At 36.5% G+C, this 236,509-nt stretch overlaps 2 protein-coding genes across 5 annotated transcripts; one reads left to right on the top strand and one right to left on the bottom strand.

Annotated features, from left to right (window-relative positions):
• Positions 1-16,029: 16,029 nt before the first annotated feature.
• On the bottom strand, positions 16,030-127,855 carry LOC121374359 (calcium homeostasis endoplasmic reticulum protein-like). 3 transcript variants are annotated; one of them, XM_041501459.1, is made up of 18 exons: positions 127,739-127,855; positions 107,038-107,208; positions 93,292-93,632; positions 75,693-75,830; positions 74,148-74,224; positions 70,995-71,069; positions 70,595-70,706; positions 60,343-60,393; positions 51,564-51,602; positions 50,301-50,508; positions 43,016-43,308; positions 30,870-31,322; positions 29,528-29,664; positions 26,200-26,430; positions 22,555-22,701; positions 21,086-21,171; positions 20,123-20,314; positions 16,030-16,510 (listed from the first exon to the last, which is right to left on the bottom strand). In XM_041501459.1, the coding sequence occupies exons 1-18, from the start codon at positions 127,761-127,763 to the stop codon at positions 16,485-16,487; spliced, it is 2,802 nt and encodes a 933-aa protein (XP_041357393.1). In that variant the 5' UTR covers positions 127,764-127,855; the 3' UTR covers positions 16,030-16,484. The 3 variants fall into 3 exon arrangements, with proteins under 3 accessions (XP_041357393.1, XP_041357394.1, XP_041357396.1); XM_041501460.1 differs by having other exon boundaries at positions 29,531-29,664; XM_041501462.1 differs by having other exon boundaries at positions 30,870-31,319.
• Positions 127,856-131,205: 3,350 nt separating this feature from the next.
• Positions 131,206-144,375, top strand: LOC121375422 (MAP kinase-interacting serine/threonine-protein kinase 1-like). 2 transcript variants are annotated; one of them, XM_041502865.1, is made up of 8 exons: positions 131,206-131,281; positions 136,363-136,552; positions 136,797-136,900; positions 137,341-137,599; positions 137,958-138,103; positions 138,703-138,806; positions 139,302-139,601; positions 140,181-144,375. In XM_041502865.1, exons 1-8 carry the CDS (start codon positions 131,243-131,245, stop codon positions 140,479-140,481), a joined length of 1,443 nt encoding a protein of 480 aa, XP_041358799.1. In that variant the 5' UTR covers positions 131,206-131,242; the 3' UTR covers positions 140,482-144,375. The 2 variants fall into 2 exon arrangements, with proteins under 2 accessions (XP_041358799.1, XP_041358800.1); XM_041502866.1 differs by lacking the exon at positions 131,206-131,281 and adding an exon at positions 134,021-134,277.
• Positions 144,376-236,509: the final 92,134 nt, after the last annotated feature.

Genomic DNA, 236,509 nt, shown 5'->3' with positions numbered 1-236,509 from the left:
AAGAAGATGAAACAACATGTGAACAGTGACTGAAAATAAATTTAATAACAAAACAAATTAAATAGGCCCCTACTTGTAGATAATTTAAACTGCTTTGTTGATAGTAACTTTTCTTCTGCTTGTCTGCACGGCATTGTTTATTATTGTTTTTGTAAGATTATATATCAATTGTTTAATTTAAATTTATACATGTGGGGTTGTGTATCTTATAAATAAATACATAACTAATGTGGGTTTTTTAAACTACCTGTATAACAGAGTCCCCAAATAACCCGAACACAAAAAGACTTTCTATCGATCAACACAATTTCTAAGTAAGCAACAAAACACCATTTATATAATGTATATATCATTTTAATACAACATTACATGTGACAATAATAATTAAATGTTCCTACTAAACACTACAAAGATACACAAAGACATACAAATTAACAGACATTTAAAATTGAACAAAATAACATAAAAATTGACAAAGACGCATAAAGATTCACAAAGACGCACAAAAATGATTAAAAATGGATAATCACATAAAAATAATGACGCATGCACTGAATTTGTTGATCTGCTAGTTGGTTGCCTCAAACTTTCATTTAATTAGATACTGACGTCAGACAAAATACAAAAGAAAACATTTTATTAAAAGAATACACTAATGCCAAATAAAGACCACCATTCCTCTTAAAAGAACGCCATTAATGCGCCGGCATCTAGCCTCATCTCGCAAGTGAGTAGGCCTAGTGCCTATCAGTATGCTGCGTGAATTAAATTTTGCATAACCGACACGCGAACAAAACGATCATTCGCATGATATATTGTGCCCTGAGGTTAGATGATTAAACACTGTTCTCTACGGAGAGCACACCTTCCCAGCAACTGACTGAGGGAAAGTTCTCCGTCCTTATATTCCCCCCAAACTTGGAAAATGTCTTCCTGTCAGATGGTTGCCGTCTCTCGTATATACGTTCGAAGGTTGCCTTCCTGGACCATCCTGGTCTGGATAGGCAGCAATCGGGCCTCCTTGTACAGTTCAGGGATTAATTTGTAAATCCCTTGTGGCTGGTCTCCCACCATGTTATTAATTCTATGATGCCAACCTGAAATAATAATATTAAAACAATAACAATAACTACAATAACTACATGATTGTTGATTCGGACCGTCACACCGTATATGGACCAGCATCTGGGAGAAAGGGAAGGGCCATGATTTTTCTGATGAACTTGTGTGTTGCGTCATGTACGCCAACTATACCAATAAAAAGATTTTTTTAAATATACTGTACACTTATTTTCTTTTATCATTTACACACACACACACACACACACACACACACACACACACACACACACACACACACACACACACACACACAGAGAGAGAGACATGCAAAACAAATGTTAAATAAAACAAATTTTACTTTACTTTTTAAACATTGACTATTGATCATTAAAATTCAACCAAATGTTATTTTCCACAATGGATTATACTAACCTGCAACCCTATTTCTTGGCACTTTCTCCACACTGCCTGCGTCAGATGGAAGAGGCAACCACGTAGCTTGACATCAGTAAAAACTTTGGCAACCGCCTTCCACGTTGCCATTTCAAAGTCCATAACACAATGTGTCATGACAGGCTCCTCCGGCAGCAGTTGACGAAGCACCTTTACGTAGTCAATTGTCCTCCGTCGGGACATCGACACAAAAACCATCGGCAGCATTTTCATGTTGTGGTTGGCTCGTACGAAGGCATGGATTGATAGTAGTTGGTAGAATGGCGCTTTGACGATTTGGAACGTGCCATCCATGAACCACTGTCTACTCTGGCTCAGTTGTCGTAGTTGGCGATCAGTGGCTAGAATGAGGTGTCTTTGGTCTCTATACCGAATGTCGGCCTGTACAAAGTCATCTGGCAAGAAGTTTCCATTCAGCTAAAAATACAAACAAGTTTCCATCGATAATCAGTCATATAAAGATAATTTGTCCATTATTATAATTTGTCAATCAAATATAAATTAGAATGCTATGATGAAAGGTAATAAAAGGTATTATCTTGGGATCACTTTTTATAAATGAAATACATACCTCAAAATTTTTATGCCACAAATTTTCTGAAAACGTATAAATAAAATGTCAAAAATAATATAGTCATACGGCGACCAACAAAAAATTGTAAGCAACATAATGACATTTTCACTGATGTTTATAATCATATAATTATTTACATAAAAGACACGGTTATTCAGTATATTTAGAAACAAATTGCCTTACACGTATGACAAAGCTATATCCATTGTGGTCAATTAATTTCTTTTTCCCTTTCTGTGATCCAGTGTCTACTATGTAGTATTCTTCCGGTTCTGCGTCCGAAATATCACGTAGGGTACCGTCTGCAATCGATCTGCAAGTATTAAAACAGATTTTTTGTGTACTATAAAGATATACCGGTACCATGAATGCATCCGTCAATTTTTGTGTTTTATCGATATAAAATTATAGTCTTGTTTATTTGTTTACTAGTACGTTTATAATAAGCATCTCATTTGCAAGTTTATCAACTTTTCCTAGTATGTGGACATAGCTATACCTTTCTTGAACCTCGTTTTGTTCGTTGTTTTCATCAATAGATGACGCTGATGATACATTTATAGCCGAAATGTCAGGGACAGTCATGTTCACGGTATCGATGTCTGCAATTGATCTGAAAGTAGTAAGGACATGTTTGTGGTAGGCCTATAGTGTAAGTACTGTGATCTAAAGAACATTCATGAAAATTGCATGAATTGTTGTAGTGCAAGATTCAAGAAACATTGAAACTTAAAATAACAAGTTAAAACCACTCACAATAAGAACATTTAGAAATAACACACTGCATTCAAAATGTGGTAGAAAATTAATACCTGTGTTGATCAGCAACAGAGGCTGCCAATGTGACGTTAATAGTCGAAATGTCGGGGACAGTCATGTTTACGGCGTCGAACTCTGTGTTTACTGATGACTGTAGGTCGACGTCAAAAGTCGGGTGTACACCTATAGATTCAAGTTCCTGTACAGCCTCGGAAGACTCGTCTTGTCTGTTTTCCAACACATCGGTTTCCATAGCTATTATGAGATCAGATAGACATCTATCGGAAGATTCGGCACCAGATGTATCAACAATGGCCTGAAAGCAATGAAAACATATCTACATGCTCTTACTCTTTACAATATTAATAGCACTCTTACGTACCTATCAAATAAAAAAAAAACATTCACTTCATAAAAAACGTGACCTGTATTTCATCTGTATACACGTAATTTTAATTTTGTGGTGAAATATATACAATACGTTACCTTAACTGATCGTGTGATCCATATATCACTATTTTATTTGGGACAGTAATTCCACATCCGAGCCATTGTCGGGTATTAAGAAGAAAAACAACATGTAGGCTACAACCATTATTGTATTCATGAATAAATAGTTGCATTCGTCGCCTTATATTCGTGATACACCTCTATTATTTACCATTAAGCAATTGTTTGATAATAAATTTGTGTAGTCGAAGGACCGTACTAACTTACAAAAATACAATCTAAATAAATATTGATATTGTAAATAAGTTAATTTTATTAAATAAAAAAATGCTATAGAAATAACTCTGGATTGTGCTGTTAATGTTATTTTTAAAAAGTGTTAACCTCAAATTCTTCAAGAACGTCATTTTCTAACCGGTTCAGGCATGGCGTACACTTCCAGTCGATTTCCGTGTCGTTACGTACAGCTTTCCTGTATTCTTCTTGAGTAATGTTCGTTTGGCATGTACGATGCTGCCATAAACAACATTCTGGACATTCTAAACATTGTTGTTTAGGTTTACATGTTTTTTTGCATAAAATGCAAAGATGCGGCATGTTGGATCGTACTTCGTGAAATGAATGTGCCCTGACTGACACAAGACATACCATATTTAAACGCAACTCATACTTGAGTACGAATGAAAAGAAAGCCAACATCAGTTAATTTCTTTGTACAAGTGAGCATCATCTGTTATTGTTTACTTAATTACAGAACAAAGTATTTCCTAGGGTACTGTGGAGAATTTGAATAGAATGCCACCTGCGTACAAAGCGCATTGCATCTTATGTGATGTAATACAGCCGGCCAAGATCAGACCAATTAAATTCCTATTGTTTGTGTTGGTAACAATTAACAGAGTAAGTAAATAATAGTAATATAACTAATAGGCTAATAATAATAATAATAATAATAATAATAATGGTTCTTTGCAGAATGACCATAAATATAGGGAACAATAATAATATTTGTGAAAACAGAACACGCATTATTTAAAACATTTTATTATTAATATGGTAATATTAATAACAGTAATATAAACAACAATACTACTACTACTACTATAAACTAAGCTATAAACTAATATTTATTAACCATTCGTGGAAACTAATATTTATTAATCATTCGTGGTGCCGTTTTAGCCAATGCACGGTTCCGTTTTGACCATATGTTTTGGTGCCGTTTTAGCCAATGTGAAGTTCCGTTTTCGCCAACGTGTGGTGCCGTTTTAGCCAAAACGGTTCCGTTTTCGCCTGGTGCCGTTTTGGCACGGTGCCTTTTAGCCCGCATCCGAATTAATTTGGTGTTAGGAAACGGGTACCAGACGTTTCGCCCCCAGCCAGTTCGCCCCCAGTCAGTTCGCCCCCAAATAGGATGTCAGTTCGCCCCCACGTGCATAACCAATTCGCCCCTACAAAGGTACCAGTTCGCCCTCAGTCAGTTCGGGTCATGTTCCTGGCCTGGAAAGTCATGAAATTTTTATATTGGTCATGGAATGGCCTGAGTGTAATAAATATCTGTTCTGATATATCCATACGTGTTTGTTCTGTGTTGAATACGAATGCTAGACTAGGCAGGTCTGGTCATAGGGTTTTACGTGTACATTCAGAACAAGCTGTTGTAGCGCACATCTGTCACGGGCACAAGAGCCGGCCATTTAGTGAAGTCCAGCGAGAGCGCGGACCAAATAGTAGACACCAAACGAGGCCAAGCTGTCATTGGCTGAATTTCGATTCCTTGGTAAAACCTGTCAAAAACCTAAGTCTACATAGAATAACTGCATCCAAACATGTCTGGACTACAAAGTTAAACCAAAAAGTAGTTTTGACTGCTCGGCCGAAAGGGTTTTACGGTGATTTGAGCAATTTAGACGGACTGCCGAAAATAAAAGGTTATAGACTATTTACAAAAAAATAAACAAAGTTTTTGAAATGGCGGCCTAAAAATTAAAGTCTAGTAAAGTCCATACTCACGGAGGCAAAAGAGGTTGGTAGTGGGGATGTCGTCACGGAGACGACACCGATTCCATCGATTCCATCACCGCCTGGTTCAGGTTCGCCCCTGTGTCCAATGCTGAATCCGGCTGGTCTCACTGGCGTAGATCGATGTTGGGGGTGAACAACGGAAGTGGCCGCCGCCGCCAGTTGAGCTGTCGATTTTGGCCTCCCCCGGTCCGCCCCTGGTGCGTCGGTCTTCCTACGGCTTCGTTCGGCACCGGGTCGCCATGCACCAAGGTCACGGAAGCCCGCGATCCGATATTCTAGTAGCTTCCCGTATGACTGGATCAATCCCCCCAGGTGGGGGGGGGGGGGGGGGGGCGAAAGAGCAAAGAGCAACGTCTTGCTTCATCACAGTACAAACTAGAAGTGGTCCACGACAGGAGTGGAACTATTTTCTCGTGCCCCTCTCCAAAAAGGTTCAGGCACGCCCACCATGGATCCATATTCTGACTTCGCCAGGCTAGGCTGGTCGTACGCGCTTTTATGGCCATTATCATGTGTTAACCTGTTAACTGTAATCAGTCATAGTGTTTTTAGAAGATGATCATCTTTTTTGATGTTCATGGTTACTAATTAGTGGCCAAAAGAACCCCTGAAATAATCCCTCAGTTAGAATAATGCTCACCAGAAGAGGCCATATCGAATTGCTGTTCAAAGCCCTCTTAGGTGTTAGCCGAATATGCATAATCAGCATCAAGGCTATGTAGCTGATTAACCATTGTTTTATTTCTTTCTTCTTAAAACAGATCATATCTGGCAGGAATGGATGTTTTAATAAATGTTGATGATGTGGTTTGTGAATTTGTGAAAAAATGTCATTACAATTCTCATGATTCATGATCAGTCCAAATTGTGGAAGGACAACAACCCCTCCCCTCTAAGAAAAGAAACACACACAACACACACACGAACACACTTTAACATCCTCTAAAGAAACAGTACAATAATTGTTTAAAAGTAACAACTAATTGGGGGTGAACTGACAAATATATAAAAATATATATAAATATAAAATGACATATATCAATAATTTCTAAAAATAGTATACACATAATACAGGCCCTTACTCCTTTTTTTCTCAGTTTCTAGATAACAGGTTTACAGAATCACAGCTGGCAGTTTCTTCGCTTGATAATGTTTTTTATTTAAAGTCTCATAATAAATTTACAAATAAATATTAATAAAATCTATAATACAAAACATATTTCTTGACAATAACTTAAAAATTACTGCATAATCATCCCCCCCCCCCCATTATTTCATCATTATTATCGCTGATATTTTGTCAAAAGGTACCATATGGTTTTGAATATTTCAAAACTAATTACTATAATTAAATTTTGAGTGAAAAACAGGAAACATGCTCTCATAAATTTTAAAGTTTAATTCCTTGTACAGAAGATTCATGTGCAGAGCTTCTAGAATTTTTATAAAATCCATTAGCCTTGGGATCAGTGATTTACAAAATGTCACTAGACCTACTTTACTTTAAGTTAATACAATTTTACTAAATAATAGTAATAATCGGATATGTCACCTAAAACGGGAGATAGTTTGAAAACACTAACATTGGGGGGGGGGGGGGGGGGGGTGAGGGCAGGATATTCATATTTACAAAATACTTAACAGCAACATTTGATTAACAAAAATTCAATAGCCGTTGGGCACGGCAATAGTAGTTATTTCCTAGCCCAACATTGAATATCACTATCGTGTTAGGTTGACCTGGGCGTACAGGTTCTAAGTCCTTGTAACGATAAACAATAAGAACGTGACACTTTTAGTATGCTGCAAGGTTTAATATCTAAGACTACCATTCCATGCCTGGGGTAACTCCCCATATGTACTTCTGTATTAAATCCCTAAACTATGTTAGATGCTCTCTAACCTTACATCCCCCTTTCTTTAAGATTAAACTTAATTTTACATTTCCCCACTTAACTGTTCTTTCGTTCTCCAAATAACAGTCCTACTTGCAGTGTTCAGATAAGAAACTGGCTAACTACTGAAACTAATATCTCTATGCAGTTCAACTTAAAACGAAACTTCCCACATTTAAAGGTCTAGTTTTGTGGTACTTTAACTACACGACCACTTCTGGTTATAGTCCCCTTTGGATGGGTGATTGTTACATCAGAAGACGACGACGACACTGAAGCGGACTCTGTCATGGTCTCCTTAGACATCACTGGTACAGGGTCGATATCCATAGAAATATTGTCCTCTGCAGGGTTTGGCAAGGTCGATGACACTGCAGGGTTGACCAGTTGACGAGGGGGCGGACTTGAACTTCGTCGATTTAGGTGCCTCCTATTCCTTCTGCGTAGCCCAGTCAATGTCCTGACTGCATAAGATCTCGGACCAATAGGCTTCACAACTTCCCCCTTCATCTCAGTCGGTTCTTTGATCCAAACCTGATCTCCAGGTGACAGAGTCGGAAGTGTAGTAGCTCTATGCCGCCTGTCAAAGTTCTTTTTCTGCACTTCCTTCTGGTTTGCATTTGCCAACTTCATGTCAGCCAGCTTAGGCCAATCAGGAGTAAGCAAGGCAGGGACGACTGGAACTCTGGTCCTCAGGCAACGGCCCATGGACATTTCTGCTGGACTGAAACCACACTGGAGAGGAGTCGCTCTGTAATTAAGTAGCACCAGATATGGGTCTTCAGCTTTCAACAGAAAATTCTTGACCGTCTGCACAGCCCTTTCAGCTCCTCCAATAGCTTGCGGATAATGAGGACTGCTGGTTTCATGGGTGAATCCATATTCTGTAGCAAATCTCCTGAATTTCTGGGATGCAAATTGTGGTCCATTATCTGATTGAACAACTTCAGGAATCCCGTGTCGTGCGAAGATACTCTTGCAATGAACAATAACAGTCTCTGAAGAGGTCGAGACTTGTAAATAAGCCAATTCAATGTTACGAGAGAAATAATCTACTACGAGTAGATACTGCTTACCACGCCAGTCAAACAAGTCCATTCCCACTTTCTGCCATGGGAAATCCAGAACACTGCTCGGCTTCAATGGCTCAGGTCTAGCTTTTCTCTCTTTCTCGCAGATTGCAGAGTTTTCTATCATGGACTGGATCTGTTGAGATAGTCTTTGCCACCACACAGAACACTTGGCCAGAGCTCTGTACTTTACAATGCCTTGATGGCCATCATGAATTCGGGTCAAAATGTCCTTCCTCAGTTTCACTGGGATGACAAGTCTAGTGCGATAAAGTAATAGTCCTTCTTGGACTGTTAAGTCGTCTCTCGCCATGAAGAATGGACAAACATCTGGATGAAGTTTGGACTTCACAGCAGGCCATCCATCTCTGCAGTAACGAGCGACTTGACTACATACCCGGTCTTGCTGCTGCTTCGTCCTGATATCTACTAGCTGACCCTGGGTCGCTGGTATACTATCAATCACACTGTACTAAGACTGTGGCATCACTTTCCAACAGCAGGTCAGTTTTCTGGGGAGATCCAACCGGAGCGCGAGACAACGCATCTGCAGTCATCAGGTTATTACCCGCTGCAAGTGCTTCCTTCTCCACTTGTGTGTAACGTTGCTCTGTCGAGGTCATAGATCTGGAAGCATTGAAGACAGGACACCACCTTCCATCTTTCTTTTGAAGCAGGACTGCTCCCAGTCCATAGGACGATGCATCTGCAGACACCTTGGTAGGTCGGTCTGGACTATAATGAGCTAGCACAGGTGGCGAACTTAACTGTTCTTTCAGACGAACAAACGCCTGTTCCTGTGCTTCTTCCCAAGTCCACTGAATGTTTTTCTTTAGCAACTCCCGGAGAGATCTGGTCTGGTCAGCGAGGTCTGGAGCAAACTTCTGCACAAAGTTAATCATGCCCAGAACACGGCGCAATTCTGGCACATTTTGGGGATGAGGTAACTTCTGCATCGCTTCTACTTTTGCTGGATCCATCTGCACACCTTCCTTAGAGATGATATGTCCCAAGAACTTAATATGGCTCTGATTAAAAACACATTTTTCATTTAAGGTCACCCCTGCATCTTCCAGTCTCTGCAAAACCTCCTTCAGCCTCTGATCGTGTTCCTGCTGGCTGCGCCCTGACACCAGGACATCATCAATGTCACAAATCATTCCTGTGATGTTAGACAACAACTGTGACATAATGCCATGAAACACCTTAGGACCTGAAGAAATTCCAAAGGGCAGCCTTTTATAACAAAAGCACCCAAATGGAGTAATAAACGTTGTCAGCTCTTGTGAACCTTCATCTAATGGCACTTGGTGGAAACCACTATTACAGTCCAAATTAGTAAACACTGTCGCTCCTGCAAGCTGTGCCAACAGCTGGTCCGTGGAAGAAAGGATAGTTTTCTCGCTTGACACACTCGTTCAACTTTGTCAGATCTACACACAAGCGGATTGTGTCTTTCTTCTCTTTAGGCACCACTACTATTGGTGCGCACCAGTCTGTTGGTGTGGTCACTGGACGAATCACATCTAGCTTCTCCAGGCGGTTCAGTTCTTTTTTTTACTTTCATCTGCAGCGGCAGTGGTACCCGTCTTGGAACAGAGACGGCATATGGTACAGCATTCTCTTGCAGTCTAATCTTGTAGGTTTCCTTTTACCCAGACCCGAGTAGAGCTTAGGATATACCTCTCTGTAACTGTTGGATGTACTCTGAACTGACTCGATACGTTTTATCAGTTGTAATGCTTCAATCGCTGGCCTGCCTAACAGCGGCTCTTGCAGATTCTTCACGACATAGACCTCTTGAGTTGTAACAGCATTTTTATACTTCATCCTAGTGCTGAACTTGCCCAACACATTCAGTGAGTTTTGGCCAGGGCCAAACAGTTCTTTCATAGACTTCTGAAGTGGAGTTTTTATCTCTGGTACACAGCCCTCTGGGATGACGGTTACATCTGCACCTGTGTCCATCTTGAAACGCACACTTTGGTTCTCCATGAAAACATTTAACATACCAAGATGCGACCCCCATCTTGGAAACTGCACCAAGAAATGCATTTTCTCTTGAATTTTCAGTCACACCAGCAACATCTCGGTGAGACCTAGTTTTCTGTCCACCCGGCTTGCCAACCTTGCTGTAACACATTGCAGCATAATGTCCCTTTTTAGAACACCATTCGGCATCTTTGGCTGGACAAACATCATGTGGTTTATGTGGCCTTCCACATTTCTTGCATTTCTTTTGTTGCACAGTATGTTTGGTTCCCGGGCTATTTCTCCTGTTCACTCTGTCTATGACCCCTGGTGCACTGCTCGTAATTGCTTTTGCTTGTATGTGTGATGACTCGTGTGCTCGGCACACTTCTATGCACGATGACAATGTCAACTTTCTATCCTCCAAGAGTTTCTCATATGTATTAAAATTGCATGTTTTGACGAGTTTCTGCAGTGAAGTTACATATGCATCGATTGTTTCGCCCTCTTCTTGGTTCCTTTTGTTGAAGAGAAATGTTTCGTAATTTCATTGGCTTCGCCTATGCAAAACTGCTCAAATTTTCTTAGCACGTCGTCAATGTCATTTGCATCTTCATCTTGTCAAAAAAAAAACCCATCAAATATGTCGAAGGCTTCTTCACCTACGCATGCCAAGAAGACAGAAGTACGGTATTTAGGTGACTCAGTCTCTAATCTTGTTGCAATTTCGTAACTGCTCCATTGCCTTTTGAACTTTCTCCATGCTACCTCAATATTTCGTGATGTACCTCTAATTTACTTGGAACAGGAATATTAGGTCGAAATTGGTGTCTCAACACTTGTTCAGCAACTTCTCCATTCTCATTTTCTGCCATTTTTGTTTTTAATGTTCACCGATTTAACAGTAGATGAAAAACCGACAAATAGTCCAAGGGTATAACTCTGTCTGTCCTGTTAGGATAGTTACAAATGCGGTTGTTTCCCTTGATCCGGCTAATCTTTTGCGCGGAACGTTCTGTCGTCAAACTAATTTTGCTAATTGAACAGACAAGACGAGGCCGTGATTTCCTATTTCTGGAAATACTCCAAAGTTCACCTTTGTTTGTTACAAAAACCTCCGGATTCTGACACCATATTGTGTTAGGTTGACCTGGGCGTGCAATATATGCTCCAAGCTTCCAAATAACAAGTCATGTGGCCTAGATGGAATATTTTATGAACATATTAAATATGGAGGCGAATATCTCTTCTTCTGCCTATCAAGGTTATTTTCACTAATGGTTAACAATGGATGTATTCCTGATGAATGGCATCGCGGTATCTTGGTATGCATTTACAAAGGACAAATTAAGTCCAGATTCATACAGAGGGATTACGCTTTTATCTGTAGTTTTTAAGATTTTGGAGAAAGTTTTAGAATCATTAATGCCACAGCTAGTCTCATCGGCTGATTACCCGAATAATCATCAATGTGGATTTCAAAAAGGCCTGTCGAGCATCGATGCTTCTTTTGTGTTACAAGAAACATTAAATCACTATAAGGAACGCAGTGACGGCACTTGTGTCGCATTTCTGGATAGTTCAAAAGCCTTCGATACTGTCTGGCATGCAGGTTTGGCTATCAAAACTACTCATCAGAAAACAAATAGGAATCCCTCTACTAAAGTCTGGCTTATTTTGAACGGGATATATAGCAGCATGCCAAATCTTGTGTTTTTGTAACAATATAGTATACTCACACAGTACTTCAGGCAACAAAGGGGGTTATGTCAAGGTAGTATTCTTTCTCCTAAACTATATGTTTTATACATAAACGAATTGCTAAGCAAGTTAAGCGGATCAAAAAAAAGGAACTATGATACTTGATGTTCACGTATCTTGCCCCACACAAGCGGACGATATAGCTATTATTTCTCCTACATCAAGCAATATGCAAGATATGCTATTGATCTGTGAACAATATAGCTAAAATGGCGATTCATATTCTCGTCGCTTAAAAGTCAAATGATTAATTTCTGTAGAGAGGGGGATCCACCCTTTTTTCTATATAATAAACCAAATATCTATCACAAATTCTATAAAAACATGTTGGCATCACTTTGAATAAAAATCTAAATAACTGGGATCGAACCTTACAAGCATGTAAGACTATCAAGTCTACAAGTATGGTACTTTTGCAATCAGGGTGTCACCCACGCGGCCTAAATCCAGCTACAAGTGTAAAATTAGTTAATGCTCTTTGCTTATCCAAAGCTCTCTATGGGTGTGAACTATGGAACTCTATTACCAAAAGCGAGTTATTAGCACTAGAAAGGGCCTTCAGATTTGCAATAAAAAGTATTCAGGGTTTACCAAAAAGGACACGAACAAACATATGTTTAGGGTTAATTGGTACTATTTCAGTTGAAGCAAAAATAGACACTAATAAACTATATTTCCTAGGACATCTCCTTCGCTTACCTACATGGACGTTACCCTATAAGGTTATAACAAGCAGATTATTATGTTTAAAAAATATGTGCATTTCTTCTCCAGTTGGATTTGCAGCAGACATACATAGGATCCTTTGCAAATATAAATTAATTGCATACTTAGATGACTACTATAAAACGTCCATATTTCCTCCCAAACAAACATGGAAAAGAATAGTGAAGAATTGTGTCTTCGAGTTTGAGGAAACAGAATGGAAAAGACAAATATCTGTAACTCCGGATACTAATCATTTTCTACAAATCCACCCAAACCTACAAATACATAAAGCATGGGATATTTCTCGTTCAAACCCTTTGCTAAAAGAACAGGCACATCATGTTATAAGTATATGCGCTACATGGAGGCCTCGATCATCTCAAGGTTTTTGTTCCCTTTGTAATTTACATTACTCCGATCTTCTTATACATGTTATAATTAGCTGTCAGTATTTATCTAAAACCAGAGATGACTTTTGGTGTTCAATCTTAGATATTGGTCCAATTGAGCTAAGCACAGAATTGCATTATCTTTCAGACGAGGCGTTCATTACTCAATTACTATCTTGCAATCCGCCCTTAAACCTTGATAAAGATACCACGAAATCCTATGTTGAGATTGTCGTAGAATTCATATATTTATTAAGTAAAACATATTTTAACACGTTAATTAATAACTGAGATACAGTGCACAGCAAAACGGTACACCTTGTGTGCATGTACAATTGTAAAATACATTTAATATTATGTTTATTTTGAAAATCGTTTTCTTTTAATTCTTCTCTGTAGTTATCACTAATATGTATACTTGTTTGTCTCTGTGCTGTAATTATTTCTTTGTATGTATATCTGTTTATCTTTTTTGTTGTTACAACTCTCTTTAAGAGGAATAAAGAATATATACCATAATCTAGAAGCCCTGATGTGTTGCAGTGGATATATCAAAGGGCTGTGGTATCCGATGTCCTGTCTGTGTACATAAAAGGACTCTTCCTGTTAATGAAAAAATGTAGCAGGTCTCCTCAGAAGTCTAATGTATGACAATTACAGTATTTTTGGCATCTAACAGCAGATGATTAATTAATGTGCTCAAGTGGCAATGATAAATAAAACAAACTTTCACAGCTATCGACACATTTTTGTTGATAAAATTATAATTTTTTATATTGGTGTTGATCATCTGCGCTGGGGTGTTGTTAAATATTCACTCCTTCATTCCTTGTATGACAACTTCTGTCCATAAGCACTGGCAGCCATAACTCAAGTTTATTAAAACGTAGTTGTTATAATATATTAAACAAGTTTACGTTTCCTATCATGTTTAGGTCCCAAGTGAAATAATTTTCAATTATCACAAGGTTTAGAGAGTGACAATGAACATTATTTCACGTGGGACATAAACAGAATATGAAATGGTTGCAAGTTTATTATCTTATTTATTACCCATAATCAATCTTAATTTTATAGCACTAAACTCATTTAGTTGACGTTTCTCTAAGGTTGTAGTGCACCAATGTATGACGTCGTTGTGTTATGTTGAAGTGTTATGTCCCACTTAGAATTCTAGTGGGACATATTACTTTGATATGTACCAAGATACTTTTAACCATATGAGTAATAATGTTTGTATTTTACATTATTAATATGTTATAATAATTATGGCAAGAAGATATGCAGTTTTGAAGATTACAAATAGGCAAGATGTTCCTTGTGGCACTTAGCCGTATTGCGTATAATCATGCGATCACACATCAAGGGTATTACTGTTTTCCATTTGCTACCCATGCATGACTAAGATTTAATTTTAATAATCTGATTTTGTGTGGTTATAGCAAACATGTAACCAGTGAATTAAACACATTTAGGAGGCATTCTTCACTTTGTAAGCACCATCACCTGGCGAGTTGCAGAATCATTCACCCTCAATAAACTCAGATTTTTCTCCCCAACCCAAACAGTGACCATGACTAATTGTATGCATGGTCCTGTTTATGAAAAAATGTATGTAAAATATTTTTTGCTGCTTTATCAGAAGGAATAAATATGTGTTATTATCCATATGGTTCAACATAACCAAGTTAATAATAATCATACGAAGCACCCACGTGTAAATAACAAGTGTAATGACGTAATTTTGGGAAGTGACGTTGCTTCTCAAGTCCTAGCTCAGACTGTGCATTTGAAATATGATGTCATTTCGTCTCCTCCTAGTTGTGGTTGACACATTTCGAGTTGGGTCTTGTTATTCATAAAGAAAACAATAATCATAATGGATAATAAAGAAATTATTACACTCGCGTGCGAGTCGTTCTGATTTTATGAAACTCGTGTCAGGATGCATGTATTACCCTCGCTCTCGCTCGGGCAATACAAAAATCCTGACACTCGTTTCGTAAAATCAGTACAACACACAAACTCGTATAATAATCTCTATATCTCAATTCTGTTCTCTCTTCACAAATAACCATGTTAGACATAATTTAAAATAGTTCATTTTCTTTAACACCACTCAGTGGCAAATCCAGAAATCCATTTAGGGGGCCCCCAATGACATCACCAAAGGCCACAAACATTTGTCCACACTATGGCGTTATGGTTAATTGTGTTGCTCAAACAAATAATTAAAGTCTAGTCCTGTCTTTTAGCAGGAAAGACAAATGTATGACTTTTGTACTGGTCTTCAAATTAGCATGACACTGTTAATTTTCATAATGGATGGCACATAGTCCGACATACCACTTCATTTTTCATGACTGTTATTAGATGCATCAGTTAGCTGCAGTCAGTCACAACTCACTGAAGTAGACATGACATTAAAATATTCTTGTGCTGTCATCATCTATTAATTTCATCTGTTAAGACAATGCTGAGAGCATTTGGGGATAGGGGTGTGGGAATGGGATACAGAGTTAAAGTTTGTTTTCTTTAACTGTAGCTATTGGATGTCAAAAATATTTGGTAATTTTTACACAGTCTTAGAGAGGAAACTCGCTACACTTTTCCATTAGTAGCAAGGAATGTTTTGTATGCACCATCCCACAGACAGGATAACATTTTGGTGCACTGGCTGGAAAGGGAAATAATTCAATAGGTGCTCCAACTGTGATCAATCCTAGACCAACCATGCATAAAGCGAGTCTTTACCACTGGGCTACGGACACAATGTTAATTCAGTATTAAGACCAACCATCAAGACCAATTTTAATTAGTCCCACCAATGGTCATAATAGCAGTTTCACTGTAGTTTGTTGAATATTCAAACTTTCCAATATAAACTTTCCAATATAACATAACAACTATTGTTTATGGAAAACATGTTTTATTCACCATATGTTAATAATTAACTTCCACTATCATCTGTTTACTTTGTACATCCTTGTAGCCGTCTCTCAAAGCTTTCAAACAACTTCTTCAATGGATCTTTCCTTCCCTGGGATAAGTCCCAGTCTAAATAGGTAATAAATATTACCTAATGGTAGAATACTGCTCATGTAAATTGTCTACAGTTTGAGTGTGTCTATCATGATCCATCAAATTTTACATTCATGACTGGATGAAATGGTGCTTTCTAAAATGAAGGATAATTAAATGTTGATGCAAAATATCCATTCAGACTGAGTACAAGATGATTGACTTTACACATTAAAACCAATGTCTTTACTTCCAGATCAAGAGTTAAAATGAAACCGAAACACAAATGGTTTCATGTTCTACTATATTCTCTCATTCAAATGTAGTTTTTCTCACATAACTTTCTTCAATCATCAGATTTAGGTTTTTTAGCTGGAAAAAAAGAAAGAAAAGAAGACATTAAAGGAAAAACAACACACACAAATAAAAGTATCATTACATCTGAAATAAAACCTTACGATTGAATATCACCCACTGTTTTGTTCAAAAATTATTTTTACACACTTCTGATTTATAAAAGGCACACATTCTACAGACCAATCATAACAATGAGTTATTATACAGAGATTATTATACGAGCTTGTGTGTCATACTGATTTTACGAAACGAGTGTCAGAATTATTGTAAAATCGGTACTATTCATGCACGAGTGTATTAATTTCTTTATTATCCACATTATCCAAAACATCATATTCACAAATAACAAGCTGTGACCATGTTAAAACATTTCAAACGTAACTAAAAGAGATGACATTTATGTCGAGGAAGCCATATTAAGTTTTGTCGTCGCTTCACAAAAATTACGTCATTATGTGAAATCATTATGACACACATGTGTCATACTGGTTATATTTCTCTGAATATCTTGAACTATGTGGACAATAAATCTTATTATTATCCACATGGTTCAACATAACCAAGTTAATATAAAAATATATGAGTGACGTCGAAACATGACATTGCTTTCCCAGTCCTAGCTCAGACTGTGCATGTGATAATATGATGTCATTTCATCATCTCCTTCAGCTCAGTGGTAAAGCACTCGCTCGATGCATGGTCGGTCTGGGATTGATCCCCGTCGGTGGGCCCATTGGGCTATTTCTCGTTCCAGCCAGTGCACCACGACTGGTATATTAAAGGCTGTGGTATGTACTACCCTGTCTGTTGAATGGTGCATATAAAAAAAAACCTCGCTACTAATCGAAAATAGTAGCCCCATGAAGTGCCGACAGAGGGTTTCCTCTCTCAACATCTGTGTGGTCCTTAACCATATATCTGACGCCATATAACCATAAATAAAATGTGAGTGTGTCATTAAATAAAACATTTCTTTCTTTCATCTCCTTCTAGTTGTGGCTGAAACATTTTGAGATGGTCCTTATTATTCATACAAAAATAACAACAACTACTATGGATAATAAAAAATGTATTACCCTTGTGTGTAAGTCGTACTGATTTTATGAAACTCATGTCAGGATTCATGTATTACCCTCACTCTCACTTGGACAATAAAAGAATCCTGACATTCATTTCGTAAAATCAGTACGACACACAAGCTCATACAATAATCTCTATTTATTATTATTGGATGTTTTTGTGTGATGTGATTAAATCATCCTTGTGAAATATAGAAAACTAAAGCAAGAATCTCAACTATGATCTCATCAAAAAAAGACCCAGTAATTCGATCAGGCCACAGTTATCTGAGACAGGCAGCCGACACTTCCAAAGAAAATGAAGCAAATGTGACCACTACATTTGATTTACACTTCTGTATATAACAATACAAACGTCATGCGCTACAACATATATGCTGTCACACCAAAGTCTAAAGTTCAAAAGTTAACAGTTTGTTTTCTTTAATGACACCACTAGAGCACATTGATTGGCTATTGGATGTCATACATTTGGACATTTGGATTCACAGTCTTCATAGGAAACCCGCAACATTTTACCATTACCAGCAAGGGATCTTTTATATGCACTTTCCCACAGACAGGACAGCACATACCATGGCCTTTGATATACCAGTCATGAGGCATTGTTTGGGACAAGAAAGAACCCAATCAGAGAATGGCTCCACTGAACCAAAGTCTAAGACTACTAAGGAAATAGATGTACGAGTAGTTGGCTGTTTTATTTCCTTTGTAAATGGTTGAGATTGGGAAAACCTCACTGATTGTGATCAATAATATGATCAGTATGTTAATCAGGCAAGTACTCTACCACTGATCTATATATACTACTCAAAAGAATTTAAGGGTCAGACGATATTTTCGACATTATTTTCTGAATGTCAATTATATTAGCTAGACCATAATGTCACGCATGGTATTGTTCCATTTTGACGAAAGTGGGTCTAAGCAACCCATAAATGAATTAAAATTCCACTGTCATTGACACTGTCGACTAGTTCTAATGGCGAAAACATGCTTATATTTGCACGTAAATTAGGGCGAAAGCGAAAGGTCTGCTAAGTGCCCATAACTTGCTTTTTCACAAAGCGCTTCATTTGCACGCTTTGCATGTGTATTCCATGTTCCCAATGCTGAATTATCGTATAATTGGAGCTTGCGTTCGTGTACGGTGCACACTCCAAATTCGACAATGGTACGACGTCAACTGACTATCGAAGATCGAGGAAGGGCTATTGCTTGGCTTCAGGATGGCAATACGCAAAGAAATGTTGCTCTGAGACTTGGTGTCAGTCAGAGTGTCGTTGGCTGACTGTGGCAACGGTACCAAGCAACGAATTCTGTTCGAAATCGTCCACGTTTGGGAAGACCCCGAAGCACTACAAATAGAGAGGACCACTACATCACCAATATGGCTCTATGTCAATGCACAACCACTGCACGCCGATTACGTGACAATCTGTGGACTGCGACTGGAACTCGAGTGTCTGATCAAACCATACGCAATCGTCTGAGAGCCAATAATCTATGCTGCCGTCACCAGGCTGTTCGACCACCACTCCTACCACGTCACAGAACGGCCAGACGTCACTGGTGCACACTTCATCTGCGGTGGCAACGTGTTCAGTGGGGTCGAGTGATGTTCACTGATGAGTCCAGGTTTAGTCTCCAGTTCAACGACGGTCGGGTTCGTATCTACAGACGTCAGGGGGAGCGCTTCACTGATGTTAACATTAGACAAAGTCACCGGTTCGGTGGTGGCAGCGTCATGGTGTGGGGCGGCATCTTTATCCACCACAGGACCCCCCTCTATGTGGTGGATGGCAATCTGAATGGAATCCGTTATCTGAATGAGATTATCCGGCTGTTGGTTCTCCCAGGCCTTCAGCAGATTGGCGGCGGGGCAGTTCTGCAGGATGACAATGCCAGACCCCACCGCGCCAGGGTGGTAACGGACTTTCTCAGACAACAAGGTATCGCCAGGATGGATTGGCCAGCATATTCGCCTGACTTGGCCCCAATAGAGCACGCCTGGGACGAATTAGGCAGGAGAGTTCGGGATAACCATGCCCCTCCGGCCAACCTTCATGATCTGGGTCAACTTCTTATGGCAGGCCATTCCCCAAGAGTTCTTCAGACGTCTGATCAACAGCATGAGGCAACGATGTGTCGAGTGTATTCGCGTCAGGGGTGGATTCACACACTATTAAACGAATGTTCTAATGTGTAAAATCCATGTTTGACAACCTTCAACTTTGACAGCATGTCATGTGACTTTCTTGTATACAGTGACGTTTATTTGTGTTTTTTTGTAAATATGGAACAATAAATTAAATTTTTGGTGTAGTTTACATCATCAATCTAATACACTCTGAAACTTATTTGGTTATAAATTTTTGACCCTTAAATTCTTTTGAGTAGTATACTACCACTATACTATAAATGTATAATCTTTGGAATTATCTACCACCTAAAACAGTAAAAAAGAATCTGTCTTCTAAGCACTCCCTCCCAAACCTTGAAAAGCCCTCAGTTGAAAGCCTGTTTGAAAAGCACAGTGTTTACTTACGGTCCCGTGATTCGTCTCTTGCTTTCATTCTTTGAATAAAGCCTTGGCTCTTGCTCTTGCGGAACTGTTCAAATGGGTCCTTCAGGTTGATGCCGATACCTTTGAAAGCATCCTGTCTGTCTCGAACTTCACTAGCCTTGATTGGGTTTTCAATGCCCTGTTCCTTGACTCCAAGTCCTTTTCCACCCCAACCTAGTATATCAAAAACAAATATATTAGAGTTTTTTTTGTTATTTTATGTATTTTAATTTTGTCTAAAGTAAGTTACTATCCCCTCCATTTCCTGTCCTGGGCACAGGGTTGACATGCTTGAAGTTTAATTACCTATTATGGGGTGAAGAGGGCTTCATAAGTTGTCAACTTGTGTCAGATTCTATTGTTCTTTGCAAAAATAAAATATGTTTTCAATCAATCAATTTCCTGTACCGTGAACCCTTAATAATTTTACAATTATATATCATAAGACATATGGTTAAGGACCACACAAATAATGAGAGAGGAAACCCATTGTCACATCATGGGCTATTCTTTTAGATTAGCAGAAAGATATCTTTTATATGTACCATCCTACAGACAGGATAATACATTCCACAGCCTTTGTGATACCAGTTGTGGAGCATTGGCTTAAATGCTTAACATTGGCTTAAAGTTAAACAGACCATGGGCCCACTGACAGATTTTCAGACTAAATTTACAGAATTCCTATTAAATTTAGGGATCCAACTTGAACAATGATGAACAGCATGCCATTTTTCCTTGATCACCAGAGATATACAGTGAAACCCCTCAAAACCAAACCCTTTATAAACCAGAATTCCCCCCAAATCGGACATTTTCCAGTCTCTTTTTTAATATTGGTACAGAACAGAACCTCTCTAAACTAGACACCTCTTAAAACCAAACTTTTTACTTGGATACTGTGGATGTCCAGTTTAAAGAGGTTTCACTGTGGTATAAACTGACCCATTTTTTTCAGCAGCATATGCCCCTTGTTATCTTCACCAAGCCTCGAGTCATCCTGAGAAGGTGGAGGTATTGCACTGGACATACTGAAATCAAAACCACAAATCACAAACGGGGATGGAGCACAGGTAGAAAAAGGAGAAATGCAAAGAGACCAAACACAATACAAAAATCGAACATGGACCAGTAGTCCACTATGTCAAAATTATTATTTTTTAAATGCTCTTTGTGTGTGCGTGTGCATGTGTGAGAGAAAGTACAAAATTGATTTCTTTTTTTTTAAAGTTAGTCTTTGTGTGTGTGTGTGTGTTTGTGTGTGCAAAATTATTTTTCAAAATTTATGCATTTTTTAAAATTAAATGTTAAAACTGGCTTTTCTGAAAACCTTGGCACTGGAGATAGTTCAGATTGTCAGTCCTTGATTATTGTTGTGATACTAGCCCATAAGATCTGGTGGCCCTTACATCATGAGAAGTTTAGTCCACACACCAACACAGATTCCCTGGATATTAAACTTAAACTTTAGCTAGCTACATGTATAAGAGCTACATGAACATCATCTAGCAGTTATATTCTTGCTCGGTGCTGACTGACAATTTTGTTTTGTGTGTTAATGAATAAAGCAGTTATTTAACATTCTGACTACTGCAGGCGAGATATCTCGCCCAACATCACGCCAGTCGACATACTGTACACTGTATACAGTGCATTCCCCAATTAATATTTCCTGCCGTTTTGCACACGACACTCACCAAACTTCTTTTTTTAACAGAAAGTAGTTTATAATTGGTTTTCGGCAAGTATTTTCGCTTGACAATAATAGTGGCACGTCACAGTCATTTTCAGGGATCGATAGCGGATTGTGACAGCTAATTTGATAATGAATTTGATTATTTTACCAACAACGAAAATCCATCAAATATTGGGATATGAATCGTAGTTCTGGTCAGAAAACCACTGTTATCGGGAATAATAGACATAAATACTGGACAGCTGGCCACAAATGCTGATAAGTAAACGCAACTTTTTCAATTTTTTGCCCAATTTTAATCAACATTAACTGATCAAAAATATCATAAAAATTATAAAAACCCATGAAAATAATACTTACCGATTCAAATATGAAGTTTATTTTATGTATTTATAAAACATTTAAGTGAATATATGCGAGTAAAAATTATAAACTTGTACCCACTCAACGTGGTTTTTGTCAAACAGTAATCCAGTAGTCTAAAAGTTAAGTAAATGACCTAATTATATTAAAATGACCTCAGAAAATAATAATGTAAATTCTAAATATTTTCCCCTGCCCATCCGAAGGATAAAGACCTGTCTCTATTTTATTTATTGGCGAAAAAAAAAAAAAAAAAAACACAGAGACATATCCCAGCCACCCACACAAAGAAAACCCCATGCTGTAGCTTGACTGCAAAACAACCGTCTTGTAACCCAGTACATCATATACTTACAAGGACGGAGGTGTTGGGCTCCTTGATTTCTCTCTGGCCGACATGGGCACTTTAACAGGTGATGGCGATCTACTGGTGCGAAGATATGGAAGTGGTGAATCCGATTTTGATCGTGTTCTTGAACGCGAACGTGATCGCGATCTGGATCTGGAATGAAACATTATAGAAATGTTCATTACAAATTCTAACATTAATGTTAATATTGAAGTGACAGACCCTAGTTTTTAAACACTAAGATATATTTTTCACCATTAAAGCTGTTTCTGATCATTTAAATTAGAAGTACTTACATATTATTATTTAGAATATTAATTTTCGTACACCTGAAGTGGTTCCGGTCATTCACGTTTTTGTAATACCCTGAAATGCATTTTTTATGATTATTGTAAAAATGCACATTCATCTGTGAAATAATGGTTATCGAGACTATCTGTAGATATTTTTAAACGGTATTTCCCTGTTTAAACATAACAGATTGTAGCTTCTATCCGTTATAACCTTTTTCAGATGTGTTGCATGTTTGTAGATTAACTAAACTTAGTGTCCATTTTCACGGCCTGCATCTTTAATCTGTAACAGATAAATTGATTAATCCTATAAACTAGGCCTCTGAAAATTGTGAGAACACTAAGTTTGTTTCATCCATTTTCTCGTGTTTAGCACATTAAATTTAGGACATCATTTACATGGTCATCACAAGTTTTTGATTTAAACATATTTTATTGCTTTTTAAAGAACAAATGGATTAGGCACAAGTTATACAACTTACTAGGCCTTCTCCATAACCTCCATGACAAGTTACACAAAACCAAAATGGGTTACGGGTTACCTGTTACCGGTACCTGAATTTGGTTACACAAAACCAAAATAAGTTACATGAATTTGTTTTTACCTGAATGGTTTACGGTTTACACCAATTTTTAGTGTTCTCAGAGGCCTGTAACTGGTGTGTGTGTGTGTGTGTGTGTGAAGGAATTTATATGGGGTTATATGGGGGGGGGGGGGGGTTCCTACAGTAAAGTTTCTAAAGGTGGCAAATATATAATGGGGAAAAAGGTAAAATAGCAACGGGGAGGGGGATTCTTCCCTTGCACATGCACCTGTTTAAACAGTTATCGTCTCCATTTTTAATTCTAAATAATAAAAAATATATATTAATTGTAGCTACTGTAGATGTGAAATAATTATTAAATTAATAAAAAAGATATTTTCACTAAGTGGTTTCACAAGTGCAAAAAAAACCCAAAGACATGAAATGTCTTAAATTCAGACTGCCAGGCAGAATGCAAAAAGATGTCAATTTCAGTAACACTGCCTTTAAATTTGACCTAGATTGCAAATAATATGTAAAGCAAATTGAAGAATGTCACAGCAATAAATTAAAAATCAATGTCCTATTCTAAATGCTTAAATATTAACAAGAATTCTGCAGAATTAAATGTCAGGTCTACCATAAATGTGTTTAGTGCGCTGTGATGAACATCCATAAGTGCAACTATAAACCAAGTTTCACTGACCTAGCCAGAGATCGCGCTGTCGGTAGCCAAATTAGCCATTGGCTAATTTTTACAAAAAATGGTTAATAAAATTTGCAAGTGGCTAAAATTTTGGCTAAGCCATTTTCTGTCTTCTGATGTGAACAAATGGTTACATAATCTATCTGACACCTCAAACATAATAATACTACCAAATATTCAATTAGCGTAATAGCGATCTCGCGACCGGTAACGAGAAATGGTGTCATGCAGAATACAGCATAGGCCTTATAATGTTTGCTTATTTTAATAATCACGGTTATTAATTTTAACGGCATGCATTCAACATGTATGAGAGCAATGTCTGGAAGATCTGTAACTTGTTATTTTTACTTTGTAAAATCTTTGAACCAAAGTAATAAAAACAGACCGACAATGCGTGTCAATTTGAATACACATGCCAGTTCAGGGCCGAAAGACATATAGGCTATCCCAAGGGCTGGGTCCAGCCAGATCGAGCGAAAACAAAACGTTCACTACACTGGTTTGTGCGCTTCACGTTAAACCAAATGGACACGACGAACACCAATCAAATAGTTCGCGAACGTTAGGAAGAATGTTCGTTGGCTGAACTGAGGACAGCTCTCGGTGGAATATACGTCACGCTTCAGAGTCAGCTGACACCCGCATGTCAAGAGACATCGTTGCGGACATTAAACAATACGATTATGATAAAGTAAATCTTGATGTAAATTTGTAGAAAAACAATAGCTATTCGCATCAATGAATACCTAACTGCAGTTTTTGTTTACTCCTTTGTCTTTGTTAATTTCGTACCCATGGTCAAGAGCATGCATGCAGATCGTGATCACCGGAAATGAACATGCAGTATTTAAATTAAACAAATTGCAGTTAAATGTACAGTGAATAAAATTAGTTTACAGTAATCATATTTGTTAGATAATTTTAGATATAAATTTGTAAGACTGTGAGGTGACATTTAATAAGTTAGCTGGATTTTAAAAAGACCGTAAATTTTAATTTTATTAAAGGTTTGTTTGGGGGTTTTGGGTTGTGTTTTTTTTTTGTTTTTTTAATAAATGGAGTATACTGTGAAGTCGGCATTCTTAGCCGAGGTATTTCGTAAGCAGAAATCACAACAAACATTTAACATGACACTGAAATCAACCGCAACAACATGGCACAAATTATGAAATTGTTTGGGGTAGGGAATTGATGGGTCACTAAAAAAAAGCAAAAAAAAAAGCAGTTCAAACAAACATAAAGATTGCTATTTAAAGAAATGAGCTGAATAAAATAAAGAAAAAAGAAAAAAAACACCACCATCCAACCCACCCCCATATTTCTGTATGTTTGTTAATTTAATGTCATAGGCCTTAGAAGTGGGGGTGGGTGTATGGAGTACTGGCTTCAAACTGAAGATATTGCATAACCCCATCCCAACCCCACCCCCGCTGAAAAATCGAAGTAATATATTAACTGCCCCATCCCCCTTTGACATTTTGTTATTCCTATTTATTCCAGTTTGTACACAATTAGCTGAAAAAAATACATTTTCATATTCATATATAAATACTCTATACAGTAGTGTGTAAAACAAATTTGGCTAAAGCATTTTCAATATGGTTAAAAAAAATTCCATTTGGCTAATATTTTGGCTACAGGTATTTTTGATCCAGGGTGAGCCCTGCCTAGCTTTGTAAAACACTTATCTAAATGTGAAATTTTCACTGACCTAGCTTTGTAAAATACTTATCTAAATGCAAAATTTTCACTGACCTAGCTTATAAAATACTTCTCTAAATGCAAAATTTTCACTGACCTAGCTTGTAAAATACTTATCTAAATGCAAAATTTTCACCGACCTAGCTTGTAAAATACTTCTCTAAATGCAAAATTTTCACTGACATAGCTCTGTAAAATACTTATCTAAATGCGAAATTTTCACTGACCTAGCTTTGTAAAATACTTATCTAAATGCAAAATTTTTAACACAAAAGTTGACAACGTTGATACTAGCATCACCTTTTGAAAAGTGATACCTATATCTCGCCTTTTCACTTCATTAAGGCAAGACAAAAATATAATAGAGAATGCATCTTTAAAAATCCTTGCGCAATTATTATTTTTTTTTTTTTAAAGTACTTACTTTGAGCGACTTTTTCTATCTCCACTGGCATATCTCCTCCGTCTCAGTGGTGGTGACTTAGACTTCGACTGCGACCGACTTCTCAGAGGAGACTGTGTTACTGACTTCGGTGTTGGTGGTAACCGTGACGGGTTCGAAAACTGCTGTTCCTCATCCTGTTTTTCCTTCAGTCGTTTTGCACCTTGTTTGGCTTTGAAGAATTCATACAGGCCAAGTTTTTCCCACCCATCACTGAAAGCACAGTATGTGTTAAAATGCATCAAACAATTTAAAAAAGAATAGCTAATGTCAAGAATAATGTTGAAGAATCATGCTTATAACTAAGCACTAAGGAATTTTTGGGGTTTTTTTTGGGGGGGGGGGGGGGGAGGTGTAGTATTTTTAATTTATTATTATTATTATTATTTTATAAATAATGTATAAGAATGTTTATAGCTAAAAATATTTCTAATACAAGGAAAGTAATTTGGCTTGAAGTATAAATAGTGACACCATTTGAATTAAAAACAGAGCTATGGGATGCACCTTTTCAACATTATTTTTAACCCAATCACAATAATTATCATGTCCATAATGAGTAGACAATGTTAGTTACATGTCAACATGTTTTTATTTTTCATAAATGTAGTGAAAAAATATTATAATCACATTTGAAATGATGAAAATAAAAAGTTAAAAAAAAGTCAATATGCTCTAGTGGTGTTGTTAAACAAAACAAACTAACTGTATGATTAGACAATTATTATTTTCAAAATGTCATATATCCATTTATCCTGTAACTAACCCATGATATGTATGTCATAAACCCATATGATAATTTAGTTTCTTACATACCTGCTGGTGAGAACACCATGCATTATTTTTGGTTATACATGCCATTATGGTTGTTAACACATGTATGTGTGTTAACAATTTCAAGGCATATGACTGGCTGCTCCTAGGTGATGACCAGGTCACCAATGCCATACAACCAATGAAAAACATCACGATGGAAATTGATTAAACTGGGACGTATAGTTAACCTGACATTCATGTGTCTGTGACGTGTAAGTCAGCTACAAGTGCAACAGCTGTAAATAATGTTTAGTTGAAAAAAAAAAAAAAAATTGTTTAAAACCTGTTTTTTGAGGATATATAAGAAATAGAATAATACATTCGTGTCCGTTAGATACCAATTATTTCACAACAAGTTGTTTAAAAAGGTATCAAACTCGCGTTCGCTCGTTAAGATACATTTTAAAACAACTTGTGAGATAAATGGTATCTAACGGCCACTATGTATTATCCTCTATGTATTAACCAGGTTAATAATGGAATGCAAAAGGTATATCCAAATTTTCAAGGTCTCTAGGTAAAAATGTGTTGCTGTGAATGGGTCATTTGTTTAAAAGCCGTCAAAACCTATATACCTGAGTGTTACATTTTCAGAAGATTTAGTTAAAGTGCGTGACGTCATAGTAATTTGTGCTAACCATGTTGACGCCATATTACCGATGGAGGTGACTTTAGTACAGTAATTTAGTAAATATCGAATGAAAATGTTATTTTAGAAATGTTATAGGATAAATATAATTCATTACTCATGTTTTTTAATATGTAAAATATCAGCCTCTTCTCCCATCCCTAGCCATGCAAGATGGACCCATTCCATGATGTCAGCCCATGTGGAATAAACCTGTCTTGAATTTAACATGGGGAGTATTACGGCATTGGTAATATATGACGTCATATCAATGCGAGTTGGTTAGTTTTAGATCAATATTTTGTTATTAAAACCTTCATTATAAAAGCTATATTGTTAATTTGTAGTGTTAAATTATATTTAACACATGAAATAGACACTGCAAATATGATAGTCTAGTTTATTTATGATAAAAAGGTCAAAGAAGTTACTTTTTCAGCCATCTTTGTTTGTTCGTGTAAAATAATGGCAAGCCTTGTCAAGGGTCGAAATTTCCACCACCTCAGGGGTATTTTTTTTATCCCACATGACCACATATGATGGAGCCTATTAGTCTAATTAATAGTATTTGTCTCGGCAGAGCCTTGACAAATATTGATTATCATTTAATATTTTCCATATTAAAAAACACCCTTGATGAATACTCTATTTATGTCACTGAGAAAAACACAATTTTTCTACAACATGACATACAGTATATCAATTTAAAAACCTGTTCAATGGAAATAGACTCCGTTTTAACAGAAACTCTAGTGTTGTACTAACATCGATAAACCTTTTACTACTAACTCAAAAATTTTGAAGTTGGCATATTTCATGTTTTGGAAATTAACACTTCAATTTATTGTGTATGAAGACTAAATGATGGTGCAATAAAATCCTGTCATCGATTGTAAATTGATCTGGATCACCATTAAGACATTTTGCCAGTGACATTCTATAAGTTTTTCCTAAAAATAATAAAATTTCACACGGATACAAATACTGCTGCAGACTGGCACTGGTCCATGGACTTGCAGTTAAAGAGATTGTCCCGATTTCACTGCCACTGTATCATATTTCCAACAAATAGAGCCTTTTCAATGACTAAAATGACATACTAAAGGTTAACTTTATAATAAAATTGTTCACTTCGAGCTATATGGTTTAAATATATTTCATTGTAAACTTTGTATTCCCAATAGTGAATAAAATATTATTCCTATTTTTACCTTCACTTAAGTGCTGCAGAGCATTTGACAAAACACTTTTGTCTAAATGTTCAAAACTTTATTTGAAAAGATTAATAATTATTCATACATGACGTCATTGTAGATCATTTTCAAGATGAATGCATCACAGATGCAGATGGGGAAAATCATTATGTCACTATTCAAGGGAGTTGATATATGGTCTACTTTTTTTTACTTTTAGCCAAAAAGCAATTTTAAATGCAGGATTTAAAAATTTTTAAATATAAAAACGTAATGTATTTGACTATGAATTGTCCGGTTCTAATTTTACTTTATTAAAAAGTTAACGTTGAAATATATTTAGAATATCAGTAGTAGCTCACATTGGATTTTATATCCTAAAAATTCTATGCATACAAAAAATACATATTAGGAAATAAAATAAAGTTTCAGCTATTACAAACATTATGACCATCAGAAACGCAAGAAGAAACAAGAGTACCGGTCAAAGGCAGGTCACTGTGACCCAGTTATGGTATGCAACGCACTTGCCATAAAAATAAAAAAAAAGCTCTGTTAGTCGGAAGAATTCTTGACAATGGCAGCAAACTCTGAACAGTCTTTTTAAGAAACACTGCAACGTAAGACAAAGTGGTACTGTGCCGTGGGGTAAAGAAATTTCAAAAGACAATACTGCCTGTCCCTTGGTCTGTCGTGAGATGGTGGACCATAGAACGCTTCCACTGCTGCTAGCAGTCTTTCACTTGGTGGCATGGGCGGTGGCAGGCGGATGTCATTAGGATCAAGTGGTTGGTAGTCCGTATCTTCCAGCTTCAAAACAAAACAGAAAAATTGTAACCAAAACCCCCAGAAGCCCCCTCCCCACAAAACACCCCAACCCATGTATAAAGTATTAGGAAAAAATATGTTTGATATCATATGACTATCATTTGGTATTATTATATATATATATATATTTCTATTAAATCTGAAATGTCTGTTACAGAGGATAAAATCATACACACATTGTTGGAGAGTTTAGTGTCTAAGCAACAAAATATGTAGAGAATGGTCGTTCAGGTTACCAAAATATCACCAATGTCAAGAAAGTAAAAAAAAATTAAAAACGGTGTTCCCAACAATTTTCCACAACCTAAAGTTCAAAGTAGTCAAAAATAAATTACACGCACAAGAATCAATACATCGAAAACCGTGAAATGAATGAATAACAAAGTAGCAGTATGTTAGTGAAGGAATGATAATGGGAATTGTAAAATTGATAAATCGGTCTTAATCTATGGGTTCCAAGGCACTATGCTAATTTCACTGCCTCAATGCCTTCTACCCTCATTTCTTTAATTTTGTTTCAAGCAAAATGTCTTTATATGCTTGTGAAAATGTTGACGGTGTAAATAACCCCAAAGATATAACTACATGTATATATATATATATATTTTAGTAAACAATTAGTAGTCAATCATTTCCTATTAAATAAAGAAAGATGTTCCATAATAGAAATACACATGTTATATTTCAAAGACAAGGTTCCTCCTATTATGTTTCACTGACATTAATTATGTGCTAATTTTCATTTTCTGGTATAAATATCATATATTTCAATCTATCATGCCAAATATACTTTGAAATAATTTTGAAATCTCTTGTTTATGTTAATAATAAAACATCTCAAATGGCATTATACCACAATCCTGTACTTTTTACACACTACTTAAGAGTTGCTCCCCTTTAGTTAGTAACCATAATGAGGTATTATTTTGTGTTATGTTATATAATTTTATTAAAGTGCCTCTATCCAAATATTTTGTTGCAATAATAATATAATGATAAATGAGTGAGTGAGTGAGTGAGTGAGTGAGTGAGTGAGTGAGTGAGTGAGTGAGTGAGTGAGTGAATGAATGAATGAATGAATGAATGAATGACAAACACAAGCTGTGAAATGTAGACTAATAAATGAGAAGAAACAAAGATCAGCTGTACACAAAGCTTTATATATGAATTCGTTGGTTCAGACTTACCTTAACAAGTGGAGCCATGAGGCCAGCAGGTAAGTCATAGTACGGGACCGACGGCGTCAGATCAATGTCGGTGGGCAAGCAAGGGAAAGAACCTGGAGGCAATGGACCAGATGGACCTGGAGGTCCGGGGGGTCCGGGAGGTCCGGGGGGACCAGGGGGTCCAAGTGGACCAGGAGGAAACCCTGGAGGCGGCCTGCTGAAATCTGGTAGAGGTAGCGGCGGTACTCCTGGAGGCATTCCCGGTGGAGGTCCTCGGAAATCAGGGGGCATGACAGCTGGACCCCGGTTAAGTCCATGACCGTATTCAAACTGCTGTGGTGGTGGTGGACGTCCGAATCCTGGGGGTGGGCCATGGAAGGGTGGTAAAGGAGGCGGTTGAGAGAAGTTTCCACCAGGCCCAAGAGGGGGTGGCTGTGATCCAGGACCAGGCGGAAGACCAGGAGGTGGGGCCTGCTGAAAAGATCAAATTCAAATATTTAGCATCAGATAAAACATAAATTAATCAATAATATAGATAAGAGGTCTGTTCAAAAAGTATCCAACCTTATTTTTTTTCTTAGATGGACCGCTGGGCTAAGCATGTGGAGTCACAAGGGGCCTACTTCCAAGGAGATTAGAGATGGAACCCAAAGTTTAAGCTACTCTTTTTTCCTCTGCCTAAGGTCGGATACTTTTTGAACAGACCTCGTACATAATCTGTATCCTGGCATGATGTATTTTTGATATGATAAGCAAAACATTAAAATATAATAAAAACAATACCTCGTAAATACAATAATGCTTTACCTACAATAATGCTTTACCTATCTCAAGTCACATTAGTTTATTATGAAAAACAGTGATAATCTCCCATGAACGTCAAGTTTTTCTCCAAAGAAACAGGGGCGGGATGTAGCCCAGTGGTAAAGCGCTCGCTTGATGTGTGGTCGGTCTGGGATCAATCCTCACCGGTAGGCCTATTGGGCTATTTTTTGTTCCAGCCAGTGTACCATGACTGGTATATCAAAGGCTGTGATATGTCCTATCCTGTCTGTGGGATGGTGCATATTAATGATCCCTTGCTGCTAATCAAAAAGAGTAGCCCGTGAAGTGGTAACAGCGTGTTTCCTTTCTCAATATCTGTGTGGTCCTTAACCATATGTCAGATGCCATATAACCGTAAATAAAATGTGTTGAGTGCACCGTTAAATAAAACATTTCCTTCCAAAGAAACAAGTCGCTAAGCCATACAGGTGATTCCACTATATTTTTACAAACGTTATATGTTTTCAATAGTTTCATTGGCTGTCTATTTTTGTCTAGGACCTACACTCTGTGGCAATAATTTAAATCAAGTTCTTCTTTTGAAAATGAAATCATAAAATGTTTGAAACTTATAAAAAATCTCGAATAATTTTCAAAACAATAAACAGTTTTAAATAAAAAAATATTTACATTGTGTTCTTGTCATAGATTAATGTCTAATCCTCTTGTTCTATGTATCAAGGGAACCAAAATTCGGACTGTCACCTTAAGTATTCTGACAGAAGTAGAAAATTATATATTTTCATAAAATCTAACACCACCAAACCACCTTGCTTTGTACTAAATGTAAATGCACATGTAACAGGCCCCACCAGAAATTATTGAAAAGACATAAGAGGTTATCCAACTAGTCGTCGATAATTTTTATGTTCAGTGCAGATCACGTGGCATATCATCTAACTTTGACAGTTCTAATGTCAGTGCAGCAGACGATAACTTTGCAGGTATTTCTGATAACTGGAGTTCGCTATGTGAGCCATTTTATAATATTTGTACCAAAATATTGCATTAGCAAAAACTGATAACATGCATAATATTTATCGTATTATAATTAAAAAATAAAGTTTGTAGCTTGACTTGAAGCATTTTTAATGTAGAGAGAAAACAAAAGACACTTCGTTGTGTCTTTTCAGGCTGATAGTGATGTAATATCTCACATAATCTCGCGATACATGCAGTTACAAACAAAGTATAAAAAAAATATGTCGATCGAAATTGTATGATGGTACGATACATTCTTAGTTGTGACAGTATAGTAGTGTAATACATTCTAACCTGTGAAAGTAAAAGTATAATACATTCTTACCCATGACAGTATACTGTACAGTGGGAAAAATATATGTACGTATTAATTTCAAGTCGTTCGTGCCCAACCTCAAGTCGTGAAATTTATATGCACATATTCTTTTCCAGGTTAGTGTGTGCTTAGGTGGTGTCTGATTCTCTATGAACTAGTAAACCATGATGGAAAAGAAACAAAATATAGTCATAATAATTATCTTTCAATTTATTGATGTAACGAACATGTTCCAAAACGCCAATCATGACCACTAATGTCCGTTTACTCACATGTTTTCAATTGCTAGACACTACATGTAATTAAATTATTCCAGCCTTTCTCCACCTTGTGATAAAAAATTTCTTTTTTAAAATATTTATTCCAATCCCTCATTTACATGACGGACAACTCATGCTGAGGACAAAACATGAGTCATAGACAGCACCAACACATGACAAAATTATTAGATTTCAAGTAAACTTTCATATAAATATATACTCTTCAAAAAAAGAAACTTGACATTGACTTTCAAAGTTTAATAAAAAAATAAAAAAATGGTAGCCTTTGATACAAGCAACCAAAGATCAAGATGCAATAAAAAGGGGTTTACCCTGTACATGTCTGAAAAAGTATATCTGGGAATCCACCTGAAAAATGTACACAGGCATATGTATGACATAGGGCTGGGCAAAATGTCAGTATCGGTTATGACCACCATGAGCCCTGATGACAGCTTGACAACGGCGACACATGGAAGCAATAACATGCTGTGGAATGTTCTGCCACTCATGCTGCAGTGCTGTAAGAAGTTGCAGAAGTGTCTGGGGTGGTGGATTCCTCTGGCGCACACGCTGATCCAGTGCATCCCATAGATGTTCTATTGGTTTTAAATCCAGCGAACGGGCAGGCCAAGGTAATGTCTGGACGTTGTGGCACTGAGAAACTCCTGACTAACATGTGCAACATGTGGTCTGGCATTGTCATGCTGAAACATTCCGCCGTTGACGTTCATGTGCGGAATGACGTGATGCTCAAGGATCTCATCACGATATCTGATACCCGTCAGTGCACCTGTCACATGCACAAGAGCCATGATGGATTCCTGCCCACATCATGACACTGCCACCACCAAAATGGTCAACTTGTTACATGCAGTTTGGAGCATAACGTTCCTCTTGATGTCTATAGACATGTGTGTGTCCATCAGAACGTGACAGGAGAAAACGAGATTCATCTAAGAACAAAACAGTCCTCCACCTGGCATGTGTCCATCTCACTCTCTGCTGGCACCACTGCAGACTCTCCGCTAAGTGATGTGCGGTTAAAAAACGTTATGTCACACTGGTCTTTTAGGAAAAATTCCTGCCTCCCTCAGCCAATTACGAACTGTCTGGTCAGAAATTCTACATAGTCCAGGGATTTGTGTTGCTGTGGTTGTTGCTGTTGTGGTTCAATTTCGAAGATGAAGCACCCGGATGTATCGATCTTGAGCGGCGATGGTTACTCTGGGACGACATGACCTTGGCCTGTCATTAACACTTTGAGTGGTGTTGTACTATGCCCAAAAAACAGAGATGGTCTGTCTGGAGATGCCAAAGTGCCTTGCCACAGCTTGTTGAGTTGTCCCTGCTTGCAATCTCCCAATGGCATTATTGTGTTACCTACAATGTCTTTATGCGGTCTGTTTGAATCACTGCTGATGCAGCCTTTTATGCCCCACCAACGGAGGGTTTGGTATGCAAAGTTACAGAACTTCATGATGCATGTGTTTCTTTTGCATTTCAGTACAAACGTTGACTATGGCTATGTTTATGCGAATCGAACGTGTTTTCTAGTGTTTTTGCATCACCATTCGCTCACTTACTTGATTGTCTTTATGTCTTTGATTCTGTAAAAATAATCCGATAACATTATTTTTACCAATGTCAAGTTTCCTTTTTAGAAGAGTATATGTATACTATACAAATCATGCCTCGTTTCTGTAAACAAAACAAGATAAATAATAACACAATGGTTTATAAATGTAATAAAAAATTTTTATGGTTTCTGTCAGTCTAGGTTATAGAAGAGGGCGTAAATACGGAATCAAGATAATAAGTATAAATAAATAGTAAAAAAATATATAAGTAAATATATAGAATATAGTAATAATAATAATAATAATAATAATAAAAAATAATAATAATTTAAAAAAAGAAGAAACAAAACAGAAAGCACTTTGACACACAAACACTCAATCACTTGCTCACTAACTCACATACACATGTACGTAAATGTAGTTACTGTTAAAAATATTTATATTTCATATATACACCTGGAAATTAATTAAGCACCACCCAATTTATATTATCACAAAATTATTATTACGGGTGGTAGCCAGGCAATATTAATACTGTAAAAATCATGTCCCTTCCCACGCTCCATATACTGTTGTTTCGTTGTCCTTGCCAGTCAAGAACCCGCACAAATAGCATGTGTTCAAAACTACCCTCACACGTGGGAAAACCAAGTTTTTGTCCAATTAAGTTTTATGCTTGTTTTTGGAAAATAATTTTCCTTCTGTGCTTAATAAGCGTCTAATATTTTGCCGAAAACTGTCCATTTCCACAAGGTGGCAGATTACTGGAATGAATAATGCGGGATTGTAGTGCAGGGAAATTGCGCGTCAGTTGGGTCGGAATCATACTGTAATTAGTCGACTCGTACGAAAACACCAACAAACCAATGACGTCAAGGCCAGGACAACCTCATAAAACATCTCCATGGGAAGACAGGGCATTGTTAAGACTTGTTCGACGTTTCCCTTTTTCCAGCAGCAAGATCTTGAGAGATAACTGGATTCCCAACAGGGCCATGTCAACAAGAACTGTAAGGAATCGACTGAAGACCGCTGGGTACCGAGCCAGGAGGCCTATCAAACGTCCCCTTCTGACACCAGCACACAAAGCAGCACATTTAGCATGGTGTCAGGTACGTCACAGATGGAATCTTGCATCCTGGTGAAAGACAACCATGCTTTTGGCACGAGACCAGTGTTTATGGATGACAATGCTAGACTCCATCGAATGCGTGCAGTAATAGATTTCCTACAGCGAAATGCAATCACTACCATTGCTTGGCCAGCACGAAGCCCTGACCTCAATCTGATTGAGAACTTGTGGGACATTCAGAGTACATCAGAGAAATCCTCCAGTTCAAAATTTAGCAGAATTGTCAGCAGCATTGCAACAGGAATGGCGGGCAATCCCACAATGTTAGATCTAACGTCTGGTCCAGGACATGAGAAGACGTATTGAAGCGGTCATCCGTGTCGGTGGGGGTTACACCAGATACTGAAGTTTTGAAGATTTTCTGACAATCTGGACCTTGTTCGAGCATGACAGCCATAAAACACTTCTGCAAATCATTTCAAACTAGTGCCAGTCCCATAGTTAATTTACCTACATTTTCACCCAAATTGACACATTTCATTTCCCTTGTTACACATTAAATTAGCATAAAATTATATCTTAACTTTTGTGTGATCATGTGACATGCTACATCTCCACCAAAAATAGCAATTTACATGAATGGGTGAATTAAATAGTCACAGTTCGTTGTGAAATATAACTTACTTCCCAAAATCAGGGTGGTGCTTAATTAATTTCCAGGTATGGTAATTAAAACAATATTATTCATTTCCTGTGCAGTCTTACAAAGTTCTGAGATACTGCGATCCTATTTTTTTGGTTATAGTTCATATTTTAACTTATGAACTGTTAGTAGTGGGGGAAAGGAGGGTGTACCGGTAACAAACTTATAAATAAATAAATAAATAAATAAATAAATAACCGAATACAAGAATTATCAAGTCATGTTTTTAAAGAGAGAATGGTACATGGACCACTTAGTAAAGAATTTATTGATTTTGTTGTTACTGAAGTGCATATGTTTTTCAACAATGTATCTTTGTTTAATTTCACATTTAAAATGTGTAATGTCTAGCTGTATCTTTTGGACTTACATTGATATAGTAATAAGAGATCAAAGACAGTGTCTGTCATAATGTTCTTATGTCCGAATATAACAAGTTCAAGAAAAGAGTTTTAGGTTAATTATATGATTACAAGATGCCAATAACCAATTTAAAAATGTATTCCAGAATTCTTGAACAATATCACATTCCCAAAAGAGATGTACTATAGATTCTTTACTTTTATGACAAAAACTACATGCTTCACTATCTACAAGTTTCAACTTATAGGCAAATGTGTTAGTAGTCGGTATTCTGTGTAATATTCTATACTGGAACCATCTTAACTTCGTTTCCTGCGTGGTTATAAATGGTTTTAGATAAATATTAGACCAGTTAAGCTCCATGGTGAAATGACATTGCCATTTTGGCATAGCGGTTTTTCGATTATTAGAAAATGTATAATAATATAATTTGGAGCCTTTCATAACAGAGCAGAGTTTAAATTCTTTTAATGGTACAGCAAACTCAAACATGAGCCTTATGTGTTGGAAAGATGCATACCTGGACCACCAACATGTACTGACACTTTAAGAAATGAAAAAACGCGTAATTTTAGAGTTAATAAAAAAAATGGTACAAAATGGCTGCGGTCTTTATATATGCTCTTAAAAAACCCCAGGGGAACTCTAATAAGAATTTACAACTGCCAAAATTGTAAGGTATATTAGCTGTGGGGAATGCTTATATGATAATAGTGAATTGATTGGGCAAACATTACAACCGGTAGTTCAGTATTACAGTAGGATTTATGACCACTAAAGATCTTGAAGGACGATTGGGATCAAAAGTGAAATTTGAAAGTTGACAGGTTTTTTTATCAGTAAATCGCAAATTCAAACAATAAAAATAACTAAAAACAAAACAATAACAACTGTGTGATCAACAGAATGAAAAAGATTGACAGAAATAATGTTCCACAGTGATTAATGGACCTTCCTGGAAATTGTCAAAATCGAGGATGACACCCCACACACGTGTACGAGGTAACTGCGTGATGCACGTGCAAACTATGGAATGTGTTTCAGTGTGTTGATTTATTTATCATATAATATCTTACATTTTCAGTGCAATCAACGTATGTGATATTTTTCATAACTTTTTAATAACTTTGCAAATTAGATGTAAATTAATCAAGGTCATGGCACTAGGTTTATTGACATTTAAGCAAACGTACTAGAGTGACACTCCTTACTTAACGTATGCATTCATAGTCATCAAATAAAAATATTTCAATAGCAATTTCACACTGAAAGCTGTCCAGCATTAAAAAAACAAAAAATGTTATGCACTAGTTTATTTTGATGTAAGGATATCAAAAATGACGTCATTCGAGTTTGACGTCATTCCTATGACAGCGCGCCACATATTCTTACGTCATTTGAATATTGCATAATGGCTGACTGGAATGAAAGTTGCGTATACTGTTTAAAAAAACAGTTTGTATTAAGCTTGAGATTATATGATAAAGAGATTATTACCTTCATGTTTTTCAGTATCGTCAATATCAGGCTCACATAATACAATTTTTATTCCTAATATATACTGATGATACCAAAAAACACTCTGGTAATAATAATAATAAAAAAGTTCACCTCTCTAAACCGGAAACCTGTTTGAACTGAATTTATATTTTATTTTTATATTGGAATTGTGAAAAACTGGTTCTCATAAAGTCTTCAAACGTTGTTACTTTAATAGCTACAGAGAAATCATAGAAAGCACTAATACAGTCTTTCCAAAATAAACTACAGTCAAACTTTGATCCCTCGATCTTGAAGGGGACGAGGAAATAGTTTAAAGTTTCAGGGAGTTCCATGTTTTCACAAAAATGGAACGAAATTACAGCTATTTTACCCAACGGTGTTAATATTCTTTTCATCCATGTATTTATTATTTGCTTAATTTCAAACAATTTAGACTCATAGTTAAGCTTGGCCATTTTACTGAGGTCAGTATTAAAAACAATTTCGAGTACTTTAAAAGAAGTAGAGTTCCATTTTAGATTGATATTTTGTAAGTATCTTACAGAGCTATTTCTAAGAGAACCAATATCATATCACTTTAGATTTATCATAATTAATTTTTATTCCAGATTAATGTGTTCAATGTATTAATAGTTTTTTCAAAAGATGTTCAGCTGCCATCAAGTATAAAATTTGTAAAATAATATATTCTTTGTTACCTACTGTAATACCTTTAATATTTTAATTTTTTCATATGAGACCTGCAAGAACATCTACACAGAGAAGAAATATGTATGGGGATAATGGATCTCCTTGCCTGCATCTTCTATATATTTGAAAAAAAGAAAAAAAAAAAAGTAAAGTTTGTTTTATTTAATGACGCCACTAGAGCACATTGATTTTTTATCTTATTATCAGCTATTGGACGTCAAACATATGGTAATTTTTAGAGAAAACCGCTGTCGCCACATAGGCTACTCTTTTACAACAGGCAGCAAGGGATCTTTTATTTGTGCTTCCAACAGGCAGGAGAGCACAAACCATGGCCTTTGTTGAACCAGTTATGGATCACTGGTCGGTGCAGGTGGTTTACACCTACTCATTGAGCCTTGCGGAGCACTCCACTCAGGGTTTGGAGTCAGTATCTGGATTAAAAATAACAAGTGTAATGATGTAATTTTGAGAAGCGACGTCATAACACGACACTGTTTCTCCAGTCCTAGCTCAGACTCTGCATCTGAAATATGACGTCATTTCGTCGTCTCCTAGTTGTGGTTGAAACATTTTGAGTTGGGTCTTGTTATTCATAAAGAAAACAATAATAATATGGATAATAAAGAAATTATTACACTCGTGTGTGAGTCGTACTGATTTTATGAAACTCGTGTCAGGATTCATGTATTACCCTCGCTCTCGCTTGGGCAATACAAAAATCCTGAAACTCGTTTCGTAAAATCAGTATGACACACAAGCTTATATAATAATCTCTATTTATGTAATTTGTGTTGAGTTAAATAATTAACAGTAGGCCTATATATTATGTACAGTCAAATCCGCTTAATTGCATAGCCCCGGTGCGTGTTAAATTTATGCCAATAACCGGTATAACCGATTATTCGACAGAGCCCCACTTCCAGATTATAACCAATGGTAAACTTTACAAATGCCTTGTGGACAATCTGTCTTACTCTTAACTGCAGAAAATAGTCTGAATGCCGATACGTGTATGTGTTTCATTTGTTTATACATGTATTTTAAAATAATAATAAATAAAACAACAGTATACATTTTGTTAGATCAAATATTTTTAATTCTGCATTGTTACAAATCTGTGGTTGTGTTTATCGATGCTATGTCTAGCTACTAATATTCACGTTGCAGTTTGTTGCACACGGCTCTTCACACCTATTGTTCTGAGGGGTGTTGAGTAGTGAAACCATGTTGCAAAGCGCAATTTCCATGTGCAGACGAAATATACATAGCTTAAATTAGCAACTGTTAATTGTCAACCGATTTCAGCTACAGTGTACTAATGTTACAGTATATTTTGTTAGAGATGCTAATGTGTATTGAAGAAAATATAAGAAGTGTAGTGTTTATTTTGCTTATTTCATTAATTAATTAGAAAATTAAAAATATTTAATAATGAATAAAATTATTAACACCATGTAAGCCAGAACTGTGCCTGCCCCTCCTCCCCCCCTGTGCCGCCCCCTTCTCTCTCCCCCCCCACAAATGTATATGAGAGCAAAACAAGTAAATGCTAAATTAGGTAGACTATCATTAAATAGATATTTACAAAATATTTACACGTCAGTTTAATATGTAAGAAATAATCGACGAAAATAATTTTTATTCTATTTCTGACAGTACTATAGTAATACACTGAGAAGGCGTGGACAAATGGATTAGTTCATAGTTGTGAACATTTTACCTCAGACATGGTAAGTATGTCTCTGTTGAAAACAATGCCAGTGATGCAGTTAGTTGCAGTTTCTATAAGGTTTTTTTAATTATTGTTTTAACATAAATAAATAGCAGTGATAATTAATGTTAACTTAAAATACTGTAGTTCAAATGTGACATACAAAATACAGTAAAAACTAATCATATTTAATTATCTTTATTAAATTTATTCTAGGACACAATTGCCTTGGCCAAGTCTATCTTTCAGTGTCGTCAAAGGCTTTAAGCTACCACATGCGCACATAAAAATAACAATGGACAGCTTCAGGGAGGTTTTTGTGTTCTGTCAATGTAGTAGTTTCATTGTCAGTGTTGTTTTAAGTAATTTTGTAACAAAGGGCAAATTACATCTGAAATCCTGCCATCAAGACTTAAATGATGCAATAATGGCCCAGGATTACTGCAATAAACACTTGAACACATTGCTACAATGAGTCTTGTTGAAAACATTGTACATCGCCAGTTTTAGTAACCGCTTTTATTTTTTCTTCTTTTAATATTAGTTTTTATTGTTTCTGGTAAAATATTAAAGGTTTGTGGAACATTTTATGATGGAATTTTCTAGAATTTTTTGGTTTTCGTATGCAATTAACCGATGTATTTTTTTTATAAAGCTATTCAAATATGCGACATAATTTGTATTGATTTAATGCTATTTGGTTCTGTGCAGCTGAAATATATGCAAATAACCGATTTATGCTATAAAGTGGATTTGACTGTATTTGAGCTAATATCGAGTAATACATACTTTAAAAAATATATATATACTTCTCATCGAAAAAACTTTTTAAAGATTTAACATTATCAAAATAATAATAAAAATTATAGAAATGTCTTGACATAAATCTTTCTTTTAGACTTCTATAATGTGTACATGACACACATATATTATGTACTCCAGAATGCATCTAAAAACAACTGAATTTTAAAAAAAAAATACGGGAGAGACTATCCCTAGCATTCTCACCCCCAAATTATTTTTCCAACCCTTTGAATTCAAATCCTGGGGGACATATTGCCCAAGTATCCCAGACCCAACACACTAACATGGCATGGTAAAAATTCTTTTTTTGTTTTCTAGTCAAGATATAATTTTATATTTACAATTAGTTTACAAATGACCATTAAAAGTAAAATGTCTTGCTCTTAAAATAGTTTATAAAAATGTATTTATGATAACTGGCATACTTGTGAAAAGTATCACGAATAAATCAAACCGAAATTTTTAAGAAACAAACCGTCCCATCCCTACTACTTGGAACCAGAAACAATTGCTTTCCTGGACACTGTATCCATAACAACCACACCAACAATAAGGTGTGATTTTTTTACATCAATACAGACATTATTGGCTATTTAAGAGTTTTACGTATTCGAGAAAAACAGTTTGCAATATTAATTCAGTTTACAGTAGTGTACTACATTATTACCTGTAACAGTATATAGTGTACTACATTCTTACCCATGACAGTATAGTGACTGCACAAAATTTTAGTATTTTTTTTACAGGTTCTCCAAACATGTTTTCAAGCACAAGGCTACTTGACACAGTGGTACTAGATGAAATAAAATTGCATACATTTTTTGCCCAGATGAAGCTATTTTACCCGTGACAGTATAATGTACTATATTCTTACCCGTGACAGTATAGTGTACTACATTCTTACCCCTGACAATAGTGTACTTCATTCTTACCCGTGACAGTATAATGTACCATGTTCCTATCCATGACAGTATAGTGTACTAGTCTTATCCATGACAGCATAGTGTACTACATACCACAGCCTTTGGCCTTTGTTACACCAGTTGTGGAGCACTGGCTGGAATGAGAAATAGCCTAATGGGTCCACCGACGGGGATCGATCCCAGACCAACCGTGCATCAAGCGAATGCTTTACCACTGGGCTACATCCTGCCCCTTCCATGACAGTATAGTGTACTAGTCTTACCTCGACAGTAATGTGTACTATCTTATCTGTGACTGTGGTGGGTGTGGTGTGGTGTGGTGTGATGTGGTGTGATGTGGTGTGGTGTGGTGTGGTGTGGTGTGGTGTGGTGTGGTGTGGTGTGGTGTGGTGTGGTGTGGTGTGGTGTGGTGTGTAGTACACAACATTCTTACCTGTGACAGAACAGTGTTGATGTTTTGTGGGGGACCTGAGCCAGGCATTGGCATCGGCATCACCATTGGCTGAGGCTGCTGGTGTGGTTGCTGACCATCTCCATCCTTGCTGGTTCCTGGTGAGGAGTCTAAACCTGGCCGATTACTTTCCGACTGTGTGGCTGCTGACGGCCCTGTGGTAACAGCCATGTCTGCAGGTTCACCACTGGCACCAGCAGCATCACTAAGAACAGAAGACTGCTGTGCCGACACTGGAATGGTATGAATGGGTATCGGCGTCACACTAGGTGGAACTGAAATTCAAACAAGGAAAGAAAATGTTTTATTTAATGACTCACTCAACACATTTTATCTATGGTTATATGGCGTCGGATATATGGTTAAGGACCACACAGATATGGAGAGGAAACCCGCTGTCGCCACTTCATGGGCTACTCTTTTCGATTAGCAGCAAGGGATCTTTTATATGCACCATCCCACAGACAGGATGGCACATACCACAGCCTTTGATAGACCAGACATGGTGCACTGGCTGGAAAGAGAAATAGCCTAATGGGCCCATCGACAGGGATCGATCCCAGACCGACCGTGCAGCAAGCGAGCGCTGTACCACTGCAAATTCAAACAAATGCATGTTCAGTCAAACCTGTTTACGTGTTTGCTTTTATTAAGTAACCGGAGGCCGGATTTAGCTCAGTCAGTTGAGTGCTCGCTTGAGGTGCTTGTGTCACAGGACCGAACCACCTCAGTGGATCCATTCAGCTGATTGTTTTTTTCTCATTCCAACCAGTGCACCACAACTAGACAAAGGCCGTGGTATGTGCTTTCCTGTCTGTGGGCAAGTGCATATAAAAGATCCCTTGTTGCATTAGGAACAAGAGTACCGGTGAAAAGTAGGTCACAGTGACCTAGTAATAATACGTGACACACTATCATCCCAAATTGTTCCTACATGTGAGGTTTGATGGTCCTGTATGCAAGATATGTTCCAGACAAGAAAATGTTAACGGACAGACGGAAGGACGGAAGGACTGACTGACGGACAGACAACGCCATACCATAATATGACCCATCATAGACGGGTGTATAAAAATGTAGCGGGTTTCGTCTGATGACTATGCGTTAAAAAACCAAATGTTTGACATCCAATAGCCAATGATTAATTAATCAATGTGCTCTAGTGGTGTTGTTAAAAAAAATTAATTATTAAGCAACCATTGGTCACAAGAACTCCAGCAACCTGGAGATGAAAGTGGGTTTTGAAATGAAAATCTGAAAATTTTAATACTGGTGGTCAGTTAAGTTTGTTTTGTTTAAAGACACCACTAGAGCACAATGATTTATTCATTGGCTATTAATTTTGACACAATCTTAGAAACCTGCTACATTTTTTCCATTAGTAACAAGGGATCTTTTATATGCACTATCCCACAAAATGGATAGTCATGGTGCACTGGTTGGAACAATAAATATCCCCATGGGGCCACCAACGAGGATCGATCCCAGACCAACCGTGCAACAAGCAAGCGCTTTACCACTAGGCTATGTCCCGCCCCTCAAATTCAAACAAATGCATGTAGTCAAACCTGTCTAAGTAACTGGCTTTATTAAGTAACCATTGGCCTTAACAACTCCAGCAATCAGAGATGGAAGTGGGTTATGATTTTTAAAAATTTTAATTTATATAATTATTGGTTTTCAGATATGTTTTCTTATTTATGGTGTTCATCTTATCAGTAATCCAGATGTGGCAATGAAGTCTGCACTCTTCCAGAGTTCACTGACAGGTCTCCAGAGTTTAATGTTAAAGTGTGTCTTCCATCCAAACTTTCTCTTCTAGGTGTGGGCAGACTTCTAGAATCTGCTCACGTGTTTGCCCTTTAGTACCACATTCACACTGGCTCATCAGGGCAAGTCCTATCATGCTGCTACAGACCACAATGTCCAGTGCAAAAATGAAAGATAGAAGTTTGTGTCAGATACTGAGATTGGCCCTAGGGTTAGGGTTATACCAGACCTTGCTTTTTAAGGTGTGCGGGTGCAATCGTGGACTCCATTCAAAAAGTTTGTTTTGTTTAACAACACCACTAGAGCACATTAAATTTATTAATGACATTTTTGGATGTCAAACATTTGGTAATTTTGACATATAATTGTAGAGAGGAAACCTGCTACATTTTTTTCATTAGTAACCAGGGATCTTTTATATTATGTACCATCCCATAAACAGAACAGCACATACCAGTCCAAAACCATGTTAAATTGCCCAACTTCAAATGAAGATTGCCAATAGAATGGGTTCTCGATCAGTGCCACTAACAACATACCATTGTGAAAATACATTATATAAGCATTTATTTTCATGCCAAAATTGAGAACATTTCCGTCTCAGTTTTTTGCTGTATGACCACATCTGGCTATAGTACCGGTCCGACCAGGTGGTTCATTAACCTATTGACTCCGGCTGTCTCTTGCGCTATACACCCATGTCCCAAAAGGTCAATGCACAATATTACAAAATAACATGGGCAAAATACATCCAGAAGGCTTACCATTAAACATACATCTTGTTTTAATTCTTCACCATTTGCTAGAAGTGTCACAATTAGGAACTATAGTGGACCGTGATGAATGAACTCTCACCCGGACGTCAACTGTGTATTGAGACTAACAGTTCATCGTATCACCACCATTTTCTTTTTGGCACTGGAACCCAAATAGTGGTTACTCTGATACTAATATTAGTAGTGCAAGCGTAATATGCAAAACAGTAACCAGTCTTTTATTAGTTTAAAGGTTGCAAGCCACCATTCACGTTTGCAAAACTTTAAAAGTGTAAATTATTCATTTAATTTATAAAATATCACATGTATAAATTGCAAAAAAATAAATAAAAAATAAAAACAATTTCATGGAATAGATAAATTTAACAAAGTATCTATATTGAACAATTACTAATTTGGTTTGTGTGTGGTGGGTGGGGTGGGGGTTTGTATGCCTTAAACTGTAATAGATGTACAATTTATGCTAAGAAAGGTTCTTGTATTTTTTCATTTTTTGTTTGTTTGTTTGTTGTTTTTTGGGGGAGCTCCTATTCATAAGTAAATAAATATATACTCGTTTACAAGTGATTAAATATAATTTTTACTGCTGTTAATTGTTGTAATAGGTAACATGGATTGTTTTTATAACTTAGGTGGTTTTAGTGGAAACAATTCTTTTTAAATAACTTTATTTTAAACTGATGAAAATTGTTTACACGTTTTTCTAAACATACCATAAAATATGCCAATTGTGTAAATTGACAAACTGATTAAACATGATCTTAGTATGCAAAATGTACATTAAAAAGTTAATTATTTTAATTTAATTTACTGTTTTTTTGTTTTATCAACAGTTAAAATTGGGCAAGTGAATTTTAAAAAACATTCCAAAACCTCTGTAAAGTTAGTTTTTTTTTTTAAATTCTCGTCTGAAAGCCTTTGTTATCGGGAATAATGGACATAAATACTGGACAGCTGGCCACAAATGCCCGTTAGTAAACACAACTTTTTCTAAAACATTTTGCCTACTTTTAATCAACATTAACTGACCTAAAATATCATAAAAATTATAAAAATATATGCAAATAATATTTACCAATTCAAATATGAACTTTATTTTATTTATTAATAAAACATTTAAGTGAATATATGTGAGTAAAAATTATAAACTTGTACCCACTCAAAATGGCTTTTGTCAAAAAAATTATCATTGCTAGCTCTGCCAATTGCGAATTTTAAAAACCACTGGAGAATTTTATTTTAATTTGGCGAAATAATTTCATGTAATAATTGATATTTTGTTAGTAAATAACTGTGTTTCAACAATTTTTAAAGTTTAATAGACAATTTGGCGAAATTTTCTGGTTACCTAGAGCTAGACCTGTTTATCTTAAGTTGAAGACTACTGATTAACACATGAACGATATAAAAGGAACAAATGTGTTATACATGTAGGCGTATTCAACTGGTTATTAGGATTTGTTTTTGGTTTCATACAGGAACAAGGATATGGTAAATATAAATGAGTGAGAACTTCCAAGTTGTGTTCACTTTATAGTGATACTAATTGGGCTTTCTGCTCGAAAATAATTTGAGGGTATGTAATAAAAATGAAACAGATCTAAGTGCAGGGCTAGCTCTGGCACTCGCCAAATTCGCCAATTGTGAATTTCAAAAACAACTGGCGAATTCTTTTTTAATTTGGCGAAATAATTTTATGTAATACTAGTAACTGATATTTTGATACAAAATAACTGGGGTTTTCCCATTTTTGAAGTTTAACAGATAATTTGGCAAAATTTTCTGCTGACACAGAGCTAGCCCTGTAAGTGCCCCTACTATAGTCCCTCCCACAGGGAACGCCTTTTTTCATACTATGGAATTCACTACAAGTTATTTATTTCTGAGCCGATTGTTTTCAAAACTGTACACAAAAAGAGTATTTGTTTATTTCCAAAACACTTACTTTTCTTCTTTTGTCAAACCAAACTGAAATTATTTACAAAAAACATTTTCTAGGAAGGGATAGACTGTAGCCTACAGGTGATTATGGGTTTGAAATAATTTAAAATTGGGCACGGCATTTCATGTACTTTTACACATTTTGAACAGCAGTTGTCTTACTATAATCTATCTAAAAATGTATCCAGTAATTTCCAAGATTTTTATGGTATGTAATTTAACCCTTCATAGTATCATACCCTCTGGCAGAAAGCCTTCTGATTTAAAATGGGTGAAACAAGAGAATTAAAGAAAAAAGGATCAAAGAAAAGCTATTATTTTGTTAAAAAATAACTTTTTGTAATCATTGAAGATTAGTAGATCCTGTAATCTGATAAACTTTTCTTCTTGCCTTGAGCTAGCCCTGTTCACCCCTTCCAAGGCACATACGGGGGACCTAACATTTATGAAATTCACATAAATTATATTCATTAATGACATTTATATATATGAAAGTTTGTTTGTTTTGTTTAATGACACCACTAGAGCACACTGATTTATTAATCATCAGCTTTTAGATGTCAAACATTTGGTGATTTTGACATATAGTCTTAGAGAGGAAACCCACTTCATTTTTCCATTAGTAGCAAGGGATCTTTTACATGCACCATCCCACAGACAGGATAGCACATAGCACAGCCTTTGATGTACCAGACGTGGTGCACTGGTTGGAATGATTACATATATGAAGACTATTCAGTTATATAGCATTTCTGTAAGTAGAGAAGTAAAAAATGTAATATATTTTCCTATTTAGAATTTCCATGCAGATGAAATAATTCCCCATATCTCAGTACTGAACTGCTTTGAACTGTTCGGAACAAAGTAATTTGCAAGTTAGTATGTTTTTATTATGTCACAAGCTCGGGGCGAGACATAAAGTGTTCATCTATTTGCAGTCAGTTTAGGATCGATTCCCGTCAGTGGGCCCATTGAGCCATTTCTCGTTGCAGCCAGTGCACCATGACTGGTATATCAAAGGCTGTGGTATATGCTATCCTGTCTGTGGGATGGTATATTTAAAAGATTCCTTGCTACTAATGGAGAGGAAACCCGCTGTCGCCACTACATGGGCTACTCTTTCCAATTAGCAGCAAGGGATCTTTTATTTGCACTTCCCACAGGCAGGATAGCACAAACCATGGCCTTTGTTGAACCAGTTATGGATCACTGGTCGGTGCAAGTAGTTTACACCTACCCATTGAGCCTTGCGGAGCACTCACTCAGGGTTTGGAGTCGGTATCTGGATTAAAAATCTCATGCCTCGACTGGGATCCGAACCCAGTACCTACCAGCCTGTAGACCGATGGCCTAACCATGACGCCACCGAGGCCGGTTTGTTCACTTACAGTCGAAGCATAAAGTTCAATGAATGTTTGAATATATATATATATAGTCACATTTTGCCATTTGTAGCAAGGGATCTTTTATATGTACACCATCCCACAGACAGGATAGCACATATCAGGGCCTTTGATATATCAGCCATGGCGCACTGGCTGGAATATATATATGATAAAAAACATTATTAAAGATACTTGGTAACGTGGCAAACAAACGAAATCAAACCCAAACCTTGATTGACAATTCAGTAAATTTTAAAATATTCTGGTAAAGACTAACTTTTTCACATTTATTTCATGCAGGTTTCAAAACGCAAGTGACATCCCCCAAGTATTTAACAGAAGAATCTATAATAAACACACTGACAACATGCTTTGAACAAATACTTTTTAGGAACTATTGACCTTTGACCTGCTCTGTTTCTGGGGAATGAGGCTAAATCAGAACCACTATCAAAACGGAACCATTTTCGTTGGCCAAAACAGAACAGATTTAGTTATAATGACACCTAAATGTATAGGCGAAAATGGTACCTTTTTTTTATAAAAATTATAGTGTGTCCCAGGGATCATTGTTTTTCATACTATGGAATTTTAATTTTTACTACAAGTTCATCAAGATTAACCTATTTATTTCTGAGTCGACTGTTTTCTAAATTGCACACAAAACTAGTATATTTTTGCTATTACCAAAATACTTTTAGTTTCCTTCTTACATCAACCAAACTGAAATTATTTATAAAAAAAAATTGTGTAGGAGGATGGGATGGACTGGTATAGATATAACTGCATTTCAATGTATTAGAAAAAAACGGTGTTACAAAGTAATGAAATTTCTGGTTCCGTTTAAATCATATAGCCAAAGTATTTTTGTTCAGTTTTGTCCAATTTGGTTCCGTTTTCATTTGGGGCCGTTTTGGTATGGTTCCGTTTTCGCTATAACCCGTTTTCAGAATGTTGCGCTTGTGAATTCGTCAATGCGGTACATGAATTGTGTATTTGAACTATTTTATCATCATTCTGAACAGTTTGTTTGAATGGTTTAGAATTTTGGCACGGCTGATGCAGAGTCGCGGATTCAATGTTAAAGAAAAAATAATAAATAAATACATAAAATAAATTTACAGTCAATCAGAAAAAGACAGATCGCCCGTCGGACTAATAGTTGCATTTTTTCTCATTGATCAGAATTTTACACTCTCATTTGGCAAGAGAGTGAGTACTTTCTGCACCCTTGAAATCGGATAAATATTAGGTCCCCGGGGTGGTCTGGTTTAGACAGGTTTCACTGTATATATTGTTTGGTGTATGTATGTGGTGGGAGGGGAGAGTGAAGTGAGCTATTTTTAGAACCAAATTCCTCTAGTTTTGAGGCAGCAATAAAATGTTGATACTAACCTGCGCCGGGAACAATGGTGCTACTAATAGCTGGCTGTTTTGCTGTCTGCTTGGCAATGAGAATCTGCAGCTGAGACTGCATCTGAGCGATTGGGTTGTTGAGGTGGGCGCAGAAGTCCTGGTGCTGCTTCTCCAGACTGCCGTACTGGTTCTGTACCTGTTTAGTGATGTTTGTCACCACTGACCCATACTCAGTGATAAGACTAGCCTACAAGTCAATAAATAAATAAATTGACTGATTCATTAAAAAATCAAGCTATTAAGTAATTTTGAGTGATTGATTTACAGATAGATGACAGGGAACATTTTATTCAGTATCGTGTCGCAAGATTCAGTAATCATATCGCGTAATTTCTCAATCCATCGTTTTGACATTATTAAATTTTGAAGGTCGTTAACAACCAAGAACATGTTAAATATATTTCGGAATAGATATCCCAATACTGCCAAAGTCCCATTTTTTAAGTTTTGCCCAGCATCTTTCTTGCTAAGTTCCAAATCCGATTAAAACCGCCACTTACTGTTGTCATATAACTGTTCAGATTACCACCCACTGTTAGACATTATGATGTAATGGATGTTTGCAACTGGCTATATTTATTTAGGAGATGTGTAAAAATCTTGTTCATGAAGTGAAAACGTATTCCGTCTAATGGGATATTTTATTAAAATTATATCGGTCGTTCTTATTAATTAAAGTTCTAAACTGCTTACATTTTATAATATACACTGAAATAAAAATAAGTTTTGTAATTGAATTTGATTCCCATAATTATAATAATCTCTGCAATTGTACGGCATAGCACGCTGTCTTGGGCACACACCTCAGCTATCTGGGCTGTCTGTCCAGGACAGTGGGTTAGTTGTTAATTGTTGGTGGTTAGTGAGAGAGAAGGTGTAGTACCCATTGAGTCGTTTAAACTTTCTCTGGGTTGGAGCCGGTACCGGGCTACAAACCCTGTACCTACCAGCCTTATGTCCAATGGCTTAACCACGACGCCACCGAGAAGCTTAACCAACCATTTTGTTCCGATTTACTTAGTAAGAGTTTGTAGTATTTAAATCCATGCTTAATTGAAATGATGTTTGTTTTGTTTAAATCCATGGTTGTTTGAAATGCTGTTTGTAACAGTTTTAGTTATATACCAGGCACATTGTATGTTACTATTGTCATCTATGGGGTTTGATTCAATGGTAGGCACCCTAAAAAGATATTTCATGTTAATGAAATGAACCAACGTAATAAAAGTAATTTAATCTGACCTGATAAGTTGACATGGAAGTACTGGCATCCTTCAGTTGCTGAAACAAAAATATATAGTATTACAAATCATTAAAAAAAAAATGTTTTCTTTAATAACACACACATAATAGAGCACAATGATTTATTAATCATCAGCTACTGGATGTCAAACATTTTGTAATTTTGACTGGTAGTCAGACCTGTCAACCTTTAGTCAAGAGAAAGCAGGAGGTGTGTGTTGAAAAAGCAGGAGATTTGGTCAAAAAGCAGGAGATTTTTTAAATTCACACAATTTAACCCAAAATCGCAAGATTTAAAAAAAACATTATTACAATAAGTTATATGAATACTTTATAATGTCATATATACTTCTTAACTTTAGATCTTGGCATTAAAAAAAAAAAATTAAAATTATTATTATTATTTTTTATTTTTTTTAAGTTTAAATATTATTATGATTTAATACATATTTAAAAAAAAAAAAAATATTTTATCCAAAAATGTTAAGAACATGAACAAGAAATAAAACATTTAATTAGTACATTTACGGTATTACACTTACAGCCTTACAGGTTGCGTTACATTATCATTTGTGGTTAGTGTACCTAAGTACCAAAGACAAATTTATATAAATCTTATAAATTAATATTCAGTTTTTACTATAATGAGGAACGGTGGCGTGGTACTGATTTAAAATCATTATAATGATGCAATAAACATTGTATTTTCATTAATCATAAGTAAAACCTCATTACGGACATCGTGTGAAATATACCGGAATTATACCCATTTCCGTGAGTAACTTTATGTCAATGTCAAACAACATTTTTTAATTGTACAAAAATAATTTCTTGAAGTGTACCCTTATAACCAACATTTTACCGCACAAACATACAAAATTAACTGACACAAGTATGTTTATACAGCTAATTGGTCTTTTCGTTGTCTTGCTGTGACATGTGATTTTAACATGCATCGTGTGTATCGCTATCAACTCAGATTTGTCATAGTTGCATTATGTAATCCAGTGGGAAGACATTTTACAATTCAGAGGTGTTATTAAAAGTAAAGTTTGTTTTATTTAACGACGCCACTAGAGCACATTGATTTTTAATCTTATCATCGGCTATTGGAACTAAATTGGATAGTTTTTTTTTTTTTTATATGGCAACACTGAATGTCAATACACAGCCTGTTTAATTAGCGGCAACACGTTTCGTAGCCATTACGATGACAACAAACATTATAATAACACATCATTTTATAAACTCCATGTGCTTTTTTAACAATATAAATAGGCTATCCCACAATTCTCACTTCGGCAAAGGTTAAACAGTCGGGACAATTCGGCCTGTTACATTCTCGGAAACCGAAAGTAGTCGACATTTTCCGAATGAGAAAAAAGGCAGAGTTACTTCCCTTCTGTTATTTTGACAAAAGAGGATCGATTTTTTTTTTATGCTTACAAAAATGTCATTTAACAGGAGAAACTGTCTCCCGCACAGGAGAAAGGAGATTTGATCAAATACCGGGAGACTCCCGCGGAATCCGGGAGGGTTGACCAGTGGTAGTCATCAGATGAAACCCAATAAATTTTTCCATTGAACGCAAGGGATCTTTTATAAGCATTTTCCCACAGACAGGCCAGCACATACCATGGCTTTTGATATACTAGTCAAGGGGCACTGGATGGGATGAGAAAAACACAACAACCAGAGAATGGGTCCACTGAGGTGGTTTGATCCTATAATGCAAGCACCTCAGCTCTACCAACTGAGCTAGATCCCGCCCTTTACATATCATAAAACAGGCCTCAGAAAAATAAAAATTTGCATAAAACATTAATTTATTAATTATGCGCCAACAAACTCAGATACCTAATTTATTTTTGGATAAATTGTTATGGCAATGTGAAGACATTTTAACTTAATGTTTGAACAAAAAATGAGTCATGTAAAACTACATTTGTGTCATTCATTTCATTTCAACTTATTTTCGTGCTTATATCCAATTAAGGTTCAAGCAGGTTGTCCTGGGCAATTTCTCTCTCACAAACAACTAACCACTAACCCTCTGTCCAGGACAGACGGCCCAGATTGCCGAGGTGTGTGCTCAGGACAGTGTGCTTGAACCATGTTTGAACATGAAAATAAGTACGGTATACAAGAAATGAAATGAAATAATGTTGGCATTACTATCAGGAAGCAGGCTCAGAAAAATATCTACACAGCTAACTTAAACACTCCTTTTTTTATAACAGTTCATTTTGCATTGTTCCCATATAAGGGGCAGGACGTAGCCCAGTGATAAAGCATTCGCTTGATGCGTGGTCGGTCTGGGATTGATCCCCGTTGGTAGGCCCACTGAATAATTTTTCGTTCCAGCCAGTGCTCCACAACTGATGTAACAAAGTAACAAAGGCCATGGTCTGTACTATCCTGTCTGTGGGATGGTGCATATAAAAGATTCCTTGCTGTTAATCGAAATGAGTGGCGACAGCGGGTTTTCTTGAGCGGGTTGTGTCAAGAGTGTCATTAAATAAAACATTTCCTTCTTTCCTGTTCCCATATATGTATGTTGGATATGTACATGGGTAATAGAATACCAATAATATAGTAATACCAAATATAAAATAAAATAAAACGTTTGCAATTCATTAAATCAGCCATGTGACAGAATATGATATTACAAGTTTATTGATTGACAATTTTTCTAATAAATATCCCAAACATTATATAAAGTCACATTATATGTACAGGTTATTATATTTTCATCTATTTTAAAGTCTGTTAGTAAAACAGCAACAGTTTCTTCACATATATATATATATATATATATATTTTTTTTAATGTTTTATAAATAAACCAATTGACAAATTAACATTGATAAGAGTGAACTACTTAAATTTCTTACAAAACATGTATTCCTCCACTTAAAATAAGATTTAAATGGATGTACTAGTATTTATTTATTTATTTATTCATTCATTAACATTATTTCTGCCAGAGACTAGACCCGGCATAGACATGCCTGAAGCCCTGGTGGTATATGGACAAGTACAAACAGTTCTCTCTCTGATCAGAAAATCAAATTTTGTCACTTAGAAATTTAAAAACATATTTTCGGTTTGAAATTTAAATTTAAATATGATTTTTACTAAATGTGATGATCCAAGTTTAGTGAAAAACAAAAAATCAGTGTTTATAGTTGTTTAATTTTTTTTTGGGGTGTGTGTGTGTGTGTGTGTGTAACTGGATTTGAAACTTTGACCAAAACAAAAGACCACAACCTAAAAGATGCTAAAGCTACCCCAACCCAAACCCACAGAAAACAAAAATAAACAAACTGTCCTTTTTTTTATTACATACCTATTCAATCTTACTATAGTGATAAAGACATTTTCAAATCGTGTAATAAATTTATTTTGTATTATACATATGTGCAATCTGGACCAGAACTTTTAAATGGGGAATTCCCTTTTTATTTTTATTGCAGTTAGCGCCTTTTATTTACTGACGTCATATGAGATTTACAAATTACGTCACATCGTATTTGAAACATTACACAAGGCTGCCGCAGAGTATGATTCTTAACATTAAGCAAATCCATAAAAGGAGTTTTGATCATAGATTTAAAAAAGTGTTGTTAAAACGTTAAATTAAAAACAGTTTTTGTAAAACATGAAAGAACGTATGTAATAAATACAGAACTTCACATACGTTGTTTTCGCTTCCATTGATCAAAGGCTCCAATACATTAGGTATTTTGGAACATACATATAGTTTCATGGCCTGTTGCCAAGAAAACAAAATGACCACTGAGCCACCTTAAGTATTTTGGTCTGAACTCAATCTTTCGCAAAAAATATAATCCCATCTGATACATAGAGAATAATACATGAGTGGCCATTAGATATATTTTAAAACAAATCGTTGTGAGATAAATGGTATCTAACGAGCGGAAACAAGTTTGATACATTTTTAAACAACAAGTTGTGAGATAAATGGTATCCAACAAACACACTTGTTTTATTCTATTTCTTACAAATCCTCAAAAACCACGTTTTAAGCAAATTTTAACATGTTTTTCGACTAAAAAGTTAATTACAGCCACTGCACTTATAGCTGACTTACGCATCACAGACACATGAATATCAGGTTAACTATATGTCACAGTCTAATCGATTTCCATTGTGTAGTTTTTCATTGGTTCTTCCGATTTGATGATCGATTATAAAAATCCATAATCGATTGTGTGGGAAAATGTTAACAGTAATTGTTCCTCCAGTTTAAATGATGGAATAAATGTAAATATGTTGGGGTTGGGGTTTATTTTCATGTGTACATAAAGGAAAAAAGAAATTAAATAGTTGTTAAAGGTAAAATTAGCCATTTGAAGGGTCGAGATCCTGGTGAACATGACAGTATGATTGAAATCCTTCATATGTTCACATAATTCTAACAAATTGTATAACGAAAGTTGATCGGTTGGTGCCAACCGATTATATCCAATGATCAATGATGAAATCCCAATCGATTCATAACACTCTATGGATACTATGTCCACATACATGTATTTTAGCGGAAAGGAAAGAAATGCCTGTTTAACCCTTTCCAGACAATAACCCATACATTTAGCATACGATTTACACGGTTAGCTTTAACACCAGTTATATCCCTTCACATGAAGTTGTATCCCTTTACCAAAATCTATTGTAATATACACATGTAGATCAGGGCCCCGTTGTCCGAAACCTGGGTTAGCACTAACCATGAGTTAAATGTACCCTAACCCTGGGTTAAAGCAGTTCTGACCTGCAGATAAATGTTTAACTAGTGTTTAACAGTGGCAAATTTGATTCCATTTGTATTTTTAGATGTGTTTTAAATGTAAAATTGTGCTGAAATAGAGTATCGGCATATATCACAGTGACGTCAAATTCACGCGAAAAAATAAGGAATGATGTAGAATAGCTAGTTCACTGATTTCATTTTCGGATTGGGAGGGTGGAAGGTGGTCAATATCGGGAAACATATCGATCTATATTAACCATCTCTTATCATTAAATTGTCCATTAAATAACAGTATGAAGAATTAAAAACATGAATTGCAAGACTGGTTGTACTTTACTGCTGGGAATAGACCCAAGTCATTCTTCAAAGGTACCAGACGTTTTGTCCCCAAGCCAGTTCACCCCAAGTCAGTTCACCCCAAGTCAGTTCGCTCCCAGTTTGACCAGCCAGGATCTAGCTCAGTCGGTTGAGTGCTTGCCTGAGGTAGTTGCGTTGTAGGATCTAATCATCTCAGTTGACCCATTCTCCGATTTTTATTTTTTATATTTTGTTGTCCCACTAGTTTGCCCCTCTCCCCCCGTAAATATGTCAGATATTAAATAAAGATGATTTTGGTGGAAGCTGTTTGTTCGTTTTATCAAGAGGATCAAGAAAGGGGAACATATATGTACATGTATCTAGTATGTTAAATATTAAAATTAAATTAAAATTAATTAAATCCAAAAGTGATTTATTTAAATTGGAACTAAAACAAATTAGGTTGTTGCTTTGATTGTAATTAAGACTATCAAGCAGGCCTCACGCAAGGTCCAAATAGAGAAGTCACTTCTCTCACAAATTTTGAGCGGGAGAAGTTTTTAATAAGAGGGAGACTTGATTTATTTTTCATTTAAAAATAATAACAAAATAACCCAATATTATTTTATAATTTCAACATCTTTATATGTTCATGAGAAAGGGAGCAGAGCTTCTCAAATCAAAGCTTATAACCGTCCATTTAGCTATGGGTCACGAAAACAGTATTTGTCGTGATCAAGTAACAGTTTTATAATTATTAGTGTAAATTTTATTTGTATTTCTATGCCTGTTCTTTACTAGTGAGATTAATGAATGGGGTCATTTGTGGTAATTAGTAATTAACCATCAAGAAGATAAACGCCATCTGGAAATGCATGAATGAATGAACATTTAACGACACTCCAGCATGAAAAATACATCGGCTATTTGGGTGTCAAACTATGGTAAATGCAAAACATTAAATGATGAACCACATCACTATAAAAATTCTAGATTTAAATAAAAACACAGTGTAAAGAACTGTGCAAAAAAACCCCACAAATATCACAGATAGATAAAATTAAAAGGTAGAATAAAAGTCAGTATCACGTAGAAACTGTAATATAAGTTCTGGAAATGCATGCAATCATTACAGTTAACTATTAATATATGCACGGCAGTTTGGTCTGCCATAATGTGCAATCTCTCATTCCAGTTTATTAAAATCTGCATGACATATATATGTGTACTACTATATGAATATTTATTTATTTATTTAAAGTAAGGATCAAAATATAATTTGATTTTTGTTTTTCTATGTGAATTTGAATTTCCTTCCAAGTGACATTAAACAATATGGCTGTCAGTGACCACATAACTTATGTGACCAAGATGTACAAAACATGTAGACTGTTTCATGTTTATTTCTGATTATCGTCGTTCACGAACAGATACACCAAACCCCAAGAGGTGGACAGGACTTCTACGTTTTTGTTGGGCGAACTGGTATGGGGAAAAATAACTTGGGGGTGGAAACATCAGGCATTCTTAGCTCAAGATCAGCCTGTTTTGTCTTCTGGTTTTTTTACACACAATATTAACCCTAGTGGTATATGAGCATGTTAAAATATATTGGACAATATTAAACATCTTACCATACTTTCACTTTATATTATATTTTTGTAATTTTATATTTGATGTCATTCATTGAAATGTTTACAGTATGTAACATCATCTCATGGAGAGGCATTTATCACCTGTTTGCCGATCTACTTCATTTATGCCATAAATATTGTTTTTTTAAAAAACCATTTCACTTTAGGTCCATTTTTAGCAAACGGTATAATTTCCAAAATTATTGCAGCTTTTTCATTACATAACTATTACACGCATACAAAAAGCATTTTACACTGAAAGATTTTGAGCCTTTTAAAAATGGAAATATCTAGATTAGTTTATTATTATTATTGTAGTAACATGTAAAGTGATGTTATTCAAATACTGACGTCATTGAAATTAAAAGACATGTGAATGATGGGACATAGCTTTCTAGGTAATCTTCACCCCTATCAAAATAATTGTCTGTTTCACATTAATCAGACAAGAACACTTAGTATATTTGTATTTCTAAATGTAAAGTTCTTGTTCCAGCTTGTTCCAGCTATCAGTGGGGCAGTAATTTAATATAATTATTTCCAAGTACATTCACCATTTTATTTTTATAATATACTTTATTATTACATAATAAAAATATATCTGTTTTCTTATTGTTCAAAAACCAGTCACGTGACCTTCCGTAAATAGTAATATTGCCATCAGATAGTCCCACAGATCCATCAAAAAGTGATATTGCCAAGACCAGTAAAAATAAAGATGAGACAAAATTCTATCCAACTAATGAGTAGGTAACGTAATGCAACGTAAACAAGCACAAACGTGTGACAAAATGCTTTGCTGTCCTTCAGCAAAAAGATAACATCTTTAGTCATACCGAGTTCAATTCCGCAAATACGACAAAAACAAGGTCAGTAATCGTCAAATTGTGTATGAAATATCTTGCAGATTTAGAAATGTACATGATACATCAAAATGCAGTTGGAATCGGCACTCTCAGGGTTTTATGTTACAAATAAAATAAAAAACTGGAGGTAATTGGTAACTATTCAGTATAAATGTATGTTCAGATTTATCACATTTTGTGTTTTTTTTGCTATTAATATGATTTTGACAGTCTTGCTGGTTATAATGTCTCAAATTTGATTTTTTGTCTTGGTAATGTTTTAACTTTTTATTTTCGCATTCCTCTGCATGTCACATGACGTCACTAAATCCCATCAGTTTTAACGCATTGCGGGAAATCATAAGTGTTGGCATATTTCGATTTTATGGATGACATTATGTAATAAAACAATTATTGACCGTCTTTGAGGGCAATATCATGTTTTATGGACCAAAGAAATCGATATTGACTGAGGTCAATGACGGTCAATAATTGATAATTATTACATAGTAATTTCATTCCTACAAATATAATACAAATTTTGTTTCTCATCCTGGCCTGTACATTAATATTGTTATTATTATTAATTGTTGTTGTTGTTGTTATTGATGTTGTATGTTTTTTTTGTTTTTATCTGTTTGCTGACACCGGTTCGTTTGGTAATATGCAATAAACTGAATTGAATTGAATATATTTATATTTTTCATAATGTATAGAAAAGCTTAAAAGATGAAAGCTAAAAACTGTACAAGCTGTTAAATATGACATATAAAAATATTACAGTAACATGTTTTATTTATTGTGAAACCAAAACGACGATGCCACGATGTCCTGCAACTGTCTTCTCCCGCTAGTTTTTGTCTTATTGTTTTCACTAATTGTCTCAATATTTTACGCATCATAATCTACAATTATCTAACATTACCAATAAATCGCATTTCTCACCTTTTCTGTTTATTGCTGTTCATTTTTGAAATTTACAGAAACACTAGCAGTACGGACAGGCACAATTAATGTTGACAACAGGAAGTACATTTACTTTAAACTGATTGGCTAACTGCACTTAACCCAAAGTTATTGAAAACTAACCCTGAGTTTGCTAACCCAGAGTTAAAAGTGTGTTTCAGCAATGGTTACAGATTACAGCAAACGTATAACTACCAAAAACTATAAAAATACCCCCCGGTATATAAATTTGCTTACTGTTTTCATAAAACAAAATGTACTTACTGCTATAGTTTCAAGGTCAAAATACTTATTCTTCTCCCACAAAGTCAAAAGCTGAAAATTTAAGAAAAAAGACATTAAAGCATTCCACAAATTAGAAATCATAAAAAATTGCTTTATTAACATTCTATTGTTAGTAAATTACAAGACCTTTATTACCAATCTTTTTATGAAGTTCCTGTAAATAAAATATATGTCAACGTGTATCTGCCGTATTTAGATTTCTGTTTAACATCTTAGCATATTATTTAATCAGTGATTATTAAACAAGCATTCTGAGAGTAATGCTAAAGCAATATGTGTCCCCTATCCTACAAATTTTATCACCTAAGTTCAAGGGCCATATAACTTGGTCAAAAATAGCAAATCACCATGAAAGTCAAAACTTGATCTTTTAACCCTATAAAGCTACATGTACATGCAAAATTTCAACACCATTTAAGAATTGAACGTTATATTTTTGACGTTCATGCGATGATAAACACCAAAACTGTTTTACACACTGTATGAATGGCGTATAACGTTCAATTCTTATAATTCCAAATGCATTAATATTGCCATTATACAAAACTATATTAAAAAACCTAATTGAACTCTATTCCACAATGATTTACAACTGTATCAATACACAAATAAGGGAATTCCCTTAAAAAGTTACATTCATTTTTTTTCCATCAAATCTCCGATTCATTATATTGATTTACATAAGGTTTTATAAATTTTAATTTTCTGAATCAAATGTGGATAAAACGTTATAAAATTTAAAATAACAGAACATCAACTGATAACGCAAAACAAAAAAATTCGATCAATTTTGAACTAATTAACATGAGGAAGAGCGTCAAATTATTTAGAAGATTTATCTACTACCCATATTAACATTGCAGTTGTCAAAAGTTGAATTAGTGAAAATTAATGTGAAGACTGACTTGAAAGGGATAAAGTGGTTTCAGTGTTACTGTGTGTGTGGATTTCAGAGGAAGTTTGTGATTGTGTGATATTATTCTTGGTAAGGACAGATTGCAGAATTGTGCATGAACGCGTATGTGTTTTCGCGTGTGTAAGTTGTCAGTTTGGTGTTTCTGTCAAATGTGACAGAGCTGCGCTCATGTCTCTCTTTTGATTTGTTGAGCATTCTCTGCTATATCTTCTAATAGAAGCTTCATTTTAGTGGCCTGTCATATACATTATGTGTCTCAGTTCAAAACCGGAGTCGTTTAAAGCCTGAATTGTCACCGGCACTCACAGTGCAGACAAACTTGGGATAAAAATAGAAACGATGAAATCCTCGGGGATTCCGTTGTTTACCGAAAAAGTGCAGTTTTTACGTTCATGGAAGAATGAACATTGGTTTTTTAGATTACATTATAGTATTTTAACCAATCAAGATGCCTATTACAAAACAGTAATTATAAAATGGAATTATATTACATTACAAAGAAAAAGTCTAAGAATTCTTTTTGGTCAAACAGATGGACGGATAAAACAAGTGTTGGACTACAGTGTTGGAGAACACACAGTATCCACACATAAACTACAGTCACTCCTTATATGATATCGACAAAATGACATCTTATATGAATTTTCACATGGATAAATGGTAGTTGATCATCTTGAGACAAGTTGGCAGTCATATCTACCAATCACAACAAGATGCAGAACTGCCAGCATAGAAAGTATGTCTGAGGGGAGCTATCACTCTTGCGCACCATCACTCCCCTGAGACTAGTGCAAGGGGTAATTTTCATCTCGCCTTATGTGTAAATTTATACAGTATCAATATGGTAATACAGTGTACCCTCGATTTATTGCCCCCCGATTTAACGCCAACCTCGCATAACACCAACTTTCTTTAGGTAGTACTAAACCAAATAACTTCCGGCTGGGTCAAAGTGCGAGGTGCACCGAACTTTTGATAGAGAAGTGAACACCACAAGTCCTGTGATTGGTTATAAATGTGAGTGTGTTGGTTGTAAAAAATAATAGTTTCATCTGGGTAAAAAAAAATTGCAATTTTATTTCATCTAGTACCAATGTGTCAAGTAGCCTTGTGCTTGAAACATGTATGGGGTACCTGTAAAAGAAAGTACTCGAATTTTGTGCGAAACTAGGGTAGTCATAGACGCTACCCGTTATCTCAGAAACGAGCAGCTTGACCCCCATTTTTTTCTGATTAATTTTAAGTGTAAGGGGTGGTAGTATTTATATCCGTGGCGTTTATGTCGGTTGATTTGGTAGTATACACCCTTTAAAGTACCGTTTTCATTCATGTTTATTTCCCTCGATATAACGCCACCCTCGGTATCCGCCAACGACGTTTTTTGAACCGAACTCCATTTAGCCATTATAATTCTCTCGATTTTGCCGCCAATGGTCTGGTCACAAAGTTGATTATAGTGACATAATTACTAGCGATCTGTTGATTGGGGAAATCCTAACTCCGTTTATTGTGTAGCAATTAATGGATGTAAGTGCTAGAATTGTTTAGGCAGGCGCGGTGTTTGTGTCCAATCAACACTCGGTATAGAAAGAACAGCTGCTATAGTGATCATGTGCCAGAGGCGTGCATTGATTCATTATTTCAATCGCAGATTGTTCTGCCAGGTCTTTGAAATGCTGGCAACAACGACTCAAGTTTAATTAATAAACAAACTTTAGGTAAGTTTTATTATGCTCAAGCATATTTCGACCATGGCCTCATGTTAAGTTGCTATTTAGCGTTGGCATAAATACGACGACACCGGTAACGCATTTTATTACAGCAGAATGGATTTAAAGCGAAAAGGTAATGTATTAGACGCGGTTAAAAAAAGGAGAAATTATTCAGTACTCGAAGATAAATTCAACTAAAAGTCAACAAGATATAGCCAATCACTTTTCAGCGTTGTGACGGCATTCGTTTTGTGAAACATGCTTGGGATATCGTCAGTGCCACCACCATCAAAAATTGTTGGATTCACACAGGGTCGTTCCTCGGGACCCTCATTTCCGACTTGCACCAAGCACCAGCCAACGAAACGACAGCGTTACGAGATCTGGTTGGTGATGTCACGGGCCGGCTTTCAATCGACGAACACCTGAGAATGGATGTTGATGAGTTTGTTAACATTGACAACGAAGCAGAGACATTTGCTAATATCAGTGACGAGCAGATTCTTGAAAGTGTTAAACAGATTCACGACGAAACGACTGATGACCAGGAACAAGAGTCCGACGCTGAACCGAAGCCCATATATGTCATATTCTTGACATTCAGCAATTTAAAAAAAAAAATTAAGTTTGGTAGTAAACCCAAGGCACCCTCACTATACCGCCAACTCGATATAACGTCAAAATTATTTTGGAACATTGGTTGGCGTTAAATCGAGGTTATACTGTATCTTAAAAGGCTCCGGATAATCAAAACTAGGAGAACAATTAATCATACCCCTCAATTTTGTTTTCATGTTGAGGACAGCAGTAGCCACCAAAAAGGTGCATCCTGTCACCTACAAATGAGTACTCCAATGTATCAGGTCAGGTCAGGTAATAATAGGGATTAACGTGAACATTCAGAGCAAGCTGTTGTAGTGCATGTCTGTCGTGGGCGCAGGAGTCAACTTATGCCAGCTCCTTCGTCCAGGATAGGACAGGGGTTGGGGATGGTGGGAGAAGGGACCGTCTGCACTGACAAGTGCAAGATAGGGGAGATTAGGGTAAATTGCGGACATCGGCAAAATGCGGACAATCTCGATCATACTGCTGCTACATTCCATTTTCGTACATTAAACATTTCATTTTATTGTCTGCAAATTGATAATGAGACTACAGATAGTTCTCGAAAATCCATGTTTCTATTTTTATCCCGGTGTTACTTTAAAATAATTACAATCTTTAAAAATGCCTTTATTATAAACCCTTGGATTGGTCAAATTCGTATCACGTGATGATAAAAACTGGCATTCATAGCACCATGAATCTCAGTTTAGCACTATTTTTGGCTATATAGCCGGAACTACTTTATGAATTATGTCAACAAAGGAATCCCCGAGGAATTTCCTTGAGATTCTATTTTTAGACATCAAACAGTAATCGTCTGCTGTGAAACTTCTAAAAATCTTCACATATAAATTATACCATACAAAATAGGTCGCTTCAGACATTTTTATTAAAGGTTAAAAGTTATTGAAATTACCTACGTTATATGTTTATAGTGAATTCAAAATCCCACAGCTAAAAATCTATTTTGCCGATCCAAAAAAAGTGTATATTTCCAATGGAATTTGGTATTTTACAAAAGCTATTTCAAAAACAAAATTCAGTCAGTTCATGCCAACCATTAGCAGTAACGCACATTCAACGGCATTGTAGTACATGTATGATGTACACAACACATAGTTTCTAAGTTTGCACGCCACTGCGATCCAATCTTTAAACGAGTCGGGTTTTGAAACAAGGCATATCATGTACATGCCGGGATACAGGAACGAAGCTTCAATTCGAAGCTACAACAGAGAATGTTCCACTTTCCAAAAACGAAACATGAGCATGGCACTGTCAAATCTCACGAATACTTGTGTCGCACCACTTGAAGTCACACATGCCAAAACCATCCTGTGTTGCCACTTCCACAATTGACCCCTCCATACGGCGTGATTGACAACCGCGCTGGACCAATCATGTTTCGCGGTTCAAAAACCGTGGGCCCAAATTTGCTTGGACGCCATTAGGTTAGACAACACAATTGTTTTCGATGTGTAATGTTTTTGTATAGTTTGCATTAAAATTAGTTAAAATAATTGTCTCCTCCTACTGAATTATAATGATAGTAAACATATACATCTGCAAGTGTTAACAGCGCTGACAACTATGCGGAGCCTACGATTGACGTAAAATCGGTGTTTTCCTGCGAAACTGTTACATAGTATTGAAAGTGAAGTTTTGCCGAAATCCATCAAAATTCAACAGATATATATATTCTACGAAGGTAAGAGTTTAAGAATCACTTTCCCTCCAATGTAATGGAATTTACTGACTCATTAATCAGTCTTCGATGTATATATTGTCGTTAAGAATCCGTCGTTAAACTGCACACTGTCAGACGAATGGCCAAAATAAACGTTTTAGCAAGACTTCCGATCGTTCCAGCATTCAGTTAATTTAGGCTTAAATTACGTTTAGGGTTAGTGATAGTATTAACAAGCATGCTGGAACGTTTGGAAGTCTTAGCTTTTTTTCCTTTTCTTTTTGTTTGCATGTGTATGTGCTTTTGTGTGTGTGTGGGGGGGGGGGGGGGGGGGAGTGAGGGAGTAACCTATATGGTTGTGAGCTTTAGAGGGATAAGGAAGTATTGTCTGGAAAGTTATAAATTAGGCAAATTTTATGTAGGGACCCTGAAATGTTTTGAAGCAAAAATAAAATAAAATAATTGTGATTTTTTGCAATTGGAACAGATCTGCCGGTTACGGTTTCTCGGTTTGATTCGATTTAAGCTTCACGACTAGTATATCAAAGGCTGTGGTATGTGCTATTCTGTCTGTTGGGTGGTGTATATATATAAAAGATACCTGGCTACTAATGTAGCAGGTTTGCACTCTAGACTATACATGTCAAAAGTACAAAATGTTTGACCCCTCGATTAAAACAACCCAATTTTACCATAATATATATTAAAACAATTCCTCACCTAACAGCAGATCAATTACCAATCTTGGGTAATTTATAATAAATACTGGTAAGACATTTTATTATTCCTTTATTGTTATTCTTAGAATTTTCATCTTAATGGTTTCTGCCAAAGGCTACTGAGGTTAAACTTATATACCCTAAAATCTTGGAAATTAATAGATATATTTTTTAATGTTTAGATAAATGATAGTAAAAGAACTGCTGTTTATAAATGGTCATGTGCTTGAAATGTAATGTCCTAACCCTAATTTCAAAACATTTCAAACCCATAACCACCTAGATGAGGCACTTACATCTGTTTTGTTTTTATTACCTACCCTAAATATGATTTTCTTTTGGAGACAGTAGTTTTGTTTTTCATCATTAATTTATACCCCAAATTTTAGCAAAGCATAGGCATTTTTCTTCTTCCACATGTCATCTTATATGTAGCTTTGTGCAACTTTCTAATAGAAATCAAATAACATCATCAAAGTTAAATACATTGTTCACTACTTTTCTTAATTTACTGCAACACTTTTTAATTTTATATTTTGTTTAGTCACATTGATTTTGTTTCCTGGTAAAAAAATGTTTTCCTAAAATTAAATTAAACTTTAAATTAATACAACGATATATAATTAAGTTACAGACTAATGTTCTTCTTCAAATGGATGTGAAATACTTAACATGTTTGTTTTTATATATTTCAGCAACTGGACCAATGGATGTGGAGTCATTGATTAGATGTCGAAAATGAGATTCTGAAGAGAAACTATTAAACAAATTACATTGCATCTTGATATTGAGAACAGAATGATAGAAATAATAGAACAGTTTCAACTGATATGTGAAAGAAAAACTGGGGCAGGGGATGAAATAGCTGCTGAAAATTAAACACTTTCAACAATTTCATTTAATACAATTTTTTTTTTTTTTTTTTTTTTTTTTTTTTTTTTTGACATATTGCTGCTAAGGAGTAATTCAGACTTGGGATTCAGTTTGACACCACCCATCAAATGGTAATCCTTAATTGCTCAGTTGACTACAAATTTCGAGGATAATGATTTGGAGATGGATGCCACAGAAAGATACATTTTTGAATAAATATATTTACCTGTATCGGGGATTAATATGTAAAGACCCTCTTTAAGAAAAAAGAAAATGTTAGGAAGTATTCTCATAATAAATATTAAACAAATTGTGTGAACTGCAATCTGTGGTTTAGTTTCATGTTATATATATATATATATATATAATTTTGGCTCTTTTTTTATATATATATATATATAAATTTTTTTAATTAAATGTTTATTTTGTATTATTATTATTGTTCTGTAGGCATGGGTTGTCTTATAATATTTATTACTATTTTTTATCTACCTATGCCTCTAGAACAGATAAAGCTTTGTGAGTACATTTTGTGTGACAGTAGGATAACTAATGGGTGGGGTGTGTGAGATTTTGGAGGGGGGGGGGGGGAGCAGAAGCTTCACAAATTGTTGTTAAAGTATGCATATCCCTTGTGTTATAGAAGTCATCAGTTATGGGAATTATTTTATTTTTTCTTGGCAGCAAGATATATCTCCCAATTTGTGGCACCATATAATCTCAACATTAAAATTACACCCTCAAAGCCAACATATTTTCCAATGATTAATATGATTATAATGTACAATGTGTATGTATGACTTCAGAATCTATAATACATTATGGAAAACTTAAATCATGTTAACTCTGTTTTACTATGCATCAGCATTCCTATGCATGTAAATATGTATATTAATATAGTGTACAGTAATTTGAAATAACTGTATAACGTGACCGTTACATAAGATTCACATTATTTTTGATAGAACACAAAATACATGTACAAACTAAGCACCACATAAAAAGGTGTTTTGAGCATGAATAATGTCGCTACGTACTGTTTCAGTCCTACTTTTGTCCTACATTTTCTATATTTTCATTCCTAATTGTGTCCAACTTTTTCAAAAGAGTGCTAGACAGCCTGATTTTATAAAGAAGAGATGGGGGACCCAAACTTAAACAGCCCTAATATGTCTTGTCAGAACAGAGACGGGCCAATATATCAGTATACATAACTGGAGGGCCAAAGATGTGGTCCCCACCAACCCACCCTCTGGCTACGCCAGTTGTGATTTTTTTTTTAAAAATAATTTCGTGTATATGGCTTTGGTTTCATAAATAGGGCAAGTGCAGTATATCGGTTGATTCAAGCAGTGCAGCTATGTAAGAATACACCCCCATAAACATCGCAATCCCACAATCGAAACCACTGCCTGCATAATTTTGGCACAGGCGACTGTATCCTGCTATAGTTTTGTAACCTTTCGTGCATAAAAGTATGGTACACTGATAGCATTCCCACACGCCTTGTATTTTAATGTTACTGCTCACGTCCCTCCCTTTTGTTTTTTCAAACAAAACATTTAACGCAACCCGACCAAAAATAAAGGCGGTTTTAAACGGATCGAGGCCGGGTCATTGCCGTGCATTCCAATCTATTCTCTTGTTCCTCGTCATATCGGGATTCCATTAATATAAAAGTCGGAACAACAACAACAACAAAAATTAAGATGAAAAAGAAGAAGAAAAAAGAAAGAAAAAAGACATTTTAATTTATCAGTTCTGACAAGAAAAACGAGCATAGGATGTTTTAAATGTTCTTTTGGTTGCATTCGACGTTCACTTCCGGGTTCTTATGCTTCGATAAAATTTACTGAAGTAAAAATGGTTTCGTCGATTTAAATCACGTTGTCATTGTAAATGTACCCTGTAGTGAAATACTTGAATGTCTCCTCTTGTTGGCTTTTTATTTAAACAACGATATTTGTAAATAAATTAAGGCAAAAACGTAATCGGCAGATCCGTTGATTTTGCTATCGACCTATGCAAATTGGCAGCCATTATTGAAAGTTTGTCTAACCTTGCATCACGTGTCACGGTGGGCGTGGTTAACTCGTCATATGGAGGGGTCAATTACAAGGCCAGTAAACACAGAAACTCGCAACACACCTGTTTCATCCATTTCCGGAAACATTGAAACCACTTTCTCCATGTCAAATCTATCAACACATGGAATTATCATGCACTCAAAATTTTATAACTGTAATTTCAACGTCGTAATTGGTAAATCTGGACAGTAATCAAAAAATGGCGCCCATCCACAGTTCGTAGTTAAATATTCATACACCAACCGCTTCACATATAAATTATACCATACAAAATAGGTCGCTTCAGACATTTTTATTACAAGTTAAAAGTTATTAAAATTACACACGTTATATGTTTCTAGTGAATTCAAAATGTTTCTAGTTGGTATTGACATTTAATGCAAAAAATTAATATGAATTATATTAATGATTGTAACATTGTCATTCTCTCATTAAGGCTATTGACGGAACGAGTCGAACCACCATAGGGATTCCGCTAATGCTGAGTATGAATTTCGTGTTAATAAAATAGTAAATAGTTGGAAAATAGAGTTAATGACATGGTTATGTGTTTGGAATTATAAGAATTATAAGACTTTACACACTTTAGTACGAATGGCTTCGCGCTGACACGCTACGCCATTCGTACAGTGTGTAAAGCGGTTTTGCGTTTCATACTAGCATGAAACTCAAAAAAATTCACATTCAATTCTTAAAACAAAAACAAACAACATTCACAAAAATAGTATCTCGCGTCACATGCACAATGACATCGGTCTTGTGATATAATTTATTTCTTCTAACGTTTTCACTGGATATGTCTACCAAATTTTGAGTAAAGCGTTTCAGAATGAGAGCATACATTTGTGTATTTTAAGAATTTTTTATAATATGATACATAACTTAATTTAAAATATAAACAATAATAACTGTTTGATAAAATTAACAGAATAAACTAGTCTGCAGTTGAATGACTGAATAAACCGCAGTAGTTTAATTGCGGACAACATAATAAGTGCACAGCAGGGATGATCTATTCTAAATAAATATTTGTTTTATATAATAATAAACTCATTTTTATTTAATTTCAATTGTGTTTAAAATAGCAACATTTCAATCAATACAGTTTGAATGGAACAAGAGACAAAAACTTGGGTTCGGAAAATAACTTTAACCTAATTGCATATAATTACTGTTTTACTTGGTTTATTTCTTCAGAAGATGATAAAAGATAATTTTTGAGATTTACTAGTTTAATTATTTATATTTTGTAACCAAATATATGTTTAAAATGCTGTGGATTAAAAGAAAATTGTATTCATTGACCATGTCCACATTTTGCCGACGTATGTCCGCATTTCGCCTCCTCTTACCATTCGTACTTTATTATAATTTACGGTAACAAAATAGAATCTACCCAATGACTGATTGTGATATATAGTGACAGGGATAACAGCCAATAAAGTGCATTAAAAGTTTAGATAGGCGTTATCGCGTAGTGTTCTGTTTCCATGTGGCAAATACAGCGGAAGGCAGTGTCCCCACAATTACCCGATTCTCCCCTAGCACCAGCAGCCCGATCAGGGTCGGTAGCATGTGCACGTCCGACGTACCCGTTTACATTATATACATGTAATTCAGTAAGCCATTACCTTATTTAGTTTCTGCCTGGATTCATCATCTACGCCTAAACTCGACTTACAGAAGGCTGGTACAACCATCTTGTCTAAAGCTGTCTTCAAATCATCTATACTTTTACGCTGACTACAAAGAAAGATGAATAACTGCTTTAACTCCTCTCTTCTTGTCTTTTTTTTCAACATTTGTTTCAATAACATAATATAAATTTAAAGTAGATAAATTATTTCATTAAAACTTATCACTACTTTTGAAAAGCATTAAATAAAATGGAAGGTTGCAATAAAAGATTTCTGACACATGAATGCACAAAACAAATGAAATATTATGTTATTAATGCCATTGTTATAAAAACATTTACAATGATTTTAACTGTAAATTAAATTTTATATGTATGTGTAAATGACAACTTACCAGTGATGTAACAGATCATTTGTAAGATAAATTAAATGTAATCTTGTCTGAAAGGGAGCGTCTTTGCTACAAATTCTGAAGAAAAAAAGCACACAAAAATATATTTTATATCAAGAAAAAAAATTAAGGAGTCTGCATAAAACAGAACTGCTAAGAGAATTTTAATTATTAATTGATTATTACTACTATTACTCTTGTGTTTTACATATTCATCATAATTCTTTCTCTTTTTTTCCCCACGTAAACTTGAAACTAAATTTTTTAACATGTACATTCAAACAGTAAGAATAGTGAAAATATAAATCAATCCACATAACTGCTAGACATTTAAAAAAGTACATGTATGTAGCAGGGGTAGAAATTAAGAAATAGTTTAACTGGATCGGGGGACTAGTAGCCTAGAAACGTTAGTAGTCCCCAGGAAAATTCACTGGTCTCCCTCCCCTCATTAAGCTGTTCAAGGATGGAACCCTGCTACCTACATGTACTTTTTATGGAAAGCAGGCTCTGTGAAAAAAGCAGATTGGGTTAATTTGAGCATTGAATCTTCTGAACATGCCTCTGGCTACTGCAATAATTAATCGGTACATTACGGCAATTTTCGTACTTGGGATTCAGAAGCAAAAAACTAAATGTTCCGATAGTGATTACCGTAAACATCCGGATTTAATGAGACCAAATGCATCAGCAGATCAGCAATCTTTCTTGACAAATTAATTTTAAGGACATAAATAAACGCTTAGCTGGTTCAAATGGTGACATAGTCTGGTAGTCAGTTTCTTAAATGCAGGTCAGATCTACGCAAAACTACTTGCTGGGGGGACTAGCATCTTTTAAATTCTACTCGCCCCCAATGATTTCCACTCCCTACCCGTGTAGGTAGGAACCATTAGTCCAACATCAGGGTTTTTTTACATTTTGTAATGCACTCCATAAGCCCATTTCAATTAGAGTGTATTGTATATTTAATTACCTAAAAATTGACAATAATTGCAGGTGAGAAATTTCAAATAATGAGAACATTTCCACACATTTCAAAAATATGCTTACGCCCCATCCATATGTCTGTGTCTGTCTGTCTGTCCCACATATAAATTTACAGACCTTATTTTTCACAATGCCTCAAGATATTGAGCTGAAATTTGGTGTATAGCTTTATCATTGGTGTATAGCTTTATCATTGGTGTATAGCTTTATCATTGGTGTATAGCTTTATCATGTACTGTTAGAGATAAAGTTTAACTTTCATGGCATTTTCATCCCTTTTTGACAGTTATGGCCCTTGAACTTAAAAGACACAAACAAAATTATCAATGCTTAAATCTAGATATCAAGCTGAAATTTTGTGTATAGCTTTATCATGTAATGTTATACATGGTGATTAAAACACATTTTTCACAGAGTTATGGGCCTTAAACTTTGGAAATATAAAAATTTGTTGGGCCTAGTAGCGGACTGTGATAGAAATAAGTAGAATTTTTTTACTACACCACCAAACAAATACATGTAGAAATCTACTTGTCTGCCAATATTTTCACTTGTCCAAATAAATGATTTGTTTTGTTCAAGTACCTGGCAGATATGTAATGTTTTAGCAGTACTTTCAGAATATTTGTTTAAAATAAATACCAACATTAGTTTTAATTAAAAAAACATGAAACAGATGGCCTGGGCCCCGTTCCACGAAAGAATTGTAGCTAATCGTAATTTACAACTAGCACCGTAAACTTTACAGCCGTTCCACAAAGCAACCTTACGGTAGCCGTAATTGCCCCTTTAATGATAATGATTAAAATCTTCTTTACGAAGAAGTGCGAATTAGTTAAATAATAAATTAGTTACCGACTTTTGGGAACATCTTGGTATCGGACATCCATGAACTAACCATGTCAGTTTACTTGCAAAGCGATAATTGCTGAATGTATCAGACATGAGAGTTATCTCCCATATTTTCATGTGAAGTTTCATTAAAGGCATTTGGTATATATTAGATCCATTTGTACACAAAAAAGTTTGTATCTGTCTTAGAAAATTATCAAATCATCATCTAACTGCCATTTGACATCTATGTCAGTGGCTTACAATTGCCTCATACCTATTGTAAATTTTCACAATAATTTACAAATTAGATAGATTAGATAGTAAGCTACGCAGTAAACAATAACGGTCCCGATGGCAGGCCTCAAAGTTCAGAATTTAACACCCACAGTAGTTACAAAAAAAAATTGCCATCGGTGAAAGGGCAATTTTGAGTATGCCAATGGCATAACACGAAACCGGGACTGCAAAATGCAGTAAGAATGTATTTTATACAATACAGGGTACGCGCATGACTAGTTCCATCGAGTGGTACTAACTGAACACCAACCAGGATCTAAACGTCCATGTTAAATACTGGCAGATGTTTATACATGTTTAGACATTTTGCCGTTGATGAGGATCTTTACCGATGGCAGGAATTTTTATCCACCGGCACAATGTGTCATCAATGACGCCCACAACTGGCAGCAGTTTATATTTCATCAACGGCAATTGCCGTCGTTAAGTTCGAGCTCTGCGATGGTAGGTATTTATGGTGATAGTAGTGCTAAGATCGCTTCGTGGAACGGGGCCCTGGGGCCTTTTTCACAAAACATCATAAGTTTACGTCTGCGACTAGCAATTATTCAGGTCATATGTTTACACGTTTGGCATCTATTTCACACAGAAACTTACATCATTACAGAAGATGGAACATTTTAATGACAAAAGAAAATGAAATATGTGTACTTTATAAACTTAGTTGTTGTACTATGATAGTAATAAGAACTGTGTTTTAGTCATAGATTTATGTTTATGTGCAAAACGTGGCTTACGATGTTTTGTGAAATTGGGCCCAGTGGCCTAATTCACAAAGGTCTCTTAGGCTCTGCTAGACAACAAAGCATCCTCTTTGTAAGCCTTTTAGCATTGCACTGCAAGATCACAAAGTAGCGAGAGTTTAGTAAATTAGGCCCCTGGCTCCATATTCATAAACGTACTTGAGTCAAAGTATGATACTTACATACATACTTTAAGTATGTCGATAAATATCATACATTGACTTAAGTACGTTTATGAATACGGAGCCTGGTCTACAATTGCCTGAATGAATAGGTATAAAATGGTACCCACCGTTTCAGCAGATACTGGGTGATCAGATTACAGTGATCAGAGGACACACAGTGAGCCAAAATCCAGTTCTTGCCGTGCTGACATTTTCAAATAAAAGAAAACATTGGTTTAATTAAACTTCAACACCTCACACAAAGTAGTTTCTACTTCTTGTTCAATGGGCATAGATCGCATTTTGACAACAACTTTATTGTCATATTGTTGAGTTATACTAACATCAGTGTACCTTAATGGCGAACTCCAAAATATGGAAATTTGCGTATATTACATTTTAGAAATGAACTTGTCATATGGTTACGTGTATTTCAACACTTGGTTGAACGACAAGAAGGAAGAAACTTGCCACATGGGTTATATCTATATATATAAAAAGAAAAAAACAGAAGAAAGAAATGTTTTATTTAATGATGCACTCAACACATTTTATTTACAGTTATATGGCTTCAGACATATGGTTAAGGACCACACAGGTTTTGAGAGCAAACCCGCTGTTGCCACTACATGGGCTACTCTTTCCGATTAGCAGCAAGGGATCTTTTATTTGCGTTTCCCACAGGCAGGATAGCACAAACCATGGCCTTTGCTGAACCACTTATGAATCACTGGTTGGTGCAAGTGGTTTACACCTACCCATTGAGTCTTGCGGAGCACTCACTCAGGGTTTGGAGTCGGTATCTGGATTAAAAATTCAATGCCTCGACTGGGATCCGAACCCAGTACCTACCAGCCAGTAGACCGATGGCCTAACCACGACGCCACCGAGACCGGTATATTAAAAAAAAAAAAAAAAAAGATAAAGAAGTAAGATATATTTTACATGCACTTTCTCATAGATAGGATAGTACACACATTGGCCTTTATGAACCAGTCATGGGGCAGACTAGGGACTGCAAAAAACATACATTGAGGACAATCAACATCACTAGAGCTATTAACCACAGCGTATTGGATGTCAAACATTTGGTAATTTTTGTCATGTAACCTGCTACCTTTTTCCATTAGTAGCAAGAAATCTTTTATATGCACTTTTTCAGACAGGACAGCACATACCACAGCCATTAGTCATACCACAGTCTTAGGGCACCTGTTTGGACACACACAAAAACCCTAACCAGAGAATGTGTCCACTGAGGTGGTTTGAACCTACACCATAAGCACCTCAGGCGAGCACTCTACCAACTGAACCAGATTTCACCCCTTCAAGGACAATCAATGTTAAGGGTTAGACCACATACAATGCTATTTATTGGAAGGATTGGCCAGTATGGCAGTAACAGGGTGTCCAAATATTTAATACAGTATATAACATGATTTTGTTTTGTGGTTGCTTCCATTTTCACAATGTCTAATTTAATTCAATTGACTTTGATTTAATTGGAAAAACTATAATATATACAAGCTGCTATAGAAGACAAAAATATATTGACATCTAACACAAGAAAAACATCTATTCTAAATAGGCAATTACATTAATTATTTGTACAATCAATAATTTTATCTGACCTTCACAAGGCCAACTTTGTTGCTCGAGATCTTGGAACATACCATAATGGAGTCTTTTGTGCATGAGTCGATTATGGGTTGCGCCATTTTATCCAGTTCATCCATTGTTATTTCACAATCTCTACACAGAGACATGAGCTTATTATCTCTCTCTTTCAAAATCGCATCTTCTATCTTAACCTGAAGATTAAAACAAAATGAACATAAATAAACCAGTGTGTGGAAATAAAACAGGATAAACAAGATGGATTTGACCAGATTTCCTCTACAATGTAAAGTTAAGTTTGTTTTGTTCAACAACATGACTAGAACACATTGATTTATTATCATATTAATCATCAGCTATTGGATGTGAAACATTTGGTAATTTTAACACATAGTCTTAGAGAGAAAACCCGCTACATTTTTCCATTAGTAGCAAGGGAGCTTTTATATGCACTATCCCACAGGTAGAATAGCACATACCATAACCTTTGATATACTAGTCCTGGTGCACTGGTTGGAATGAGAAATAGCCCAATGGGCCCACGGATGGAGACCTCTATAATATGGTCACCTTTTTAAAGTTAAAATGTGTTTGTTTTGTTTAATGACACATTAATCATCGGCTATGGGATGTTAAATATTTGGTAATTCTGCCTCGTAAAGAGACAACCATGTTGTTTTCAAAGATCATTTAATATGCATATGATACAATCTGATACCGTACTAAGCAGCCAACTGTCTTATCAAGTCTTTCATTACTATAAAAAGATATATGTGGATGAAGAAATATGGAGGACTTATTAAGACAATTAAAAAAATTTTTTTTAAAGAGACAACTGTTTTTATCTTAAAATAGTCATATCTTGTCACAATATTTTTATTTGTAACAGCTTGACAATGTGAAGCAACCAATAACATTTCAATTATCAACATCTGAGTGACATCACTGTGTAATATCATATATATCACACAGTGTTCTCTAAAATTTAAGAAAACTGCTTATATCATGTTAACTTTCATCTGCAATAGGAATTTGTTCTGTCATATTTCAGTTAAATTTTATTTTCAATGTCAATATTTAAGTAGGGTTCAAGCACACTGTCCTAGGCACACCCTTCAGCTCTTGGGCTGTCTGTTCAAGACAGTGGGTTTGTGGTTAGTTATTAATGTGCAGGTCCCAATCTAGTGAACGAAGGTGGGCTGATGTCACCAAGTTATTAACAGTCAGGCTTTCTGCCAGATAATAATTTGAGGGCATGTAATAAAAACAAAACATACTGTAGGTGCCCTTATCAGGGTTCTTACACTTGAAAAAACATAAAATTCCAGGACTTTTCCAGGATATTTTTAAAATTTGTCCAGGACATGAAATGTTTAATCAATGAATATTTTTATTACAAATTGTTGTCTGAATTTAGACAGGTTATGAGGACAAAAAGTAAGGATGCGAACAAAATAAACCACCAAATGTTTGGCATAAATTTCCCAGACATTTCCAGAACACAATCAAATTTAATGCTTTTTTCCAGAACATTCCAGGCCTGGATTTAAAATCACAAAATTCAAGGACATTCCAGGATTTCCAGGATGCCTAAGAACCCTGGTTATGGGTTGAAATGTTTTAAAATGGGACACTGCATTTCATGCAATTTTAAACAGCTATTGTCTTACTCTAATCTATTTAATTAATATCCAAGTAATTTCCAAGATTTTAGGGTACGTAACTTTACCCTCTGTTCCATCCTACAGAAACTCTGGCGGTATACAGAGAAGTTGAGGTCGCAATAATATGTTGGATCTAAAACTAAAACACACAACAATTATCAAGACAGCAACATGTTAAGTGTGCTAGAACATAACATTTTGTCAGGTTTGACTTATTAATAACAGTGATTTTCACCCATTTACTGTGACCAGTCAGGTGTTTATTGACCATTGGGATGGTACAAAATGGCTGCACCCATTATATATAATAGCCATCACATTTAACATTTTATTAATTAAATATAAGATTATACTTGTTGATATAAAGCAATAATGTGCATTATATATCGTTGAATATGCATACCAGTCCAAAAGCCTTGTTTAAGCATTCCTTTAAAGGTAAAAACAGAAGCACCAGACTTTCATTTTTGAAAAACCCAAGAGTGCTAAAAATCGCACTCCTCAAAATGCTTATGAGCAGGGTGGAAATCACTCTTCTCAAAATTCAGGAGGGAAAAACCGCACCCCTCAAAATAATCAGAATTAGAAGCAAGGACCGAGAGGAATTGCACCCATGAACATGATTAATTTGAGGAGTACGGTAATAGTTTCTATATTAAATATCTTAATGGTTAATGTTTTTTTGTGTTTTCAAAATAAATATCCTAATTTAACTAATATGATGGTTGTTCTCAAAGATGGAAGGAATGGGTCATTGCAGTCTTACACAAGAAAAAGAAACACCATGAACACAACATTTGTCGATTATATGTATTATATGCATATCATGATATGCATTAAAATTCTGAATCATGATAATCTGTTGACTATATATTTATGAATAAGGAATTGAAACTAATTTGTTTGGCATATTCTGTTTTATTTAAACAAGTACAATAATTTTAGTTTTCATTGCAGAATAATATGATTTTTCCATTAACACAAACCTGTGAACTGAATGTAAAAGTGTAACAACCACATGGCACAGGGTTATCACATTTATCATGATATCATAATATACATGTTATGTACCTGCAAATTCTCTATTTTAAAAAAATAATAATATTGTCATAACAGAGAAAATGTCAACATCTAATGTTTTCTACCCAAATATATCTTACTACAATTTTTATAAATATATATTTTTACAAACAGGATTAACTTTGATTATCGGTGTACTGTAGTTAACATATAATTTATTATACTACTAACTCGAATCATAGCAACCCTATTTTTAAAAATTCTTTACCTTTAATTTCCCTTTTTTGTGAAAATAGCCCATAACATCAATCAAGTACATGTATTTATCAATTATTTAATACTAGTTACTTCTTTTTCAATTATATATAGGGCCGGACAACAAAGAATTTTCTATACATAGTAACTTACACCTTCTTACTGAGTAGTTAAAACTCAATCTTTAAAATGGCGTCCATAATGCTGTAAGTCGTTTTCTTACTATTTTATATAGTGTATTACAATTTTATTTATTTCTAAACTGAATATTTTTTTAATTGCACACAAAAATGGTAGTTTTTGTTATTTCCAAAACACTTTTACTTTTCTTCTTACGTCAAACTAAACCAAAATTATTTACAAAGAAACATTTTTATAGGATGGGATTACAGGCAAATATCAAGACACCAACACGTTAAGTGTGCTATAACAGTTTTCATGTATTAATAAAAGGTATTTTCAGCCGTTTTCTGTGACCAGCCAGGTATTAACTAGTTCTCTGCCAGATGTATTTCAGTGGGATCAGTGATTTTAAAAATGTACTAGCCACAATTAAAAATTCACTAGCCCTACTTTACTTTAAGTTAATACAATTTTACTAAATAACTGATTAATCAGATATGTCACCTAAAAAGGGAGATAGAGCATAAAAACACTAACATTGGTGGGTTGGGGTGGGGGCAGGATATTCATATTTACAAAACAGACTTAACTGCAATATTTGATACTAAGTATTATTTTAATTTTAACATAAGGGCTATTTTCACAAAAAGGGGTATATAACAGTAAAGACATTGCATCTCCAATATTTTCTAGAAAACAACATATAACTGGGATGTACATAAAAATGTACATTAACACAGGTCAGGCCATTTATAGGTCACTAGTCTAGCATTGTTTGGTCTCAGTGGTGTCGTGGTTAAGCCATAGGACATAAGGCTGGTAGGTACTCGGTTCGCAGCCCAGTACCGGATCCTATCCAGAGCGAGGTTTAACAACTCAATGGGTAGGTGTAAGACCACTAAACCCTCGTCTCTCTCACTAACCACTAACAACTGACTCACTGTCCTGGACAGACAGCCCAGATAGCTGAGGTGTGTGCCCAGGACAGTGTGTTTGAATCCTAATTGGATATAAGCACGAAAGTAAGTTAAAATGAAATGAAATTGTTTGTTTCTCTGCTGGAGAATAATTTCAGTAATGCAAGAAACTACTAATTATTACTTTCATTTTAAAATAATTAAATTTTCATTATATTCATTACAATTTAATGTCATCCCATGATTGGTACAACTATAGCAATGCGAGTTTGTTCATTTCTCGATATAACATAACAATTATGTTGTCAGGCTAGTCATATCTGATGACGTCACTTTATACTGGTAATTTGTCAATAAGCTTTATTTTTTAAGAACCAAAAAATAATTCAAAATAAAATATAAATTTTTAGTGTTATTATTAAGTATGTTTAAAATTCAACTGTTTATAATATAATTATAAGTATTGTCTGTTATTTCTTTTACGTTCATCTGGGTATGAACAACAACAACAAAATCATTTGCAAACTTATGTGAGAATGGCTTCGCCGATTCACAGTTTGTGGATGTATATAAAAGAAATAACAGGTAAGTATTGTCTGTTATTACTTTTATGTTCATCTGGGAATGCACAAAACAAAATCATCTGCAACCTTATGTGAGAATAGCTTTGCTGATTCACATAGTTTGTGGATCTATGTAAAAGAAATAACAGACAATCCTTAAATAATAAAAAATACACACTACATGTTATGTACCTGCAAATTCTCTATTTTAAAAAAATAATAATATTGTCATAACAGAGAAAATGTCAACATCTAATGTTTTCTACCCAAATATATCTTACTACAATTTTTATAAATATATATTTTTACAAACAGGATTAACTTTGATTATCGGTGTACTGTAGTTAACATATAATTTATTATACTACTAACTCGAATCATAGCAACCCTATTTTTAAAAATTCTTTACCTTTAATTTCCCTTTTTTGTGAAAATAGCCCATAACATCAATCAAGTACATGTATTTATCAATTATTTAATACTAGTTACTTCTTTTTCAATTATATATAGGGCCGGACAACAAAGAATTTTCTATACATAGTAACTTACACCTTCTTACTGAGTAGTTAAAACTCAATCTTTAAAATGGCGTCCATAATGCTGTAAGTCGTTTTCTTACTATTTTATATAGTGTATTACAATTTTATTTATTTCTAAACTGAATATTTTTTTAATTGCACACAAAAATGGTAGTTTTTGTTATTTCCAAAACACTTTTACTTTTCTTCTTACGTCAAACTAAACCAAAATTATTTACAAAGAAACATTTTTATAGGATGGGATTACAGGCAAATATCAAGACACCAACACGTTAAGTGTGCTATAACAGTTTTCATGTATTAATAAAAGGTATTTTCAGCCGTTTTCTGTGACCAGCCAGGTATTAACTAGTTCTCTGCCAGATGTATTTCAGTGGGATCAGTGATTTTAAAAATGTACTAGCCACAATTAAAAATTCACTAGCCCTACTTTACTTTAAGTTAATACAATTTTACTAAATAACTGATTAATCAGATATGTCACCTAAAAAGGGAGATAGAGCATAAAAACACTAACATTGGTGGGTTGGGGTGGGGGCAGGATATTCATATTTACAAAACAGACTTAACTGCAATATTTGATACTAAGTATTATTTTAATTTTAACATAAGGGCTATTTTCACAAAAAGGGGTATATAACAGTAAAGACATTGCATCTCCAATATTTTCTAGAAAACAACATATAACTGGGATGTACATAAAAATGTACATTAACACAGGTCAGGCCATTTATAGGTCACTAGTCTAGCATTGTTTGGTCTCAGTGGTGTCGTGGTTAAGCCATAGGACATAAGGCTGGTAGGTACTCGGTTCGCAGCCTAGTACCGGATCCTATCCAGAGCGAGGTTTAACAACTCAATGGGTAGGTGTAAGACCACTAAACCCTCGTCTCTCTCACTAACCACTAACAACTGACTCACTGTCCTGGACAGACAGCCCAGATAGCTGAGGTGTGTGCCCAGGACAGTGTGTTTGAATCCTAATTGGATATAAGCACGAAAGTAAGTTAAAATGAAATGAAATTGTTTGTTTCTCTGCTGGAGAATAATTTCAGTAATGCAAGAAACTACTAATTATTACTTTCATTTTAAAATAATTAAATTTTCATTATATTCATTACAATTTAATGTCATCCCATGATTGGTACAACTATAGCAATGCGAGTTTGTTCATTTCTCGATATAACATAACAATTATGTTGTCAGGCTAGTCATATCTGATGACGTCACTTTATACTGGTAATTTGTCAATAAGCTTTATTTTTTAAGAACCAAAAAATAATTCAAAATAAAATATAAATTTTTAGTGTTATTATTAAGTATGTTTAAAATTCAACTGTTTATAATATAATTATAAGTATTGTCTGTTATTTCTTTTACGTTCATCTGGGTATGAACAACAACAACAAAATCATTTGCAAACTTATGTGAGAATGGCTTCGCCGATTCACAGTTTGTGGATGTATATAAAAGAAATAACAGGTAAGTATTGTCTGTTATTACTTTTATGTTCATCTGGGAATGCACAAAACAAAATCATCTGCAACCTTATGTGAGAATAGCTTTGCTGATTCACATAGTTTGTGGATCTATGTAAAAGAAATAACAGACAATCCTTAAATAATAAAAAATACACACTACATGTTATGTACCTGCAAATTCTCTATTTTAAAAAAATAATAATATTGTCATAACAGAGAAAATGTCAACATCTAATGTTTTCTACCCAAATATATCTTACTACAATTTTTATAAATATATATTTTTACAAACAGGATTAACTTTGATTATCGGTGTACTGTAGTTAACATATAATTTATTATACTACTAACTCGAATCATAGCAACCCTATTTTTAAAAATTCTTTACCTTTAATTTCCCTTTTTTGTGAAAATAGCCCATAACATCAATCAAGTACATGTATTTATCAATTATTTAATACTAGTTACTTCTTTTTCAATTATATATAGGGCCGGACAACAAAGAATTTTCTATACATAGTAACTTACACCTTCTTACTGAGTAGTTAAAACTCAATCTTTAAAATGGCGTCCATAATGCTGTAAGTCGTTTTTTTACTATTTTATATAGTGTATTACAATTTTATTTATTTCTAAACTGAATATTTTTTTAATTGCACACAAAAATGGTAGTTTTTGTTATTTCCAAAACACTTTTACTTTTCTTCTTACGTCAAACTAAACCAAAATTATTTACAAAGAAACATTTTTATAGGATGGGATTACAGGCAAATATCAAGACACCAACACGTTAAGTGTGCTATAACAGTTTTCATGTATTAATAAAAGGTATTTTCAGCCGTTTTCTGTGACCAGCCAGGTATTAACTAGTTCTCTGCCAGATGTATTTCAGTGGGATCAGTGATTTTAAAAATGTACTAGCCACAATTAAAAATTCACTAGCCCTACTTTACTTTAAGTTAATACAATTTTACTAAATAACTGATTAATCAGATATGTCACCTAAAAAGGGAGATAGAGCATAAAAACACTAACATTGGTGGGTTGGGGTGGGGGCAGGATATTCATATTTACAAAACAGACTTAACTGCAATATTTGATACTAAGTATTATTTTAATTTTAACATAAGGGCTATTTTCACAAAAAGGGGTATATAACAGTAAAGACATTGCATCTCCAATATTTTCTAGAAAACAACATATAACTGGGATGTACATAAAAATGTACATTAACACAGGTCAGGCCATTTATAGGTCACTAGTCTAGCATTGTTTGGTCTCAGTGGTGTCGTGGTTAAGCCATCGGACATAAGGCTGGTAGGTACTCGGTTCGCAGCCCAGTACCGGATCCTATCCAGAGCGAGGTTTAACAACTCAATGGGTAGGTGTAAGACCACTAAACCCTCGTCTCTCTCACTAACCACTAACAACTGACTCACTGTCCTGGACAGACAGCCCAGATAGCTGAGGTGTGTGCCCAGGACAGTGTGTTTGAATCCTAATTGGATATAAGCACGAAAGTAAGTTAAAATGAAATGAAATTGTTTGTTTCTCTGCTGGAGAATAATTTCAGTAATGCAAGAAACTACTAATTATTACTTTCATTTTAAAATAATTAAATTTTCATTATATTCATTACAATTTAATGTCATCCCATGATTGGTACAGCTATAGCAATGCGAGTTTGTTCATTTCTCGATATAACATAACAATTATGTTGTCAGGCTAGTCATATCTGATGACGTCACTTTATACTGGTAATTTGTCAATAAGCTTTATTTTTTAAGAACCAAAAAATAATTCAAAATAAAATATAAATTTTTAGTGTTATTATTAAGTATGTTTAAAATTCAACTGTTTATAATATAATTATAAGTATTGTCTGTTATTTCTTTTACGTTCATCTGGGTATGAACAACAACAACAAAATCATTTGCAAACTTATGTGAGAATGGCTTCGCCGATTCACAGTTTGTGGATGTATATAAAAGAAATAACAGGTAAGTATTGTCTGTTATTACTTTTATGTTCATCTGGGAATGCACAAAACAAAATCATCTGCAACCTTATGTGAGAATAGCTTTGCTGATTCACATAGTTTGTGGATCTATGTAAAAGAAATAACAGACAATCCTTAAATAATAAAAAATACACACTACATGTTATGTACCTGCAAATTCTCTATTTTAAAAAAATAATAATATTGTCATAACAGAGAAAATGTCAACATCTAATGTTTTCTACCCAAATATATCTTACTACAATTTTTATAAATATATATTTTTACAAACAGGATTAACTTTGATTATCGGTGTACTGTAGTTAACATATAATTTATTATACTACTAACTCGAATCATAGCAACCCTATTTTTAAAAATTCTTTACCTTTAATTTCCCTTTTTTGTGAAAATAGCCCATAACATCAATCAAGTACATGTATTTATCAATTATTTAATACTAGTTACTTCTTTTTCAATTATATATAGGGCCGGACAACAAAGAATTTTCTATACATAGTAACTTACACCTTCTTACTGAGTAGTTAAAACTCAATCTTTAAAATGGCGTCCATAATGCTGTAAGTCGTTTTCTTACTATTTTATATAGTGTATTACAATTTTATTTATTTCTAAACTGAATATTTTTTTAATTGCACACAAAAATGGTAGTTTTTGTTATTTCCAAAACACTTTTACTTTTCTTCTTACGTCAAACTAAACCAAAATTATTTACAAAGAAACATTTTTATAGGATGGGATTACAGGCAAATATCAAGACACCAACACGTTAAGTGTGCTATAACAGTTTTCATGTATTAATAAAAGGTATTTTCAGCCGTTTTCTGTGACCAGCCAGGTATTAACTAGTTCTCTGCCAGATGTATTTCAGTGGGATCAGTGATTTTAAAAATGTACTAGCCACAATTAAAAATTCACTAGCCCTACTTTACTTTAAGTTAATACAATTTTACTAAATAACTGATTAATCAGATATGTCACCTAAAAAGGGAGATAGAGCATAAAAACACTAACATTGGTGGGTTGGGGTGGGGGCAGGATATTCATATTTACAAAACAGACTTAACTGCAATATTTGATACTAAGTATTATTTTAATTTTAACATAAGGGCTATTTTCACAAAAAGGGGTATATAACAGTAAAGACATTGCATCTCCAATATTTTCTAGAAAACAACATATAACTGGGATGTACATAAAAATGTACATTAACACAGGTCAGGCCATTTATAGGTCACTAGTCTAGCATTGTTTGGTCTCAGTGGTGTCGTGGTTAAGCCATCGGACATAAGGCTGGTAGGTACTCGGTTCGCAGCCCAGTACCGGATCCTATCCAGAGCGAGGTTTAACAACTCAATGGGTAGGTGTAAGACCACTAAACCCTCGTCTCTCTCACTAACCACTAACAACTGACTCACTGTCCTGGACAGACAGCCCAGATAGCTGAGGTGTGTGCCCAGGACAGTGTGTTTGAATCCTAATTGGATATAAGCACGAAAGTAAGTTAAAATGAAATGAAATTGTTTGTTTCTCTGCTGGAGAATAATTTCAGTAATGCAAGAAACTACTAATTATTACTTTCATTTTAAAATAATTAAATTTTCATTATATTCATTACAATTTAATGTCATCCCATGATTGGTACAGCTATAGCAATGCGAGTTTGTTCATTTCTCGATATAACATAACAATTATGTTGTCAGGCTAGTCATATCTGATGACGTCACTTTATACTGGTAATTTGTCAATAAGCTTTATTTTTTAAGAACCAAAAAATAATTCAAAATAAAATATAAATTTTTAGTGTTATTATTAAGTATGTTTAAAATTCAACTGTTTATAATATAATTATAAGTATTGTCTGTTATTTCTTTTACGTTCATCTGGGTATGAACAACAACAACAAAATCATTTGCAAACTTATGTGAGAATGGCTTCGCCGATTCACAGTTTGTGGATGTATATAAAAGAAATAACAGGTAAGTATTGTCTGTTATTACTTTTATGTTCATCTGGGTATGCACAAAACAAAATCATCTGCAACCTTATGTGAGAATAGCTTTGCTGATTCACATAGTTTGTGGATCTATGTAAAAGAAATAACAGACAATCCTTAAATAATAAATACACACTACTTATCAGTTACTTAATCACATTTTAATGTAATTATTCAAATACTTTGCTTACATTGTATTTCCGAATGTTGTAGTATTTGATAATGAATTAATGTAAATGTAAATTTGAGATAACTTAGCGAGTCCACACATTTAATATTTCATGATGCTAAATTTAAAGAAACGTACAACAGGCTGTTCCGAAAATATTTGTGGTATTGTTTTGTCGGTAATTAACTAAACACATAACAATAGTTACATGCTATTGATTAAACCAAAGGGATAGCAAACAAATATAGTTAATTAGCAGGCACATTACTACCATTTTTGTTACTAAATTTAAGTTGGTCTACATGCTGCATTACATCAAAAGTGATCAAAAGTATTATTTTAGATGATCATACAACTTAAAGCCGCACACCCTAGTTCCATCCAGCGAAAATAAATTATAATTTGGTTCATCTACAAACCTGTAACACACTTAGATCACGTTTTTATCAAATGGAGAGAAAAAGCAGGTTTTATATCGATAAATACCATGGGAATCCCCATGTCCCAATTGCTTGAAATAATTTTGAAAGTTAGTATTCTGATGTCACCGGTAGATGTCGCTCGAAGCACAACAATGCCTACGTCACGACAAATTTCACAGACTTGGGGTGCGTTTGTTTCACCTCTCCTGGACATGTTCCAACTGTTCTGTCCTGGTTGTATCCCCTCTCCAGATATCGTAAGACTTAGCAAAATTATTGGTTTTAAGGGTTTGTAACGTTTTATATTGAGACACTTACTTGTCTGAACTTTATTGTTACTGAAAATGTTCACGAACTGTGAAGAAAAATCTCACAAATGAACAACAACAAATCGGATGTTGATTGCGCGAACCGTGCACGAGAAAACAAACCGAACCAAAATGATAACGGTCACGTGATATACCAACGTCTGTGACATTGAAATGGAAATATCCCCTCTAAAAATAGATTGGACCTCGCTTGCTTAACGTTTTTTTCTCGACAACACGTCTTGTGAAAAAATTAAAAAATGCATTTCGTGGTTTTACAAACATCAGGATTACCAAAAAGCACTTCAGGTGAATGGAAATGTGTATTCTAAATAATAAAATGTAAGTAAAGTGCAATTTTATTTGTGAAAAATGGGATTTAATAGCGAAAAACAACACCGTAATGGTTAACAAATAGCCTTAACTAGGGTGTGTCCCTTTAAGCTTATATTTTTTTTAGTTTCTGATATGATGGCCTCACTAAAGTTTGATGTCGCTAATATTAACTTATTTGAATTTTGCTAAATTTTAAGATTGTTAACATTTTATGATTTACAGTATTACGTTTTGAACTATACTCTTCAAAAAAAGTAGAGGAACCTGAAATATCAACTATTACGTTTTGACCACAGACATCCTAGTAAAGAACTTTCAGGTCTGTTTATCAACACACCAAAACACATTCCATAGTTTGCATGTGCATCACGCACATGGGGTGTCATTCTCGATTTTGATAATTTCCAGGAAGGTCGATTAATCACTGTGGAACATTATTTCTGTCAATCATTTTCATTCTGTTGATCATCATCATACAATTGTTATTGTTTTGTTTTTAGTCATTTTTATTGTTTGAATTTGCGATTTACTGATAAAAAAAAGTCAACTTTCAGATTTCACTTCTGACCCCAATCGTCCTTCAAGATCTTTGGTGGTTATAAAACCTACTGTAATACTGAACTACCAGTTGTAATGTTTGTCCAATTAATTCACTATTATCTTATAACCATTCCCCACAGCTAATATACCTTACAATTTTGGCAATTGTAAATTCTTATTAGAGTTCCCCTACTTTTTTTGAAGAGTATATAATCCATCCTATCCTTCTACAATTTTTTTTATATTTTTATATATATATATATATATTTATTTATTTTTTAATTTCAGTTTTGTTTGACGTAAGAAGAAAAGTAAAAATGTTTTGGAAATAGCAAATAAAAACACTATTTTTGTGTGCAAGTTATAAAACAATCAGCTCAGAAATAAATAACGTGTAGTAAATTCCATAGTATGAAAAAAGGTGTTGCCTGTGGGACGGACTACATGTATAAGTATATATCACGGAAACCCCTTTCTGGAACAAGAATCATTGATGAAAATGTATTGACAAATATTCACTGAGCTTATTTTTATCAAACTTCTCCCCTTTCTTCTGGAATGGGAAAAGTTACTTCTCGTACTTTTAAATCCTAGACTACAGGGGACAACAGTGACTGCCGCCCATGCCCGTATAGCGCCTGTAAAACAGCGTGAAAAAATCCTTCCCTTAACAAATTTGCAAGGTGAAATTTTTATATTGTTAATTTAGATAATTTATGAGAAATTGAAACTGAAACCAAAAGTTTTCATTCAGAAAAAGAAAACAGTGGTGTCTTCCTTAATATAACATGTATCAACTGTTTTCATTGGACATATGTAAGCAGATGTCGTACTGTCTATAGGAATATTCTGATCATTCGGAACACTTCGGCCTATTTCTATTCATAATTTGCAGAACGGGCGGGAGAACTGTGTGCTGCTTCTGTAGCAATCTGGCAAATTAAAACGATATTGCTATGTTTACTTAATAGCAACTCTGTGTTATATTTAATAATCGGTTTTACTTTTTAAATGTTCATGTGTTGTCAGGGATGCAAATTAGGGTTTACTGAATTTGTCGCGTACGCATTTTCACCCGACGTTAGACATGAAGTGAGAAAGGTTAGTAATTAAATTTAATGACAGTGAAAACTGCAAAAGAACAGTGATTAATAATTAAATATTTGACAGTGGTGGTTATATGGTGATAGTCATAAAGTTAATCAGTGAGAATGATTAGTAATTAATTATTAATGTGCAGTCAAAACTTCAAAAAGACAGTTATTAAATTAATATTTGTTTGATGATTATTAGTGATAAACTTGCTAATAGGACTAAACTGAAAAGTAAGGATGGTTAGTATAATTATAAATAATAGTGAAACATGAACAGATATTAATTGTATTGTTTATTATTTATTATTATCAGTTTGAAAAAGAAAGAAATGTTTTATTTAACGACGCACCCAACACATTATATTTACGGTTACAATGTATATGGTGTCAGACATATGGTTAAGGACCACACAGATATTGAGAGAGGAAACCGGCTGTCACCGCTTTATTGGCTACTCTTTTCGATTAGCAGCAAGGGATCTTTAAATACCCACAGACAGGGTAGTACATACCACGGCCTTTTGATATACTATTATCAGTTTGATGACATTTACATTTTAACTTATGCTAATTTCTAAGAAGAGCAATGACTCTCGCAAAACAAATTCAGGGGAGCTTTTTTCAGCTCCCGAAGATTTTACAAACGACATTCACTGGGACAATATTTAAAAATCTTAGGTATAACCGGAAGTCAGTTCACTTGAGTTTTAATTAGGTAACCGATTGTTGGGTTACATGAACTATATTCACGTAACCAATGAGTTAGGCCTACCTAATCCAAAAACACTTGAACTACAGTTCTGTGCTACATTGATGGTTCAAATGTATTCAAAATTAAAATGATTTTCAAACTGACTACTGATATATGGTACTTATAATTTTAGGACGTAATTTGTTCACCACGTAACGGATTGGCGGTTCATAAGATTTTTAAAGTTGCGCAACCGACACACAAACAGAACAAGGGTTCTAGTTAAATACTGTGCCGTGGACTAATAATCATTAACTAACACACTGTCCTAGACAGACAGGCCAGACAGCTGAGACATGTGCCCAGTATAGCTTGCTCAAACATTAATTGGACAGATGCATGAAAATGAAGTTAAAAGAAAGAAACAAGGAAGGAATGTTTTATTTAACGACTCACACAATACATTTTAATAGAAGGTATTCGTAACCAAGTACCCAGTCACTCACCCTTGTCACGGTCATATCCAAAACGAGGCTATTGGGGCAGTCGTGAAGATGTCATAACTAACCAACTATGATCTGCTTGCAGTTTTTATCAATGTCAGCATCCACAGGTAAGTAATTTCGTGTGCATTATATATTTCATTTATTTAATTATTGACTTGATTGCTTATAAATATGCAAATTATGTGTATATTTTCCCTGTAAACATCTGAATGATAGTGACGAACGTTGATTGTCAGTGTCACTGTTGCCATGTCGCAAACAAACTTCTTGTTTAGTAAATAACTTCTAAGTGTTTCTGTTTTGATATTTGGGGGGGGGGGGGTTGGGGGTTGTTTGGTGGTTGATTTTTGGTGACATGCTTTTTCGGAGATAAACCTTGGTTTGAGTCCACATATTCAATGTACTATTTTGAGTACCAGTTTCTCCATAGGCTGTGTTGAAATAGTCACAATATTTTAGTGTTGGCTATAGTCATATGGAGTTCACTATTATTTTAACACATATGACTATGGGGTAAAATAATATTTCTAAACCAACTGGTTTGAAACCCGTTACTGTACACACAAGTAGTATCCATTAAAAATTTCAATATGTTGACTTGAAACTAAATTTATCCTCTAAAAAAACATGTTATGAAAATACATGGACAAAGTACGGTATATATAAATGTTGATTCATACATTTTTTTTTACATAATATTATGAGCTTATAGTTGATTTATCCGCAATATGTTACTATTATTTAATGTAAGTATTTTTTTAAATTTTAGATGGAGAAATGGACAGTTTTAGAACTAAAGAAATGGCTGTGTTTTATATTTTCTATACTGAACATTTGGTTACATTTCAATCTCTCGTTTTTTGCTTCCAACTCAGATATTCTTCTCTGCAATAATAATAATTTACCTGAACATTCTGTCTGTTTGAGATGATTCCTCCATTGACAGACTTACAGGTAGTGGGTTGCACATTCCTAATGTGTTCATGCAGTCATTTCTTCTTGTCTGTCTTTAAGACTGACCCCTTCTCCAATACTACTTGACTAAGAATAAATATTATTCTTACTGTTAGTTGTCACAATTCTTTTATTATTATTATTATTAGGGATGGGGGCAATTTTCGTGCTTTCAATTTTTTTGTCAACGTAAATGGAACAGCATCATCGCATAGGTAGTACTAGTAGGTATGTTCTTATGTCATCAAGACAGCCATATAAAAAATGTAAAAAAAGAAAAGAGTAAAGTTCATTATCTCTGGTATTACTACCTTACATTAATGTTATAGGATAAACACTGTACATGAATAGATATGATATGTTACGACCATATGCGTACAGGCTTCAACTTTTGTGGCGGGCAGGCTGATTTTTGCCCGAATTAAACACAACTGACTGAATCTGAATAACAACATCAATTCAAGGGCGTAGGCTGGGGGTGGTGGGGTGGGGGTGGTGGTGTGTGTTTCGGGTGAAACAACCCCCCCCCACCCCCCACCCCCCGCAGTAACAAATGGTCTGCTTTCAGAACTAAAACATACAGGTTTATGCATATGGAGTTTCTGGTGGTGCAAAAACAATATAAAAAGGGTCCACTTGATTCACATTCGAACCCCCCACCAGGTCCAGATCACACTACGCCCCTGCAATTCATATTAGCATTACTGCTAAATGGTTAGATAAAGGGTTGCAAACGAATCACTGTGCATTTTTACATGGGTTACAACTAATATTGTGGGAAGAATGGTGGAAAGACATAGTGAAAAGGTTTCACACATCTTTTTTGCCCGAATTTGACAATTTGCTCCAGTCTCCCAGTCTTGTACATGTTTATGACAGAAATAAACACGTTAACACAAAAGGTAAGAAGTAAACAAAACATAGATAAGAAATAAAAGAAATATATTTTTTTTAATGAATTTGAACCGTGAAAAAGATAAATAAACAAATAATTCCTAGCATTATTTTTTGGCTGGTAGATTTATCAACAGTGTATATTACTCTTTCTTTCTTTAAAAAAAAGAAAAGAAAAAAAGATATATTATAAGAGAACTTCTGTTTAAAATTTGTCAAAGTACACGAAATGCAGTGTCCAATTTCAAAATACTCCAAACCGATAACCACATACAGTAAACGTGGGGGTGGGGTTGGGGGGTTGGCAGAGAGGAGTTCATGGGTATACCGTAAGATTTACTACCAATAATATTTTTTATTCAGAATTATTGGGGGAGGGGAGGGTTGGGGGGATAAAGCCCCTCGCTCCATCTAGTCCTTCCCAACTTCCACGAACTTTGTTTTTTGTAAATAATTTTAGACTGATTTGACGTAAGAAAAAAGTAAGTGTTTTAAAAATAATTTTAAAAAACCCCCAACACTATATGTGTGTGCATTTTAATAAAAAATCGACTCAGAAATAAATAACTTTTAGTAAATATCAAATTTAGAAAACGTTTCCTGAGGGGAAGGGAAGTAGGGGCTCTTATAAGTTTGTTTACTGGTAGGTTCTGTCTCTTAATATTCCAAATCCAAGTTTTTAATAAAGGTGGTTTATTTATTTAAACAAGGTATGAAATGTTTCACTGAAAGTCCCTTGTTTATCACTACAGATAAATGCACAACATCCTTTCAGCAAATCTCAAACAAAGGTTACATATGCAAGAGAAGCATGTTATAGCCTCGTTCTGGATTGCTTGGTTACGTGAAAGGTCACTTACGAATACCTCCTATTACAGTTATATGGCATCAGACAAGACGGTTATGGACCACACAGATGAGAGAAAATCTGACGCTGCCATGAAATGGGCTACTCTTTCCGATTAGCTGCAAGGGATCTTTTATATATGTAGGGTCCCACAGACAGGATAATGCATACCACAGCCTTTGTTACACCAGTTGTGGAGCACTGGCACGAACGAAAATAGCCCAAAGGAGATTGATCCTAGACCGAATGGACATCAGGCACGTTTTTTTACCACTGGACTACATCCCTCCCCTTCCGAGTTATAATGATAGATCACCTGCTGTTGTTGAGTCAGACTCTGGAACTGAGCAGCCAGGTTGGAATCGCTCTGTTTAATCTGCTCAGCTACAGAGGCCTGCTGTTGAGCTATCTGTTGCTGCAGGGCCGTTATTTGCTGTTGTAGCGCACAATTCTGCTGTTGCTGCTGTTGTTGTTGCTGCTGCTGCTGTTGTTGCTGCTGCTGCTGTTGCTGCTGTTGCTGTTGCTGCTGAAGTGCAATGTTCTGGTGTTCCATGATTTTGCCCTGCTGCCATGGCGCTGTCTGAATAGCCTGCTGAGTAATCACTTGCTGTACAATGGCCTGCTGCTGAGCTAACTTCTGATTCTGCTGGTTGATTCCTGTATTAAAAACAATGTAATAAAATAAAGTAATGCATCACAGGCTGCCGCCGGATTGTTCAAGGGCCATAACTCTGTCAAAATGGGCTGATCCCCATGAAAGTCGATCGTAACAGGGCTTGAACTTTAAACTTTGTTGCCTACAAAGACAGCAATTCTGAGTTTGCCGTTGGCACTTTTTTTTAAAAGTGACTTTTGCAATAAATAGACATGACTGATAGGTTATTGTTCTGTATGTAGATACAGGGTTGAAACTTAACATGAAAACCATGGTCGCCAGCAGGGCCAGTTGAAGACAAATCTAACTGACCCTTCTCAAATTCAACTAACCCTCCAATTATCACATTGTAATTTAAGTGCACAGCCAAAATCAAAACTAGAATATTCTTTGTTGAATAATAATCATGTGCTAACGTATATAGTCTGTTTCCTTCAAAAGGAAACCGATCAACTGGCATGCAACTTCATAATGAATACAGTTAAAATTCATATAAAAACATGTTAGTAAGTTTTAAACCCATCCCAACTCAAATAACATTTAAAAAAACAAAACAAAAAAAACCACAAAAAACATCCTGTTGTGGTATAAAAAGAATTCTTTACAAATTACCATTAAATTATGATTAAATCTCATTTTTAATACAAGGGTGAAAACAAAATGCTAGAACAGCCGAGGTATACAGCTTAACTTGCATTGCAATACAAAGAGAATAACGGTAGAACTGTGCGTGCTTTAATATACATGTATAAACCTAGTCTTGGGGTGGCAGTCCTCTTTGTGGCGATGCAAGGAGGAGTACAATCTCCAGTATAAGATTTCCTCAGGAATGGACGAATGCACACGTGTGCGTTTAATTTGGATATTGTTAATGCTACAGTAGTAGGCTACTAATAAAATAAATATAAAAATAAAAATAAAAATTTAAAAAAACCCACCAACATTTTACCAAAATATACTCTTCAAAAAAAGAAACGCAAAAGGGTACAAATGGGTTATAACTCCGATTTTATGTTTCCTACCGGTTCATGCTTTGTGAATATAAGGTCATTGCATGTCCCAAACACATTCCCACGGTTACATTCGATAAAACGCAGCTACTGTACAATAAAGTTCCAAGATGTGAATATTCGCAAAAACGCAGCCACGTGCAAACCATGTCACCACTGCACGTGCGTTGTCTGCACGTGCAACATGAACACCGACAGTATAAAAGTGCAGGGTGTTCGCTTGCCTGGCCTCTGTATCTGGCCGACAGTTGACAATCCAGGACATGCCACGTCTCAGTGAACCGCAGAGAAACAATGCCATCGGCCGACTAGACGCAGGCGAATCCAGAACGGCCGTTGCCAGGGCATTCCATGTGTCCCCAAGCACCATCTCCAGACTGTGGGACTGTTACCAGCAACATGGATCAACACGTGACCTCCCTAGATCCGGTCGACCACGGGTCACTACCCCCGGGCAGGACCGCTACATCCGGGTACGCCACCTTCGGGAACGATTGACTACTGCCACCTCCACAGCCGCAGCAATACCAGGTTTGCGCAGGATATCCGACCAGACCGTACGGAACCGCCTACGTAAGGTAGGAATTTGTGCCAGACGTCCAGTTCGAGGTGTCATCTTAACACCACAACACCGTCGACTCCGACTGCAGTGGTGCCAGATTCATCGACAATGGCCTCAACTGCGATGGAGACAGGTGTGGTTCAGTGACGAGTCCCGATTTCTGCTCCGATGTCATGATGGAAGATGTCGCGTGTATAGGCGTCGTGGTGAACGTTATGCGGCAAACTGCGCGCAGGAAGTGGACAGATTTGGCGGGGGTAGTGTCATGGTGTGGGCAGCCATCTCACACACTGGCAGAACTGACCTGGTCCACGTGCAGGGCAACCTGAATGCACAGGGCTACATTGACCAGATCCTCCGGCCACACATCGTTCCAGTTATGGCCAACGCCAACGCAGTGTTCCAACATGACAACGCCAGGCCTCACACAGCACGTCTCACAACGGCTTTCCTACAGAACAACAACATTAATGTCCTTCCTTGGCCATCGATATCATCGGATTTGAACCCAATTGAGCATCTATGGGACGAGTTGGACCGACGCCTCCGACAGCGACAACCACAGCCCCAGACCCTGTCCGAGCTGACAGCAGCCTTGCAGGCCGAGTGGGCCACCATCCCCCGGGACGTCATCCGTACTCTGGTTGCTTCAATGGGCAGGCGGTGCCAGGCAGTTGTCAACACATGCGGAGGCCACACCCGGTATTGACTCCAGATGACCTTGACCTTGGTGGTGTGTCCTATCACTTACTCACAATGGACTAGAGGGAATTGTGAACAATCCTGCAACATTTGGTAATTATCGGACTCACCATTCAATAATTAAATCAATTCTCCAAATGTTACGACAATGTGGTTTTGCGTTTCTTCTTTTGAAGAGTATATATGATGTACTTAGTTATTATATTACATAGCATAACAGTGTACTTACTGTTTATTACAGTAATATTTGGACAGTTATGTCATTATGTAAGTCTTGGTGTCAAGACTTTAGATCTGATATGTTCTTATTTAATGCAAATCGCTTAAATTTAAAACAATATCGACAATGACAATCAGTTAACTGACCTTTGGAATAAGCCCTGGGCTGTAGTAATGGAAAAGGTCATTGTTATTTGCATATATACTGAACAAAAAAAGAAACTTCCGATTTGTACATATACATGTAGTATTTGTTGTATTAAAGAATTCATTGTGTAATTGTATATCAGGATTCACGAATTTTATCGATTATTTTTGCACTGTTAATCGTCGACAACGTGAAATTCAAGTTGCACGTGCATGCATGGTTCGACATGTCCTGTGTAGTATTCGGTCAATTTGTTTTACTTGTCTAACTGACATTGTTGTCAAGTGAACGAAAACGCTTCAAAATTTGTAAAAAAAAATAAAGTTTTTTTACATTGTAGCATTTTTAGTATGCCAAGAATATCCAATAATTTATGCGAACGGGCGATTGGCATGCTTGATGCTGGCATGTCGACAGAAGATGTTGCAAGGCATGTTGGGAGTTCTAGTCAAGCGATACGAAATCTTCGCGTAAGATTTCGAACAACAGGAAGCACCAACAACTTGCCACGTCGTGGACATCCGCATGTTACAACGCGTGGTCAAGACCGCTATATCATGAACACACATTTGCGCAATCGATTCCAAACTGCCACTGCTACTTCTGCTAACACACCTGGGCTTCATAATAACCAAATCAGTGGGCAAACTGTTCGTAATCGTCTGTGAGAGAACGGTTTACATGCACGACGTCCTTACGTCAGATGCGTTTTAACGCAACGTCATCGTCTAAATCGTCTTAATTGGGCACGTGTACACACTCGTTGGATACGGCGACGCTGGAATACCGTTCTTTTTTCGGATGAATCCAGATTTTCTTTACAACGTGGTGATGGCAGGGTGCGCGTCTACTGTAGGAGAAATGAACGCTATGCTGACTGTTGTGTTCTTGAACAAGATCGTTTCGGGGGTGGGGGTTGTGTCATGGTCTGGGCAGCTATTGCCCATGGTTATCGTTCACCACTAGTCGTCATTGATGGCAATTTAAATGCTCAACGTTATCGCGATGACATTCTTGCTCATCAGATCATTCCTCTGTTCCATAACAACGCCAACATCTCGATTTTTCAGCATGATAATGCCACCTCTCATACAGCTAGAGACACTGTAAATTTTCTTAGGACAAATAACACTGATTTCATTGATGACTGGCCCGCTAAAGTCCTGATCTCAACCCCATCGAGCATGTCTGGGATAGTCTGGACCGACGATTGAGGCATCGTCCCAACCCACCCGGCTCAAAGCCACAGAAGCTGTCAATCTGGCAGCTGGAAAATATTCCACAGGCAGAAATCAACACTTTAGTCAATTCTGCTGCTGCGATTCACACTGCAGTGGTCAGACGTGAAGTGTTTTGTCACATCCGTCGATTCAGTTTCAGTGTTTTTTTTTTTTTAAACCCCTACCACACTTGATCAAAACTCTCCCAGACCTGTTAATATGGCCATGATTTTTGCACTAATGATGCACATGGAACCTCTTTAAACGCATATTAACAATTATTCCCCCGGTTTGTTTTCAATAAAGTTACTAGAAAGTTAGCGGAAGTTTCTATTTTGTCAGTATATGTATATTTCAACGTTAGTGCGATTTTAAAACTGTAAGACCAGGCCCTTGGGGATATTATTGTGCAGATTTGTCTACAAGCATGAAATTTGGCACAGATGTAGATCAAGACATGCTGAATTCATTTTTTGAGGGCGCCAAGGCCGGCGCTCGTTGTGGCAGCCATATTGGCGAAATCCAAAATGGCCGCCGTTCGTTACTTGATTTGGTCATAACTTCAAAACTATAAGTCACAGGATCATAAATAATGACTCTTTGTATAGGTTTTCGACCACAAGGAATCCAAATACGAACCCTGTTTTGAGATAGGATGGCTATTTAGACAATTATGTGGCAATAATATCTCTATGGGCATAATTTTAGGCTAACTTTTACAGCTTCAAAGCCCTCCAAAGGGGAATTTTTCACAGGATGAGTTTCATGGCACTGCGTTGAGTACAACTAACCACCTCTCAGCAGATAACCATGGAGTACTACGAGATCCGATACATCTGGATTTCTTTGATACATCTGTGCCTCACCTTCCTGACTCGTATACAATCATACACCCAGTTCAACTAAACAACACGGCCTTGTTCGGACCTGCAGCCATCAACAACCAGCTTCGGCCCTCTCACAATCTGGTACAAACAGCAAAGATCAAAGACGAATCCTGGATGGCACATGTCGCTACAGTCTTGCAGCAGGACACACTTCCAGAAGATGAAATCATCACATGGTCAGGGTACAACTCTCGTCAAATGAATGATGACTCTCTGAAGCCAAAAGCAGTTATTGGAGTTCTCCCTCTCTTTCCTGAAAAAGCTGCCTCGCCAGCAATGATAAACCATGCAATGCAACTCACTATGCAAGGCACAGAGTTTCAGAATCCTGGGCAGGTTGGTGTCCTTGGAGCTGATCAACCAATATATGCTATAGCAAAGCAACTACAGTGGGCATTTCCAGATATTATAGGAGAAGATAAGTTGGTTCTATTGATGGGAGCTTTGCATATTGAAGACAAAGTTCATCTAATGATCGGAAAGTTGCTACGTGATTCAGGGTGGACTACAGTACTTTCTCAGGCACAGGTTCTAACATCTGGTCGGGCACAGTCAGCACTCAATGGCATCATATCAAGGGCACACGGTATGCACACAAGTGTCCCTGGTGTCTCTTTACATCCTAAAACAGAAGGCATACACTGCTTACTGTTCTAATATTCAGGGGCCACCTGAGCCACAGGAAATATGGCACCGAGTGTCCAGAACCGAAAATCCACAGTTCGAGTACTGGTCTACAATCATGGATCTTGAACTTTTGATGAGTCGATTTATCCAGTCTCTACGTGAAGGAGATTTTAATCTCTATGTCAAAGTTTGTGATGAGCTCTGTCCATGGTTTCATGTGATGGATCACACAAATTATGCATGATGCAGGCATCGAAATAAGTCGAGAACGGTCGTTCAGGTTACCAGGAGGTTACCACATGTAAGAAAAGTCGAGAACGGTGTTTCGTTCTCGACAAACATTTCAACGGGGAACGGTAGTAATCCAGGATTTCCACATTTCATTTTCTCGTAAGGAATTGCATCGATGTTCGTGCTCACTTGTGCAATTGCAAGCAATTATAGTCATTCCGCATTTAAGCAGCGTCAACTAGATGCATTTACTTCTGCATTTTGTTTTCTCGTACGAAATTGCATAGATGCTCGTGCGCACTTGTGTAATTGCAAGCAATTTCGGCAATCCGCTTTTAAGCAGCACCCACTAGATAAAGTTACTTCCGCATTTCATTTCTCGTACTGATGTTAGCGCGCCTCGATACAATATCAGAACTTCCATGTTAAAAGTAGTAGTAGCAGGAATTTAATTCTAACTTTCATATAGTTGTGGTAACCTGTAAATGGGTTACCAGACACAATGCTTATTTCGATGCCTGACGATGGTTGCCAGTGCATGTGCGGGATATGGTCCAGCTGCCAGATAAACATCCTGATGTATATGTTGAATTTCTCAGAGGAAACATCGTCGTTCAAAAATCACAACACAAGTTCAGTCTCATTGGAAAGGATCAATCTCACGAACAGTCCAATAAGAGTATGCAGGCACACGGCGGGGCAGCTGGGTTATATGAGAATCCTGAAGCACTCACACTTTTCATGCTGGCAGGTCCTGACTGCTCGCGGTGTGTTGAAGAGTTTGAAGCCATCCTAGACACCACATCTTCGAACACTGCTCATCATGAAGAAGCACACAGCGTGCAGGTTAAGTTTAGAAAGGATGTTCTGGCATTTGTTGAGACGGTAGAGCGGTGGAGCAATCCATTCACTGCAAGTCAGGAACTTGTTGCTCTTGAGATACTAGAAGTTATGGAACAAGAAGTTGTTAGATCCCTCTGTCGGGTCCATGAAGGTGGCGAGGACATTCATAAGCAATATGTTTCACAAACACTTGACAAAAGAACAGTGCCAGTGTCAAACACTCTCCGACGGAATAACATTCTGACATTTGCCAATCGTCCTGATCGCACTAAGAAAGGAAACAAAACCAGCAATGTACAGAAGAGAAATATGACTTTGATGACACAACTCTTCTTGTCACTACAGTCTTGTCCAGATGCAGACATGGCAGAGTTCTTTCACTTTGAAAATCAACGAGAACCACCAAGTTTGGCAGATCATGGATCTCTACGGTCAGGCTGCAAATCTGACATTGTGGAGTGCATCAAAGCACCAACCGGACAACACGTTGGAGCGAAAACAGCCACAGTTGTTGTGCTGGATATGGCAGCCGTTGTGCATACGGTGCGTCCTACATCAGCAAAAACCTTTGCTGAGTATGCTACAAAACACATGATACCATTCTTGAAGTCTCAGATAACCCCAAACCTTGAACGTTTAGATGCTGTATGGGACAACTACCCAGATGTCAGCCTGAAGTCTCTGACACATCAGCGACGTGGCATGGGTGCACGTACAAGGATTGGGGATGGCCGCACGTGCATACCAAAGCATGACTGGAACAATGGATTCCTCAAAAATGAGGATAACAAAAAAGAGTTATTCCCTTTCCTCAGTGAAGAGATTGTCAAGAATGATCTTGGTGGAAAACTCCTTCTCAGTACCAAATACGAGAGCGTTCTCTGTAATAGGCCATATGATGTATCCGGTCTGCAACCCTGTAACCACAGCGAGGCAGACACAAGGATATTTCTGCACCTGAAGCATGCTGTTGCACATGGACATCAAAGAGCCTGTATTCGTACAGTTGATAGTGATGTGGTTGTCCTTGCGATACGCTTCTTCTCCACACTTGGTCTCTCGAAGCTGTGGGTGAACTTCGGTACTGGGAAAAAAATCCGTGATATTCCCATCCATGACATCTCCTCCAGTCTTGGGCCTACTAAGTCTCTGGCATTGCTACTTTTCCACGCGATTACAGGATGTGACACGACATCTCAATTCCTTGGACGTGGTAAGAAGACTGCCTGGGCATCTTGGCACAACACACCAGGTCTTACTGAAACACTTGTGGCACTGACCACTGAACCAAACATCTTCAGCCTAGAGTCTCAGCACATGGAGAACCTGGAACGATTTGTCGTTGTCATGTACAGCAAGACATGTGGATTGGCCAAAGTGAATGAAGTGAGGCATCATCTTTTTACAAGTGGCAAAAGGACTCTGGAGAATATACCACCCACACAGGCTGCTTTGTTTGAGCATATCAAGAGGGCATTGTTGCAGGCAGGGTTTTACTGGAATCAGGCAACGTCAGTTCAGCAGGAAATTCCAGACTTCAGTGAATGGGGGTGGTACAAGGATGACCGCGGTGTCTGGATGCCACATTGGACAACTCTTGAAGATGCTAGTAAAGCCTGATCCATCCTTTTGCATTGTGGTTGTGAAAAATCATGTACTGGGAACTATAAATGCAGTAACGCTGGAGTCCACTGCACATCTCTTTGTAAATGTGAAGGTGGATGTGTAAACAATAATGAATAATTTGGCATAAATTGAAAGCTTCAATAGCTAAACTGGCCATATGACTTTTTATATCTCAAAACAGAGTTCATATTTGGATTCCTTGTGGTCGAAAACCTATACAAAGAGTCATTATTTATGATCCTGTGACTTATAGCTTTGAAGTTATGACCAAATCAAGTAACGAACGGCGGCCATTTTGGATTTTGCCAATATGGCTGCCACAACGAGCGCCGGCCTTGGCGCCCTCAAAAAATGAATTCAGCATGTCTTGATCTACATCTGTGCCAAATTTCATGCTTGTAGACAAATCTGCACAATACCCCCCCTGTAGCTCCCCAAGGGCCTGGACTAATATGCACTGTCCCACAATCAGGACAGTACATACCACAACCTTTGATGAATCAGTCATGAAATACTGGTTGGGATGGGACTTTCTAGGGAGGGGGTGACATGTCTAACAAGAGTACCAGTGAGGTACATAATATAGGCCCATTTTTTGTTATTTGTGACCTAGTAATTGTATGTGACACACCACCATCCCAAGTTGTTCCTACATGTGAGGTTTGGTGGTCCTGTATGCATCTGTATGCAAGATATGATCCGGACAAGGATTTACTGTTATGTGCAGTAGATTGTGAAAAGTAGATCACAGTGACCTAGTAATAGAACGTGACACACCGCCATCCCAAGTTGTTCCTATGTGTAATGTTTGATGGTCCTGTATACATCTGTATGCAAGATGTGGTCTGGACAAGGATTTACTGTTTTAGCAGCAGACCGTGAAAAGTAGGTCACAGTCACCTAGTAATAGTACGTGACACACTGACATCCCAAGCTGCTCCTACATGTGAGGTTTGATGGTCCTGTAAGCAAGATGTGGTCCGGACAAGAACAAGTTAACAGACGGATGTATGGACAGACATATGGATGGACAGCAGGACGACACCATACCAATATACGACCCATCATGTAATAAATAAATACAAATTAATCGATCCCATGCATAATCTTTCCATAATTAACTCTAGAAAAATAATTTTAAAAAGTCCTGTACTGGACGAGAAGATGGGTTTCTCAAATAATTTGTGACTAAATATAACATGACCACCATTTTTGTTTCTTTGTCAGTTGAACGCTAAGAATTATAGGCAAACTTACATGTTGAATGTGTATGCATAAAACAGTGACATCACAAGTTAATGTGTGTGACACTCTCTCAAGATTCCCATCTAAAATAATTTGCTTTCTACTAGTAAATGGAATTATTTGGTTGTCATTTTTTTAATAGGCATATAGCTAAGAATTATGGGCAAACTTACATGTTGAATGTGTACGCATAAAACAGTGACGTCACAAGTTAATGTGTGTGAAACACTCTCAAGATTCCCACCTAAAATAATTTGCTTTCTACTAGTAAATGGAATTATTTGATTTTGATTTTTTTTTATAGGCATATAGCTGAAGGTATAAACTTTGTTTCAAAGCAAAAATTAATAAATATATTTTGCGGGAAGTGCCATTATTGAAACATTGACATAGGCTATTATAATTTAGCACCTTTAACATGCATAACATGAAGACAACGTTCCCCCAGCAACACCGAACCGATCAAATACATTCTTCAGTCATTAGTCATAACACTGCATGACATACCGAACACTGGTGCAATACATGGTTAACTGCCAAGCATAGTGACTGAGAAATATTAATCAGTTAAATGAATGATTATAGTTGAAATGCAATACATAACATATATTGACTAACCATTGACATATAACTAGATCATGACTGAATGCTTGCTTCATCTAAACTATTACATTAAGCTGTTCTTTAATCAATAACACTGAGCACATATTGTTATTATGACAAGAAATACTCTGTGCAAACAAAGTTAACATTTTGGGGGTTTTCTGATAAATATTTACAGTAGCTTTTGAGGTGGCATTTCCAATTGCTGCCACAAATTTCAAGGGCTGCAATACAAATAGAACACATAGGTTTATTAATCATCAGCTACTGGATGTCAAACATTTCGTTAATTCTCACATATGTATTCTTAGAGGGAACCTGCTAAATTTTCCACTAGCAGCAAGGGATCTTTTATATATATTTTTTTCCACAGACAGGACAGCACATGCCCTGGCCTTTGATACATCAGTCATGGGACACAGGTTGGGATGGGAGGAAACCCATTAGAGAATGGATCCAGCAAGGGATCCTACAGCCAAAGCACCCCAGACAATCTACCTACCGACCGAGCTAGATGTCATACCTTAAGGGGCGTTCTCATTACGCGATTAGTCGAACCGACTTGTCGCATGCGATCGAATTGTACTGTGAGAACACCTAAATCAAAACGAATTTAATCTTATACGACAAGTCGTGCCGCAATCATACCGATTAGAATATGTCAAAATGTCCGGATTTCATGGGTCCATAAAACCTATTATTGTCCAGATGTGGTCAATAATTGTTTTGTAAATTGTCTACATTCATATTTTTTTATTTCAGTAGACATTTGTACTATTGTAGGCACTTACATTTCCCGCAAAATATTTTTAAACTGATGAGCTGTGTTTGATGTCATCAAATCTTATGATGGAACGTCTTCCCACACACACGATTTGAGTTGCTATGACAAATCGCCTGTGACAAGTCGGTGCGACTAACTGCATAATGAGAACGCTGCTTTAGGCAAAGAAAGGCAATGTTTTATCAACAACATGTTAGCACATTTTAAACTACAAGTACAGCTACAGGTATTTGGTGCTAAAGATACAAAGCTTTGATCATGGGGCATCGGACTTGCCAACATGTACTTGCTAATAAATGAAGAGTAATTGAAGACTGAAGACTCTCTTTCAAAAACATACAGAAACATTAATAATCAACTTAGTTTATCCTGTCTAAATAAAATGTCATTTCTGAGATTTTGATTGAATAAATTTTCAACGAAATGCCCTGTGAAAACATGCCCAACACCCAGCTCAGCGAGTTCTTTATGTTTCAACAAGGAAGCTCTTTTATTCAGTGTACATGTACCTGCACGTCATTTCATTTTAACTTATTTTCATACTTATATCCAATTAAAGTTCAAGCACACTCTCCTGGGCACACAACTAAGCTATATGGGCTGTCTGTCCAGGACAGTGCGTTAGTGTTAGTGAGAGAGAAGTCAGTGTAGTGTCTTCACCTACCCATTGAGTTGTTAAAACTTGCTCTGTGTGGGAGCTGGTACTGAGCTGCGAAGCTGGGGCCTCATTTACAAAGATCTCTTAGGCTCTGTTAGACAACAAAACCTCCTCTTTGCAAGTCTTTTAGCATGGCACTGCGAGATTGCAAAGTTGCGATAATTTTTGTGAATTAGGCCCCTGATCGTACAAACATGTATATTGAGACAAATTAAAAACTTCACAACCGTTTTATCTCGGCTAATTAGCAAATATGACAGAAGAATGTGTTAAATAAGGTGTTTTTTTTATTGTATGATGTCCAAAGAAAGAATAGGAATAAATGTTGAGTCAAAAATCTGTTCGATGCACCCACAGCATTCGTCAAAACAACAAACAGTCAAAATGTAATTCACAAGCAGGGTCGTCTGATGAAATCACAGGTTCAGTAGTGCGTATGCCCTCCATGTGTACCCACAACTGCAAGGCAACGCCTCCTCATTGACTGCCTGATGCATGTAAAGACTGCATCAGCGATACAGCGCCATTGTTCCACTAATGAGGCACCACGTTCCTGCAAAGCCTGTGGAGGGTTCACCACGTCGTCTCTCCAAACCCTCTGCCTGCCATCACCAAATCGCAGTATGAATCTCGATTCATTGCTAAACATGACTCTATTCCATTCCCTCTGAGTCCATTGCAAGTGGCGTTGTGCACACAGTTGACGTTGACATCCATGAAATTGGGTCAAAATGGGTCCAACATATGGGCTCCGAGTGTGGAGGTGAGTGGCTCACAGCCGATTTTGGATCGTTTGTGCGGACACCCAATGTCTGAAAGGTTCATTACTGGTTGCTGTAGCTGTCATGAAACGGTTGCAGAGGTGACGTAACACAATATGACGGTCATCTGCCTGCGATGTCACACGTGATCTACCTGGTCAGGGGCGATCAGCTGTGGTGCTTGTTTGTTGTACTCGTGTCCGCAGATCATAAATTGCCCGTTGACTGCAACCCAACGCCCTTGCAATGTCAGCTACCGACGTTCCCACATGCAACATGCCGATGCACATTCACGCTGCACATTTGTGAGGCATGGCATCAAAACAGGTCGTAACAGATATTGTTTTAATGTGTTTTTTCATTGTGTCAGACTACTGTGAGCAAGTAACGAGGAAAACGAGGATGTGTGCTATTGTAGTCACGTGACCAATGGCACATGCAAAACCACTTTTGCCTCAATGGTGCTGTGCACGTGCTATGAATCGGGTCACGTGGGCTGTGATGGGCTTCAAATGAAGTGTAGACATTGCCATTACAATATTTATTCATGAATAATACCTGCTTTCAGCACTCATTGATTTTATTCAAATTTTAGATTGTGAAGTTTTTAATTTGACTCAGTATATTTTGAACAGCCTTATGCTTAAAAAGAAACACTTCTCACCAACCCACAACCATGTCACCATTTCAGAAGTATCATTATAGTCAATTTATAAATGTCAAAATGAAACCAATGAATTGGCATGTACCGATAACTCCCAAGAATTAATTGTGCTAAGATTTATACAAAAAACATTTATTAAACACATATCAATTTGCATTAAAAAAAAATTCGAAAATCATTTCAATGTAAATGAAAAACGCTTGGGTTTAATAGATCTCACTTTTTTAATACAGGGAAGGCAGCAATTGATGGGACAGCCAAAATAAATCAATGGCATACAGCAATGGTAAACTATTACCAGTTAGTAATAACGTGGGTAAAATTGCTTACTTTGGCTATTCCAGTATTTTGTATTCACCCCTGTATTAAAAATGACATTAAATCTATACAATTTGATGATAATTTGTAAAATTTATTTTGTAAAATGTTATAAGAATTGGTATGGGGTTAAAATGTAATATCTTTTATATTCATTGGAGTTATATGATTATTTAGTACTTAGTTATACATGTATTTCAATTCATGGGTTCCCTCCTGATGTAAATTAACTATAATACACATGTATACATGCGCATGTGATTTGAATAACATTGAATACCAGCACTTCATATACTCACTAGTTTGTTCTGAGGTAACTTTATACTGGTAATAGTTGTAATATTCTCCGCCAAACAGGAATGAAAACTTTGGATTATCCTTCTGTTTAGTTTTGGTCATCTGTTCAAACTCGGGGCCATTGCGTGCCACAAAATTGGCCAACTTGTCAATAATGTTTATCAACTCAGCATCTGTGAAATAGAGACAAAAACAGCAAATGTAATATTGCCTATTTCATGTAGCTGTGTAACAAAAAGGTTACAGTAAAAATAATATGACAATACTGACACTAAAAATTTTACTGGAATTTCAGGATTTTAGAGATACCGAAAAACTTTTCTTGTCCTTTTTCTTTGATAGTTTTTCAGATATTTGTTTTTCAATGTCCTTTTCACACCAGACTTGTTAAAAAAAATACAAATCCAAACCTATCTATGGTTCAGTTACTATTGCATGATAGCAGCAGACTGTTTAAATTTAGTAAAACTTTCATGAGTAAAAACACAAAATGCTTCAGAGGAACCACCTCTTTAATTGTACATGTGATGTACCAGTAGTTATAAACACTGGCTAAGAGTGGGTCTCAACCAGTTCCCTACGACTAATATGATATCATAGGCTGCAGTAATGGTATGTACTGTCCAGCTTGAAAGAAATTACATACAACAGATTCTTTGCTTCTATTTGATTGTTCTATTGAGTAGACTGGACATTGTGTTTCTCTCTCATAATTTAGACTATATGCAAGAATTGCAATATTTTTAGCCATATGTTCAATTCGAAACAGCCAAAGTTAATAAATATGCTGAGGTGTCATTAAATAAACATTCCTTTCCTTTTTTAAAGTAGTTTTTCTAATAATCTGTAGGCTATACAAGAAGACCAGTGGTAAAATCAGTATTCGTCAGTACACCCATTAGGCTATTTCTTGTTGCAGCCAGTATGTACTATCCTGTCTGTGAGAAAGAAAGAAGGAAATGTTTTATTTAACGACACTTACATGTAACACATTTTATTTACGGTTATATGGTGTCAGACATATGGTTAAGGACCACACTGTGCTTTTAGATTATGGTAGCCCCACTCCCGTGGCTAGTGGTATTCAGTGTTGGGCTAGTGAATAATTACTATAACTAGCCCGACAGCTAGTGGGAAAAAACCCTTATCAAATGCTGCATTTACATATTTTGTAAATATGAATATCCTGCCCCCTCTTTCCACCCCAATATAATGATTTTTACACTCAATCTCCCTCTTTAGGTGACTTATTTGATGATTACTATCAGTAAAATTGTATTTATTTAAAGTAGGGCTAGTGAATTTTTAATCATGGCTAGTGCATTTTTTAAATCACTGATCCCATGGCTAGTGTATTTTTATAAAACTGTAGAAGCCCTGGACACAAATACATGTGTATTGAAAGAGAAAACCCGCTGTCGCCACATCAAAGGCTACTCTTTTGGATTAACAGCAAGGGATCTTTAATATGCACCATCCCACAGACAGGGTAGTACATACCACGGCCTTTGATATACCAGCTGGAACGAGAAATAGCCCAATGTGCCCACTGACGGGGATCAAACCCAGACCAACCATGCATCGAGCGAGTGCTATACCACTGGGCTACATGACAATGTGAATCTAGAAAAGTTGTATACTGTACCTAGTACTAAAACCAGATAAGATGTAGCTTAGTATAAAAAAAACTGCCTGAAATGTGATGTGTTATAGAAGACACAATTCTGTGATGTAGGTATTCAGTGGAATTTATAAACAGAATTCCTCAGCTTGTATACATATGCAAATTTAATTATCTGCCCCAAAATAGGAAGCCTACATTGTAGGTCTCTTGTGCTCCCAAACAAAATCCACTCTCATAAGGATTGATCGCCTTTGGTGGATACAAGGGTTTACCCATGTCCCACCTAATGATATATCAAAGAACAGGATACAGGGAACAATATTTCACGTGAACCGCCGTTCTGTTCGCGTGTCGGTTACGCAAAGTTAAATTTACGCGAGCCGCAAACTGGTTAAGTCATGACCTATAAACGTTCAGAAATTAAAACTTGCAAACTTCACGATTACAGGACGTTTATTTACGCAGACATACTACTAGTATTTCTACAAATGTTTTAGGCTGAATTTTAGATACTTGATGCGTAGCAAATCAGTAAACAACGTTATATTTCAACAGTTGTAACTTGCAATCGGTCTAAAGTAAATGTTCTGTATAGAGTCGAACCAAAAGTTTTAAAGAAATGTGCTCAGACCGCTGGGGACGGCTAAATTATCTGCTGTTATTTTATCTCTAAAGGAATATATGTAGACATAATATTGGATTGCCTATAATTTTACACGTTAAAAACAGTTTTAACGTAAACAGGAATCCAAAAGTGTCAAAAAAAATTTAAAATACTAACATCGCATAATTAGCTTTAAAAAAAAACACATTTGGAAACGCAAAAAGGAATAGGTCGAGGCTGTCTGTAATTGTTCTATAAAATATCCTCTTAAAATTGACTCGAAAAAAAGATTACCAAAAATAAAAATAAAAGCCTCCGAAAAGGCTCAGATTGCATCTACAGGCGTCCTGAGTTTCAAACTTTTTCACAAGGGGAGGCCCCCCCCCCCCCCCCCCCCCGAATATCCCCGCTCAGGAACACCTTTGCCGTGCATAATGCTACGAAAATTTCTGGCTACACCCCTGTATTTTGTTTCAGTACTGGGGCTCATATTCAGTTCTTTTATAATATTGTTAACTTTAGCAAGCATTAAACACATTATTTTTTGGGGTAAAATGTTTTCTTTTGTATTTCTTTTAACTTTATGTTTCAGCTAAAAACTATGTATTAAAATATAATTTCAACGTAATTTTGAGGTAACCGATCAGGTAACCCACGGGTTATGCAAATATAATTCACGTAACCGAACAATTGGTTACCCAGGTAAAAACCACGTGAACCGACTTCCGGTTCCCTCAGATTTCGAAATATTGTCCCCTGGGATATGTACTGCCCTAAATGGGGAAATACATACAGCATGCATTACTGCTATTCAATAGAACTAGGGGTCGAGATTTAGCTTAGTCCATTTAGTGCTCGCCTGAGGTGCTTGCATCGCAGGCTCAAACCACCTCAGTGGATCCGTTCAACTTTTTGGGGTTTTTTCTTGTTTTTTTCTCATTCAAACAAGTGCACCACAACTGGTATGTGCTTGTCTGTCTGTGGGAAAGTGCATATAAAAGATCCCTTTCTGCATTAAGAAAAATGTAGCAGGTTTCCTCTGTTGACTACGAGTCAGAATTAACAAATGTTTCACATCCAATAGCCGATAATTAATTAATCAAGGTGTTCTAATGGTGTCATTAAACAAAAACTTTATTTATATTCAAGTAGTTTATGCTAGGCAGTAGGTTTCTCATTGTGTAGATGAAGGAAAGGAATGTTCGCCTTGAGCAGTGGGATCTTGAAATGCATACTGTACTTAATATAATTAACAATTGTATGTATGAGGGACTGACTAGGCCATCTGCTAAAGAATTGCAGATTTTCCAACATGCATTTTGGGTTACTAAAAATAAAATATTACGGGTTAACTTTACAATAAATGAACATTTAAACAATAAAGCTATTTTAATTTTATATAAAACAAATATATTGAAAATCCTGCATTAAAATAGCTTTTTTGCTAAAAGGAAAAAAGGACCAAAGGACAAAGAGTTAATTCTCTTGAATAGTGACGTAATTCATATTATTTTCTCTTGAATAGTGACATAATTCATATTATTTTCTCTTGAATAGTGATCTAATTTATTTGATTTGTGTACAGTGTATGTACTAAAAACATTAAAAGAACATCACATATTATACGGTGTCATTGTTTTCGGATAAAGTTGAGAAAGTTTTGTAACACGATTTGCAGCACTTACGGTACATGAAAGCAAAAATAGGAATAAGATTTTTAACTATTATATTGGGAATGCAAAGTATACAGTAAAATGGATTTAAACCTTACAACTCATAATTTTATTATAATGTTTAATATTTCAAGTATTTAGAACTGAACTGGTTTATAAATTTGGGCACCAAATTTGCTGCTGTTTTCCTACTAATCCTCAAACTATAAAAAATGTGACCGTGACTCCATTTCGTACATCTACATGTATGACCAGACAATTAGTTATCTTATTTCTACAGTAAACAAAGATAGCAACTGTCTGACATGCTAGACAATGGCAACGCCTTCTGCTGTTCAATCACCCCACTGATATCATGTACATGTACCTATAAATAATACACATTAATGTATCAGGTCAATACTAAATTAAAACGATTAGATCGACCATTTACTGTGCAGGTAAAACACATCATCAATATGTACTGGTACAAAATGATAATCTAATGTTATAACCAATTATGGGTTACATGTATGCAAAACATTTTACTATTTACCCAAGGTTTGTTAAAGAGGACAAGTGATAGAGGTTGCTCTCTAAACATTAGATGAATATGATTATGATGTGACAGTTTGTTTTTGATTTAACAACACCACTAGAGCACAGAGATTTATTAATCATCAGCTATTGAATGTCAAACATTTGGTAATTTAGACATAAAGTCCAAGAGAGGTGTTACGAGAACTATATTCACATAATCGAACTATCGGTTACCTTTAAGCAAAACCCACGTGAACTGATTTCCGGTTACCTAAGATTTTGAAATATTGTTCCTTGATATGGGACCGATTGCTAGTAACACGGTCAGCGGATTTTGGTTGCAGTCAGTATTTGCTGACATTTGTTTTACTATAATTATTTCGATCAGTATACATTAATCATTGGCTATTGGATGTCAAACATTTGGTAATTTTGACATATAGTCTTATAGAGAGGAAGCCAGGTACATTTTCCCATTGGCAGCAAGGGATCTTTTATATGCACCATCCCACAGACAGGACAGCACATATCATGGCCTTTGTTATACTATGGCATTTGATATACCAGTTGTGGTACACTGGTTGGGACTGGAAAAACCCTAATCAGAAAATGGGTCAACTGAGGTGATTCAATCCTATGACACGTGCACCTCAGATGAGTGCTCTACCTACTGAGCTAGATCTTCCACCCCACCCCCTCATTTGGATATGGCGAATATCTGTTTTACCCTCTGGCAGAAACCCTGATAGTGGGTGGGGGTTTTTATTATTATTTTTAAAACACTTTTACTTTTATTCTTATGTCAAATCAAAACTGAAATTATAAAAAGTTACAAAAAACATTGTTCATGGAGGCTGGGAAGTTAAAGTTATAGTTTTTTTGGTTTAATAACATCATCGGCTATTGGATCTCAAACATTTGGTAATTCTGACCCGTAATCATCAGAGGAAACCCGCTACATTTTTTTTCTAATGCAGCAAGGGATCTTTTATATGCACTTTCCCAAAGACAGGATAACACATACCACGGCCTTTATCCAGTTGTGATACACTGGTTGGAAGGAGAAAAAAACTAATCAGCTGAATGGATCCACCGAGGTGGTTCGATCCTACGATGCAAGCACCTCAATCAAGCACTCAACTGACTGAGCTAAATCCCGCCCTGGCTGGGAAAGGACCATAAGTTAGCACTGGTCATCAGTGACTAACTGGTGCAATGGAACCTACAGATACAGTCAGTCTTATGTGAATCATGTGAACAGAATGGTGGTGATAAGATAACCAGGTGGTACGAGACACACGCTGAGCCAATCGCCAGAGAGCTAACAGAAAGAGCTAGAACACCGAGTCAGTTCAATACTGCCACGACGTGCAAGTCACGTGAAATAGCCAGTCATCAATCAGGACAGCTGTTACCATTTCATGACATTATCAGCAATCTTAACTCCATCTGCAATCACCTGACATTTCTACCTGCACTCTATGTAAATGGCCTCCCAACTCATCAGTATTATTATTGAGTATTGTTTGAGTTTAATACAATAGCTTGGTAAAAGTAAACATGTATATCACAATGCATGGAAGAAATGTTTGTTTATTGACAACCAATTTTAAACACTGGCTATTACACATGTAGATGTCTAATCAGGCTTTCTGCCAGAAAATAAATTAAGGGTACGTAATAAAAATTAAGTACCTTTATTAACTGGTTATGGGTTAGAAATGTTTTGATATTAAGACACTAAATTTCATGTACTTTTACAAATTTTAAACAGCAGCAGTTATTTTTTATTAATTTTTTTTCAATTATAAAATATATATCCATTAAGTTCCAGGATTTTAAGGTATGTAATTTTACCCTTCATACCCTCTGGCAGAAACCCTGCTAATATAGGACAGATGCAAAATTTGGTCAAGAGAGAGAGTAAAAACCTACTGCCATCATAGAAGCCTAATTACACAGTAGAGTGATAAAAGACAGCGGTAATTGGAAAGTAATAAATCATGGGTTTTGTAATTACACACAGTGCAAAAAAAAACCTGCCAATTTTTTAAATATTATTATTTTTTTAATCTATGTCAACAATAACCACATGGATATTTTATTAATGTGTATTTGAAGAACTATTATATGACCGGAAACCAGATAAAAAGGAAAGTAGTTCTGCTAGGTCTACTTGAAAGAAAGATGAACCAAGGGACAGGGATTGTACATACATGTACATGTATTTGACGAAAGAAATGTAAATGTAAATATCTACCCATTGAATATGCTTTAAAATAAAGATAAGTTATATATATTATAACGGTCATTCTATAGCCAAAGGCCCAATTCAGGGCTCAAAATAGGAAGTGAAATGTGGCCAGCTAATTTTTTTTTTTGAAAATAGTAACCTCAAAGAAATATGTCCTGCTAAGACAAAAAATAAATGTGGCCTACTGGAAAAAAGCACAAGATGGAGTGAGAAGAGGGTTTGGGATGGTGGGTAAAACAATAAGAACCTCTGAGTCCGAGATGCATTTCAAATACAACATTATGGAATTAAAATATAACAGAATCATGAGCTACATAAATTGTAAATTGAGATGAGAGAATCCTACATATACAGTGTACATATATGTCTTTTGAAAAATGACCTGAGTTTTTGGTCGTATAATTTAACAGGTCAATTTCCATTTCACATGCTGGGTCTTAAAAAGTGGACCACTGTTCGCAGGCCACTATAAGGCCTGCAATTCAATAATTTTTATGTCTTTATTGACTAACAAAAGCTACAAATGTATGTATAGTCAGACCTTGTTACAATGACCATGTTCGTCCCTCAGTTACTTTGTCGGTATATCGAAAATGGCGTTAATTGTATCGAATTGTCATGAGTTATCTCCTTTGCCAAAATGACGTAATAAAAAATACTAATTAATATCAACTAATGACTGAATAGCATTTAAACAATGAATGCATTGCACTTATTATTAAAAACAACAAATACACATACATATATTAAATATGTTTTTAAAACACATCATTAAATATATTAAACAAGGCGCATTCACCATCAGTCTAATCATTCCTTGGTTAAAGACATCTACGATTGGTAGCTGTTACGTTTACAAAGTATCATACCAACAGAAGACTTGATTGTTTGAAGTTAATCCTTTAATTGGTTGACTAAAGGCGTATTTGCAAAAGCAATATATGTCTACAGATTTAGCAGACATCTGTAGCTCGGACAGCATGTGACACTGTCGGCTCACTATGAGATCAAAGATTCTAAGTGGCTGTGTGTGTACTGGCGTGAATTCCGGTGTAATGAACAGAATAACACTGATGTATGACTTCCTGACAATTTGTGGTCGGACGGTATAAATGTCGTAGTAATGAGGTCTGACTGTATATCTAGATTTCCAAAAAAGTATACTTACTACAGTGAAACTTGTGGGTGTTATTAAAAGTGGCCTCAATAGTGGGGTGGTCCTAATATCCGCTGGATGACCAATAATGTATTAATAATCATGACTGCTTGTACAACCCCTATTGTGGAGATTGCCGCAGAGTTTTTAATTCTCCACAGCACATTTTTGCTGTGGACTATATTTGATTTTGTTTCCACTGCATGCTTTTTTGCCGTACAGTTTCTTATTTGCACGATTTGTGGTAAACTATTTCACAATCTTCATTTCATGGATGAAATAAAGTGCATCTATAAAGTTTGGTTTGTTTAACAACACCACTAGAGCACACTGATTTATTAATCACGAATTATTGGATACCAAACATTTGATAATTTTGACAGTAAACCTGCTTAATTTTCCATTATTAGCAACAGATCTTTTATATGCACCATGTCACAGACAGGATAGCACATACCACAGCCTTTGGTAATACCAGGCTGGAACGAGAAATAGCTCTTTGTGCCCAACAGGGTCTGATCCTGGATCAGGTGAGTGCTTTACCATTGGTCCTGCCCCTAAAATATATCTATCTACATGTATTTTAATCATTTAATAATGTATGAAAGTGTCTACATGTACGTATGTTTCTTTACTTTTTTAATAAACATGTTACTTGTGTACTGTTACTTAAAAAGTCATTTTTAAATTCGCCTCATATTTTTCAGAGAATATGATTTTAGCACTATAGTAGTCGGAAATAGAATAAAAATGATTTTCGTCGATTATTTCTTACATATTAAACTGACAAGTAAATATTTTGTAAAGATCTATTCAATGATAGTCTACCTAATTTAGCATTTACTTGTTTGGGCGCTCATTGATATTCAAGGTGGTGTTTACTCTTGAAATTAAAAGAAAAATGTCAGTAAACAGGTGATTTGTGCACTTTATTAAAACAGTCTATAACAAAGTTTGGTCAATGTGTCAATTTCATTGCTGTACAATATATGAGGGACTGTTTCTGATGATGGTTTACCCCTATCCCTCTCCAAAACAAAATATTTGTAGTCATTTATAAGTAACGTTTTAGCAAAACTGTCAAGAACCATTATGAGTGATCCATTATACCGGTATTAAAGGTACTATCTCAGAAGACACCTTTAACAATATGCCCATAAATGATTATAGGAAATTATTTTATCTACTGATAGAAAATACATTTTTATTGAGAATCTTTATCACAGCTTGCATATAACTATGATGTAGCACCTTAAATTTTTTGCAAGATTGTGTAAATTTCTAATGTACTTATATTTAAAAAAAATTCAATAAATATGCTTGTCATAATTAATAATTTATGCTGCAATTCAAAATAATCAGTTAACTTGCAGTTTTAAATTAAAAGTTTGTTTAAGGGTAAACGAAATTAACACATATCAATCAAAATGTGTTATAGTCTGTTCCAATAAAGGTCACAAATCACCTGTTTACTGACATCTTTAGTTTAATTTCAAGAGTAAACACTACCTTGTACATCAATGAGAGCCCAAACAAGTAAATGCTAAATTAGGTGGAGTATCATTGAATGGGTATTTACAAAATATTTACTTGTCAGTTTAATATGAAAGAAATAATCAACGAAAATAATTTTGATTTTATTTCCGACACTACTTTAGTTAACATTTGCAAAGTAAAGTTTGTTTTATTTAAAAACGCCGCTAGAGCACATTGATTTTTTATCTTATCATCGGCTATTGGACGTCAAACATATGGTCATTCTGACACTGTTTTTAGAGGAAACCCGCTGTCGCCACATAGGCTACTCTTTTTACGACAGGCAGCAAGGGATCTTTTATTTGCGCTTCCCACAGGCTGGATAGCACAAACCATGGCCTTTGTTGAACCAGTTATGGATCACTGGTCGGTGCAAGTGGTTTACACCTACCCATTGAGCCTTGCGGAGCACTCACTCAGGGTTTGGAGTCGGTATCTCGATTAAAAATCCCATGCCTCGACTGGGATCCGAACCCAGTACCTACCAGCCTGTAGACCGATGGCCTGCCACGACGCCACCAAGGCCGGTAAAAACATTATACTACAGGTAGTAAATGAGTACAGAAAGTGGTACATAGTCCCAATCAAGGACCTTAATTTTGAATTAGAGGAACCTGTGCAGGCATCTGAATGTTAAGGAAACATTGTTTCCAGTAGTGTAATAATGGTAAAAGCACAGAACCAAAAGTCCGTACCCATTATCAGGGCACAATATTTCATGAGAACCATTGTTCTGAACATGTGTCGGTTATGCAACTTTAAAATCATATGAACCGCCAATTGGTTATGTGGTGAACAATTAATTTCTAAAATTAAAAGTACCCTATCAGAAGTCAAATTGAAAATCAGTTTATTTTTTTAATACATTTGAAGCACCAATGTAGCACACATGAACCGACTTTCGGTTACCTAAGGTTATGAAATATTGTCCCCTACATTATCATATTACAGTAAAGGCCCGTAACAATGAATTTTACTCTCATAAACTGAATGATTATATTGTAGAGTTATGCAATTATATCTACAAGGTTTATTTCAGAGACAACTGACAATGGTCCATTTCAAAAGACTGCTACTTGTTCCCAAACATACAATAACCCCCTCACCTCCTCCCCCAAAAACATATGTACTTCCAACACTTGTTTTGCATTAATTAACAGCACAGAAAACATTTTGTTCAGTATCGTGTTGCAATTCGATATGCAAATTTCTGAGATTTCTACACAATGTTAAAACATTAAACAGCAGTTGTTAATCAATTTTCAATTGACTAGAAATATTGCTAATTAAGATTTTGAAAACAAAATGTTCCCTGCAACATTGCTAAATGATGTATTGCTGCAATACTGAATGCGGGTTAATCTAAACTTATAAACATAATCCCATACTTGAGCAGGGTTTGCTCATGCCAGCCAGATGTAATGATTCACTAGTACACTTGTGACAAAAATCCAATAAACATACAGTTGTATATACTGTACTGTATAGAGTGATCTCATATGATTGACAAATTTGGTGCATGACTCTTCATTGGTGTGAGAGCCGTACTACAGTAATGTTATTACACAGACTATAAACAGTTACTATTAATCACATACTCCGTACTATAATGTCTCAGAACAGCTGTTACATGCAAGTGTTACTCCCAATTTAAAATAAATATTTAACTCTGAATCACTAGGTGTCTTGATTGCTTATGTCATCGCATTATTGTTAAGGGATATATATATTAACTTAAGAACCTGAAAATTATTACATTATTCCATTTACAATACATGTATGCAAGATATTAACAGTGTACTTTAAATTACATAATCTAAAATATTTGTTTTAAAAAAAATGGTTATGTGACAGCAAATCTTATTACATTTAATATTAATAATTCTTCTTACCTAAAGGCTCATCTGGTTTTTTCAAGCTATCATGAACATTCCAGGAATCAGGATTTCTGACATTGTCAACACTAATGGTAAGTGAAGGCAAGTTTTCTTTCACAAAGTTTTAGCTTTGTTAATTAAAGCTGTATCCTAGCAATTTTATTGCATAAAAAAATACTAATAGTACAAAACTCTAGTGCTGATGCAGACCTTGAGAATTAAAAATTTGCAACCTCCCCCCTAAAAAATCAGGTAATCCATTTCCTTTTTGCATAATAATTATTGTTGGTGTTTAAAAACAAAACAAAAAAAATATATATATATACTTTATATATATTTATATATATAAATATATACATATATATATATATACCTAATGATAATTCTTATCTTTATTGTGTGTCAAACTAGGACCACATAAAAATAGAATAGAATAGATGTTTAACAACACCCCAGCACGCAAAATACATAGGCTATTGGGTGTCAAACTAGGGGCACATAAGAATATAATAGAATAATGTTTAACCACACCCCAGCATGAAAAATACATAGGCTATTGGGTGTCAAACTAGGGCAAAATGAGAACAGAATAGACTAGATGTTTAATGACACCCCAGCATAAAAAATACATGGGCTATTGGGTGTCAAACTAGGGTAACATGAGAATACAATAGAATGTTTAATGACACCACAGCATGAAAAATACATAGGCTATTGGGTGTCAAACTAGGGGCACATGAGAATAGAATAGAATAGATGGTTAACCACACCCCAGCATGAAAAATACATAGGCTATTGGGTGTCAAACTAGGGCAAAATGAGAACAGAATAGACTAATGTTTAATGACACCACAGCATGAAAAATACACCGGCTATTGGGTATTAAACTAGGGTAACATGAGAATATAATAGAATGTTTAATGACACCACAGCATGAAAAATACATAGGCTATTGGGTATCAAACTAGGGTAACATGAGAATATAATAGAATGTTTAATGACACCACAGCATGAAAAATACATAGGCTATTGGGTGTCAAACTAGGGTAACATGAGAATACAACAGAATGTTTAATGACACCACAGCATGAAAAATACATAGGCTATTGGGTGTCAAACTAGGGTAACATGAGAATACAACAGAATGTTTAATGACACCACAGCATGAAAAATACATGGGCTATTGGGTGTCAAACTAGGGTAACAGTAGAATACAATAGAATGTTTAATGACACCACAGCATGAAAAATACATGGGCTATTGGGTGTCAAACTAGGGTAACATGAGAATACAATAGAATGTTTAATGACACCACAGCATGAAAAATACACCGGCTATTGGGTGTCAAACTAGGGTAACATGAGAATACAACAGAATGTTTAATGACACCACAGCATGAAAAATACATAGGCTATTGGGTGTCAAACTAGGGTAACATGAGAATACAATAGAATGTTTAATGACACTACAGCATGAAAAATACATAGGCTATTGGGTGTCAAACTAGGGGCACATGAGAATAGAATAGAATAGATGGTTAACCACACCCCAGCATGAAAAGTACATAGGCTATTGGGTGTCAAACTAGGGTAACATGAGAATAGAATAGAAAAGATGTTTAACCACACCCCAGCATGAAAAATATACGGGCTATTGGGTGTCATACTAGGACAACATGAGAATAGAATAAAAGTTTAACAACACCCCAGCATGAAAAATACATGGGCTATTGGGTGTCAAACTAGGGTAACATGAGAAAAAAATAGAATAGATGGTTAACCACACCCCAGCATGAAAAGTACATACGGGTAAATCACGGTATTTGGCCACTTTGTACATTCTGCATGTTATATCAGCCTAGAAGGCATAGTTTTGAAACAATGTGATATTTTGTAGTAAAAGATGTGGCTAATGGTATGCACTATGTGTACCCCAAATTTAAAGGTTGCAAGTATAGTAGAATTTTTTTACCAAGTTTAAGTATGCCCAAAATATACCCATTTTGGGTCGTTATGCTGTTGCACTTCAAAATTACATAATTCAATACAATGAATTTCAAATTACTTATTTAAATATCGAAGATAATTTTATTGCCGAAAAATTGATGTATGTTGAAATTTTGTGGGACAAACGTTGTTTATACAATGAAGCTATATGTGAAGGGTGCTCTTCGTTATACATTTTCGTATAGCAACAACCTTCTTCTTGTTATGGGCATAAAAATAACTCATCTATTTAATTTATCCTACTGGTTTTCACTTCTGGACTGCTATTTAAGACTCTTCATAATGTACAAACCAAACAAAAGCCTATATGAAGCTTCCTTTTTTCTTTTTTTTAAAGCGAATGCCTAAATATTTGGAAATAAAATTGTGTAGTGTCCGTAACCACCTGGTAGTATTTATAATTTACAGATGATAATCAGTATTATAATACATTCTGCTTTTAGATATTTCGTTGTAGACCTGGAAAATACAAAGATTCTGGTCATTATTTTCAATTATTCCTTCCCTAGCAGCCTAAAATGGTTATGGACTCTACCAAAAAGCTGTAGTGTCCGTAACCACCAAAAATGAATCATGTTTGTCAGCTTAAAACATACAAGTAATATAACAATATAAAGTTAATTTCTACTTCATTTAAATTGCATCATCATATGCTAAAACATTTCCAAAAATATGAATGATGCAATTAAAGTTACTGAAATATTGGATCATCCAGTCTGTGGCTTAAATAATGAAATAATTGGCATTTGTCATCATTAGATGGTATGAAACATATTGGTCAGAGTTTTTATTTAGATGGCAGTTATGGACCAGTGAGCCTTCACTTAGATACTCATAAAGAAATGATGAGGCTTAAATGAAGAGAAGATAAATTTGAGAATGTACTGTACAAGCTATAGTTTATGTAGTGTCCGTAACCCATTTTAGCCCTGTATGACAGATCAAACTAATGTTACTCAGTTCATGACAATTACTTTCCTGTGTACAATTTGTCTTCCGAAACAAATGTTTTATGTATTTAATTCATTTATCAGTCCTATATTTAAAAATATATTATCTATACCACAAATTATAAACAACTGTGTGCATAATTTATGAAAACAATTGTAAAAAAAAATAATTCAGCCATGCATACTTTTGATGTATTTTCTATTGTCCCTGTACACAATATTTATCTACATGACATTGCATAAGGATATATAACATTATAGAGTATAACAAATGTAGTATATGGTAAATATGTGTTCCTATGCTAAAAGGTTACGGACACTACAAGAGCCGCACATCAAATAGTACTATGTGGTTTTAGTAAATTTTTGTGAAATTTAACTTGGAAACATAATTTATTGTATGCAGATATGTTTTCCAATTATATAAAAGTATAAATTTTAAAAATAGTTTGGTAGCTATCTATATATAAAAATTATACATTACCCATACTTGCTCTATGCTATTGCCATATTGGGCCAATATCGTAAACTAAAATATATTTAAACAAATATACCTTTAAAAGAGGAATTGACCGTAGAGTTATGATACATTTTGATTGTAAAAGTTCAGAATGGACATGAGATTAAAGCGAAAGTGTGATGAAGATCTTCAAATCAGCAAACGGCAAAGGGAAGATAAAGATAAAGAACAAAAGAAAAAAACTGCCCTTAAAGTGAAAAACTGGAGAGCAAAGCAAAAATCAGATCCAGTGAAGTATGAACAAATGAAGTTAAAGGACAAGGAAAGGAAACACATATTCAGACATGAGCAGAGAAAAAAAGCCGACATCAACCCAGATATGGCACTTTATAGAGCTCTCTGTATATATAAATAATTACCCATTGCACATTAACAATTGTTACTCCTTAACCACTGTTTATCTACAGTTACTGTTGTTGATACACAACCAACTCTGAAGCCAGGGACATTTGTAGCTGTTTGCTTTAAGTCAAAAAGAAATCTAGCTAACATTTTCATTGTGGAAATCAGTAGTGTTCACGATTCTGAATTTGAAGTCAAATACATGAAAAGGTCAGGCAAAATTTGCATTTGGCCAGAAGCATCAGATGTATCCTATGAGCCAAAACAGCATCTTGTTGGTATTTTGTCAGAGCCAAGCCTGATCAACGAAAGGGGACATTTCAAATTTAACACGTCCGAGATAGACACAATCAAGCGCAAACAACTAAAACTCTTCAAACAAGTGTATTTTAGATGAAGCTGAAACACATGTACTGTATAAATGGTGAAATATGAGTATGTGCTGTCTATTGGCACCATTCAGATCAATTTGAGAAATTCAAATGCTCATGTGTGCTGTTGGCAAGATGTTTCAAGTTCTAGTTCAGTGTGTAGTGTCCATAACCTTTTTACAGTGGTGTTTGTAACATTACAATATTTTCATTTAAAGTTCATAAATAGTTGTCACTGTGACTTTTATTGCAAGACTTTGGTTTCAATCTACTATATCAAGGAGATATATTTAGTTATTGTGTCTAGTTTTTTAAGAATGGACAATGGATTGTTGAGAAAAAAAAGTTTCTAGCACTCACTAAGCAAATGTTAAATTTTCAAGTTCTAATATATGTTGTTTAAAGTTTAGCTGTTATTTTCATATGTTAATGTTTTTAGTAAGTTAATTAAACAAAATGATAAAGATTTAACTGTAATATGTTCCTCAATTAGTATGTTATACACTCCCTGTAGTGTCCGTAACCATGACCCAACCCACCTTTAACACACTCATGAAAAGTACATTTCCCATGTACTCTCCAGTAAACCATTACAGATTTATATAGAGAAGGTGTTAACCTTTCAAAAAAAAATTATGCTGCATAAATATATTAAAGTTGACAAATGACCCCTAAGTGCAACATAAAGTGGCCAAATACCGTGATTTACCCGATAGGCTATTGGGTGTCAAACTAGGGTAACATGAGAATAGAATAGAAAAGATGTTTAACGACACCCCAGCATGAAAAGTACATGGGCTATTGGGTGTCAAACTAGGGTAACATGAGAATAGAATAAAAGTTTAACAACACCCCAGCATGAAAAATACATGGGCTATTGGGTGTCAAATTAGGGTAACATGAGACGTATTACTACCTGTACATACACATATTGCTAAAGCAATATATACCGGGCCCAACATATTTTTGTCCTCCTAAATTCAAGGACCATAACTCTATAACAAAATGGGTCAAACTTGATCTGTAACAGTATGTGACAAAGCAAAATACAAAATTTTATCTCAATATCTTCAGGTATTGTAAAAAAAAAAAGTCTTTAAAAAATTTGTATCTCCAGTTCAAGGACCATAAATCTTGTGAAAAATGGGTAAATAGCCATGAAAGTCAAATTTGATTTGTAACTGTATGTAATAAAGCAACACACAAAATTACTTCTCAATATTTTCAGGCATTGCAAAAAAAAAGTCCAGAAAACAAATTTTCATACCTCCTCAATTGCCATAACTCGGTGAAATATGGGTAAATTACATAAAGGTTAAACTTGATCTTTAACCATACATGATAAAGCAATATACAAAATTTTATCTCGATATTTTGAGGCATCCAAAAAAACAAAAAAAACATATCTCCTAAGTTCAAAGGCCATAACTATGTGAAAATGGGTAAATCGCCATAAAAGTAAAAAGTTTTCTTGTCCACTGGACAGGGTTATCCTGCTTTTGCACGGTGCTAGAAAAATCTGTGTGACCCGAGGGCTAGACGAATTCTACATATGTGTGACGTCATAACTCATGTTTTACGACAATTGACGTCATAACTCACGGCTTTTAAAATTTTGTTTGTCATTTCACGTTGTATCATTGTTTTAAAAATATTTAAACAAATTAATATTTTCAACTTTATATTTATTGTTACGTTGTTTAATTTTTGTGTCATTGCATAAGTTGGACTATATTTTTTCAGAGTATGATTAAATGAGTTTCATTGTTTGTTGGTGAATTGTTTACGAATCGTTCAGCAATAAACAAACCGTGCGTAGCTTACAAAATTAAAGTTTTGTTACTGTAATTAAATAGGCAAGAAATAGAATCAATCACTGTTGTGAGGTATAGATATGGCAATTCCAACCCTCGGGACAAAATGTTTTTCTCCCTCGGGTTGGAATTGCCGTATCTATACCTCACGACGGTGAAAGATTCTATTAATCTGTAATAGTACATGATGAAGCTATAGGCCCACACAAAAGTTAATGTAAAAACACATCCACTCATGATCCAGAAAAACTGTGTGGAACATACGGACGGATACATAAGGGACCAAAACCTTACTGGCTCTGTACAGGACGTTCCAACACAGCATGGTTCTGCACATGACAGTCTATAGTATACACTGCAGTGAACAGTTACTTGTCGCTACCAGTTGACGTTAGTCTACACGTGTACTGAGATATGAGGGGGAGGGGGGGGGGGGTCAGTAATAATAAAGAAAATATATGTATACTGTGGATAATACTCAATAAAATATATATGTGTATATGTATAACGTGTGTGTGGGAGTATTAAAAAAGATATATATAGTGATGACGGCTCTGTACAGGACGTTCTATACAGGGCGGTCTAGTATTTTATATACTTAGATATGGTGGAAAAAATATTAACAGTAAAGAAAATAAATATATATTTTGTATATAAAGAAAATATACCGGTATGTATATTTGGGATAATACTCGAAAAAAATAATATATATGTAACGTGTGCGTATGTGAGTATTAAAAACTATATGTAGTGATGACGGCTCTGTACAGGACGTTCCTACACAGGGAGGTACTAGTATTTTATATACTTAGATATGGTGGAAAAAACATTAACACTAACAGTAAAGAATATACATATATATATTTTGTATATAAAGAAAATATATGTATATTTTGGATAATACTTGAAAAAATAAAAAATATATATAACGTGTGCGTGTGTGAATATTAAAAAATATATATAGTGATGACGGCTCTGTACAGGACGTTCCTACACAGGGCGGTCTAGTATTTTATACACTTAGATTACGTGGAAAACACATTAATAGTAAAAGAAATAAATATATATTTTGTATAATACTCAATGCATTCATGTTGACACTGTATCACACACGTGTGCATGGGTACACAGGACAGCACCTGCCTTTTTTTAATTCCCACTTTATGGTATGTATTGTGTTTGAAGTAATTAATTTAATTAAGTACTGTTATGCTACGTGTGTATATATGTATACAGATATAGATATAAATATATAGGTATAGATATAGGTATAGGTATAGATATAAAGGTATGTAATAGTGCTCAATAGAGGTGTAGTCATTGGGAATAAATATTGTTTAAAGCATATCTTCTTCTAGGTTTACAAATGTGAGCTTTAATCTCTCAAGCTATACTTGTCCTGCATTCGATGAGAGAACACGTTTCCCAGTACTTTTTTTTTACCTTTTAAAGGTAGTACAATACCAAATAACTTCCTGCTGGGTCAAAGTTCGAGGTGCACCTAACTTTTGATAGAGAAGTGAACACCACAAGTCCTGTGATTGGTTATAAATGTGAGTGTGTTGGTTGTACAAAATAATAGTTTCATCTGAGTAAAATAAATGTGCAATTTTATTTCATCTAGTACCAATGTGTCAAGTAGCCTTGTGCTTGAAACATGTATGGGGTACCTGTAAAAAAAAGTACTCAAATTTTGTGCGAAACTAGGGTAGTCATAGACGCTACCCGTTATCTCAGAAACGAGCAGCTTGACACCCATTTTTTTCTGATTCACTTTAAGTGTAAGGGGTGGTAGTATTTATATCCGTGGCGTTTATGTCGGTTGATACGTTGCAGGTAGGAGTTTTAGCCGTATATGTTACTATTGTCGTCTATGGGATTTGATTTGGTAGTGTACACCCTATAAAGGTTTTTCTAATGGGGTTTTCGTGTCTAGCTGCAAGTAATTAACCGTGTATATAATTTAAATGAATTTAATTAAGTACTGTTATGCTTTGTGTGTAAATATACATATACCCGGTATAGATATAGATATAAATATATAGGTATAGACATAAAGGCATTTGTTATGGATAAGAAAAGTATAACTTTCAGTATTTCTGTGGTCCTTAATGTTTACATTGTCTAAAGTTAGCAATGCCCATTAGCTCATTGAAATATATGATAATATTGATATATCTGTATGTCTATATATACAGTGGACTGTCTAAACCGGACTCACTTTGTACCGTCGAAATAGTCCGGTTTAGAGAGAGGACCGGTTTAGACAGAGTTCATCCAGAGTTATGGTTCTTAAATGATCGACAACTCGCAATCAACAATAACATTTGAACCCATGGATGGTTGTCTGTTTTCCGATTTTAAATTTTTGTGCTAAATCTTTCTGTTTTGAATGTGGATTTGAATCAAATTCTTATATTAATTTGACGTTAGTTTCTAACGAAAGTTCGATACATTGCCGTTTTTTTGGTCGCTCCGCCATTATAAATGAAATAAGACAACACAAAACATACGAGCGACTCGCACCTATTTATACATGCTTTAGGTTGACAAGTATAACTCGCCGAATTCATAAGAGTGAAATCAGTTACACACACACTAATATTAATCCGATAGACCTAACTGCCTACCGCAATAAGAAAGAAATGTTTTATTTAAAGACGCACTCAACACATTTTATTTACAGTTATATGGCGTCAGACATATGGTTACGGACCACACAGATTTTGAGAGGAAATCCGCTGTCGCCACTTCATGGGCTACTCTTTCCGATTAGCAGCAAGGGATCTTTTATTTGCATTTCCCACAGGCAGGATAGCACAAACCATGGCCTTTGTTGAACCAGTTATGGATCACTGGTCGGTGCAAGTGGTTTACACCTACGAATTGAGCCTTGCGGAGCACTCACTCAGGGTTTGGACTCAGTATCTGGATTAAAAATCCCATGCCTCGACTGGGATCCGAACCCAGTACCTACCAGCCTGTTGACCAATGGCCTAACCACGACGCCGGTACCGCAATAAGAGTAAACTTCACACGAGTGCGATTACATTTTGTATTTGATCTTGCGACAGCGTCCTGATTACTTGGCAATATTATATACTATAGAGCAGTAAGCTTTTGGATACCTATCGATGATAGACAAAACATACATACACTGATACAGACAAAAGGACGGAGATGAAACCTATAGACTATACTATAGTCCCCTCCGGTTGGTCGGTTACCGGGTAGGAGACTAAAAAGATGTGTTAGTTGTAGCTGGTTTTTGTGATAGGGGGTAATGGGAAATACGGAATATGAGGACGAAACCGGCTCAGAAACGTCAGCGTGGTCAACCATTCGACATGATTCGTTATCGGTATGCAATGGCCAACAATTCTGAGATATCACCAGTGGCACCAAATTCTCCATTACTGAAAGCAGGATATGCTATCAAAATATTATAATACATTACCATCTGGTGGCTTTGGTATCTCCATTTATATTTGAAACTAATAATGTAAAATAAATAGAACAGCTCAGGTTAATTATAACTTCCGGTGTGGATGATAAAATGTTACCTGTGACAAAGATGTACCGGAAGCTTGTTGCTTTATGAATAAAGTATCACCCATAGAAATAGCACGTAGTTAAACTATGGAGGATTCGAAGGAAGGAAATGTTTTATTTAACGACGCACACAAAACATTTTATTTACGGTTATATGGCGTCGGATTTATGATTGAGGGCTACACAGATATTAAGAGAGGAAACCCGCTGTCGCCACCTCATGGGCTACTCTTTTCGATTAGCAGCAAGGGATCTTAAATGCACCATCCCGCAGACAGAATGGTACATACCACGACGTTTGTTACACCAGTTGTGTGGCACTGGCTAGAACGAGAAATAGCCCAATGGGCCCATCGACGGGAATCGATCCTAGATCGATCGCGCATCAGGCGAGTGCTCTACAACTTAAATGATGAAAACTCGAGTTTGTCAAACATTTAGGCTACTGGCACTTAGACTTCGGAAGAAACCCGCTACCTGGTGTGTGGTTTTTCCAGCAAGGGATCGCAAGGCCCCAAGTCTTATATAATAATATATTAGTGATGAACAAAATTGTACTGTTAGCTTTTTATAATATATAAAAAAGTTTTTGATTTAGTTTTAAAATGCCACTAAGACTTTTGTCTACAAGGACAAAAACCGACTATTTTTGTTTTGTTTTGACAAAATAAATATTGTTTAAACCAAAAACCGTCTGTTACTGTGATCTGATTCTTTCAGAGCTGTCACGTCAATAACTTCAGGTTAGGAACCGGCCGTTGTACAATCTATAAGAAAGACGTGTGTGGAGGGTCGTGGGGGTGATGGGGGTGGGGAGGGGGTAGATAGTTTCATTTACATTGAATCAAATATCAATATATCTGATGGGAAACAAAACAAAGCAAAATAACAACCAAAAAAAAAAACAAAAAACAACAGTGGCAATGAATGAAATCAAAATTATGCTCTACAGTTGATCAATCTACTAAATGTTTCAACATAATACATCTCAGATCCCACCCTAAAATTTTATTATTTCAAAAATCAACTTACACATTACACCTGTGGATCACTTCTTCAATAAAAAGTAAAACATTAGCATATAATATAATATTTTATAAAATGGCAATATTTCAATTTTTATACATGAAAAAAAAAAATGCTTGATTGCACATTTCATTTCAACTTATTTTCGTGCTTATATCCAATTAAGGTTCAACCTCCAGTCACCTAAATATGTTATGGCATAATACAGTATAGGATATACTCAGAATTGTTTTTGATATCGGTATTGTGTCAATACCGAATACCGTACCCATACTGAGATAAATCACCACAAAAATACCGATATCAATACCGAGTGATGATCGATTATAAAAATCTTTATTTTGATTGTCACGAAAATGTTTAACGTTCTTCCTATTTAGATAATGGTACTTGCGTAATTATGTTGGGGTTGGGGGCTCGTTTACATAAAACAAAAACTATTTTACAGGAAGGAAGGAAATGTTTTATTTAACGACGCACTAAACACATTTTATTTACGGTTATATGGCGTCTGACATATATGGTTAAGAACCACACAGATACTGAGAGAGGAAACCCGCTGTCGCCACTTCATGGGCTACTCTTTTCAATTAGCAGCAAGGGATCTTTTATATACACCATCCCACAGACAAGATGGTACATACCACAGCCTTTGTTACGCCAGTTGTGGAGCACTGGCTGGAACGAGAAATAGCCCAATGGGCCAACCAACGGGGATCGATCCTAGACCGACTGCGCATCAAGCGAGCTATTTTAAAGAGTTATTGAAGGTAAAATTAGCAATTTGCTTGATCCTTATGATTCAAGTCCATATATTCATATAATTCAAACCGACCTTGAATTCGAAATTAATTGGTGATTATTTGTTGAAGTTTGTTTTGTTTAACGACACCACTAGAGCACATTGATTATTAATCATCGGCTATTGGATGTAAAACATTTGGTAATTTTGGCAAATAGTCCTAGAGAGAAAATCCATTACATTGCCCCGTTATTAGCAAGGTTTTGATCTTGGTTCGGATTCAAGAAAGGAAAAACAAAATGTTTTATTTAAAGGCATACTATCACGCATTTAAGGACTTTATTTCTCTAAAAATGGATAATAACTAAAAATTACATTAATTGTTAGAAACCAAATCTATCTATTGCATCACCTTAATTGAACTATGATTGCCCCTCTCGGCAATTTTAGTCTTTGAATTATGGACCATTGCCATAATTCAATTATTTTTTACAAAATATCATAAATGGAGTATGGTGGTTATGAAGATGGTTAAAGTACATTTAAGGACAAATCAAATTATTTTTGTTCAGGTAATACTTTGTTAGACCATTAAATAGGTCAGTGGTCTGTGACAATATGCCTTTAATGAAACAAAATATTTTAATTACGGTTATATGGCGTCAAACTGAGATAATTCGAGTACATACCACAGCCTTTGTCACACCAGTTGTGGACCACTAGCTGGAACGGCTAGAAATAGCCAATGGGCCAACCTACGGGGATCGATCGGGGTCGGGGGGGGGGGGGGGTATTGTAGGCCCTATATATATATATATATATATAATTAAATCATGTTTTTAATCTCAATTAGTGGGAGCACTTTCCTGTTTTTACTGCCCTAGTCCATAGGGCGGGAAGCAATCTAATCACATGTAGGCCTAATAGTGGAGCTAATTTTAATTAGATTGGGCGGGAAGTAGCCCAGTGGTAAAGCACTCGTTGATATGCGCTGTCGGTGGAGGATCGACACATTGGGCTACTTCTCGTTTCAACCAGTGCACAACGGCTGGTATATAAAAGGCCGTGGTATGTGTTATTCTAACCGTGGGATGGTGCATATGAAAGTAAGCTATATGTCAAAATTACCAAATGTTTGACATCCAATAGCCGCAATGATTAATAAATCAATATGCTCTAGTGGTGTCATTAAGCAAAATAAACGTTACTTTAACACACACACACACACACACAGAGAGAGAGAGAGAGAGAGAGAGAGAGAGAGAGAGAGAGAGAGAGAGAGAGAGAGAGAGAGAGAGAGAGAGAGAGAGAGAGAGAGAGAGAGACGCACGCGCACACACACACACACACGTTCATTTGCTGGGCGTCGACTGCCTGAAGACAAAATAACCCACAAACTCGTATGGGCATAAATTCTTATAAGTCCTAATTTTAAAACGCCTACATGAATAATTTTTTTATTAATTAGTGTTAATACAAAATGCAAAATGTAAACCGGGTATTGCTTTATTTGCGAAAATAAATCCCCCCCCCACCCCGTTAGTTTAAATATAGGCTTATTATCAATTTTATGCAGCCTCATTCCGGATGATCTGCGTCCCAAGGCCGTGGCACAAAAATGGTGGAGGAAGACGAGGAACGATGGACAATAACAGGAATTTGCTTATAGAAATGACAAAGGTACACTTTTGAAAATACTGTCACTGTATAAAGAATGGTTCGTGATTAATATGCACTAACTGGTACATGGAAAATCAAAATGACTCTTTTGTTAATCTGTTTATTTCATCACTGTTTTGCAAATTTCTATATTTGTAAACATGACGAAATTATACTACTTTCTATATAATACTTGTCATTATAGTAATTAATGCGTTAAACTGTCGTGTATTGAATTTTATATCGCTCTGTAGTCAACATGCAGTTTATTGACTTTTCTTTTGGTAGGACTTTCCTTTGGCACTGTCACGTATAAAGAACATTATAAATACTTATAATAAATAGTTAGGGTTAGTGATAGTGCCAAAGGAAAGTCTTTCCCAATGCCAATATAAAAAATCCAAACAATTCTTTAATTAGTATGTAGGTAAAAAGAGTACATACATACAAAATTCTTAAGTACGCCTAGGTGAATTTGGTTTTCAAATGTTTTGAAATTGGACACTGCTTCATGTGCTTTGACAAATTTTGCAGGGCAGTTATACTGTGACACAAAAATTGCAAAAAGTTATGATCCATTAATTTTCACGATTTTACGGTACCGAGTACATAATTTTACCCTCTGGCAAAAACCCTGACCTCCCAATGAGCTGTTAAAAACTCACAATGCAATCTTGCAGAGTCGAACAGGCGTTTGGCAAAACAGTGGATGATTGCATGTTTCTCTGTCTAGTGCCTCGTCTGTAGGAGGACAGCTACTCCCGAGGAGATCCTTTACTAGATCTTGCATCACCATTACCAGACTAGTTTACAAAATGAAAGCTATCACCGGACAGAGCTCGTTAGAATAAGTACAGCCATGATGACATGCACTCATGAATCATTGTCAGGCATCGAAATAAGTTGAGAATGGTCGTTCAGGTTACCGGGAGGTTACCACATGTTAGAGAAGTCAAAAATTTCAACGAACGGTAGTTTCGTTTCCGAACGTAAACCAGGCAATGCATTCAGGACTTCTGCGTTTCATTATCTCGTCAGGAATTGCATCGATGTTAGCGCGCAAGTCACTCCGCGTTTAAGCAGCGTCCACTAGATGAATTTATGTCCGCGTTTTGTTTTCTCGTACAAAATTGCACCGATGTTCGTGCGCACTTGTGCAATTGCAAAGCAAATTTTGGCAATCTGCGTTTAAGCAGCGCCCACTAGATAAATTTACTTCCGGATTTCGTTTCTCGTACCGATGTTCGCGCGCACTGTTACAATTTCAGAACGACCGCGTAGTAGTAATAGGAATTCAATTCTAACTTTCATATAGTTGTGGAAACCTATAGGTTACCAGGTTATATTTTGTGGTAACTTGTAAATGGGTTACCAGACACCATTCTTATTTCGATGCCTGATTGTCATGATGGTGATGATATCAGGTGTTCGCAAAAAGTGAGCATATCCTGCCAAGACAGGCATTGAAATAAGTTGAGTATGGTGTTTCAGTTTACCGGGAGGTTTTCAATATCACATGTCAAGAAATTTGAGAACAGTACATGTACGGTGTTCTCCACACAATCTTTATTTCAGCAAACACTACACCCACTAACTTTGGATCAATTGTATTTTTTATCAAATATATATAGAGAGGTTATTACCCTCATATGCTTTGGTATCGTTAATATCATATATTAAGAATAAATGTATTGTGCGAGCCTGAGGCTCGCAATAATCTCTTAATACAACATGTTTTTGTAAACTGTATATGCAACTTTAATTCCAGTCTGCCCTTACTAGTTATTCAAATTACGTAAGAATATGTGATGCTGTGTCTTTTTTCAATGGAAATGACATTAAACTTGAATGACGTCATTTTGGATATCCTTACATAAAAATAAACTAGTGCTTAATGTTTTTTGTTTTCTGAACACAACAGCTTTCTGTGTAAATTTGCTATTTAAATGTTTTTGAATGATGACTATGAATGTATACCTCAGTTATAGAGTGTCACCATAGTACATTTGCTTAAATGTCAATAAACGTAGTGCATCGACCTTGATTAATTTACATCTAATTTGCAAAGTTATCAAATTCTGAAAGTGTGTGATCTGAAAAATATTGCATACTTTGATTACACTGGATATGCTAGCTAATATATTATATTTATATACATATATATACATATATATATATATATATATATATATATATATATATATATATATATATATATATATATATATATATATAATATATATTATATTCAAGTTTCATCATAATGAGAATAGTACTATTTAAACAGTTGGTCATGGATTTTAAGTTAAATTTGAATTTTATATTTAATGTATTGACAAAATAACAAAATAACAAAATAAAAACAAGAATTTGGGTGTATCTATTATTTATTTTAAAGTATTTATTTGTACTTTTTTAATATAGGTATATACTGGGGTTTTTTTTTTAATATTATTTTTTTAATTTTATTGAACATTAATACATATCTGAGGATGTTATAAACAATTTATGAGATAATATAAAAGAATATGTGTTGTGTTTCTGTTTATGTGTATAAATTGCGAATTTATTTTATTTATTGAATCATACAGGCGAATAATTGTGTTAATGGGCGAATTGTTATCATATTTTCCGTTTGATGACTACTCTCAATACCTGTAATCTGTTGTCTAGCGAGTAGTATTTGCAAACTCAACGTAAACATGTCAAAGGTTGGTAGCATATGATTGGTGCTGCGTGGCGTGACACACCATCCACGTCGACAAGAGCCCGTATAAAAGCTGACGGAGCTGACGCAAAGTTGTCATGAGTCTTTTAACAATGGATAGTTGAGTTGATAGTAGGGCTGGAAGCCAAAATGTTGATGACAAGGGAGTCTGCAGTTATTGATCGTTGGAGAGCAGTATTATAATCACTTTTTAGAAACAAACGGAGTTAAAAACAATTCGAAGCTTATCCTTTCAACGGACCTTTTCAAGGGGCTTTTGTTTACAAACAATGTTTGAAACATGAAAGATGTAAGTAGACCTTTAAGGCTTTAGTTTGTTTAGTTGTTTCAAGCATTTTGTCTTAACGGGTATCTACTACATTTTCTATTTTAAATTTATCCAAGTGCATATCGTTTTTGTGATAAATTTAATAACAAAATGGTTTTGCATGAGCGTTTATTTTGGACGATTTTGACCGTTACTGTCTTGCTGGCTTCAGACTTCACAGTGTTTTGCTTACTGTTGCTATTTATAGCCGATGAAGTAATGCGTTGTGAGGCGAGCGTTGCTCGTTTCGATTTGTTGCATGTAGCCTAATGCCAGTAGTGGTAAATGGATAACATTTGCACAGTGTGATACATTCTTAACAGTTACTATTTTTTAAAATGTATTCACAAATCACAAGTGAGTGTTCACCAAAATTATGGGTAAACCCGGAAATTGAGGCTAATTGTCTCTTTTACTATAGTCATTCTTTAAACATGTTTTTTTTTTTTTGGTGTAAATCATTTGAGTTTGGTTTCAGCTTTGATGTAAGAACAGCAAAAGTGTTTTGGAAATAACAAAAATACACTATTATTGTGTGCAATTTACCAGACAATTGGCCCAGACATAAACAACTTGTAGTAAATTCATGAAAAAAGGTGTTCCCTGTGGGACGGACTATAAACTATGAAATAGACCGAAATATTGCAGTAGAAAAACTTAATTGTTAAATGTACCAGCACTTTTATCCATCACCCCGTGTCTGTAAAAAAAAAAAAAGAAGGAAAGGGGTTAGGGGTTGTCAAGTGTTACATAATTTTGGAAGGAGTCTTATTGGTGTTTTAAAACAAAAAATGGTAGGACTTTCCTTTGGCACTGTCACATGTAAAGAACATTATAAATACTTATTATAAACAGAGTTAGGGTTAGTGACAGTGCCAAAAGAAAGTCCTTCGTTCTTATTAAAATGTATTAAGTTTTAAACCCATACCAACCCAAATATCATGTTTTGAAAAAGAAATCCTTTATAAATAAAAATGTTTCTTTACAAATTACCATTAAATGATACAGATTGAATATATGTTTTAATACAGTGGAAAGTAAAATGCTAGAACAGCCAGTTTATGCAGCTTCACTTGCATTCTGAAGTAATCGATAATGCAGTACATAGACTAAAGCCTTAAAAGGTGCGCGTCTGGGATTGGCAGTCCTCTATGGCAACATACGGGGAATGAACTCTCCAGTAAAGGATTTCTCCGGAAGTGGCTGTCATCCTGTAAACAAGGCACTAGATAATGATTGATAGAATCGTCCGCCATTTTGCCAAATACCCATTTGACTCTGCATTGCGCAGAGATACAGCCCTGATCTCGTATTAGTTTTGTCGTTGATTACCTTGGATGTTCCATCAATTGCCTCAAAACCTGTATCAGAAAAGATTTAACGTGTGCAGTTTTATAAATGTATATATTTTTTATTTACATTGAACTTACTATATAAAAAAAAGTTATTTCAGATGGTTTACAATTTAATAAATTAATGTTTTTATTTGAATTTTATATTTACATGCCAATTACTTGACATTTTGAATAATCTCTGTACTAATGGACAGTTGTTAAAACTACAAAATAAATTTTGATTTTGTCCCAGAATAAAATACTAGTAAGCTGATTAAATAGGATTAATTTGTACCATAAAATTTAATAATGTCAAAAAGTAGATCTGCTAGAAAATTATGGCATATCCATTCCATTCCAATAAGCCGATGACATTAAAAACAGTTCAAGTGTCTGCAATACATTTTGAGCTATATTTGTTTACAGCCCAGACCAAAATTGTAGAAGCTGAGACTGAGTGGTCAGTCCAGTGCTGTCAAAACAAAGATCCTGCCAGATCTGGTGTTGATGCCAGCAGTGACATGGTGTGTTTTGTCACATTGGCCATTCGATTCAGTTTCTTTTTTAACTGGTATCATACTTGCCAGGCACTAAAATCAATGGTCGCCCAACAGACTACCTTTGTAAAATTCTTAGTCACCCTTGGCCAATAAAGGTTGCCACAGGCTAATTTTCAACCCTGCAGGTATCGTCGTCATGTACAATAATTTCAATTTCCCTTTTATTTTAACAGCTAGAAGAAAATACGCAAGTTGGACAAAGTCCAGTTCGACCAAATTCTCTTATGTTTGACTATGCTCACACGATGGAAATTGAAATGGTCTTCAATTCGGACGTAGATAACAACCACCAAGCACCAACGGCAAAGACAAGTCGGAAAAAGAGAAGAAAAGCAGCCGATATCCATGCCAGAAAATTTGAAGGTAATTTAACATTTATAGTAACTGTTGATGATACATATTTCTTTTAACTGATGCAAGTTGAATGTCAGTTGTGCAATTGTTTTGAATGTCCTATTTTTTGGTTTCAAGATTTTAATTACTGAAATTGTTAATTCATACATGTATGTATCTTTTTGACTTTAGTGGTTTGAATTTGTTCACCAAAGTTTCCTAAGTGTTAATGTGATCTTAATAATAGTATTAATACATACAATTTTGTTTACAGAACTGTACCAGCCTACTGGCGAAGTTTTGGGACGTGGATCCTATGCTTCAGTTCAGACATTTAAAAGTATTAATTCTAATGACAACCGGGAATATGCAGTTAAGGTAAGATGGATTTTTGTTTTGCTTACATGTAGTTGTTTAGTTGTTATTAGTGTTGTGAGGATTTTGAAACTTGTCTAACTGGGTGTATTTGTTAAAAATATTAAGATTATCTTTCTGGGCTCGCCCTGTACATGGGCAAATTAGCCAATTGTTAATTTTTATTCAAAGTGGCTACATCATTTAGTTTTTGGCTAATAACATATTCCTTAAATTAACCACATTTCAATAATTTTTAAGGAAATATTCAACATACATATCTGAAAATTGGCTAAACCAAAATTTGTTCCAGTGTGAGCCCCATCTTCATAATGAAATCATAATTGTGTAAGCTGTAATGTATTACTAGTTAAGCTTGGGGGTTGTTAACATTTCATTCTTTTGAAAGTGTCCTTGATCTGACAGTTATGTTGACGGTTTGTGCTCCCATTTAATTTTTCCAGATAATTGAAAAGAACAACAGCATGCAGAGGAGCAAAGTGTTCAAAGAAATTGAGATTTTCAGTATGTGCCAAGGTCATGAGAATATTTTGAATCTGGTGGAGTATTTTGAGGAGGAGAATCGATTCTACCTGGTCTTCCACAAGATGGCCGGCGGCACTTTGTTGGCGAACGTCGAACGGCGTGGCCACTTGTCTGAGAAAGAAGCTCAAGCTGTGGTCCGGGATATCGCCAGCGCCCTGGATTTCATGCACAATAAAGGTAACGTGTGTGTGTATTAAGCATTTTTCTTTCATAACATTGTTCGTTTGTTTGCAAAATCAGTTGCAATAAATGATTAGCAAGTATGGTTGTGGCACTCCATATGTGTGTCGACTGACAATTCATTTGCTTTTGATTGATGGATAGTTTGAAGTTTTCAGTTCTCTAAGATTTAAAAAATAATGGGTTTTATTTATTTTTATTGTGATTATTATTTTTTAAAAATTGGTTGACTTAACCGTGGTAAACTGAATTAAAAAAAAAAAAAATTTAACATAGTTTTTCATTGAGGATGTTAATTAAATTAGTTTTTCATCGAGGATGTTAATTAAATTTGTTGTACATTGTACTTATTCAGGAATTGCTCACAGAGATCTGAAGCCAGATAACATCCTGTGTCTGTCTGTTGACAATGTTGTGCCCCTGAAGATCTGTGACTTCGATCTTGCCAGCGGTGTGCCAAAGAATGAAGATGGAGGAAGAACCCCTGAGCTTTTAACACCAGTAAGTGTTTTATTTTTATTTTTGGTCCTGTTCAGCGTAGTTGGTCTGGGATTGATTTCCACTGGATTATTTTTGGTTCCATCCAGTGCACCTCGAACCGATGATTGATATTTAAATCAATGTGCTCTAGTGGTGTCATTAAACAAAACAGTCTTTTAACTTTGGTTCCGTTCTTTAGTTGGTCAAAATGATTTGACAAGAATGTCAGTAACAGTGATAAACTATTTCCATGGTAAACTAAATGGGACTATTTTTGAATGTTTGGTGTCTTAATAATAAAATGGGTTTCCTTATCTCCATTATGTTTTTATTTTCAGTGGTCTTTTATTGGTTATTGCTTTTTACTGTGAAATTAAAAATGGTCATATTTTTTTAGGGTGGATGAGCAGGCCCTCTACATCTGGCGACTGAAACATTTCTTACTATTTATATTAAAAATGCCAGTTAGGCGCCATCTGGCTCCTAGATTGAAAAGTTGATGTAGAGGGCTGATGAGGCAAGAATCTGGTTATTTGAGAATTGTTTTTTTTTTTAATTTAATGTTTCAATTCTCTAAGTATATTTGACAAAATGTAATACGTAAATTGCTTTGCTTTCAGGTTGGGTCAGCTGAGTACATGGCCCCTGAAGTGGTTGATGCTTGGGTTGGTGAATCCTTCTCCTACGATAAAAAATGTGATCTTTGGAGTTTAGGAATTATTTTGTAAGTATTGACCTTTTTTAAATTTTTATTATTATTTTTGGTATATTTTGTGTTTAGTTGCTAACAATTTATTGTTGCTATTTTATTAATTTAAAAAAAATGTATTATATTCATTTATTTTTTTATTTTTTAGTGCATTTATATTTTTTTAAATCTGCATTAAATTATACTATGACATTATACTGGGTAAATTAGACTGACATAATTTTGGTTCAAACCACCATTATTAAATCATAATGTATCTTAACTGAACTAATGCTATCTTAATTTGGTAATCGGTACCTGTTTTATTATGCATGTTTGTTTTCATTCTATTGCCTATCCAGACATGTAAATGTCTTTCTTTTGTATATCTTGTAACTATTCTCCTTTGAAAAAATACTTCATGCTAAAGAAAGATGATACATTAAAAAAAGTTAAAGATTAAATATATGTTGAAGTGGTTTTTTTTATATTATTGTATTTTGATTGTTCTTTACCATGTTTTTTCCCCAGATATATCATGTTATGCGGGTATCCTCCATTCTACGGTCAGTGCGGTGAGGACTGTGGGTGGGAGCGCGGGGAGGCGTGTCAGGACTGCCAAGAGCTGCTGTTCACTCGCATTCAGGACGGCTACTTTGAGTTTCCCGACAACGAGTGGTGCCACATCTCGGACTCTGTGAAGGACCTCATCGGTCACTTGCTGGTGCGAGACCCACGCAAGCGCTACTCGGCGAGTCAGGTGCTCAGCCATCAGTGGTTGGTTCAGCCAGTGTCCGCCACGCCGCTGGCCACCCCACACCTTCTCACACGGTATGTAGACTGGAATTGTAGTAGTAAACCTCGAAGTCTGTGTGTGTGTGGAACTAGTTGAGTAGTTGTGGGACATGCCATTGGGGGTGGGGTGAGTTTACTTCTAGTTATTTTTTTCCCAACCCTCCATTTGTACTAGTACCCATTTCTCGTACACAAGATGCAATGGGGTCTACAAGAAAGAACATATTGAAGATCTCTGGTTGCTATTCAGAAGATAGTTTGTGTGGCAACAGTGGGTTTTTGTTTTTACTATACATATCAGGTTTTGAGACGGAAGTAAGTAGCTGTAGTTTAAAATGAATTGAGGTGTCAAGTGAATACTGTTATCCTGTCCTTCATTCTGTAGTTGAGGATGTAATACTGAGTAAAGTATTTAAACTGGATCAGTTTCAACTAGTTGTTTTCCGTTTCACTAAGAATTTTTCTCTTTACAAGATCATTTAATAATGAAGATGATTTCTAAACATTTAGTTAATTGCCATTGGTACATATTTTTTTTTTTTGTTCTGTTCAAAAACATTTAGAACAAACAACCTTACTGTATCTTAATCGATTCTCCATTTTATATATTTTCAGCAACAATAGCACCAAAGATTTGGAGTCTTTTGCAGAGGCAGCTATTTCTATCAACCGAATGATGCAGCAACATCTGTTCATTTCGGAAACCCCAGAGTTTACGTTTGGTCGTGACTCAAGCGAAGAAGAGGAGATTGATTCGGCCGACGAGTTTCTTAATATCGGTTTATCCATGAGATTGTCGCCACCTGGTACATCGAGTTTGGCCAAGCGCAGGACGACACTTAACAACCACATGTGTGGCTCCAGCACAAGTGCCGACAGTGCATCAAGCCTACCAAGCTCTGGCAGTTGGGCGTGAACGGTCTACAATCAATATTTGACAATAGATAACAAGTTACACAGATGAGCCTGTTAGAAGAACAGTCATTGGTCAGACCAATTTGGCAAACGCGAAGTCTTTCATCCAAAGTGTATTTTGGCAGTTATTGAGTGTATGGAAGAGTTCTGATAAGACATGAAGTTTGAGGTTTTTATACCCTTGTGATTTGTGATAAATAAGTGCATTTGTTTTTCATTCCCAGCTTTGAAGGAAGTGTGTGCGCATTTTTTGAAATTGTTTAATTAAAAAAAAAATTAAGAATGCTTTCCTTCCATGAAGGGACTTAATTTTTTATGCCCATCTCTGAACATCATTTCTCGATTAACAGGGCTAAAAATTTGCCATGATTCGCACAAGCATAAAACATCCGAATCTTATTTGGATTTGCATAAAATATTTCCAAAATTTATTAAATTGAATAATTGGTGAGTAAAACGTTACAGAATTAAAACAAAAAAAATATTTAAAAAATAGTCTGGTTATCAAGCTTCAGTTTAAACTGGCTTCAAAAGCATAGCATACATTCGAATATGTGCATGTTCGAAACATAGTGGTTTATTGAGACTAGTCTGGCCTGGAGCCAAGTGGTGGTTGGTCCATTTCTACGAACCAAATTGCCAACAAAGAGAACCGAAAGGAACATGTTTGTTCAGTTCTTACATCATACCAATAGACAGTAATTAAGTGTTTCCAAATTTAGTAATACATCAGACATTTCTATGTTAATTCGCCAATATTATGTTCTTAACCTTGAATTACCTGCTCTTTTTAATCAATACATCTTTTTGTCGGTTGTGAAAATGTGCTTCAGTAATATCATACAAACATTGAACCAATGCGCAAAATACATCGGCAGAAGTATCCCATGCGCTGTTTACGAATAAGCAATCTTTGAAAAGTTGGTTTATTTAATCCATATACAGTTAGTAGCACATGACACACAATTCTATATACTAACACTGTTGATAAAGTTTCTTCTCTGAAAATGTTTAGAATCGGAGGATTCCCGTGGACTGCTTCCATGGGAATCCACATTCTCGTGAAAAAAAAAGCCAAATTTTTAGCCCTGATTAATATATTAATGGAATGTGCTGTAAATCACATTGTCATTTTAATTGCTAATGTGAACAAAATTTTCAATGTTAATCTTGTACTTCCAGACATCAGAATAGACATTTGAGATGGATGTATCATAGGTTTTGGTTTCCTTCAAATTGGGGAATGAAAAACGGATCATAACACTACTGATTTCGGTGAATGTATCAAAGCAGTGGGAGATGCAGTATTTTAGTCATTGCCATTTTACGCTCATTTGTTATACATTAATTTTCACCCATCATGTTATTTTTTATTACGTTTGTATTTTTGCATATTTTTATGGACACGTTTGTCTGTGAGGACAGTGTATTCCCGGTGCACGAAGGTGTGTGCTGCATCGGGGTGGAAGTTTAACATATTTAAGTTGATGCTCAGGTCTAGAATTCGGCTTGCACCACACACGTGGTGTGTTTGTGAGTGGTTTTTTCTGTACATACCTCACTTGATCTCATATCATTGGAAAAAAAGGTTTTTAAGAAATGTTTCCATCTGCTGGAACAGCATTGGTGGTTAAAACATTGCATGTATGTACGTTTACGGTGGATAGTATGTGGCAGAACCTGTGTTTTGCATGTTTGTTTTGTTTAATCCACCACCATACATTGACAGTTGTTGACAGAATTGATGCCATACATCATCATAATCATCATCATCATAGTCTAGTTGAGCTCATTTCCTTGTCCATGTTGTCAAAGGGCATTCCATATTAGGTGAATTCATTTTATACTGTTTTGCATTTAACTGTACATTTGGAAAGTCAAGACTTTCATTGTCTTGATGTTTGTCACCCCATTTAAAATACCAAATTGTTTTGTTTGTACAGCAGTGTAACATTGTCAGCTATGTTTTTTTGTGGAGGACAGGGACAATTCTTTTGGGGGTTTTATGCTAGTCTATGATTGCAAAAGTAATAGTAGCTGCCTGTTGTCCTTAAGAACAGGCGAATTGCTAAATCAAAAGTTTAAAAAGTAACCTATTTAATACATATACCAAATTTGAAAGTAAATGTTTAGTTATTCCATATTTTCTTAAAACTGGAACTGTGAATAACTTTGAGGGAGCATTTGAACAGTATAGGTTTGTATTTTTCACGAGTTGTGGTTTCACTCCATACTGTTTGTGGCAAAGAACAATGTTTATACCTAGTGATTGTTGCTAGTGATGGCTTGAGATGGTTACACTTGCTTCACCTGCATAACTAAACGCTGCATGACAGTTGCATATTATGAAGTAGAGTGATTTGTGTCTGAAGCCTTGTTAACAGCTTCTAACAGCTTTGGAATAACATTGCAAGAGTTATGTCATACTGCCCGCGATTGTGTCTTAATCTTGCAAGAAAGTACGGTGTGTTTTTATGACGGTTTGTTTTGTGAATCCTTCATGCCAAGTGACGTGAGATGTGGAGGGAGTGCCACCGCTGGTATTGGATATTTGTTTGGCATTCCTAGTGCTTGCAGTGCTTAATGTTAGGAAGACATTGATATTGTCCATTGGCATGAGCATTGACATAATGAATTTATCTGTGATATATGATAAAATGGTAGGCCAAAAGCTGATGGTGGAGGTAGAGTGGTGCTGCTGGCTGCTAAAAAATGTGCCTTGTGGCATTTTATGTGAATCTCTTGTGTGTAATAATGCTTTCGCGCATATCAAAAAAACGTTGTTCCAGTTTGGTAGCTGTGCAATTATCATAATGAATTTAAATTCCTATTACATAATAAAGGAAAAAGGTAAAAAAGTTTTATCAAATGTCTTTGATGTAATAAATGAATAGAAACAAGAGATCCCATTATTTTCGTGTATACAAAGGTGCTATTGACTTTATGAGAGATGGTGGCAGGTTTGCTATTTTATTTGTAACAAACATTTTGATGGAGCAAACTGGGTTTTTTTGGAGTAGCTTTGTCAAGTCTTCATGTTCGAGATTGGTTTCAGTAAATGAAGTATCATTTTTTAAAATGAAAATTTGACATGAATTTGGTGATCTTAATAAAATAACAATTCTGCCAAGTTGATCTCTCGCTAGTAATGGTTGTTAATGCATAATTAATGCTGTTTAACTGTTCCAACTATCTTGTGTTGTTTGTTAAATTGTATCAGATTTTAAACATAATATTCTGTTTCAATTTCCATCATGTTAGCAGACCTACATCAGTGGGTTGTATTTTCTGAGATGTGTATGTGCGTGTGATAACACTTGTAAACATTCTACTAAAGTCCATTTCTAATTTATATGAAACTAAACTAATACAAGACTTAAAAAAAAAAAAAAGCTTACTTACAAGGTTAATCATTAAAAGCCTGCTTCCTCGTTTGTTTCCACTCATTTTTGGTTACTTAAAAAATAAAATAATAATAATTTTGTAAACTGGGGTTTTTTTTACCACAAAATTTCAGTGTCATAAATAATTGCTATAAAGACATCCAAAGAAAACTAAAAACCATAAAAGGAAGCATAATTAGTATGTAACTTAAGTAATTTATTGAGTAGAATATTAAGCTAAAATTATTTTTTCTTGTGTCATCCTTGCATAAGTCTTTGTTTATTTGTATAGCATTGATATATTTTTGTGCAGGTCAGATACATTGGATGAATATTTCTGAAGTGATATATTTAAGAATGTTGAATTTGTTTGTCACACACACTACTTGATACAAATGGCCAAGAATCATGTTGGACAAAAACTTCTAATGTGAAGAAACTATTGTCCTTCATTTCAAGCTTTTAACAACTGTAAAAGTATTGGAAAAAAAATAAAGCAATTATATTTTCAATTTGTTTTGTTTTCAGTTTGTACATATATGCGTTGAATTGATCCACGGTAGTAATATGTATTAATATACATAATTGGTCCGAATTTCAGGAATGAATTTTTTTTTTTTTTTTAAATTATATTTTGTTTCAATGTATTTTTTTTAAAAGTATGTTGTTGGTTACCATGGTCTTTGACATCCATAACAGTTTCGTTTGTGACTGTCGTAAACAAATCCACTTTGCGGTTTGTTGATCCCATCAAACCATCCCTTGCTGCAAATGAAAAAATGTGGGGTTTTTTTTTCTCTAAGACTACAAGTCAAGAATTACCAAATATTGATATCCAATATCTGATTATAAATTAAGTGTAGTGTTTTTGGGTCGAACAAAACAAACTAAAAATCGAATCTAGCTTTTATGTTTTGGGGCGGGACGTAGCTCGGTGGTACAGCGCTCGCCTGATGCGCGATCGATTCCCGTCGGTGGGCCCATTGGGCTATTTCTTGTTGCAGCCAGTGCTCCACAACTGGTGTAACAAAGACCGTGGTATGTATTATCCTGTGTGTAATGGTGCATATAAAAGATAATTTGCTGCTAATCAAAAAGAGTAGCCCATGAAGTGGTCCAGGACCCCGTTCCACGAAGGTAGTTATGCACTTCAGCTGGTCTTAGCGCCAAGATTGCTTCATGGAACGGGGCCCAACAAACGATCTCCTCGGGACTGGCTGTCCTGCTATAGACGAGGCACTAAATAGAGATTCGTGGAATAAATAACTATTTAGTCAAATGACCATTCGACTCTGTATTGTGCCGAGATACGGTCATGATCGTGGAAAATGGTTTTGTCGTTCAAATTGTTGTTATTTTTGCTATTAATTTCAATTTTGTTTGACGTAACAAGAAAAGTAAAAGTTCTGGAAATAATGACACCCTCCCCCCAAAAAAAAACCCACACCCCCAAACAAACAAACAACAACACCCCCATCCACAAATATATCGGCTCAGAAATAAATAACTTGTAGTATATTTCATAGTATGAAAAAGGGCGTTCCCAGTGGGACGGACTATAGTCATATATAATTAGCCCATGCAATCTCCAATCATTAGCCAGACCTTGTCCCATTTTACAAGTGTTTATCACCTGAAATTAGGGCACCTGTTAGGCTTGTAAAATCGTAATCACGTGATTGCATTGTAAACAGATTTGGCGCCACAACGTGTTTATCTATTCAGATGGCTGGACATTTGTACATTTGAAAGAGCGATCATAACCGTACAAATGTCCATCTAGCAATGGGTGTGGCGGTGGTGTGTTGTATTCTCTGGCGTTTAATAACGTTTTTCCTTTTATTTCACTGTTTCCGGAATTTCCTTACAGATTTCTCTTCCTATGGGTGCTCCTCTCATTTGCCTTCGACAAACTGATATTGCCCATTTTAGAATTTTGTGACCCATTCTTTACAAAATCCTGGATCCACCTCTGGTTGATGTTAAATAATGTAACGTTGAAACGGTTTTGGATGACTACTGCTTTTGTGTAAAATGCACTAGACATAATATTCCACAGACCAGCTCCGTTACACAACGCATGTATAATTATCTAAGCAATTTTACCTTTGCAGATTATTAGAGAACGTTACTATAGAAACTGGACACATTTAAGCTAAATTACTGTGTCTAATAATAATTGGTTTCAAATTCTCCAGTATACGTGTAAAATAAGGTTAACAGGTCGGCAGGCAGGAAGGCAGACATACAAGCGAGTGGGCAGACAGGCAAGCTGACAAGTGAGTAGGTAAGAAATGCCTGTCTATCGACAACCTGAACAGCAGAAAGGGAAATGCATGTTTCCTCCGACTCCTACGACATGTCATCTTAATGTTCAGGTAGGTATGTAAGCAGGCATACAGGTAGATAGGCAGGCAGATATGTAGGCATATAGGTAGGCAGACATGCAGGTAAATATACAGGTAAATCGGCAGGCAGGTAAATAAGACTGAGAGACAGGCAGACAGACAAGCTGACAAGGAGTAGGTAAGAAATGCTTGTCTAACGAAAACTCAGCACATTTTAAATGGTTATTTGATGTCTCCGAACAGCAGCAAGTGAAATGCTCTTTGCCTTGGACTTCTACGACCTATCTTCATTTTTGCATTTACAGGCAGGCACGTAGGTAGGTAGATAGGCATGCATGTAGCAGGCATATAGGTAGGCTATGCAGGTGTGTAGGCAGACAGGCAGGTAAGTAGGTAGGCAGGCAGGCAGACTAGGCAGACAGAAGGCAGGCAAGCAGACAGACGGCAGGCAGGCAGGGAGACCGACAGGGCAGACAGAAGGCAGACAAGCTAAAAAGCGGGTAGGCAAGGAATGCTTGTCCAACGATAACTTAGTATATTTTAAAAGGTTATTTATTATAAGGGATACGCATTTTGCTTCCGATTTCTATCGCATCTAAGGCGAGCGCTCTACCACTGAGCTATATTCAGGTAGGAAGGCGGGAAGGCAGGTCATTCCTTTCATTCTTTATTTCATATACCAATAGATAAGACCCCCTACCCCACGTCATTGGTTGAGACGGGGGGAAAACTTGTAACGACTTGGTCCATGAATATCCTTTTTCTTTTGATCCACCACTCTACCACCAGCACACTTCCCGCAAAATATGTCCTGGAATAGTGTACACTGACACTGGCATTTTGCCATTTTTGTCACATTTGCCTCCAAGTCCATTTTTTACTGGCATTAGTGTCGTGAAAATGCTTTTAAGAACAGATGACTTCTGCACAGTATAACCGTCACTGCCATTTTATGGCCTATTTAACAACTCTTAATTGTTAAGCCCTAAAATTACTGTAGGAGTATGCATTTTAATGTGTGTGTGTGTGTGTCTGACTCTCTCTCTCTGATTCTTTTCAAATCACTGGCATTCCCAGTCTGCAGCTCAACGCGGCAAGACGTGTTTGTTTCTCTTGTGCACACTACACGTGCTTTCGCGGCTCGACTTGGGGATCCTTTACTTCGTTGTTTTTGTCAGCGAAGTGAAGTTTTCTACTGGGATGTATGCGGCCATTGGAACTGATTCAACGCTGGAACGCTTCTCGTTTCGACAGTCTACACCATCAGGTTGGATTCTTTTTTAGCGAGATTCCTTGCCTCCGCGTCATTTCTCCGTCTAACTGTGTTGACTTGTTTTTTTTCGTGACTCGTATGACGGCCATTCTGCAGAACGCCACGGTTGTTCGCGTTTAGTCTCTACATGTCCGAGCCTGTCCTAGCAGCACTGGAAGATTGACCGTCCCACTCTAAGAAGAAATAGGAAGTGGGGTCGGCCACTACTACTCTTTTCTAGACTTTACTTTGTTTTATTGTGATACCATCTCGTATCCTCCGAGTCGGGCCCGGCCGCACCACTATACCAACCTATGACGACTGGACTATACCCTAGTCTGATTCTCTCTCTCGTTAAGACGGATCCGACTTCTCAAGATCTGTATTTCAGCACAGCACTCAGGGGCTGAAGCAAATGGTCCGCTTTCAAAACTAAAACATACAGGTTTATACATATGGAGTTTCTGGTGGTGCAAAAACAAAATAGAAAAGGTCCACTTGGTTCATATTCGACCCCCCCCCCCCCAGGTCCAGCTCACGCCACGCCCCTGGCACTACACCTCCAACGTCTACTGACTGTCATTCTAGGGGTTTTCTTGACGGGATGCAACCCATCTCGTTCCTACAAGCTGTGCACCCTAACGGCCTTAACGAGGCCACTCACTCACGTGGACATATAGATCGGACTTTAAACTTTTAGACCTTCGTCAAAAGTTTGTCGAAATTACTATCTTTTTTTTAATATTATTAAATAGTCCGATCCTCTCTTCTTTCTCTTATTTATTTTTGGACTGTCCTTCTAAAATGCTCCAAATTATATAAATATTCGACCGAGCAGTCAATTCTTTTTATTTTTGGCTTGTAACTTTTTTTCTTTTTCTTTTAAAAATTCTATTAACTTTTTTACTAATTGCTATTTTCAAAATTCTGCCGCCCCCCCCCCCCCCCCCCCCCATCCCCATCCCGAGTCAGGCCACCGATCTTATCTAATTTCTTTTTGACCACCCGATCTAATCTAGCGACCAAATTTAATGAGTAGAATTTTCTTTATTAATTATATTAATTTTTGGATGTAAATTTTAAAATAGTCCGCTTAATTTTTTTTCTGTCCCGGGACAAGTCCCTGGCTATCCAGAGACAGGCCCCTGGACGGACATGCTTGAAACTCTAGTGGTATATGAGCATGTAAAAACTATTCGCACTCGCACTCAAATCACTGGTATGATTTTGCAAGTACGGTTTTGATTGGTTGAATGAAAGGTCAACTGGACATGAGCTCCAACGGGCTGCTGTTAGATCCACATGTAATAGTGGAGCTAATTTTAATTAGATTGATATTTCCTTTTCAACTAGAAATAGCTCAGACAATAAAGTAACATTAAAGGTATACTTAACATATATAATTTAAGCTGTCGTTCGCTATATTGTAAAAATGCGGATTATTGTTGAATTTCATTATTAAAAAGCTTAAAGAGCCAGGCTAATACACAGTATATAACAAAAATATATGAACATTACATTATTAAAAATTAAAAACAAAAATACCACCCCAGTTATTAATAAAGTGACGTTTTGTAAAACAACACTGCTCATGTCTATTTTTAGTTCTTGGAAGAGCTTTATTTAAATATTTATTACATTTTGTTTGGGCTCCAAGCGCATATGTAGGAAATTTTGCAGGGAAGGTCTAGACTGTTTCGATCGCACGTGACTCAACTAGGTGTCAGTAAATAACAATTAACGCACAGTGGTGTGTATATAACCTATACCAACTGGACAAAAATGGCACTTTTAAAACTAAAAATGGTAGGCCTACTCTTTCAGACCTTTTCTGCAACAGCACCTGAAATGTTTAATAAAAGTGAAACTGTTTTTCTTTCAATGTAGGGAATGACGAAAATACTATTAGTTTCACTTTGGTTAAAAAAAAGAAAAAAAAAGAAGAGTTTTGTTTAACGACACCACTGGAGCTAAATAATTTTTCCGTTACTAGCAGGGGATCTTTTATATGTACGTTCCCACAGACAGAAAAGCACATACCACGGCCTTTGTCCAGTTGTGGTGCACTAGTTGGAACGAGAAAAAACCCAATCAGTTGAATGGATCCACCGAGGTGGTTCGATTCTGCGACGTAAGCACTTCAGGCGAGCACTCAACCGACTGAACTAAATCCCGTCCCAATAAGAAGAAAACCCGGATCTAAATATATTAATACCTCGTATGACGCCTAAGTCACACAGTATGATATATTATGACATTGCTTATTTTTGGTCATGTCAAATGCGGCCAGCTTTTTGTATTGTCATTGTGCGAGTAGACGTACCCAGTCAATAGCATTTCATAATGTGGCGTTTCCGATTGCTTCTAGAAGCTTCCCGCTTTTATGCCCGAGATAATATACCTGGCTTCATTGCTTCATGTTATACATTACGGAATAAAACTACATTTCTTATTAAATTATTGTGTAATCACCTGAGTCTTGACACGCACCCTGACGTTGATCTGGAGACAATAGTAATCCGTGACGAATTCACAAAAGGGTGTTGCCCATTCGCGCGAACGTGTATGTTTAACAACTTAAAGAGACTGTCTCGAGTTTTCTTACATTTTAAAATGTTTCAGACCAACATAGCCTTTTTTTTAATGACGAAAATGACGAATTAAATACTTTTCTTGTTTAGAATATCAGTTTCTGTATATATTTTAGATGTTTGTTGTCCACCTAATGCTAATTTTGTGTGTATGTTAACCCCCAACAAATATTACAAATTGAAATGAAAAATGAGTGCTACCAACATTCGCATACGACCGCAAATATATTAGATATACAGACACTGGTATTCTAAACAAGAGCATGTATTTGATATGTAATTTTAGTCGCCCCCCCCCCCCCCCCCATCATCTCTAAAAAAAAAAAAAAAAAAAAAAAAAACGTAAGATAAATCCCTTAACAAAAACTGACGTCCACACAAGTGCCCTTTTTGAGGTGCACCCCTCCCAATAATAAAAATAATGGGTGAATTCAGATTTTTCTTTTTTAAGGAGAGAAAATAAAGAGACACTTTCCAGGCTGTCGATAAATGTGTAAAGAATTCATTTTACGCCAGGGAAGATAGGACATAGGAAGATTGCAGTGGTATCAGATTCACACATCCTGTCGTAATAATTACGTGTTAATGACTGTACCAGTGAACAAGAACGTCCAGAATCTTCTAGATAGATCTCGACCACGTCAACGTCGTTAAAGAAAAGAATTATTCGGACTATCCTATCGTTATGAGATTGTGTAAATGACATTAGACGATAATGTTTACAATGTTCGACGTCCGTAAACGTATTTGTGTGTGTACGTGTGTGTGTGTGCGTGTGTACGTACGTGTGTACGTGTACATTTGTGTGTATATGTGTGTGTATTTATGTACGTACATGATTGCGTACATGTGTGTACACATGTGCGTACATGTGTGTGCATGTGTACACGCGTATGTGTGTGTGTGTGTGTGTACATGTGTGTGTGTGTGTACATGTGTGTGTACATGTGTATCTGTGTTCATGCGTGTAAGAGCGTGGTTTTGAACACACATACACACACACACACACACATAAAGATTCATGGCAAAAACGGGTCTAAGAGATTGTCAACGAAATAGAAACATTTGTATTTAAATTTCCAAATTCAAAGTAAACATTGATCAAAATAGTTTAATTTTTAGACCTTGTAGAATGTAAAGTTATATGTTGTCGAACATATGGTTAAGGACTACACAAATATTTGGAGAGGAAACCCGCTGTCGCCACGCCATTGGCTAATCTTTTCAATTAGCAGCAAGTGATCTTTTATATAATGCATCCTCCAAACAGGATAGTAAATACCACGGCCTTTTTTTCCTTCTTTTTTTTCTTTTGTACACCAGTTATTGTAGATCACTGGATGGAACAAAAAATAGCTCAGTGGGCCCACCGACGGGGATCCATCCTACACCGACCGTGCATCAGGCGAGTAGTACTTTACTACTGTACTTCACCATTCAAAAACCGTGTTCAGATAAATGAATGAATGGATGTTTAACAACACCCCGGCACCAAAAAAAAATATCGGCTACTGGGTGTCGGACAATGGTAAATATATCAATGAATTGATGATCAATTAACATTAATACAAAAAAAAAAAAAAAAAAAAAAAAAAATGAAGTTAAAAACTCAGTTTAAAGAATTTTGGTAAGTATATTAAAATTTCGAGTGAAAATCAACATCTCGTAAAAACTTCAAAATAAGTTCAGGGTAGAATCAAAACGATCCATTCATATTTTGTCTGCCAAATATATCTTTTGTCATCGGAGGGGCGGCACGTAGCCCAGTGGTAAACCACTTGCTTGATGCGCGGTCGGTTTGGGATCGATCCCCGTCGGTGCGACCATTGGGATATTTCTCATTCCAGCCAGTGCACCACGACTGGTATATCAAAGGCGCTGGTATTTGCTATCCTGTCTACTACTTGAAAAATTAAGAGGGTTTCCTCTTTAAGACTATATGTCAAAATTACCAAATGTTTGACATCCAATAGCCGATGATTAATAAATCAGTGTGCTCTAGTGGTGTCGTTAAACAAAAGAACTTTAAGTTTCCTCGTTGGTCCAGTCGGTGGGCCAATTGGGCTATTTCTAATTCCAGCCAGTGTTCCACAACTGGTGTAACAAAGGCCGTGGTATGTACTATTTTGTCTGTGGGATAATGCATATAAAAGATCCCATGCTGCTAATCGAAAAGATTAGCGCATGGAGTGGCGACAGCGGGTTTTCTCTCCCAATATCTGTGTAATTGTTGTTCATATGTCTGACGCCATATAACCGTAAATAAAATGTGTTGAGTCGGTAAATAAAATATTTCGAGTCGCAAAATTAAATATTTCGAGTCGCTAAATAAAATATTTCCTTCCTTCGTCTGTACAAGATGAATGCACTGCACCAAAATGTGGTGAAACGTCAGAGTACATCGTCAGACAGACATCTCTCAATATTTTCTATTTCATTTCAATTTCATTGTGCCAATCAATTAAGGTTAAAGCAAGCTGTCCCAGGAACACTCACACCTCGATTGTCGCCTTATACCGTATGTAAGTCACTATTCCCAAAACATACACAAGAAGTCACCAGTAACGCAAAACAAAGCCCCCCCCCCCCCCCATCTCTCTCTCTCTCTCTCTCTCTCTCTCTCTCTCTCTCGCTCTCTCGCTCTCTCTCTCCTATTTGAAACCAGAAAAATGGACAATAGACGTTTGCCTTGGAGAACTATAAATGCACCAACAAAACAAAACTAGAAAACCCCCAAAAGTAAGGGGCAAAAAAGAGTTAAACACTCCCCAAACCAAACAAAAACTACAAAAATCCCTGAGTTATTTTTAGTCCAACAAATACATAAGTCTACTTTTTATTACGACGTTATGAAACTGAAACCCGGAATTTTGACACCCGGGATTTTTTGCGCAGTCTATATTTACGTATTTGCGGAAACAGCAATGAGCGTACTCGTGTGTTATAAAAATAGTACCACTAAACGTTGATAAATTACCTCGGATAACAGTTATCTTCCCATATCCGGAAATTAATTGTGGTCTGTGGCCAGATATAGTCTTTACAGTGTACACATGAGATGAATATCATTAGCTGCACTTTACTACGAATAAATCACTTGTCATGACCACATTTCATGGAAAGTTCCAGACACGGCGTGAGCCTTGAATCATTTAATGATTCAAGGAGAAGTCACCATCTGCTTAATATGATCTGAACAACCTATGGGCAACCTAGGGAATGAATGAATGAGACATTTCAAAACCTACTAGGTCCCCTTAACGAGCTACTCTCGGCGCACTAATCTTCCAAAACTATATGTAGCTCCCTTTTTTACTTTTTGGCGGACCGTTCAAAATTGCGCCTAACTTCCTTCACAAAAATGCGCACATTTTCTCTTTGGCTTAATCCTACGGGACATCCCAAATTCCATAGCGCCATACCACCCTCCACCTGTTACCGACCCCGGTCGGACTGCTGGTGCTCCCCCTTCCAACCCACTCTACCCCTTTCCTGTCCTGGACGGAGGAGCCGGCCGAGGCCGGCACCTGTGCCCAGGACAGGCGTGCGCTACAACAGCTTGCTCTGAATGTGCACGTTAAACCCTCTGACATGACCTGCTGCTTAATGACACCGGCCTCGGTGACGCAGTGGTTAGTTAAGCCATCGGATTACAGGCTGGTAGGTATAGGGTTCGCAGCCCGATACCGACTCCAACCCAGAGCGAATTCTTAACGGTTCAATGGGTAAGACCACTACACTTTCTTCTCTCTCACTAACCACTAACAAGTTACTAATAACTAACCCACTGTCCTGGACAGACAGCCCAGATAGCTGAGGTGTGTGCCCAGGACAGCGTGTTTGAACCTTAATTGGATATAAGCGCGAAAATAAGTTGAAATGAATGAAAATGCTTAATGACTAAAACCCAATTGCGTGTACAGGACATTCTGTAGGGGGATCTACACAGTGAAGAGCGAAATTTTTAGGGACCGGTGAAGTCATGCACCCCCCAAAAAAACCAAAATAAATATTGAAAACAAAAATTCGCTTGAAGCAGGGGTGTGTGGTGGTAACCCTTCGGCACACGCGTCTGAAAATAGTTCATTTTGTTTCTTATGAAATATAAATATTATAGCTTGAATGATATACCCACACAAAACATTACGTCCACATAATTTCAATAACTAATAGTTTATATTGATAGATAAACACGTGGCGTCACAGTTTGAATTTCAATTTCACCTCGATATTAACAAAGAACTTTAATTCATAAAATCACAGAGCGAATGTTCAGTGATTGCACAATATTACTGAAAATATCACTGATTTCACAACATCGCTAATTTGACAACCTTACTTTCACACTAAATCGTACGCTATATAATATATTCTTTTATTATAATACTGTGCATATATATATATATATATATATATATATATATATATATATATATATATATATATATATATATATATCTTCAAATCCGATGGACTCGTACAAACAGAAAGAAAGAAGAAAAAAAGAAGAAAAGAAAAGAAAAAACCCAGACAGACCGACGGACTAGTTTTTTCTTCTTATTTACAAGTGTTTGACGTGTTTGACGTGGCGTTAACAATAAATAAGCCCATTATGAAATTACCATTTATTTATAGTTCCAGAACGTTCGATCTGTCTATATATATATATATATATATATATATATAGTTGGTATTGCATACGTCACGTTAGCCTGGGTATGTAAAACATCACACACAATACGCTTCTGAAATACTAAATGGAAATTTATCGCATTCTTGCACACAGAATTGTATTCACTAATAAAAGTTTTGAATGTGACTAGAACATTCTGTCTTTATTTGATTTTCAATTTTAAATACGCAGGATACAAGACTTTTTACATAATTTAAATTAGGAGTTATTAAATATTAAAAGAAGGTTCCACAAAATAGGGACGGAACTTTCATAAAAACTAAGATGAATCCGGTGTAGAATACTGCCTGTGTATATATCAGAGGCGGATCTAGGGGTGGGGGGTGGGGGGTGGGCGCAAGGGCCCGGGCCCCCCTAAAATTTGCGGCAGTTATAATTTTACTATAATTAATTTAAAAAAATTACAATCCCCCTCCAAACCTCCCCAAAGTTCCTTTGACATTCCGCCTCAAGTCATCCCCCCCCCCCAACAAATGGATTTCTGGATCCGCCACTGTATATAGAAAGTAAACTGTTACGGTCGAACTAGACTTCTTACTCACAATGGGTTTTCAGTTAAGTTTTTTGTTTTGTTCTTTGTTTGGGGTAATTGTATTCTTGTTTTTTGGTTGTTGTTTAAAAAATAAGAGAAGAAAGAAAGAAAGAAACAAACAAACAACTAATAATAATAAAAAGACAAAAAACAAAACAAAAAACAAAACAAAAAAACAAACAAACAACCCACACCAACAATAAATGTATTTAAAATATTTTCAAATGTAATGTCGGGTTTGGGGGGGGGGGGGGGGTGTGTGCACCCGCTCTCGGACCCTAATTACCAAACAGTTAAACAATCAGTTTACCGTACAATCAAAAACCGACAGTTCGGCAACTCCTATAGTTTTCAGTGCCATCTCTCCAGAGAAAAGTTGGTATCCGCCCTTCAAGTGGGTGTAGAGGAATTTAGCACCCCTCTCTGGGTCCGCCTTTGGACAGACACTGCCTTCAAATGTTGTTGTTGTTGTTGTTTAGTTTTTTGTTGATTTGTTTTGTTCTGGGGTGGGGTTTTTTCGTTTTGTTTTGTCTTTTGGAAGGGGGGTCTTGGCTTTTCTGGGTGGGTTTTTAAAATTTTTATTTAAAAATAAATTTTAAAAATGTTTATTTGTTTGTTTGTTTGTTTTCCCCTGTGATGTATGTTTACCAGTTAGACGTATGTACGTGTACTGTGAAAGGTAAGCCATATATTGTTTACAGCAATATGATCCAGTCAGGTATTTACATCACGTGATAAGTTTACGGTTGGTTTAGTACCGTTACCGATAGATCACAACATAATAAACGTCGTGTACTCTAGTGAGATCTCGTCACAATGTGCAAACAGACAAGCTTTGTAGGCATTCATTTATTATAACGCTCTTAGAAACAACTTTTACGACACAACATACAGCACATTCCTTTATAACAACTTCCCTTTAATCTTTTGGATATGGTAGACAAGTTTAGATTGCTTACGTGTAGTTCTACGTCTATGTGTAGTGACGAAGTTTGGCAGTATTTGCACTACACGTCAGCTCTTGTGAATTAAATGAAGTCTTTACATAAACACTTTTTAACTTGTAGCAGATATATATTTAATGTCGGTTATTATGCTTATTTATTTTTCATTGAAAGTGAGTATCTATTGTATGTCTCCACCCAGTTTATAAAATGCGATTTTCATTTCAACTTATTTTTGTGCTTATATCCAATTAAAGTTCAAGAACGCTGTACTGAGCAAACACAGCTATCTAGGTTGTCTGTCTTGGACAGTAGGTTAGTTGTTAGTGGTTAGGGGTTAGTGAGAAAGAAGAAGGTGTAGTGGTCTTACGCCTACCCATTGAGTCGTTAAAACTCGCTCTGGGTGGGAGTCGGAACCGGGCTGCGAACCCAGTAGCTACCAGCCTTATGTCCGATGGCTTAACCACGACACCACAGAGGCCGGTAAAATACGAAATACAAATACCGCTGCCTCAACTCTCCTTTCCCTCTCCCCTCCCTCTGTTCCTGTCTCCCCATCTCTCTCAGTCTATCTATTTCTCTGACTCCCTCCCTCCTCTCCTGTCTCTGTCTGTATGTCTGTCTGCCTCTGTCTCTCCCTCCCCCCACTCTCTCTCAACACACACACACACACACACCTGTCTCCCATATCTCTCTCTCTCTCTCTCTCTCTCTCTCTCTCTCTCTCTCTCTCTCTCTCTCTCTCTCTCTCTCTCTCTCTCTCTCTCTCTCTCTCTCACACACACACACACACACATACTCTCTCACACTCCACACATAATACACACACACACACACACACACACACAAGCGCGCGTGATGTAAATATTCCCGAATAAAACATGAGCCCATGGCAACCAACCAGTATTTGAAGATGCAAATAGACTTAAACGTCATTGTGGTCACGCCAACCTGTGGGGATTTACCACTGAGATAAAAATAGACATTGACTTCAGCTATTTATCAAAAATAAAAAGCTGACGTCGGCATGTTTCTGGATCGTTGTTACCTGCCTACTACCTCGTTGTTGATTTAAGCAGATACAAAATTGTTAGATACAAGAGAGAGAGAGAGAGAGAGAGAGAGAGAGAGAGAGAGAGAGAGAGAGAGAGAGAGAGAGAGAGAGAGAGAGAGAGAGAGAGGAGGAGGGAAAAAACCCCAACCAAAAAACAAAACAAGCAAAATAAACAAAACACACACAGAAACCAAAACCTACACAAACTGTCATGATATATATTTTACAGTCTGACGTACAGAATCGTACGTATACTATAACTAACTAACTAACTAACTAACTAACTAACTAACTAACTAACTAATTAACGAACTAACGAACTTACAAACAAACAAACACACAAACTGAATGACCGACTGACCGACTGACTAACTACTAAGTAGCTAATTACGAACTAATGTTGTTCTTGCTTGGCTGGAGACATACTATATACACGGCAAACGATCGCTCGCACACACACAAATTCGTTTTCTTCTCTCTTCCTCGGTCTGTTTTATTTGCAGGGCCGTAGCTAGCGGGGAAAGCATTAAAGAATTTTTTTTTTCTTAACTGTTTACGGAGTTTTAGACTATTAACTATCTCAGTTGCCCCCCCCCCCCCCAAACAAAAAAATCCTAGCTACGGCCCTGATTTGGTTGTGGATTTGTAATATATTTATCACTTCATTATGAAAATTGTTTATAACGATGGCACTCATTCCCTTTTTGCTTCAAGGTTTTATTATTATTATTTTTTAATTAAATACAAAAGTCGCTAACGTCCCATTCATTTTGAACTGCATATTAGGCCACCCCTTTGTAAAATCCGAGATCCACCCCTGCATTATTCATAACTTTGTAACTCATCATAATATACAAGTAACTTGAAATTACAACCTATAATGTTAACCCGTTACGAGCTATATACTAACAAACAATATACCAGGGGATAATGTAGGATGATTTCAGAATTTTACCAACTGCGGGAGGGTATTATATTTGTGATGGAAGGAATGCGATTTTTTTTTTTTTTTTTAAATTACGGACGTGTAGATGTACCCAGTGGCATAGTCAGAGGCAGAGGGCGCGGGGCACGTCTGTTCGCACCAACTGATTTCAAAACTGTCGAATTTGGCGGATGACGGATAACGTGTTCGGAAGCGGGAGGGTTTGAAAAAAAAAGGATAAATGTGTTCGAGGCTTAGTCATCAGAGAAAAACCGCAACATTAGTCCTAATGCAGCAAGGGATCTTTTATATGCACTTTCATAAGTGTACGAGACAGGAGGGGGGGGGGGGGGGGGGGGCAGAGGGGCCACTACCCCACTAGTGCTGGAGCAAAAGCTCAAATTCGAGCAAACATTATACAGACGCGTTGTGATTCGTTTGCAACCTTATATAGCTGTTTTGTAGTTATGCTAATATGAATAAATGTTATTCAGAATGAATCTACCGAGGTGGTTCTATCCTGCGACGCAAGTATGTCAAGCGAGCACTCAACCGAGGCAAATCCCGCTTCACTTCATTAAGAATGACTGTTCCCACCCCCCCCTCTCTCTCACACACTGTCTGTCTCACTCACTCTCTCTCTCTCTCTCTCTCTCTCTCTCTCTCTCTCTCTCTCTCTCTCTCTCTCTCTCTCTCTCTCTCTCTCTCTCTCTCTCTCACACACACACACACATTATATACACACACAACACTGTGTAGCCAGGATTTTATACTGGAGGGTGACCCATATATGTATCACTGGCGTAGAAAATGGGGGTGGGGGTGGGGGTGGGGTGGGTGGGGACAAGGGCATGTGACCCCCCACTTTTATTGATCCAATAACAGTGTGTCTGTGTGTATGTGTGTGTGTGCCTCCCCCACTGCCCCAATTTTTGGTACCTTCCTACGCCTCTGTGTATGTATGATTTTATAAAATTTAATAGTTTCAAAAAGGTTTCATGGGGATCATGCCACTCACACGCACACGCACACGCACATGCACACACACACACACACACACACACACACACACGCACACAGAGACAGACATTCTTTAATTCTTTAGTGGCAAATAACTGACTCTATATGATATACATGTATATGACCTTTTTTTATGATGTACATTGTTTTATTTTAATTTCTATTTTTTAACAAGGATTCTTCTTATTGGGGAAACCATTGATTATGACGATTACATTGCAGCACATTCAGTTTGATTTGTGGTATGTATTACGAATAAATACAACAGTAATGAAACATGACACTTTTAAAAATGATACGTACATTTGACGGAGAATCATTTTCAGTATGTTCACCCCATAGTCTGTTTCCATGGCGACCATCATAGATAGAACCATCCCACGAGTAACTAACAAAATATTTTACCAATGCACTGTTTTTATAATAGTTCAAAAATAAATAATTTAGATTATTAGGAAAGGAATGTTTTATTTAACGACGCACTCAACACATTTTATTTACTGTTATATGGCGTCAGCCATATCGTTAAGGGCCACACAGATATTGAGAGAGGAAACCCGCTGTCGCCACTTCATGGTCTACTCTTTTTGATTAGCAGCAAGGGATCTTTTATGTGCACCATCCCACAGACAGGGTAGTACATACTACGGCCTTTGATATACCAGTCGTGGTGCACTGGCTGGAACGAGAAATAGCTACAGCACTACAACACATTCATAATCGGCTATTGGATGTCCACTATTTGGTGGTAACGTATAGTCAGCTACATGTTTCCATTAGTAGCAAGGGATCTTTTATATGACCATCCCACAAACGGGTTAGTACATACCACGACTTTTGATATACCAGTCGTGGTGCTCTGGCTGGAACGAGAAATAGTCCAATGGGCCCACGGCGGGAATCGATCATAGACCGATTGCGCATTAGGCGAGCGAAATACCTTTAGAAGTTATGAATTAAAACAGCATTTGCACAAATATACTTTCCCATACACAAATGCAGCCCATCGTAACTCAGGTGAGCGCTCTACCACTGAGCTACACCCCTTCTCCTAGAAGTTAGAAAGGCCACGTTATAACTCATGATAAATTAGCGGAAAACGGCCGGCGCTCGACCATTGAGCTACACCCCTTCTCCCAGATGTTAGAAAGACCACGTTATAACTGATGATAAAGTAGCGGAAAACGGCCGGCTCTCTACCACTGAGCTACACCCCTTCTCCCAGAAGTTAGAAAGGCCACGTTATAACTGATGATAAATTAGCGGAAAACGGCCGGCGCTCTACCATTGAGCTACACCCCTTCTCCCAGATGTTAGAAAGACCACGTTATAACTGATGATAAAGTAGCGGAAAACGGCCGGCTCTCTACCACTGAGCTACACCCCTTCTCCCAGAAGTTAGAAAGGCCATGTTATAACTGATGATAAATTAGCGGAAAACGGCCGGCGCTCTACCATTGAGCTACACCCCTTCTCCCAGATGTTAGAAAGACCACGTTATAACTGATGATAAAGTAGCGGAAAACGGCCGGCTCTCTACCACTGAGCTACACCCCTTCTCCCAGAAGTTAGAAAGGCCACGTTATAACTGATGATAAATTAGCGGAAAACGGCCGGCGCTCTACCACTGAGCTACACCCCTTCTCCCAGATGTTAGAAAGACCACGTTATAACTGATGATAAAGTAGCGGAAAACGGCCGGCTCTCTACCACTGAGCTACACCCATTCTCCCAGATGTTAGAAAGACCACGTTATAACTGATGATAAAGTAGCGGAAAACGGCCGGCTCTCTACCACTGAGCTACACCCCTTCTCCCAGAAGTTAGAAAGGCCACGTTATAACTGATGATAAATTAGCGGAAAACGGCCGGCGCTCTACCATTGAGCTACACCCCTTCTCCCAGATGTTAGAAAGACCACGTTATAACTGATGATAAATTAGCGGAAAACGGCCGGCGCTCTACCATTGAGCTACACCCCCTTCTCCCAGATGTTAGAAAGACCACGTTATAACTGATGATAAAGTAGCGGAAAACGGCCGGCTCTCTACCACTGAGCTACACCCCTTCTCCCAGAAGTTAGAAAGGCCACATTATAACTGATGATAAATTAGCGGAAAACGGCCGGCGCTCTACCATTGAGCTACACCCCTTCTCCCAGATGTTAGAAAGACCACGTTATAACTGATGATAAAGTAGCGGAAAACGGCCGGCTCTCTACCACTGAGCTACACCCCTTCTCCCAGAAGTTAGAAAGGCCACGTTATAACTGATGATAAATTAGCGGAAAACGGCCGGCGCTCTACCACTGAGCTACACCCCTTCTCCCAGATGTTAGAAAGACCACGTTATAACTGATGATAAAGTAGCGGAAAACGGCCGGCTCTCTACCACTGAGCTACACCCCTTCTCCCAGATGTTAGAAAGACCACGTTATAACTGATGATAAAGTAGCGGAAAACGGCCGGCTCTCTACCACTGAGCTACACCCCTTCTCCCAGATGTTAGAAAGACCACGTTATAACTGATGATAAATTAGCGGAAAACGGCCGGCTCTCTACCACTGAGCTACACCCCTTCTCCCAGATGTTAGAAAGACCACGTTACAACTGATGATAAAGTAGCGGAAAACGGCCGGCTCTCTACCACTGAGCTACACCCCTTCTCCCAGAAGTTAGAAAGGCCACGTTATAACTGATGATAAATTAGCGGAAAACGGCCGGCGCTCTACCACTGAGCTACACCCCTTCTCCCAGATGTTAGAAAGACCACGTTATAACTGATGATAAAGTAGCGGAAAACGGCCGGCTCTCTACCACTGAGCTACACCCCTTCTCCCAGATGTTAGAAAGACCACGTTATAACTGATGATAAAGTAGCGGAAAACGGCCGGCTCTCTACCACTGAGCTACACCCCTTCTCCCAGAAGTTAGAAAGGCCACGTTATAACTGATGATAAATTAGCGGAAAACGGCCGACGCTCTACCACTGAGCTACACCCCTTCTCCCAGAAGTTAGAAAGACCACGTTATAACTGATGATAAAGTAGCGGAAAACGGCCGGCGCTCGACCATTGAGCTACACCCCTTCTCCCAGATGTTAGAAAGACCACGTTATAACTGATGATAAAGTAGCGGAAAACGGCCGGCGCTCGACCATTGAGCTACACCCCTTCTCCCAGAAGTTAGAAAGGCCACGTTATAACTGATGATAAAGTAGCGGAAAACGGCCGGTGTCCCAGTTTCAAATTCCTCCCGTATTCAAATTACTCCCCGGTAATTTGAACCTAGTTTCAGATTACCGGGGGTTGTTTGAACCTAGTTTCAGATTACCGGGGATTGTTTGAACCTAGGTTCAGATTACCCCCGGGGTAGTTTGAACCTAGTTTCAAGCTACCCCCCTTAGTTTTAAACGACCCCCCGGGGGTAGCCTGAAACTGGGGGGTAACTTGCACATATATGGTAGTTTCAAATTACCCCAAGTTTCGGATTAACCCATTTAAAATCTCAAACTAGACGGCGATTCATGAACGTGTTGTGAATTAGACTAATTTTACATAGTGATATTTCCTGGGGAGAAAAATGGTGAGTGACTGAATCATTGTTTAACGTCCGTGTACATACACAGACGACGTGATGTCGACGCAGGAAGGGGCTATACGTACAATATAATAGGACAGACATATTATGTGTTCTATTATTTACGTATTGACTATTAACAGGGTTTGTATTCTCGAAATATTTGCTTAAACATAAATTCTGATATCCATTCTATCTAGGTTTCCATACTTTTTATGCAAAATATGTGTTCGTGTAATATGAATTTTCATATTTTATAGGAATACTTAATATATATACATGTGTATTAATGTTTCGATGTAAAAAAATATACCCTATTTGTGAAAATTTACTGGTTGTTGGGTGGGGGTAATTTGAAACTACGGGGGGTACTTTGAACCTAGGTTCAAATTACCTGGGGGGTAACCTGAACCGGGGGGTAATTTGAACACCGGCGCTCTACCACTGAGCTACACCCCTTCTCCTAGAAGTTGGGAAGGCCACGTTATAACTGATGATAAAGTAGCGGAAAACGGCCGGCTCTCTACCACTGAGCTACACCCCTTCTCCCAGATGTTAGAAAGACCACGTTATAACTGATGATAAAGTAGCGGAAAACGGCCGGCTCTCTACCACTGAGCTACACCCCTTCTCCCAGAAGTTAGAAAGGCCACGTTATAACTGATGATAAATTAGCGGAAAACGGCCGGCGCTCTACCATTGAGCTACACCCCTTCTCCCAGATGTTAGAAAGACCACGTTATAACTGATGATAAAGTAGCGGAAAACGGCCGGCTCTCTACCACTGAGCTACACCCCTTCTCCCAGAAGTTAGAAAGGCCACATTATAACTGATGATAAATTAGCGGAAAACGGCCGGCGCTCTACCATTGAGCTACACCCCTTCTCCCAGATGTTAGAAAGACCACGTTATAACTGATGATAAAGTAGCGGAAAACGGCCGGCTCTCTACCACTGAGCTACACCCCTTCTCCCAGAAGTTAGAAAGGCCACGTTATAACTGATGATAAATTAGCGGAAAACGGCCGGCGCTCTACCACTGAGCTACACCCCTTCTCCCAGATGTTAGAAAGACCACGTTATAACTGATGATAAAGTAGCGGAAAACGGCCGGCTCTCTACCACTGAGCTACACCCCTTCTCCCAGATGTTAGAAAGACCACGTTATAACTGATGATAAAGTAGCGGAAAACGGCCGGCTCTCTACCACTGAGCTACACCCCTTCTCCCAGATGTTAGAAAGACCACGTTATAACTGATGATAAATTAGCGGAAAACGGCCGGCTCTCTACCACTGAGCTACACCCCTTCTCCCAGATGTTAGAAAGACCACGTTATAACTGATGATAAAGTAGCGGAAAACGGCCGGCTCTCTACCACTGAGCTACACCCCTTCTCCCAGAAGTTAGAAAGGCCACGTTATAACTGATGATAAATTAGCGGAAAACGGCCGGCGCTCTACCACTGAGCTACACCCCCTTCTCCCAGATGTTAGAAAGACCACGTTATAACTGATGATAAAGTAGCGGAAAACGGCCGGCTCTCTACCACTGAGCTACACCCCTTCTCCCAGATGTTAGAAAGACCACGTTATAACTGATGATAAAGTAGCGGAAAACGGCCGGCTCTCTACCACTGAGCTACACCCCTTCTCCCAGAAGTTAGAAAGGCCACGTTATAACTGATGATAAATTAGCGGAAAACGGCCGACGCTCTACCACTGAGCTACACCCCTTCTCCCAGAAGTTAGAAAGACCACGTTATAACTGATGATAAAGTAGCGGAAAACGGCCGGCGCTCGACCATTGAGCTACACCCCTTCTCCCAGATGTTAGAAAGACCACGTTATAACTGATGATAAAGTAGCGGAAAACGGCCGGCGCTCGACCATTGAGCTACACCCCTTCTCCCAGAAGTTAGAAAGGCCACGTTATAACTGATGATAAAGTAGCGGAAAACGGCCGGCTCTCTACCACTGAGCTACACCCCTTCTCCCAGATGTTAGAAAGACCACGTTATAACTGATGATAAATTAGCGGAAAACGGCCGGCTCTCTACCACTGAGCTACACCCCTTCTCCCAGATGTTAGAAAGACCACGTTATAACTGATGATAAAGTAGCGGAAAACGGCCGGCTCTCTACCACTGAGCTACACCCCTTCTCCCAGAAGTTAGAAAGGCCACGTTATAACTGATGATAAATTAGCGGAAAACGGCCGGCGCTCTACCACTGAGCTACACCCCCTTCTCCCAGATGTTAGAAAGACCACGTTATAACTGATGATAAAGTAGCGGAAAACGGCCGGCTCTCTACCACTGAGCTACACCCCTTCTCCCAGATGTTAGAAAGACCACGTTATAACTGATGATAAAGTAGCGGAAAACGGCCGGCTCTCTACCACTGAGCTACACCCCTTCTCCCAGAAGTTAGAAAGGCCACGTTATAACTGATGATAAATTAGCGGAAAACGGCCGACGCTCTACCACTGAGCTACACCCCTTCTCCCAGAAGTTAGAAAGACCACGTTATAACTGATGATAAAGTAGCGGAAAACGGCCGGCGCTCGACCATTGAGCTACACCCCTTCTCCCAGATGTTAGAAAGACCACGTTATAACTTATGATAAAGTAGCGGAAAACGGCCGGCGCTCGACCATTGAGCTATACCCCTTCTCCCAGAAGTTAGAAAGGCCACGTTATAACTGATGATAAAGTAGCGGAAAACGGCCGGTGTCCCAGTTTCAAATTCCTCCCGTATTCAAATTACTCCCCGGTAATTTGAACCTAGTTTCAGATTACCGGGGGTTGTTTGAACCTAGTTTCAGATTACCGGGGATTGTTTGAACCTAGGTTCAGATTACCCCCGGGGTAGTTTGAACCTAGTTTCAAGCTACCCCCCTTAGTTTTAAACGACCCCCCGGGGGTAGCCTGAAACTGGGGGGTAACTTGCACATATATGGTAGTTTCAAATTACCCCAAGTTTCGGATTAACCCATTTAAAATCTCAAACTAGACGGCGATTCATGAACGTGTTGTGAATTAGACTAATTTTACATAGTGATATTTCCTGGGGAGAAAAATGGTGAGTGACTGAATCATTGTTTAACGTCCGTGTACATACACAGACGACGTGATGTCGACGCAGGAAGGGGCTATACGTACAATATAATAGGACAGACATATTATGTGTTCTATTATTTACGTATTGACTATTAACAGGGTTTGTATTCTCGAAATATTTGCTTAAACATAAATTCTGATATCCATTCTATCTAGGTTTCCATACTTTTTATGCAAAATATGTGTTCGTGTAATATGAATTTTCATATTTTATAGGAATACTTAATATATATACATGTGTATTAATGTTTCGATGTAAAAAAATATACCCTATTTGTGAAAATTTACTGGTTGTTGGGTGGGGGTAATTTGAAACTACGGGGGGTACTTTGAACCTAGGTTCAAATTACCTGGGGGGTAACCTGAACCGGGGGGTAATTTGAACACCGGCGCTCTACCACTGAGCTACACCCCTTCTCCTAGAAGTTGGGAAGGCCACGTTATAACTGATGATAAAGTAGCGGAAAATGGCCGGTGCTCTACTACTGAGCTACACCCCTTCTCCCAGAAGTTAGAAAGGCCACGTTATAACTGATGATAAAGTAACGGAAAACGGCCGGCGCTCTACCACTGAGCTACACCCCTTCTCCCAGAAGTTGGGAAGGCCACGTTATAACTGATGATAAAGTAGCGGAAAACAGCCGGCGCTCTACCACTGAGCTACACCCCTTCTCCCAGAAGTAGGGAAGGCCACGTTATAACTGATGATAAAGTAGCGGAAAACAGCCGGCGCTCTACCACTGAGCTACACCCCGTATCGGTGAATATCCCTACAGACCGGAAGTGGGGTATAACCGATGATAATGGCTTAGGTTCGATGAATTGGATCTAGAGTAATTTCCTACTGACATTTCAGATGAGAAATCATCCAGACTGTAAAACGCCGATACTAAAACATGGAAGTGTATCGCCATTGATACCAGGTGGGGAAAACATGCTTACAAGCTCCATTGAAAAATCTGACAAAAGCTGTTTGTGAGGTGCATTTCTAGGGCTGACAGACAGAAAACTGGATACGTTCAGAAAGACAGGTTTTTTTAACGTTTAACTTTTTTCTTTTTGTTTAAAGTAGAAAAACCCGAAAAGAAAACAATTTAATTAATGTTTTCACAGCATATAACAAAGAGAGAAAAAAAATAAAAAAAATAAAAATATTACACCCCCCCTCCAAAAAAACCCACAAACCCCCCACAAAAACCCCCACCAACAAAACAAAAACAACAAAAAAGAAAAAAAAAAGAAGAAGAAAGCCAAACATGGACTGTTCATTTCAAGAGTGGGCATAACTATAATAGTGCTGGTTGTTAGACCTAGATTTCTACTATGAATTGTAATCTTGCCCACAGTTTGAGTGAGACACATGTATTTAAACATAGGAATACACCAAATAGTATTTGAGAGGGTCGAAGTACAAACACCTTTTGACTCCACTGTTAACACTACCAGTCTTGGCATTAGTGATAAGTGTAAAACTGTTTGCTGTGGTAAAATGTTGTTTCAACTCGCCAGTGAAGTACTGTATTTTAATTTGAACTAGTGTTAAAGGGACATCCCTGAGTTTGCTGCACTGTAAAATGTTGTTTCAACTCGCCAGTGAAGTACTGTATTTTAATTTGAACTAGTGTTAAAGGGACATCCCTGAGTTTGCTACACTGTAAAATGTTGTTTCAACTCGCCAGTGAAGTACTGTATTTTAATTTGAACTAGTGTTAAAGGGACATCCCTGAGTTTGCTGCACTGTAAAATGTTGTTTCAACTCGCCAGTGAAGTACTGTATTTTAATTTGAACTAGTGTTAAAGGGACATCCCTGAGTTTGCTGCACTGTAAAATGTTGTTTCAACTCGCCAGTGAAGTACTGTATTTTAATTTGAACTAGTGTTAAAGGGACATCCCTGAGTTTGCTGCACTGTAAAATGTTGTTTCAACTCGCCAGTGAAGTACTGTATTTTAATTTGAACTAGTGTTAAAGGGACATCCCTGAGTTTGCTGCACTGTAAAATGTTGTTTCAACTCGCCAGTGAAGTACTGTATTTTAATTTGAACTAGTGTTAAAGGGACATCCCTGAGTTTGCTGCACTGTAAAATGTTGTTTCAACTCGCCAGTGAAGTACTGTATTTTAATTTGAACTAGTGTTAAAGGGACATCCCTGAGTTTGCTGCACTGTAAAATGTTGTTTCAACTCGCCAGTGAAGTACTGTATTTTAATTTGAACTAGTGTTAAAGGGACATCCCTGAGTTTGCTGCACTGTAAAATGTTGTTTCAACTCGCCAGTGAAGTACTGTATTTTAATTTGAACTAGTGTTAAAGGGACATCCCTGAGTTTGCTGCACTGTAAAATGTTGTTTCAACTCGCCAGTGAAGTACTGTATTTTAATTTGAACTAGTGTTAAAGGGACATCCCTGAGTTTGCTGCACTGTAAAATGTTGTTTCAACTCGCCAGTGAAGTACTGTATTTTAATTTGAACTAGTGTTAAAGGGACATCCCTGAGTTTGCTACACTGTAAAATGTTGTTTCAACTCGCCAGTGAAGTACTGTATTTTAATTTGAACTAGTGTTAAAGGGACATCCCTGAGTTTGCTGCACTGTAAGATGTTTCCGACTAATAAAATATTTCTACGATTAAACTTACATATTAAATATATTTTCTTGTTTAGAATATCAGTGTCTGTATATTCAATGTGTTTCTGGTCGTCTTAATATTTATAAGAAGCCCAAACTGGATTTTTGTCTTGAAATAATTTCGTACGTACGACAAAAACAATATTTTAGGAAATAAGATGAAATTTAACCTAATCCAAATATTAGAACGATCAGAAAGACGTTTAATATACAGCCATTAATATTTTATATAGAAAAATTTATTTGATATGTAATTACAATCGTTAAAAGTCTCCATTAATCAATAACATCTTAAAAAGTGCAGCAAACTCAGGAATGTCCCTTTAATGTATCAGCAACATTCGAAGACAATTCTCGTATGGAATGAGCGTTATTTATGAGGTTATGTCTTTCGGAAATCTCTGGCTAAAATGTAGACTCACAGGTTAGTTACACCCCCACTGGAGAGAACACCGTGTGGTAAGTTTGGTATCACACACTCGTCTCCCACGTATATGTGACTACAGGAGTAAAGACAACTGACGGCACAGCCAGGAAAAGCACATGCAATTCTGTCGTTATAGTCTCTGTGCTGTATTATCTAGAAGGAAGGAAGGAAATGTTTTATATAACGACGCACTCAACACATTTTATTTACGGTTATATGGCGTCATACATGTGATTAAGGACCACACAAATATTGAGAGAGGAAACCCGCTGTCGCCTCTCCATGGGCTACTCTTTTTGATTAGCAGCAAAGGATCTTTTATATGCACCATCCCACAGACATGATAGTACATACCACGGCTTTTGTTGAGCACTGGCTGTAACGAGAAATAGCCAAAAAGGTCCACCGATGGGGATCGATCCTAGATGGACGGCGCATCAAGCGAACGCTTTACCACTGGGCTACGTCCCGCCCCTGCATTATCAATTACTAGAACTTAGGCTGTTTCAGCATTTTAACTTTAACCCTATTCTAAAAATGAGATTTAATCTATACAATTTGATGATAATTTAAGAAACTTTTTTTTATTAGCATTTTTTTTTGTATGTTTTATGTAAAACGTTTTTTTTTTATCACGTTTCCTAAAACATTTTTTTTAAGGCATAACCATTAATAGCTGTAACATTAAAACTGTAGTATTTGTATTTTTGATTATAAAATTATGATCAAATTAGATCGAGATCGTAGCTTTAAATTATCTGAAGGTAAAGGTTGTATTTTAACAGACAACACAATTTCGGCAACTGTAAGGTGATAGATATTTCGTGGAAGTGGCCGAGAAGTCCCGAGTGACGCTCAAATTCTAGTACTACATGTAATAGAGTAGTACTGTAACGGAAACAGCCGAACATCTGCATCGCACCTGGGGCTTTGCACACAGTCACGGGACTCGGGTTCCGCAACGAATGACCTCGATATAACTGCGCAGTTACCGCTTTCTGGGTCAAACAACATCCTGAAAGTTTCCTATCACATTTAAACTACTAGTAGTACAAAATTCTCTTCATGATAAACACACACCGATGTTTATTATATGCGTTTAGCGCAAAAAATGTGTTGGTCTCTTACGTTTGTGGGGTTTTTTGTGTGTGCGCGCTAACGAAATATGTTGTCGGCAATTTTGTTTTGCCAACAGAAGCAGGCGTAAACTATTTTTGCCCCCATGAATGAACTCCAGTAGTTTGATACGCTGTGCTGTGGTCTATTTGCGTCAAAGGTACCTATAGGCTAGCCTACCTTGCAGTTCGGGGAGTTAGTTCAGTACGTTTTCTCACACTAACACATCCAGATACTAGACGGACACATTCTGTATTTACTTCTTACCTCGTTTACAGATTGAAAACAATAGTTCAACAACAATTGTAATATATATATGAATTTGGAGTATCAGGAGAGACCTTATATCTATTAAATGATTATGAGAAATATATGTATAAAAAGTTTTGTATTTACAAGAAATAAAATTTTAAAAACATAAATTGTGTACATAAATCTTTTTACGCCTATTGCAGTTCTCTCCGCCTGTTACCGGCCCCGGTCGGACTGCTGGTGCTCCCTTGCACCTGCCAGTGCAGGCGCCCCCCCCCCCCCCCCCAACCCACCCTATCCCTTTCCGATGCCGGAACCTGTGCCCAGGACAGGCGTGCGCTACAACAGCTTGCCTTACTTGACCTGACCTGACCTATTGCAGTTGATTAGAATATTCAACCCATAGCCTAGGATTTTTAAAGAGGGGATGTAGATCATCCCTGTAGATCATCCCAGTAACAGCATGACTTTTACTGACTTCTTTTTAAATTATTTGTCTTCAGCGGTTGATGCAGTAATTTTCTAGGGATGGAGTCTAGCTTAAACAAGTGCAACTACAGTATCCCAAAATGTCGTATTCCTAACATCCCCTCCGCCCCAACACACAACCCAACACACAATTAAAAACTGATTACATACATTCGTTAATAGTTTTAAACTTTGGATTTTCCAGTCACGTCAGAGTTCGAGGGGGCCAAGCACACCCCCAGCACCAACTTGGGTCCGCGCCTGTTACATGTACAGCGGTACTGACGCCTAATGCTAGGCTTAAACTATCAACTGTCACGACAGAGTTGGCCAACTCAGTAGTTGCGTTGTAATTTCTACCACTCCCAACTTACGACTCGGGTTAACTGCTAAATTGTCGTAGGAGTTGTATACGGCGGTAATCGAGTTGTAAGAGCGCTCAAACTAGCAACTGGACAGTTGTAGAAGTCTTGAGAGCAGAAAGTTAGCCAACGTTGTACTGGTAGTTGGTAGTCTGAGCCTAGCAATAGTCAACACCGTCGTGACAATTGATATTCTGAGCATATTCGACATTTAGCATAATAGATATCTCAGTTTATTTTAAAACTTTCTCAGAGCCACACGCGAACGTTATCTATAACTCATTTAATTCAAAAGTTATATTTATATTAGTAATAATATACACTAACCACTGCATTGAACTTGTTTTTGTCGATTTTTGTCGGGTAGTTTTTCTGTTTTATTTTTGTTTTTGTTTTTCTATTATAATGGTTGCCTGGAGTGAATTCAAAACCAAAACAGTGCGAATGGTTTTGTCTAAGAAGTCACAAAAAGTGTCAACCCAAATACAATATAAATTGAGGAAACGAAACCGAAAATGAAACTTGTATAAAGAGTATTGTATTTATGAGTTTCCTGGTGTTGTGCAAGCTTTAGCAGTCGTATAACCACACTCGTGCTGAATTGACACTATTTGGGTTTTCCTCGTTTGTGGTTCTTTTTCAGTGGTTAGGAAGAAAACAGATTTATATTTTTACAAAACAAAAGGGTTTTCTTAGATAAGTAGTAGCTATAATAACACACAGACCGCATGAACAAAAAGTGTTAAAAAACAGGCTACGCATGTAGCCGGTATGCAAAACGTATTCAGGTAATACCGTTAACGTATGATAAACAACAGATTGGTGTTACGCGAGACGTGGGTATGAACATGTGCGTTTTGCACTAAACGTATGAACTCTCACCTCAGTCATGAGGGTGTCTTGAGAGCAAGACAAAAGAGCAAAAACATTGTACAGAACAGGTCGTTGAATGCCAAAAAACGAAACCAAGACCAACAAAAAAAAAAAAAAAAAAAAAAAAAAAAAAATATAATAATAAATAATAAAACAAAATAAAATAAATAAATAAATAAATACATTTTTAAAAATAAGAATAAATAAATAACAATAAAAAAACAACAACAACAACAATTCCAACCCAAATGAAAAAGTTACCAAAATACAAAAGAAAAAACGTTGTTGTTGTTGTTTGACCGGCCTCGGTGGCGTCGTAGTTAAGCCATCGGTCTACAGGCTGGTAGGTACTGGGTTCGGATCCCAGTCGAGGCATGGGATTTTTAATCCAGATACCGACTCCAAAACCTGAGTGAGTGCTCCGCAAGGCTCAATGGGTAGGTGTAAACCACTTGCACCGACCAGTTATCCATAACTGGTTCAACAAAAGCGATGGTTTGTGCTATCCTGCCTGTGGGAAGCGCAAATAAAAGATCCCTTGCTGCTAATCGGAAAGAGTAGCCCACGTAGTGGCGACAGCGGGTTTCCTCTCCAAATCTGTGTGGTCCTTAACCATATGTCTGACGCCATATAACCGTAAATAAAATGTGTTGAGTGCGTCATTAAATAAAACATTTCTTTCTTTCTTTCTCACCTCAGTCATGGGGGTTTGTCTTGAGAGCAAGACAAAAAAGCAAAAACATTGTACAGAACAGGTCGATGACTGTCAAAAAACGAAACCAAGACAAAAATAAATAAATAAATAATAATAATAATAATAATAATAATAATAATAATAAAAAATACATTTTTAAAAATAAGAATAAATAAATAAGAATAAAAACAACAACAACAACAACAACAACAATTCCAACCCAAATGAAAAAGTTACCAAAATACAAAAGAATTTTTTGTTGTTGTTGTTGTTGTTTTGATGGATGATTAAAAATTGTTTTATTATCTAACAGCAAAATTTCCTTCATATGATTATAAATTATTGTTTTTTTTACAAACAGAGCACATGATGACCTTTCATATATTATAACACGTGACTCTAATGAGTTGCAGTACTCAAGAATGCTCTCTTTCAAATAGTCTAAACACATCACTGATGTCTACCACCAGTGTACCTAGACGGCCTGACCTGACCGGGTTATGACAGTTGGCTGCGTGGCAAATCTGTTTTAACCCATTTGTGGTATTATAACGTAGATAGGTGCACTAGATAAATTGCTGAGTTGACGATCCATCATCCTAGGACACTTACAATAACATGTTTCAATTGCCCGAGGTGACGAGCAGGCGCTGCTTAAGAAGCCCTGAACTTTTCATGAGGTCAACCATTGATTTGAACAGAAAATGATTGAAATTATCTGATAAAAGCAGATCAGATACTACTGAAAAAGGCCGTGACCTTAGCAGTAATGTAACTCTAATAGTATCACCAGCTAGTCACATGGTCCTCAAATCAAAACTTGCTCTGGCTTGATCTTTTTAATTACAAGAATACGGTTGAATATTGTTTTGTTTTGTCGTTATTATTTTTGCTTGTGTTTTTATGAATGCGTACCGTAAATTTAAAAGCGTTTATTTTATAAATGAAGTAGTGTGGTAAAACAAGTCACAGGCTCTCACAAAGGCCTTTCCAGGAGAACTTTTTCTTCTGTCTGCTAACAAGTTTTTCTATTTTCTATTTTGTCGGTGGACACATTGGGCTTTTTCTCGTTCCAGCTAATGCGTGTAATAAATATACAAAACTTCAAATACGTTGTTTTCGCTTCCTATTTATTGCATAAGTTTATTTTGCGCAAGAATATATACTACGAGACCGCGTAGCGGTCGAGTGGTAAGCCTATGTTCTTTCGCAAAATAAATGAGTGCAATAAATAGGAAGCGAAAACAACGTATATGAAGTTCAGTATTTATTACATACATTCTTTTACGTTTTACAAAAACGGTTTTTAATTTAAGGTCATAACAACACTTTGTTAAATCTATGATCAAAACTCCTTTCGTGGATTTACTAAACGTTAAGAATCATACTCTGCGACAGCCTTGTGTAATGTGATGTCATTAGTAAATTATATATGACGTCAGTAAATAAAAGGCGCTAACTGCAGTAAAAAGAAAAAGGGAATTCTCCATTTAAAAGTTCCGGTCCATATTGCACATATGTGCGATACAAAATAAATTTATCGCACGGTTTCAAAATGTCTTTATCACTATAGTAAGGTTGAATAGGTATGTAATAAAAGTCGTCACGTGGTATTTACTATCCTTTATTACCCATATGGGCAATGAGATGCGGGTGAATATAATTTTTTAATTTTCTATCTTTCTCGAGGGAAAGATAGTAACTATCTTTCCCCGCTGACGTCATGACGTTAGTTTGGCTTTTCTCAGACTTTCCTCAGACTTTCACGTCTTGTAAATTGTAGGCTATATTACATAGTTTGTGTCATGTAAGAAGTTTAAAGTTTAAGTTTCAAAACTATTTACACTATGGGTAATAAATACAATAACCCACTCGATACTCGGAATTACGGATTATCTGTCCCTCGTGAAATTAATGTTGTCAGTCACTCGCTAAAGCTGGTGACTGGCAACATTAATTTCACTCTGTCGCTTAATGGACATAGATTTACACGATTTATTTCGGATAATCCAACCTATGCCTACGGCCAACGTATTGAGAATTCTAAACATTTCTTTTCCCAGTGCCCTATCTATGAAAGACAACGTACTGCATTATCTGGGAAGGAAGGAAATGTTTTATTTAACGACGCACTCAACACATTTCATTTACGGTTATATGGCGTCGGACATATGGTTAAGAACCACACAGATATTGAGGGAGGAAACCCGCTGTCGCCACTTCATGGGCTACTCTTTTCGATTAGCAGCAAGGGATCTTTTATATGCACCATCTCATAGACAGGATAGCACATACCACGGCCATTGATGTACCAGTCGTGGTGCACTGGCTGGAGCGAGAAATAGCCCAATGGGCCCACTGAGGGAGATCGATCCTAAACCGACCGTGCATCAAGCGAGCGCTTTACCACTGGGCTACGTCTCGCCCCGCATTAACTGGGATGCAGATGATTCGTCCTCTGGACGTTTCGTCCACAGACCATTCGTCCACTAAACATTCGTCCACTGTTGAACTCGAGACGATTCGTCCACAACCAAACATTGTTCTTGGACAATTCGTCCACTATAAAAAAAATTGTAGTAGTTGTTTACCGTATATTTCGTCCACGGACTAAATAAATGTACGTACACGTTTTATTTTAGTGGAATATCGAGACAGAGAATTGCCAGAGAAGTGCAGATTGTAACCTAACCTAACAACTTTGCCATGGCTATATCTCTTACATCGCCAGTGGCTTTGCCCACAGCAGAAGGGGGTTACCAAGTATGATGGGTACAATTTGATACACATAGTCTATTATAGTTATAATATTGTAATTATAATAGGGAATGGGACAATTAAAGTAAATTTATGATTATTGTATTTATTGAATTTACAAATTATTTTTGAACGAGCTCTCAAAATTAATAATTATGATAATAATATATATATATATATATATATATATATATATATATATATATATATATATATATATAGTTTGTGGAGAGTATATCTAAAGAGTTGAAGAGAGGATTCATGGCTGTACAAAGAGGTAAAGGGTTGAAGAGCAGTTGAGTAGAGGTTAGGTGCAGATTGTAATAATGTATGCAGAACCGAGAACAGAACAGTTGTTTTGGGGTTTAATCCTTTGATGTTTCCACCTGTCGCATACTTGTTTATTTAAAGCACAGCTTATCAATTCACAAAATTCAATGAGATCGCTGCTAAATCTACTTGCCAGTAAGGGATCCTGTGCAGATTACAACCCAAACTGGGTTTCCCCATAGCCTCAGTTTTGATTCGTCACATGACATTTCCGAAAATAAAAAATTGGAAATGGAAATTGGCTCAAACTGGGTACTGTAAACAGACAATATAATGACAATATAATATAAAGTATGTAGCACACAATTTTATGCCTTACAGGCCAGTTCTGTCTAATGTTTTTAGATTTAATATTCCACATAACTTTTTATTATTTGTGAAACACATTGCATTTTCGGAAATAAAGATTGTGAAACACTATGAAATTAATAAAGTTTTAGTTCCTTAGATGCAGTCCATGCTGTTCTTTCTCATTCCCATGATATTCAGTCTATCATCCATAAATATAATGCTTTGCTCAAAAACACTGTTTTCACTTAAGTATATTTTACCCAAAGTTTGTTATGTTCGTTCACTTCCCAAATAACTTTAATGTCATCAACACGTATTCCTGTTTCCCATCCTTTTTCTCTTCTGATTTTGTATGCCGTTGTTGCCAGGGCTACTCATTCAGCTTTTAATTTTCTGGGTAAATCAGTTCGGGTCGTTATCCTGGATTTTCCAAGTAGTCGGATTTTTGAAAGAATCTTTGTCTCTCATGTATTCGAAATGACCGATAATCGTTGGTGGAGCAGATGAATTGTTATCAAACTTTCGCAATCGGTGCACATTTCCGAAACGAATCCGGTCAACTCGATCTCTATCATTCTGCAACGTATCAACAAATAAAGTGCGAAGAATATTTTACGTCGTTTCAGCATTCTCTCGTGTATTTGTCGTAGTCGTAGTCGTAGTCAACATTGATAAACCGTAAAACAAGAGGTTGTATTGTCAGATATGGATTTCATGGTGTATCAGTTCATTGTTAATGGATTTTATTTTAGCATCTACTTCAGACATCGAATTACTTGTTATACGTGAGCTTTCTTCAATAAATTCTGTTCTTTTTTCATGCATCTCGATACTCATTTTGTGAGCTGATAGAGTACAATTAATCTGGGTCAACTGTTTCTTTGGAGTGGCGATTCCTTTTCGCGGAGACATAGTAAATCTGTTGTAAATTAATTACCTTAAACATAAACTTTTCGCAATAATTATATTTTTATGCGACTTTCTCGCACCGCATCACGCCGGAATACAGTAATGATAAGAGTCATTAATTTTGTCAAAAGGTTAAGTTAAAAAAACCCAGATCTGCAAAAAAAGGTGGGTATTGTGCCACACCTGTTTTACCCTCTGGTAAAAAACCTGCAGGTGTATTCGTACAAAACTGACAACGGACGACGGATAACGTGTGTGGGTGCGGGAGCAGAAGGGTAAAAACGGACAAATGTGATCGCGGCTTAAATTTAATTTGTGCGTATCTGCGTTTTCCATCACTCTATGCATTATAGATTACGTATATACGTATACGCAGACAAATGGAATTTACGCATTAACCTGCCGTGTGACGAACAGACAACCGGAAGTCACTGTGCTCGTTGGATGCGATAGAATCTTGCCATGTTTCTATGGCTGTAACTAGAGGGCGCACAAGTAATCTCCACCGAGAAAAGATGTCATTTTTGGTTTAAACGTGCCCCTTTTGTATAGTTGGAGAAGACTCGAGCATCAAAGGCCGTGGAATGTGCTGTCCTGTCTGTGTGACAGTGCATTATAAAACACCCCTTGTGCTAGTGGAAAAATGTAGCGAGTGTCCTCTAACACTGTGTGTGAGAATTGCCAAAATATTTGACATACACTAGTGGTGTCGGTAAAGAAAAACTTTAAGGCCCTAGCACTGGTCACTATTAAAGTCACCGACTCATAATTCTTCTTCTCTTTCTTCCACTCACCCCCCCCCCCCCCCCCCCCCCGACCCCCGCCAACTCCACGCATCTACCATAGTTATTTTAAGACTAAACACGATCCTGACCAGTTGTGGAAGTTGCAGCCCTCTTTCAGACTAGGTACTGGTGAGTGACAGTCCTCCACATAACAAAGTGACAATGTTAAAAAGTTAAAGATTGTTTTGTGTGACGGTACATGCTCTTAATTTTTGTTTTCGCCTGTGGCGATATTAATTGTTTTAGAAGGCCGTGTGCAGTTCCAAATGCACTTAGCTAGGTGGGCAACTTGTTGCGTAATACTTCTGCGCGACGGTCCTCGATCGGTACGCCTAATACACACCCAGCCCAGGGGCGGAGCCATGTGGCCAGTAGTTACGTAATACCTCTGCGAGTGCGGTTTTTACAACCGTGATTTGGCGACGATGGCGTCAGTACGTCTGGCGATCAAAGAGAAAAATGCGTCTCTGGGAGAGGTGGAATATCAGATGATAGGGGGAGGACAGCCTTGTACCCCCAGGCGAATTTCTGATTTGATAATAAATAGCTAGTTTTTTTTAGAAATATCGGAGAGAACCAAAAAGGAAGGTATCCCGGGGGAACGTTGTCCGTCCGGACTGGTAAATATATTATTTCTGCTCTGTTGTATAACCTTGATGTGATTGATGTGACTTTTAATATTTTAATACTGTATTATACCAATATTCTTTAAACAGTGTCTTCGGTCATCTGACGAAGTAAATCGTAGACTTTTTGTTCTAACATTATACGAGTATTTGGTAATATAAAGCTTAGCCAGTCATCCTAGAAGACCTAGGTAAACTGTAGGTTATTGTCTTTATTGTGATAGGTACCAGTATTAATTCTGTGTTACAAGGTTATTGAACGAGTAGTTAGGGTTAATTAAAAATTAACCAGTTAGGAATAGAGTGGTAATTCCTTTATTAATTAACTTCTCCTAGAAGCGTTTCTCAATTATCACACGTGTGGGTGTTGTGTCACGGTGAAGTGATTCGCATATTGTGTAAACTAGACACCTAGAGATTAACTAATTAAGTGATCAGTTCTGGGTTGTTATTATTGTTGTTATTAATTAACTACTGCGGCTGTATATTTGTCAGCGTAGGTTAATACAGATTCCAAAGTGTATTGTGTTTTGTTGTGTTTTCTAGTGAACTAAACGTGCTATAATAATATATACTTTATATAAGATCGTATCTCTGATCATACCTAGACGAGCCAAAGCGGTTTTGAACTGCCTGTTACAGAGAGATCTAATAGATATCCAGTTAGGAGAGATATTTGGATAATCGTGTTTTATTCAGTTACGGGAATTATAGAATCCCCGTGACATTTTGTTTAACAACACCAGTAGAACACATTGATTTATTAATAATCGGCTATTGGATGGCAACTAATAATATATCTACTGACAAACTCATAACAGCTTATTAAAACTGCTGTTCTGTTTGTATTCTTCATCGGTAAAACTATTATAAGATGGGAAATACAGAGACATATCCAAAGAGTTGGACCAGGGGACGCGTCCCACCTAAAAATTTAAAAAACAAAACAATTAAGCGTATTTTGTTTAACGACACCACTAGAGTACATTGATTTATTCATCATTGATTATTGGATTTCAAACATTGTGCTAATTTTGACATATAGTCTTAGAGAGGAGACCCGCTAAATTTTTTCCATTAGTAGCCAGGGAATTTTATATGCACCATCCCACAGACATGGTAGTGCAACCTATAGTCATAACGGCCGTTACATGTACTAACTTGTCTGTGAGCTGGTGCATGTAAAAGACCCTTTGCTACTAATCGAAAAGAGTAGCCATTATAAGGCGTCAGCGCGTTTCCCCTCTCATTATCTGCACGGTGAATAACCATAATATATAATATTATTATTATGTTCGACGCCATAACTGTAAATAAAAATGTTCTGAGTGTGTATAAAACATTTTTTCCTTCCCATGTTGGGTTAGTATCTTTATTTTTTAATTAATTTGTTTGGGTTTTTTGGGTTTTTTTTTTTTTAAAAAGGCCACCCTAGTTTTTAAAACCTTAATTGGGCTTCAATATAAAGAGACAAAATCAAGTAGAAGTACAGTTTTAGCAAACATGTATGTGACTCGAAATTACACAAACACCTGCGGCTGCACTTAATTTTGTTGCTTTTCTGAAAAGATGAGGGAAGCGTAGCTTAAACTAGAACAGACAACAGAAACCAAGATATTTAAAAAGAAACGGCGATCCTCTGATTTGATAACAAAATTCGATTAAAACTTATAAGGTCTTCTATGGTCACTGTACTTTCGAGTATTTCAAACATCATGGATAGATATGACCGATTACAGATTATTTCGGATCGAACTCGGAAGTTTGGAGCATCCATACGAATGTACACGCTAGGAGACCAGCGCTATTAACTGTCCACGAATAATTCAGTAGTGGCAAATCTGAACGACAAAGTAGTTGACGCTTTCAAATCATATCATGGCAGAAATCAGAGTCAAAAGAATGTTTTGATAATGTCATGCCTGTTTCCATGGGGGTGGGACGTAGACCAGTGGTAAAGCAGATATGACCGATTACAGATTTTTTTTTGATTTTTTACATATTTAGGTGGTCCAACTTTTTGGATATGTCTCTGTATTTCCCATCTTATAATAGTTTTACCGATGAAGAATACAAACAGAATAGCAGTTTTAATAAGCTGTTACGGGTGTTCGTGGAGGCCCTAGTGGTATGCAATGTCCTGATTTTTCGATAGGGTAGCTTATGTTGGATCTCTCTCTCTCTCTCTCTCTCTCTCTCTCTCTCTCTCTCTCTCTCTCTCTCTCTCTCTCCCATCTCTGTTTCTGTCTCTCCCTCTCTCTGTCTCTCTCTCTCTCTCTCTCTCTCTTCCCCATCTCTGTTTCTCTCTCTCTCTCTCTCCCATCTCTGTTTCTGTCTCTCCCTCTCTCTCTCTCTCTCTCTCTCTCTCTCTCTCTCTCTCTTCCCATCTCTGTTTCTCTCTATCTCTCTCTCTCTCTCTCTCTCTCTCTCTCTCTCTCTCTCTCTCTTTCTCTCTCTCTCCTTCTCCCTCCCCCTCTCTCCTTTTCTTGCCTTTCCTTTATAGCTTTATTCTGCATGGGATCAATTTAGTGTACACACAATGAGAGAGAACAGCCGACTCCAGTGTCAACACCCTGTTTTTATTCACCATGTTTTTCTGTCAAACGAGCTGCATGGCAATTAACCCCAAAAGCAGAAGGGACGATATGACCTCAAGGTCCTGACCCACCCGTGAATTTTGTTGTCAGCCGCGGGAACGTTCTGCCACGAACATTTCGGCCGAAGATTGCCGACGGCGACAGATGTTACGCCGTATGACTGTTTGTCATACAACCGATGTTCGATACATTATAGTCCGTTTTGGATTTCTTTCACCTTCGGTGCCTCGTGACTATCATATAACTAATGTTCCATACACTATATTCCGTTCTGAAATTTCCTTCATTTTAGGCACCTTGTGACTATAACAACTAAATTGTCCCATACACTATAGCCCGTTCTGGATTTTTGTCCACTGTCGAGCTATGAACATGGATACAAAGTTGAAAGTTTGACTGTTGTTTAACGATACAGCTAGAGCACATGCATATATTTATTAATCATCGGCTATTGGATGTCAAACATTTGACCTCTGAGGTGTCATGGTTAAGCCATCAGATACAAGGCTGGAAGGTTCTGGGTTCGCAACCCGGTACCGACTCCCACCCAGAGCGAGTTTTAATGACTCAATGGGTAGGTGTCAGACCACTACACCCTCTTCTCTCTCACTAACCACTAACACACATTGATTTATTAATCAGCGGCTATCAAACATTTGGTAATTCAGATATATATTCTTAGAGAAGAAACCCGCTAATTTTTTTCAATTAGTAGCAAAAGATCTTTTATATGCACCATACAACAGACAGGATAGTACATACCTCGGCCTTTGATATAACAGTCGTGATGCACTGGTTGGAACGAGAAATAGTCCAATTGGCCCACCTGCGGGGATCAATCCTAGACAGACCGCGCGTCAGGTGAGCGCTTTACCACTGGGCTACGTCCCGCCCAAAACATGTATACTGGCCGGGTGTAGGTGAAAAAGATACAGTTAACTCGACTAGAGAACACTGAACTATTAATCATCGCCTATTGGATGTTAAACATTTAGTAACAGTGACACAGTCTACAGAGAAAAACATGGATACTGGCCAGGGTGTAGGTGAAAAAGGTACAGTTAACTCGACTAGAGAACACTGAACTAATAATCATCGCCTATTGGATGTTAAAGATTTAGTAACAGTGACACAGTCTACAGAGAAAAACATGGATACTGGCCAGGGTGTAGGTGAAAAAGGTACAGTTAACTCGACTAGAGAACACTGAACTATTAATCATCGCCTATTGGATGTTAAACATTTAGTAACAGTGACACAGTCTACAGGCAAAAACATGGATACTGGCCAGGGTGTAGGTGAAAAAGGTACAGTTAACTCGAATAGAGAACACTGAACTATTAATCATCGCCTATTGGATGTTAAACATTTAGTAACAGTGACACAGTCTACAGAAAAAAACATGGATACTGGCCAGGGTGTAGGTGAAAAAGGTACAGTTAACTCGACTAGAGAACACTGAACTATTAATCATCGCCTATTGGATGTTAAACATTTAGTAACAGTGTCACAGTCTACAGAGAAAAACATGGATACTGGCCAGGGTGTAGGTGAAAAAGGTACAGTTAACTCGACTAGAGAACACTGAACTATTAATCATCGCCTTTTGGATGTTAAACATTTAGTAACAGTGACACAGTCTACAGAGAAAAACATGGATACTGGCCAGGGTGTAGGTGAAAAAGGTACAGTTAACTCGACTAGAGAACACTGAACTATTAATCATCGCCTATTGGATGTTAAACATTTAGTAACAGTGACACAGTCTACAGAGAAAAACCTTTACGTTTTCCCATTAGTAACAAGGAATATTTCATATACACCTTCTTACAGACAAGATAGCACATACATACACTTTTTATATACAACTATACAACTGATTGAAATCAGATGTTATAATCAACTGCACTTTTATCCCGTTAGTAGATCTTAGTGCTTGGAGTGGTTTTGGGGGTAAGGTTCTGGCCACAGACAACAATTAATTACGCTAGATGTTTCTATATATCGTAAGTGGCTATAACATTTTTATTAATATCAGCAGGCCCCTGCCCGAGGGAAACATACCCTGAAAAGGTCAACCCCTGTTGCCCAGCTTTTTCGCGTAGGATATTTGTTTAAACAAACACACCCACTAAAGCTGACCGGAGTACACCCATTTTACTAAAAAAATCCCACTACTTTTGCATGAGCCGGAATTTCCACAAAAAAGTCTTCAATGTCAACAAGTTACACATGTTTTCAAACTCCATGCTGTCCCCTGTCAATTTCAGTCTAATAGTTGCAACTTCAAAGCTGTCTGCCATGAAATAATCACAGTCAAACAGCAGACTACTTGCGCGAACACATTTCCGAATATTTGAAAATAACTGTGTGCACAATCACGTAATATTTATGTCATCTGACTCGTATGAATGAATGATTGAATGAATGAATGAATGAATCAACGAATGCAGGGGTGACAACATTTCCATTGCGTTTCATTGAGAATTGCGAATATAACACATATTATTCGGTATTTTTGGGAAGTTTTAATACGAGTTATCTAACCTTTTATGATAATGTTTTCAAATACTAGTATGTTTTTCGTTTTGATTGAAACATATTTTATTGCATATAAGGTACAAATGGATTCGGCACAAGTTATCCAACTTACGAGGCTCTCTCCTAATAACATACAATAATGACAATATGATAATAACGGCGACTATTACAAGAATATACAAAAAATTAAATATTCAAAGAAAAGTATATACATGAGAGAAAAACAAAACACAGAAAACATACAAAATAATAAATAAATAAATAAAAAATGAATGATAAAATGAATGAAAAAATGAAGAAAGAAAGCAAACGAAGGTGATTTATTTTCCAATCAAACAACCCAATTTATAAAATATTCTTAGCAGACAGGTTCCTGCGTAATTGATTTAGAATTAATTACACATTATTATTATTATTATTATTATTATTATTATTCAAAAAGCTGTGTTTGTTTAATATATTTATGTACAATATAGAATATTTGTTTGTTAATAGTATCATTTACAATAGTACTGCCATACAATACTAATTGCAGATTAACCGGTGCAAACGTTTTCAAAGAATCTAAAAGAAGTTGTCTCAGGTAAAAAGATTATTGTCAAAGAAATAATGATAGCAGTTTTCAGAGTGATTTTTCGTTTTGTGTTGCTTGTTTCGTGCAATATTGTCTTGTTTGGTATGTGATGTTAATCTTTCACAGCTATTTACTCATAGGCACAGGGGCTCCCATTTTTTGTAGGCTGCAGGCTCATTTTTGCCCGAATACAACAAAAATGCCCGAATCTGTATAACAACGTTTATTTGCATTAGCAATGCTGCCAAACAGCTAAATAGTGTTTCAAACGAATCACTAAATATAATATTTTTTACATGGATTACAACCAATATTATGGGTAGAATAATGGAAATACTAGTATATGGTGAAAAGGGTTCAGGCCATCTCATTTCCCCCTCCCCCCCCGAATTTCTCTATCGTTTTTGCTCGAAGTTTATAATTTCCTCCAGTTGCTCCCTCAGCGTTCCCGTGTCTCGTATTTACTTCCAAAATGGTTTTCGTTTTGTTTTGGTAATTTGTTGCAATATCAGTTTGTTTACTCCATACACTGTTTTTATGATCTGACCAAAGCGTTTATATTTGTCTTTCAGAGGATTGGTTTTCTTTTGGTATTTAATCTTAATATGCTTCATTTTGTGTACCTCTTTCATAGCTGTCTACTGATCTTTATTGATAATTTTAGAATTTTAAATTGATGTTGATCATCATATACCTTTGTTTGACACCCAATAGCCGATATGTTTGTTTGTTTGGGTTTTTGTTTTCGTTTTTGGTAATGGAGTGTCGCAAGACATTCATTCATTCAATCAGTCATTCATTGTCATTCATACATTCATTTATTTTTTAAAACAGAAATTAATGTGACACATCATAAAAACTGTGTTTTTGTTTTGTTTTGGACTCTTTCTTCTTTTCATTATTATTTTTTATTGCAGAATTGAAAGGTACAAATAATGGCTTGTTATCTGGCTTCACCGATCGATTTTCAAAAATATAGACCAAGGTCCCTTACGAAGGGTGCCACCATCATTCACTTTTGCATGCATTTCAATATTATTTCAAGGTCAGAATATATTTGGTTAAAATTCAATTCAATTCGTTTATTGCTTTAAGCTACAAGCTTATCAGCACAACATATTTAGACAGTATATATAAACACACAGGACAATTAAATTATTAAATACAATGAATCACATGCTTTTGATCTAACATATTAAGTAACAATACATTAAAATATATAAACCAAAATATATTAAATAAGTACATGCATTCAAAGTTATAACATATGCGTCTCGAAAGTAATAACTTTTATAATATTAGACAACAGACGAGTGCCGTAACTTGTATGCCAAACAGGTATATTTACCAATATTAATTAAATCTTTAGTGTTTTGGATTTGTATCAGCTGTATATATTTAAAGACAGAAGGATTTCGTCTGTAGTATAACTTGATATATCGTTCTCTTAAGTTTTGGAATAATGGGCAAACTAGCATGAAGTGGTATTCATCTTCAACATCGTTATTACAATGGTGACATTTTCTATTATTGCGTTCAATATTATGTTATCTACCTCTTTCAATTTCCAAGTCGAGAGATCATAATCTTAATTTGGTTATGTCCTTTTTATAGTGGGCGGATATGTGCTTACACAAATAAAATTGCAGAGTAATATCCATTACAATATGTGTATATAATGTACATTTTGCTGATATCTGAATTTTATTTAGTAGATTCTGCTTAGCTTGGTCCAAAATACGCTGCTTCATTTTCATTAGTGTATAATTTACGTTAATGACATTCTGGTTTATCCAAAGATGACCAAATCCTAGTTCATTTAAACTTTTTTTCACAAAACCTGCCCAGTTATTAGAACAAGATTTTAATGTGTTATTCAATATTTAAAAAAATGTGTACGCTCTTTTCAAAATACAGTTTTCAGTAGTCAGTAGTTGTACCCAGTACTTAAATATTCTGTACATTCTTTGATATTTCAGGGGATATCTTCACAATTCACAATAAACATATGCATTATGGGTAGATTTTTTTAACGCCGAGCAATTGCTTACAGAAATCGATATGAACTTGTTCCATATTGGCACCTCTGTGAATGCCCCACACCTCAGAAAAATATGATAAGATACTATTTAAAAATACAACAATACCGAGTGGGCTTCGTGACTGCCACTTTAGGGAGTGGGGCGGAATATAGTTTATTCGGTTGAGTGCTCGGTTGAGGTGCTTGCGTCGCAGGATCGAATCACCTCGGTGGATCCATTCAACTGACTGGATTTTTCTCTCGTTCCAACCAGTGCACCACAATTGGTCAAAAGCCGTGGTATGTGCTTTCCTGTCTGTGGGAAAGTGTATATAAAAAAATCCTGCTGCATTAGGAAAACAGGTAGCGGGTTTCCTCTGATGACTATGAGTCAAAATTATCAAATGTTTGACATCCAGTAGCCGATGATTAAAGGGACATTCCTGAGTTTGCTGCAGTTTTTAAGATGTTATCGACTAATAAAATATTTCTACGATTAAACTTACATATTAAATATATTTTCTTGTTTAGGATATTCAACGTGTTTCTGATCGTTCTAATATTTGTACTAGGCTAAATTTCATTTTATTTCCTAAAATATGTTTTTTTCGTACGTAAGAAATTATTTGAAGACAAAATCCAGTTTCGACTACTTATAAATATTAAGACGACCAGAAACACGTTGAATATACAGACACTGTTATTCTAAACAAGAAAATGTATGTAATATGTAAGTTTAATAGTAGAAGTATTTTATTATGCAGCTGCAGAAAAGGTCTGAAATAGTAGGCCTACCATTTTTAGTTTTAAAAGTGCCATTTTTGTCCAGTTGAAATAGGTTATATACCACTGCGCGTTAATTGTTATTTACTGACACCTAGTTGAATCGCGTGCGTTTGGAGAGATGGGGGTTTCGGGGGACACACCCACACCCACCCTACCCCGCTCAAAGCATCTATATTTTCTAGGGAGCATAACCCTCCATCCTCCCTAGAAACGTCGATCGAAACAGTCTACACCTTCCCTGCATAATTTCCTACACATAAGCTTGGATTGCAGGATTTTAAAGCGAAATAGTAGACTACTTGGGGAATAATGTCACTGTGTTTCGTTGTTAACTATAAGGATTTTAAAAAAGGGACGAGGGATTTAGGGACGAGACGAAGTTTATTCTGGGTTTTTTATATTATTATTATTATATTTATTTATTTATTTATTTATTTTTAATTTTAAAAGGTCTGGGGCAAGGGACTCTTGACCTTTGGCCTATGGGTTATGTTTTACATCTCTTAATGCTAACTTTGTCCTTATACTTATTGTTACACCTTTTCTTCTTCTCTCTCATATACAAACTTGTACCTCTAGTTCTGCCATGCTGCTGTTATTACTTTGAAACCTAAACTGTTAATAAGGTTATTGAGTTAAATAATGTCATGTTTATCAGTCATGTATCTTGCCATAGAACATATACATATCAGCTTTATGAACTTAGTAATGGCGTCATTGCAAATTATTACAGTTAATTGTCAGGGTTTGGGGAATCCAGAGAAACGAAGAGTGTGTTTAATTATTTCAAACAAAAACAATTTCATATTTATTGTCTACAAGATACACATTTCATTTCTGAACTAGAGCCATATATTCAAACTCAGTGGGGATTTAAATGCTTACTTAGTTCATATTTAGGGAATTCTAGGCGTGTGACTATTTTGTTTAATAACACTTTTGAATATGAAATACATAAAATGAAATCTGATCATGCAGGTAATTTCACAATAATAGATATAACTATAGAAGGAGATAGGATTACACTTGTAAATAACTATGGACAAAACGAAGATAGTCCCAATTTTTATAAAAATATTCTTGACCATATAGAAGATTTTCAAAATGAAAACTTTATTGTTTGTGGAGATTTTAATATAGTATTAAATCATGATTTGGACACTAGAAACTATCTACATATAAATAACCCAAGAGCCAGAGAATGTATATTAGACTAAAAAAAAAAAAATCCACTTAAACAAGCGAGGTTGGATTTTTATCTTTTATCTGAAAATCTAAGGCTAACGTAAATAAAGTAATGTTTGAAAGTAATTATCGTTTTGATCATTCAGGTGTCGTACTGCAATTAAAGTTCTATCATTTCCAAAGAGGTAGAGGGTTATGGAAATTCTATAGCTCGTTACTAAGAGATAAAAACTATATTAATATCATTAAAGAGACAGTTAGAGATATCAACGGTCAGTATGCCGTATCTGTTTATAATTTTAGAGAACATTAGCAATATTCCTAACAAAAATATTCAATTGACCATTAATGATCAGCTCTTCCTAGAAATTCTATTAATGGAAATACGCGGGAAAACAATATCATATTCAGGGTTTTTTTAAAAAGCAGAAAATATACTAGAGACTAAATTAATTGAAGAAAGTAAACAATTAGAAGAAGATGAAAACCAGATTAACTTAGAAATATTACAACAAAAACGAAACGAATTAATAGAATTAGAAAAAAACACACACTAAAAGGCAAATTTATCAGAGCAAGAGCGAAATGGATCGAAGAAGGAGAAAAACCTACTAAATTCTTTTGTAACATGGAATCACGAACTATACTAGTAAGCTAATTTCTAGAATAGAGTTAGGTAATGGACAAATAATAACCAATCAAAAAGCTATCTCAGAAGAAACAAAACGATTTTACCAAACTCTCTACTCCGAAAGAAATAAGCAAATAGACGATGACTTTATGGAAACTATAATACATATCAATTTTAACAAACTCAGTAATGATGAAGCAGAAGAACCAGACGGTAAAATTAGTTATTCTGAAGCATTAGCTTTTCTTAAAAATATGAAAAATGACAAAAGTCCTGGTTCCGATGGGTTCACAGCAAACGATATTGATTATTTTATTATACGGTCAATTAATTACAGTTACAGTATAAGCGAAATGTCAAATACTCAAAAACTAGGCGTGATCACTTGTATCTCAAAGCTAAATAAACCAAAACAATTTCTCAAGAATTGGAGACCAATTACTCTATTAAATCGTACATGTAAAATTGCATCTGGATGCATAGCAAATCGAATAAAAAAACATATTAGACAAACTTATTGCAAGTGATCAAACTGGTTTCATAAAAGGCAGACATATTGGGGAAAATATAAGATTAATATACGATATATTGCAGTACACAGAAGAACAAAATATATCTGGTATGTTATTATTAATAGATTTCGAAAAGGCATTTGACTCTCTTTCTTGGAAATGTATCGAAAAAGCGCTGGAATTGTTAAATTTTAAAATATCTATTAAAAACTGGATAAAAACCCTCTATAACAATTCAATTTCAAGAGTACTTCAAAATGGATTTTTTTTCAGAAAGCTTCACGTGGATCAAGGTGATCCTCTCTCACCATATATTTTTATTATATGTGCAGAAATCCTCGCAATATTAATAAGAAATTCTAAAAATATAAATGGTTTAAATATTAGTGGAGAGGAATTCCTCTTATCTCAGTATGCAGACAACACAACTTTTATTCTAGATGGATCTCCCAAATCCCTTGAGAATACCTTTAAAATCCTATATGTATATACTAATGCTTCTGGTTTGAAGATAAACTATTCGAAATCGAAAGTAATTTGGATAGGCAGTAAAAAGTTCTCAAAAGAGGTTTATCATCAAGTAAGATGGAAATTAGAATGGGGTGCAGAACATTTTGAATTGTTAGGAATAAACTTTCACTTGACCTTAAACAAATTACTGCCATTAATTTTGAAATATCAATTAAAAAAATAACATATTTAATAAAACTTTGGACTACAAGAAAACTGACTGTGTTCGGTAGAATAGTTGTTTTAAAATCCTTAATTATTCCCAAATTAACACACTTACTAATTTCACTGCCTAACCCACCAGACAAAATAATAAAACAAATAGATAAAATATTTTGTTTTAACTTTATCTGGCAAAATAAACCAGACAGAATAAAACGCTAAGTTTTAACTCAAAGTTGCTCAAATGGTGGCCTTAAAATGTTAAATATTTTGAATTTTATGATAGCTTTAAAATCCACCTGGATTAGCAGACTATTATCAACTAACGCAAAATGGAAGTTACTACAAAATTATCTGTACAAAAACGTATTACGTGTGGAGATTATTTTATCAAAATACAAATAAAAAAAATAAGTAACTCAAAAACTAATTCCTGAATGTAAAAGTGAAATGATTAGAATTAATATTTGGTATAATAGTAAAATAACTATTGACCACAAACCTATATATTATCAAAACTATATTAAGAATGGAGTCATATTTATTCAAGATTTACTGGATGAACAGGGTAGATTTGTAACCTATAGAACATTTAGATTTAAATTTCACATACAATCGAACTTCTTAGAATATGCATCATCTTTAATCAAAGCAGTTAAAACCTTTATGCATTTTGCACATTGTCAAGTATCAACAATCAACAGGTTAACACCTTAAATCCTATATTTCCTTTTAAATTGGAGTTATTTTTTAAAACTACTAAAGGAATGCAAACAAATGTATATTTTAAACAAATCGACAATAGTGCCAACTTCCCAAAAATAAAATTACAATTTAGGTTTCATACTATCGTTACAGGAGTAGGAAAAGGTATATAATGTACCATTTCTATGTTCAAAAGATACAACTTTACTGTGGTTTCACTATAGAATTCTACATCGAATAATTACGACAAACACGTTTTTATATAAAATAAAATACATAAAATCAAATGTCTGCGATTTTTGCCATAGACAACCAGAAACTTTGGAACATTTGTTCTATGACTGCTCTAAAGTCTTTCTTTTATGGAAGGAAATTGAACAATGAATCAGAGGACAAAGATGAACATACACAACTGGATAAACAGACAGTCTTGTATGGAATCATAAAGAGGGGAAAAAAAGCAAGATGGTATTTATTAACTGGCTCATTATCAATGTTAAATACTATATATATATATATATATATATATATATATATATATATATATATATATATATATATATATATCTAAAATGCAGAAACATGGATCTAACATATATATGCTTTTTAAAATATTTAAAAAAATAAAATAGAAATTGAAAAATATATACTTCTCAAAAATTGAGGAATTTTGGGCACCTTGGTCCAGATACCTAGAAACAATACATGACAATACAATGTTCTAGAGGTATTTCAATACAAATATATATTCTCTTTCGAAATTAGAGCATTTAATTCACTCTTTCTTTCTTTCTTCCTTCCTTACCTTCTCTTTTCTCCCTTTAACATTCCCTTTAAATCTTTTCTCTACCTCTATCTTCACTGTTAACCCCACATATTAGCGAACTCCATGTTTTCATGAATTCATGCTTATTATTATTATATATATATATATATATATATATATATATATATATATATATATATATATATATAATATTCATTTGTACTTATAACATGGATGTAAGGTAGTGAAATCAGGGTCCCCAACCCTGACAACAGAAGACAAAGTATATTGTGTACTCAATTTGTAATAAAACATTTTCTTTTTATACTTGTGATATTTGTATTTCACCAAAAATGTTCAGAAGGCTTTCATGTAAATAGCCAGGTAAACATATATCGTGTCAAGGGTCAATTTCGTTTATAAAATACATCGGTGAGTTTATGTCAATGAGAGTGCGCTTTCTTGTAATTAGTTTGTATGAAAGCTGTCCTGTTTTCTGATAATACAAGCCACGGATAACATATGAATTTTTGGGAAATTAATTTCCCCTAGTCGTCATTTTCTTGCACTTTTAAAATTTCTGTCGCTTTTAGTATTTTGAGAAGATAATATTGGTCAATGTATACTGCAATCAAACAATCTTTTCTGACAATGTCCGATAAAAGTGCTTCGCCATCACTGACCATATAATTTGTCGCCGTTCTTCGTTAATTTTTCGTTGGTGGGCCCATTAGGCTGTTTCTCGTTCCGGCCAGTGCTCCACAACTGGTGTAACAAAGGCCGTGGTATGCCCTATCCTGTGTGGGATGGTGCATATAAAAGACCCCTTGCTGCTAATCGAAAAAGAGTAGCCCATGAAGAAACGACAGCGGGTTCCCTCTCTCTTTATCTGTGTGGTTCTTAACCATATGTCTGACGCCATATAACCGTAAATAAAATGTGTTGAGTGTGTCGTTAAAAAAAAAACATTTCCTTCCTTCGTTCATTTTTTTAACTTTAAAAACAGACACAACACCCGCTTCGTTTGAAACGGATGTATCATAATTTCCGTCAATGCATTTGTCACACGAATAACACAAAACTTTGTTTTCCTATGAAGAGATTTGGTGGATGTTCCTATTGTCTGGAATGGGCGAAAATTGACGATTTCTTGACCTGTTAATGTTTTCAATGTATCAAAAGTGTCGTCTATGACACAGTGTTTTTTGTTTGGTATCTTTCAAATTGGAAACGCCATAATCATAAAATTCTTTGGAACACTTTCGGCAGTAGATTAGATTTATCTGAAATATTATATTTTAAATCAGTCGTCTACGCAAACTAATTCTTGTAATTAAAATTGTAAAGTATTTTCTACTGATACATATGCGTATGCTATGAATCCCTATGACAGACTTACATGTAAATAAAATTTCATTGGTGCGTCGTTCAGATGTAGTATGTGAAGTTATTGTACCAAAGACGTTGCTTACATTTGACGTCAAAATTGAACTAAATGGACAATTTTAAGAAGTCGTTCATTGACAAATAAATTATGTCTTACTACTAGCACAGATGCACTAAAGTAAGCGAAATATGTTAATGTCAAAATCACAAAATTCTCTTTACAACTATTTTTTTCTCTTGAATTTTATTATCAACACATGTAAATTTTGTAACTATTTTAGTGAAACTTACATAACTCACCCTTTCCAAAAAACCGCCTCCATCCTTGTTTTCACCTTATTTGCAACTGTCAAAACGACGGACGTAATATGTGTATGTTAAGAATCCCTGACGGATTTTCCCACAACATCAACAGCTAATTTTATAGTCAAATTAGAAATGCATGTCATTCTTTTTAGTTACAACTTACATGCAGTTTTTCCGTCGGTTTTAACCTGTTTAACTGAGTTTTCTCATAAAAGCATATACTAAATCTCCTATATTTCCTATCATGTAAAAGAAAAATTGGTGTATTTCATTTTGGTACCTGTTATATGAAAATATGATAAAGGGTTCGGAAAATATACTTATTTTACATTAGCAATACACAGAATTTTTGCGTGGATCGCAACTTTTGACGTTACGTCATTACTCTCATTTTCAATAAGGAGTGGACATAACCAGTTTGATTATATTATCAGCCCTTGGTTTGCTACCAGGGTTTCTACCATAGGGCACGAGGGGTATAAGTACGTAGCCTAAAATCTTGGAAATTAATTCATAGAACTTTTAAACAGATTATAGTAAAGATAACTGCTGTTTAAAATTTGACAAAGTACATGAAATCCAGTGTCCAACGCAAACCACCTAGTAGGGGCACATGTGATCTGTTTTGTTTTTATTACGTACCCTTATTTTCTGGCAGAAAACCTGGCTACTGATACAGTAGAACAGCAAGGAATTTTGTTTTATATACCACAATCTATGGTATAGTATTCGTCGAGTATTGACTGATATGGCAAAGCCATATTAGATCTACGAAGGGCATTCGCTCCTATGACCCATCACACCTCAGATGATTGCTCTACACAGACTACATCCCACCTGATAATAACTCGAGATGTTCGTCCACAATGCTAAACACTTTAAATGCACTTATCCAAACACAGAACAGCACATGGGCTACAGTGGCCTTTGATATACCAATCTACAGGGTTGTAATACGAAAAACCCAAGGCAAGTGTTTTCCAATGGTACAGTACATTTATTTGACAATAATACAGTATCGCAATGCCAACGAATATACCTTGTGTACAGGTCTGAAGGAATAAAAACGTTAAAACAAAATGCCGTTTTGGCGACCATATTGGATTTGCCATTTTCTGTGCTTAGGATGCAAATCGAGCTTTGCAACAAGCAAATCTGAATTCAGCATATCAAATTCGACCTAGAAAAAGTTTGTTGATAGCTTGTAGCCCACTAAAATTATTTGTACTCCTTAAATAATGCACTTTTTTGATTTGTCGTCTAATGTATCATTAGAGTCGCTATATAACATTTACTATGGTTAGATGTACAAACAAAAACTCAATGTCAAAAAGTTCAGTAAGATCTAATAAATAAAAAAATAAAAAAATTAGACAGAACTTTTTAACCTGTGGTGGGAACTAGCTCAGTCGGTAGAGCGTTCGCCTGAGATGCTTAGGTCTTAGGATCGAAGCCCCTCGGCAGACAGATTGAGGGGTTGTTTTTTTCACCAACATCATCGAGGACAGTCGAACTAGCCATAGTGTCCGCCTTTTAAGGCGCGTACCAAGTGGTACGTCAAATACAACCTCATGACTGACCTTTGCAAACTGGTAGGAGGCGAAGTCACTGACTGCAAAAACGATCTGTGGGCGAACTACTTAGGGAGAAACATCTGGAGCCAAATTCACAAAATCATTCTAATCCTAGTTGCTTGATAAATTGCTTCTGAGCTTAAACTGGGTTTGTTCCTAGTTTGAATACAGTTTTATTCTGCCAAATCCCCCCCCCCCCCAACAACATTTTGTAGGAATAAATACATATTTATAAATAAAATAATATAATCCAAGGATTTCATACTTTAATCAACTCGTACTGATAAATTATGATATGACAAGACATTCATGGAGTATCCTCTATGTAGGTTGAACTCGTATTCAGTAATCGATTGTTTAAAATTGTGACCAATGAGAGTGACACCCCTATAATTATTTACATCATTTTTATCACCTGTTTTTAAACACGAGAATAATTATTGTGCCATTGCATCAATTTTCTGGAAAGATGTTAGAGCCTAAAATAACATTAAACAGTTTACAGATACTAGGTAGCATTATATCTTTACATTCGGTGAAAAACTCATATAATAGGCCATCTATGCCGGGTTTTGTGTTACGTTTAGCTTTGCTTAACACATATAGAATATCATGTTCTGTAATAAAACCGTCTAATTCGCCGTACAAGGCTTGGTTATCATGATTAAAGTAAAGTTTGTTTTATTTAACGACGTCACTAGAGCACATTGATATTTTATCTTATCATCGGCTATTGGACGTCAAACATATTGTCATTCTGACAGTTTTTTAGAGGAAACCCGCTGTCGCCACATAGGCTACTCTTTTACGACAGGCAGCAAGGGTCTTTTATTTGCGCTTCCCACAGGTAGGCTAGCACAAACCATGGCCTTTATTGAACCAATTATGGATCACTGGTCGGTGCAAGTGGTTTACACCTACCCATTGAGCCTTGCGGAGCACTCACTCAGGGTTTGGAGTCGGTATCTAGATTAAAAATCCCATGCCTCGACTGGATTCCGAACCCAGTACCTACCAGCCTGTAGACCGATGGCCTAACCATGACCGGTAGTTATCTTGATTAGTACAGTCGTCAGTTCCTCGTATATTATCGCATGTGTAGAGCCAGCGAGGTCTTTAAAGTGATTAATAAATTCGTCTATTTCATTTTCATTTCAACTTATTTTCGTGCTTATATCTAATTAAGGTTCGAGACCACCGGCACAGACGGGATTATCGGAGATAAAATGTGTAAATTTATGTTCGTTAAGGTCGCTAATACTTAAGCGAAGACAACAGTGTGATATTTCAGATCGCCTCTCTCACGTGTAGAAATAAAATGGAATTTTTATTTTACTTGCATTTAAATGCGGTTTTTTAAAAAGCAGCTTCTGGATAAATAATTTCTAGTAATCATCGGTAATTAGTTCCATAATTTAACTCCTGAAGAAGGAATCAGAAAATAATTTTATTCGACTTCTATATCCGTGCAAGGGATCGGCATCACGCAAAGGGTATCGAGGATGTTCTGCAACTGGTTTAGGAAATTCTTCGGACAAATAAGCCGGAGTCATACCTTTACAGAGTCGGTACATCATACTGTGTGGCATTTTCTTCTCTCTGATAAAGGTGTGAAGCCAGTTTCTTTATATAAGCCAGTTTCTTTCCACGAACAGCACCACAAATTGTGCGAAGAGCATCTAGGTGAATATTTTCAAGCTGCTGAGATAGAAGCAATGCACAATTATCACAAATTATATCAGCGTAGTGAAAGAGAGGAAGGATAAAAGTGCTGTATATTTTTTCCCAACGATTTCCTAGATAGCCTATATTTAAGTGAGCGGAGACAACTAGTCAGTTTACATGTTTTATCAATAACAGTTTGCAAGTGAAGTCGCCATTCACCAGACTTGAAAAACCAGTCCCAAATGTTTGTGGAAATTTACTTCTACAATTTCCTCATTATCAAGATACAAGGTGGGCTTAACCAAGTGGGACGTTTTCCGTGTGAAAGTGATAGTTTTAGTTTTAGCAGGCCTAAATTTAACAAGCCACTTTTTGGCCCAGCTGTTTATGCATTTTAAATCAGAGTTTAAAATATTGCTAGCAGTTTATGGTTCATTCTCTTTAGTATATATATAGTATCGTCAGCGAATAATCGTATGTTCGATTCTATTCCACTTACTATATCGTTATTATATATTAAAATAGCATTGGGCCTAGAACAGATCCTTTGGGCACGCCAGCAGGAATTATTTTAGTACTTGAAAAATATCCTTCGATAACTACTCGTTGTTTACGGAAAGACAGATAGTTTTCAAACCAAGATAGGTTACCTGAAATCCCTAAAGAATTTAATTTTGTTTTCATGCCCTTGTGCCATACTCTGTCAATGGTTTTACTGATATCATAAAAGACAGTTCTAACTTCCTTGCCTTCATCCATTGCTCGACAAATACAATGATATAGGTCAAGGTCAAGAAGTTGGTTAACTGTAGAATCGCCAGGAATAAATCCCGATTGAAATTTGATTATTATATTATTACATGTATCTTTAAAAAACCCCAATTAACACGTATTTAAAAATACATTTCTCAAAAACGTTTGATAAATTACTTTGTATTGATATCAGCCTGTAGTTACTAATATCATCAACAGAGCCTTTTTTGTAACATTTGCCCCTTTCCAAACGGAGAGAAAATATGAACATCGTACTGGAAGATTGAAAATTTGACTTAATAGGTAGGAAAGTTCTAAAGCAATTTTAATAACGTATTGCTAATTTGATCTGGGCCTAGTTCCACGAAACGATCTTAGCCCTAAGATTACCGTAAGCGCATAGCTACCCTATGCACTTAAGTTGATCTTAGGGCTAAGATCGCTTCGTGGAACGGGGCCCAAGACCAGTAGACTTTGCACGATTTGGTGACTTTAAAATATCTTCTACCTCTGTTGTGGAAAATTCTATGTGGTCCAGAGTTGCATTCGTTAACAGAATGAATGAATGAATGAATGTTTAACGACACCCCAGCACGAAAAATACATCGGCTATTGGGTGTCAAACTATGGTAATGCAAATAAATAAAGTGATGATCAAGATCAATATAAAAAATCAAGACTTAAAACAAAAACAGTGTAAAGAACTGTGCAAAAACACAAATATCACAGAATTTTACGGATACTGAATTTTACTCAAAACTTCAGTTTTGTGCTGTATTGGCCATTCTCAAAGGGAATGTTACACCCCTGCATCACGGTGAGGTTACAGCACGCGCAGGGGTCGTTAACAGAATCAATGTCTGGAACCTCAGAAGGTATGTGGTCAAGTGTTGACTGTGTAATAAAAGAAGTCATTAAAGACGTTAGCTATATCAGTTGGATTATTAACTACAGTATCATTAACTAATAATGATGTAATAGATCCATTAGTAACGTTACGCCCTTTCAAGTAAGTATTTACCAGCTTCCACCAGTCTTTCCCACTTATAGTAGCCGACTTATTTATTTTATTGTCTAACCTTTTTAAGTAATCTGCTTTTGCTTTGCGCACCTCAGCAATAACCATATTACGTAATTTCTTGAAATTTACCCAATCATCAGGTATGTTAGTATGTTTAGCTTTAGTATGCAGTTTATGTCTTTGCCTAATTAGTTTTCTAAGATGTCCATTCATAAAGGGTTTATCATTGGGACATATTACTACGCCTTTGGAGGGAATAAATCGTGTTGCTGTATTTAAAACCAAAGCTAAACATTTTCCAACTATAATATCGATACTTTCTCGATTGAAAAGGTCATCCCAATCAAAATTACTAAAAAAAAAAAGGTTTTTAAGCCACACATATCGGCGTTTGTATAGTCCCAAATTATTCTGTGACACGATTTGTTTTTGTATTATTTTCTCTAATACCAGAATTAACAAATATTGGCAAACGATCGCTGCAAAATGAAGTTAGTACGTTTGCGTGTGTTACATAGCGAGACGAAGAAAATAAAATTAGGTCAAGGGTGCTTTTGCTATTTTCAGTTATTCTAGTTGGCTTATTTATTGGCTGAGACAGATGGAAGCGGTTTCACAAGTAATCAATTCATGGGTTGTTTCGTTCTAAAACATTAGCATTAAAATCGACAACTATGAAAACTTTTTCACTTCCATCATCTAAACCCAGAATAAAATGATTATTCGATTAAGTCCGTTATGCCCAATTAGAAGGTCCCAATTAGTGTATAACTCTACCCAAATAGCTTCCAAATCACGAATGCCCATATCTGTGCGTTTTTTTCGAAATTATAGTATTTTTTTTTACATAAACTTCTCAGTCTGTCTGTACGATAAGGTTCCTTATATCCCTTAATGAGAACCTTTGATATACCAGTCGTGGTGCACTGGCTGGACCCAATGGGCTACGTCCTCCTTCAGTGAAAAGGTTTCAGAGGAGCTCATTTTGCCCGAATATCTTTTTATGTTTTGCCCGAATTTGGGAATTTACGCTAATCTTCACATCCGTGTTCGGAATCTGTCAATTATGAATTATGAATTATATAACTAGGTGTCGTTATCCATTTTCGCGGATTTTGGCGCAGCGCGGGCACAAATATGCCTCGCATATGAAAACACTTCTATTAATAACCAGATAATTTATTTTTGATGCGTCCGTTATGCGCCCGCACCACGCAAACGAAATAAAATTTTTAAAATGCCAGCACACGTGTCGACAAAGTTAGAGCTATGGTTTTGGATAAACGAAGAAGGAAATTATTTATTTAACGACGCACTCAACACATTTTATTTACGGTTATATGGCGTCCGACATATGGTTAAGGACCATACAGATACTGAAGGAGGAAACCCGCTGTCGCCACTTCATGGGCTACTTTTTTTCGATTAGCAGCAAGGGATCTTTTATATGCACCATCCCATAGACAGGATTGCACATACCACGGCCTTTGATGTACCAGTCGTGATGAACTGGCTGGAGCGAGAAATAGCCCAGTGGGCCCACCGACGGGGATCGATCCCAAACCGACCGCGCATCAAGCGAGCGCTTTACCACTGGGCTACGTCTAGCCCCGTATTTTGGATAAACAACTGCATAAATTGATAAACAACTATAAATGTCTTCGGTTAGCTCAAAACAACGTTTATCATTATGACAATTTAGAAAGGCATCTTTGACAGTGTTTTGGTGGGGTCTCTAGTCTATAAATCACCATCAAACACGTCTTGTTAGGCGAGATGTTTTATGTTGCAGCGAAACAGCTATAACATTCCACAACCCCACAAACGCAGCAATTAATAACCCGAAGCGCTGGGTGAAGGCAGCGGTGTTTTTTTTTTTTTTTTTATATATATATATATATATATATATATATATATATATATATATATATATAGATATGTCTAATGTCTTTTTCAAATGAAGGTGATAGAAAATGGCAATAACCGGCCTCAGTGGCGTAGTGGTTAAGCAATTAGCATAATGCTAGGCGAAGACTACCAACTGCTAACGCTTGCATTTTAATTTCCCCAACTCCCGACTAACGACGGGTTGGCTTAGATTAACAGCTAATGGGTTATACGACGAGAATCGAGTTGTAAGAGCGTTTTCAGACAAGCAACTGGACAGTGGTAGAAGTCGTTTACCAACTTTTGCTGGCAGTTGGTAGGCTGAGCCTAGCATTAAGGTAGCAGTACACCAAATAGTGTCTGAGTGGGTCAAGGTTCAAGGTTGACTTTTCATCCCACAGTTGGTGATAAATGTGAGTGTTTGATGTGATAAAATGTTGGTTCATCTGGCCAGTTAATTCCTGTAATTTAATTTTAACTAGTGTTAATGTACCAGCTACCATTGTGCTTAAAATGTTTTGGAGGGAAAGAGGGGACATGAACCAACTCGTAAAAAAGACAACCCAATGAATTGTTTTTAAAAGAGAGAGAGAGAAAAAAAAGACGCACTTGAATCTATTTAGTAGGGACGGATCCCCTGGCTCCGCTTAGATCCGCCTCTGGGTACTAGGTTCGCAACGTCGTACCAGTTCCGACCCAGAGCGAGGTCTGAGTACTAGAGCGACTCGAACTATTGACTATCACGTGCGCCAGAACATCTCGACAGCATAACCACCTTTGATATACCAGTAGTGTGGCACTGGTTGGAACGAGAAAAAGTAGGTCGGCCGAAAGATTTCGATTCTACAACCCAGACATCTCAGGCGAACGCACCTCTCCCCCCCAACTCCACCCTCCCGGGGGGGGGGGGGGAGGGGAGAGGGGGAGAGGAGGGATATATATACATTTGTACATGTATAACTTCAGCATTTCTCGTTTTAGATATATAGGCCTCCATGGATAACCACATCATTTCTCGTTTTAGATATATAGACCTACATGTATAACAACAGCCTTTCTCGTTTTAGATGTATAGACCTACATGTATAACCACAGCCTTTCTCGTTTTAGATGTATAGACCTACATGTATAACAACAGCCTTTCTCGTTTTAGATGTATAGACCTACATGTATAACAACAGCCTTTCTCGTTTTAGATGTATAGACCTACATGTATAACAACAGCATTTCTCGTTTTAGATGTATAGACCTACATGTATAACAACAGCATTTCTCGTTTTAGATGTATAGACCTACATGTATAACCACAGCCTTTCTCGTTTTAGATGTATAGACCTACATGTATAACAACAGCCTTTCTCGTTTTAGATGTATAGACCTACATGTATAACAACAGCCTTTCTCGTTTTAGATGTATAGACCTACATGTATAACAACAGCCCTTCTCGTTTTAGATGTATAGACCTACATGTATAACCACAGCCTTTCTCGTTTTAGATGTATAGACCTACATGTATAACCACAGCCTTTCTCGTTTTAGATGTATAGACCTACATGTATAACCACAGCCTTTCTCGTTTTAGATGTATAGACCTACATGTATAACCACGGCCTTTCTCGTTTTAGATGTATAGACCTACATGTATAACCACGGCCTTTCTCGTTTTAGATGTATAGACCTACATGTATAACAACAGCCTTTCTCGTTTTAGATGTATAGACCTACATGTATAACCACAGCCTTTCTCGTTTTAGATGTATAGACCTACATGTATAACAACAGCCTTTCTCGTTTTAGATGTATAGGCCTACATGTATAACCACAGCCTTTCTCGTTTTAGATGTATAGACCTACATGTATAACCACAGCCTTTCTCGTTTTAGATGTATAGACCTACATGTATAACCACAGCCTTTCTCGTTTTAGATGTATAGGCCTACATGTATAACCACAGCCTTTCTCGTTTTGGATATATAGACCTACATGTATAACCACAGCATTTCTCGTTTTAGATGTATAGGCCTACATGTATAACCACAGCATTTCTCGTTTTAGATGTATAGACCTACATGTATAACCACAGCATTTCTCGTTTAGATATATAGACCTACATGTATAACCAAAGCATTTCTCGTTTTAGATATATAGACAACCATGGATAACCACAGCATTTCTCTTTTTAGATATATAGACCTGCATATATAACCACAGCCTTTCTCGTTTTAGATGTATAGGCCTACATGTATAACAACAGCCTTTCTCGTTTTAGATATATAGGCCTACATGTATAACCACAGCATTTCTCGTTTTAGATGTATAGGCCTACATGTATAACCACAGCATTTCTCCGGGAGTTGTTGTCTAGGGATCCTACGACCCATCATATCTACGATACACCCACGCAACGGTCAGAGGTTAATCATTGGCTATTGGATGTCAAACATTTGGTAATTTTGACATATAGTCTTAGAAAGGAAACCCGCTACATTTTTTTCATTAGTAGCAAGGGTTCTTTAATACGCGACATCCCACAGACTGGATAGCACATACCACGGCCTTTGATATACCAGTCGCGGAGCACTGGCTGGGACGAGTCACGCAGCAGCCCATAGTCTCCTTCCTTATCACAGTTATCTAATACACAGTGTACAAGAAACTCGAGTATAACAAGTTATATTACTGGTACACGAACAGAGGCGCAATGTTACAGGCTACAAAGTAATATCTTAATACGTGACAGTAATACATGAAAGATTCTCTCACAGTTATCAGTTGAATACCCCCTCCCCCAACCCCCTCCCCCCAAAAAACCCACCAACAAAACAAAACAAAAACGGGTGTCAAATAGTGTTTAGAAGTCTTGTTGTAATTGATATACTTATTTGTTTAAATAGAAGGATAAACCTTGAACTATGAGTAGATGAGTAACTCGCTGTGGCTAAGAAAATTAGGAGCATCTGGGTCAGTGGGTTTGTTAGAAGGTAAACAGCTCGCCTTTAACGTTTGCACCGAGTACGATTACCATTGGTTGTAAACACCGCTAGGGGCAAACGACAGGCGCAGTATGCGAAAGATTAATGTGGGTAACCGTTACTCACAAGGTGCATTCTGGGTAGCAAAACGTTAAAGTTAAAGTCGGCTATTAAATGTCAAACATTTGGTGATTTAGACATATAGTATTACAGAGGAAACCCGCTGCAATTTTCGATTAGTAGCAAGGAATATTTTATATGCAGCATAACAGGATAACACATACCACGGCCTTTGATATACAAGTCGTAATGCAATGGCTGGAACGAAAAATAAGCCCAATAGGCCCACCAACAGGTATCGATCCTAGACTGACAGCGCATCAGACGAGGGCTTTATTTTGGGGGGGGGGGGGAGCGGGACGTAGCCCAGTGGTAAAGCGCTCACTCGATGCGCGGTCGGTCTGGGATCGATCTCAGAGAGAGAGAGAGAGAGAGAGAGAGAGAGAGAGAGAGAGAGAGAGAGAGAGATGTACAAACATATAAACACAGACAGGCATACACAGACATACACAGACACAATCACACGCTCACACACAGACACACCACACAAACAACAACAACAACAACAACAACAACACACACACACACACACACACACACACACATATGTAACACATATACATTGAAACATGTTTATACCTAGATTACTAGTGTTATTCTTGAACAACTTATATTACACATGTAGACTACATAAACGTGTATGTGTATGTGTATTTTTGGTGTGTGTTTAAACTTAAATAATGCATACTAAAATAATGGAGACCTATGTATGAAAACGATCACAGGAATGCATTTTTTTCAAACGCCTTCAATTGACAGAATACAATATAATAATTTTGCAGCCACTCAGACAATATTAATGTCAGTCTGCTTCAATACAGAATGCACCTTTTAAAATGTTAACAAATCATGCCTAAAAGCTATCAAACCCTGAACGTTTTGTATTAATTCTGAAACGGAATTTAAACTCTTCACCGACAAGTGAAGACTCACAAACAAGTATAAAATCTTGTTCGCTTGAGGCAGGTTTGGATTAAAGGGTTACAATATAGCCAATAGAAGACGACGTTTGTTTTGTTTAACGACACCACTAGAGCACATTGATTTATTAATCATCGGCTATTGAATGTCAAACATATGGTCATTTTGACACAGTCATAGAGAGGAAACCCGCTACATTTTTCCATTAGTAGCAAGGGATCTGTTATATGCACCATCCCACAGACAGGATAGCACATACTACGGCCTTTGATATACCAGTCGTGGTGCACTGGATGGAACAAGAAATAGCCCAATGGGCCCACCGACGGGAATCGATCCTAGACCGACCGCGCATCAGGCGTGCGCTTTACCACTGGGCTACGTCCCGTCCCATATGGCCATTAGAAGATGAAGCCGTGTACTTCGTATATATAATTCACGAAAAACATATTTACGGCTTTACACGACTTTACCTTTATACTAGTTTTAATCATCTGATTTGATAATAATACATGTTACCTGTTGGTCCATCAGTATACGAAAAGAACAAAGTAAAGTTTGTTTTATTTAACGACGCCACTAGTGCACATTGATTTTTTATCTTATCATCGGCTATTGGACGTCAACCATATGGTCATTCTGACACTGTTTTTTAGAGGAAACCCGCTGTCGCCACATAGGCTACTCTTTTACGACAGGCAGCAAGGGATCTTTTATTTGCGCTTCCCACAGGCAGGATAGCACAAACCATGGCCTTTGTTGAACCAGTTATGGATCACTGGTCGGTGCAAGTGGTTTACACCTACCCACTGAAACTTGCGGAGCACTCAATCAGGGTTTGGGGTCGGTATCTGGATTAAAAATCCCATTCCTCGACTGGGATCCGAACCCAGTACCTACCAGCCTGTAGACCGATGGCCTAACCACGACGCCGGTACCAAAAGAAGAAGCCCAAACGACTACCGAGACAGTATCAATTAAAGTTGCATAATGACCCAAAGTAGGCAATATTAATGTTATACCATAAATTACATGCCCATGAACATATAACAGAAGTAAGTGTGGTTGTTACTACGTCCGGATCGTTACATTCACTATATATAGCCTGTATTAAAAACTTATGACACCATGTTTTAATCGTTTCTCAACCGAAATAATGCAACAAATGGACACATAAACCAAAATTGTATAACCTACCGTACTCACAAAATACCTGATTGATGTACTAAATAAATCCTCAACGTCAACGTTAAAAAATATCCCCGTCATTTTAAATTTGCTAAGTAGAGGGAAGCCACTCGCCGTGCACGTTAAGACATTTATTGACTTATAAAATGTGCCCCGTGCGCTACATTTACTAGCAAAGAAACATTTATATTATTGGAAAATGTAACTGACTGTCACCAACACTGAAACAAAAAACAAAAATTAACAGAAAAAATAAACAGTTAAAAACAAAAACCCAAAACCAAACCAAAAGAAAATCAAAACAATACAATACATAAATAATAACAAAAACCGAAAATTGGTCTCGGTTGCAAAAAAAAAAAATATATATATAAAAATTAATTAAAAAAAAAAAAAAGATTAAGAATGAAAAAAACAAAAAACAAAAACAAAACCGAAAGTATAAAAAAAAAACGAATAAAGAAAGAAAGTTTTAAATTACAATGCATCAAGACATGTTTGAAGGACACGTGTTGCCCTTTGGTTTCTTTAAATTATAGTAAACAACCTATACATGACTAGCCAAAGAAAAGTTGAACGACCCAGCGCGACTATTGAAGCCCGTTATCGGCACGTACCACATAAAGCTGTTTACACGACTCTGTCTGCCTCACCGATTTCCGCAACAAGGCGACGGGTCCCGATTTTCTAAACGTCCCGAGATTACGTTGACCTGTAACACAATACAATCTGTGTCAGCTATTTACGCTAAATATATATTTACGGCTGCAGTTTTACCATAGTGTTTTCAATTAAAACTATGTGCTGTTCCTAAAAAAATGTAAACCTCCCGTTAAAACTTACATATTAATTGAGATACACATGACAAACAACTACTAGGCAGTGTCCATATATTATTTTCGAAGGTGAAAAAGTGGCATTTCAGTTTTAAGAAGAATTAATTATCGGCAAAATAACACCATAGCTATTTGGGCAGTTAGATGTCGATGGTCAGTGTTAGAAGTAAACTTGGTTGTTGTTTTTTGTGTTTAACGAAACTACAAGAGCACATTGATTTCTTAATCATCAACTAATTCTGACTTGAGAGGAAACCCGCTATATTTTCCCATTAATAGCAAGGGATCTTTCATATGCACCATCCCACAGACTTGGATTTTCTCGTTCCAATGCACCGCAACTGGTCAAAGACCAGGATATGCGCTTTGCTGTCTGTGGGAAAGTGCATATAAAAGATAACTTACTGCATTAAGAAAATGTAGCGGGTTTCCTCTATTGACTACGAGTCAGAATTACCAGATGTTTGAGACCGGCCTCGGTGGCGTCGTGGTTAAGCCATCGGTCTACAGGCTGGTAGGTACTGGATTCGGATCCCAGTCGAGGCATGGGGTTTTTAATCCAGATATCGACTTCAAACCCTGAGTGAGTGCTCCGCAAGGCTCAATGGGAGGTGTAAACCACTTGCACTGACCAGTGATCCATAACTGGTTCAACAAAGGCCATGGTTTGTGCTATCCTGCCTGTGGGAAGTGCAAATAAAAGATCCCTTGCTGCCTGTCGTAAAAGAGTAGCCTATGTGGCGACAGCGGGTTTCCTCTAAAAAACAGTGTCAGAATGGCCATATGTTTGACGTCCAATAGCCGATGATAAGATAAAAAATCAATGTGCTCTAGTGGCGTCGTTAAATAAAACAAACTTTACTTTTGTTTTTACAGATGTTTGACACCCAATAGCCGATGATTAATATATCAGTGTGCTCTAGCGGTGTCGTTAAACAAACCAAACTTTACATCCCACAGACAGGATAGCACAGACCACGGACTTTGATAAACCAGTCGTGGTGCACTGGCTAGGACGAGAAATAGCCCAGTGGGCCCACCGACGGCGATTGGGACCGATCAGGCGAGCGCTCTACCACTGGGCTACGTCCCGCCCGTCTTAATTAGCCACGTCGTTACCGTAACCGGTATTTGGAACACATACTAGTATTTATTCCTAATCTTAGTTTGTTGTAGTGCTAATGTATTCGGTTTTCCTTGTTAGTGAAAGATTAGAGGATTTAGCGTGATTACGTTTTTATTTTTATTGTCTCGTAAAGCCAGATTACTAACACAGTCATACCTTAAATAACTAGAATAATGACATCACAAACAGAAACTGAAATACAACAAGTATTGTTGGCTCGTTTTAATTCAAACGGTTATTTATAAGCTCAGGATTAATCCAGAAAATACCAACATTTAAGGTAAACAGCATGGGCGTACATGGGGGGGGGGGGGGGGGGGGTGTTCGATGGGTTCGACCGACCCCCCTTGAAATCGCTTTTTTTTATAATTTAATATATCTGACATTATTATATTTACTCAACATAGAAATATATGCCCAATATCTCTGCAATCTATTTTGGAACCTCCCCTTTTCAAAACTCAACATAGAAATATATGCCCAATATCTCTGCAATCTATTTTGGAACCCCCCTTTTCAAAATCCTATGTACGCCCATGGACAGTGTTTGGCACAGACGTCGGAAGAGTTTATAACTACATTATTTTACTGGGTGACCTAATAGTAAATCTAACATTACACAGTTAAGGTGTTCATATATAAAAGGACATTTTGTCACAATGTTGTTTGATTGGGCAAGTTAAAAGGACATTCCTGAGTTTGCTGCAATTTTTAAGATGTTATCGACTAACAGAGACGTTTTAACGCTTATAACTGCATATCAAATATACTTTTCTGTATAAAATATTAGTGGCTGTATATTAAACGTGTTTCTGATCGTTGTAATATTTATACTAGGTTAAATTTCATTTCATTTCCTAAAATATTTTTGTTCATACGTACGAAATTATTTGAAGACAAAATCCAGTTTGGGCTTCTTACAAATATTAAAAACCAGAAACACATTGAATATACAGACATTGATATTGTAAACCAGAAAATATATTTAATATGAAAGTTTAATCGTAGAAATATTTTATTAGTCGTAAACATCTTACAATGCAGGAAACTCAGGAATGTCCCTTTAATTAAAAATATAATTGATTTGATTTGACCTTAGTCTACGAGTTCTATAATTCTGCTGTAGAGATAATAATCATTATAACCAATAAATGTAATTTAATTATAAACAGCGACTGTGTTATCCTATCCACTCAGAAATATTGGTAAATTATGTTGGTGGGTGGTTTGACGCAGATAGAAACCCACAACGTTACCTGTGGGGGCCTAGATATTTATAATCTCCCTCATATCCCTAAACCGTCACAACGATAATTTTATTATTATTTCCAAAACACTTTTACTTTTCTTCTTACGTCAAACAAAATTTAAAATATTTACACACCCCCCCCCCCCCCCCCCCCCCCACCCCCCATATTTATAGAATGATGGAACGGACTAAAGTTCGATAGTTAACAACTTCACATCCTTATGGCCCTCTTGAAGAGTATGTGGAATCTGTGTTACTGTAGTGGGGTTTTTTTTCACGATTTTTGTCTGGACAAATTTTGCGGGAAATCTAACGACAATTAAAGGGATATTCCTGACTTTGCTGCATTGTAAGATGTTTCCGACTAATAAAATATTTATACGATTAAACTTACATATCAACTATATTTTCTTGTTTAGAATATCAGTGTCTGTATATTCAATGTGTTTCTGGTCGTCTTAATATTTGTAAGACGCCCAAACTGGATTTTGTCTTCAAAAAAATATATTTTAGGAAATAAAATGAAATTTAAAATAGTACAAATATTAGCACGATCAGAAACACGTTTAATATACAGTCACTAATATTTTATACAGAAAAATATATTTGATATGTAATTACAGTCGCTAAAAAGTCTCTGTTAGTCGATAACATTTTTAAAATTGCAGAAAACTCAGGAATGTCCCTTTAAAGATAGGAGAGTAATTTATTGTAGTTGTTAACAATTTGTTTCGGACTTAAGTCCTATAGATCTTCAGATTTGTGCGGAACCAAGTCAAGGACGTATCTTGACATTTCCGAAACAAACAATATAAAATATCTTCTTCTTTTTTTCAGTTACTTTAAAGAAATATGTGTTGTAGTATTTGTATCTGTTGTAGTATTGTATCTGTTACATATATAAATAATGTTGATAATTGAAAAGTTACATGTAGCATTTTTGTTCCACATTATCACACAATTGTGCTACCTTTGTCGTCTATGAGATTTAATTTGGTGGTATGCACCCTACACGATATTAATTATGCATTATTCAGTGTGTTGAACATCTAGCTTGTAACATACACTATACGCAACTACGTATTTTATTGACATCTTGACATACGTATTGGACTCACGTGTTTGATTCACGCGCATCATATGTCACGTGTATTTTATCGAGTTGTTGTTGTGATCGTTTTTCCCCAAGTACTAACCCTCGGATAATAAATCGTTTAATTGATCTGTTTTCACTTGGTAACCCGAGTGGCCTTTAGTATATGTCCCACACTGATGACTTGGTTTTATTACTTAGGTCGTCATCACCCGACAGTAACAGCGACTGCTGACAAAACCAGGTCAATGTAACCTGCTAGGAAGCTTACCATAAACCTACATTCTATCGTTTTTGTTTTACTTTAAGACTCAGATTGTAAAGCTATTTTCCCCCCAGATTTGTTGGCAGTATGAGGTCTAACCACCTGTCTGACCCCATATGTGTTTCTCCTCTACCCCGTCCCACAACCCAAACAACAACCTTTGGCGTACGGGTTCCCTTTTGTTTACCTGACGCCATATAACCGACGCACTCAACACATTTTATTTACGGTTATATGGCGTCAGACATATGATTAAGGACCATACAGATATTGAGGGAGGAAACCCGCTGTCGCCACTTCATGGGCTACTCTTTTCGATTAGCAGCAAGGGATCTTTTATATGTACCATCCCATAGACAGGATAGCACATATCACGGCCTTTGATATACCAGTCGTGGTGCACTGGCTGGAGCGAGAAATAGCCTATGGGCCCACTGACGGGGATCGATCCCAAACCGAACGCGCATCAAGCAAGCGCTTTACCACTGGGCTACGTCTCGCGCCCAGATACACGCTGGAGATGCAGACACTAATAGTAATATTCTAACCAAAAAAATGTTTTAGTTGTTAAAAGGGCTGTTAGTCAGAAACATTTTACAATGGAACTAAACTCAAGACAAACCTTAAAGTTTATGACAACGGGATTTATTTCCTTTAATTTCAACTTATTTTTATACTTATATCCAATTAAGGTTCAAGCACACACACACACACACACACACACACACACACACACACACACACACACTCAGCTAACTGGACTGTCCGTCTAGGACAGTGGGATAGTTGTAGTGGTTAGTGAGAGAAAAGAAGGTGCAGTGGTCTTACACCTACCCATTGAGTCGTTACAACTCGCTCTGAGTGGGAGCCGGTGTAGCATTTAATTTGCACTCCCAAAGAATATGCACTCCCCAGTCATTATTATACGTATAATTTGCACTCCCCCAGTTACTATTATATGTATAATACACACTCCCCTTGAATTATTTGCACTCCCCCAGTTATCATTATACATATAAAATGCACTCTCCACTACTATGTTTGAATACTGAATCCATATTCATTATTAGTCCACTATCGGTTCAAGGGTGGGGCGTAGCTCAGTCACATAGCGCTCGCTTGATGGGCGATCGATATAGGATCGATTCCCGTCTATGGGCCCATTGGGCTATTTCTCGTTCCAGCCAGTGCTCCACAACTGGTGTAATCAAAAATAGTAGCCCATGAAGTGGCAACAGCGGGTTTTCTCTCTCAATATCTGTGTGGTTCCTAACCATATGTCACCGGCCTCGGTGGCGTCGTGGTTAGGCCATCGATCTACAGGCTGGTAGGTACTTGGTTCGGATCCCAGTCGAGGCATGAGAGTTTTAATCCAGATACCGACTCCGAACCCTATGTGAGTGCTCCGCAGGGCTCATTGGGTAGGTGTAAACCACTTGCACCGACCAGTGATCCATAACTGGTTCAACAAAGGCCATGGTTTGTGCTATCCTGTCTGTGGGAAGCGCAAATAAAAAGATCCCTTGCTGCCTGTCGTAAAAGAGTAGCCTATGTGGCGACAGCGGGTTTCCTTTAAAAAACAGTGTCAGAATGACCATGTTTGACGTCTAATTGCCGATGATAAGATAAAAAAATCAATGTGCTCTAGTGGCGTCGTTAAATAAAACAAACTTTCTTTTTTTAACCATATGTCCGACGCCATATAACCGCAAATAAAATGTGTTGAGTGCGTCGTTAAATAAACCATTTCCCTCCATTTTCCTTCCTTTCCCTATCGGTCCAACCGGAGGGGACTATAGGTTTTAACACCGTCCTTCTGTCTGTCTGTCTATATGTTCGTCCGTCCAATATAATTTTCCGTATGTTTTTTCCCTAAATGCCTCGAGATATTGAGCTGACATTTTGTATATAACTTTATCGTGTACTGTTACAGAGCACGTTTGACTTTCATGGCGATTTACCCATTTCTCACCGAGTTATGGCCCTGGGCCCCGTTTCACGAAGCGATCTTAGCACTAAGATCACCGTAAATGCATAGCTACCTTATGCACTAAGGTGATCTTAGTGCTAAGATCGCTTCGTGGAACGGCGCCCTGGAATTTAAGCGATACGAAAATTTGTTTACCGGACTTTGTTATTGCAATGCCGCAAGATATTGAGCTGATATGTTGTGTATAGCTTTATCATGTACCATTACAGATCTTGCATGGCAAGTTACCCTCTAGAGTATGTGTGTAATAATGAATGGGTAGTGTAGATTATACATATAATAATGAATGGATAGTGTAGATTATACATATAATAATGAATTGGTTGTGCATATAACATATACTGAATGCGGAGTGTAGATTATATGAATAATAATGAACGGAGAGTGCAGATTATGTGTGCAACAATGAATGTGGGATTCATATTATAAGTAAAATAATGAATGAAGAGTGCACATTATATGTGTAGTAATGTATGGGTAGTACAGATGGTGTGTATAGTAATGCATAAGTGGCGTAGGATATATGTATAATAATGAATGTGAAGTGTATCGTACTGTAATTTATGGGTAGTATAGAATATATGTCTAATTATCAGACTAATAATGAACGTAGTAGAGTAGATTATGTGTATAGTGATGAATGGGGAGTGCAGATTATATGTACAGTAACGAATGGGGAGTGTATACTATATGTATAGTAATGAATGGAGAGTGCAGATTATATGTATAGTAATGAATGGGAGTGTAAGTTATATGTATAGTAATGCATTTTTAATATCCACTCTCAAAACCAGTTTTTAAGAACTACCCTGAAAAATCCAATGTTTAGCAGATAAATGCGGTGATTTGTTATAAGTAGACCACATAAGAAATATTGCACGCACACATGAAAACCGCAAACCTCCAGTTAAAACTTACATATTGATTGTGCTACACATTAGAGCACATGCCTCTATGATTCCAATTTCACGTCTTGGCATCTCAAACCCCAGATAACTTGTACCCAATCATTGTGTGTGTGTACATGTATGTGTGTGTCTGTTTGTGTGTGTGTGTGTGTGTGTGTGTGTGTGTGTGTGTGTGTGTGTGTGTTTTTACTACATCATAAGCTATATTTATATACTATTGATAAAATATGCTATTTACTAATTTTTGCAATTGTATTATATCAGTACTACTATTAGTATATTAATTATACTATTTTTGCTCCTGTAAACTAGGTCCTACCATTGTGGACACGTGTCCTCATATGCCGTAGAATACGACCTGGGTGAAATAAAAGTCTCTCTCTCTCTCTCTCTCTCTCTCTCTCTCTCTCTCTCTCTCTCTCTCTCTCTCTCTCTCTCTCTCTCTCTCTCTCTCTCTCTCTCTGTGTGTGTGTGTGTGTGTGTGTGTGTGTGTGTGTGCGTGTGGTAATAATACAGGCCTATGCAATAAAAATATGTTTGAATCAAACCGCAGGGTAACCATGTTCAGGTTATTCACATCTAGGACACGAAGTAGGCGGACAAGGTTGTCGGCATTTTAAACTCCACTACAATCACAAATCCACCTATGGGAGTATGGCGTAAGAAATCCCCCGATTTCAATGACAGCCGCAGAAATTCGGCCATAATCGGCTTTCTTCGGGGAAGCCCAGCATGATAGCAGCGCACACGATGTCGCGTCCTCTTTTTAATCCGTCTAGGCCTGCTGTCGTCTGCTGACTTCACCCCATGGCACGGCGTCGCCGACGTATTGCCTCAAATAGCTGCTATATGTAGAAGGTCGACAAGACGAAGACAATTAATCAGTTCGTTGAACTTACGACAACATACAACGAAAAGTGATTTGAATGAACAATACTCAACAGTGGGACCAATTTCACAAAATGTCGTAAACCTAGTTTTGCACGTAAAGGCAAATCTACGATTAAACCTCAATTCGTAGTACTACCAACAGTTCAACTAATATGGTTTGAAGTATATCGTCAACATCCCTAACTTCGTTCATGCTTCCAACTCCGTTCAGTTTGTTTTCTCGTGCACGGTTCTCGCAATCAAAATCCGATTTGGTGTCGTCTGCTTGTTGTTCATTTGTGAGATTTTTCTTCAGTTCTAGAACATTTTCATTAACAATAAAGTTCAGACAAGTAAGTATCTAAATACAAAAATTTACAAACTCCTAAAACCATTAATTTTACTAAGTCATTTTTGTTTATTCCTTAAAATTACCGATATCGGGTCCACATGACTCGTAGAAATTGACGTAAAGAGACAGACCTTAGTTTTTAAACACTACAACACATTTTTCACTATTAAAGCCGTTTTTGATAATTTAAATTAGAAGTACTTACATGTTATTATTTAGAATATTAATTTTCGTACACCTGAAGTGGTTCTGGTGATCCCGGTTTCTGCAATACCCAAAATGCATTTTTAATAATTTTAAAAAGGGCACGTTCGTCTGAGAAGTAATGGTTATTGAGACATGCTCTAGATATTTTTAGACGGTATTTCTCTATTTAACCATCACAGACTTTAGCTTCTCTCTATTATAACCTTATCCAAATGTGTGTTGTAAGTTTGTAGGTGAATTAAAATTAGTGTCCATTTTCACGGGCTGAATCTAGAGCCTGCACCTTTAAAAAGGAGGAAGATGAATTAACATTCGATGCGTGTCACATGACCTCACACTGGTTAGATCAGTACTGCAAAATTATTTAAATTTTATGATTTTTAAGCCCAATATTGTTATAGCATACAACAAGTATTTTTTTCAAACATAATTTCTTATGACTTTTTAATGTAAACTGAAGCAAATGGACCTAATTAGAAGCAAAACACACACGATGTTATAATATTTCATCATAAATCTTGTTCAGTATAGATGTAAAGATGACATGTCAATGGATATTCCAGAGACCAATTTCGCAAATTTGCAAAATAAAAAAGAGTGTCCCCTCCTCACCAAAGCAAGATATAATAATTTAACCAACCCCCCCAAAAAAAAATTAAAATAAAATTAACGCATTTGTCTTTGTTATCTTAACTAGCTACCCTTCATGTTTTAATGTGTTTGGTTGAACCATGTATTATATATTTTTAATTATTAAGCAAACGTGTTAACTGTCTGCTGAAACTGTCCACAGAATGGCGCAGAAACTCAGAAATGTTGGAAAATATTACAATATTGCCACATACTGACAGTCACTTTACAACTAATATTATGTCCTATCGACGATATCATTATGTAGTCTTTGTATTTATTAATATGAAATACATCAGGCCCCTAGGAAACTGGAGGAAGGGTAGGGGCTTGTTCTCCCTCCCACACTTGAGGACGAAAATGTATGTTTTAAATTTTCCCTACTCTACATGAATAAAGATGATATAAAGATTAAAATCTAGCTTTTATCCCTCACTAGAGACTGTACCCCCCAAAACACACACACACACACACACGCACACACACACATACGCACACACACACACACACACACACACACACACACACACACACACACACTTCAACTATCGTTCCTACAGGCCTATACAAATCTAAATAATATGTAGAGACTGAGGCCTTTTATCTTTAGGATTTTGTAATCATGATTTCAAACCAACTGTTTCAGGTAGTTTGCTCCACATACTGACACGATTTCTACCACAGTCCGGTTACTAGTCTGATCCGTCTTGCAACTCGATTCTCGTCGTATAACCCATTAGTTATTAATCTGAGCGCACCTGTCGTAATTTGGGAATTGGGGAAATTACAACACAGCAGTCAAGTTGACCAACTTTCTGCTGTCAGTTGGTAGTCTGATCTTAGCATAACACGAATGGTTCCGAAGTCGGATATAAAGGTGGGCATGAAAATCAATTCACCCACAGAACAGAACAGAACTTTATTTACTCTCAGGCCAAAACCACGGCATATGAGGTACATAATACAATTATACATATAGTTTGACAAGATGGCAAACGTATAAGTATTTCACATAAATAAATAAATAAATATATTCGTTTCATTTTTTTTTTTATCACAATCACTTTTTAAAATAACATAGATAACTATGCACACAAATTAGTTTAGAGGCAAAATCCAAAAAGTAGTTTAGATTTCGTTCTTCCCGAGAGAGTCAAAGCTACCACCATGGTTATTCCATGTAGGATGATGTGCTGCATCATATTTGATTTATTAATCATCAGCTATTGGATGTCAAACATTTGGTAATTTCGACATATAGTCTTAGAGAAGAAACCCGCTAAAAAAAAATCATTAATAGCAAGGGATCTTTTATATGCACCATACCACACACATGATAGCACATACCACGGCCTTTGATATACCAGTCGTGGTGCACTGGATAGAGCGAGAAATAGCCCAATGGGCCCACCAACGGGGATCAATCCCAGGTCGATCGCGGATCAAGCGAGCTCTTTACCACTGGGCTACGTCTCGCCCCCAGACCACAATTAATTACACTGTACGTTTCTATATAGCGTTACTAGTTTAACATAGGGTTTCGTTCTACCAGAGAGAGAGAGAGAGAGAGAGAGAGAGAGAGAGAGAGAGAGAGAGAGAGAGAGAGAGAGAGAGAGAGAGAGAGAGAGTCAAAGTGACCACCATGGTTATTCCATATAGGACGATGTGTTGCATCATATTTCAGTGGAGGTTAGCTTTGAAAAGTATTTGGGGTCACTAGAGGTCTTAAAGGTCAAAGGGTACAAATTTGAAGAAAACCGTAAATTTGATTTGTTTCACAAATTATCATATTTTTAAAATGGGATTACTTAAAAAAAATACAGCACACTGAAATGGCCAAACTATTGCTTTAAAATTTCGATTTTGCATAGTATTCATTACAATATCTCAACTTTAACATCAATTTTCTCACTTTGACAGATTATACATCTGTACCACAAATACAAATTTAATACATTTAAGTAAAAACAGAAACAAGTTGTCAAAATTGTGAATAATCTTACACACATTTTGAGAGATTTTAAGCTAGTTTTGGCTAAAATTCTCTCTTCTTTATTTGCATTTAAATTGTGGGAAATTTTGTGTTTGTTAATTTAAAAGAACACACTATTTTATATACAGATATAGTTTAACGTATTAAACATGTGCCTGCACTTTAAATATAGGCATGTAAATACAGTTTACTACTATATTAAACATTATTGAAAATATTGAATATAAAATTTAAAAATAGCTACCATTTTAAAGATGGCCGCCATATGTTTTCTTGTTACTTTGGATAGTTATTTTCAACTTTAACTCATGGTACTCATCTGTTATCAGACTCACGACCATTTTTAGCCTTAGTTGATGTTTACCACTCACTGGGCTGCATTCCCAAACAATCTGATTCTTAGGACGTTTGGAGCCGATGAGTCCTGCGCCGGTATAAAGGCCTGACACCCACCATGGGATAGGCTTTTCTGTCCTGGACGGAGGAGCCGGCCGAGGCCGGCTCTTGTGCCCAAGATAGGCGTGCGCTACAACAGCTTGCTCTGAATGTGCACGTTAAGACCTTTTCCATTCCATTCCATGGGAGAGGACTTGATGATGAATCCCAAAGAGAGCAAGTTATGACCAGTCGACGGTTGCAATCACTAACACCATAGTACCCGCTTAGTACTGTGTATGTTCAGCGTTGGACGTGTATGCTGTATGGTCTTGAGGCCACCAACGGGAAAGGTTAAGCCTTAGGTGATCGAAATGTGTCGGCGATCTCTCGATCCTAACTTGCTGTTCAGCCGACCCTCAGTCAGACATGTCCCCAGGACTGACCAGATGCTCAATGTGTCCTGCAATTTACTCTGTAGACCGTGGGGCCACTATACCCCCCCCCCCCCCCCCCCTGCCCCCCATAGGGATTTTTAAAGATGAGTATATCTGTGAATTCTATTCATAGACATTCAAATCAGGGTGTCTGTAGGCAATATGTTGGTGTTTGTGCCCGAATGTAGGTACCCTATTTATTTTTAACAGGACACATTTCTGATCAAGGTAAATATTCTACCTAATTTTCAAAAATATTTGAAAATAATTCTGAACTATATCACTGCTTTTATATTAAAGATGGATTACTAGTGAATGTAGTCCACCAAAAAATAACAAAGTTTTGGCACCTGACTAAGCATAGTGAGTCAATATTATTGCAAACATAGTACATTAAAAAACTGAATGGCAGTGTTAAAGGGACATTCCTGAGTTTGCTGCATTGTAAGATGTTTCCGACTAATAAAATATTTCTACGATTAAACTTACATATTAAATATATTTTCTTGTTTAGAATATCAGTATCTGTATATTCAATGTGTTTCTGGTCGTCTTAATATTTGTAAGAAGCCCAAACTGGATTTTGTCTTCCAATAATTTCGTACATACGAAAAAACAATATTTTAGGAAATACGATGAAATTTAACCTAGTACAAATATAAGAACGATCAGAAACACGTTCAATATACAGCCACTGATATTTTATGCAGAAAAATATATTTGATATGTAATTACAATCGTTAAAAAGTCTCTGTTAGTTAATAACATCTTAAAAAGTGCAGCAAACTCAGGAATGTCCCTTTAAGTTAGCATATTTTCAACAGGTTTAAGACCAAATTATGAATGCTATTCACGCTAAACAACAAACCACAAAACAATGCAATATATGTGGCATGGATATAGTAACGGGGGTATACTCGCCAGCAATAGTTACACAGTTCCTAATATATATAATTCTCTAAATACATGTGTATATACATACCGTATTTAAAACTGTCTGAACCTTTTATTATTGTATTGTATTGTATTTAATATCTGAAAGCAGCATTATTTAAATATGGTGCAGTACATGCTGTCTAAACCATGTACATGGATATTTTGAATATCTTTTATATTAAACACAAGTCTTACAAAAATAAAAAGTGAATGTGTATACCATTCCTAGGCAAGTGTTCTTTACATATATAATTCACCTATCTTACAACAGTTCATTTTACAATGGTCTGAGGTTTTCTTGTTGTGGGGGTTGTAATATTTTAGAATTGCAGTTCTATTTACGTTATGCCAGCTTAACATGGAATATTTTCATCCTAAAAATATCTAGCACTGAAAATCTAACTTTCATTACCAATTCTCAATCATTTTATCTGACTCAAATATGATGTATATGAAGTTCACAATTTTCTATTTCTACATCCTTCTTTTTATCCTAAAGCAGATGTTAATAACAACTACAAAACAATATAATATGTGGTATGAGTAATTATCCTATAACTTACCCATGTCATCCATGTCATAAACCCATGTGATAATTTAGTTTATTAACCCGGTTAATAATGGTATGCAAATCTGCAAGGTCTCTAACTAATTTGTTGCTGTGGACGGGTCATTTGCTTACAAGCCAACAAGGCCTGTATACCTGGGCGTAATGTTTTGAAAGATTTAGATAAAATGCGTGACGTCAAACTAATTTGTGCCAATCGTGATGACGTCATATTACCGATGGCGGCGACTTTAGTACTGTGATTTACTAAATCTTTTTATTAAAGTTTTATTTTATGAGTGTTATAGGATAAATAGAATTCGCTGCTCGTATTTTTTAATATATTAAATATCAACCTCGGTATTTGTCTCGGCAGATCCTTGACAAATACCGATTAACATAGATTACCGATTACCATCAAAACCATAGGCAGCCACCAATGTTCCTGACTATATTTTATTTATAGCCTACTGGAGTTGGGGGATTTAATATTTGTGATATCTGGAATTATCATGCAGCTTTCACACATTTATTTTTGATTAATTACGGAAAAAACCCCTATTTTTAAATGACATAATTACCCGAACATTTATTTTTTGGCATTATTTTCTAATCCAGATGAATACGATATGTATATTGGATGTATTCCTACAATCTGTAATCCAGCATTTTATTTAACTAGTAACCTTGGGTAATACAGCTTTAACAATAAAATAAATTATCAACTTACTCCAAGGCAGATAATCAAATCTGAAAAAAAATAATGGTTCTGAATCTAATATAAACTTAAAATGAGAGCAAAGTAAGTGATTATTTAAAAAAAAAAAAAACCCCAATTGATCTGGAGATCTAAATATATGTTTAACAAGCTTATTGTTATGTATAAATAAGAACACAAGGCACAATAGCGACAACAAATTTAATAATGTTTTTGGTAAAGTTTTTCTTCAAATTTACTTAAAATTTTGCATAAAACTACAAATTTGTCTAAAATAAATTTAGCACCTTATAAATATGTCAAAATGACAATAAAAATCAAGTTCTTTACAAATTTGAGTTTTCAGTATTTCATACATGAAAAATTAACTATGTTAATGGAAACTAAAGACATTAACCCACTATTGGCACATGTTATTTTTAATATAAAAATAAATTGCTATTAAAAATCTTAGTTCAAGTTGCCTAAATATAAAACCATATTTAAGAGCAGTTGTATATGGCAAGTCAATACCATGTAAAAAGAAATTATTACAAATCTTTACAGTATGAATTAGAGGCCAAAACCAACTTTTCCTCAGTGCTAACTAATTAATCAACCAGTATAGTTTAATTAAATAATTAAATAAAATGACAAAATCATAATATTTTTTTATTATGCACTGAATATGTGCTATAGGGTGTATACTACCAACACACTCACATTTATCACCAATCACATGACTTGTGGTGTTCAGTTCTCTATCAAAAGTTGGGTGCACCTCCAACTTTGACACAGCCGGAAGTTATTTGGTTTAGTACTACCTTCATCGACTCCAGAGCCGAGTGATCCACCGCCTAGTGTTGTAATTTGTTTTACATAACCTGCCTCGGTGGCGTCGTGGTTAGGCCATCGGTCTACAGGCTGGTAGGTACTGGGTTCGTATCCCAGTCGAGGCATGGGATTTTTAATCCTGATACCGACACCAAAACCTGAGTGAGTACTCCGCAAGGCTCAATGGGTAGGTGTAAACCACTTGCACCGACCAGTGGTCCATAACTGGTTCAACAAAGGCCATGGTTTGTGCTATCCTGCCTGTGGGAAGCGCAAATAAAAGATCCCTTGCTGCCTGTCGTAAAAGAGTAGAGTATGTGGCGACAGCGGATTTCCTCTAAAAAACAGTGTCAGAATGACCATATGTTTGACGTCCAATAGCCGATGATAAGACAAAAAATCAATGTGCTCTAGTGGCGTCGTTAGATAAAACAAACTTTACTTTTTGTTTTACATATTTCATTTTATTAATTTTAGTTGTTCGTGGTGGAATGTAATATTTATATAGACGACCGGACCCTGTAAGCTTGGCAGGGATCCGGTCCAAACAGTCGGGTGTGGGGTGAGTCTCTTTTTCCAGATCAGAACTTTATTACACTCAAGACGTTATGCAACAACGTAAGAGGAACATAATTCTGATTTTGACAAGATTGTTAACAGGAGAGTACAAATAATAGGAATCCATTGCTTGGTACATATATGAATACCAATACAAATACAGTACATGGTATTACATTATAAAGATATGTGTATTAACACTATAAATACATGATATTACACTGTAGAGATACGTGTATTAACAATATAGATACATTCAGTGATTTAACAGAGTAGAGATATATTGTAAAATATAATTATTCAGAACATATCAGTTACAACTGTATACTTTACATATTTTAATATTACAATAAATAGATATACATATTTAGTGCATTTCAATTTTTATAAACGTATATAATTTGAAGTAAATAATAATAATAATAATAATAATAATAATAATAATAAAGTTTCATAAATTAATACTAAAGACGTAAAATAATGTAATACGATTTAAAATATATCAAGTATAGTTGTATGCTGACCTTTATTTTCCGTAACTGGCTAAAGTATGGCAATTTTGGTTGTATTGTTGTTGCTATGGGCGTTTAAATACTTGAAAAATTATATTCATGAACTTAGAATACTGCTACTTATTGCTCATAAGTTCTCTAAATTTATATATATTTGGTCGGATATAATAATATGGACGTAAACATTCTTTCCGGGTATTATTGAACAAACTACATACAAATATATAATGAAATTCGCCCAGTCTTAACAGTTAGAAGTCCTAAATTTTATCATAACGGTCCATAATTTTTCAGGAATAATAATAAAATAATTTTCAAAATTTAGTTGCTCTTTGAAATGTTCGTAGGTTTTACCTCTCGATGACTCTGAAATATTATTTTCCCATGTTTGTAAATACTGGTCGTTTTGTCTTATGTTAATTTACAGAAAGAAAGGTTTGTGATAGCCATATATTACTGATTCCTAGATGATCTAAAATATTTTTAACAGCAGCAGTCCAGGTATAGTTAGTTCCATTGCTAATATGGTCTCTCGTCATTGATTTGTATAATAATAGAGATAGTTTAAACTCTTTCCCTGAGATAACTCGTGCCCAATAACAAATATTTTGTGGATAGTCAACTCGACTGACATTCTACCAAACTCACCATATAACATGAAAAATGGGGTCGCCTTTGTTTTACAGAAAAATATGTCTAATAAAATTGATTTGAACAGAGTTATAAATGTCGTTGTTTTCATATTTCACAGCCATATAATAATATTGGCAGAACCATCGAGTCAAACATTCATTTGAGTTTACACTCTATTGATAGATGACGATCTTTTGTTTTTGCCAGAACGAAATACGTAGCCTTTGTCTCCTGTTGTTTAAGTCTAATCTTAGTATTTTTAAAGTTATTTTGTAAAAGTGGCACCTAAATATCTGTATTCTTTGAAATTTTCGAAAGTAGTTTTTCCAATCTTAAAAGTATATTTATAATCGTTAGAATTTCCATTAAAAATTAATATTTTTGTTTTTGTAGTATTTATTTTAAGTTTTCAAATATTACAATATTGATAGAATATATTTAACGTGTGTTGTAAATTGACCGCACTTGTTGCTAGTAAAGCAGTATCATCAGCGTACAATAAGCAAAAATGTATTCCAATGTCTAGTGGGTTATTTGTATTATCTTCGATGGAAGAAACGCCTTCACAACCGTGGTTAAGTAAATAGTTTTCTAGGTCTTTAAATACAGGGAAAATAAAATCGGGGATAAATTTTCACCCTGACGTACACCTTTATGGCATGCGAATAATGGTGATTTATTGTTATTTACAAATATTAATGATTTTATTCCTTGATACATTTGATAAATGATTCTAAAGAATTTACCATTTATGTTATTTTCTAGTAACTTGTGCCATAGATGTGCTCTTGGGATCATATCGAAAGCTTTTTTAAAATCAATAAATACACAATATAGTTTCTTTTTCCTTTTCCCCAGGATATCAATTAGTGAATGAAGTGTAAATAAGTGATCTGTAGTCGAATAATCTCTACGAAAAGCAGCCTGGGCTTCGCTCATAACATCGTTTTCTTCAATAAAAGTAGTTAACCGGACATTTAATACAGTTGTAAATAACTTTGAAGAGGAACATAGTAATGTAATTGGTCGATAATTCTCAGGGGATGAACTACTAATTTTATTTTTAAAGATTGGTATAATTATTCCAGTCAGCCATACTTCTGGATACACACTGTGGTCTAAACGTATATTAAAGAGTTTAACATAGAATGGGAGCAATAGATGGGCTGTCGATTTAATATATTTGTTAAATATTTCATCTACACCTGCCGCTTTATTGGTTTTTAGTTGTTTTATAAATTTTAGTATTTCGTCCTCGCTGAATCTTCCATTTATAATATCATCGTTGCTTACTTGGTCTACGAGATCATGGTTTAAACAATATTTATTTCACAAAGGAAATGGATTGGCAAACAGGTCATAGGCCTATATTAATGCCTCTCCACACATACTTTGTTACGTACAATGAGAATAAGATTGAAATATTCTTATAGTATTTACTTGCCTTTGTTAGACTCATTTTATTTGCTATAGTTTTATGTTTCGAGAAACATTTTTTTGCCTCAAAATATTTTGTTCATATACGCCTACACCGTTTTCAGGGTCACTCATTACTCGGAGGTTCGTGACCGGTAGTTCGTTAGACTATCCGCTGGCCACCGTCGTGTATGAAGATGGCTACATTATGGTTACCACGGTCATCGCTATAACGGGAAACGACGGCCAAAAACTCATGAGGTCCTACGACGAGTCAGGTACCCTGTGGAAACAATTTGGAGAAGATTTCGGCACACTCACTCGACCGACGAGCAACGACCGCATAGGTCAGCCTTAGCTGACAGTCAGAGTGTCTTGCAGTCTCGGTAATGGTCCGTCCGCAGGTTCACATACAGAAACCTTGTTACAACTTTTATTTTCTTTATGCTATCAAGTTGGACCTCTCGGTCATCGTCGAAGCAGTAGCCAGTCTCAAAAGGTCCAATCCGAAGATCTCACTAAACAATTCAATCAGTAATTATGACAGGCAGTGTTTACAAAGGGTAGGCATGATGTAATCAACGCAAAATTCCTCATTCAAGGATATCAATTACAAGCCCCAAACCCCATCACGAGGAAGATTCAATAGATTTCCCACTCATCTTGGTGCAGGTCAGTGTCCATGTCGATTCATATTCAGCGGCTGTCCTTAAAATGGCAGCTATTTTTAAATTTTAGGAGTTAGTATATATTCAATAATGTTTAATGTGTTAAAGGGACATTCCTGAGTTTGCTGCAATGTATAAGATGTTATCGACTAACAGATACTTTTTAGCGATCGTAATTACATATGATATATTTTTCTGAATAAAATATTAGTGACTGTATATTAAACGTGTTTCTGATCGTTCTACTATTTGTACTATGTTAAATTTCATTTTATTTCCTATAATTTATTTTTTCGTACGTACGAAATTATGTGAAGACAAAATCCAGTTTGGGTTTCTTACAAATATTAAGACGACCAGAAACACATTGAATATACAGACACTGATATTCTAAGCAAGAAAATATATTTAATATGTAAGTATATTCGTAGAAATATTTTATTAGTCGGAAACATCTTACAAAGCAGCAAACTCAGGAATGTCCCTTTAAACAAAATCTCTATACCAAATAGTGTGCTATTATAAAAAATCTGCAATTTCTCACCATTTAGACAGACTTTGATCCCATATTGTAGTCACTTTGCACTGCCTAAAGTTACTTAAAATCTCTCAAAATCTTTGTAAGATTCTCCTATTTTAACTACCTTTTTGGATAAAAAAAAAAAATGAAAATTGACGTTAAAGTTCAGATTTTGTATTGAAGTCTATGCAAGTCTAAAACAATGGTTTGGCTAATTGAATGTGTTGTTTGTGCTTATAAGTAATCCAATATAAAAGGTATGACTATGAATATAATATTTATGAAAAAAATAAAATTTACTGTTTTCTTCAAATTTGTACCCCTTGACATTTAATTACCTATGGTGACCCACAGACACTTTCCAAAGCTGACCTTCTATTGGAATATGATGCAGCACATCATCCTACATGGAATAACCATGGTGCTTGCTTTGACTCCCTGTCTGATAGAAAAATATCCTATTTGAAAACCCTTTTGTAAATCGAAAAATCAGTAAAACAATGGTTTGGCTAATTGAATGTTTTGTTTGTGTTTATAAGTAATCCCACATAAAAGGTAGGACTATGAAGATAATATTTATGAAGCAAATAAATCAACATTTATTTTTTTCCCTTGAAATTTGTACCTCCCTGATCTTTACTGACCTCTGGTGACCCTAACACAATTTCCAAAGTTGACCTCCACTGGAATATGATGCAGGACACCATCCTACATGGAATAACCATGGTGACTGCTTTGACTCTTTCTCGGGTAAAACAATCTCCTATCTGAAACCATTTTATTTTATCGAACAATTTTTCGAACTGAGAAAAGTGATGTCAAAATTGAGGTTTTGTATTAAATACTATGCACATCAACATTCTTAAAGCAACAATTTAGCTAATTCAGTGTGTTGTCGGTCGGTCGGTTTGAGATCGAACTCCGTCAGTGGGCCCATTGGGCTATTTCTCGCTCCAGCCAGTGCACCACGACTGGTACATCAAAGGCCGTGGTATGTGCAATCCTGTCTATGGGATGGTGCATTTAAAAGATCCCTTGCTGCTAATCGAATAGAGTAGCCCATGAAGTGGCAACAGCGCGTTACCTCAAATGCCGTGGTATGTGCTATCCTGTTTGTTAGGAAGAACAAACAAAATATCCCTTGCTGCAAATGGAAAATGTAGCGCTTGTTTTTTCTCTCTTTTTTTCCCCAGACTTCGTGTCAGAATTACGAAATGTTTAACATCCAATAGCCGATGTGTTCTAGTGGTGTCAATAAAAAAAACAAGCTTTAAGTTTCCCCATGTATGTTGTAAGCATTTCTTCTCGTTCAACCCATCACTCTCTACGAGATATATCAAAAACCGTGGTATAAGCTATCATGCATGTAGGTCAGCAGCGGGTTTCCACTCTTTTTATATCACCTAAAGGCGTAGGTTCAAGGGAAGAGTGTTGGGGATACGTACCCATCCACCAAACTCTAAGATCTTCCCAAAATGGTGTGTGTGTGTGTGTGTGTGTGTGTGTGTGTGTGTGTGTGTGTGTGTGATGCATGTTAATAAACTTCGAAATAATGTAGGTGCCTTTTTTTAAACAAATAACCGCATGATAAAAACAGAGTAGTCCAGACGCATATGCAGAAGAAGGGTTGACACCCCTGCTCGAAGCAAATTTCCTCCTTTTTAATGTATCCCTCCCCTCTTTAAAACGTCGCTCGCACAATCTAGACACCCTGTATACATTTCCTGCACACGCATCTGTAGCTGTAGTTTAAAAGGTGTCGAGACGTCTTTAAACACACTTTCCTTTCCTTTTCTCTTAAGGAACATTCTGGTTTTTCTTTTTCCTTCTTTTTTATATATACTACTACTACTACTACTACTACTACTACTACTACTAATAATAATAACTGTTTTCGATGCGTCTGATTTGGCCTCATTCTCCTGTATTTACGTCAAACAGATGTTGGTTGAACTGGAACCATTCCATATGATTCACAAACACAAGGTGAACGAACTAAATCGACTCTAGCGATCATCAGCTGCATACATGTAGGCCTAGCGATATTGATCGGAGTCCGTTCTGCCGGGCGTTCACCCAGCAGATACACCGAAATTCGGTCTGTCTATATTATTAGAGTAAGGCGTCTGGGAAACACGTATTCTTTTGATGGATAACCCGAGACTCCGTAATACGAGCTTGTACATGATGTTTACAGGGTGTTAACAAATCGACCCTTTTCACAGATACTGTAAATCCACTTTTGATTGATTGAAAACGTATTTTATTGTACAATGAATAAGGAAAAACTGAATGAATCAATCAAAGATTGAAAAAATGAATGGAATGGAATAAATGTATGAATTAATAATGATATAAAATGCAATGTATGAATGCATTAAATTAATATTAATTAATGAATGGAGTGTCAAACAAAGATATATAGGAAAAATTATTTGCATTTATATAGGAAAAAATATTTGCATTAAAATAAAAAATACAGAATGTGAAAACACGGTTTAATAATGAGTTGTAAAAATATATTTATTGCACAAAGAACAAAAGTATCCGCCAGAAATGTGATATATATATATATATATATATATATATATATATATATATATATATATATATATATATATCGTTAAAAGTGTATGTTTATCTCTACATGACAGGCTTGTTTCGTGAGAGAGTTGAATTGCTCTCACTCATCAGATGTAGATTTAATTACACCGTCAACGGAAAGCTGATGACGTAATGGACTCTGTGACGTCGAGGTTACGTCACTATGCAGGTCTATAGGTGATGTGTGGTATGCGCACAGAAGGTATTTGCGTCTGTGTCGACATGCTGTTACGAGTTCATTCTTGGAGTTTAGTGTGCTGGTTTCAGGTTTATACATTATGAACAGTTTTTCCTTCAGGCAGAGGTTACATATTTTGCTCGCTGGAGAGTATGGCTTTGCTTTGGATAAAATTTTCCACTTAATGGTGTATGGGGTGAATCTATCCTTCAGTGTCCAAATGTACTGACTTAGCGCTGTTGCGTTCTTCTGTGTTGCGTTTTGAAAACTGCTCGTGTGCGCGGTATATCTCGTCTTAAATGTGTTCTCGGTCAAACCAACGTATGTTTCTTGCTTGTTGTCATCGAGTGTATTAACGGTAGCTTGATATATTACTCCTTTCTGCAAGCATTTACCCTCAAGTGGACATTCAGCTCTTCGTCTACAGTTGCATTCTCTGGAGGGAACGGCGTCTTTGTCTCTGTGTTGTTGAAGTAGAGTTTTGTTATGCGCTGAAATTATTTTCCCAACATTAGGCATGCAGCTATAGCTAATTTTAACGGTGTTTCGATTTATAATTTTGTGGAGAGGGTTGCTTTTGGGAAAGCACTCATCGAGTAATCTGAGGAACTGGTGACCTACGTTGGTTTTCACGTTGGAGCTATATGGTGGGTTGTACCAGGTTATGTTCCTATTGCGGTGTTTTCTGCGTCTGTTGTTTTCTGCTGTTGGGGTGTATTTGAGGTTATAGTTATATCCGCTCTTGAGTAAGGCTTCCTTATATGGGCGTTTCGCTTCTTCAAAGATGCACTCATTCGAAGATATATCAGAAAGTCTTTTATTATTGTTTTTGGTATACTGCGGATGATATTTGGAGGGTGGTTGCTCTTGTTGTGGATGTATAAAGGTGTGTTGTTTGGTTTCATATAGGGTTTGACTGAGCTCTTTTCAAGATCTAGAGTTACGTCTAAGTAATCTACAGATTTTTTGTTGGCGACTATGGTGATCTTGAGTTTATGGTTTGCAAATATTCTGCAAATATCTTTTTTGATTATCTCTATGGTTCTCGGTGACTCATTGAATGCGGCTAGGCCATCGTCGCGATATAGTCCTATATTGTTGCCGTATTTGGCTTGTAGTTCTGAAAGAAGAAAGAGCCCGACAATTTCGCAAATTTCTGCTCCATCATAACTACCCATAGTTACATCAAACCGTGATTGTTTGCCTCTTTTGCACCACGCTTTGCTGTTGTTAAATAGCAGTGAATTTCTTGCTTGTAATATTATTTCCATCTCATCGCTAGAAATATCGTCGAATTTGGATGCGAACTGTAAGGCTTGTTTCACGAGATTTTCTGTTATGGACGGATAAAAATCACATATGTCGAAACATATGAAAGAATAGTTGGATTTATTGGATATTGCTTTAAACCACTTAATCACGTCTGACGTGTTCCTCCACTGGTTTGTTCTGGTTGTGTTCAGAATCTTTCTGTTGATTCTCTCTAAGATTTTTTTGCTTATTATGCCAATTTCCGGTTTAGATGGGTTTATTAGTCTACAGGTGGGTTTATTGGAGAAGTTTGGTTTGTGGTCTTTTAACGTGATAAATGCTTCACTTTTTGCTGTTGTATCTATGCGGTCTGCTAGATTTAGTTTTTCTGCAATGTGTTTGTCTTTAGTGGTTATCTCTCGTTCTGAGTTCTGTGCCGCTATTTTATATGCTTTGGTTGTGTTGCTATCTAGTAGTCTGATGTAAGTGGTGGTGTCCAGCTTGTAAAAGTTTGTGGTTTTATCGGCAGGTACGAGTAGTTTCTTGTCATGGTTTATAGTGTTTATGTCCTTAGCGAGTTTTCGTTGTAGTTGGTTGCTTGATGTGTTGTTAAATTGTAGATTTTTAGCTAGTCTTACTATTTTTTCTTCGAAGTTCTTGAGTTCTGGTATAGAAGGAGGGGATTTGGTGGTGTTAAATCCGTATGTTTCTTTCTGTTGTGTTACATATGTATGCATGTATGCATGTATGTATGTATGTAAGTACAGGGTTACAGGGCCTTGTAGACGTTTCTTGTCACCGTTATTTGAAAAACAATAAATTAAAGAAATATGTATGTATTTTTCTGACGTGTGGTTATTTTGATTATATCAAATACTATTTTTTGGCTCCTTCATGTTTATCGAGTATTTATAAGCTGGGGACCCAGAAACAAAAACACACATGATATGGTGCGTCTGAATGGCAAAACCAACCAAAGAAACAAAACATTTAGCAAAACAAGAAAATATAAATAACAACAACATCATAACTGTTTTATCGGTCATGGTTGTATAATAGCATGTTGCGTGCAACTCTTTGACTATTGACCCTTCAGCTCTATGCGACATTATTAGTGATTGGTTAATTACGTTGACTACATTGATGTCATTGCGATGGCTGAAGGTCTTTCTTTGACAAGTATGAGATAATAAATACATTATGGCAGTCGCTCAAGTTCTGTTTACTGAACTCGACTGATAGCAGCTGTGTGATGTTCTAGAACGTTTTTCGCTCAGGATGTTGACCAGTTGTTAAACTCGTGAACAAATAAAATCACCACAGAATCCTAGAACCATTTTAAAACAATCTGATTTAAATCAGCCCCACTGGTTAATAACTATTACTGTGGATTTGACAGCATCCCGTTGGATCTCATGTCCAGTTAGCTCGAGTCACTTCCAGCTCTACCCCTTTTTGTTATTGATCTTACCCCACAAATCAACATCAATAAGGGGTATTAATCAATGTTATTAATCTACAACAAATTTAGACGTTAGGCGTTAGACATATGGTGAAGGACGAAACAGATACTGAGAGAAGAAACACGCTGTTGCCATTTCATAGGCAACTCTTTTCGATTAGCAGCAAGGGTTTTTTATATGCACCATTCCACAGACAGGATAGTACATACCACGGCCTTTGTGGCACCAGTTATGGAGCACTGGCTGGAACGAGAAATAGCCCAATGGGTCCACCGACGTTGATCGATCCGAGACCGACCGCGCATCAAGCGAACGCTTTACCACTGGGCTACGTCCTGCCACACACGGTGGATTGATGCCGAAACACTGAACGTGACTCAGACAGTGATTAGTAGTTTGTGGACCCGACATCCAATCACTAAAAACGTGGATGATCGGCCTGGTTTAGGCCTGCCTCGGACAGTGATTAGTAGTTTGTGGACCCGACATCCAATCACTAAAAACGTGGATGATCGGCCTGGTTTAGGCATGCCTCGGACAGTGATTAGTAGTTTGTGGACCCGACATCCAATCACTGAAAACGTGGATGATCGGCCTGGTTTAGGCATGCCTCGGACAGTGATTAGTAGTTTGTGGACCCGACATCCAATCACTGAAAACGTGGATGATCGGCCTGGTTTAGGCCTGCCTCGGACAGTGATTAGTAGTTTGTGGACCCGACATCCAATCACTGAAAACGTGGATGATCGGCCTGGTTTAGGCCTGCCTCGGACAGTGATTAGTAGTTTGTGGACCCGACATCCAATCACTGACTGAAACGTGGATGATCGGCCTGGTTTAGGCCTGCCTCGGACAGTGATTAGTAGTTTGTGGACCCGACATCTAATCACTGAAAACGTGGATGATCGGCCTGGTTTAGGCATGCCTCGGACAGTGATTAGTAGTTTGTGGACCCGACATCCAATCACTGAAAACGTGGATGATCGGCCTGGTTTAGGCCTGCCTCGAACAGTGATTAGTAGTTTGTGGACCCGACATCCAATCACTGAAAACGTGGATGATCGGCCTGGTTTAGGCCTGCCTCGGACAGTGATTAGTAGTTTGTGGACCCGACATCCAATCACTAAAAACGTGGATGGTTTAGGCCTGCCTCGGACAGTGATTAGTAGTTTGTGGACCCGATATCCAATCACTAAAAACGTGGATGATCGGCCTGGTTTAGGCATGCCTCGAACAGTGATTAGTAGTTTGTGGACCCGACATCTAATCACTGAAAACGTGGATGATCGGCCTGGTTTAGGCATGCCTCGAACAGTGATTAGTAGTTTGTGGACCCGACATCTAATCACTGAAAACGTGGATGATCGGCCTGGTTTAGGCATGCCTCGAACAGTGATTAGTAGTTTGTGGACCCGACATCTAATCACTGAAAACGTGGATGATCGGCCTGGTTTAGGCATGCCTCGGACAGTGATTAGTAGTTTGTGGACCCGACATCCAATCACTGAAAACGTGGATGATCGGCCTGGTTTAGGCCTGCCTCGGACAGTGATTAGTAGTTTGTGGACCCGACATCCAATCACTGAAAACGTGGATGATCGGCCTGGTTTAGGCCTGCCTCGGACAGTGATTAGTAGTTTGTGGACCCGACATCCAATCACTGAAAACGTGGATGATCGGCCTGGTTTAGGCCTGCCTCGGACAGTGATTAGTAGTTTGTGGACCCGATATCCAATCACTAAAAACGTGGATGATCGGCCTGGTTTAGGCCTGCCTCGGACAGTGATTAGTAGTTTGTGGACCCGACATCTAATCACTGAAAACGTGGATGATCGGCCTGGTTTAGGCCTGCCTCGGACAGTGATTAGTAGTTTGTGGACCCGACATCCAATCACTGAAAACGTGGATGATCGGCCTGGTTTAGGCCTGCCTCGAACAGTGATTAGTAGTTTGTGGACCCGACATCCAATCACTGAAAACGTGGATGATCGGCCTGGTTTAGGCATGCCTCGGACAGTGATTAGTAGTTTGTGGACCCGACATCTAATTACTGAAAACGTGGATGATCGGCCTGGTTTAGGCATGCCTCGGACAGTGATTAGTAGTTTGTGGACCCGACATCCAATCACTGAAAACGTGGATGATCGGCCTGGTTTAGGCCTGCCTCGAACAGTGATTAGTAGTTTGTGGACCCGACATCTAATTACTGAAAACGTGGATGATCGGCCTGGTTTAGGCATGCCTCGGACAGTGATTAGTAGTTTGTGGACCCGACATCTAATCACTGAAAACGTGGGTGATCGGCCTGGTACCCTACATCCAATCACTAAAAACTTGGATGATCGGCTTGGTCTAGGCCTTCCTCGGACAGTGATTAGTAGTTTGTGGACCTTTGGGGAATCGAGGCCAATCTACATTTCAGATAGTCAACTACCTTCGTGTTACAGATTAAGGGAAAGTCGCAGGTCAAACGATACAAAACAAACTAAATGCACATTAACTGCACTTTGGCGAATCGAGGCCAGTCTGCATCTCAGATAACCAACCACCTTCATGTTACAAGTGAAGGGAAAGTCTCGGGTCAAAGTATGAGATAATGAACAGTCGCTCATGTTCTGTTTACTGAATTCGACTGGTAGCAGATGTGTGATGTTCTAGAACGTTTTTCGCTTAGGACGTTGACCATTTGTTAAATTCGAGAACAACAACAACCCTCCCTCCCCCCCCCCCCCCACCCCCCACATAATCCTAGAACCATTTTAAAACAATCTGATTTAAATCAGCCCCACTGGTTAATAACTATTATCCGTGGATTTGACAGCATCCCGTTGGATCTCATGTCCAGTTAGCTCGAGTCACCTCCAATCCTACCCCTTATATTGATGTTGTAATGTGGGGTAATATCAATACCAATAAGTGGAAGAGCTGGAAGTGACTCGAACTAATGTCCAGTAAACCAATCATTCGACCAATCAAAACCTTTTTTGTAGGCCAGTAGAGCTGATTTCAGTCAAATTGCATGTTCAAAATATATCCCACAGGCAAAACAAATCCACCCCACCATACACACGTGCACGAACGAAATCTGACGCACGTTCAGGACGATGAGTGGAGGATGAGTGCTCGCGATCGCTGGTTGAGAGGTTAATCATCAGCTGTTGGATGTCAAACATTTTGTAATTTTGACATCTAGTCTTAGAGCGGTAAGCTGCTACATTTTTCCTTTAGTAGTAAGGAAACTTTCATATACACAGACATGATAGCACATACCACGGCCTTCGATATACCAGTCGTGGTGCACTGGCTGAAAAGAGAAATAGCCCAATAGGCCCACGGACATTAAAAGGATCAAGTGCTCTAGTGGTGTCGTTAAACAAAATAAACTTTAACTTTAAATTTTAAAAGGATCAAAGGATCTTGAGGATTAAAAAAACAACCCCAAATATCACCTGATCACATTTAAATTGAACGGTTAATGTACTGACAGACCGAGGTAGATAACCTAAGCGAAGGTAAGCAAGGACCAAGAAGTACAATGGTGAAACTCTTTATCTTTAACTCAGAACACTTGATGACCTTGTATGACCGTGAGATCCAACATTTGTTAATTGCGTTCTTTACTTCCAACCCGAGAATTTGAACACTGAGCTCAAACGTGGCACGCCCTGTTGGCGAAGAACTTAAATGACTAGGTCTTGTTGGGTTTTTTAAAGTTATTATTACTACTACTAAGAAATTATACTTACACATAAGTCTGACATTTACACTTGCAGTTACAGTTACATTTACATTTACACACACACAAACGCGCGCGCGCGTCTCTCTCTCTCTCTCTCTCTCTCTCTCTCTCTCTCTCTCTCTCTCTCTCTCTCTCTCTCTCTCTCTCTCTCTCTCTCTCTCTCTCAACCTATTCTCTGACCGAGTTTTCCCTCAGTCCCAACCAGTGCACCACAAGTGGTGTATCAAAGTCCTTGGTCTGTGCTCTCTTGTCTGTTGGGAAAAGCCTTTGCTGGCGAGGTTCCCTTGAAGACTTCGTGTTAGAATTACGCATGTTATGGTATAAGAAACACCAGTATGACCGGAAACACTTCGGTTGTACGGAAATGGATTATCTAAATATTATAAAATATAAGTAATGTTTGATTTCAGGGAGCATAAACGGCTCTAATAATAATTTTAAAAAATATGCTTTAGTGTTTAAACACTAGGGTCTGTCCCTTTAATCGACATAATTATTAATTATTATGTCGATAAAACACACGTGCGGAAACGTGCATTAGTATATATGTGAATCGAGGTGATAGCGCGAGGACCAGTCAAATTGTTTGCCAAAATCTACGTACTTGGAACGCCAACGTAGCATTTCGCAGCTGACCGAAAACTGTATACATGTTACATATTGCATGCACGCATGGCACAATTCCAATGTGTATTTTGGTATCAGCGTTTACGTTTGCATGTACAGTATTAGCATCTTTCCGTGTCAGATACCAGCAATGGGGTGAGTCGGTAAACAAGAGAAGAGACTTACGTTGATAGAATACTCGACCAGTTTCGGTGGTGTCGTGGTTAAGACATCGCATATAATAAGGCTTAGTAGGTGCTGGGTTCGCAGCCCGGTACCGGCTCCCACCCAGAGCGAGTTTAACGACTCGGTGGGTAGGTGTAAGACCTCTCTCTCACTAACCACTAACAAGTAATCCTCTGTCCCGGACAGACAGTCCCGATAGCTGAGGTGTGTGTGTGTGTGTGTGTGTGTGTGTGTGTGCGTGTGTGTGTGTGTGTGTGTGTGTGTGTGTGTCCAGGACACGGTGCTTGAACCTTAATTGGATATAAGCACAAAAATAAATATGAACAAACAACAGAATACAGGCGGACAGTAAGACGAGTATCAGATCATGGGCGGATCCAGAGTAGGGTCACAGGGGTCCCGTGATCTCCGCCTCCCCCCACCCCCACCATTTGAAATGCCATTTCTAAAGCCTTTTCTTTATCCACAATATAATACACCACATTGCCCTGAAACGCTGCTGTGAGCATCTTTATTATTTTTTAATTCGGGGAGCATACCCCTGACCTCCCCCCCACCCCCACCCGACCCCCCCACTACGGATCTTCCTCCATTTGGGAGGTCGGCTTATTTGTGTTCAACAAACACAAATTGATCTTTTCAGAACTGTGTGACCTGTCCCTGTTAATGAACACATGATTATAATATTATATTGCATTACTACGAACAAAAATATACCGCGGACTGATAAAGAGCTATTTTGCTCAGTAAGTAACAGGATATGCAGATACTGTCATAGAATTCGATATGAACTCTTAGTACATTGCTCGAACCGGAAGCATGTACATTTAATACTGGCAGAATGCAACAACAACAACATAAAAATAAAACACACACATATTATAACGGCAGATAATTATTATATGGTCCAAAAACAGAAATAATGTTTTTTTATTTAACGACTCAACACATTTTGCCTCGACTGGGATCCGAACGCAGTACCTACCAGTCTGTAGACCGATGGCCTAACCACGACGCCACCGAGGCCGGTTATTATATGGTCGAAACCAAGAAAACATGCATCGAGTTTCTTTTTTCATTGTAAAGCGCGTGGTGTGTTTAAACGCAATGGCATCTTCAGAGGGAAGGAAGGAAATTCTTTATTTAACGACGCACTCAACACATTTTATTTTATGGTTATATGGCGTCGGACATATGGACCACACAGATATTAAGGGAGGAAACCCGCTGTCGCAACTTCATGGGTTACTCTTTTCGATTAGCAGCAAGGGATCTTTTATATGCACCATCCCATAGACAGGACAGCACACACCACGGCCTTTGATGTACCAGTCGTGATGCACTGGCTGGAGCGAGAAATATGGGCCTACTGACGTGGATCGACCCCAAACCGACCGCGCATCGAGCGAGCGTTTTACAACTGGGCTACGTCTCGCCCCTCTTCAGAGGGAGTCAGTGAGTTCAAACCGCTGTTTCTTCTTCTTCTTTTTCTTAAATTACCCATTTCATAACAATTATAACACATGCTGATAAAGTACTGCGCGAATTGCTGAGATAATAAATCCAACTAGCACTCATTTAGACAAGCATACAACCAACCTCCTTCACTGTCT

This window comes from Gigantopelta aegis, chromosome 6, assembly GCF_016097555.1.
Source record: "Gigantopelta aegis isolate Gae_Host chromosome 6, Gae_host_genome, whole genome shotgun sequence".
Lineage (NCBI taxonomy): Eukaryota > Metazoa > Mollusca > Gastropoda > Neomphalida > Peltospiridae > Gigantopelta > Gigantopelta aegis.
Note: the sequence above shows the minus strand (reverse complement) of the source record. Positions and strands in the feature narration are given on the sequence as shown.

Coding starts and splice junctions, on each gene's coding strand:
- LOC121374359 (XM_041501459.1), bottom strand. CDS start 127,763: ATGGAGATACCAAAGCCACCAGATG. Junction 22,702..26,199: donor GATAGAAAAAGTCGCTCAAA/GTAAGTACTTTA, acceptor GTTTCATTCCAG/ATCCAGATCGCGATCACGTT. Junction 20,315..21,085: donor TATGCTGCTGAAAAAAATGG/GTCAGTTTATAC, acceptor TTGATATACTAG/GTTGGGGTGGAAAAGGACTT.
- LOC121375422 (XM_041502865.1), top strand. CDS start 131,243: ATGGACAATAACAGGAATTTGCTTATAGAAATGACAAAG. Junction 131,282..136,362: donor TGCTTATAGAAATGACAAAG/GTACACTTTTGA, acceptor TTATTTTAACAG/CTAGAAGAAAATACGCAAGT. Junction 137,600..137,957: donor GGATTTCATGCACAATAAAG/GTAACGTGTGTG, acceptor GTACTTATTCAG/GAATTGCTCACAGAGATCTG.